General features: G+C 34.9%; 28 protein-coding genes, 1 long non-coding RNA gene and 3 other non-coding genes across 38 annotated transcripts; 22 read left to right on the forward strand and 10 right to left on the reverse strand.

Moving 5' to 3' along the window:
- Nucleotides 1–20,329: 20,329 nt before the first annotated feature.
- Nucleotides 20,330–23,779, forward strand: LOC117791645. The gene is made up of 2 exons (XM_034631455.1): nt 20,330–20,795; nt 20,906–23,779. Exons 1-2 carry the CDS (start codon nt 20,347–20,349, stop codon nt 23,613–23,615), a joined length of 3,159 nt encoding a protein of 1,052 aa, XP_034487346.1. The 5' UTR covers nt 20,330–20,346; the 3' UTR covers nt 23,616–23,779.
- A 389-nt stretch (nt 23,780–24,168) lies between these two features.
- LOC117791614 lies at nt 24,169–28,703 on the forward strand. The gene is made up of 3 exons (XM_034631416.1): nt 24,169–24,605; nt 25,930–26,176; nt 26,232–28,703. Exons 1-3 carry the CDS (start codon nt 24,184–24,186, stop codon nt 28,596–28,598), a joined length of 3,036 nt encoding a protein of 1,011 aa, XP_034487307.1. The 5' UTR covers nt 24,169–24,183; the 3' UTR covers nt 28,599–28,703.
- Nucleotides 28,704–29,225: 522 nt separating this feature from the next.
- LOC117791339 (uncharacterized protein DDB_G0284459-like) lies at nt 29,226–32,760 on the forward strand. The gene is made up of 3 exons (XM_034631062.1): nt 29,226–29,656; nt 29,726–29,978; nt 30,039–32,760. Exons 1-3 carry the CDS (start codon nt 29,241–29,243, stop codon nt 32,628–32,630), a joined length of 3,261 nt encoding a protein of 1,086 aa, XP_034486953.1. The 5' UTR covers nt 29,226–29,240; the 3' UTR covers nt 32,631–32,760.
- A 535-nt stretch (nt 32,761–33,295) lies between these two features.
- On the forward strand, nt 33,296–41,425 carry LOC117789556. Its single transcript, XM_034628587.1, has 7 exons — nt 33,296–33,812; nt 33,878–34,130; nt 34,184–36,189; nt 36,882–37,307; nt 37,361–37,610; nt 38,221–39,464; nt 40,048–41,425. Exons 1-7 carry the CDS (start codon nt 33,337–33,339, stop codon nt 41,051–41,053), a joined length of 5,661 nt encoding a protein of 1,886 aa, XP_034484478.1. The 5' UTR covers nt 33,296–33,336; the 3' UTR covers nt 41,054–41,425.
- Nucleotides 41,426–53,273: 11,848 nt separating this feature from the next.
- On the forward strand, nt 53,274–54,275 carry LOC117791037 (protein lifeguard 1-like). The gene has a single exon (XM_034630665.1). It carries the CDS (start codon nt 53,375–53,377, stop codon nt 54,071–54,073), a length of 699 nt encoding a protein of 232 aa, XP_034486556.1. The 5' UTR covers nt 53,274–53,374; the 3' UTR covers nt 54,074–54,275.
- Nucleotides 54,276–63,353: 9,078 nt separating this feature from the next.
- LOC117791092 lies at nt 63,354–68,499 on the forward strand. Its single transcript, XM_034630747.1, has 8 exons — nt 63,354–64,231; nt 64,537–64,984; nt 65,081–65,769; nt 65,830–66,018; nt 66,290–66,865; nt 67,380–67,910; nt 67,968–68,138; nt 68,204–68,499. The coding sequence occupies exons 1-8, from the start codon at nt 63,432–63,434 to the stop codon at nt 68,364–68,366; spliced, it is 3,567 nt and encodes a 1,188-aa protein (XP_034486638.1). The 5' UTR covers nt 63,354–63,431; the 3' UTR covers nt 68,367–68,499.
- A 501-nt stretch (nt 68,500–69,000) lies between these two features.
- Nucleotides 69,001–70,474, forward strand: LOC117790386 (protein suppressor of variegation 3-7). The gene is made up of 3 exons (XM_034629822.1): nt 69,001–69,167; nt 69,230–69,697; nt 69,873–70,474. The coding sequence occupies exons 1-3, from the start codon at nt 69,133–69,135 to the stop codon at nt 70,375–70,377; spliced, it is 1,008 nt and encodes a 335-aa protein (XP_034485713.1). The 5' UTR covers nt 69,001–69,132; the 3' UTR covers nt 70,378–70,474.
- Nucleotides 70,475–70,990: 516 nt separating this feature from the next.
- LOC117790878 (protein suppressor of variegation 3-7) lies at nt 70,991–71,674 on the forward strand. Its single transcript, XM_034630485.1, has one exon. The coding sequence runs from the start codon at nt 71,094–71,096 to the stop codon at nt 71,565–71,567; it is 474 nt and encodes a 157-aa protein (XP_034486376.1). The 5' UTR covers nt 70,991–71,093; the 3' UTR covers nt 71,568–71,674.
- A 536-nt stretch (nt 71,675–72,210) lies between these two features.
- On the forward strand, nt 72,211–78,634 carry LOC117789973. The gene is made up of 6 exons (XM_034629196.1): nt 72,211–72,269; nt 72,354–72,528; nt 73,228–73,807; nt 74,285–74,438; nt 74,496–74,588; nt 74,794–78,634. Exons 1-6 carry the CDS (start codon nt 72,226–72,228, stop codon nt 78,533–78,535), a joined length of 4,788 nt encoding a protein of 1,595 aa, XP_034485087.1. The 5' UTR covers nt 72,211–72,225; the 3' UTR covers nt 78,536–78,634.
- A 297-nt stretch (nt 78,635–78,931) lies between these two features.
- Nucleotides 78,932–81,253, reverse strand: LOC117789975 (carbonic anhydrase 15). The gene is made up of 4 exons (XM_034629197.1): nt 81,190–81,253; nt 79,786–79,989; nt 79,459–79,721; nt 78,932–79,395 (listed from the first exon to the last, which is right to left on the reverse strand). Exons 1-4 carry the CDS (start codon nt 81,251–81,253, stop codon nt 79,033–79,035), a joined length of 894 nt encoding a protein of 297 aa, XP_034485088.1. The 3' UTR covers nt 78,932–79,032.
- Nucleotides 81,254–82,286: 1,033 nt separating this feature from the next.
- Nucleotides 82,287–83,803, forward strand: LOC117790933 (2,3-bisphosphoglycerate-dependent phosphoglycerate mutase). Its single transcript, XM_034630549.1, has 4 exons — nt 82,287–82,421; nt 82,732–82,844; nt 83,034–83,528; nt 83,591–83,803. Exons 1-4 carry the CDS (start codon nt 82,396–82,398, stop codon nt 83,752–83,754), a joined length of 798 nt encoding a protein of 265 aa, XP_034486440.1. The 5' UTR covers nt 82,287–82,395; the 3' UTR covers nt 83,755–83,803.
- Nucleotides 83,804–84,326: 523 nt separating this feature from the next.
- LOC117789557 lies at nt 84,327–85,392 on the reverse strand. Its single transcript, XM_034628588.1, has one exon. The coding sequence runs from the start codon at nt 85,390–85,392 to the stop codon at nt 84,358–84,360; it is 1,035 nt and encodes a 344-aa protein (XP_034484479.1). The 3' UTR covers nt 84,327–84,357.
- A 5,178-nt stretch (nt 85,393–90,570) lies between these two features.
- Nucleotides 90,571–90,652, forward strand: Trnas-gcu. The gene has a single exon. It is a non-coding gene; the product is annotated as a tRNA-Ser (tRNA).
- A 160-nt stretch (nt 90,653–90,812) lies between these two features.
- Nucleotides 90,813–90,894, reverse strand: Trnas-gcu. Its single transcript has one exon. It is a non-coding gene; the product is annotated as a tRNA-Ser (tRNA).
- Nucleotides 90,895–91,233: 339 nt separating this feature from the next.
- Trnas-gcu lies at nt 91,234–91,315 on the forward strand. The gene has a single exon. It is a non-coding gene; the product is annotated as a tRNA-Ser (tRNA).
- A 7,101-nt stretch (nt 91,316–98,416) lies between these two features.
- Nucleotides 98,417–101,154, forward strand: LOC117791399. The gene is made up of 2 exons (XM_034631138.1): nt 98,417–98,546; nt 100,544–101,154. Exon 2 carries the CDS (start codon nt 100,545–100,547, stop codon nt 101,145–101,147), a length of 603 nt encoding a protein of 200 aa, XP_034487029.1. The 5' UTR covers nt 98,417–98,546; nt 100,544; the 3' UTR covers nt 101,148–101,154.
- A 1,714-nt stretch (nt 101,155–102,868) lies between these two features.
- Nucleotides 102,869–103,854, reverse strand: LOC117789559. The gene is made up of 4 exons (XM_034628589.1): nt 103,828–103,854; nt 103,609–103,773; nt 103,141–103,317; nt 102,869–103,080 (listed from the first exon to the last, which is right to left on the reverse strand). Exons 1-4 carry the CDS (start codon nt 103,852–103,854, stop codon nt 102,907–102,909), a joined length of 543 nt encoding a protein of 180 aa, XP_034484480.1. The 3' UTR covers nt 102,869–102,906.
- Nucleotides 103,855–105,057: 1,203 nt separating this feature from the next.
- On the forward strand, nt 105,058–109,174 carry LOC117791401 (IQ and ubiquitin-like domain-containing protein). The gene is made up of 9 exons (XM_034631140.1): nt 105,058–105,072; nt 105,123–105,560; nt 105,748–106,003; nt 106,299–106,516; nt 106,585–107,095; nt 107,160–107,292; nt 107,562–107,674; nt 107,731–107,915; nt 108,852–109,174. Exons 2-9 carry the CDS (start codon nt 105,133–105,135, stop codon nt 109,114–109,116), a joined length of 2,109 nt encoding a protein of 702 aa, XP_034487031.1. The 5' UTR covers nt 105,058–105,072; nt 105,123–105,132; the 3' UTR covers nt 109,117–109,174.
- Nucleotides 109,175–109,248: 74 nt separating this feature from the next.
- On the reverse strand, nt 109,249–112,496 carry LOC117791402 (FAST kinase domain-containing protein 4). The gene is made up of 7 exons (XM_034631141.1): nt 112,400–112,496; nt 112,041–112,309; nt 110,912–111,646; nt 110,232–110,481; nt 109,892–110,166; nt 109,767–109,836; nt 109,249–109,699 (listed from the first exon to the last, which is right to left on the reverse strand). The coding sequence occupies exons 2-7, from the start codon at nt 112,267–112,269 to the stop codon at nt 109,489–109,491; spliced, it is 1,770 nt and encodes a 589-aa protein (XP_034487032.1). The 5' UTR covers nt 112,270–112,309; nt 112,400–112,496; the 3' UTR covers nt 109,249–109,488.
- A 434-nt stretch (nt 112,497–112,930) lies between these two features.
- LOC117789923 (clathrin interactor 1) lies at nt 112,931–123,621 on the forward strand. Of its 2 annotated transcripts, none has more exons than XM_034629129.1 (7): nt 112,931–113,286; nt 115,692–115,893; nt 115,962–116,337; nt 116,453–116,546; nt 116,605–116,997; nt 117,250–117,671; nt 118,979–121,833. In XM_034629129.1, the coding sequence occupies exons 1-7, from the start codon at nt 113,234–113,236 to the stop codon at nt 121,768–121,770; spliced, it is 4,332 nt and encodes a 1,443-aa protein (XP_034485020.1). In that variant the 5' UTR covers nt 112,931–113,233; the 3' UTR covers nt 121,771–121,833. The 2 variants fall into 2 exon arrangements, with proteins under 2 accessions (XP_034485020.1, XP_034485021.1); XM_034629130.1 differs by lacking the exon at nt 118,979–121,833 and adding an exon at nt 123,002–123,621 and having other exon boundaries at nt 112,958–113,286.
- A 984-nt stretch (nt 123,622–124,605) lies between these two features.
- Nucleotides 124,606–126,595, reverse strand: LOC117790656 (nucleolar protein 56). The gene is made up of 3 exons (XM_034630158.1): nt 126,450–126,595; nt 125,876–126,278; nt 124,606–125,816 (listed from the first exon to the last, which is right to left on the reverse strand). The coding sequence occupies exons 1-3, from the start codon at nt 126,450–126,452 to the stop codon at nt 124,744–124,746; spliced, it is 1,479 nt and encodes a 492-aa protein (XP_034486049.1). The 5' UTR covers nt 126,453–126,595; the 3' UTR covers nt 124,606–124,743.
- A 188-nt stretch (nt 126,596–126,783) lies between these two features.
- On the forward strand, nt 126,784–128,897 carry LOC117791877 (MOB kinase activator-like 1). 2 transcript variants are annotated; one of them, XM_034631790.1, is made up of 3 exons: nt 126,784–126,962; nt 127,224–127,390; nt 127,740–128,897. In XM_034631790.1, the coding sequence occupies exons 1-3, from the start codon at nt 126,943–126,945 to the stop codon at nt 128,216–128,218; spliced, it is 666 nt and encodes a 221-aa protein (XP_034487681.1). In that variant the 5' UTR covers nt 126,784–126,942; the 3' UTR covers nt 128,219–128,897. The 2 variants fall into 2 exon arrangements, with proteins under 2 accessions (XP_034487681.1, XP_034487682.1); XM_034631791.1 differs by lacking the exon at nt 126,784–126,962 and adding an exon at nt 127,134–127,150.
- Nucleotides 128,898–129,901: 1,004 nt separating this feature from the next.
- Nucleotides 129,902–131,366, reverse strand: LOC117790249 (retinol-binding protein pinta). The gene is made up of 3 exons (XM_034629610.1): nt 130,829–131,366; nt 130,279–130,508; nt 129,902–130,210 (listed from the first exon to the last, which is right to left on the reverse strand). The coding sequence occupies exons 1-3, from the start codon at nt 131,267–131,269 to the stop codon at nt 130,006–130,008; spliced, it is 876 nt and encodes a 291-aa protein (XP_034485501.1). The 5' UTR covers nt 131,270–131,366; the 3' UTR covers nt 129,902–130,005.
- A 2,852-nt stretch (nt 131,367–134,218) lies between these two features.
- LOC117793024 (TATA box-binding protein-associated factor RNA polymerase I subunit B) lies at nt 134,219–140,089 on the forward strand. The gene is made up of 5 exons (XM_034633392.1): nt 134,219–134,711; nt 135,234–135,354; nt 135,955–136,410; nt 137,933–138,270; nt 138,533–140,089. Exons 1-5 carry the CDS (start codon nt 134,296–134,298, stop codon nt 139,863–139,865), a joined length of 2,664 nt encoding a protein of 887 aa, XP_034489283.1. The 5' UTR covers nt 134,219–134,295; the 3' UTR covers nt 139,866–140,089.
- LOC117793026 lies at nt 135,356–135,801 on the reverse strand. The gene is made up of 2 exons (XM_034633397.1): nt 135,688–135,801; nt 135,356–135,544 (listed from the first exon to the last, which is right to left on the reverse strand). The coding sequence occupies exons 1-2, from the start codon at nt 135,782–135,784 to the stop codon at nt 135,417–135,419; spliced, it is 225 nt and encodes a 74-aa protein (XP_034489288.1). The 5' UTR covers nt 135,785–135,801; the 3' UTR covers nt 135,356–135,416.
- A 1,886-nt stretch (nt 140,090–141,975) lies between the features above and the next one.
- On the forward strand, nt 141,976–155,214 carry LOC117793025 (protein phosphatase PP2A 55 kDa regulatory subunit). 3 transcript variants are annotated; one of them, XM_034633393.1, is made up of 6 exons: nt 141,979–142,123; nt 147,636–147,685; nt 147,727–147,896; nt 152,127–152,278; nt 152,718–153,521; nt 154,620–155,214. In XM_034633393.1, exons 1-6 carry the CDS (start codon nt 142,103–142,105, stop codon nt 154,986–154,988), a joined length of 1,566 nt encoding a protein of 521 aa, XP_034489284.1. In that variant the 5' UTR covers nt 141,979–142,102; the 3' UTR covers nt 154,989–155,214. The 3 variants fall into 3 exon arrangements, with proteins under 3 accessions (XP_034489285.1, XP_034489284.1, XP_034489286.1); XM_034633394.1 differs by having other exon boundaries at nt 141,976–142,206; nt 147,636–147,896; nt 154,620–154,988; XM_034633395.1 differs by having other exon boundaries at nt 141,984–142,117; nt 147,636–147,896; nt 154,620–154,988.
- Nucleotides 148,318–149,812, forward strand: LOC117793027. The gene is made up of 2 exons (XR_004618207.1): nt 148,318–148,467; nt 149,708–149,812. It is a non-coding gene; the product is annotated as an uncharacterized LOC117793027 (long non-coding RNA).
- Nucleotides 155,215–157,436: 2,222 nt separating the features above from the next.
- Nucleotides 157,437–163,717, forward strand: LOC117789933 (protein Skeletor, isoforms B/C). The gene is made up of 6 exons (XM_034629142.1): nt 157,437–157,817; nt 158,832–159,054; nt 159,562–159,909; nt 160,220–160,773; nt 161,005–161,227; nt 162,460–163,717. Exons 1-6 carry the CDS (start codon nt 157,640–157,642, stop codon nt 163,118–163,120), a joined length of 2,187 nt encoding a protein of 728 aa, XP_034485033.1. The 5' UTR covers nt 157,437–157,639; the 3' UTR covers nt 163,121–163,717.
- Nucleotides 163,718–164,185: 468 nt separating this feature from the next.
- LOC117789934 (protein fem-1 homolog C) lies at nt 164,186–168,993 on the reverse strand. 2 transcript variants are annotated; one of them, XM_034629144.1, is made up of 5 exons: nt 168,347–168,993; nt 166,773–167,095; nt 165,345–166,513; nt 165,142–165,267; nt 164,186–164,712 (listed from the first exon to the last, which is right to left on the reverse strand). In XM_034629144.1, the coding sequence occupies exons 1-5, from the start codon at nt 168,565–168,567 to the stop codon at nt 164,488–164,490; spliced, it is 2,064 nt and encodes a 687-aa protein (XP_034485035.1). In that variant the 5' UTR covers nt 168,568–168,993; the 3' UTR covers nt 164,186–164,487. The 2 variants fall into 2 exon arrangements, with proteins under 2 accessions (XP_034485035.1, XP_034485034.1); XM_034629143.1 differs by having other exon boundaries at nt 165,142–165,270; nt 168,347–168,992.
- Nucleotides 168,994–169,033: 40 nt separating this feature from the next.
- On the forward strand, nt 169,034–170,244 carry LOC117789935 (single-strand selective monofunctional uracil DNA glycosylase). Of its 2 annotated transcripts, none has more exons than XM_034629145.1 (2): nt 169,034–169,422; nt 169,689–170,244. In XM_034629145.1, the coding sequence occupies exons 1-2, from the start codon at nt 169,087–169,089 to the stop codon at nt 170,214–170,216; spliced, it is 864 nt and encodes a 287-aa protein (XP_034485036.1). In that variant the 5' UTR covers nt 169,034–169,086; the 3' UTR covers nt 170,217–170,244. The 2 variants fall into 2 exon arrangements, with proteins under 2 accessions (XP_034485036.1, XP_034485037.1); XM_034629146.1 differs by having other exon boundaries at nt 169,282–169,405.
- A 379-nt stretch (nt 170,245–170,623) lies between these two features.
- Nucleotides 170,624–171,479, forward strand: LOC117791751 (tRNA-specific adenosine deaminase 2). The gene has a single exon (XM_034631625.1). The coding sequence runs from the start codon at nt 170,730–170,732 to the stop codon at nt 171,210–171,212; it is 483 nt and encodes a 160-aa protein (XP_034487516.1). The 5' UTR covers nt 170,624–170,729; the 3' UTR covers nt 171,213–171,479.
- Nucleotides 171,480–171,686: 207 nt separating this feature from the next.
- LOC117789560 (serine-rich adhesin for platelets) lies at nt 171,687–218,462 on the reverse strand. The gene is given in 5 exon segments (XM_034628590.1): nt 171,687–172,521; nt 173,102–176,169; nt 176,504–178,813; nt 194,105–194,271; nt 218,407–218,462. Coding segments are annotated over 4 exon segments (5,808 nt in total). The 5' UTR covers nt 194,241–194,271; nt 218,407–218,462; the 3' UTR covers nt 171,687–172,227.
- Between the last annotated feature and the right edge of the window lie 47,916 nt (nt 218,463–266,378).

Here is a 266,378-nt window from a genome sequence, read left to right on the forward strand (position 1 = left end):
ATGGAAACCGAGCTAATCTAAAGTCGAGTGGGCTCGAAGCAAAAAAAAAACTTTTGGGTTCCTAAAACGCGAAAAACTGCAAAATGTGAAGCAATCCCAAATCAAACCAAAGAACACAAAGATTATTAAGATTAATCCAAAAAACCTGTAAGTATTATCAGCGCATTCTAGACAACTAAGCAATCTACTAACTAATTTGTGTATACTTAATCGTAGCTAACTAACTAGTTAATATACTAATGTCTGTACTAAACACAAAACCAATTCGTGATTAGGTCTAAGATCCCCTCACCGAAGAGCTTCTAAATAGTTAAACTGTTATTAAACTATTATATTATTTCCATATATTGCTAGTATTTATAGTTTTACTAGACTAAGCTACAATATTATAGTCTGGCTATGCGTTGTCATGACTTGGCTATAAATTACCGTTAACTAACGGTTGTTAGCCAATTGGCCAATACAGCTTACGAAATTCTTTGACTTTTTCAAACAAGGAGCAGCTGTTTTCATATTAATATTGTTATTGCAAAGCCACTGACATAATTCTCAATTTGACAACACACAAATAGTCACACACACGCACACACATTTACAAACTCCATTTTGTTTTGCAACACAAAAAAATATTGCGAAAAGGCTAGAGTCGAGTGTACACGACTTTTTTATACCCTGTGTCAGTGTTTATAAAATTGATTTTGATAGTTTTAAGCTAAGCACTCAAATTTAAATAATTATACATATACGTTCATGTATTAACTGTAATTAAATAAATTTAATTTGCATTATTTCTATCGCTGAATATAGAAAATAAGACGAAAACTAGGCACCTGATTTTCACATTAATTTAGTCAAGAAACAGCTAAAAAAAAAATTAAAAGTGCAGATATTTATTATTTTATTTTTAATGTTAGTTAGGAATAATTTATTTCAATTTTTAATTGGTTCTAAGAACCATTTTTTTTCTTCCGCCTGTTACAAACTTAAGCACAAAGTGAGTATATCCCTGACACAGGATAAAAACAGCAAATGGTGATTGGCAAACAAAGCATTAGATTTGAATTATTGATTGGAATTTATGGCTATTGAACGTTGTGTGCTGCACTCAAAAGTCGTTGCCAATTTCCAATTGCCAACTGCATTCATAAATCATTCAAATTAATAACCATTTGCCGGGTTTTAAAAGCGAGGGTCGAGTATCAGAAATGTCATACAATATACATATATCTATAGTAGGAGTATCCTTTGTTTTTGGGGGCCAGCTTGAAATGTTAATTGGGCCTCAAACTGTGATTGACAGACGTGAAATTTGAAAGAGGTCTGAAAGCCGGAAAGGTTAACCAAAGGCATTGGCCCTGATTCAGATTCTGATTCAGATTACCAAGTGATTTAATGAGCCGCACCTGAAGCGACACAAAAGCGGATTCAACACCTGCGGATTATAAAGCCAAAAGCAACTGTTCAACAGTCTGACAGTCAGACAGTTTCTCTCTGTCTCTTTGTGTGTCCCTGTCTCTCTGTCTTTTTCTCTCTATAAGGATAATGAACATGTTTCCCCCGCGGCTTTTCTTGCTTTTCTTCCTCACTTCCTCAGCACAGCTCAAGCAAAAACAAATGTAAACAGTTTGCTCTTCACGCCAGAAACAAGTACAACTCTCCCTCCCTCTTGCACTCTCCTCCATTCCCTTTCCTTCCATCGTACTCAACTTTATCTTCTAATGAAAAATTATGCTGTTAAGCTCAACATTTTGTTTTTGTTTCGGTTTTAGGTATTCATTTCCATTTAAAGGGTTTTCACATTTTCTCAACTCTTTCTTTGCTCTGTATCTCTAACAATCCGCTCAAATATTCGTAATCAAGCTTACGTTCTTTTTTATACAGGATTTTGTATTTAATTTCCTACCATTTTTTAATGTTCCTTTTTATTTTTTTGGTTTATTTGTTTGTTTTTGGAAGTTTATTAAAAGCAGCTGCTTTCGTCATTTTAATTACAATATACTCTTACTTATTCATACTTGAATTTGTACTCGAACTCGTTCTGTTGAAGATATTCAACATTTTGCTACGCCCCCGAACCGCCCCATCATGCGTATGCCTTGGTTTTGGTTTTTGCCTCATTTCCCTTTTCCTTTTTTCATCTGGCACGCAATCAATTCCACTTTTGTTTTCCCCAAGCATGTTGATCGCACGTGCCAACTTTTCCGGACTGGGGAAAAGTCGGATAAGTCATTGAAAGGCTTGAATCGCATTGCCTGCGGTGCTCCACACGCACCAGGAGTCCTGAAGGGGGTCTAAAGGAGGTCTTGAAAGGGGTCCTGAGGGTGGTAAGGAGTAAGAGTCCATGTCGATGTCAAAGTCGTTGGCATTGTCATTGACTTTGGTATTTGCAGTCCGCCCAAATGGCAAATGCCATGATAAATATGCCAAGAAAACGCCACGCGCCTACAAAATGTACTCTTTCTATATATAGAAATGCGCATTGCTGACTGTTTGACTGTCTGTCTGAATGTCTGTCTGGTTTCTGAGTTCAATACAAGGTTGCAGTGCGAATCTAACTGATTCAAGGTCTCTCTGCAGCCGTAACATAGGAGTAATGGAATTCCACTTACCCTGGAAAAGAGTAATATATTGATATATTGATAATATCCCCCAACTCTTATACTTTTCAATATTTAATTTTTGTTTTATCCTTTTAATTTAAAATTGTAATTATTTTATTTTATTTTTTTAATTTAAAGCCATTTTTAATTAATTATTTAATTAAAATAAAAAAATAAATAAAATATAGATTCAAATGGCTTTTTTTTAAAACAAACAAATTTTAAATTTTTCGGACCTTTTTTCTAAGTCACAAAAGTCTGCTGTAGCATTAGTTAAAATTCCAACCAAACTATCCATTTAAAGTATTTTCTACATTCATGTTAATTTTAAAATCTGTAAATTTTGATTAATAATTAATTAAATTATTATTATTAAATTGAATAAAAGCGGCAAAGTTAACTCCCTCAAATTTAAATTTTATTAATTTGACCGCTAATTAATTATCTCAATAAGTATCTCTACATTAGTTTCAGACAAAAGTTAAGCTGCTTTTGCTTTCTTTTCAAGTTGTTTAAGATTTTTAGAACATGCCAAAATATAACTTATTATTAAAAATGTTTTGTGGGTCTGCAAGCATATTAAATCTTCGGCATGCCGTAGAAAACTTTGCTTTCTTGTTGGCCTTTTGTAATTGGCAATTGTGTCTCAGCCAGGCCAAGAGGACGGCGGCACCTTTCGGGCAAGTCATGGGATTTTAGACGCTTTTTGCCGCGTTTCGCGTTGCCAACTTCCAATCTCTACAATTTGTCTGTTTTTTTTTTCTCAGCTTTTCTTGCAATTTTCTTTAACTTTTTTCTGGCATTGCATTTTCTGTTACGGGTTTGACCTTTTGTCATTTTTAATTGAAACATTTGTCGTTAGCTGTCTGAGGAAGTCGCGCAATTTCTTATCAGCCTGCTCTCTAATTATATTAGATACGGATCCATGCTATATATTTAGTAGACTACGTGCCGTGAATGATGATGATAACTTGATTTCTTGCCTGATTGTTTGCTGAACTGATTCCGGGTCCTAAATCAGTCCTAAAACAAAAAAAAGTCCTGTCATTAGCATAATCGTTGAACATGGAATTGTTCGTGCCTTAAGAGACTCACTCAGCTGTCGACTGAGAATTGAGGAATGAGGACTGTCGGCTATTTGAAGTTCAACTTGCCTGCATTACTCATACGCGCCATTGCACGTGCTGCTTAAATAAACAGATTTCATGTAATTGCTTTCGCAATTCAATTATTTGCCATAAAGACTCAAAGAAAACGCAATGAGAGAGAAAAAAGCAGACAGAACGGACAGAAAAACACACACAACAACAAGAGCAAACAATTAAAATTTCAATGCAAATACGCGTACAAAAAAAGAAGCAAATAAATACAAATAGCATATTTATTTTACAATTTAAAAATAACACAATTGAACATTGAATAAACATTTACCTGATATTAAAGCGTCATTTAAAAATACAACTTCAACGCAGGCCATTCAATTAGAGTTGTTATTGAGTTTAAAATATCAATTTAGTCTTATAATTGATGAAACCGTAAAAATGTAAATTCAAATACGAGTAGTTGGCCTTAATCCCCTCAAATGCTGAGCAGCAGGAGAATTGAGTATTTTCTCGAAATCAGCGGAAGCTAAAGCAAAATATATATATGCAAGAATGCAAATGTTAAGTCCTTTGAGCCCTTTTAAATGTTTGCATACAATTTATTTACATTCTCACTTGACTCTCATTCGTCTTTTTTGGACAAAAAAAAAGAAGAGAAATTGCAAAAGCAAATAAGTGATAAGAGTTCAAAAAGTCAGGCGATAAATGTCAACATTTCGCATAAATTGCATGTCGATTGGCGCTTAGGCGTGCAAAGCGCATTGATTGATTGATTGATTGATTGATTGATAGATGGCTGGGTGGACGGGTGGATGAGTGGGTGGGTGAGTGAATGGTCCTTTGAGTGTTTTGAGTGCTTGACTGCCTGTCTGGCAATTTCGTGACTTTTTAAGTAGTTGCCAGCCGACAAAGATTGCTAAAAAAAAAATAAAGTATAGACAAAAGAACACTGATAAAAAAATTGTTCTAACATCAAGATTTTGGTCATATAAAGTTCTTAAAGTTAGAAAACACATCTTGTTTTTAAGAAGATTTCAAATAAGATCAAGCTCTTGAATACTCAAAACACCAAATAAAAAAAATATTGCAAGTTTTTAATAGTATATCTAAAACTCTTTGTCCTGACTAACTTACTTATTTTAATACAACAAAGCTGACGTAAGACAGCGTGTTCTTATTCTTAATATATTTGTTGTTGTTTATTTTAAAAACAAAATATGTAAGATTAATATTTAATTTATATATATGTTGGTTTTTTTTTCAGTGTATATATTCATAAATAACTGCACAAAGCAACAGTTGTCAAATGTTGGCCAATAACTCAGAAGTGTCGCCTTGCGTTCTATTTTATTTCAGTGAAACTTTAATGTCACACAAAATGTCTCTCTACTCATAATCCCCAATCTTCCCACTCCCCTTCTATTCTATACTTTTGCTTTCTCAAGTTTTGGCCGTTGAATTTATTTGGGTGTTTTTATGACTTTTCGCCTTAAAGTGTTTATTTCGTTTTACGACTTTCTACAAATTCGCCTGGCGCGTGTCATTTGGTTGTCTAGAAGTGCGTTGCGTATACATAACGTTACGTATACGCAGCGTTGGCTCAAAACGTTTTATTACCAGCGCGTTGTCGGAGCGTGCTAATTTATACGTTAGCTCGGGAATCTTCGGGTCTCCAGTTCTCGACCCAGTCACGACCCAATGCATCATAAAAACACACTTTTAATCACAATTTTTGCTGACGCTCGTGGATTTTTTCTGGCCTAAGGATGTTGAGCAATTTTGCATATATGCAAAAATTAGATAAGGATTACACTTACACCTTGAGCTGAGCGGAGCTGAGCGGAGCTGACCGGTTGACCTAGCTGTGAATGCAGTGACTTTGACTTTTGACAAGGGCAACGTTGCGTATACGCAATTTCTGACATTCGGGCCACAACTTAAAGCACTTTAAGCTACCAAGTTTCCCCTTTTGCCACAAAAGAAAAAGTTTCGTTTAGTGCAGCGGCAGAATTGCGATGTCCTAAAAACTTTCTTCAGCTGCAACAATAACAATTCAACAAAGTTTTGACAACAGAAAATCCCCCGTCTTCCGACTTCCGACTTCTACTCCCACTGCCATGACTTGGCTTTAAGCAGCCACCTGGCTAAGAAAACTCCTTCTCTTTTTACTTATTGTCTGCAAACGCTTATAACATCAGCCTAAGGTTCCAACTTGCAACTTTTCAACACGGATGCATATTTCTATAATGCACATTTCTAGCTTTATTCCTGCCTCCATACACTGGAAAAAATGAGTCAATGTTCTTCTTAAAAAACACCATTTTTTATTTCTAGTGCTAAGAATATTAGTTTAAAAACTCGTAGTTTTAAGCCTATATAAAAAACTTTTTGACCTGTCTGACTGACTGCAGCCCAAGCCATGAGTCGTACAAGTCTGAAATTTTGACAGAACATAATTAAGACAAATTCATCGTGAGATTAGACGACCAAAAATCTTAGTTCTGAGACCAAAATCTTAATTATAGAACAATTTTTTTTTTTGTGAGTGTACTTTCAACTCTCCCGATTCGAATTCTTAGTTGGCTTTTTGCCATTTCAATTATGGCCATTTAATTGAAAAACAAATTCAATCTTATAGCCGACTTTTGATGCAAAGTTTTTCGTCCAATTGAATGATTGCCTGAATTGAAATTGAAATTGAATGAATGCATGCGGGCTTCCTTTTGTGAAAGGAATGAAAACTTTTTCGTTGAGCCGACAAAAGCCAGAAGAAGAAGAAGAAAAAACGTCTTTTGATTGTGCTAAGAGAGAGCACAAAGTGCAATTTAAGACAAGTGGACTCAACAGCTTTTTCCGCTGCCTTTCCACTTGGTTTTCATGCATTCGTACGCTGCACAAAATAACAATGATTAATTAATCCTTCATTTGTCCGGCACTCCTTGGTCCTTGGTCCTTGGTTGCTTACTTAACTCAACTTAAACTGAACTCTCTCAATCGATTTACATGCAATACACTCCCATGTCATGCATTTTAATTAAAAAGCCGTGACAAGCGTCAGAGTCGAGCACAATAAATACAAGTACGATATATATCCATGTATTCTCGTATACTCGTATCCTTGCCCATGTCCAGGCACACACTGCTTACAGCACACTTTCTCTCTGTCTCTCATTTTCTCTGCTCTACCAATATATGAATTTACATGCTATATATTTATACTAATATACAATATGCATATGTATTTTTTTGCTTCCACTTTTGACAGGACAACGCGACTCCTTAACACAGTTTGCAATTTTAAACCAATATTAAATTACCGCCTCGTTCCCTTGGAAAACTTGTATGCAACGAGCCTCTTCTTCTTTATCTTCTTCTCCCCTTTTGGTTGCTCCCTTCGCTGTTTGCCACTCTGTGCCACTCCGTGCCACCCTGTGCCACCCTGTGCCTCTGGTGGTTTTGCCGTGTCGCATAAATGTTCTCGCTCAGCATATTTTATGATGCCTTAGTCACTTGCAGTTTTAGTTGAGCTTTCAAACTGATTTAATAAATGCATAGCTTAAACGTTTTTTAGCATCATAAACTTTTTTTAATAATATGAAAATATGTTTACACAATCTATTTTGAATAACATAAATCATGAACTTAAACGCATTTCAATTCTCTATTATGAAATGTTGAATAGATTTATTCATATGAACTATTTTGTTTATATTTTATTCATTCGACAAGTTACAGACAATGCAAAATCATTCAAGTAAAACTGTCCGTCCGGTTGATTTTAAACAATAATCCGCATTTCATTAAAGCTAAAACTTTAATGTGTTAACAATGAATATCTTTTGATATTCATTAAATTGTAATTTATATTTTAACATATTTATTTTCCAGCATATTCAGCTAAACAGTTTAAATATTGTGCAATATTTCATTTAATTTTCTACAATTATGCGGCTATTAATTTATTAATTTATTTGTATTTGTTTTGGGCGCGTGCCAAATTGTGCATAAATTAGATTTGACAGCATTTGGAAATTTGTTTATTCGATTCCTTCGAGCCCTGCTGAAAAAGCATTATTGTTTTTATAAATTGACAAATATTTTCATTGGCAGTTGTAATTGGTCTATAAATGAAACAATAACAATTGGTCAGCTGCTTTAACCGCAACACGGAAAGCAAATTCCCAAAATGTTATTATATATTTATATGAGAGTATGTTACTCTGTAATTTTGCGCATAATACACATTATGTGAATTCTATATAAATGCCATGAAAAGCCTGAAAAACTAAAGCCACAGGCTAAAAACCACAGTCCAACACGAGAGCTTGAATGCTGCTGACAGCTGGGAAAGCCAAAGGGAGAAAAGGGAGAAATGGGGTTTGAAATAGGGGAAGGAATTGTCCCTCCCCCTTCCATCCCCCATTTGGGCAGGCGTGAACATAAATTTCAGGCTTGAGTGAAGCCCAAACTCAACTTCTGGCTTCTGGATGGAATTCCGGTTGCATGGCAGCTTTGTAATGGCTAAAAGTGCCAAAGTTTATTATTAAATTATGTTGACGAATAAAACTGTAGAAGAAAAATCAATTTCAGTCAGTCCATCTCACTCTCTGTCAACATGTCTCTTTTCGAATGGGTTTTACTCGTATGCACAGTAAGTCAAGCAAGTGCTTTGACAAAATTCAAAATTGGTAAATTTAATTTAACAAACATTCATGCACAATATATATACTTTTATTAAAAAAAAATAATTCTTCTAAAATTTAAAATTTTACTATCATAATATTTTATATCTTTATTAAATATAGTTAAAAAAAAATAATAAATAATTTTCTTTGTTTTTTAGAAGTTAGAAAAAAACATAAAAATAATTTTTTTTAATTTAAAAATTGAATTCTCAAAACAAATATGTAAATTTTATATTCATAAAAATACTTTCTAGACTGACTGTATGTGTGCAATGTGTTTGCTTGTCGTACGAATGAACCTAACTAATCAAATTAACTTTGTTTTTATTTTTAACAAATTTTCAGCAGTCGAAAAATATGCAAAACAAATTCCGAACCCTTCATACAAAATTCCGAGGTCCATAAACGGTTGTCAGGCCAACGCAAATTACCGAATATTCGATGCTGGTAATCGAATATATGTACATATGTATGTAAGTGTATATGCATATCGACTAGGGTGGGAGTAGCTCGCTGGTCGAGCTGTAAATAGCCCAAGCTAACCCTAAAAATCGATCGGTTTTATATGCAACCTAATCTATATTTCAAAATATTTGCAACTAAAATAGCAACAGAAACAATAACAACAGGTTAGAGAGAGCGAAGAGAGAGAGAGCGAGGAAGGAGAGAAAGAGAAAGAGTAAGAGGTGTAGATACAAAGTGTGAACGAGATAGAGATTGCTGTCTTTATAGAATTACTTCTGGCGCAATAAGTTTTCCAGGCGAATGAGCCGTTCATGGAGTCGCTTCCTCCACAGTGTCTGGCATTGTTAACCAGAAGTCCGCACAACAACAACAACAACAAAAATGTCTACAACAACAACAACAATAAATACCGTGCTGGCCATGCGTCACTGTGAATGGATTGGATATCCATTCATTGATTTACCTTTTGCCATGGCCAACTAGCGAACAGCTTCAGGCTCAAAACGGATGGAGCCAGATATAGAGCCAACAATTTGCTCAGCTATTAAAAGCGCTTGTAAGTCAGCTGCACTTGTTGTTGTTGCAGTAGTTGTAGATGTTGTTGTTATACCCTAACCAAAAGTATTATAAATTTGCCACGAAATATGTAGTGCCGTAAAGTAGAAGCAACCCCTAACCCTAGATATAGTTAGTCAAGAGAGAAATATAAGTTCAAATATCTCCTTTTTTTATTTTAAAAAATAAGCAGTTAAATTTAAAAAAAAATATTATAAATTTATTTTGAAACTTGCTCTAAGAAACATAGCTATATTGATAACACTTGGTACTGCAGGCAGTACATATGTCGCATCCGGCCGGGTCGGATCAATAGATCATATAGCTGACATAGGGATGAGTTTCCAAAATGAACTTTTATTATAAGCATTCTTTTTGTTCTTTAAATTATCTCAACTAAACTCACAGAGAGCTAGATTGCTATTGTCCTTTACTCTTTCACCAAAATTGGTTTAAATTGACCCACTGTATCATATAGTTGTCATAGGAACGAAAATTTATATTGTTCTTTGAGATTTCTTAACCAAATTTGTAGATATTAGCTTTTCCTGCCAAATCTGGACGTTTCTCGCCAAACCTAGCCTTTTTATGCTATAACTGTTATTTTTTCACGCCAAATCTGTATAATTTCCCGCCACTTGATTTTTCCGGCCAAATCTGCCTTTATTCCACAACACAACTTGACTTTTTCCTCCAAATCTGGACATGCTTTCGCAAAATCTAGCTTTTTCCGCCAAATCTGTCTTTAGTAAAAAGTCCAATTTCAAGAGTATCAAAACTTCGGCTAAAGATAAGCTTTCCATTTATTGCCATTGCTCAGCTAAGTTGCTAAGTGGCCGTGTGATTGACCACTCGATTGCCGTGCCACAGGGCACAGAGGGGCACAGAGGGGCACAGTGGGGCACAGAGTGGGGCACAGGACAAAGGTGCGGCTGGACCGCATGTTGCGTCTTGTGCAACGTTGATGCTGCTACCAATGTTGATGTTGATGTTGACGTCTTGGCCAACGGCATGACTAATAAATTACAACTGCCACAACACTCCCACTCACTTAAAGTCCAAGAGAATGGCAGAGAGAGTGTGTGTGAGAGGGAGAGAGAGAGAGAGGAAGAAATCTTACTATCGGATGATTAATTACACTTAATTGTAATTTATACGCTACGTCGGATTCATTCTCAATGGGAAACCCAGAAAAAAATCTGCTTGAAGTTTTATTGAAATATAAACCGCTCTTAATTTTTCTTTTATTTTTGCCTAATTGCCTATTAAGCCCAAAGATAGCTTCCTTTTAAATATTTTGCATTAGTCTGGTCACATTGTTAGCTGCTGGTCAGCAATGAGAGGCAAATGGCCAAGAGCACATAAATAAATAAATCATAAATGAAACTGTTGTCTATTTTCTTTTGACTGTTCTGTCATTGCCATTTATTTCCTGTTGCTTCTGTACGTAACCATTAATCAACTTGGCTAATAGCAGCAATGCCTCAAGTTGGCCACTTTGTCTCTTGACCTTTTGACCAAATAGAAAGCATTAGCTTTAAGCCAATTTGCTCAATTCATTCAACATTTGGCAAACTCGTAGAAGTTGTAATGTAAATGCAATGTAATTTGATTCAGCTGTTGCAGATGTTGTGTAAGTAATTGTCAAGTGTCGTAAAAACACATTATATTATTATAAATATTATGAATTTAGCTTAGCTATGTTGTATTACAATTACAAGGTCGCACGTCTAACGGCTTTGCCTGTGCAGTGCTCAGTCAGTCAGTCAGGTCAAAATATATATAAATTATTATCACTTGATATCCTCTCTTCAACATAAATCATTTCAATTGAATGACAGCAAAGCATGTTTGATTACCGTTAATAACAAATTAATTGAGTTTACAGTGCACTTTCTTACTTCTCTCTCTTTATTATTTGCCAATCCATTTTCCAATCTGAAGCGAAAAACTTTAGTGAACTTAGTTTTATTAGTATTGGTCTTGTACTTGGCTTTGGTTTATTTTGGGTCAGCAATAAACCAACCAATAAGCATCATTAAAAAGTTTATCCAACTAGAATTTTCCAATCGAAATTAAATAAATAAGTGCTGAACTGCTTTCTATTGGAAGACAAGAAAAAAATGCAGCAATAAAAGCAATATTGGGAAAATCATAATGTAACTTCATTAAATGGAGTCTCAACTAATCAAAGTTTAATAAATGATTAATTTAATGTATGATAAATATGATTTTGAATTTTAACCGAAGTTTTTCAGACAAAGCTTATCTTATATCCACCATTATTTGTGTCTTGAAAATAAAAAAACCTTATCTTGTCGAAATATAATTTACAGTTTTAAATTATACCCCAAGGATGCAAATAGAAATAGAAAGAGATAAAGAAAGAGAGACACGACTCAATTACATATAATTTTAATTATACCTCTTAACTTTATAGGCTATATCTATAATATATTCCGCGATTTTCTGCTCACTTGAAACTTGAAGCTTTAATAGCTAAACTAAAAGCAAAACTAAGAGTTTAAGTTGGTGTAGAAGTTGCAACTGGAATTGACTGGGAATAAAAATTATACGAGTTTTTCTGGCATTTTATACTCGTAATGTTGGCAACTGTTGGGTTTGGGTTTGGGCCAGTGTTTGGGACTTGGTTTGGGCCTGGCTTTATGACCTGGCCTCTGCAGTCAGCGAGCTGCTGACATAGATTTGGCTTAAATATTTCGCACTACTTTTCATTTAACGATGGCATGCAATGAAAAAAGGATTCCTGAAATGTTTGCTTACCATTCCGTGCCGTACTCTGTGCCGTTCTGTGTCGCACCGTTCTACAATATATTTTCCGATTTTTCTGGCATTTTCTTTTGTTTGTTTAATATGCGCAGCTCTCTTTTTCTTTTTTCTTTTTTTTTGTTCCTTTTTCTTAGCGCTGTTATTGCCGACAAAATTGTTGTTATTGTTGCAGCTTAAATGAAAGCGGGACAGTGTAAACAATGCTTTTCGAGATTTCTCTCTGTGCAGTTCTCACAACACTTTTCACGTACAAAAATTAACAAGTGTGAGTTGCTTTTTTGTTTTCATTGTTGCCACAACACGCAAATAGTTTTTAAATTGGTTTCCAGCCAACGTTTGACTATATGCTAATTTATACGATGCGTATACGTAATACCATGTTGCATTTTGAAAATGAATTGTTAGTATTCGTTTTATCAAGCAGAAGCTAAGAGGAAACTTCTCTTTCTCATATTAATTATATGATTAACATTGTATGAAATTTATGCGAGAAACTTGGTCAATACGAATAGTTAATATTTTCAAATAAAATTGTATGCAGTTTTCCAATTTGTTGAGTATCAACTGAAATGGTCAAGAGTCAAGTTTAAAGCTATTTTTATTGTGGCATTTTTACTAGCCAACGTCGAAATTGCCAATAGAGCTCAGTGCCCGAAAAAAATAAACATTGGCCAGCAGCGCTTGACACGTTTTGCATTCAGTTTGTTCTTTCATTTTCCATTTTCATTTTATATTTCTTTTTTTTTTGGGTAAAGGATGCAACTGCACTCGAAGATAACATGAAATTGTCAAATGTCAAAAATAGTCTGAAATGCTCGACATGTCGAATGTTAAATCAACACTTGGAGCGAAGAAGGTGGTAGAGGGGGGAGAGTAGATAGAGAATAAAGGAGGAAGGAGGGAGTGGAGGGAGTTGACTGATTGTCAGTGATGCCACATCTGAAGCGCAATAGTTTAATGGCCATACAATTGACACGAAAGTTGACACATTTCTGAGCAGAGTTTGCTTTTTCCTTTGCGGCAAAGTTTTAGAGGAAATCCCCCTGAGTCGGGCTTTGTATACACTGAAAAAAAAGACATTTATGATCAAGAATTTGCATTTAACACACCTTTTTTTAAAATACGACAGTTCTGAGACCAAATTACTAATACTAAAAAAAATTCACAGATCAAGTTACTAGTGCTTAAAAAAGTCGCAGTTCTAAATATATGAAGAAAAATCTTAAATTGTTGGGAAAATTTTAAAATGTTATATTTTCTTGTTAAACCAATATTCTCAATAAATACAAGAACATTCCAGAACACTTATTAAAAATGTTCTTAAAATGTTTCTTACTTTAAAAATTGTATGTTCTTGACGCATTTGTTAAGACCCAAATTCTAAGTACTGGGACCAAAATCTGGATTTTAGCAGTGTACGCAATGGAAACAGACAGAGAGACCGAGCTAGAGAGATATAAAAGAAAACGAACTGACAGTCAGACAGTCGGATGAATGCATAGCTGATGCAATGTTGCATTTTTCTATGAAACAAGAGCAGTCTCTGGGTGGAAAACAGCTCCAGATCTGTACCATTAGTGCAAATGTCAATAGGAATGCCGGATACGGGTACGGGATACGGGATACGGAATACGGGTATGGCAATGCGGAATAATGTCGGCTCACGTTTGTCAGTTGAACGAGTTTGTATGTGTGCAGTGCACACGAAACATATCAGAAAACTTTCAATTTTAATTCAAAAACGTACCACATATCCTTAAAGCACACAAACACACAACCACACAAACACACACACACACACACTGTTAAATTCTTTGTACCTTTCTTGACTATTTTGTACCTCAAACAAAATGTAAATAAAAAGTTTATATTTAATGTCTAGAAAAATTGGCTGGAAAACCAAAGAGTGTAGTCAAATTTAAAGCAAACACCAGAGAAATACTACTATTAAATATTAAAATATGATATTAATATACAGAATTATGTATGAATAACTAAATAAGATATATGTAAGTTATATGGCAACTAGATATAAACTGAACTACAACTACAACTAAAGCTCTTTTGTACCTCTTGCTCCCCAATTTCGAATTTATTAAAGAACCCTATGAAAGCGCTAAGTATAACTTAAATAAATTAAATGAAATCAATATTAAAAACTAAACGATGAGGACAGCAAAGAATTTAGTTCTTAAACAAGAACTTCAACAATGCACATGTTAATATTAAGCTACAATTATGCTAAAAGCATTTAATAAATTAATTATAAACTAAGCAAAAGTTAATTAAAATACTGACATATATTGATGCAAATACTCGTATTGAAATGTAGTTGAAAATTGTACTCGTAGTTCATTGTTAATGTCTACTCGTAACTACAATAATATTATGTACATCTATGTAAATGTGTGAGTTCTGTCATTGTATGTGTATTAACATAATTATTATCACAAATACTTAGACTTAGTAGCGTTTAGTTATAAATCGATGTGTATATGTCTAGATCCATAACACGATTATATCCTGTTTTCCATCCAACAATTGGATCACCTCTTTCCCATCCTCTACTTCCACCCTTAATGAATTACTTATAAACATCAATTGTAAATTTCAATCTAATCATTAAGTTGCAAAAAACCGAAGAACACATACTGAGAATTACTTAAATAAATACTGAATATATTAATAAGCAAATTTGAATGTATTTTTGTTATTTACCAAAATGGCAAGTAAGTATAAATTTTAAATCTAATTCTAATACATTTTCCTTCACTTAATCCTTTCTCTAAAATCCCCTAATATTCGCTGTACCCATTCATACACTCGTTTGTTAGACATATTCATGAACATGAGCCTATTCAAATTTATGATTTCCCATTGTGCAACCCGTTCAAATTTCGACTTCATTAAATAATATGTTATGTATTTGCGCACATTCAATTTTATATTCAGATACAAAAAAGAAAAAAAACTACGCAGTCTGTGGTTTCTATAGAGACATCAACAACAAAAATGTACACATAGCGAAAGCCCCAGTATATCTACAAGATTTAACTCTCATGTGTACATTGTATATATTCAAAATAAATGAAAAAATTTTAATATAAAATATTTAATAAATAAGTTTGTACAAAATATCTCTTAAGACTTTAAAAAGTCAAACTAAAAACTTTTCTATTTATATAAAACTTGTTATCACTATATGACTCATTGATCATTGCACAGTCTAAGCTATAAGTCACTCAACGTAGCTCAGACGAGTTAATGATTTTTTCCAGTGTACGCACTTTCATTATGAACCTTGAAGGACAGCAATTTTAATTTCCGCTCTGCGGTCGTCAACATAAAGACGAACGAAACCGAATTTCACTCGTTTTTTTTTCAAATATTTTTCCAACTCATTCAACTCCTCCTCCAATTTCTCATTTTATCCAAAAATTTCTTCTATGCAGATGCCATTTTGGCTAAGATTGCCTTTATGTAGGTAGTTGGCAATTTCAACAGGTAAAACTCCAACAAAAAAACCCCATCTGCTCGGTAATGAACCTGAAAAAAATTCAATAAATATTCAATTTATAGAATTTGGCCGCCTTAAATAAAGAGAGGTTGTCTATTGGTTGGTCTCGACTTTATTTTTTGCATAAATTCCAAAAATCGTCAGCACACAAAAGCTGAAAGCAAATTTTTATACCAACAATGGACTGAATGTACATATGAAAACGAGTACTCATACTCGTATTCGTATTCGTATTCATTCTCTGCAGGCATATGGCAAAAGGCAAATAAAAAGTAGATGAACTTATTTCGTTTTATGTGCCATATGTGGCTGCATTTCCATCCCACATAGCCCCCATTTTTCTTCCACCCGAGTCTGAGGTTTCTACCCGTATTATGCTCTTATTCAGTTTCACAGCCTGCAAAACCAACAACGGCATTGGCATCAAAATAATACGCACAAATAGCCTTCAGGCCATGCCACATTAAAATGAGCAAAAAAATAAAAAAAAAAGCAACGAAACGAAGAAAATTTTAATAAAAAATATTATCCACATGAGCCAAAAAGACGGTCGACAGCTTCAATCCCACGTGAAAACAATCTTCTTTAAGCACAGTTGCGTAAATAGTTAAAGTCAGGGACCATATTAAAAACAAAAATTATAAAATAAAAATTTTGCGTTGATTTTTATATAAAAATTGAAATGATATAAAACTTATTTTGAATTTCTTTTAATTTAGATTTTAAAAACTAATATTATTGAAAAAAAAATATAATAATTAAATATTTCAATATTTATATTTCAATTTTAACAGTTACTATACTTTAATACACCCGTTTTTGGAGTCTTATGATTACAGGGTATTATACGTGGTAAGTAATATCGAAAATTCACCGTTAGTTACCTGCACTGACAGCGTCAGACATGTCGAAACACGAATGAAAGTGCTTTAAAAAAAAGATAGTATTGATAATGTGAGAAATTGGCAGATTGAATGGCCTGGTTATGGGCCAAAGGAAGTTGAATTTGCGTGTGCTTCATTCGCTCGACCTTTAAAATAAATTGATATGTTACATGTTTCTGCGTTTTTGGAAAACTTATTCAACTGATTGGGAAGTGGGAAAGTCAAGGCTACATAGTTAAAAGTTTAATTTATGTGCATTCGCATTTGAATTAATTTTTCAAAGTAATCCGTGACAATTTACCAATCATTGTTTCAGAGTTCTAGAAAAGTTTGATTTTTAGCTATTTCAGATTTATATTAGGAGGTTTTACCAACGTTTTGAGACTCTAGTATTAAGTTATTCCTCACAATGATTTGGCTGTATTCAAATACTTTTAATTGCTATTTTAGATGTTTTCAACCCAAAAAAGATTTCGAATAATCTAGCATACGAGTATAATAAATAAACAATGTTTCAAATACCAACCTTAATATGAAAAAGTTAGGCAAAAGTCAACCTTAAATATTCATGGAAAATTGCACGTCGTTGTCTTTAGTTTATCATAGTCCAAAAAACCAAATTCGGTTTTAGGTACCAACGAATTTCATTTAGTGACAGCTTTAAGCCATGTCAGTTTCAGCATTTTCAGATTTATTGGAGAACCAAGTCAGGCAAGCTGGTAATCGGACTGTCGGATAGTCGGACAGTCGGACAGTCAGACTGTGGTTGCTGTAAATGATTTGCCAGCATATTTCAAACGTATTTAATGGCATTGCTCATTTGTCTACCAGCAGTAACCACAGTACGAGTACTTGTAGCAGATACTGTTTGTGGTTTGCCAAAAACTCACATAGCCACAATCTTGCACTTTGCCAGAGGACTCTATCGACCAACTTTAAAACATTCCTGCTATCTGGTAGTTGTAGTTGTGGTGTGAACTTACATAACACGTGCATTTTTCAAAAATATTTTGAGTAAAGTACACAACTTAATTTCCCCCTCGTCCTTTTTCCCCTGTCTTCTGTGATGATTGAAGTTGAATTGTAATGCTCACAGGGAATAAATCTTCAACTAGTTTGCTTGCTTCGTTCATGTATTTTGTTGTATTGTCTGTTCAAACAGTTTGCTAAGCTCTTTCTATACCACTTGATCTGAAAATAAACAAATGGGGTATCTTAATAAAATACATATAACATACCTAAAGTGAAGACTCAAACAGAAATTACACAAATAGCAGAAGAAATATATTTCTTTGTTTTTTTTTTTAAACACATATCTACAACTTTTCACACGGTATTTTCTATTCTATATTTCGCTACGTAAACCCGTCCAGTTGCTATTCATAAGCTGAACACATGTATTTGTTGTGTACATAGCTTTATTTTATTGCTTGCCTTTTGGCCATTTCAAAAACTCGCTTTTACGTTTTAAGGCCAGACATTAATTTGGCAAAGCAATAAAATTTCCAACTCTAGTAATTACATACATATGTATGGAAAGCCGTAATTAATTTCCCAAAATGTGCTTTAAATCCTAGTTTACATTGAAAAGTCACGTGGCAATAATGCAGTCGGATTATGTTCGGCTTAAGTGGTGGCAAATGTGTTGCCAAGAAGGGTTAAATTATCAAATCTCTGTCTGGTCAGTTTCACAATTAGTGCAACTATTTTCTTAAGCTGATAATAAAACACAAAAATGGGAACCAAACTGAATCTCTCCAAGTTGTGGACAGCATACAAATATTCGTTGTAATAAATTGTTAACTGCTTTTGAAATTTCACATGCGTATATTGCGTATACGTCGTGTGTGCCAAAAGACTGAATGCAGATATTTCTAGAAATAGTCTGTAAATTATTTAAATAATATTATTAATGTATCAGCTCATTATGTATTTAAAATTTATCTTAGTTTTAGTGGAAGAATCATACTGTCTAACATTTGAGAGATTTTTTAAAATAGGAATTCATCCACAAAATTGTAAAAGCTCTCCACTTAATGTTGAAATACTTAATTGCTACTTATAGCTAAGCATATTGCAAAGTTCCTTGGTCAGAAAAGTCTAAATTGTAGATTTAAATCAGTTAAAAAGTTGGCTTTGCTCGACTACCAAAATCTAATTAAAACACAATTTATGCGCATTGGCGGACAGTTGACCAACAAAGGAGTTGAAGAGCCAAGCCAAACGCAACAATGCAAAAATAGGATAAACAATATGTTCCAAATGTGCTAAGCGAAACACTTTGTAAAGTATACACTATGCTACCAACGTAAAGTGGATTTAAATAAAACCCTTAGAGTACTGAATTTAAAAATTCAATCATTTATATAATTTTTTTTTAATATTATAGGTGAAATAAATTATTTTAGGCTACCGAAGAAACATGGAATTTTTTGAGGGATTTTTTGTTGTTTAATTTTTCAAATAATAATGGGAAAAATACGCAAAATTATTAGTCGCTTTACATTATACATTCTTGTAGCAGAGTGATGTTAATTATTATTATAATTGTTGTCCATGTGAGTTTGCAACAGATTGTAGTTTAGACCAGGCCCGTAAGTTATCTATGGCCACAAATTTCAACAACGCGCAAATTTGAAGCCCATTAAATCGGCTTAGTTATTTCCATTATCCATTGTCCCCAGTGTTTGTTTTTTGTTGCATACTTTATGGTAAACTGATTGATGATAGGATATGAGGAGAATCCTTGTTGCACGGTGAGTTTCATTAGTTTAGTTGTTTCGACCGATGTGGCATGAGGCATGTGGCATGTGGCAATGTGGAGTGTTGCAGCTGGCACCTGGAGTCGATAAGCGTCAAATTAATGCGCGAAATTTAATTAAAATTGAACTTAATTTAGATAAGTGCATGAGGTGAAATAATATGCCATACTTAGAGGCTCTAAGCCTTGCCATGAAGCATGTGGCATGTGGCATGTGGGGACTAAGCTGCTTACAACAAGTAAATCTACAGCAGCTGAGATACAAAATTCAACGTGCTGAAATTGTTGCGGGGTTTGGTTTCACATGGTTGAGCTGAGGAGGGACCTCTGGGATTCGCCTAGCCGCCAAGTGCACTAACCCCATATTATTTAAGGACTTCAGACGGACTAACCTAATGAGTAGCCCAGTGAACATTGCAAGTTAACGTACCGCACAATTAAATGCAGACACTATCCTAATTCTCTTGGGTTATTTCGGCTCGCCTGCCACTGAACCTTTAATTGGTGGGGATAAATCATTGCCCTGAAATAAGAATTGAATGAGGCCAAGCTTTAAGCAAAACAAGGGAATGATTAGAAAGCTGAAACCAGTCATCGCAAATAATAATTATTTATAAAATTATTTTTAACACAAATACATTTTCGAATTGGGCAAAGAATTATGATTTTTAAGAATGGCAAGCGTCAACATTAAATATAAATAAAATATTATTATTCGGAAAATAAAAGGGAAAAGGGTTGTTAAAATAGTACCTTTTTGAAATACATTTTTACTGACATGTATATTTGATACACTTAAAAGTTGTCAATAAAATATTTTTTCACATATTTTTTTAGGAGATGGCAAAGCATCTCAAATCATTTATATAACATTTTTACTGACAGACAAAATTCAGTTTATTTACATTTTTATATTCATACTTTTATATTCTTTTATTACCAATTGATTTGGCGAATAGACAAATTATCATTGAATTGCCATCGAAATGTCAGAATTTTTACCCATACCACAGCCTGTTAACTTCCTTTTTGACATAATCGTGACGCGAATACAACTCTTCAAGGATAAAATCGAAGATCCCAAAGATCTGATCGTAAATGTCAAGTTCAACAAGGTGCCCGTTAACATCACCCAGAGTCGCATCAATGTCACGGAATTCAAGGCCGGACGACGCACCGAAATGCGTGAAGATTCCGCCACATTACGTAAGAATCTGGAGGCAAGTGGCATGCCCATTGTGGTGCGATACAAGGGTGCAACTTTGGGGCTGACACAGCTCCGATTTCCCCAGGACTTCATCGATCGCATCGAGGTCGGCATGTCGGACTTGATGCACGCGGAGACATGCAGCATTATACGACGAGAGCAGGAAGTTGGCATTATAGAGCTGCTCGTTGCTCTGGTCATCAAATGCGATGAGCCCGACAATTTTCAGTGAGTACACAGCAACAAATTCAGAGACTCTAGCATTGAGTCAGTCAAAATGTCCCTGATATTTAAATCTCTTACATTGGGTGCGATTTAATTACAATAATATTCCTCAGGGAGGAGAAAGCGAAGTGTCGTAACTTGGGTAAATTTATAAATGCACCGGACGTTATGTTCTTGGTCGGAGAACCACAACCATGTAGAAAACCAAGCCAACCGTGCTTGGACGAACTGGATCCAGATGAGGGCGATGAGCGGCTTCGATTGGATCTAGAGCGTTATAGGAGTCTCAATGAGCGTATTTATGCGCCGCCAGAGGAAATATGCGGCATGGAAGCGTGCTGTGAGCTGAAGAACATGACGGAACAATATGGACACATCATTGACTCGGTCGTTAGACAAATGAGTAAATTACCCTCACCGATGCCAGACGACGAGTGCGTCTTCACCGACTGGAGCGGCAAGGGGACAAGCTTCATGCCCAGGCATGTGGATCGCACGATCCCAGTTCCAGTTGGTGACCTGGAGGTGATGGGCGTCAAGCCCATAAGATTCTGTCCTGTTTGCCTTACTCCCATGTCATATCTGCCGAAATACGCCTCATGTCCGACGTGTTGCATCAAGCCCATGCCACAAATTGACGAGGAATCGGAGGAGAAACTGACAGCTGACCAAATCATTCAACAATATCTCAAGGTGCCAACGAAAGACGTGAATGAGGACTTTTGCCACGATCCCTGTAAGCAGAAAAAAGGAAGTGAAGAGGATAGTGAACAGGCAGATGGAAGAGGCGATGGAAGGAGAGTGAGTGGGGCTAAAGAAAAGCAGGGAAAAGGAGAGGAAAATGAAGAGGAAAACAGAGAGGGAACGGAGCCAATCAAGTGCAAGAAAAACTGCCGTTGCACCTGCACAAAAACCAAACTTTGTGTTCATTGTCGAATTAGGAAACTCTGTGCAGACATTTTCAAGCGAAAAGGCGTTGATAGGAACCCAGAGGAGTGTCCCGTGGTGAAAGCCGTCAATTCCAACGAAGACTTTGCCGTCATAGTCGATGAGGAGGAAGAGGATTGTCGTCCGTATTTGGAGCGTGTCTTTGCCGAGCTGCGAGATCTCTACGATCGCCGGGATGCCGCTCAACAGGAGTTGGATAAACGTTGCACGCAATCCTTGTTGAAGTTCGGCAGCCACAGAAGAATTGATCCCGCGGATCCTAAACAGAAATCTTCCTCATCGAGTCATACGTTGAAGCCAGTTGGAAGTCCTACGTTCCTGCATCGAACTCCGCTGCCGAAGATCGGACATAAAACGTGTCTCAAGCAACACGGCATTGTGTCCAGACGTCATGGCTGGTCCTGGACATCCAGTAAACAGGCTCGCAAGTACGGCTGGCGACCTGGAGCCATTTGTCGCTATGCGGGAGCAATCATGAAGTTCTTTCTACACTACTCTCCAGATCAAAATGCATGCAACACTTGCCGCAAGGTGGAAGAAGAAGAAAGGCAAAGGGAACGTCGCAAGCCAATCCTCAATATTTGCAAGAGGAACGGAGCCATTTTCATAACCCTGAGAGCGGCCAACAATCCCAGTCCCAATATCGAAATGAAGCCCATTGTCTTCAAGATTGTGAAAAGCGATCTGGCTGTGGCACTAAAGAAACTGAAGAGGAAGCTCAAGGATAGTGGTTTCCGGAAGTGCACCTGTCATCAGACCCTCATGATGTGCGTCTGTCGCAAGAACATGGAGAAGAAACAACTGGAGCGTGCTCTCCAGAAAGAGTGTCAACGCCTCGGCTTGCAGAATTGTGTGGATCAATTGATCCTGACAGACACGAGTGACAGCGAAGTGGAATACGACTTTGACATCTCTCCACCCGCAGCGATAGCAAAACCTCTGCTGGCCATAAAACCACGTACTGTAAACATCAGCACTCAGACACGCGGAGGAGGAGTGAAAGAAGAGGAGGAGCTGGAGGAGCAGCCGTGGCATGTGGAGCCAAGGTATCCGGCTAAGCTGAGTCCCTACTGGCGCACCTATGACTGTGCGGCGGGTGATCGCTATACGGGTACTGCTCTGGGGGAGGTTGGTGAGACGGTCTTTGAGGACGGCGTCTTTGGATTTCGAGGCGGTGGACCACATGGCGACTCGGCTACTCCTGGCAGCAGACCCAAGTCAAAGGGCATCTGGGGAGCCAAGCCAGGTGGTCCTATGCGCGGTGGCGGACGTGACGGCTCTGCAGGTGGAGGCGGCGGAAAACGGGCAGGTGGTGCTGGAGCTGGAACAGGAGCTCACTTTGGTCAAGGAGATGGTCCAGTTGGTGGCTTTGGTGGTGGCTTTGGTGGTGGCTTGGGCGACAGGTCATTCCCTGGCGCCAAAAAGGAACCCGGCAGCAAAGTCAAGAGTCGTCAAATTCCAGTGCGAATGCCACAAAGATATTATAAAGCCGTTGCAGCCGTTGAAAAAGCCAAAAAAGATGCAGTCAAACATGAGCTTGAGAAGAAGAAGAAGGGCACTCACCTCATTAAGTATTTGGAGGAAAAAGGTGCCGTACCCAAGCCCTGGGATCCCAATGACGCCAAGGATGACAACAAAACAAAGACCAGTTCAAAGACAAATTCAAAGAGAGATTCAAAGACAAGGACTGGTCCTGTTCTGGGCAAGGATGGACTCACAGACGCCCAGCGCAATCGTCGTGCTCTGCTTCAAATGGCCATACCACCACTGGAGACATTGGCCCGCCTTGGCAAGGGCTTCGATCCGAGCAGAAACCCAGCAGGCTTCGATCCCTGTTCCTATGAATGTTGCTTTTCCTGTTACAACTATTGCTAAGCAATAAGAGAAAAACAAAAAAAACTCCCTTTTAAATATGGACAAGCTCTACACTCTCGAATGTTCCGCCTTAAAAAAATGACGAAAATGGCGTCGAAATTCAGAATATGCTAAATATTTGTAGATGCACTTCGATTAATAAATTTTATCCTATGCTTATATAACTGATACCTGTTTCCTCTTTAAATCAAATATGAATATATTTTTATTTAAAAATGAATATTCAACTATTAATTTCGGGTCGTATTTTAAGTGTTGTTAAATGATTCCCTAATAACAGTTGTTAAAATAAATTTCCTTTATTAAAAATTAGTATCACAGTAGCATTTCCTTTTATGTTGTTTTAAAAACCCATTTTAAGTCAAAAAGCCTATAGAATTTTTAGTATTTTTAATGTAAAGCATTTGTATAGAATATAAAAAAAAAAAACTTTTGTAAAATTTTTAGTTATTGATTTTATATTTCGGTTTCAAAAACAAATTTTCTACTCCTTTATAAAACACTCTTAATGACAATAAAATTAGAAAACCCTTGAGGAAAGTATAGAAATCACTTGATAAGCCTCAAAATGGCGAGCTGTCAGTTTATCTTTGATGTTGTTGTACCGCATTTCGATGCACCCGGGATTAAGATTAAAGATCCAAAAAAACTTGAAGTGGTGGTCCAGTTTAATAATAAACCAATTTCCATAACTTCAAGTCGCATAAATGTGAATGAATTCAAACCCTCCGCTGGCATGGAACTCAATATTGTGCCAAAAAAGCTGCGAAGCACGCTTGAGGAATGTGGCATGCCCCTCACGGTCAAGAATAATGGTAAGGTGGAAGGTGTTGGCCAGATAATCTTTCCCCAAATGGTCATCGCTCGCATAGAGGAAGGCATGACGGACATAATGCATGTGGATTCCTGCACTTTTGAGAAGGATGGCGAAGTCGTGGGTAAACTTGAGATTCTCTGCCGTCTGGTCATTAAATGTCAAGAGCAGCCAAAGTGAGTATAGAAAGACATACGAACTTCAAACTCCCGAGAACTCGATTTTGATAATGATTTAATCAACTCCTTATATCATAATTAGTATAAAACAACACTTTAAATTTGATTCTGAGAGGTTTAATTTTTCTGTAAAAAATCATGTGAAATCGGACAAAAATTTTGGCTTGTAAAGTTGCTAGGTCAAAGGTTGGACCAACTTCAAACTTCTATAACTTTATCAAAACTGAACCGATTTTCAAGCGGAATGGCATTTTGATCATGATTTAGCCTCTACGTTCATTCTGCATTCAAATTTAATTAATTTCGGGTAAAAAATTATTTTTGGTCTTTTTCTGTTGGTTCTGATATCAATGCTAAGGGTCCCCCCTTTGAAATTTGGAAATTTTAAAATTTTAAATCTCAAGTTTTCACTTTTAATCAACTCCTTATATCATAATTAGTATAAAACAACACTTAAAATTTGATTCTGAGAGGTTTCATTTTTCTGTAAAAAATCATGTGAAATCGGACAAAAATTTTGGCTTGTAAAGTTGCTAGGTCAAAGGTTGGACCAACTTCAAACTTATATAACTTTATCAAAACTAAACCGATTTTCAAGCGGAATGGCATTTTGATCATGATTTAGCCTCTACGTTCATTCTGCATTCAAATTTAATTAATTTCGGTAAAAATTATTTTTGGTCTTTTCTGTTGGTTCTGATATCAATGCTAAGGGTCCCCCCTTTGAAATTTTAAAATTTTAAAATTTCAAATCTCAAGTTTTCACTTTTAATCAACTCCTTATATCATAATTAGTATAAAACAACACTTAAAATTTGATTCTGAGAGGTTTCATTTTTCTGTAAAAAATCATGTGAAATCGGACAAAAATTTTGGCTTGTAAAGTTGCTAGGTCAAAGGTTGGACCAACTTCAAACTTCTATAACTTTATCAAAACTAAACCGATTTTCAAGCGGAATGGCATTTTGATCATGATTTAGCCTCTACGTTCATTCTGCATTCAAATTTAATTAATTTCGGGTAAAAAATTATTTTTGGTCTTTTTCTGTTGGTTCTGATATCAATGCTAAGGGTCCCCCCTTTGAAATTTTGAAATTTTAAAATTTTAAATCTCAAGTTTTCACTTTTAATCGACTCCTTACATCGTAATTAGTATAAAACAACACTTGAAATTTGATTGTGAGACCTTTCATTTTTTTGCAAAATATCATGTGAAATCGGACAAAAATTTGTGGAAAATCGAGCCGATCTTCAACATTTCTGCTTTTGCGTTGACTTCTACTTGTAACCTCTGCGGTTTATAAACATTTTTTGTTTTCAGAGAGGAGAGCATATGTAAGCGGAATATGGATAAAAGCATTGCCCAACAGGACATCATGTTTGTCGTCTCCGAGTCCCAGCGATGTCCCAGTCCTTGTGATCCTTGCTTAGACGCTCTGGCACCGGAGGAGGGTGATGAACGCCTCAAGCTGGACATGCAGCGATATCGTAGCTTCACGGATGCACTCAAATCCGACAAAGTTTTCACACACAATCCAGCGGGAAATGCCGCCTGTTGCGAAATAAAAGTAAGTACACAGCAGGGAAATTTCTTACCATTTTCTGACATTTTTCACTGCACAGAAAATGGCACAGGAGTGCGGGGATATTGTTGACTCCATTACCAAGGCAGCTGGTCATCCGAAACCTCTGAAGTCGCCTTGTCGTAAACCTGAAGATCCGGACAGTCCTTGCCTCATCACCGACCAATTCCCCATAGAGGAAAATCCACTCACTTCGCCAAATTTCCCTTGCTTTTCCTACCTGCCAGCTCGCATTGACGACCCGCCTGATTTCTGTAGTCCCAACCTGATACCTGTGCCCATAAGTGACTTGGAGAAGCCAATGATCAAACCCTCACGATTCTGTCCCATTTGCCTGACCAACATGTCATGGATGCCTAAATTTGCCACTTGTCCCACGTGCGGAATTAAACCCATGCCAGTTGTTGAGGAGCGTCACAAGCTGAAGAAACTGACGGCAGATCAAATACTGACTGAGTATCTCGGTAAGCCCAAGGGTGCAGATGAGAATTACTGTGTGGATCCCTGTAACATGCAGCCCGATGATAAGGATGCGGAGGAGGAAACCGCTTGTCGTTGCACCTGCAAATTTGGAAAAGTCTGTGCTCATTGTCGCATTCGAAAGCTGGTCGCGGATATTTTCCAGGCCAGTAAAAACGACCCCATTTGTCCCAAGGCGAAACCGAATTCGTCCGAGGACTTTTGTGTGCTGGAAAACGACACGGTCGAGTGTAGACCTTATTTGGCACGCGTCTTCTCCGAGCTACGGGATTTGTATAACCTCAAGGACACCGTGCAAAAGGAAGACAATGAGAAGCCGGTCAGTCGCCTACCGCCTTCTACAGAGAAGGAAGCTGCTCAATCAAGCCACGCTGAGAAAACAAAGGCAGTGCCTGGGCAGGAGCAGAAGAGAATAATACCCAGAACTCACAAGCCCGTTGAGCGCATACGAAAGAAGTTCGAGATTGGACACAAGTTCTGTGTGAATCATCGGGGACCCGTCGCCCATTATCAGGGCTGGGCGTGGCATCTGAGAGAAGAGGCACACAAGCTCGGCTGGCGACCGGGCTCGGTTCGGAAATCCGTCAAGAAACTAATGAAGCACTTTCTGCACTATACGCCCGAGAACAGTCCATTAAATGTGTGCCGGAAAGAGAGAGAAGCTGAGCTGGAAAGAGAAAGACAGTTGCCCACACTGAATATGTGCAAGAAGAATGGCGAAATCTTTGTAACTCTCCGTGCTCTCAACGATCCCAATGTCCAAATGAAACCAATTGTCTTTAAAATTGTGAAGAGTGATCTCGCTGTGATCGTGAGCAACATTAAGAGAAAGCTGAAGGAGAAGGGCTTTCGGAAGTGTACCTGTCATCAGACCCTCATGATGTGCGTATGTCGCGACAACGAGGAGAAGAAACAACTCGAGAATGCTGTGGCAAAGGAATCTCGGCGTCATGGCATTGAAAATTGTGTGGAGCACTTGGTGCTCACCGATACGAGTGACAGCGAGATGGAGTTTGATTTTGATGTGACGCCTCCAGCGGGCACAGCGGTACCTTCTTCACTGTCGCATCGTAAGGGCCTCGTTAGGAGCCACAGCACACAGACACTGGGAAAGAAGGATCTGAAGGTAACGCCCCGATTTCCCATTCCCCATTATCCCTATTCACGCACCTATGACTGTGCGGCGGGTGATCGCTATACGGGTACTGCCCTGGGCGCACCCGGTGAGACGGTCTTTGAAGACGGCGTCTTCGGATTTAGAGGTGGCGGCCCACATGGTGCATCAGCTGCTCCTGGCGGCAGATCCAAAACCCCGGGCATATGGGGTTCGAGTCCTGGTGGACCAATGCGTGGAGTTGGACGTGTTGGCAACGGAGGCGGAGGCGGAGGTGGAGGAGGTGGTCGAGGCGGTGCCGGTGGCGGTGGCGGAAGAGGAGGAGCTGCAGGTGGAGGAAGTTTCGGAGGTGGCGGAGGTGGACCAGGTGGTGGCTTTGCCGGCTTTGGTGGCAAGTCATTCCCTGGCGCCAAAAGGGAACCCGGCAGCAAAGTCAAGAGTCCTCCGATTCCAGTGCGAATGCCAAAGCGTCATTACAAGGCCGTTGCAGCTGCTGAGAAAGCCAAAAAAGATGCCATTAAGCATGAGCTTGAGAAGAAGAAGAAGGGCACCCACCTTATCAAGTATTTGGAGGAAAAAGGGGCCGTACCCTCACCCTGGGATCCCAATGACCCCAATCCAGCGCCAAAGAAAGAACAGATCAAGCCGCCTGTCGGTCCCGACGGTCTGACCGATGTCCAGCGTAGACGCCGCAATCTGCAGTCGGGGCCAATACCACCACTGGACACCATGCCTCGACTCGGCAGATCTGATGGCGGATGCTACAGTCCGTGTGCAGAACAATGCTGCTATCCGTGTAGCTACTACTGTTGAATTTCTGGCAAAAGTTAAACCCAGGGATCTAATCAGGAATAGCCTTTTAATAATATTTACCCACCATGTATTTATTATCACTTTAATAAATTTAATACACTATTACTTTGTTATTCTATTAATTATTTTATTACTTTTAACTTTAATTATTGATTAAAGTTGATAGAGAGTTCGTTTTATTTCTCTTGGGAGTTATATTTGGGCTAAAGGCGACAGTAAGGCGCACAAGCACTCGAGCGAGATTTCAAAAATATAGATAAGCTGTGCTCTCGCCAGCCAGACACACAAGCAAAATTCTGCAAGAGCATTCTAGAGTCTACATCAAATGGAAACGAATCAACCCTTCCTAATGCCTTCATTATTTTTGCTCCAAGGTATCTTCTTCTCTGAAAATCGAATTTTATACTTCAAATACATTTTTTCATCATAGTAACTTCGTTTAAACAGATCTATTATTCCATATACATTCCACAACTCACAGGGTTCGTTGTACTTTACGAGCAAAATTTGTTTTCTTTTTATAATTTTATAGTTTCATGTGCATTTTTTATTTGCACATTTAAAGTACAACGGAATTACATTTAAAGATTGCAACATATATAAAAGTTTACTTATTTTCTAAGGAATAATTGGAGAACAAGAATGGCAGAGCTGAAATTAGTGTTTGACATATTTTTAAAAAGCTTTGCGTCACCCAAATTAAAAACTGAAGATACCAAAAAGTTGCAAATCGAAGCACAATTCAATAATAAGAATATATCAATAACAGCGAGTCGCATCAATGTCAATGATTTCAATCCCAACGCCAGTACAGACTTTAAGGAGAAAGATAGGAAACTCCGCGAGAATCTGGAAAACTGTGGCATGACCTTCACAGTGAAGTTTAATGGTCGCCTTTTTGGTAACGGACGCGTTAATTTCCCAGATAAATTCATTAATAGCATAAAAGACGGCATGTCAGATCTGATACACGAAGACAAATGCAGCATTGAGGACAAGGACAAGAAGGAAGTTGGTAAACTGGAGTTTAAGTGCCGTTTAATCGTTAAATGCGATGGGTAAGAAAATAAATTTTAATTAAAATAAACCAAATCATAATATTTATATTATTTACTGATCGTTTTAAGCCCCGAAGACAGCGTGTGCCGTCGGAATATGGATGCAAGCATTAATCCCGAGGACATAATGTTTGTCATGGGCGAGTTACAGAAATGTGCTGATCCCTGTGACGCTTGTCGCGATGTCCTGGAGCCAGAGGAAGGCGATGAACGACTTCATTTGGATCTACAACGATATCGCAGTGTTGGAATGACAGCTCCGACTCCCGCGGAGACCCTTCAACATAATCCAGCTTGTAATGCCATCACCTCTGAGCTACAGGTGAGTAAAATCCTTAGCTGTGCATAGATTGCTGAACTACTTTTCTTTACATCGCCACAGAAAATGGCAAAGGAATGCGAGGAGACTATAGACTCGATACTCAGAGGCACTGATCCAACGATGTCACCAATACAGCCAGAGATAGAACAGATCAATGGAGACTCTAAGCAGAAGCCAACCGATATTGATAAGGATGAGGATAACTCAGATGAAATTCCCGGCGTTAAGCCCATAAGATCCTGTCCCATCTGCTTGAATAACATGTCTTGGCTGCCCAAATTCGCCTGCTGTCCCAAATGTGGTGCAAAGCCCATGCCAATTGTCGAGGAACGACTTAAGGATAAGGTGCCAACGGCAGATGAAATTCTAGTGGAATACCTGGGTAAACCACAGCCGACCTTGGAGGAATATTGCCTAGATGCGGAGGAGGTAGAAAAAGAAAAAGAAATAAAAACGGAAAAAGCTCTTCAATGTCGTTGCACCTGTAGGAGGGGTAAATTGTGTGCCCATTGTCGTGTACGTATTGTGTGCAAGGATATCTTTAAAACTGAAAGTGAGTCAAGACGTGGCTCTAAGCGTGAGTCTAGGACTGAGCCCGGTCAAGAGTCTGCGCCTGAGAGTGAGTCTGTCCCACAGTCCCTTGCCACCGAAGACTATACAGAGGAGCTTCCAGATGAGCGTCATACACACTTGGCGCGTGTATTCTCCGAGCTTTGCTTTCTGTACCACATCAAAGTTTCCAATTCCTCCAGCGACATTCAAAAGATATGTGGTCCCAAAAGTAATCGAAAAAGAAATGGTCTCAACGAGAAAAGCGATCAGGTTCCAAAAAAAAAAGTAACGAATGATCAGGAAAAAAAATCCAACTCGGGAGAAACAAATGTTCAGAAGAAAGTATCAAATGCAGGAGATGCTAAGGATGAGAAAAGAAAATCTACAAATGATAAAAAAAGAAAGTCCAACTTAAGAAACTCTAAAGCATCCCCCCGAAATAAAAAGGACAACTCTGGTGAGGAAGAAAAGCCTCCAATTCCCGCTAGACTTGGCTGGGATTGGAGAACAGATCCGGCTAGCAAAAAGGGCTGGCGACCCGGCGCCGTACGCAAGCCCATTAAAAAGTTAATGGACTTCTTTTTACGGGATTTCCCAGAGGAGACTGCAACGAATATAATTAAGAAAACGGAAGCTGAACAAAAGGAAAAGGAACGTAGCAAGCACTCGATGCTAAATGTGTGTAAAAAGAATGGCGAGATTTGCATAACATTCCGATCTGCTGACCCCGCCAATGAGAAGAATCTCATTGTCTACAAGGTACTGAAAAGTGATCAGGCTGCGAGGCTCAGTGAAATGAAGAAAAAGCTGAAAGAGAACGGCTTCCGTAAATGCACCTGTCACAAGTCCGTAATGTTGTGCGTCTGTCGCACAACGACCGAAAAGAAGGAACTTGAGGCGGCTCTGGAAGAGGAGTGTACGGCACGTGGTATACCTGCCTGTCCAGATGAACTGATTCTCACCGACACCAGCGAAAGTGACTTGGAGTATGACTTTGATGTGTCTCCACTTCTGGGGGCACCAAAGCTGCTCCCACAAATGGGACCATGCTCCAAATGGATGAATAAAGACACACAGACAGCGAAGGAGGATCAAAAGCTTAAGCCCAAATATCCGATTGCGCAGAATCCGTATTACAAACCCTTCAATTGTGCGGTACGTTCAATGAAAGCAGCAGCAGTTTCCTACGTTGAGGATAATGATGAGGGAGATAATAATCAAGAAAATGATGGTAATCACAATGGTAATAGCGGTGGAGGTGGAGGTGGTAAGAGAGGTAATCCGGGCCGTGGTAATCCCAGTAATTCGGGCAATAGAAATGGCAATGGTAATAATAATGGAAACAACCATGCAAGAAGCAATAAAAATAGTAATGGAAATAACAATGCACGAGGCAATAATAATAATAATGGAAACAGCAATGTAAGAAATAATGTTAATAATCATGGAAACAACAATCCCAGAGTTAATAATAGTAATAATGGAAACAGCAATATAAGAAATAATGCTAATAATAATGGAAACAACAATCCAAGAAGTAATGTGAATAATAATGCAAACAGCAATGCAAGAAGTAATGTTAATAACAGTGGAAGAAACAACAATCCAAGGGGCAATGTTAACTCTGGAAACAATCCAAGAGGCCATGTTAATAGCTCTGGAAACAGCAATGTAAGAAGTAATGTTAAAAATAATGTAAACAATAATGCAAGAGGCAATGGAAACAGCAATAGAGTAGTTGCTGGCAATAATAATAATGCAAATAACGAGAATGTTTCAATTGCAGTTGCCTTGCCAAAACGTTTACAGAAAGATAAACAAGCAGCTGCCAAAGCTGTCGAAGAAATCAAAAAGAAGCAGCAGGAAGAAAAGAGCAAGGCTTTAAAGAGAAAATTCATGGAAATGGCAAAAGCTCCGCCCATCGATAGGAAAAAGGCGCTACGCGCTCTTCTCAATACGTTGCCTCCTCCAGTTGAGTCTATACCACGAAAAGCCCGAGCCAGTGCTGCATGTGATGATTGTTGTTATGATCCGGTTCCCGATCTATGCTACAATTCTTGCTATACTGAATGCTGTCCGCGTTATTTCTATTGCTGTTGATCGAAATACCCTGTGAAATGTGCATTGGACAACACTTATTAGTAGTGGTTTTTGAACCGACAAAATGTGCGACTCGCTTCAACTTTAGGCAACGATCTTGGCTGATCTGATGTTACTGTGTGTGTCCCCCTAAAAAAACACATTGACTCCTCCGCATGTGGAGAATCTTAACTTGTTAATTTCCAACCCAATTATACATTGCAAGACAATGTGTATGTTTATGTTTAAAAGAAAAGTCGAAATAAATGGAAAATATAAATAAAAGTCTCAAAAAAAATAAATATATTTTTCTAGGGAAAACAAATGCAGAATGAACTTATATACAAAATCTCTCTGCACAACTTGAATTGCTTGAAATCGAAATTTAATTAAACTTATAATCATTTTAATGAAGAAATTAATGACTATACTACCACCCAACAAGAAAGTATGAAAAAAGTATTTAACATTATATTTATACATATTTTTCTCATCATATTTGCTTTTCTTTTTATTAACACAGTATTTCAATTCTCTTTCTTCATTCGAGATCTCAGAATGTTTTAATGTTCCAGTGAAGTTGACTAGCAAAATTTTTCAAAATTGTATTTATCAATTTAAAATTTCTGTGTGCTTCATTTTGTTAACGCACCTTTTTTAAAAACCAATACCAAATTCACTAATAATAAATCACAAATAGTTCAAATCAAATAAAAGATCTATAAAGATGGACAAGAAAAAGCTTTCAATAAATAAAAAGAGTATATTGCGACCAGCGGAAGAAGTGAAATTTAATTACCTTTTTGAAATAATCGTAACCAATTTCGAAACACCCAATTACAATACTCAGGATAAAAATAAAATAAATATCAGTGTACAGTTTAATCGGAAGATCATCGAAATTTCAGGAAATCGCATTAATGTTAGCGAATTTACCCACGGTATGGGTACGGAATTTAAAGTGAATCCAGATAAACTTCGTCAGAATCTTGAGGAATGCGGAATGCCTATTTCAGTTAAATACAATGGTCGATTAATCGGCAATGGGCAACTGTTATTTCCCGAGAGCTTTACAGAGAATATAACGGAAGATATGCCAGAATTAATACACGAAGATAGTTGCAAGTTCGAGAAGAATGGTGAAGTTATAGGTACAATTGATTTTCTGTTTCGTTTAATTATAAAATGTGAAGATAAGCCAAAGTAAGTAGAGATTCTAGGCAGAGTTAATTACCAGGGAGAGTTACTTATCTAAATGTTCCTTGCAGGACGGGTCAGACCGATTGTCGGCTTAATATCGGCAGTTGCATTACTCCTCAGGATATATTGTTTCTCATAAGTGAGTCTCAGCGATGTCCACAGCCCTGTGATCCTTGCATAGATTCCTGGGAGCCAGAGGGAGGAGATGAGCGTCTTAATTTGGATCTGCAACGTTATCCCAGTTTCAATACCAAGACACTGAGTCCTGCGGCAAACCTAAAACATCATCCGGCCTGTGATGCCATCACCCACGAACTAAAGGTAAGTAAAGACCTCAAAGGAGTACTTGAAACTTCTTATATTCCTGTACACAGCAAATGGCCAAGGAATGTGAGGAGACTATGGATGTCATACTCAGGAGCACGGGTCGTCAAAAACCACCCTGTCGAGCTGCGGATGCGCTGAGAGGTCCTTGTGATAGACCCTGCCAATCTCAGGAGGATAAGCCTCAGCTCGGCGTAGCCAGGGCTCCAAGCTTGCCAGCAAACCTCGGACAGGACAAAAAGATGAAGGTGTCGGCTAGTGATAAAAGTAAACCGGATATAAAGCCGACCAGGTTCTGTCCCCTTTGTCTGGCCAACATGTCCTGGCTGCCCAAATTCGCAGCCTGTCCCAAATGCGGCTTAAAGCCATTGCCAGTCGCCGAGGAAATCAAACAACAAAACCGGGTAAAGGCGGAACAAATAATATTAGAATATCTGGGAAAACCTAAGCCGACAGTTGAGGATTATTGTGAATTCCCCTGTGATAAGGTAGTTGAGAAAAAAGAGAGCGAAGATAAAGGACAAGTTTCCGAATGCCGATGCAGCTGCAAGTATGGAAAGATTTGTGCATCCTGTCGAGTAAGAAAGCAATGTGCCGAGTACATTGATAAGGAGCAGATGAGGAGGCCTGAAGCCCACCATGAAGTATCCGAGTCCTCTGAGGATTATTGTATAGTTGATGAAAAGCCTCAGGAGTCGCGTCCATTTCTGTCACGCGTTTTCTCCGAGTTACGCGATATGTATGACATTAAGGACACTGTGCGACCCGGGGAATTTGAGAAGAATTGCGAGCCTCTCAAGAAGAAGCTGCCCAAAATTAAAGAGCAGAAGAAAGACGCGACGGTTGAAAAGGTTAATACAGCAGAGAAAAGAATTAGGATTGAAGACAAGTCTAAAAAGTCGAAAAGATTAATCAGTCCCTTGCATATAAAGTGTACAAGGAAGCAACGAGGAGTATCCCGGCGACATGGTTGGGCCTGGAGCTCTACAAGGGAAGCACGGGTATATGGCTGGAGACCCGGTGCCATTCTGAAGCCCATGAAAAAGGTGATGCAACACTTTCTAGAGTACTCGCCAGAGACAACTCCCTTGGGTATATGTAACAAATTGCTGGAGAAAGAGGAGGAGAAAGAAAGACAGCTGCCCATTCTCAATATGTGTAAAAAGAATGGCGAAATCTTTATAACATTGCGAGCTGTCAACACGGATAATGTGAGAATGAAGCCCATTGTCTTTAAAATTGTGAAAAGTGATCTCGCTGTGATCATGAGCCAGATCAAGAGCAAGTTGAAGGAGAAGGGCTTTCGGAAGTGTATCTGTCATCAGACCCTCATGATGTGCATCTGTCGAGATCCTGAAGAGAAGAAGCAACTTGAAAATGCCCTGCAGAAGGAGTGTAAACGTCATGGCATGGAGAGTTGTGTGGATCAATTGATCCTCACAGATACGAGTGAGAGCGACATGGAATATGACTTTGATGTCACCCCAGAGGCGGGTGTAGCAAAGCCTCAAGTACCACTTCAAAGACCCCAAATGAATCACTTTACACAGACACAGCTGGGAAGAAAGCATCTGAGTGTGGAGCCCAGGTATCCAGTGAAACAGGATTACTTTTATCGCAGCTATGATTGTGCTGCTGGAGATCGTTACACGGGTACGGCATTCGGAAGACCCGCTGAGGTAGTGCTCGAGGACGGTCTCTTTGGCTATAGGCATGGTGGACCACACGGTGAATTTACATATCCTGGCGGCAGACTCAAATCGAAGGTTATTTGGGGCACTCAACCCGGAGGACCAATGCACGGTGGAGGACGCTTCGGTCAGGAAAGCACGCCTGGTGGCAAATCCTTCCCAGGTGCCAACAAGAAACGTAAAAATGTTGAATCTAAGCCCATTCCCGTAAGAATGCCCAAGAGATTCTATATAGCTGCGGAGAAAGCTGCCCAGGCTGCCAAGGCAGCTGCAGAACATGCCAAAAAGAAGAAACCCACCGACATGATGCAGTATATGATGAAAAAGGGCGCCGTTTCAGTTCCATGGAACCCCAAAGCAAATGCGTACTAAGAGATACGTAGATACAGATACAGTGTATAGGTATACGTTACACACTTGCTGTAACTATGTGTATTCGTAGTAGTTTTTTATATTTTATACCAATCATCAGAGTACCATTTGCACTTTTATACTTTAGATAATTTTCAGTCAATTAATTTGTAATCTAAATGAATAAAAAGTGTATTCATATCATAAATGTTTTTAATCGTTGATTCTGAAATAATCTTAAAATAATAATAATTCAGTTTTGTCATCTGCATTCAGCTAAATTGTGTTGATAATAATAATGGTGAACAGATTTGCTTTGACCTGGAATCTTGCGCTGAAAAGTTATCATATCTTATGAAGCATAGATTATAGAATATATGTAGATTATAATATATTTGTTGTAAAACATTTTAAAATTGTGCATTTAAATTATAACGATACGGACTTGTTGTATCGGTTATAATAATAAATATTACTACCTACAACTTTGTCTTTTATGTATAATTTAATATTTAATTCATCAGAGTACCATTTGTATTTATATACTTTCGATCATTTTCAGTTTACAGATTTCAGTCAATTTTTCGTATTTCAGATGAATAAAATCGTTTTCATTTATTTAATAATAGTCTTTTTTAGCGGAAATTTCAAATTCTCGTAATTATTTCTTTCATTTTTGTTTTTGTCTGTTTTGAAATTAATCAAGTGAAATGAGTTGCAACTTTGTGTTTGACATTGTTGTCACTCGGTATGTAATACCCAACATAAAGTTAAGGGATCCGAAAAAACTAACGATTGAGGCGATTCTGAATGATAAATCAGTATTAATTACATCGAGTCGTCACAATGTCACGGAATTCAAACATGATTCTCGCCTGGAGTTCAGCGAAAAGCCAAAGAAACTTCGCGAAAAACTTGCGAAAGTTGGCATGACAGTTGTAGTGCAATATGGCCCAAAATCGGTTTTGGGACAAGGTATTTTGCAATTTCCCCAAACAATGATCGATCGCATTGAAGAGGGCATGACAGATCTGCTGCACTCGGATTCCTGCACAATCCAGAAAGATGACAAAAATATTGGCACTATTGAGTTTCTCTGTCGTCTGGTTGTCAAATGCGATGATCCCTCAGTGTAAGTAGATTACATATATTAAAGACTCAATTAAGAACATCATCTTAAATCAGTCAAGAGAATAAGATATGTCAGTTGAATGTGGACAAAAGCATTAATCCCCAAGACATCATGTTTATTATGGGCGAAACACAACCGTGTCCCAATCCCTGTGAACTTTGTCCCGATGTCTTGGATCCAGAAGATGGCGACGAGCGTCTACAATTGGATTTGCAGCGCTATCAGAGCATGAATACCAACTGGAGTCCAGAAGGAACTCTGATGCCCAATTCTACCGCCAATTCCGCTTGCTTGGAACTAAAGGTGCATACAACTAGACCCTGTACTTCTCAAATACCAAGGGTCTATTAGGTTTGTCAAGTGCAGAACCTGTAAAATATATGTGTTCTTGTTAAGCATTTATGGGCCAGAAATCTATAGATGACAATACTTTTAAAGTATTACCTATTATTTATTTAATTTCCTTCCGTCTGTCCGTCCGTCTGTATCTAGATTTATAAAACTCCAAAGAGCTAGAGCTACAACACTTTTCGAACATACTTTTTAATTGTTACTATCCAGTGCTTAAAAACTTGCAGTCGAAGCCGCAAAATTCGACTTATTTAGACATATTTATTATTTTATACTAATTTGCCGCCCCAGTAAGTATATATGTACATCTTAGAGCTAGAGCTACCAAATATGGTAAAAATGCTTTTATATCAGTATTATTTGCTAACATTTATTAAATTTTAACATACTCCCTTTAGCACCTAAAAATTAAAATAGCTAATATCAAGAATTTTATGAGGTGCCCTGAAAATTCCATTACATTTAGATCAACCATGTTAATACATACAGGGTCACTCACAGTCGGGTTCGCTCGACTGCATGCCTTCTACCAATCCAATCTTATCTTCTTTTTCCTGTCCAGAAAATGGCAAGAGACTGTAGCCAGATTGTGGATTCGATCACCCAAAGTGCTGGGCAGTCGCAACCCTTAAGGTCCTATGACGATCCACCCGAAAATCCTTATATCCGTGCCAGTGCAAGTCCTACAGGCCGTGCAGCTGAAGATACACTTAGTACACCAAATTATACCTGCTTTACGTTCGTGCCGCCACAACCGAAGGAGGACAATCTTGTCTGTCATCCACCTATGATTCCAGTTCCGATAAGTGACATAAACAAACCGGATATTAAGCCGTCTAGGTTCTGTCCCGTTTGCTTGACCAACATGTCCTGGCTGCCTAAATTTGCCGCCTGTCCCAAGTGCGGAATTAAACCGACGCCGATGCTCGAGGAACGTCACAAGGAAAAGAAACTGACAGCGGAGCAAATACTCGTAGACTATCTGGGTAAGCCGCCGGGTGATATTGAAGAATTCTGTCAGTCACCCTGTGACAAGAAAAAGGAAGAAGAGGAGAAGAAAGAAAGGCAAACCGAATGCCGTTGCACTTGCAATTTGGGGAAACTTTGTGCTCATTGTCGCATCCGAAAACTTTGTGCGGACATTTTCCAGGCCGACGAAAATACTTTTTGTCCCACTGTGAAGCAGAAATCTAACGAGGACTTTTGCACAATAGTAGAAAGCAATCAAGAGTGTCGTCCATATTTGTCACGCGTCTTCTCCGAGCTACGCGACATGTACAATATCAAAGAAAACAAACTTGTAGCCGCTCACGATAGAATATGCGGAAAATCAACATCACAAACATCAAAAACTAATCAAAAGGAAGATACAAAAAAGGGGGCACAATCCAAAGTTGAGCAGCAATCAAAGACAAAGCCACCAGCACCCATAGTGGAGAAGAAACCAAGACTTGGCCACAAACATTGTGTGAATGAGAGAAATGCCGTCTCTCGACATCACGGCTGGGACTGGAAATCCAGCGAAGAATTCAGAAAATATGGCTGGCGACCTGGCTACATATTAAAGCCCATCAAGAAACTGATGAGGTTCTTTCTCCAATATCTGCCCGAAGATAATGCTTTCAATGTGTGCCGCAGAGCGGCACAAGAAGAACAGCAAAAAAGAGACAATCTCCAACCGATTCTCAATGTATGCAAGAAGAATGGAGTAATCTTTGTGACTCTGCGATCGGTCAAGGCTCCCAATATGGAAATGCAACCAATTACATTCAAGATTGTGAAAAGCGCTCAAGCGGTGGCTCTCAGGTAGGAATGTTGATATTTTTATATTTTCTTAAATCTATAATATTTCAGAATAAGAAATTTTATGATATTTATTTTTACACATTTTAAGGTTGACTTTAAATTCTTCAGGTTTTCACCTCAAATTATTCGAGTTTCCACAAGATTTAACTGTTTTATTGCAATGTAGTAGTATGAAGTAAAAAATAAGTCGGGAAGGGAAGGAAGTCGAGAATCCGACCATAGAATGAATACCTCTTACTTATTTCAATGTATATAAAAGTACTTCATCGAAACTACAATCTAATAAAAAACTACTGCATACTTTTGGGAGCTTGTATTGAATTAACTATTAATAACTTTGATTAGCTATTACCGTCTTTCTACTTGTCCGATCTTGCTGCGATTAAGTGGGATAATAGATAATATTAATAGATAACGTAAATTGCCATTTAAGTCGACTTATCTTAAGAACTGTGTGTGTGGTGGATTTTTCGCGATTTTAAATTTTTTTTTAATTGTTTCTTTATTATTTCGATAAGCTTTTACAAATATTTTAACTATCTTATTTGGACTACCATAATATTCTGAACAACCCTACTCTCAGGGAGATCAAGAGAAGGCTCAAGGAGAAGGGCTTTTCCAAGTGCACCTGCCACAGGTCGCTGATGATGTGCATCTGCCGCAACTACATGGAGAAGAGGCAACTGGGACAGGCCCTGCAGAAGGAGTGTCATCGTCGGGGAATGGAGAACTGTGTGAATCAATTGGTGCTCACAGACACGAGTGACAGTGAGATGGAGTTTGACTTTGACGTGACGCCGCCAGCTGGTACAGTGAACCCTCCGAAGCTGATAAAGCGACGACAGATGAGTCACGGCACGCAGACTTCGAGGATGGATAAAAAAGTGCCGACAAGATTTCCAAGAGCACGAACTAGTCCCTATTGGCGTACTTACGATTGTGCCGCTGGAGATCGTTACAGGAGCACGGCATTCGGTGCTCCGGGAGAGGCTGTCTTCGAGGATGGCGTCTTCGGCTTTCGAGGCGGCGGTGCTCATGGAGAAGCCGCCTTAGTGGGCGGCAGACCGAAGAGTCAACATATCTGGAGTGCAGCTCCTGGAGTGCCTGTTATTAACGGCGGACGTGATGGAAGTGGAGGACCAGGAGGAAGTGGAGGACGTGCACCAGGTGGACCGGGTGGTCCTCTCGCCAAGTTCTTTTCGGGTGCTAAAGACAGCAATAGCAAAAAAACAGCAGCTCGTCCGATTCCCGTTAAAATGCCAGAACGCTTTCACAAAGCTTACAAAGAAGCTAAAAAAGCTAAGGCGGAAGCTTTGCATCAGGAGGAACTGAAGCGAAAGCAAGGCATTGATATGATGAAGTACCTAAAGCAACAAGCTAAGGAAAAGGGTGGATTGTGGACAACGGGGGGACCAGTCATTGGACCAGATGGACTCACCGATGATCAACGTCGGCGTCGAGCTCTTCGTGAAGTTTCAGCACCTTCAATTGACGACGTGCCACGAAGGGGCAAGGGCTACGATCCTTGTGCTGCACAATGCTACAATCCATGTGCAGAATGGTACAACCCTTTTGGTTACACCTGCTAATTTCTGGAGTCATTATTTATATGAGAAGTTGGAAAGTAAATGTGGGAAGCACTTCTAAATCCAGGATATGAATTCATTAGTGAAAAGGAAGCAGGGAATTCATCAGTGAAAAGCACCGACAGAAATCGAATTCGAAACTAAACAGAAAAACTCAAATCTTTTAACGGAAAACTAAGCAATTGACTTCTCCGCAATACTTATGGAATGTTTTGTCTATCTATTCAAAAATCTAGACTTCGACTATAGCATTAATTTAAAATTCATAATTGCAATCGCGGAAGTTGTCAATTATCAATAGTAAATTATCACTGTCAGTCGAGAACTCAAAAGTATCTTTTTAAAAATTGTTCGTACAATAAAATCTGAAATGAATTTATAAATGAATTATTCAATTTGAATCTATTTTTCAGATTTCGAATGTTTTCTCGATAGTGATAGTTTCTTGTCTCCACTTCTTTGGGGATTTATCTAAATAAATATATTGATCATAAATAATCATCCCACTTTCTTAAAATTCTCGAACATCTGAGTTATGCAAAGGCAAATTAAACTCAAGCATTTGACATTTAAAATTAGTTTTTAGTGCCACGCCCACACAAACATACGCCCTTAAGTTTCAAGTTAGCTACGTTGGTATGGTGACGGCATGGGATTAAATTTTAAGTATAGCAGCTTGTGTGCAAAATTATAACAGCTTTTCATCATATTGCGAGGGTGAATTGATAAATTTGTTTATAAGTAAATAATATTGAGCAAAGCTGTGATATTTAACAATAAATATTAAAATATTCAAATCGCTGCAATAATATTAAGATAAAAATGCTACAAATTATTAATTTTAATAATAATGATTATGAACTTTAAGATGTCTAATACAACAAATTAGTTATAAGGCTTAATTAAGCAAATTATAGTTTTTGTCAAGTAGTAGAAACTTGTTGGGCTCCCCTCGCACTTGTAGATAGGCATAGTTATTGAAATTGTTGTACAATGTGCAGTTAATTAAATTGTGGGCACGCACAGACTGAAACCGATACAGTTGAGGGTTGTCGAAGATGTTCGAGGGGTGGCGAGGGGAGATCCAAGCGCTTATGGCACTTCATAACAATAGATAGCTCCTATTAATAAATCAAAGATAGCTATGTGGCCTGCTTAAGCAGCTTATAAAGTACTTCAACCTTGATTCACAGTCAGTCTCTCAATACATTATCATATTGATAGAGGTACGAGCACATCCAATTTGTTGCTACTATAACTACGATAACTATTTGTGCTAATTATCTCTCCAGATCGAGAGGTCCGTGAAGTTTCTTCAAGCTAAACTCCAAGGTGATTCAAAATTGGACTCACCTGGACCCTTTTAATGAGCTGCAATTTAATATGAAAACAAAAAGAAAAAGGAAACAACGGTATAAAAGGTATCAAAGTTAAACAAACGCAAAATTTTAATTAAACAAATTACGCAAATTACGCAGAAAGCAAAAAGGCAAAATTACCACGAAAAAATGTGAACAATATTTATTTCTGTACGTAGCGCAGAACTGGCAGAGTTCTGCAAATTATTCATGTAAAATTCATGTTAAATTAAATATTAAAAGATTTTCATACAGAAAAATCCTTACAGAGATTGCTATACATAAAGATGGGAATAAAATTTAAATAGAAAATAAAAATAGTAAATTTCTCGATAATATCAAATGGTTTGCAGTGTTTTTCTATTAAGTGTGTCAAGTATTTATCAGGCAGTTGAACTAAAGTGCTTGCTAAGAACAATAACATTTGACATAAAAATAATAATACGGCGCTATATAACAAAAATGTGGAAATGAGTTCTGAACAGCACTGATTGCAGCCAGAAATGGCTATTTAGCATTAAATATAGCTTAAACAATGTTTTACATGTTTTGCTTTAAAAAATCAAATTAAGTATGAATTGAAAATAACTTAGCACACGACACAAGCCTTTAATATGATATTAGGGAACCGACTTGTAAATGTGCATACATGTTAATTCCTCCAAGTGTTATTAAAGTATGAGCCGTAACTCTTTTGCATTATAAATGTGACATAGGTACCTCAATCCCAATCTAAATTCCAATCAAGCAAGAGGTCTTCATTTTAAGGGTCAGAAGGTGCGAAAATTTCATTGAATATTTCATGTTAAAGGCTTTTAAATTTACGTTTTAAAACAAGTGTGCAAACGACGCGTCGCTGGTCAAAACACTTTTTGGTGGGCCATAAATCAACATCAGTGGCCAAAAATTTTGATATGCCTTAGACAAATAAAATATGCTCTATAGACATTATGATAGATTGAGTATCTTAACTAATAATATTATTATTAATTCATTTTAAACTCACATACTTACAAAGCCTTTAACAAAAAAGTGAAAAATTTTTCATCAGAATTAGTTTGAATTTGAAAAAATTTGGGACTTCACAGTTCTGTAAAAAATATAATAAATAGAAAATTGTGAAACATGTCATTAATTATTTAATTGTCATTTTAACATTTGTTATTTTGTATTCGAAGTTTTTTTAATAAAAAATTTTATTGTTTAAAAAAGTCATGAAAAATTCCAATTGCAGTAAACTTTTGTATTAAATAAGTACAAGTAATACAACTAAAATATCTTGTTATTGTCAACCTTAAAAATCACATAATCTCTGCAGTTGTATGTCGAATGGATCAAGAAAATATATACTTTGCATTATTCCCCTTTGAAGTGCAATCCGAGTCGAGTTGAGTCGAGTCGAGTACTGCAAAATAAAGTGAGGCAGCACGTAATGCCACTCTCGGTGGCATTTAATGCCAGTCATGTCAGTGTCCATTCGGTCTGGCAGTTAACATCCGTTTCCGTCGGCACAAACAAAGCTTTTATCAGATTTTCATGTAAAATGCGGTAGACAACAACGCGAAGTGGCAGCGACAACAACAACAACAACAATGATTACGACAGAGCGTCAAGGCGCGTTAAGAGAGTGAATGTTGTGTAAGTGAAGTGAAAGTAAAGTAAAGTAAAGTCGTTTTGGCCAAGACACTTTATCATCATTTGTCAATTAGTTGCCAAAAACTCCGAGGGGAAAAACAACAAGTGTGTGGGTGTATGTGTGTGTGTATGTTGTGTATGTATGTTTGGGGTGTAGCCTAGAGGCAGGTCCATTAGAGCCAGAGTTATTGTTTCATAATTCATAATAATTATGACCGTAGATTTGTAAATGCCTGAAACCTTAGCGTGGTCCAATCATTTTCAAGTTTCACCCAAGTTGCCACCAGAAATACCACCCTCCTCCCGCCCCGCCCCGCCCTCATTCTCCTTCTACACTTTTGCTCATCTTTTGCCCCTCCATTTTTGGATTGTCTAACTCATTTGCAAAAACTTTTGTTCAGCGCTTCTGGCAGTTTTTGCAATTTGAACGCAGCTGCGCGTGTCGTAGTTGCCATTTGGCAGTCTGTCAGTCTGCCAGTCCGACAGTCTTCCACTTGCCAGTTACCAGATTTCAGCATTCAGTTTTAGCTTTGTCAGCTCTCCTTTTCGTTGCCTTAATGCAATACGATAACTGCAACAAGGATAAAAAGGAACAAAAAAAAAATTGAGCAACAGCATCTCGCGAAACTGGCCAACACCTGCTAGTGCCAAATGCCCACCCTCAAAATGCGCATATTGCAGAATTTTTTTGTTATATCAGCTACCACACTGAAAAAAAGGTTCTTAGAATGAGACCAAGATCTTATTAATAAGATTAAAAATTCCCAAGCTTTCAAGACCACACATTATCAAGAATAAATAAAAATAAAACATGGCAAATAGTATATTTAAAACTCTTTGTCCTGACTGACTAACTGGTCATAGTGCTGCCCAAACTGTAACACGTAGGAGGCTAAATTTTCACACCAAATAGCTTAGAAAAGTTCATCGTGACATACACGTAAGACGGCGTTTTATGAAATTTCAAGTGTCAAAAATGGATGAGGGACTTGTCAAAATGTTATATTTTTCTTATTTATCAAATTTTTATTTTTGATATGAAAATAAGTCTTTCTCGCTTGGTATGTATTAAAATATTAATTTTTATAATGTATTTCATTGTCTTAAAAGTCTTATTTTGAGAAAAAAATGTGTAAAATGAATGTTCTTGATCTCAGAAGCTGGTCTAATTTTTCAGTGCAACAAATGCCAAATGGCAAATGGCATTTAAGCGAAAAATTCGTTTCGTTTTGCGGTTGGAAATTAGCCTGGTCTTAATTGAAAATTCGATTGGAGATTTTAACAGGCTGGTCATGCAGCAAATGAAATGCCAAAAAGCCGCGTCGCATGTGGCATGCAATGTTTTGGCCCAATTAATGCAAAAATTGCGCGTGGCGACAACGCTGCGTATGAGCAACAAACAGCCATCAGAATGTAACCAAAGAATTCCCTCTGCATTTGTAGTTGTGTGTGTATTGTATAGATGTATAGGTGAGTGTGTGTGTGTGTGTGTGTGCACAACTATTATGCGGCTACAAAAAGAAAATAACCAACATTTTGTTACCCAAAGCTTTACGATTGCGTTAAAAGCGAAGAGCGAAAACAGAAAATGAAAACAGTTGAAACAAGTTAACACTATAATGCTGAAGGGGTCAGCTTTGAGTTACCCATTAACAAATGCAAGCAAATAAAATATAACAAATTATTCTTTAAATTCTAGGAGGGAAACTGTCAACTGGTTTTAATATTTTACATTGACAGATCAGGTCAGCATTATCTATTTCCATATACATATGTTTGCAGGGTATAGCTACCAAATAAAAAAATTACTGGTATTGATTTGAATACTTTACAACGACCCATCAACTGTTTAGTCAGCATCAATTGTCATATATTTTGCAGGGTATAGGCAAAGTTGCAAGCTGCAAAAATGGGAAAAATAATGGATTTAGGCATTAAAGTGCACAGTTTTGGCCATTTGTACGTTAGTTTTTCAAAGGACTTTGTTAGCCAAGTTAGTTAGGTTTCGGTTTCTGGTCGCACCTTAATTGAATGACGCCAGGTAAGGAACTAGCTACATACTAGTTAGCTAATTTGATAGTTACTTCTGGTCTGCAAAACAGTTGCAGAGTATCAAATTAAATGAACATGGATGCAACACGACGAGGTCCTCGAAAAGATGCTCGACATTTTAAGGAGCAGAGGAATGAAAATGGGAATGAGAATGAAAATGGGAATGGGAATGCAAATGGTGATGGTGATGGTCGAAATGCTGCTGTCAGTGTTGCCATTTAAGGCACATTTATTGCTACAGTTGGCCATTTTTTAATTAAAAATTGTTTAAATTATATAAGCTAGAAATCTAACAATATAACAAATATATCTCTAGCAAATTGTTTAGCTACTGCCATCATTTTTAAATGCCAGATGTAGAAGTTTTTGAATATTTTAAACATTATTTTGAAATACGAAAATTATAAAGATTTGATCGAGAATTTCATCGATATCGCCGAAGTATCATTGTTTCTAAAATGAAATACGTGTATTTACTTACGTATTATATCTGAAGTCCAAAAATTTTAAAGATTTTCAATTTTCTTTTTCTAGCTATTTCTAGCAATGTTTTTTTATGCCCACAATATTGTGGCAACACTGTCTGCTCTCTATGAGCTACGCATGGACGTAAAAAGTGCTGCGAATAAAACTTTTTAATTATGCGTTGTGAATGCAAAGGCATTCCCACTGCGAGTGCGAGTGTTCTGAAGTCGTCCTCGCTCCACTCTCTTCTCTCGCTCACTGGCTCGAGGTCCTGCCGAGGTCCTTTTGACAATCCGCGCCCGGCAAGTATGCAATAAAATATGCATGCAAACGAACGCACGAATTGCTCTATAAGAACATTTCTTTCTCTTTTATTATATGTATTTACATAAAATAGAATCAACCCACCAAATTCCAATTCCTTTTTCACATTTGCCCAATTCGCAACAGTTTTTTATTTGCGCATATGATGAACAACGGATTATTGATGGAAATACGATTATGTATTCCAAGTTCCACAGACGAAATAAATTCATAGAAATAAATAAACTATACATTGAATATCATTTAATATGTATATAAAATTCTTATTTTAGAGACTTTAAAGAAATTTACTAATTTTATAATTTAAAAACTTGTAGAAAAATGTTAATGTTTTTTAAAGTTGAATGTGGAAGAGTCTTTATCCATATGTTAAATAATAAAGAAAGAGCACAAATAAAATTGTAAGCAAAATTTCATACTATCAGTAAAGGATGTATTAGTTTCTCAGTTCTTTTTTTATCTATCTAAATATAATATGTCTAATTCTATTTCTTCGTTTACAATAGTCAAAATCCGTATGCATTATTTTATCAGCAGTTCTTATTACACAACCTAAGAGGTATCTCATAGTCAGAACTCTCAATTACATCAAACCAACATTTTTGTTCTGTCAACGAACACTAAAAAACAATTGGAGATTACAATAGTTTTTCCTACCAAAAACAGAGAGCTTAAAGGCAAATAACAAATGTTATTGTAAACAACAAATCTTTATGAAATTCCAATTTAAATATTATTTTATATGATTTGCTAAACGATTATTAAAGCGATTTTAGTTTAAACGTAATTGCTTTAAGGTCAGACTCGATATTTTAAGGAAGGCTAAAGAGCCACAAGACGATTTCAATTAATTTCAAAACGTTTTTTCTGTTCTTTTGGGTTTGTTTTTTGTTGATTTTGCTGCCGTTTTTTTGCGTTGACCACAAATACAGCAAATGGGAAATATAAAAGTGTCCGCAAAAAAAGGACACAAGTGGGTCAGAGACGAATAGAGAGAGAGAAAGAGAGAGAGAAAGAGAGAGAGAGAGAGAGATATTTACATGGTTGAGCAGCAAATGAAATTCAATTAAACAAAGTTTATTTTTTGCATATCTGAAAGCGAGAAGAAAGACCACAAATTGTGGGGTGACCTTTTTGAAAACTTCCTTCGACTTCCTTTCGACTTATTGTATTGTTGGAAACACACTCAAGTTATTACTTAAATCTTAGACTAACTGGAAATATAATAAACTGCTGCTAAAACTTGCTTACACTTTTGTTAAGAGTCATTGACTGATTTTGAACGCATGTTGTGTCAATGGCCAATAACTTTAAGGACGCTTTGTGGCTAGCACGGTCGCATATCTCATTCTCTCATTCTCTGTCTGTCTTTCGATGTCTTTCGGTATCTCGGCATTCTGACAAATGTTTTTGCTTGCTTGAAAAATATTTGCACTACAGCAACAGCAGCAGAAACAACAGCAAATGTCTCGAAGGATATTTTGAAATGCATATGCCAAAATGCAGCACATTGTCAACTATCTATAAACGTTTGCATACTTTAAGGCAATGGACTGAATAAGAATTAAGTTTGCGATTTGCACACAAATTGGCCATGGTCCAATATATTTCTTGACTCAGCAATCCAATCAGAATATATACCGTTTACTTAAAGTTTATTTAATATTCTTTAAAAATTTTCAAATAAATAAATTTAATTAAAATTTATAATTTGAATAAAAAAGTAGGTCTGACATAGACAGACATACAGATGGATTAATTCATATAGTTTTTAGATATTAGAGCGCAAATTAAAACGACTGCTTAATTGATATTTTGAAATGCTCTAAGAAATGTTTTATAATTCCTACAAAATAAACAAAAAACATTTTTTGTTTTGAAATAATTTATTTTCTACTCATATATAATAAAATAAATTTACAATTATTTGATCATATAAATTTAATTATATTTTCAACTATACTTTGCTTTTTTCTGATATAATTTCTAATTCATCGAAATACTTTTTGGCTATTAAAACTAACTTTGGTCATAATGTGTAAGACAATAACAATTACAAATTCTGTAATTTTGGTTAGGTTATCTCTAAAGTTCATGCTGCTCCACAAGGAAGTCAAAAAAATCTAAAAAAAAAACATCGATACAGATACAAAATTTTATATCACCGTTTCGCCATAGATTTTTATAAGTGATATCTTAAACGACGCGTAATTAATGCAACTATGTTAATAAAATCGAACTGAAAATTTAACTAATTATTTTTTAGTTTTCCTTGAACTTTAAAGTAAAAAAAGATAAGCAAAAAATCATCATTTTCTTAATTCAAAAATTGATAGCTCTTAAACAAACGGCTTAAATTTAAGACTTTATATAAATGAAATAAAGATATATTCATTAGCTTTTTGAAAAAGTAAAGCTTTTGATCGCTTTTGTCATTCTTCGAGTTATGGTGACAAATGTGGGCCCACCTCCAAAAAAAGTAAGAAAAAAAGCCAGATTTTTAAAAAATTCTAAAAAAAAATCTGCCATAGGAAAAAAAATGTTTTCCGTCGATTCTGGCCCCAAGTCTATCCAAAAAAGTGGGTTTCGTTCATTTAATTTTTGGTCGATAATCTTTCATAAACTTAAGCTTAATTCTTTAGTAATTGCTCGTCAAGAAAGCTGATGCCCGCTCGTTAAACAAGTCTTAATTACCTTAAACTACTCATAACTTTGCTGAAAGTCTAAGTGGAAATAAAATACTCAAAAGGAAAACAATAAAAATTTAAATGTGTATATAACTAAAGCAAAAAAGTTTAATGACTGCGGCGAATAACAATAGTTAAAGCCTAATGAGAATGAAAAACTGGCAGTTATTGAACTTTCTGGCTCACGTCATTTTGTTAGTTTTAATGACTTCAGTCTTAAGAGGAACAGCAGCTGAAACCAAAACTGGAACAGGAACAGGAGTTGGAGCAAAAACAGGACTACAATAAATGGCAAAAATCAACAAAGCGGGAAGACAATGAGGCCGAGGCGCCAACAATAACAACTACAAGAATAACAGTAAAAATAAAGTATACCATGATAAGTTATTACACAATAAAAAAGACGAATATAATATACACTTTAAGCTCATATTTAAAATTTCTTTCTGAAAAGTAAATCTAGGAATGAATTAAGAAGATATAGAAACTTCTCTAGTTATATTGATCTATTTTTTGTTGTTAAGGTTATTAATCCGAACCGATCATTGTCAATAAATAAAAGTTATAAAAAAATATTTTGTGTAATACTTGCGACTCTCATTTAAAAGAGTGTTAAAGAACAGATCACATAAATGGTAATCTATTCAAATCGACTCAGTACACAAGTTAATTAAGAAAAATATTTATTTAAATTACAGATTTTTAGGATTATCTTAAGTAGGTTAATTCTTGTCTGTCCTTAAAATTTTTTTAGAATGATCGTAAGCTTTTTAGTTCTTCGCAGCCCTTAAAATTATGCTACACAAATTGGCAGATTGTTCTTAAGTTGTTTAGGTCTTTTCTGCCCTAAGCAGTATGCTGCATACATTTTTAGGATGATCTTAGGTTCTTTGTTGCACTAAAAAGTATGCTACAAAAAGTGTTCTGCAATTACAACTTTTGCAATTGAGCTCGTCAGCTTAATTATTTTGTGGAAGTCGAAGATCAGAACACTTGCGCCCTCTAATCTGTAAATTTGCACAGTCAACTGTCATCTTTTTGCTTGGGGAATTTGTTTCCTCCTCAACCCCATCTTCATTATCTTCATATCATCATCAGCATCTAAAAGGCTGCATCACAATTTTATTAAGTTGAAATCCGCAAAATGAGTTTTTCTACTGGATTTGCATAGATTTAAGTGCAATGAATTTTTGTTTTTGGTCAGCCATAATGATGTGGCTATTGTCGTTGTTTCAAGTTGTTGTTGCTGTTGTTGTTGTTCTTGTCGTTGTTCGTGTTGTCTTGGAACTTAGTTTTTAGTGCTTGTTAAGCCGCTTTGTAGTCTATTTCTGTAGCAGATATATACACTTGAGTTTTAAGTCTTGAAATACCCTGTACTTAGTGAACAAGAAGAAAACAACCAATAAAATTTTTGGAAAACAAGATAACAAAGACAAAAAAAGGAACCTTAGCTAGGAAATTAGAGTTAACAAAAATTATTCAAAATTAAGAAAAATAAAAAATATTTGCATGAAATTATGAAATTATGACTACAATAACAATATTGCACATTTTGTTTTTTCTAATATTTGTCTTCCCAATACTTCTTTTCTAATTTTTATTTCCAACTAATTTTTAACTCCAAATTAAATGTTTCCTAACTATTTTCATTTCTAAATATTTGTCTTCTAAGTAATATTTTTCGACATTTGTATAGGGAATCGAGTTCAGGGCATCGTCCTGTCGTCTACTCTCAAGTATAAACCTAAGCTTGTACTTAATATTTGTATTTGTTTTGGCTTTGGTCAAGATTTGCGACAATTTTGGGGCCAAGAGCATTTTCAATTTTGTTCCTCACCTTCAATTTGGTCGATAAAATGTCGACGATTTGTTGTGGCTGCCATTTCTCTAACCTTCTTCTTATTCTTGGTCCTATTCTTATTTTTTTCTATTCCATGTTTTCTTTCTCCATGCTCAAGTTAACTTTTCTGTCTTTGGTTTTAGTTGAATTTGGGCACAAAACTTTGTGCCACAGAAAAACTCATTTAAAGTTTTAAAGTGTAGTTTTTGTTGAACTGACTGACTGACTGACTGACTGACTGGATTTTTGGGTAGCTGTTGCTGCCTGTTTCATTGGCTTTTGTTGTGTCAGCCGTGGGGATTAGGCCAACACGTGACACACTTTTTATTTTGTTAGTCACCCCGCAGCCTGTAGCTGCCTTGGGCGTATACTCTCTGCAGGCACTGTAGCTGACTGCAGTGATTTCAGCATAAGTTAGAGAATGTAAAAATAAATACTTTCCTTTTTTTGAAATGAAAAAAAAATCATTTAGTAATGGTCACTTTAATATTTTGTTAAAAAAAAAACAATTCTTCATAATAAATTTTTAGAGTTGAAAAAATATTTGATAAAGTTCAAATTACAATTAGAGTTTTTCTGTTAATATAAAGCAATCATAATTTTTTAAGAAAAAATTTAACTCACGGAATATAAATAATTTTAGGAGTTTCTATTTCTGGATTTTCATAATCAATATTTATTTATCTACAGAGTATTCAACTGTCTAACAACTGTCAAATAATAAAATAATAAGTAAAACTTGTTGATGGCTGGCTGGCAGCGTCTATTTGGGCTATTTGGGCTCAAAGCCAAGTTAAAAACGCAACACGTGCCATGCCACGAAATTCGAAATACGGAACTAGTTTTGGGTCTGGGACTAACAATGATCCTAACAAAGTTTGTTTGGGTCTCGCGTTGCATGACAGTCCAAATGGCATTTTGATTGATGTGTGCCACAAAATTGTCGCTTTCAAACAAAAAATAGAAAACAAAAGGACAATTTAATTTTTTTTATTATTGCTAAATTTTTAAAATGGAATGTCTTTAATGCAAGCTTCAAAGATAAAACAGCTTCCTGAATACTTGGAAAAATCTACGAAAATAGCCGAAACCTTTTTATTGTAGCAACTTAAAGTCGAAGTTTTCATTATCTATTGAGTGTTTTTTATGAAAAATACGTCAATTTGCTGTTAACCAGGCAATCAGAAAGTGCCAAATGCAGTCTTTGCCTGCTCCAGCCAATTTTTAAGTCCTTTGGCCACTCAAATCGACAAAGGCGCTGAAAATACTGAACATTTTTTTCACTAAGCCAATCCAAAAAAAAAAAAGCTTTGAAAATGAACTTTTGCTGAATATACGCAATGCGCAGAATCGCAATAAGTGAGTATAAAACGAGAAACAATAGAAAGGGTTCAATAAGAACCGAGAGAAAATATTTAAAAAACTGCTTATAACATGAGAACATGCACACCTGTTGTTGTTATTCCTGCTTCTTATCAGTTGGCGCTTAGAAAACTCCCGCCAAAAAATAACAATAATATTGACATAGAAAATACATTTAAATATGTTGTGGTTACGTTTACATTGTAAATTCACCTTTTGTTATTTATTTATATTTAGATCTCTCTGTTATGAAATAATATAGCTTATAATAATTTAATTGTTAATTTTAAATTCTTATTTAATAGTTTTTTCTCTGTCGACGTCAAAAAATAGATAAATATTTTAAAGCCGATTCCAATATATTTAGTTAAAATTTTCAAAGTCAGAGACAACTAAGTAGTAGACGATAAAGTTATTAAACTTATCAATATAGTCGGACACAAAGTTTCGTTTCATTTCTGTGTATCACGTTAATTTGAATTCAACTCGAAAAATGGAAATTCTAGAAGCCAATCCGCAATATCTCTATGGAAATGGAGCAGTTCCTGTTTCAGTTCCAGCTGCAGCTGCAGCTCCATCGAATTATGGATCCTACGAGCACATGGATTTAGAGGGTCAGTCGAAAAGTTTGACGTTTGACAATCAGAGCATACGCCGTGGATTCATCCGAAAAGTGTATCTGATACTCATGGCCCAATTGCTGGTTACCTTTGCTGTTGTAGCCATGTTTGCTTTCTGCCCAGAGGCGAAGATCTTTGCCAGTCGGAATCCTTGGCTGTTTTGGCTGGCTGTGGCCATAATGCTGTTGACCATGTTGAGCATGTTGTGCTGTGAAAATGTGAGACGAGAGACGCCAACCAATTTCATATTCCTGGGTCTCTTTACAGTCGCGGAATCCTTTTTGCTGGGCATCTCTGCCAGTCGCTATCATGGCCAAGAGGTGCTTCTGGCCATTGGCATTACGGCTGCCATTTGTTTGGCCCTGACGCTGTTTGCTCTGCAGACCAAGTATGATTTTACCACAATGGGCGGCATTCTCATTGCCTGTTTGATGGCACTCTTCATCTTTGGTCTTATGGCCATCTTTGTTGGTGGCAATATGTTGGCTTTAATCTATGCCTCTCTGGGCGCAGTGCTTTTCTCTATCTACCTGATTTACGATACTCAATTGATGATGGGCGGCAATCACAAATATGCCATAAGTCCGGAGGAATATATTTTCGCCACTCTCAATCTCTATTTGGACATTATTAATATCTTTATGGATTTGCTGACTATTTTCGGACTCACTGGGGAGTAAACTTTACTTTTAAGCTTAATCACTTTACACTCGTAAATTTAATTTCTTTGGCAAATAGGCTTATTGTGTTATTGACGCGTTTAATTAGTCGCATTTAGTGATTTACTGATTTACACATAAATGCATAAATCACACAATTCACAATCAAATATGTCAATTATGTTATTAGTTTGCCGGCAATAAAAATGTCAAAGTAATTACAATATTAGCCTAAAGCAACAATATTAATGCTTCTTTGACCTAAAATTTGCCTGGATCCAACCAATCAAGTGGTCTTAGCGACAGCTGCTACTCGGGATTCGAGTCCGGATACGTCTCCAGCTCCAACTTCGTTTTATCCTCGTCACGATTCGAGTTCTCCACGAGGAATTCATTTAATTAACAATTGACAGTCGCTTGACAGTTGACACAACAAACAACACAGAGAACTGACCAAGTGACCGATAGAACGCCGTACCAGTCACCACTGTTGCTTAATTTCTTAATTGTCTCATAAAAGATAGCTAAAAACAGCAAAAACAAAGTTCTGAAAAAATTAAATTTTTTTATAGCTATAAATAAAAGAAAAAAAGAAATACAGGAAGACAAAACAGATTTAAAATATCGTTTTACCAAATCTTTTATAGAAAAAAATGAGTTCAGTCAATCAATCAGTCAATCGGAATTAGTAATCTATTAATTTTTTAAAAAAGGCAGGCAACTTCTTTAAATGTTGAGGCCTTTGCAAATACAAAAGTCCAAAATCTAGCTATTTTATTGCTAAAAACTAAACACTGCCACCCACACCACACCACACCTCACACTGCATTAAAAGTTGTCTTAGCCTGGTCATCAATAAAACTCAGCACGCTCATCTTATCTGCTCACGGTCCATGACGTACGACAACTTTTTGGGTGTCTGCGAACTTTTTATTTGGTGGTTCACTCAACACTGACCTCTGACCCAAACACATTATCTCTCAGAGCATCGCTTTTTTCGTTTTTCTGCGTGTCTTTATAAGTAAAATACGTGTAGTTTTTCTAGCGTTTAAATGCCGCCTGAACTTTCCGACTCCTGTCAACATCCGCACCCACCAATCTCCTCCTCCTCTTCCTCTCCACACACTCCCACACACTGTTGATTCTGCCATCGAATTGTATGCCAGCAATTTGTTATACTTAAATGTGGGTATTTAAAAATGTTGCTATGTCAGTGGTTTGACAAACATTAAATTTTCTAACTTTGTCAATAGTAACCCGATTTTCAATCGGAATAACATTTTGACCATTATTATAAAATTCATTCCAATAATGTTTTCCCTCTATATCTTGGTTTTGACATCAATGACATAGGTTCCCCTTTGGAATTTTAAAAATTGTAAATATCAAGCTTTCACTAATATCACAATTAAAACAACAATCTAAAGTTGATTCTGAGATATTTCATTTTCCTGTAAAAAAACATGGAAAATTTGACAAAAATTTTGGCTCGTAAAGTTGCTAGGTCCAACTTTTAACTTCCATAACTTTATCAAAACTAAACCGATTTTCAAACGGAATGGCATTTTGATCATGATTTAGCCTCTATGTTCATTCTGCATTCAAATTTAATTAATTTCGGGTAAAAAATTATTTTTGGTCTTTTCTGTTGGTTCTGATATCAATGCTAAGGGTCCCCCCTTTGAAATTTTGAAATTTTAAAATTTTAAATCTCAAGTTATCACTTTAAATCAACTTCTGATATCATAACTAGTATAAAACAAGACTTTAAATTTGATTCTGAGAGGTTTCATTTTTTTGTAAAAAATCATGTGAAGTCAGACAAAAATTTTGACTTGTAAAGTTGCTAGGTCAAGGGTTGAACCAACTTTAAACTTCCATAACTTTATCAAAACTGAACCGTTTTTCAAACGGTTCATTTTGATCATGGCTTAGCCTCTTCGTTCATTCTGCATTCAAATTTAACAAGAAAAATACAAAAAAAAAAAACTTCCTTAGGATAATTTTGGCAATAGCTTACCTGAGTTTTACTTAAGTAATTAACAGATATTTTGGCATAAAATGTATAGCAATTAAGGTAAAATTAAAAAGTTCTCATAGTTGATATTACTCAGTAAATGTAACTGATCTATGAAAAATCGGGGCTTATATTGTTATGTTATAAAGGCCAAGGATGCACTCAACTTTGTTGTGCCACTTGACTGCAGTAAAATCACATGCTATGTCATGACAACAACAACAGCCACAACAATGACAACAACAACAACCACAACAATACATAACTACAAATAGTTCTGGTTGAACATTCGGAATTTGCCCGCGTTGCGAAAGTTAAACACTAAAAAAAGAAGGACTCGAAAAAAGATTACGTTATGACATTGTTAGCATTGCTTTTGACCAGCGCAAAAAACAACAACAAAGCAAGAGAGTATAAAAAAATATAAGTACAAATATTTTTTTCATGTATGTATTTTTGCAAACACTGCATAAAAATGTGTTTCACAGTTTGTGGGCGGAAAAAAACAGAGTGGAAAAAACAAATGTTACATATGTCGCAACAGTTGTGTTTGAAACGCCGGCGGAAAAATGGGATTGTCCTTTTTTCTAGGATTATTGTTAATGACTTTTTGCGTCCATTTGCTATGCTGAAAGTGTAATTAGAAGATTATTAAAATACGGCTAGTCATATTAAGGCTGACAGGGAAGACTAGAATATACAGAAACTAAAATGGAGATTTCAAGTAAAAAAAATTATAAGCAGAATGGGGTTCTTGAAGCACAAAAAGAAAGAGATACAAAAGTAAATTTAAAGCATGAAACGTGAAAAGAGAATTCATTTTCTTTAAGTCAATATACTATTAAAATAAATATATTTTCCAACTCAAAAGGAACTCAATTTCAAAAGGATTGCCTCATATAGTTGTTATAGAAATCAAATTAACTTTTCTCAGTAAAACTTTTGCAAAATTGGAATTGAGAACAGAGTATTTATTAATCAATTAAGCGCAATCTGTCAAAATATTTTCATTAGTGCTCAGAAATATTTCACTTCAAATATGTCTGTTTCAATTTGGGACTCAACTATTTTGCAAAAAGAGAGATATTTGGACGTGTTTGTTGAATTGTTGATTTTTCCATCAAATTGCTTTATATCCGTAGCATCTGCTCTCTCTCATTCTCTGTCTCCCTCTCTCTTGGTCAACTAAACTGTAAACATTTGCAAGCAACACGTTTACCCGTTTCCGGGTTTGTTTATCAAGTAAAGATGCAGCTGCTAAAAAAAAGTGTTAAGCCAAAAAAAAAAAAAAAATATCAAGCGATATAAAAATTTGTGTGAGCCAAAAACACAGAAACAGCTGCAAAAAGTGTGCAACAAAATAACAGAAAAACTATAGAAAAACGTGTAGAAAGCCAGAGAACGATTGCAAAAAATTGCTTTGGTTGAGGCAAACAAATTTGCAATCAAAGTTGAGATATTTTGTTTTCTATTTTTTTTTTTTTGACAAAGCCTGCAAAACTTTCGACATTTTCCTTTACGCCAGCAAATGGAAATTCAAAATTGTTGCAAAAATCAATCACAAGCTAAGTTAGAAAACAGTTGAGAACTTGACTTTAACTGTTGGCTAATTGCAGCGCGAACTCTAGACGATAAATCCTTCTAAGGTACCTCAAACGAATTCCGAAAATCGGGATTCTTAAAAATAGGATTTCCAAATAGTAGTTAATAAAAATTACGAAGACACATTTGGAAAGATAAAAAATAAGAAAAAGACAAAATAATGAAAGAATCCCGCTATTTTCAATAAAATGTTTTTGATCTTGACTTTTTCTAATTTTCTTGGTACCAATTTTTTTCCTAATAAAGATAATCATTATTTGGGCTATCCTAATTTTTATCTTTCCAATATTTCGAATTTTTAATTTCTACTAATAGAATTGCTTATTTTGATTTATAAATTGTTTCCTTATTATGTTTTTTTGTTTTTAAATTCAAAATTTTCGTATTCTGCCTAATATTTTTCGACATTTGTATAGGGAATCCTAGACAGTAACCCCTTCTCCGATTTTTCCTATTTTGTAAAATCCTGTTAATGTATTTGTGGATTTGTCGCATTTCAAATTTCAATTGCTTTACGTATTTTATTTTTCGGACGTAAGCTGCTTAAATGTTGGCTTGATCCGCGGGGATAACAACAGCAAGAAACATTTGACAATTTTGAGTTGGCTAAGGACAGGAACATTAAGTGGACATGAACAGAAACAGGAACATGAACCGGGACTGGGAAACGTGATGCGCATGAGAAGCATATTTAAAATCAAAATCCAATGCCAGACTGACAACTGACAAACAGGCAGAAAGGGAACCAAGTCCTTGTTTGAATGTGCCTGTGAAGCGTGGACAATTTAACAGACTTATTTATTTATGAAAGCCAAATGCATTTGAGCTGCTCGACAATAGACCAAGTCCATAGTAGTCCGCATTTTGTGGCCAACATCAAATTGAAAATGCCAGCAAAGCCAATTTTATAGGCACGTGTAACTTGGCAATTGGTGAAGAAGGGAATTAGGAACATTACGTGAATGTTCGAGGCCGAATATTGCAGTTTGTTAACTAAATAAATAAATAATAAACAAATTACGAGCATGTCTTGATTTATCAATTCACTTGATTGACTTGCTTTCACCGCATTTTCTCACTTGAAATGTGTTGGAAGTTAATCATTATTTTAAATTATTGACAGAGAAATTTGTTTAAGTGAGCTCTGATAAAAAATTTAATAAAATTTGTTAATGTCATATATTTTTTAACTTTCAATTTCAAAAATTTATGTGTTTTGTTACAATAAAATTTGTATTAAAAAAAATATAATAATAATATATTCTCATTACTCTTAAGTAAAATTACTATAACCCTAAAAATTTGTAAAGTTAAACTTTCGAAATTTTTTTCCATATGAATATCAACTTGATAATGTGTCTTTGTTACAAGATACATTTTGTCCAAAAATAAAAAAAAAATAAAAATAATATATAATAATTTTCTTAGTCTTAAGTACTATACTTAAATTTTAAATAGGTACTTCTTGCATTTTTTTTTTTATCAGTTTTAGTTTATTTAAGATCAACTGTATGCTTGAAATTTGACTGAACTAAATTTCTCTTAACAACTTCGAGCTTATAACCTATTAATTTTTAATTAGATATGTAAAATAGGTGTGCATAAAAATAGCTTACAACTTTGATTTACTATGCCAGACACGCCCAACGGACACGCCCCCACGTCCATGTTCAGGATTTTAATGAGTTCAACACTAAGCCCCAAACCACCCATGGACTCGTATGCAGAGTATACACTGCACAGAAGGGTGCATCGATTTTTTTCCACAAATTATGGAAAACCAAATGTTTAATCTACGGTCGATTCTAAGATGTTTTTTATTAAGAAACCAAATTTGGGTTAAAATTTTTTGTGAAAAAAATCGATACACCCTACTGTACAGGTAGCCTGTACTCGCAATGGCAGGTTAATAACCGACATGGCACGAAAATTAATTGCAAAACATTTAGCCCAAGTTTGTGCTGAAGCAAGTGGCAAGAGAAAGTGGCTTATCTCAAGTGGCATGTGGCAAGTGGCAAGCTCTAGTAAAAGCTGCAGGAAGCATAAAGTCAGGCTGTCTGCCAGCCATTCAAGTTATGCGGCAACGATGTTGCTTCACTGCCCAATGGTCGAAATTAGTGATGTAAAAATACAGCGAAAAATCGACAAGTCGATATTAAAGATAGCGTTTTTCAACAAGTTTAACTCGATTTTTTTTTGTCGATCAATTCAGTTAAATTAATCGATTTTGATCAAAATCGGCAACTTGTAAGATCTATATTTAATTTTAAATATTACCAGCTTAGCTTTAAATATCGAAATATCGATTCAATTTGTTGACCTCAATATCGACAACTCCATTATTTTTATGTCGATTTTTACATTTCGATTTATAACTCGATTCACAGTCTGTATTCACATCCCAATTTGTGTCTGACTTCATCTAATGTGGAATAACTGAAAGTTTTAAATTGAAATTGAAATATCAACCGAGTCTAAGACTTAACATTTAATTAGGCTGATAACTGGTCTTAAATAGTTTTAAAAAGATTTCTTTGTCCCACAACAAATTGTGGTTATGTTTAAGTCCTTTGCCCAAGATGAACCACAATACAAAAGTCAGCTTTAATTTGCCTTGGCAACAGACAGCAAACAATGAGGAAGACAGCCAGATGAAATAGAGGTGGAGTGTAAGGGAGAGGGAGAGAAGGGGAGATAGAAGGGAACCCGCCAACTTAAGAGTGGTGCACGCAAAATAACTTAAAAGCCGCAAAGTGGCTGGTAAAAACTATTTAAGTTTATGCGATAAGGACAATAAAAGCACAGCAACAGGGAGGTACTTTCCCCTTACCCCCCTCACAATCTCTCTCCTTGCTCCTCTCTGAGTTATGCCACGTTTCCCCTTTCCACCGACAAACGTTCTTCTCTAACAGAAAGTGCTGCATACTTATAGGCAACCGCAATATTATCATTGTGTGTGCGTGTGCGACTATGCGAGTGTGTGTGAGAGTATGCCATGTACGTGTATGTGTTTGTGTGTGCAGTTATGTAATTATGGTAATTAAAAACACACCGCACTTGACATGTATTCTTCCATCTTGTATTTTATAGTTAAAAGCCCCTTTTCGGCATTAAATTCCTTACAACAGCTTGCTGAGCTTATTATTTAATTTTATTAAGTTAAATAAGCACGTACGACCTCATGGAGTATAAGATAATTAAATATATGCTTATTTACCTAATGTGAATTCTTAAAAAAACCCACAAAAATAAATATTTCATTTTTTTTGGCTATGAAAATTAATTCCATTTTGCATTAATTTCAAAATAAGTTTGGCATTTGTTCGTTAAATGATTTGATATTGTATACATATTTAGTTTAGTTTATAAATATTTAAATTCTAATAAATTTATTTTAAACTTCTAGTAAAAGAAATTTCATATGTTCAGGGATTTTTGTTAAGAGAAAGTTTTCTTTTAAAAAATTAAAACTAATTATAGAAAGAACTTTTTAATAGATTTTTCTTCAGTGTACACACTTTTATAAAACTTTTTTCTTACATTTTATCTCTTTTAATCAATCCCAATAAAGAGTATTTGAGCTTCGGCATGTCAAATATATCTTAAATTTTTTCTCACACACTTACAAAATATTATAGTCTCATACTTAAAATGCAAAGTCGCAAAAATGTTCAGACATAAATTGCATACATTTTGCGGCTTCTTTTTGCAATTAAAAATTCAAATGAGCTGGAAAAACTGTTGCTCCCAGGAAAGAACAAGTGTAACTAAATGGATTATATAAAAAAAGATTTTCATAAGAGATTTAAAGTACCCTTTATTAAAAGGTATTTATCAAAGCAAACGTTAATCAGAAATCAATAAAAAGCATTTATTTAATTAGAAAAGTAAACTAAACGGCATAAATACCTGCCTCAATAGAATTATTTGTAAAGCTCGAGCTACGCAATCGGCATACAAATTTGTTAACTCGAAGGCGAGACAAATAAACCGCAATGTGCCACAGATGCCAGTCACAGTCAGACCAATAAGTATTCACCTTTCACACGATTCCCCAAACGCATACGAATGAGCTCATTAAATGTGTCTGCTTCTTTATTGCAAAGAACCAAAAAATCGAACTTAAAATTAAAAACACAGTTCAAACATCGAGTCAAGGACATTAATCTCTGTAGCTGCCAAGTGCATTAATTAAATATTCGATGTGAGTTTCTTATTGTGAAAAATATTTGCACATTTGAAGCAATAAAATGGAACTTAAAATAAATATTTTTTCTATTTTTTTTTTTTGCTTCTAAATATTGTTTAAAAGCATGCATCAGGACATTGCTATTAGCTTATTATTAAATATTGCGTCAAATCCTTTGCAAGATTACAGCAACATTGTGTTGTACTGCAGTACGTATGATAAATGTAATTAATTAAGATGTACTTTAACATGTAAATATAACATATGTAGCATATATAGCATATATTGTAACACCTACCCACTTATATTATATAACACGACATCCACTTATGTATTTCTACACACATTCTCTGATCATGATATATGATATCAAAAAGAATTGCGGGCCAGTGCTCTCGCGAACCTAATGTAAACATAAACATCCGCTAGCTCACTAAGGGTAATTTTTGTCGAATCGGCACACGTCCAAGATGTTGCTTAGCATCCCAAGCGTTCGTCATATTAAGAGAGCGATCAGTAAGATCTCTGTATACTTAAGAGCAGACTCCGTCTTCAAGATACCACAACCGAGGTTTGCTAAGCGTCGCCAACACACTTTATGATTAGTCTAGATTTATTCTCTTACTCGAGTGTTCGCCTTTTCCGTGTTATAAATAAAGTATATTTTTATTTTTTAAGCCAAACGGGTTGGACATTGTTTCTATATATCTATAATATCATATAATAATAATATATAATAATCTAATTTTAAAAAAAAATTATTTATATTTCTGCCGCGTTCAATAAATGTTTTACAATCTAACTAAACGAATCAGATTCTTTCCAAACTGGCTCGATTTTTTTACCGAAAAAATGAGTGAATCTCTAAAAAGAAGGTGTTCTAAATTTATTAACTTTTTTCAAATATTTTTAAAATTTTATCAAGAATCAAAAAATATTTCATATTTTTTTACCGCCATCTGTTGTTACATTTACGCAAAGGTAGTGTTTCTTTCGTAAGCCGACGAAAGATGGCGTTCATATTTTGTTTTTTTTTTAATTAATTGCATAAAATAAAACTCATCTTACTGCTAACCGCTCACCTCTTTAGCCCTATCTAATTTAAAAAGAAAATTTAGAAGCTGATGCAATTTAAATATCAGCTTGAGTTTTAAATGATTAAAATTCGAATTGAACCGCCCCATATTTTTAAAATCGATATATCGATAAATATGCTTAGCAATTTTAACCGCTTATCGTTCACTGTGAATCTCAGATAAACCATGTGAAACATCTGAAACAAATTAAATTTAAAAAAAAAAAGACAAAATTCTTAAAAGTTCTAGTTTTAAATTTAAAATTATTTTTAGGAATGGTACATTTTTTCAATGTACTTTTTCGGAAACTTACATATTTTTTTACGAACAAAATCGAGCCAGATCGAAAATTTTTAATATGTGGCAGCCTTTGGTTACTTGTTGTAAAAAACAGCTGATTCGGGTTTAGTTGAATTGTGAAATATTTATTGAACGCAACAGATAAATAAATTATAGTTTTAAACTTAATCAGTTGAATTTAATAAAAATACTAAAATGGCACTGCCAGCAACAAAAGCAACAACGGCGACAACAACACACGCAGTTATTCAAGCAATCGAGAGTTATATACAAAATCAAAATTTATTGGGCGAAATTGCCGAACTGGATGAATTGTTGTACGACGTGATTGATTTGCACAAGGACAACGAATTGGCACTAAAACGTGTGCTGCAGTGCATTCACAATTTGCTGCAGACCAACAACAAATATAATGTGAAATTCGGTGCAAAAGTGTTTCACAAACTCATTGCGGTTGTTATTGCCGGTGACAACAATAGCAATGGGCAGCATGTTGATAGCAACAAGTGCAGTCGGCAACTTGTTGCCAGCGTGCTCATTTGTGTGCAACTCTATGGCCGCAAATTCCCGCGCATTGATGGCAAATTCCTAATCCGGCAACTCTGGTCGCTTTGCCTCAACAGTGAGCGACAACCGCATGCTGCCCAAATTCTGGTGCACCTGTTCGATGACTTTGTCAACAATCTGGGTGAGGAGTGCATTTGCTCCTCCGAACTGCACCTGGTCATCAAGAGTCTGCTGCAATCAGAGACCCGAGAATACCGAAAATCGGCATATTTTCTAATGCGCAAACTCGCCGACATCATGCAACATAAAGAGAGAGAAACAAAGCTATTGGATACTCTAAAATGCAGTGAACCGCAGTGGACTGCTTATGTGACCATCCTGGAGAATCTGGAGGAGCAACAATCGCATCTGGTTCTTCCCACACTTCAAACTTTACTGCCCCGCGTTGTAGCGGGAAATCGGATGCCGGATAAGGATCACCAGGATGGGTACCTTATACAAACTCTGACATTTTTTAAGGAATTACAAAAAAATAAGAGAAGAGTCTTCCAAATTTTTGTTATCTAATAATAACAGTATTCCTAATTTTCGTTCCTAGTACATTTTTTTTCCTAATTTTTATCTTCTCAATTTTTTTTCATAATTTTTATTCTTTCAAATTTATGTTTTTCTTAATTTATGTTTTTGCAATTTTCAGTTTCTAATAACAGTATTCTCAATTTTGGTTTCCTAATTCCGTTTTTCTGAATTTTCCTTCCGAACTCTATGAAATATTTTTTGACATTCGTAATAGGGAATCGAAAGATAACTGGATTTCATGGCTACGTATTTTATACGTCCGTCTGCTGCAGGACAACAATATATTGGTGCTCCGGTGGACACTCACATATTTTCTAAACAACTTTGATGTGACCAAATTGCGTAAGGCGAATCTTCTGACCGAGTTTCTGGCAGCCACAAACAGAACACAACTCTACAATGTCGAAGGATATTTTCTGCCATCACTGGAAAAGGAGAAGTTTATGGCATCCACCGAGGACACGGAGATGTTTTTAGAAGCACTGGTAACAGTTCATTGGCACTCAGCTCCATTGGTATTTTGGTTACGCAACGTAAGGCTTGTTGCCTTATACATACTTATCAGCAAAAATCTGCTCCTGAAACTGAGCTCACAGGTTCGCACCCTTAAAAATAGAAAGTTACGAAAAATCGCCATCGATCTTGTTTTTGAAATCTTTAAGGTAAGTTGTCTTTCAATTTTTAAGTGAACTTTTTATGTTTTATGAAAACAATTACTTGAATAATCTATCTTAAATGATTTTTATCTTCTGTTGCAGGCAACAATCGAGAGTTTGACACTGGGCGAATACTTAGTTTTCATTGAGACACTTTTTAATATCAGCGATGATTATCTCCATATGGATCTGGTGAAATCAAAACTTCAGAATTGCAAGATAGAAGGGAAAAATTTTGTTCCCTTAAACAAGCGTTGCTACGACATTTTTACAAATAATTATCGGATTGAAGATTGTATATGGGTCTATTTCTCATGGATTTTTCATGATATATTTTATATATTAAAACAATTTCCAACGAAACTTCATGGATGGTGGCGTTTTCATCCATTACTTTCTTTAATTCGCGCAGAGCCTAGTAATACTATAGAAAGAGATTTAAGTCTGGACTTCTATAGCACTTATTACAATGTGAATACAGAGATTTTTAAAAAAAGTAACCTTTGCGAAGTTCAAAAGCATATGATTCAACAACTGAAGTGTCAAACGAAAGAGGAGAAGATCTTTGTGAGGGATCATTGTACAGATTGGTTTTACAGGGCTAACCTGCAACGATGGAGTCAAATTCAGACGCATTTAAAACCCCTTAATCTTGTGGAACGTGGCACAATTTTTACGTTTCGACATTTGGCACAACTATTAGGCAAAAGTGACACTCGAATCGAAGATAATGATAATGTACTTAAAGCTTTTAAGGATCGGCTGCAGAAACATCAAACGTGTGAAGAAGCGTAAGTTCGAAATTTGTTTATTAATGACACTTAATTTAACTAGGAATCTTAAATTTACAGTGTTATGGGGATTGTAAATTACGCAAAGAAGCATCTGAGTGATATTGAAGCTGAGAAATTATGTGTGGATTTGCTTGAAAACCGTAAAAGTTCGATAACACAGATAATTTTATTCGCTGCGAAAACATTAAGTATATCCTATATTGTGGAGAGAATTCTCGATGGGGATACCAGCACTGGAGATGCACGGTTAGTACTTATCTTATATCTGATATTTTTGATATCCAATATCTAATTTAAAACTAGTCGGAATGGCTATAGTCGAGATACCGACCATAGGATACCCGTTACTTGTTCCAATATACATAAAAGTACTTTAAAAAAATTACTTGAAATGCTTTGAAAACAATAATTCGCCATTACTGCCGTTCTACTGGTCCCCGATCTTGCTTTATTTCTTTTTTTTTTTTTGGAATTTTTGATTTTGTAATTCTTACAAAAATATGCCTACTACTTGCAGCATTGAGGACGCCTACAAAGAGAGTTTAGACACCCTTGCACACAATGACTTAAATCTACGAGATAAATTTATCGAGTCAATCCAGAAACAGTCAAAGAAAAGAAGAAATGCCATAAGGGACTCGCTGCTTTTTATTAACAAACAATTGACAGAAAAGAAACCACGATATTTTGAAAACTGTAAGGAGCACAGACGGAAAATCCGGATTGCTAGGGCATTGTTGGGCATGCAAGATCATATCAATTGGTCGGATGAGATGTGGAATTCATTAATGGTCTGCAATGATCAGCTAAATGTCAGCTACATGTATGAGTGCCTTGTGGCAAGACTTTTGCCCAACTTTGATATGTTATTAGATCGAATGCAGTTAATGGAGTCTATGAAGCCAAGCCAACAAGTTTCGATAACTTCCGTAGCGCACTTATATTGCATTCGGAACTGGGACATCATTGAATCAAAGCATTTGCAGAAAGTCGTCACTTTGCTTTTGCCTCTTACAATGGGAGCAAATTTTCAAACCCGTCTACTCGCTCAATTGGTTATTCACACGTTTGCAGTGAAATGCGAGCAGACCAGGTAAGCACACAAAATACTCACATACAACTCCGGTAAAAATAGTAGAACCGTGTGTATTGTGATATGTTTTTCTCAACACCTAAAAATATAAGTAACCAATAACTTAATATAACAAAGTAATCAATTTTAAATAGCTATCATCATCATCTCTTTGGAAAAGATTTGACAAAAATCGTATTTATTGCAAACCGTTTAAAGGTAAAATTTACATTTATGGAAGACCTATCAAAATCAGGGTTTAAAACCGTAACCGTAACCGGTTGAGATTGATAACCGTAACTCCAAACCCTAACCGAATAATAACCAATCTTCTCGTTTTTCAATCTAATTTTAATTTAAATTTGTAATATTGATCTTATTAAATTATATGTATAATAGCTTTTTTACCGGTATTTTAAGACCGAAACATACAAAAAAAAAACCGGACCCCGACCGAAACGAAATATACAAAGATTTTTTATAATATTATTCATAGCAAATTTTAATACCAAGGAAATATTTTTAATTTTTCTAGCATTGACTTGCCTGTTCTCGAAACTTTAAAGACAGCTATAGAATCGACTTTGGGATCTAAATTACATACTTTTGAAAATGAAACTCGTCTCACCTTATCGAAAGTAATGGATTATACTTCAAAGATGGACAATCACCCCCAAGCAAATGTTATCTTGTATATGACAAATGCACCATTTGATGAATACAGCAAATTCGGTATGAACTACCAGCTTAAAAACCATCTAGATGAGCACCGAAATGTCCTAATAACGAAAAAGAAACTATCAACTGCTGCACTTGAACTGCCAATTGAGATAGACAATTTAAATGTGCAGAGAAAGGCAAATCCCATGAATAATATATTCAACACAGATGAGACTATTGCAATGGATTCTCAACACAATGAGCAAGACCTGATTGTGGTAGCGTCCTTAATAGATAAACTACCCAATCTTGGAGGTCTAGCTCGCACCTGTGAAGTATTGGGTGTCAAGACATTGATCTTAAGCGCCAAGTCCATCGTTGATAAATCGGATTTTACGAATTTAAGGTAAACAAAAACATTTTATAATATAATTTTAAAAAATATGACAATTATAAATTACAGTATGACCGCCGAAAAGAGTTTGAATATTATGGAAGTGAAACCTGGAGCACTTGCTGCATTTTTGATTGAGAAACAATCCATGGGTTATAAAATTGTTGGTGCCGAACAAACAGCGCATAGCGTGAGTTTTACTGACTTTAAGTTTCCCGAAAAATGTGTCTTGTTGTTGGGGTAAGCACATATAAAATTTAATTACCCCTTATAACTATTAACAACAATTTAATATTCTTCTATAGTCATGAAAAACATGGTATTTCTGTGGATTTAATTGCTCTCTTGGATTTTGCTGTTGAAATACCACAATTTGGAATGGTGCGATCGTTAAATGTTCATGTGACAGGATCTCTGTTCATTTGGGAGTACTGCAAGCAGCATTTAACTAAAAAGTCAAATCGATAAACAGAATGGCCAGTTAACAAAATATTAATTCGATTAGATCGATCAATAAAATAGCCTTCTCTTAAAACCGTAATCAAATACTAAATTCCTTTTGAGCTAAGAGAATAAATGCTTTATACTTTTATATCAAAAATTAAAAGATGTTTTTATTTTATTAAATAAAAAAAGTAGGAACTTTTAGTTTAATTATCATCATCATCAACATCATACACCAATATTTGCCCAATATACCTTAAAAAAATGCTTCTATTACCCCTAATTATTCTTAATATCATCTTTATGGGGCTTGCGAAAACTTTCACATTGCATTTCAGAAATAAAAATGCATTAAATTGATATATTGGTACAATGTATACTGATATTATAGTATTTGTGTAGTTGAAATAATATTCATAAAAATTAAATTTTAGCTGACCGAGACTGCAAAATAATCGATAGTTCATGAGCGACGGAATAAGTTGACTCGCTCATTTTTCAGTCATGATCTAAATCACTCATTTAGTTCATTATTTAGTTGGTCAGAGTTGGCGCCAGAAAATTCCAACAAAATTTCTAGCTTCAAAATTAGGAAGTTTTACAAAAATAAAGGTAGAAAAATTTTAAGTCACCAATGTTAACAACTGACCCAAAATGGTACATATTGCCAGATCGGTGAAATTAACAGGGTGGCAAGCTTTCGGTCGGCTGGCAACTCTAAACTATAGTGTTGGTTTGTGGTTCTGTTTGTTGCGTTTATAATAATAATAACAAAAACAGAAAGCAAAACATGAGTTTCTCCGAAAATTCGTCGGATTCCGATTGGTGAGTTTGCTTTGCATATTTAGGAGTGTGTGTATGTTTCTCATTTGCTTGCTTATATTTAGGAAGGAGGCAAAGATTAAAGTGAAACTAAACAGCAGTGGAAATGCAAGTGGAAAACAGAAATATTGTCAAAAGTTCTGTGAAAAGTGGCTAAATCTGTTTGAGCCTTGGCTAAGACGCTCAGCCGATGATCCCAACAAGCCGTTCTGTCGCGCCTGTCAGTGTCGCCTCGACTGCAATCGCTGCCATCTCGTGAGACACGAACGCACCACGAAGCACAAACGAAATCTCGAATCGCTGATCACGAAAGGCGAAGGCGCTGTGCGAAAGGAATTGAGTGTGCGACAGGAACGCAGCAAATATTATCATCAGCGAAAGAGAGCGCTAAAGGCATTAAAGCTAAAGCAGGAGATTGTCGAGCCTGTAGCTGAGGAGAACAACCAGCTGCAGGAGAGGCATGTGGAGCGGGAGGAGAGGTCTGAGACAGAGACAACAACAGTCGTGAATACTGAAAGTGCAATTGAAGAAAGGTAAACAAACATTTCCCATCAAGTTGCATTTATATAAAGTGACGTCCTCTCTCTCTAAAAGCCGAGAGAGCTCTTTTGAAAGTTGAACTACCTCAGCTATTAAAGAATACGTTTCCTTATATAGTAAATACACATTTTTTCCTACATTCATAACAAGTTTTACTTTATTTTTCAGCTCTCACAACTTTCAAGTAATTGAAGCAACAGTTCAATCTCAATCTTCGTTATCAAACAACGCCCGAATTCCAACAACAACAAAAGCAGCGACAATAAAAACAAGCCCGCCTTCCGTTACAAACTCAGCATCGAATCGAAAGGAAGGCCTAAAACTTCTAATGCAAATTCAACAGGATAAGAACGAGCTAATGGAGTCTTTCCGTGAACTGATTGGCGTACAATTACCGCAAGCATTGCCACCCAGAGAGAAAAATCATGTGGATCTATTTTTCGAAAGCGTCAGTTCGAGTGTTAAGGCGCTTTGCCCGAAACTTGTGGCCGAGGCAAAAATGCGCGTATCTCAACTAATTTGCGAGCTGGAACTGCGTGCACTTAAAGATAATAATAGTGCAAATGGGGACTCGATAAATGTAGAAATGCCAATTCCGTTAACGATACCACAATCAAGCACCGAACAACACAGCATTTCTTCTCATCATCCTCAATTTGGAGGTTTGACCTAAGATCAAGGCCGACCGTATCGTTATATCATAAATATAATTAGAATTAATTTGTATAGAGCTTTTAATTAAATTTATAATATAACGTTTTTAAATCAAGTAAAATAAATTAAGCAAATACATTGATATGTTTGGGAAAGTTAATATTCAGTCATCGGTTCGATCCGATTTGAAATCAATTTAAATAGATTTTTAAGAAAACTGTCATTCTGTAAACGTAACAGATTAGTAAGTAGCTCTAGCAGCGCCATCTTGTGTCGAATTCACTTAACAGCAGCACAATCTGCAAACGCGCGCAATTAAAGTATTTTTTAGCAATAATTTGGCAAAAACTTAACAAAAAACTGAAATCTTTTCTTCTTTTTATAAAGATTTGAAGTTCGTCACCCTCTGGGTAGAGAAGTTATAAAATTTATTCCAAAAAATATCGAAAAATCTACTAAATTTTAACAAAAATTATGCAAAAATAAAAAACTCTAGTTTTAAATAAAAAAAAAGATACTCTTTTTTATGTATTTTTTTCCGGAGAGTACCTTTATTATGTAAGAAATCGAGCCAGATCGGAAACTTTTACTGAGTGGCAACCTTTGCTTTATTGTTACAACCAACTATTTTGGAACAGCTGATTCGCGTTTATTTGGGTTGTAACATTTATTGAATGCAACAGATAAATTGAATTAAAGTTTGAAACTAAATATAGTTCTACAAATCAGAAAATCATGTCGTTAAAGCGCTTTAATTTGAAGACCAGACCACGACGGAATCGTGAGGAACTCTTGCAGAGCATAACACGCGATCGCGCCTTATTGAACGCCTATTTTCAAGATCTCACAGCTAGAGAAGAGTCGAAGTCCCAGTCGATAACCCAGAAGGAACCACAAACGAAGTCTCAGTCGGCAGCTCAGAAGGAAACATCTCTAAATAAAGCAAGCAAAATGCAGCAACGCGACAGTTATGATTTGTTTTTTGAAAGTGCCTGCATTAGTATCAAAAGTTTACCGCCAAAATTAGCAGCAGAGGCCAAAAGCCGCATCTCACAAATCATAACAGAATTTGAGCTGCGAGCTATATCAGAAGAGGAAGAGAAACAACATCAGCAGCAGCAGCAACAACAGCTCGTTAAAACAATGAGAGTGAGTGAGAGCGAGGACGCTTCATCTGGCATTGTTTACGAATTTCAACCTTACACTTGAAGAAATCTCTATCAGCGATCGCAAATAATAATTATTTTAATAATTAAAATTAATTGTAACTTTCTATTTTGACAAAATTATATAATAACAGAATTCAATAATTAAGTTTCTATTTGTAATAATAGCATATTATTACTCTTATTTTCAATTCTTAAAACAAAACTTATTTTTAAATCTTTACAATAAAAATTAAAAACAACTTGTAAGATAATAGTTAAATGCAAAAATCTTTTTAACCAATAATTTTAATATAATACATAAATAACCAGTCCTAATTGGACAAATATACCATAATAAAAAATATAAAATAAATCGTTTTATGAAGTTATGATTTCCATTTTTATACAAAAATAAAAGTATAATAATTATTTTTTATTTTTATTATTTAATTTGAATAAATTTCAAATAAAAAAATTGTATTTCATAATTTTCCCTGATCTCTCTGTCTATGAAATCTCTGTCTTTATTATTTATTTTGAACACATCAGATCAGTAGTATGTTTCGTCCCATTTCGTACAGCAAAATTTTCAATTAAATTCCAACAAAATTTTTCAATAATATACAAAATTTTAAAAACAACAAAAAAAAACATTTCGTTTTAACTTTTGGTTATTAGTTTTGGGTGACAACATACTGAAAAACATATGTAACGACGAGATGGCAAGGAAACCAAAGGTGTGCATTATAGGTGCAGAGAGCTGGTAAGTCGTCATTTCAATCACATTTTAATTTCAATATGGATTTCAATATATGTGAGTATATTGCGTATTCCTGACTATCTTAAGGGGCTCTGCAATTTCGACTGCCGTTTGTAAAAATGCACTCAATGGGGAATTCGATAAGCGAGTGCACATTTATGTTTACGATGAGCTCGTGAGGAGCAGTTACCTCTCCGAGGTGATGAACGAGCGTCACGAAAATATTAAATATCTGCCGGGAATCAAGCTAGACGAGAACTTGGTAAGTTTATTTATTTATTTTTAGGGAAATATTGTTTACGTAAACTGTATATATATCCCTTATTGCCGATATTCGCGTTAAAAATAGACCGGGATTTATTGAACTCAAACTCAAACATATAAATGCGTAGTAATGGATTAGTTTTTATCAATATCAATATCCAAAATTCTAAATAAACTGGGTTTACCTCTCAAAATCAATAAGACTCTCTCGTTTCCGCGCTCTCTCTCAGACCAACGAGAACGAGGTACGGCGGGCTGCGTCGAAATATACAATCGGATCACTACTACCTCTCTCGTTTTAGTGTTGAGTGATTTTTTGTGGCTTTCCTTTGTTAACTTAAAATCAGCTCTCTTCCTGTTGGGACTTTTATGGTATATGATCCTATGATTTTTTTCTCTCCATTCTATCCATTGCAAGCATTTCAATGCTCTGGTTAAAAAATTTAAAATCTTATATACATTTTGTATATTTTATTTTTTTTCCGATTGAAATCAAGGACGATTTTAAGGGTCGATTCTGTAAAGATGGTTTTCAAAAGCATCGTTAGAACCAATTTTTTTTTTTTTCCCACAGAACATTTGTCCTTGACAATTTATATTAATTCCCGGTATATCAAGAGTATTATTTTTCTGCAAATATGAGTGATGAATTATTTAAATTTTTATCAATGTTCTAATGAAAATGCTTTTATTGTAGATTGCTGTCAATGATCTAGTAGAAGCTGCCAAGGAAGCAGATATTTTGATATTTGCCACTTCGCATAGCTTTTTAAAACCATACTGTAATATATTAGCGGGCAAGATGAAAAGTAGTGCCTACGCAGTATCAATGATCAAGGGACTCGATCATATAAGGGATGGTGAAATCGATCTCTACTCGCATGCCATATCCAACCAATTGAAAATTCCATGCTATTCAATTATGAGTGCCAACAGTGCCATGGAAATGGCACAGGGAAAATTGTGTGAAATAACAATTGGTTGCAACAATGAGGCACATGCTCAGCAATTGACCAATCTGTTCCAGACCGAGAACTGCAAAGTGTTTAGCATCGATGATGTCGATGGAGTCGAACTCTGCAATACCCTAAAGGATTTGGTGGCCCTAAGTGCCGGATTTATTGACGGCTTGCGACTGGGAGACAATGCTCGGGTCGCTTGTCTTCATTTGGGCTTAAAGGAAATGATGCGATTCATTAAGGCTTTTAATCCGACTACTAAGCTGTCCACATTTTTCGAAAGCTGCGGTGTTGCAAATTCTGTGGCTTCCTCCTACGGTGGGTATTAGTTCCTTTTATACAGTAATCACTTAGTTTCTGTCTTACAATTATTTATTTTTTATTATAAAACTATAATTTGAGCAACTTAAAAATTTTCATTTTTTTCTTCTTCTTCACTTATCCCGAAACTTCAATCTGGCATAACTTTGTCAAAACTTAGCCGATTTACTTGTGGAATGTCCATTTAATCATTATTTGGGCTATTATTTAATTCTGCATCAAAATTTAATTTTGTTGAAAAAATTAATTTTTTTCGATCACTGTCCAATATTTCCTTACCTTGACTTTGACACTTTTTCCAAAACTTCAGTCTAGCATAACTTTGTCAAAACTTAACCGATTTCCTTGAGGAACATCAAATTTTTCATTATTCAGCCTCTTATTTGATTCTGCAGCAAAATTTGAGTAACTTAAAAAATTTCATTTTTTTCGATCACTGTCCAATATTTCCATATTGTCTCCTTGTTCCTGCAGCTGATAAAAACGTAACTTTTGCCAAAAGCTTTGTCACATCGCGGAAGACTGTACAAGAAATCGAAGCAAATCTTTTGAATGGGCGTAAATTGCTTGGTCCCGTAATTGCTGGCGAAATTTACGCCTACTTGGAAAAGGCCAAGCTGCATAACGAGTAAGTAAATTGCACTAGATATCAAGAAAGCAATTAACTACTTTAGTCAACTCAAAGGTACCCACTTTTCTCGATCTTGCATCGAATCTGCCAGAATGAAGTACCACCGGAAGCCATTGTAGATACCCTGCGTAATCACCCGGATTTCAGGTAGTTACCATTTTATTAGCTTTCAAATTTAATTCAATACAATAATACTCAGAATATCAAAATTTGCATACAAAAATTAGGAAAATCAAGCTGAAAAAGCTACTTACTGCACTTTAAGCTCTCGCTTGAATTTCCTAATGTTTTTTTTTAATTTTTCTTGTCCTTCAAAAATATTGGGTTCCTAATAATTGCTTTATTTCATTAGCAATTGCTCCATTACTCGATTGCAAAAAGAAGAGTATACGATACCCATTTCTGACACAGAAAGCGTACTTGAGAACTTGGCCGATACAGTTCCTGAACATAGCCCTATTTCGTTAGATAATGTGATTTCTAAGCACTCTGTTGCTAATCCATTTAATAGCTTCAATGAGGATGAGGAGTTACTTGAGCCATTTCAGCAATATTTTCGAATACCAAATACCAACATGGAGTTGACAGAGTTTTTTGAAAAGTGTCAAAAATCTAGCATGACAGCAATCGCATCTATAGATGATTCCAATCCTAATGATGGCAACGTGGAGTATTCTTTCGAAATTGAATCGGCGGGTGAAAAACCAGAAATCTATCTTAAGCTTAAGGACATTACGACAAATTCGATAACAGATGAGAGTAAAGCTCCGTGGATTGATCAAGAACAGGACGCAGATTCGAATTTGTGCAATGCTGTGGGTTCTTCCAATTTTACAACAGAATTTCAGTTCCCAAAAGGCAGTGAATTCTTATCGGTGAAAGGTCAACCTGAAGAGCGAATGGCCACAAATAAATCAAAAGATGGAAATTCATCGCCTTTAGTCGGTCTGACCAATATTATTGAACGGCATATGAGACCCTATAATGAGAAATTCAAGGCATTAAAGGTTCGGGTTAAGGTTGAGAATGACAAGAACAAAAAAACATCATCAAAGAAGGCTGATTTAGAGTCCAAATCGGAACCAATTGAACCACATGAAGAAATCCCCGGGAAAAAGCAGAACGTACCAAATATATATGCAAAGGAGGAAGTACTTTATGATAGGGATTCTACAACTAACACCCGTGATCCCAATGTAATGAAGCTTATAGACATGATAAAAATTAAGGAAAATAAAACAGTAGAGGAAGAACTGATTGGGCAGTCACAAGTTGGAAACGATCATTCAAAGCACAATAAGAATGAGTCAGCCAAAATGATTGATCAAACAAATGAAAATGTTTTTCCCATTAATCAAGGTGGCTACACGGTCGATTATCTGAAAGTAGTTCGTAGTAGTTCCAAAAAAGAGGAGCCTATCTCAGAGTTGCAGGACGGCGAAAGCTCAGATACTCCAAGAATTAATAAAGCAGATGCAGTTCCCTTGCAATACTCAATGACGGACAATTCCTATGGTCCGGCAGAGACCGATCTGGAGACGGAGAATCTCAGCCAGGATGAGTTAAAATCTAATCTGGATCAGTCGCAAAAAGAGGAAATGAAGAATATGTTTTTGGCACTTACATTGAAGCCAACAGCCTCTGAAAGCATTGACAATAAGGCTCCAGAAGTGCTTCATTCTGATCGGGAGAATAAAGAGACTCAAGGAGAATTGCCTACAAATGATCAAGCTAGTTTTGAAGATCAGCAAAAGCTTAAATTGGCACAGGAGTATCTGGATGAGCAAGTGACATTTATCAATAATCTTATGATGGAAGCCGCTTCTTCAGAAGCCTTCAACAAAGAATCTTCGAATCAACTCGTTGACAACGAGTCTAAGAAAGAATCGATATTGCCTTGTTCAAAATTAGAAGATCCAAACTTTTGGCTTGAATATCCAAAAAATGTGGAAAAGAATGATATATTATTAGAGCACGAAGAATCCAGTAGCAATGATAGGAAGCGACAAATTGATAATAAATCCAGCATTAACAATAAGCAAAGTTTATTGGGCTTTAAAGAAAAGCAAGACTATCTACAAAAAGAAGAGGCGATTCTGGACGGCGACAAGTACGAAAGCAACAGCTGGAAAAGGCTTCAGGATAAGCAAGAAGACGACGATCATCACCATAAATTATTAACATTAGAATATTTGGAAAAGCAGAAGACTCCACTAGATACGGATAAAAGCAAAGCTTTTTCCAGTCCTAGCGACGATTTCGAAAAATTACTTGGTCATGCAAATCGAAGCGGTGATGAGGGAATTGAAGGAAAGTCAAAGCTGATTGAAGATCAACATTCGTTGGCTTTGGTTAAAAAGAATCCATTTCATAGTCCTGAAGATCCAAACCTGCGATATTATCATGGCAAAAATGATGGTGAACAGGGACCAGAATGGGATTGGTTGCTCGACAGCGAAAAATTTGATGATATTTCCGAGAAGCCATCGAAACAGAAGACATTTTCGAGAGCGAAGAGCATAAATGAAAACCAAGATCAAGATCTTGCGAGTCACAGCTATCAACCTTCAGCAGTTTTCAGTCAGGACCAGGACCAGAACCAGGCTGGTATTCAGAAGACCTCTAAAAAGAAGTCGAAATCGTTGAAACGAAGAGAAGCAGTCGAGGAGGAAGCCTTGAGACAGGATCAAACTCAACCCGTGTCGGCTACTCTGTCTTCTTCTGTGCCCTCTTTGTCAATAGACTCGGAGAAGTCTTTACAGCCTAAAGGCGAGGAGCAAGGCGATGTTCCTCAGCAGGAGTTAAATCCAGGCATTAACTCTTCATACCATTTACAGTTTTCTGAAGAACCAATCGAAAAACCTTTGGATAAACAAGTTTCTTCCGAATCACATGCTGAAGAAACTGAAGAAATGCCACAAAAGTATTTCAAAAACAATATGAAAGAAACACCAACGTCAGATCTAACATTTTTTGAGTTGAATTCTGAAACAAGCGACGAAATTTTACGAAAAGATTTCAAGAACAATTTTATTGAAGCACCAACATCAGAACCAGCTGTTTCTGAAGATACCAAAGAAATTTCACAAAAAGGTTTTAAAAACAAAATGATTAAAACATCAAAGTCAGAACCAACAGCTTCTGAAATAAGTACTGAAGAAACTGAAGAGATTTTACGAAAAGATTTCAAGAGCAATATAATAGATCCAACAGTTTCTGAATTATATGCTGAAGAAATCCAAGAAGGAGGTTACAAAAAGAAAATGATGAAAGCTCCCAATTCAGACCCAACAGATCACGAGTTGAATGTAGAAGAAATTGATGAAATTCCACAAGAGGATCACAAGAAAAAATTGATTATAAAACCAACCTCAGGCCAAATAGCTTCCGATTTAAATGCGGAAGAGACCGATGAAATTGCACTAGAGGACTTTCTGAAAAAGACCATAGAAAACTCAAAAGATTCAGAGTTAACTGTTGAGGAAATGCTGCTCGAAGAGGAACCGTATAAAGCGATACTCGATGAAGATGCGAAAATCAGTTCCTCGAATGAAAGAGAATTCATGGAACAAGATGAAGAGAAGTACGAGCTGAGACCTGAAACTGAGGATGATTTGAATAAACAGCTAAATACTTTGATGACCAAGGGACAGACTAAGGAACGTCCGGTGAACTATAAAGGCATTAATCCTTATATTAATGACTTGAGCATACTTCCCGAGACGTCAGATATTACAAAGAGCAATGAGAGCGAGCGTCGAACGCGTAAGAAAACCGCGTTTAGACCGTCATTCCATCCTCCGATCAATCCTCGTGTCCGTATACCACGTCCCCCCTTCGATGTGCGAGATCATGAGTATCATACTGTCAACTATCGTCCTCCTCCAGATCTAATGCGCCATGCAACGCTCCCGCTGCGTCGAAAGCCAGTTGCCTATCATCAATCCAAGCACGTGTCCGCTGCCAGCAATGTGGTCAAGCTGCCGCGTCCAGTAATGACATTGCCTGCATCCGTAATGCGCTCCTCCGTTCTGGCCGTTGAGGTGGGACTTTTTGCCGCTTTCTTCACGCGCTACAGAGGCGGCTGCAAGTAACTTTAAATCAGGCAGCAATTAACTTAAATTCATTTGAGCTTCTTATACCCATCTACTACATCTGTCATTTTTCCGGTAATAAAGTCGTTACAAATTGAACTTATTTATCATTTCAATGCTAAGGGTGTCCCCCCTTTGATATTTTTCAAATTAAAAATATTATCTTCTGTTTCAAATTTTATAAAGACTCAACCGATTTTTAAGTCTTTTAATCAACTCCTTATATCGTAATTTGTATAAAACAACAATTTAAACTTGATTCTGAGAGAATGTCATTTCGGAATGTCGGAATGTCATTTTGATCATGATTTGGCTTTTAAATTCAATCTAATTAATTTCGTGAAAAAAAATAATTTCGATCTTTTCCTGTCAATTCCGACATGGTGATGTGGCTTGGCCTCTAAACCAATATTATTTTTAAACTTTTTTAATTTATAACTAAATCGATTAGGTCGACCGCTCATAGTTGACAATAAATAAATAAGCTATATGCTTTGCTACGTCCAAAAGTATTCCTCCGGAGATCGTCGCTGAAATACTTGTCGCCTCTTTATAGATTGTAGCGGTCGAAAATTATTGATCAGTGGTCGGCCCCGACGATCCCGCAATTGCCAAAACTTGGGCAATTCCAGATGCGAAATGGGCAATACCTCAGCGAACACATGCCAGAGAACTACTGGCGAACAGGGTGGCGTTGTCAGTGATCCCTGGTAGGCATAAAAGTTGCCCCTATCCAAGTTACCAAGTAGTGAACCAAGTGTGAGGAAAGCAGCTGGCGTGTAACTGCTGTTAAAATCGCTTAAATGGAGCAGAGAGCCCAAGATCTCATTGAGCCCAGGCTGATAATGTAGATAATTTGACTGTAAATAATTTGACAGTTTGCATCTCCTCTCAGAGTTGTATGGTTAAGTTAAGAGACTTACACGAACCACCTTGAAGAGTACAGCTAGTACAGCAAGGCCGTCAGTTTGATTCCTCGCCTCCTCATCACTCTGGTATTTTGTATTTCGGTGCACTATATGCATTTCTAGATCGTAGCGTCGACCATTGAGCAAATGCTCCGATCCCTTTTGCTGTGAGGAGCCCCAATGGAAGTGTACAGCCATGGCTTCATAAAAGTCTCCTAATAATCCACCGGTTATATAGGGACGCTCCCCATACACTGTTGTGGGCACACTAAACTCAACTACAGAATAATAGAAAAAATCAATTAAATATGTTTGTTGAAATAATCATAATAATTAACATGCCTGTATGTCCATTATTTCTCAGTATTAATAAGTCATCGAAGGGCTCATCGTAGAGACCGAAATGCAATGGCGGCAGACCAATGGGTATAACCTTGTGGGCATTAAGTGAAATAGGCGACTGATCGGAGCCTCCACAATGTGGATAAATATATTGCCATTGCATTGGCGCATCGTAACTAAAGCGACGATCATCCGATGGAAATTCTTAGGGTTGGGAGAAAAACACACAAAAAAAAAAACTTTAAAAGTCGTACACTGATAAAACAAAAAGAGGTTCTAAAATCAAGATCTTGGTCTAAAAATGCGTCAAAAAAACATCTTGGTTTTAAAAACAAAAACTTTTATGTCTTTAAAATATCTAAGCCAAACTGCTTAAATATCAGTCGGTTTGATCTAATCGATTCTCTAAATCATATTGCTGTTATTGAAACAAGTATTTCAAAATGTAATACAACCCTCTGCAAGGGCATCAAATCTTCTGTGTACCAAGGGTATCGTGTATACTGAATATTTACTTTATTTTTACTATTCTTAGCTTATCCATAGTAAGTAAAGGGTCTCCGATAGTCGAGTATGCTCGACTGTTATACCGTGAGTGAGGCGAGCAGGGGCAGAACCCCCTATTTCAGTGCATGAATACGATAATGGGATTAATACTTTAAAACTGGGATTGTGCGCAAATAAGGAACAGTTCTTCATTTACATATATATTTAACAAAACTTAAAAATTTTTCATCATAAACTTGTTGATGAGCTTGCTAATAAAATAATAAAAATTTAAGTTTAACTTAATACTCTTAGTTGGCTAATGTCAATTTAAAATTTGCAATACCAGCAACTAAATATTTTGACTCAGTTCCCAACACGCGGTCCAAATTGGGAGGTACCAAACGCACCTAAGTGAGCTATAATTGTCCAATGTGTACAATTCGCCAACTTATATAAGCATGCTCGTAGTAAACAATAACAATAAACAATTGCTCTGACATCTTTTTATTTTTTTTCGTGAAGCATTTGTGCATGCAATTTTAATTATTGTTATTATTATTTACATGCGTCTGTGATGCTTTTGTTTACTATCCATTATCCATTTCTATTAGATGATGCGTGTGCTCTACTCTTCCATCAATTTGTCGGTAGTATGGGCGCTGAGTGTGACATTTGAGAGTTTAGATTAGAGATGCCTCATAAAACCCCCAGACCCAAAAAAAATAAAAATAAAAAAACGATGGGCATATACCGTTTCAGATAGTAAATCTCATTAAACATACGTATGATTTACGTCAGAGGTACGAGTATGTTGCACATGCTTTTAAATACAGCTCGATATTGACAATCGTAGATATTCTTTGGACACACTTGGTTGATTTGTAGATACAGAAATCAATAATAAGTAATACCCACCGGTTGCAAACGGCAGTAGAAATAGCAAACGTTTGTAAAAGTCTTCAATTGCCGGAAAATGCATTCTTCACAAGCCACGCACAATAGTTCAAAATTCAAAATTCGCAATTCACAATAATTCGAATCCACGCACTAGTGACAAAGACGCTCACGCAAGTTGGTCTGAAGACTGAGCCATGCTCAAAGCTGGCTAAGACATTTATAGGGAAACGCAGACTCAGATTTCAAATCAGATTCAGACGGTGACTGTGACGGCCCTCAGACTTCGTAATCGTCATCGTCTCTGCATCGTTGTGACAGCTACCTAATCTTTAGGGCTTTAAATAAAAAACTGAAAGACACTCAAACTGATAAATAAACTTCCAATTGATACCTTAAATGGTCACTCGAAAATTAAGTTAAGAATAACATAAATAACAATTATAATATTCTTGCGACAGCTACAAAAACTTGGGGATATAGGAAAAAATTTAAAAACCCTAATAGTAAAATTGAAACTTCGAACTGGTACCTTTAAAGAATTTAAAGAATTTATTAATTAAATGACTATTGCGTTTAAGCACTCCAGACATTGGCAATTAAAAATTAGACTCACTATATTGTTATAAAATTACTTTATTTTTGGTCCTATACAGATCATTATTAAAAAAAGGATTAAATAATTATGAGTTCAGTACTAGAAAAAAAAATAAAAATAAAAATTAAAACCAAAATGTTATAAAAATGTAGTTTAAAAGACGTAGAGAATATTCGCTACTCAGTGTTAAATACGATAAAGGGTACAATAAGATTTTAAGCATTGCAATCGAATGATGTTTGCTTTGAACTCTTGCAGAGACAAGACAATTCCATTTTTATTCGTCAGTTATATATTTGTCAGTTGCAACTACTGTTCTTAAAAATAAATCAGTTTAAAATTTGAAATAGTTTTTTAGTAGTTTAGGTAAATAATTCCAATTCTACCGCTCTATAATATCTTCAAATCATATTGTCATTTGAACATTTTGTTACTCCCAGTTGGCTACAAAAAATATATTAAAATAATAAAAATTGAAATAAATAAATAAGTTTATTTGAGTTTTGGTTGCTTGTTTTCGTTGTCAGCTTGCATCATTAATAACAAAAATAAGAATTTAAGTGCAACAGTTGCATGCAACACCGATATGCCGATAGTCCTTATCGCATCGCAATAAAAGAAAGGACAGCATGATCAAGTATCTAAGAGGAAAACTGTAACGTATTATTCGATATCAAGACCATTATCACTAACAAATATTATATTATTAATACTAAGAAATGTAATAAACCTACAAAAAATCTCTACGAGGTGAAAATCTCGTGATGAAAGTCTTTGTTTGATTTTCAATTTTGTGACGAACGCTATTCAGTTTAATTTATAGATTATTTGAGAAAAAAATAATTGTAATGAAGTTAAATAATAACTTTACTTTAACAATTATTACAAATCGAAATTAAATTGAAATATCACTCTACTGACATAAATCAAGATTAAATTAAAATGAAACCCGTTTTCCATTACAGCTCGAATGTCTTTGTAAAAACAAATCGTCTTGTTCTCGTGCGACATGGCGAGAGTGAATTTAATTTGAAAAATCTATTTTGTGGCTGGCATGACACGCCACTCAGTGTGGGTGGTAAGCTTCCGATAACAATAATGATAGCAATATAAACAATAATAAGTTATTACACTCAAAAAAAAATGTTATAAAGATAAAGTGTAGTACCTTTATCAATAATGCAGGATTTCAATCAAAATATATTCTGCAACAGCTAGCAAAATATTTTTTAGAGTGTACTGATAGGGATCTCATTCTATACAACAGGTCTACAGCAATCGCGTAGTATTGCTGCCGCCAAGTTGATTGAAGCCAAGTTTGAGTTCGACAAAGTGTACTGCTCGGCATTGGTTCGCTCTCGACAAAGTGCGGATGTGATCTTGTCCGAAATGAAATGCGCTTTTCTGCCAGTGATTTTGGACTGGCGACTCAATGAACGGCATTACGGCAATTTGACCGGTGCCAACAAACGACAAGTGGCCAATGAGTATGGCGAGGCACAGGTTCAGGCCTGGCGACGCAGCTACGATGAGGTACCACCTCCGATAGACCCTTCGAACAACTACTACTATGAGATCTTGAATAATCTGGCCTTTAAAGATGTTCCCGTTGGTCACTTTCCATTCGCGGAATCCGTGCACATGTGTGTGAATCGTGTGAAACCGATCTGGGAAGAGATCAACCAAGAAGTCCTTAACGGCAAACGCATATTGATCGTCGCCCATGGAACGGTCGCCCGAGCTCTTGTTAAGCACATAGAAGGTATTCATCATTCCCCTTTCTTTAACTAAATTTATAAATCATAATTTTTATAATTATTATAGGACTGTGTAACGATGAGATCTTGAAAGTCAATGTCCCCAACTGTGTTCCTATTGTGTATGAGTTCAATTTGAAAACCGGTGAGCTCATAGGAAACGGCAAATTTCTTGGTGATGCGAAATATATTGAGGACATGAAGGAAAAAGTTGCATTAATTGGCGATTGATTTTGAAATGAAAATCTGCAAATAAAATTTAACTTGTCTTAACACAGAATATTTATAATATTTTACATTCTAAATTGACAACACAGATGGAAAAAATGGACAGTGTTGGAAAAAAACCATATTTTCCAATTTTGATGCAGAATCAAACACAAGGTCAAAAGAATATAAAATTGATATTCCGCATAAGCATCGATATACATATATTTGACAGATTTATGACGGTTTGTAGTTCTGAAAAGTGTCAACGGGAAAAATTAAAATTTTTTTTGTTGTCGGTGTAAATGCAAAATTAAAAAAAAAATTAGAAACAGGCGGTTGGATTTTTGAATAGAAATATAAAAATAAAATGCAGTTTGTATTAATACTCAATACCTGATTTAATCTGAAGAGGGCTGAAGGTATTTAGTTTTCTAGTATTGAAATCCCGTAACGAATAATAATCCTGAAATTCGAAGACTAAAGGTCTCTAGTTCTTTAGTATTAAACTTACTTAATGAACTAAATAATTTTATGTTTGTTTTTTTTTTTTCATTACTAATTTTTTTATTATAATTTATTTAAATTCATGGAATAATACTTGTAGTGAGTGTTTTACAGGTGTCATCAGTAGTAACCCGGCTCATTATAATTGTAGAGATTATTGGGCATTATATAGATATCCTCGGGACGACCGTTGAACACAAAGGGACGCTTGAGTGAGGTCAACTTGGAGTCCTGTTGCGGAGCGGGCAACGTAGAAAGTCCAAAATGATGTCCATAGCCACCGGAAGGAGTCGAAGGCGGAAGTGAAGGTTGAGATGAAGGCGACATGGGTCTGTAGGGATTGCTGGGAGTGGGCGGACGCAGATTAAAGCTATTGCTGCCTAGACCCGATGGAAACGAGTTCATCTCATTCATTTGATAAATGCCCGAAGGTTTGCCATTAGCCAAAAAGTTGACGGGTAAGTTGAATACAGAGCCAAAAGTGGAGAATGTAGGCATCGGTTGATAAGTGAGCAGTGGCGAGAAACTGCTGCCAAATGGAGCAGGAGCCAGGTTAGTGGGCACAAACATATAAGGAGTAGGAGGCAGGCGAACATAGTATATAGGTGAGTTGCGGGACGAGTGTGGGGAAAGGGGACGACGATCTCCTGCTGCACGTGACATGACCACATCCTCCAGATCATTGTTTGTACCCGGATACGAAGGATAAAACATATCGGGTGCTATGTACAGGGGAAAGGGAATAAGTACTGGCTGTGCGTAGCCAATGAATGGCAGCATTTTGGGCATTGGCATTGACATTCCAGCTCCACTTCCAGGTAGATTGTCATAGGGATTAATTGGCGGAATGGCGGCTGTATATGGATTCCAGGCATAGTTGGCTGGCAACCGTGAGTCCTGCTTCAATTCGTGCAACATTTGATAGGAATCATCGTCCTCTTCGCTCTTTAACTCCTGCTGCTCTGCCGGCAACTCCAACTCCTGAGCATACTGCTGATTATTCACCTGCTGCTGCTGTGATGATTGCGATGTCAGTGGTTGCTTCGCTTGCGTCTGCTTCTTCACCAGTTGCGACAGATTGGCGGCATTTGAATGGGAGATCAACAAGATTGGCAACAGAATTCGCAGACACCTTATCCACATGTGACCTGCCATCTTTAAGGTCAACTGCAAAGAGATAAAATTCATTTAAGTCGGCTATTACATTTATCAAATAAAAAAAATACAAGTGTAACGTTAATTCATTTTTTATTTATATAAATATTCATTAAAATTTTAATTATAAACAATAAAAAGTGACTTTTAATTTAAGTTTCTTTAAAAATGCGTTTTAAAAAAATAAAAATTATTTATATTAATCAAATTATTAACAATTATAAAAACAAGCAAAATTAAACTGTAAAAAATATTAAATTTTTATATTAATTTAATTTATTGTTTTGAAAAAATAATTCAAATTGGACCTTTTGAATTTGTATAACAAAAATCATAACTAATAGTTAAATTTAAATTTAAAATAAAGTCAAGTGTAACTTCTCTTTTCTTCTTTAAATCAAAAAGTAAATTATAAATTATATATATTTATATAAACATTTAAAGAAAAAACATTTTAAATATAAATTATTTTTTCTTGCTTTACATTATTATAAATTAAATAGTTCGACTTAAAATTTTTTACTTCAAAGAAAAATGACATAAAAATTTAGAGTATTTAAGGAAACGCTTTAAAAAAATAGGAAATATTTATTCACTTAGATAACTTCTAACTCATAAGAGTTATCTGATACTTTATTTAAATCAAAAAAAATATTACGTAAATATTAAAAAAAAAATTTTTATTGTAATAAGAATTTGGAATAGCCAGCCGATAAAAAAATGACATAAGAGTAATTCCACTTCTTTTGAATATATTGTCGCTAATAAAATGAATTTGCCGATTTTTTAAATGTCGCTAACCGAACTATAAAAGCACTGTCATTCATTTAAATTCACGAAGAAATTGTTTAAAAATTAAATTTGTTTATATTATTTTGGTACAATATTAAATGTTTATTTCTTGCAACAATTTAAAACACTTTTCACAGTTTTAACATACAAAATAATGATATTTTGATGCCCAAGTCGAAGAGTTGTATAAAGAAGTTCAGAGTCCCGTCAAGATAATCGCAACTGGACTGCACAGCAATCGCGTTGAACTGGCAATGAGTGTGAGCACGTTAAGAAGCTGCGCTTTATATTGGCCAAGACGACACCAAGAACTGAACGGGCAGCCAGTTGTGTGAAAGAGACAGAGACAGCGAGACAAGCGACAGAAGTGGGCAAAAAACGCTTGTTGCTGCCTCTTATTTGTTCTTGGTTGTTGATGTTGGTTGATTGTTGTTTGCATTGTCAAAGCACCTCATATTATGTTGATCTGATTTTGAGATTTGAGTTTGCGTCGAGAGATTCGCTGCTAAGTGATAAATCGGTTAATAGTTGTGAGCTAGCAGGCAACATGTTAGCATACGTTAAGTACATAAATATATTTATAATTACCCACAAGTGTCAATGGCCCCCGCTGTTGCAAAGTGGCATCTTCGCATTTTTAACTTACACATGCAACTGCAAATTAAAAAAAACTAGAAAGAAAGCTTCTATACTCCAAGTCGAAGTGGCAGACACCCTGTATTTCATCCTCGACCGATCGTTCCTATGATATAGTAGATAATACCAAATAAATAGTCTATGAGATTAAATGAGATATCTCGAAAAAAGAAAAGTTTCTTATACTAAAGGCTGATTTTCGTCAGATCGTTTCTATGATGGCTATGTGATTCAGTGAAAAGTTCTTAATACCCTCTGCAAGTGTATAAGAAATAAAAAAAAGGTTTATTGCACGAATAAATCCGTCAGAGTCTGTCTAAAGTGTAGGGCCTGGCAAATACGCCCGCAATTCTGTATTTCAATGTTTATGACACCGACGAAGTGGGAAAGGTGAATAAGGAAGTAATGGGTAATAGAACGCTCATTAGTCAATGATATCCACAAAGCATTCTGCTTAGCACCGAGCCTAAGCACCTGTATCTGTATCTTTATCTGTATCAGTATCTTAATCTGTACTCTGTATCTTCAGCGCCAGTCACGAGAAGCTTTTACATAATTGGGCATAATTATGTGATTACATCAATGTGCATGCATGTGCATGCCAGTGTTGCCAACTCTAAAACAAGCAAAATAAAAGCCGTTTAAGCTGGCTTTAGGTTCGAAAGAACGCAACAAATCTGGCTTTTTTATGTTATTTAATATTTTTCTTTTATTTAAGTAATGTCTAATATTTTCTCGACGTTAATCATAAATAAAAAATTAATACAATACAATATTTTTTTAGCTTAAGCCAAATTATGATCATCAGGATTTAATAAAATTGGGAGTAATTTAAATCAGTACTCGATAAAATAAAATTAGCAAAATCCTTATCCGAGTAAAACCAGTATAGTCGACTATAAAAAATTCACCAACATCTTTTTAATTATTCGTAAATTTCAAAAACAAGTATGATAAATTTTTGTAAATACTGAACCTAAAATGTAATGTTTCATATACGAGTAAATCCATTATAGTCAAAATACATTGAAAATAAAGACGAATTTCCGCTGAACGCTGCTTTTAAACATATCCAAGAATTACATTTTATAAAAAGCCAAATTTGTCGGAAAAAAATATATTCTGTCAACACAGATACATGCATTCATAGTAAGTGAGGAAGCACACCTTTATTGCCTGCATAACTCTAAGTAATGCCAGTCATAGCAACTAGAAGACAAGGGCGTTTGTCTTTGAGTGTGAAAGAGATAAACATAGAGAGAGAGAGAGAAAGAGAGAGAGGGTCGCTTAATTGTGTTGATTTTATAGACAAGCAGATGCAACGTTGACTGAAGTTGAAGCTTCCTGGCTTTCACAACTTGGAGATGCTCATATTAATATTCTAATATAAAAAATATGTTTATTTGTCAATGCCAGAGGCAATGGCGCCAGCGTCAGAGATTAGGGCAATAATAAATTACATGGCTAATTAAGCGGAGACTTGCGGCTGTAACTACAACTGGGGACAACCACGCAGATGCAAAGATACAGATACAGATACATTTGCAGATGCAGATACTCGCACGTTGCATGCCACAGACAGCTGGTACAGGAACTGCGACAAGAGAGGCTGGTGTTATAATAAAGCCGATCCAAGTCCAAGTTCAACTCCAAGTCCAAGTGAAGCGGGATGCCGATGCCGATGTTGCAGAGTCAATAAACAGGCAACGCGCCAACGTAATTAGCCTTGGAATGTCCTTGTGCACGTGACTATCACCGGACATCGGGACACCTTTTTGTGTGGATGTGTGTGCATGTGGATACACTGAGAAAAATAATTGAATTCTCACAATTTATCATATAAAAATATACCTCTTTACGAGGTAAAAGTCTAGTGACAATAGCCTTTTCATGGCACAAAATTTCTGACACTAAATTTTGTGAAAAACAAAAATTAAAAATACAAAATTCTGAAAAATTATAGCGTCCTTATATAAGTTTCCCATAAAAAAAAATATTATATTTTAATACTAATTGTACTTTATTTATTAACATTGTTCATATTTAAATAGAAGACTTTTTGTGAGTTTACATATCTACATACATACATAATCTTAATAATGTTAATTAAATATGAAAATTATTTGACCCAAATATTTGAACCGAACTTTAAAACAAATTATAAAGACTAATGATTTTAAGTAAAAAAGAATAAATGAAAATATTAATTTTCACCATATTTCATTTAAAAATTTTTTTAATATACATACTAAACACAATATGGGTTTTTTCAAGTATTTTTTTGTTTGTTTTGATTATATTTATATTAATGCATTTAAATATGTTGAATTTGATTTTATTATAATTTATGGCAAATATTTAATTGTATGACGCATTTGTTTTTGTCAGTGTAATTGCTAGCTGTACTACGAGTACGAGTTCGAGTACGTATCAATGCTAAATATAAACGTGCGTGCCTGCACATCGTCAGACTTGGGCACACTTTCCTAACGAAGACAATGTGTTGTGATAGGTGTTGTTACCGGGAATCGGGAATCGGCAATCTGAAACGAAAACGTAAACAACTTACAGCTATTAGTCACAAGGGTTCATTAACACCAGTGGCAATAATGATGACGGTTGACAACTAGACAACTTTGTGGTACTTATGAAGTTGGACTTGGAATCATTGCCAGCAAATACTGAATTCATTATTCAAATACATACTACTTTTATTTTCTATTCTCTATCTATCATCGAACTCTTAACAAGAAGCGTCAGATGATAAGCAGCATTTTTAAGTAATAAAAGCAAATTAATTTTATAAGCTTTTATATTAATAGCCAAAAAAATTATGTACATGAATTTTTTTAATTCCGTTAAATTTTAATATAATTTATTAACATGTTATGGAAACTTTAAATCTTTTTGGTAATAAATGCCAAAATTATTTTAAAATTTGTTATAACACTATAATAAAGAGTATTTACTATTCAAGCAGTCTCCGACTAGAGCACTATTTTTTTCAACATTAAAGAATAATAAGAAGGCGATTTTCAAAACAAGCACAGAAGAACTATAAAAACTGGGTCAGCTAGCGGCACAAGCGGCACCTAAGTATGTATGTATGTATGTATGTATGTCTGAATTATTAAAAAAACCCTTTCAAGATCAGCGATCTTGAATGCTCAAGCAAATAAGACATTCTATAAATACAAAATAAAGGAATGTCTTCTCGACTAGAGTCGTAAGTGAAAATACCCTCTTTAATAAAATATATCCAAGTTTATCGTTATATTCATATTCGTAGACTACATATGTAGCTTTGTAAAATAAAGCTTTTTAATTAACTTAGCATATTAGTTCGACTTATAATTCGATGTTTTCAAATTTTTAAACCCTAATTTTTAATATGAATAAGAAAGCTAGATCTTCGAACACCACGATAATGCTTGAAGTAATGAAACTATCATACCTTTAATTTTTAGGGTATTAAGGCAAATAATTAAAACGCTTAGACTGCACTCCAGAAGCCGCAAAACACGCGTCAACACTCGGCTACATTTTTCAACAGCATATGAGTGATTTATTCACGATGAGTGGAAGCGAAAGCAATCACTTAACCGAACGTGTTGCATTAACAATTTACATATATTATGTGTACGTCATTTTAATTGACATAATTTAGAATTCATATTTCATTAGCTGGAGAGTATTGTTAAAACTATAAAAAGGGTTCAGAACCCTCATTTCGCCGCCGGCTGCCAACAGGACGAGGTGGCCGAGTGGTTAAGGCGTTGGACTGCTAATCCAATGTGCTCTGCACGCGTGGGTTCGAATCCCATCCTCGTCGCAACAAGCTAATTTTTTTTTATTTGTTTAATCATAAAGAATTACTTTAAATAATATTTATGGACAATTTGTTCTGATTTTTATTAAAAGTTAGTTTTTTTGTTGTAATACTTGTGTTGACATGCTTGATATAAATTAAAATTCTTAAAAAAATTTTTGTTCGACGAGGATGGGATTCGAACCCACGCGTGCAGAGCACATTGGATTAGCAGTCCAACGCCTTAACCTCTCGGCCACCTCGTCGTATGCGAGGTCGTCAGCCAGTTGCTTTCTTGATACACCCCTTCGTTTAAGTGCAAGCAGTGCAAAATGCAGAGAGGTAAATTTATAAGTGAACAAATAATTGCAGAAATGTATGATTAATAAGCATTCAAGCTAAGCAAACGTAATATTAAATTCTTTAACCGTTCTATTAACCTGTTCTGAATAAATGTAAATGTGTGTATGTAAAATGTTTACAAGGCAAATGGTCATGCACTGCTTCCTTCAATAGCTAAGCACTGCTTGCCTCACACGTGAACTGCTTGCTGCACAGCTGAGTTCCATATGACTAATACACACTTAGAACCTACCCCAGCACATGACGAGGTGGCCGAGTGGTTAAGGCGTTGGACTGCTAATCCAATGTGCTCTGCACGCGTGGGTTCGAATCCCATCCTCGTCGAATTTACTTTTTTCATTTTTTTTTCTCATTAGAAAAATTTACTTATTTTATAATTCGTTGTTGTAGCTTAAAATATTTGGAATTTTAATTTAATTTTTTTTTTTTAATTGCAAATTAAAATGTTAAATCATAAGCCAGTTACTAAAAAAAAGTTTTATTTCGCTTTTAAAGGCAGGTTCGTATCTTATTTCAATTGAATCTAAAGCTTTTATGACCATGAGCGCTTACGATTGCAGCTTCGTATAATGACCAGCCCAGGCACTAAATATAAACGAAATGGAAATAGATACATTGATAACATTTTAACGACTACAACAACAACATACAGATGTGGGGGATAGATTTACTAGCATTTAAGTTTATTGACACGGCTCGTGAAAGGGCTCTCAAGATGATGCCTTAACGTCAAGGTCGCCGTGAAGTCGAACCAGCTAGAGCTCGAAATAATTAAAAAGAATTTTGGAGCCGCATTCGTAACATATAACAAGAAAATGAACAGGTAATTGATAATGATGGCTGTTAGTGCGGGTCAAAACAGTTAAAAGCCAGTAGATCAATTTACTTCATTTTAAATGATTACCTTTTTATCAATTTGCGGCGACTAATTGATCCATTTAATACTATTGGCGCTAATTCAAAGCATATATGTATTTTAGTAACTAGCGTCTATTTCTTTGAAACGGCAATTTGAAATGGCAGATAAAATACTTTACAGGCTAAGGTATCGAGAAATCGTTTGTACTATTGTAGACATATTTTAATATAAATGAGTAGTCCCCGACATTTATATTTTATTTATCTTTTTTTAGATTTAAACTTAAAATTCCATAACATTTAACTGTTTATAACAAAAACAAACAATTTTTCATTAAACTCAAAGTATTTTTTTTATAAATTACTACAGCTCTATCTAATATTTTTTCTATATTTTGATTTAAGATTTTCCTTGCATTACTTACTTTTAGTTTGTTTACTCTACTTATTCTGCTCAATAAACTGGTTGCTGAGCAATAAAATACAATAGGCCAAAAAATTTCTGCTTCTTCATATTCATTCGACTAAGTGTTGGAATTTCCTTGAATTGTAAATCAACCAAGATAAGTCATAAAACTTAACTATCAATCGTTTGCTCTAATTGTCAGAAAATTGGAAAGTTTGTTTTTTTAGTATGGGTATAAAGTAATTGGGATATAGTGCGCAAAAATCTCTCGTTAATCGAACCTGATGTGGGAGGTGTGAAAGTGACTACTGTGAATATATGTATGTATGAGAGAAATTATATCAGCGATAGCAGCTAAAACTCAAAATTAAATTATATTCGCTTTTAATATACTTCGCTTTCAATTCAATATTTGTTTGACTTGAACCACAACTTTCCGGTACCAATTTTCAATTTCAGTTTCAGTTGCAGCTTAACTTAATATAAGATCAGAGCCCAGAGTCAATTCAAATCAGTGCAGGGCACGTTTAACCTTTTCCCTGTGGTCACTTGCCACTTTCACAAATAAATAGGTAAATAAACTAAGTATAAACACAAGCCGATCTTTTGCACTTGGCTGCTTAACTAAGAAATACTCTATTTTTCGTACCAATTTTTTATTTATTATATTTTTACTATAACTTTATCTGTCCAACTTATTTATAATAACATGAATTTATAAAAACTGCTGAAACTTTAATAAAAAAATTATTTTAACATACAAGCAAAATTAAAGATATTAAAATAAATAAGCTATATATAACAAAGTTATTTTTAAAAGCAAAAATAAGTAAATATATGTTGTTCTACAGATTTTCTTTAATCTCAAAAAAAATTTTACGTTTTAAAATATGCTAAAAAGAATAATGCAAAATTTAAATTCTTAAAAAAAAAAAACAAATATAATATATACAGTTTTATTTATAAGCTTGACTCAAATTTTAAAATATCGAGATATCAGTTGAGCAAATATTAAATTCGAAGCTGCCTCTGTTATAGATTAAACGCCATTTATTTTCCTTTCGTTGCATTTCCTTTCGTATGCTCTACAAATATTTTACTTTCAATGAAAGTCAGAGTCGTCGTATAATTATATTGCATCCGTTGCTGACCCCAATCGAGTGTAGCTCATTACTCAGAAAAAAAGCCAAGCAAGCAAAAAAAATAAATAAATAAACAAGACGGAACGAGATTGTTAGCATTGCATAAGCCAAGTCCAAGACAATATGCCAACGATGACAACCATGACAACTTCATTCCCGAGTGTAAATCGCGAAAGCGGGGTGACAATTAAAAGGCGATGCCCACATGCCAAACGCCTCAAACTCAAACTCCAAATGAAACCCAAATCCAAAGAAAATTCCGATGTTAAGACAAAGACTCGTACTATGGAAAAAAATCTGATTTTTTAATTAAAAAATGTTAAAAGTCAAGAAATGTAAAATTCAAAAATTTTAAAATATCATAAGTTCTACTTGCTTCAACTATGCCAAAATTCAAGTGTCTAGCCTTACATTTAGATATTAAAATAAAATTTAATTTTTCTCTGATCGAAGGCAAGGGATAAAAATAATTTTAAAAAAAATTCTTAAAAGCTTAATTAAAGTGCTGCTTAGTTTCAAGTCTTTAGCTTTAAATTTAGGTTTGTTTTGTAAATTATATTTTACTTTTGGGTTAAGGTGGGGTGAAGGCAAAGCTCTATCAAAAAAGAAAAAAAATGTATTCTACATTAGTCTAACCAATGATCATATCAAATTTCAAGTCTTGATATATTTTGCTTTTTTCCCCATAGTGCAGAGGCTAGTTAGGCTGATTCATCTTAATTATTTGCAACGAATGAGTTTAATGAACTTGCTAGATAATTTATCGACAATAAAATGTGAAACCACGTAATTAGATACACATATTTATGAACATTTATGCCAACCGGCTTTAAAGTGACGTCGGAACGTGACGGCCTTAACCTTACCCAATGGGTGGGTGTTCCAGCCATCAACATTAATTCTGGCTAATGAAAACATTAGCCATCTAACTGGCCCACCAACTGTCAGACTAAAAGAGATAGAGACTCTGAATAGTTTGTATAATTTTTATAATTCAGTAGACAAACACGCAAGCGTCAACGTATAGAGTACAGATACACTTATAGACTTAAAGTCAATGTATAGAGTACTCATCCTTCTAAAGACTTTGTCTGTCATTTATTGCAAGAGAAATTCTTGATTAGTTTGGTATTATACACAGCTGCCTGCCATTGTCATCGTCTCGTGCTTCAGCCTGTCCAGTGCTACCAGTGTTGTCGCTTTTAAAGCCAAGAACATCGGAAAAAGCTAATTTTTCCAATAAAAAATTCGTCCTAAAAATATCGTATGATTTAATATGGTTATCATCAGGAAATAACCGATTCCGGAACTGTTAACCGTTTAATTTTTAGTACCAGATCTGAGACCGTAACCGAAATAAATTCTCTGTCCAGAACCGAATACCGAAACGTTTGTACTGGTACGGTTAAAGACTTGACCAATTTCAAACTGTCATAACTTGATCAATACTAAACCGATTTTCAAGCGGAATGCCATTTTAATCATGATTTGGCATTTTAATTCATTCTGCATTTAAATTTTATTAAATTCTTAAAAAAAAAATTTTGATCTAGATTCTACTAGATATTGATGCTAAGGGTCCCCCCTTTGAAATTTCGAAAATTTAAAATTTTAAATCTCAAGTTTTTACTTTTAATCAACTCCTTATATTATAATTAGTATAAAACAACACTTTAAACTTGATTCTGAGAACTTTCATTTTTTTGGAAAAAATCATGCCAAATTGATCATAAATTTGGACTTGTAAAGTGGCTATATCCGCAGTGTGACCAACTTCAAACTGTCATAACTTGATCAAAACTATATAGATTTTCAAGCGGAATGTCATTTTAATCACGATTTGGCCTCTAAATTCATTCTGCATTTAAATTTAGTTCATATAGAAAATTTAATTATTTTTGACCAAGACTCGGTATCGTAATTAATATAAAACAACACTTTAAACTTGATTCTGAGACCATTCATTTGTTTTGTAAAAAATCATCCCAAATCAAACAAAAATAAAGTGGCTAAGTCTGCAGTCTGACCAACTTCAAACTGTCATAACTTGGTCAAATCTGAGCCGATTTTCAAGCGGAATGTAATTTAATAGATTTTTAATTAAATTAATATTTTATAAAATTATTTTTTAATTTATTTTTAGGAATAAAATCACTTTTATATATGTGTAATAATTGAGTATTCAAATATTTGATATTTTTAATTTTTAATATAAAAAAGAAAAGCTGTTTTGCCAACACAGCTATCTACATTACTTCCGTCAGCAATCAGCACAAATATTAGTCTTAATAACTCCCAGCTTAAATCACAGTGATGCAGATACGAAATACAAGATACAAGATACAGACTGTCTGGCGTTTACAGCTCGTTCGTGATTTGTGTTGTCTAATCGTTAACAATTATGCCAATGCCAGATTTGTTAGTAGCTAGATTAGAGTATCTACTAGATACATGAATATCTCGTGCTGCTGTTTTCTTTATGTTCCTGGCTTGGTGTACGCACCTCAACACACACTTTTGTTGTGTACATTAGCTTAACTCGAACTGTGTGTAATTGACGTTGAAGGGGATTCTGAAGCTGCCGACTTTGTACGGCTAATTAATATTTAAAGGTGTTTTGATTGCCATTCCTTTAGTGGTATTGGTAGCCGAATGGCAAATGATATTAATGATTTGCGGTTATGTCATTTACTTGCACAGAGCGTAGTTAACAAAAAAGGGCGCACTAAAATTTTAATGCCACACTCAGATACTTAGATACTAAAATACTCGTATGTAATTGCTACAACTACTTGGAAATGCTTAACAATTTGGGTTACTTCAGCAAGTGAAAGATGAGAAAGTGTACAAGAGATGGGTTACATGTCAAATGTGTTTATATGATCACATACCAAAGCACTCATAAATGTAAAATTAGTTGTGTTTAACTAATTTAAGCTACTAGCTAGAAAACAGACAGTGGAAGTCAACTCTCATTTTATTTTTATGTAATAATATACTCATACTCTCAACACGACAGTTTTTTTTAATTAAAGCACACTAGGTCACAGCTTCCACTTCCACTTTGGCAAAGGTCAACCATAGAGTTCATTCGCCAGTCACAATCAAGATTGTGGCGTTGAGTGTGCTGCACTGTAAAATAGTCTGTAGCCTAAAATCTTATTGATATGTTGACTAATTGAAGTTCCGATGTATCTTTAATTTTGAATGTGTATATAACATTTAAAATTTATTGATTAATAAAATTTTAATTTAAAAAAATTGACTATTAAAATAGAACCGTTTACCGAAATAGTTATTTTGGAACGTACCGGAATCGTTATTTATTTCATATTGATTCCATGGAAATGAAATGCCTTTAAATTAACTTTAAATTATAAATAAAACAGAAGAGTAATGAAAACTTAATTGAATTGCCATGGAAAATATTTTTTTTAAGAAATGTTAATCTACTGAAATGCTGGACAGCTTTCTAATACCCTTGTTATTATTTTGATGGGTGTAGGGTAGAGCAACAGCCTTAAAACACGTCAACACATCACGCAATGCCATTTAAAAATAAAAGCTAACATATCATCTTTTCCAATGGCGCCAATTTAAATGTGACTGAAACAAAAACAAATACGTCTTAAGGGACGCACGCAGTGTGAGTGAGAGTGTGTGTGCTTGTGTGTGTATACATAATGAATGTGTGTGTGTTGCTTGTGTGTGTGGCCTGTCAATAGCAATCTTTTTTTCCACTGCAGCTTCGTGTTACCCATCGTCAGCCTTTGTTGTGGTAGGTTCATTTGTAACTAATTTGTGCACAAATCGGAAAAACAATAGCGGTTAGAATGGGTGTAGAATGACAGGGGGAAGGTGCCACAACCAACCTCCCAACCAGAAGCATATCGAGAACAAGAGGTGCAACAATTGCAGCTCTAGTTTGTAATTTAATCAAAAATCAAGTAAGTAGATGAGGGATATTAAGTTTCCAGTGCGTTTGTAACTTTCCAAAATCAAATCGAAAGCAATATCTGGATGAATGAAGTAAATTTAAATATAATATTTTGTGATCGAAAAATTATATTTTTTGTATCAATAGTTTCAACTTTAAATTTGTTAAGCTGAATAAAATTATGAAAGTCATAAGAAAAACTCTTATAATAAATTCTATTTAAAAATAATAAAATTTTTAGTTTTATTTAACAAGCATGGAAAAACTAGAATTTTTAATTATACATATACACACGGATTTTGAATACAAACTTAAATTAAACTATTATTTCATAATTATTCTGTCAAGATAAGACATACATTTTCTTATTTCAACAACAATATATTGATAATTGATAATTAATGTTTTAAAAATGTGTTGCTTTCCAGCAAGTCGTAGACTTTCTGAGCAATTGCAATGAATCAATTCGTCGGCCTGTTGAATTTGTCAAACCAATGGCAAAAGCAAAGTCCGCAAAGTGCAACGGCAAAGTGTAACAGTAAGCAGGTAAACAATAAAGTGGCAAATTGATGCACTTGGCTCGAGAGTTGGCTCATCATCGAGATCATTGTCGGGTGTCTCGGGCCACAGTTAGCAGCTATCTCGCTTGGCTCGGACCTCACACACATTAATACTAGCCGGGTTGGCAAGTCGGCTCACTCTTTCAGCAAAATATCCAAGTCAAGTCCAAGTTGATGACGTCGCAACACGATGACGATGACGACGACGACGACAGCAGCGAAGCCGACTGAGGCAGCGACAGCAAAGTGATTTTTGTTTCAAGAAATAAACCGAATTACACACGGTCCGCAGATCTCATTTATCTGCCGCTTTTTGAGGCGTACACAACGTTGAATAACGCTGTTCGCGTTTAATATTTTAAAAAATCTGTGTAACTCCCGACTTACGCTTAAGAATATCAACACATTAAAAAACTAAATTTTGTGATAAATCAACAATATTAAAATTTTTCAGATTCAGAATATTTTTAAATATTTCAATAATTCTCTTGTGTTTTAAGAGACGTGATTGCTTAAGCACATATTTGATTTCACAAACTAAACAAAGGACTCTTGTGCATCATTAATTGTGCATAAAAAAAGCAAATAAATTAAATACAATAAAAAAAAGCAGCTGCATTAAAAGCCACTAACAGTGACAGCCGCTTTTAAAGTGAGTGCAATTTGAATAAGTAACCATAAAACGGCATACGACTATGCACATCGATTTGCATGAACAAACACTCAGTTATGCACTTGACAGCTGCTAGATATTATTATTATTAATCATACACATCTATCGCATATGCATATTTATTAATGCTATATACTAACCAAGTTTGTTGCCTAAGTCTTTTTTCTTTAATCAAGTTTGCTGCCTAAGTCGTTCGTTTTGCGAAAGGCAATGTGACTTAATTAGTCGGATTCAACAAATGATGGGCATAAAACAAAGCGGCATTGATTGTCTAAAGTCTGTTAGTAAAATAGGAATGCAAAAAAAAAATATTTTTCAAAGAAGCTTTGGACATTAATTATGATGTAGAATCCAGCTTATTATATGTTAATCGATTGCATGTGAAGAATTGTCTTTGATGAGTAATTTAATGCTATGATTTCTTTTACTTTTTGTTGTCAGAGTTGTTCCTATAAGCATAAGCATTACTATTACTGAGCATTACAAAATAATATAAGCATTAGCATTAAAAGCATATTTTTCTTAACAAATAATAATGAAAGCTCATTATGATTAAATTTTAAAATAGTTATATTTGAAATTGTAGTACTTTACCAAAATGATAAAAATGTTAAACCAATATTAATAATTAAAAAAAGACATTTTATATGTAATATGTGCGCATAAAGCTACTTCACAATACTTCATATTAATTAAAATAGATACAATGTGAACACACCTACAACCTGCCAACTCAAAGAAAGTAAATAATGCGTTTGCTATTTCTCCACCCATCTCGTATTTCATACGGGCTGCAACAGTCCAAATAATCAGCAACTTAACCACGAACTTTCTGCAATTTATCATTATCCAATTTGATGTTTTGCAGCAAGGTCAACAGAGGACGCCACAAGTTGGATAAATGCCAGAGGCGTTCTTATTGTTAGACAGAAAGCATTGGGCAAACCTTAGTCTAAGATACACAAATATCTAAAAGATACGTATCATAATCTTCTTTAATTTGCATAATCAAGCTGATGGGGGCGCGGCTAAACGCCTTAACTTTCCTGCCCCTAACTTGTTAACATTATCGTTCTCGTCTCGAAATTAAATTGAAACCGTTTAGGCCGGTGTTCTTTTTTTCTTTTTTTTTCTTTTTTTTATTTTTTCCTTTATTTTGTTGATCAACTTAGTTTTTTACCAGCTCATTAATCACTCAGGCGTTGAAATACGCCGCCAGATGGCGCTCGCCACGCTCATTAGCGTAATTGCTCAGTTGGCATCACAGCTTGCGTCTACAGCGACAGCGACGGCGACGCCGACAGCGACGTCAGCTTCCATATTTTGATTAGCGTGCATTAAATGCTTTCATTTAACTGAATCAAATCGAAGCTCTCGAAATCTTTGTTATTTTTTTTAGGCTTTTTGTCTGAAACGTGAGAAACTCTACAATAAAGTAGCAACAATTTTCTGTAAAATATTTCGCGCTTTGATGAGCACAGTCGATTTATTTATTATTCAATTATTTGGCATTTGTGACTTGCAGAAAAAGGCTTGCCATTGTTTTATTTGTATTCGTATTGCTCGACTTGGATTATTATTTATTATTTGGTAGCCATTTGGTCCATCAATCAAATTTCAAAACAATTGCGATTTCAATGTAGGGTGTGGGTGTCTGATCACAAATTTGTGGACACTTTTTGTTCAAATTACCCTGACAGTTACGAGAATACACTGAGAGAAAAACAAAGATTCGTATTAAAAATAATATTTTTTTAAATTAGAAAAAATTAAGCGAAACAATTTGTCAAAAAATTCAAAAAAAATTATATATTTTTAAGAGTTTTGTTTCTCGGAGCATTTTAATGATGAAAAGTATATAATTAAGGCTGTAATTTTAGGAAATTATGTGAAAAATATGCTTGGAAAACGAATATTTTTTTTAATCAGTGTACTAACGAGTACTTATCCATTTCTTTCTGTCTCTTTTTCTGCAGCATGTCTACTCTGTTGAATTTTTCCCTGACAATGCTGCTGTTTACCCTGCTTACACTCAGAGAAAATGCGGCTTATCCCTACTCTTACAACATTCCCATGTCCAATAGGGCGGATGTTGCCAATACTGCCACGACCCCACAACTGATTAGCAAGCTGTTGGTGCAATCCCCCGCACTGGATAATGTGTATATGGATTATTTGGTAACCTCGAAGCCACTCAACCTGCGTAAATACAACAACAAAACAAAGAAAACCAAAAAGGACTCGAAAATTTACTTTATACCTATACCTCCACTGCCATATCGCTATATTCCTGGCATCGGTTACGATTATCAGCCCATGAAAATTAAGCCCATTGTACAAGAGTCGACAACGGAGAAGCCTCACCATGGGAATGGAAACCGCATAACCGTTCCCACGACAGGCATTCCCTCGACTCCAATGCCGGCACAGAGTAAACTGTTCCATGTCCAACATCACAAGGAGTACTACTTCAATGGACGTCCCTTCCGACTACAGGCGGCGCATGCCGGTCGAAAATCCTCACTGACGCCACTTAATCTCAAATCAAGATTTTACTACAATAAAAATATTATTTATTGATTATTTGTAATTTATTAATTATTGTAATTGTGTTTTATTTGATTGGCAACCTAGTTTAATTACTTAATCTAGATAATTCAATTATGAAATGTATAAATTAATCTTAGCTTTATTGTGCCAAAATTTCGTCCACCTCGGCCTTACCATTTGGGCTGCACGAATATTAGTCAGTTAGTCAGTCAGTCATTACAAACAGTTTAATATATTTAGATTAATTTCTGACTTTTGGTTTTTAAGACCGAAAGTACAGAAAGTGCGCGGCAGGAGGAATTTGTCGGATGAGCTGAATGCATGAACACATTCCTCCCTGGACGTAGGTGTCACATTGAATATTCTGGGATATTGCTCGCCTTCAGCTATGACAACGTTGCCCCAACTGCCGACGGCAGTCGGTTCACTCTTATCGAGGTCTAACGAGGTAACGCTGGTCCACAGACAGATGGGCATGAGGTAGCGCTTATAATCTGAATGCGTCTTCACACTCTTCACGGCCATCAATTGGTCACCCTTCTCCGAATTACTGGTTGCAACGTGCTGGCCCACATAGACTCGCAACTCAGCTGGATCCTTCTCATAAGTAGATGCAATTGGCCGCCGATATCACTGTACTTCCCGAGATCAATGTAGAGGCGCATCTGTATTTCAGCTGAATCCTTCCGGGACTCAAACTTATGTATTGGTTAACCGCCCTTATCCAAGGAAACTGACCTCTCGTTACGTGCTTTCCATCAATCTGTAAATCAGAAAGTCCCTCCACTCCTCACTCCGCTGCTCCTGGTTCTTTAGGCGTAGGAGCCACGATTACCACCGTCTTTTTCGTGGTACTTTCGTATGCCGTCACCACTTGAGACCAGCTAAGAGTCATATACATGAAACGAGTAGTTTTAAAATAGGGGACATCATCTACAAAAAATAAAGACCAAATTACTAATATTAAGAGCATTAATTATATTCGACCAAGATTTGATTTCGATGCTAAGGGTCCCCCTTTGAAATTTCGAAAATTCAAAATTTTAAATCTCAAGTTTTCACTTTTAATCAACTCCCTCTTTCGTAATTAGTATAAAACAACACTTTAAACTTGATTCTGAGACCTTTAATTTTTTTGTAAAAAATCATGCCAAATTGAACACAAATTTTGACTTGTAAAGTGGCTAACTTGATCAAAACTAAACCGATTTTCAAGCGGAATGTCATTTTGATCATAATTTGGCCTCTAAATTCTGCATTCAAATATTTGTAAACTCGTTGAAAACAATTTTTATTGCCCTAGGTCTGTTTATTTCGATGTCGAATTAATTATAAAACGACATCTTAAAATTTTTAAATGTTTCAGAATTGATTTGTTGTACCGTTACGTACCGGTACTGAATTAAATTAATTAAAACCTGAAAATTATTTTTTAGAAGTATTTACATGTGCTGGCTGTACAGAGGACTTCACCATTGATTCGGATTAATATGATGCTTGGAAGTTCATCTTTAAAGTTTTCGAAGTGCACAAAAGCCTCGCCACTTCCCCGATTCTCACTTCGCTGAAGAGCCGTCGCCGGATACGGCTCGGATACGGTCGAGCCCGCTCGACAGTAAAATACCCAACTAAAAACTTGATTTTTGTCTTATAAGACCATAAATAAATCAAAACAAAACAAATGGTGGTTTTAATTCATATATATATTCATTTTTGCTGTTGCCAAATGTAATCAGCAATGCATTTAATTAGATTTTATGAAAATTTGCAGAGTTATGACAAAGCAGTTTTACAATCTAAGGAATTCCACTTTGATTTCCACACAAATTGACGTTGGGCGCATTGTTCTCAACAAGGGATTAAGTGCTTTAAAAGTAGCTCTCACTTTGTAAATGCCATCCATGTCGCTGAGGTGCGATTCGAATATGAAATCCATTTGAAATCGCTTGTGAACGAATTTGGTCTGCAAAAATTAAGAACATTTTAAAATGTATAGTCTATAAGTGATATATTAAGTTCTTACTCCTCGTTCTCTTAAGCATTTCAATTTTATTGCATTTGCATTTTCAACATTATGAAGCCAGGTTTTGTACCAGTGTTGATTTTTATCCCACATGATAGAACAAAAATCTGGTATATTCAATGTATAAATAGTTGGATTCCAAGACCCGCGTTCAAAGTGAAGTAGCTCAAACTGTGCCTAAAAATGTTTTAAAAAAATTTTTAAATTGACAAAATAAATGTTAAATATATTAAAATAATGTTAAAGTATTAAAAATGTTCAAAATGTTAAAAGTGTTTAGATGTTAATCGTGTCAAAAATGTTTAAAAAAAAATGTTAAAATTTTTAAAATGTTAAATAAAGGAAGTGATTTTTAAAAATTCTAAAATATGTTAAAGAAATTGCAAAATGTTATTAAAATTTGATAAAATATTAAAAGAAAAGAACATATTTTTTTGTACATTAAAAAAATTGTTAATTGAAAATCACCTGGATAATATCCGTAGGCTGGACATCCCACACTGTAGTTGCTTTTCCCTCGATAAAAACATTTTCGACTTCCAAGTCAAATTTAAGTTCAGAAAAATCAAATAATCCCTGAATATTTAGTACTCCATTTGGTTGGTCCGGACAATCGTCGAATACTTCGTCATTCTGAAAAATACTTTTATATTTGTAAGCACTTGAAAAGCCAACTAAGATGGATACACCCAACAACACACTGTAAGACCACATTTTGAAACTATTCAATAAGTGAATATCCGTGTTTATATACTGGAAAACGAAACTATTTTTCGACTATAAGTTCGTTTTTTACGTAATTTAATCACGTGTTAATTGATCATAATGAGATTTGTTGTGATTTATCAAAAATTAATGATTTATCATAATACACGTTGCTTGCTTTTCCTAAATATGCAAACATCAATTTGCTGTAATTATATTTTTCAACACGTGATCTTTAAATACGATTAATACGAATTAAAACACAAAATACATGACACTTTATTGTATAAATTTTATTGTGATACCAGGTGAACAAATTTGTTTTAATATATACACACACATACACTCCCAACACACATGTGCATTCAGTACAAAAATTATTAAGCAAAAAATATATTTTTGTATATTTTATATATTTAAATATTTATATTTTTATGACTACAAGTATGAGTACAATAAAAAATTTTTTTCCTTGGTCAACTGTTGGTTTCATATGAAAATATAGCATGTTCATATTTTCCTAACAATTTAATATGTATTTCATATTAAGAACTGCGATTTTTGAGATTAATATTAATAGCATTAGTAATTTGGTCTTAAAGTGGCCTTACTTTAAGAGAAAATATATAAGATGTATGTTGAATGTCTGTTTTTTTTTCAGCGAATGTCTATAGAGATTCAAGCATAGCACATATAAAATACCATTTAGTAAATATAATTACTGTCACCGTTTCCAATGTTGTGCTGTTAATAATAAAATGTAGACAACTCTAAGATTCATTTAAACCATCAAATTCTAAACGTGAACATGTTTAATGAGATGATAATGAGTTGGTTTGATAAATGCTTGCATACACTCGCATGTGAAGCCGGAAGAAAACAAAATTGGGGAAATTAGAAAAATTTGGCCAGCAAATTTATAGCGCCCCAAAAGTTAGCGGACTTAAAATTATGAAGCAAATGTTGCTTTCACTCCAAGTAACTGGAAAAAGTACAGAAATACATGAAAATATCATTCGTTTAAGTGGCTAAATATGAATGCGTGAGAAAATTTAAGTACCAAATAGAATACTTGGTAATAAAATGTGGCCTATTGTTGGTTGCCACGGCAGGGCGCCAAGCAACGAAGTTATTGAACAAATTCAATTCCTATACTCTTTTACCTCCCTCTCTAAACATCGTCAATAAACAAACGGATTTTCACTAAAATATTTCACACAGTAGGCAGTAAAGTATTTGAAATAAATAATATAATAAATCGTATATATATTTCATAGAATCAACAAGATGAGCGACAAGGACTCTCCCCCATCCTACGTATGCAATATGCAATTAAATGTGGATTCCTCGGAGCAACCAAAGGTGCGCTCAATTTGTGGACCTGCCTATGATCAACGTAGCACTGAATCCGATCCACAAGATGAATTTTTGGTGGATGTGGAAAATGTTACCGTCAAGTTTTACATATCAAAGACGAAAATTGTTGCCCAAGTTTATCCCAACTGCATGACCATGGCCGAGGTGAAACAGGATATATCGCGTAAATTTGAGGTGGATCCGAGCATAATTCTGCTCAAACAGGACAATCGTTTGCTATGTGATAATGTACCCATACATTCGACCAACTTTGATGAGTTTGGCATACATGAGTTTCAGCTGGAGCTCAATGTGCCCAAAGGCGATAACACCAAGCTAAGTCTGAATGTCTACTACGAGTGAGTATTGTTCGCTATATATACTAGATGTATCTAGTATCTCGTTGTTAATTCGATTGATCCTATGAATGCACGATGAATTTCGGCCTTCTAGGTCTTACCGTTTGGTCTGCACAATGCTCAGTCAGTCAGGATAAACAGTTTTATATATTTTCAAGATATTTACCTTTACTTTTCTTTTCGTTAGTAAACATCGTCTGCCAGATTATTTGACTGTCCATATTTCCGGAGAGGACACGGAGGATGGACAGCCAAAAAATGTGGTGGTGGAAATTGAAAATGCAGCGATTGTCAAGCCTTTTCTATGTGGTTACAAAGACAAGCATAGTAACAAGGAGTATTTGGATGCCTTTACGCAAACTGGGCCATATTTAGATAAATGGAAGAGCAAGCATTATCGATCCCGGGATACACAGACCTGGCAGCAAAAGGAGAAAACTTTGGTAAGCCTGCTATTAATCACTAGATTTTTATCAAAGAAATATTTTTTATTTGTAAGATTTAATAGCTAATTTTTAATCATATTCTTAGTATAACTTATAAAAAAAATAACAACGAATTTTAGTATATTACAAAAACTATAATTTCAATTTTCAAAATTTAAAAATAATTTTTAGTTCACAATAGGAGTTATTCAAAATTGGTATTTTAAAAATTGAGAATGTTACTAAGTTTTGATTGATTTTTTTTTAACTCATGTCTCTGAAGGCCTATTACTTATATATATTCCAATTACAGAATACGGCACATGAGCAGTCTGTACAGTGTTTCCTTGATGGCATTAACGTCAGATACATGTCCACTGCCAACGATTATGTCATTGTCCCCGGCAAATACCAAACATTTGCTCAAAAGGAACGAGCTGAGCGGAAGCTTGAGAAGATTCTGTTGATACAGCGCAATTGGCGACGCTGGATTCTTTGGAAGTATATACATATACGGGCCAATGAATATCGGTAGGGTTATGCCGTACCCAACTACTTTTTATAATTTAAATAATTATTTTTTTGTGAAATGTTCTTAGGTGTCTAGTGACAAATCGGTTGGATGAGGAACAGCAGTATGAGGAATGTGTGGAAAAGCGCGTGGAGCGCACGGAGCAAATAAAACAGTTTCCACGGACCAACGATGACTTCGATATGCTGTTTGCGGAGATCTCACGTTGGAAGCGGTCGGAACTTAAGCGGATTGCAGCCAACTTTGAGGGACCTGCTCGGATATCCGAGGTGAATATTCTGCTGGATAAGGAAATTCGACTGTTGAACGGTGTGGAGAGACAGCGACGTTTGGTGTCCATGGCCATGGAGGACTTTCGCAAAGATCAGCTGTTGAAGGAAATGGGAAAACCCATAGAATGGATTGGTTACAAGGATTGTAAAATCCACTTGGATTTACTGCGCACACAACGCGTTCGATTTTTATCCGAAGTCTACAAAGATTTGCGCCAGACGCTGGACAAGGAGAAACGTCTGGAGCTTCTAGGACGCGTCATGGAGCTGCTCTTGGATGAGGCATGCTTTCCGAATTTTCCAGAGGTAAATTTTAATTAAAAAGAATTTTAATGAAAACTATAACTATGTTAGCAATTTGCAATTGTAGCTTTTCGATCTCTTCGATAGAGAAAAGAATCTGTTAATCTATGCCAAGTCCTGTGATGTGGAAATTCTGCGGAAACGTCAAAACATATTGTTTTTCGAGCTAATCAAATTTCAAAAGCGGGAGCAACAGAAAAGTAAGAAACAGGGACCATAATCAATATAAGTTAGATTTTATAAATTATGGAAAATCATTATAAAGGTATTCATTTAAAATAATGAGCAGATTTATTATATTATATTTAAGCAATTACAATGATTTTAATTTTACAAAATCTAAGCGATACGTTCCCTGCTAAAAATAATTATTTAATTAAATATTTAATGCGGTTCCTGGTAAGAAGTGATCAACTGGAACTGAATCGATATCCAACAGATTAATTTGTTAATATTTATGTTTTCGCAGATGTTCCTTCTCGCATGTGCATTGTGTGTAAAAAGGTAAAACCATATTCCCAGTTTGCGATACGAACTCGCCAGAGTCACGTGGACACTTGTAAGCATTGTTACTACCTAAAGGTGAGATAATGATATACTCAGAAGATGCAGCTAATAATGATGATGATCATACACAGTTGGTGGCCACGGAAAACACAGTTTACCAATCGATCCTACGCTGCATTCAACGGGATGAACGTAAAAGGAAATGCACCACATCCTTTGCTTTTGTTATGCAGCAGGACGATGTGCGTCACATGCTCGACAAAATTTGGCACGGACACTCGGCACTTAGCAAGACGGAGAATCTCAGCGAACTGCGGTAAGTTCTAGCTCAAATTCATATCAGAAATTCGACAAGTAATACTTTTCTAATATTATTGAAATCAATTTTCCGAAAGATCATAACTTTTATCAAGAAATAAGCAAAAAAAAAAAACATCACCGGAACCGATTCCGGAACCGTTAACCAAAATTAATTCTCTGTCCAGAACCGAAAGAGTTGACCAACTTCAAACTGTCATAACTTGATCAAAACTGAACTGATTTTCAAGCGGAATGTCATTTTGGGTTTGAATTGGCCTCTTAATTCATTCTGCATTTAAATTTTGTTCATTTGGAAAATTTTATTATTTTTGACCAAAATTCGATATCGAGGGTAAGGGTCCCCCCTTTGAAGTTTTGAAAATTCAAAATTTTAAATCTCAAGTTATGACTTTTAATCAACTCCTTATATCATAATTAGTATAAAACAACACTTTAAACTTGATTCTGATACCTTTAATTTTTTGTAAAAAATCATGTGAAATTTAACAAAAATTTGTAAATTGGCCAAATCCGCAGTCTGACCAATTTCAAACTGTCATTACTCGATAAAAACTGAAACAATTTTCAAGCGGAATATCGTTTTGACAAATCATGAGATTTGGCGACTAAATTCATTCTTCATTTAAATCATGTTCATATATATATCTATATATATATATATATCCATAGATATCAAACACCTTATCTTGACGTTGAAACCGGACCTGAATGTTTTTCTTACTTAAAATTTTTCAATTCTTTTGTACTCTGTATATTTTTTTTAGTTGAATTTCATTATTTATACTAACCAAATTTTTTTTCCACTTATTTTGATATCTTTATTCTTCATTTATGATGGTTTTTTGATTTTGCAATATTTAGAAAAATTCGTGTAAGTCACCTGTCGAACAATAATTAAAACTTTATGCATATTTATTGTTTATTTTGTTAGATTGCCTCGCTGGAATAAAAGTGATGACTGGTCACCATGGAACTGCGTCTGTTTAACAGAACGCGAGACTCGTGATCATTACAAGATCGACAACATTGAGAAGGTCTACGATGCCAAGTTTATACTGTATGTTGGCAATTGTCATATGTTGGCACGTAACTTGTTCCACACTCTGGCCGCTGTGGCCACAGAGTTCCAGGAGACAGGACAATGGTGGAAAGTGGGCATGAATAAGCAGCGCAGCAGCAACTTGAATGCAGTCTAATATTTAGTAATTCATACTTAAAATACTGACTAAACCAAAAATATATTCATTATCTTAACAAATTAAAAGTTTTATCCCAGCATAAAAAACACTTTAAATTTCATTGCAAATCACAAATATATACAAGCTTCGTTTAATGTTTTAAAATTTACATCATTCCTTTCTTGTTTATTAATTCAGAATTGTTTTCTGTCAGTATAAATAAATTAATAAGCCTGATATCCAATTTGTCATTTATATGGGATTTCAAGCAATTCTTTATATTACTTTATGAATTTATACTTGAGTAGTTTTCTTTAATTCAGCGCCTAATTAAATTACAGTAATGAAACAATTCAAATTTTCACAAAACAATCAACTGGTTACTTGAAGTTATTTCCTACTAACAACGTCTTTAAACTTCGCCTCCAAATACTGAACTCGCTTCAGTAATTTGTCACTGGTGCTGAATTCGTTGTAGGGCACAGGTATTATCTGGTAGCCACTCTTTTCCAGTAAATCAAACGTTAGATTCGTTATGCCACTCGCACTGCGGTGAGTTCCATGGCAAATGTCATGGAAATCCACCACCATTAAGGCAACTCTAAAAGTAAAATGAATCGTTTAGCATAAGATCAGTATTAGTCAGTATTACCATATAAACAATTTACCTAATTACATCTTGACTCGTCTTATCCAGGGGAAGGGCATTTCTTTGGGAATCAAATTGACAGGTAGCATCTGTAATTAGTTTTTATAAAACACTTTTTTTGGTAGACTGTTTTATTAATCGTACCAATTAAGAAGCCCATTTTGCTGTCCACCGAGCCGAGGACATGATTACTGGCCGGTAGCAGGCTTTTAAGCGCATCCAACACTCCATTGACAAGAATCTGCTTGGATTTGGTGTGTGCCATGGGCACCTGGTAGACAGGACTATCCGTTGGCAGGATTACGCCCTTGTAGTCCGTGGCACAAAGTTGCGCATAGCTGTTTAGATTTAATAGCCTCATTTTAAATGTCGGCGTTAGACCCGCTTTATCATTCTGCAATTTAGACAGGAAGTCCGCGCTGTAAGGAGAACGAACTAAATTCAATTGAACTGCTTAGACAGAACACAATAAAATTGCTACAACCTTAGAACCGACTCCAGCTGACTATTCTCCACAAGTCCCAGCATCGTTAGCGACCAAACATAATTCAGCCAGTCCGATTGCCTCTTGAAATCCTCTCGTATTATTGACTTGGCCAGCTTCTTGCGTACTTCATCCAATTGTGCACTTTTGAAGTTCAACAGCGCTGCTGTCAAGAAGTAAGCGCTGAGATCTTGAGGTCGACAGATTTCACTGTTTTTCAACAGCCACTGCGTCAGGGATTCCAATATATCTGCAATAAATTGAGTTTAATTTCAGTACTGACTAGAGACAAGTGAAGGTACCGAATTCCGAACATTTTTTAAGGCATTACAAAAACAAACGAAAAACAGCTAAGAGTAAAATTTTACAAAAGGCCATAGTTAGGAATTATGTTATTATCACTAATGTCGAAATTAGGCAGAGTATTACTTAAGTCATTAGAACACAAAATTTAAGACTTTATCGAATTTTTAGGCAAAGCGGTATACAATATTTATATGTATTGATTTTGAGATAAATTAGAAAAATAAAAATGTAAAGACAAGAAGTAAGAAAAGTCTAAATCAAAAATATTTTAATAAAATACGAGCGATTTTTTTTAATAAAATATTTTGGCTTCCTTAAGTTAGGTTTGAATTTATAGAATACGTGGAATCAAAGATTAGGCGTGTTATATTTACCCAAATCGCGATATCGCATAATGCCCAGACTGGTCAATATAGATCCCACCACTGCAGATTTTTCAGAATTCTTTGGCAGCGCCGCTTGGACATCCGCACAAACTTTGGCGCCGAGCACGGAGTCCTGAAAGTTGAGCATGGACATGGCATAGAGGACATCCGCCGACTGCTTCAGATCCAGCTGATCCGAGGCACTGCTGATGTTAAAGGCGAGGGAGCGCAGAAGCGGAGTGCTGCGACGCTTACGTTGGGCCAAGGTGCTCATCACCTTGACCATCTGGGGCAGACTTATGCTGGCTATTAACTTGGCCGCTTCGTCATCCCCTGCAACGCCCAGAACGGTATTCAAGTCATCGGTGCGAAAGCCAGAAATGCGTTTGGAAGAGTTGTTGCCATTTGCAGATGCTCCTGCAGTGTTACCATTCTTGGCAACACCATTCTTGGCAAGAGCTGTCCGTCCCAGCATGCGACAGACTCTCAAAAATCTCGAATCGTTTTCAAATTCCGAGATTTTTACACGATTAATGGTGCTCCATTCGGCGAGTATTGAGACGATCTTGAGTGCATGTTTGCGGTTAAAGCCATTGTTGTTCTCTGTGATGGCCAATAGGCCGTTCACGGTTTTGGCATTTACAATCCGCTCATCTATGTTGTTAACGGCCGAGTTTGTTGTGGATTTGCCACCCGATTCGCTTTCATTGCGCAGCGATTCAAAGGCAGCTGCAACCATTTGCCCTAAAAGTGAATAAAGTCAATAAATGAATTTAATAATGATAATAAATTAATGCTGGGTTTACGTTGGGACACACTGCGGCATCATTTTCTTTGGCAGTTTCTGTTAGCTAGGAACACTATTCTAATCAGGGATTAAGACCGTAACTTTTAACCGGTATTTATCGATTGCAAGACTTTTATATTATACCAACACCGAAGCAGCGACATTGCTAAAACCGAAACAACCTTTTATTAACCAATTCATGTGTAACATTAAGTATTTTTGTGCCACTTGATTTTGTCACAGCACTTGTGTTCACATTACTCTGTGAGCCACTGTAATGTAAAATATGATGCACTGTAATGAAAGCCCAATGTAAGCCCACCATAATACTTTAATGTAATGTGAACGCACCAGAATTCTTTTGCTTCCTTGCTGCCTCCGCTGCCGACGGAGAAGCCGCTGTCGCTGCCGACGCACGCTGCTCGGCATCATCAGCAGCAGATCCCTGACCATTACTATTACTCGCTGCCGTTGCAAGCGCGGCGCTTGCCGCACGTGCGTTGGCGCTATTGCTGCTGTAAGTGGCGCGGCGACAGAGCTGTGTCACAATACTCCCGGTAAAGCGCTGTAATCCCAACATTTTCACTTATGTATGTTAACAGTTTACCAGGTGTTTCCTCCTGTAAGAAACCAATGAAGTTTACATAACCTTTTTGTTTACACTTTTTTCGTTCAAAATAAAACTGTATAGTTGCACTGAGTCAACTCACAGGCGCTGACTTTAACAGACGATCCTTATTATATGGACTGTTTAATTGAAAATTAATATATTTATTTACAAGTTACTTAAATCTTTACTTTAAAGTAATTACTTAAGTTCCTAGTTATCTATTGAACCGCAGGGCTGCCACCTGACAGAAATAAGGTCGCCACCTGGCAGAAAAAGTTGCCATTTATTTTGGCGCTGCCAGACCTAGCAATCTGATGTAGATAATTTTTTATATATTTTCCTTTTTTTCAGAATGATCTTTTTTTTCATTTTGAATCTAAAATTTTTTTATTTTTGCAGCATTTTTGTTGAAACTTTGTTGCAAAGTTTCAAATAAGCAACTTTCATTATTTAAAGTTCAAATTCAGCAACAGTTCAGCTGTTACAACACTGTTGAGCAACATTTGGTTAACAGCAAAATTGGATTGGGCCGGTAACGTCAGTGCTGTCGAATGCTTATTATTGATTAAATACCAATAGTTAATCGTTTAAATACCGATAGTCAATTGTCATACGAAGTGTACTATTTTAAGCACTGACAACACTAGTCTTTAGCATTTTTCAGCACTGTCGAGGGACAGCTCACCAAAATTCTGCCCGAGCAGTGTTTTTTTGCATTTTCGTTTAAATTTTATACTTTTTATTTGGCTAAAAGCAATAAAACGCATATTACTACATGAAACTCGCCAAAACGAGCTTCTCGCTTTCATAAATAAATATATTAATAATATATAAATACGTGAAAATATATACAAAAGGAAATAAAAACTAGTTTTCTCTGCCAGTGATTTGGCAAGTTAGTGTGAAAAATTCCAAAGCAGAAAATTGCGTTAAAATGGTTGATAAATTTATCAGCATGTGGAAAGTGCGCGAATTGGCAGACAAAGTGTAAGTTGTGCAGTTGTATTATTAACATGTTCATATAATGCACTCTAAATTATGGCAATAAGAAAGAGATAAGAAGGAAAAGTCAAAGTATATTAAAATAGTGCTGGCACTCCCACACGACCATCGCCAAAAACAGCAACAACTCGTACTTAGTAATAAATACTCAGTACTCGGTACTCGTTACTCACCCCTCCCCCATAAACTATTCCCTTCTCTTTCAACACACAGGTGCTACAAATTGTGATGCAGTTGTGCTAAAAGTATTGTTACACTATTTTATGCTTTGTTTGGCTTATTTTCCTTGTTTATGGAAGAGCGAATAACGCTTTGTTTTATTTGTCTGCTTTTGTTGCTTTCAAGGTTGTTTATTTTGTCGGGATTTGAATGTGATCACACACAAACACATGCATGCATACACTTACAGTGGCTCACAGCTTATTTGACCAACTTCAATTCTTAATGTGGCTTTGTTTATATTTCCTAATTAATATACAACTTTTAAAAACAACGTATTAAATGCAAATTAAAAAACAAATCTGCACTTAAAATATATTTTATATCTTTCCCACTAAATGATTAAATTTCTAATAAAAAAGTGTAGTGGGTCAAATTAGCTGACAGACACTGTGCAATCGCAGTATTTCCGATTTACTTTAACACATATACAATATACATACATATGTTTGAATAAGTAAATACTACAGTAGTTTATCAAGAAAACATTTTTCTAAACTTGCGTTTTGCCCGAAAATAAGCTACAGTATGCTTAGTAGTTATTTAGACAACGAAAAAATTCACAAATTTGTCTTGTACGATCGTATTTGTGAAATGGATCACACTTTTTAAATTTTTAACTTCCTTTTCATTCAAAAATAAAATATTTTTAAACGTGACCAGTAGATCAAATAAGCTGGTAGCCACTGTACATTTTCCAACTGTGCTCACGATTGTACTTCCAATTGGGACATCCAGTCAAATTGTAACTCTTCACACTTTCTTTATCACGTTTAAAACGCCGATAAGAACAAAATATACTCACGTGCAAATAAATCAAGATAGTTGATAGATAGATAGTTAAAGAACTAAACATGTGGAATTTCATACAGATATACAGCAGTTTATGTCTTGTAAAATCGGACAAAATTTTTGGCTTGTAAAGTTGCTAGGTCAGAGGCTGGACCAACTTCACACATCCGTAACTTTATCAAAATATAACCGATTTTTATACGGAATGGCATTTTGATCATGTTTTGGCATCCAAATTCAATCTGCACTCAAATATAATAAATTTCGTGTAAAAAAATATTTTCGGTCTGTTTCGGTCGGATCCGATATCAATGCTAAGGGTCCCCCCTTTGAAATTTTGAAAATTGAAAATTTTAATTCCCAGGCTTTCACTTTTAATCAATTCCTTATATCGTAATTAGTATAAAACAACACTTTAAATTCGATTCTGAGAGGTTTCATTTTTTTGTAAAAAATCATGTAAAATCGATCAAAAAATTTGGCTTGTAAAGTTGCCAGGTCAAAGGATGAACCAACTTTACACATCCGTAACTTTATCAAAACTTAACCGATTTTCATACGGAATGTCATTTTGAGCATGGTTTGGCTTATTTATTCATTCTGCATTCAAATATAATAAATTTTGTGTAAAAAAAATTTTCGGTCTGTTTCGGTCGGCTCCGATATCAATGCTAAGGGTCCCCCCTTTGATATTTTGAAAATTGAAAATTTTAATTCCCAAGCTTTCACTTTTAATCAACTCCTTATATCGTAATTAGTATAAAACAACACTTTAAATTCGATTCTGAGAGGTTTCATTTTTTTGTAAAAAATCATGTAAAATCAGACAGAAATTTTGACTTGTAAAGTTGCTAGGTCAAGGGTTGAACCAACTTCAAACTTCCATAACTTTATCAAATGTGAACCGAATTTCAAATGGAGTGTCATTTTGATCATGATTTGGCTTCCAAATTCAATCTGCATTCAAATTTTATTAATTTCGTGAAAAAAGATATTTTCAGTCTGTTTCGGTCGGCTCCGATATCAATGCTAAGGGTCCCCCCTTTGATATTTTGAAAATTGAAAATTTTAATTCCCAAGCTTTCACTTTTAATCAACTCCTTATATCGTAATTAGTATAAAACAACACTTTAAATTCGATTCTGAGAGAATTCATCAAAAATTGTTGGCTTGTAAACTAACTAACTAACTGTATTTATAAAATCTTGTTTTGTTTGAAGCAGGGATTAATAGTGTAACCGGTATTAACCGATTCAAATTGCTTAATATTAATAAATATTGATCTTAATATCAGATCTTCTTGTATTTCACCTAATTTATTTTTAATTCCTAATAAAAATGAATTTACTGATAAGATTGTAATTTATTTGTTTATGCAGCACCAATGTCGTGATGAACTACACAGAAATTGAAGGCAAGGTTCGGGAAGCGACCAATGATGATCCCTGGGGTCCAACAGGACCTCTGATGCAGGAACTGGCCCATTCGACATTCTCCTACGAAACGTTTCCGGAGGTCATGTCCATGCTGTGGAAACGCATGCTGCAGGACAATAAAACCAATTGGCGTCGCACTTACAAAGTAATTAAGACTCAGAGAAAACTCTATTATTATGTATTCTTTAATTGAAATTTATATTTGAATTATAGAGTCTGTTGTTATTGAACTATTTGGTGCGCAATGGATCGGAACGAGTGGTAACTTCCTCCCGGGAGCACATTTACGATTTGCGCTCATTGGAGAACTACACGTTCACCGACGAGGGTGGCAAGGATCAGGGTATTAATGTTAGGCATAAGGTACGAGAGCTTATAGACTTTATTCAGGACGACGATCGCTTGCGCGAGGAGCGCAAAAAAGCCAAAAAGAATAAGGATAAATACATTGGCATGAGCAGCGATGCGATGGGATCCCGATCCAGTGGTTATGGTGGTTACAGTGGTGGCGGAGGAGGAGGTAGCGGTGGTGGCAGCGGTTACAACGACGGCGACTGGCGAAGTAGCAACCACCGTGGAGAAAATTGGTGTAAGTACTAGGTGTCATTTAGAAAATTTAAATTTCATAAACTAATGTTTATAATGCTTATAAAAAAATATATTGCTGCTTATTCAAATTCTAAATTGTGATTTCTATTCTTCAGACTCTGATAAGAGCTCTGCCGAGCGCTACGAAGACGAGGATACTCACTACGATGGGGAGCGTGAAGGATCTGACAGTGACTCCCCCAGTCCCAGGTAAGTTTGGATAACAATCTAATCAATTGATAAATAGTTAATCAATTTCCTTTTTTAGACGCAACTATCGATACAATGATCGGGCAAGTCCCGCCGAGGTGGCAACTGAGCGAGAGAGTAAACCACAGAATCTGAGTATGAATATGAACATACGGACTAAGGCTGTCGGATCGCCGGTCTCCAAGCAGCCAACATCATCGTTGACAGCATCATCATCAGTAAGCGGATCGAAGACAGCGTCAACGCAAAAGAAAATCAATTTGGGTGCTGCTGCCAATTTTGGGAAGACTCCAAATGCCGCTGGCATTCATTCTCCCACGCATCGTGATACGCCCACCAATAACCAAGTTGATCTGATGGGCGACAACAGCATCAACAACAACAAGAGCAATAATAATGATTTGCTGGATGATCTATTCAAAACTTGTTCACCGTCGCCACCACCACAACGGTACCTCAAACGAATTCAATTCAATCTATATATACAATTCTTTGTCCTGACTAACTCACTTACTGATCATAACACAGCCTACCCCTAGGAGTTTTTTTTTAGTTTTCTACTTTTTAACTTCACAATATTATTTTCCTAATTTGTATTTCCTAACAACATTATTCCTAATTTTGGTCATATTCAATTTTTATCTTTCCCATATTTTTACCCCAATTTTTGTATTCTGAGTAATATTTTTGAACATTCTCATAGGGAACAACGACAAGCTCATGGCGAGAAGACACTCAATAGTGCCGCAATTATTGCTGATGACGATGATGACTTCAATCCGCGTGCTGGTGACGCTCCACCTCCTCCTGCTCCTGCCGTTGTTCAAGAATTTGGAGATTTTGCGGCCGCTTTTGGAGGCGAACCCTCGACCGGCATTATTCCAGCGCCGAACAGCAATGATGAATTCGCAGACTTTGCTGCATTCCAAGGCTCCTCCAGTACAACGGCGGCAACTGGACAACTGGATAATCAGTTGCTGACGACGGCGACACCAGCAAATGATGCTTTTGACCTATTTAACTCCACAACAACAACAACAACAACGGGAGCATCAGGTGCATCGACAGCCACGGATCTTCTGGCCGGATTGGGTGACTTGTCTATCCACCAAAGCATGCCAATGGGTGAGTACTAGTCCAGTAGTCTAGCTAATTCTAATCACTTAGTACAAGTAAGAATTTCTACAATTAATAATAAGAATAACAATATTTGGAATCATAACTAGAAAGCATATTATTCGGAAATAAAGACTAGAAATAATGTTATAAGATAGGAAAAAGATATTGGGGCAATCAAAAACTATGGAAAGTGGATTTGCAAACAAACACAAAGAAAAGTAAATTAGAAAGCATGTTACTTGAAAAGGCATCAAACAATCTCACGATTTTCCATTTTTTTTTAAGAAAATATTAAAAAAAAATGTTGATTTGTCAAGTTGCTATGTCAAAGGTTTGACTAACAAACTTCCATAACTTAGTCAAAATTAAACCGATTTTTTGACGGAATGTCAATTTGGTCAAGGTTAAGCCTCTAAATTTATTCGACGTTCAAATTTGATGCATATCGTAAAAAAAAATGAGTGCCCTCTGGATCTCGATTTCAATGCTAAGGGTCCCCCCTTTGGATTTTCGAAAATTTTAAATTTTAACTCTCAAGTTTTCACTTTTAATCAACTCCTTGTATCTTAATTAGTGTAAAACAACACTTTAAATTTGATTCTGAGAGGTTTAATTTTCTTGTAAAAAATCATGTAAAATCGGACAAAAATTTTTGCTTGTAAAGTTGCTAAGTCAAAGGCTGAAGCAACTTCAAACTTCCATAACTTTATCAAAACTAAACCGTTTTTCGAACGGAATGTCATTTTGATCATGGTTTGGAATCGGAACTCTTTCTGTATTCAAATTAAAAACAAAAAATTAATTTTTTTTTATCGGTGACGTTTATATATTTTTCTTATATTTACTCAAAGATAATGGGGAGGGATCATGTTTTCTGGTGAATGCGCCCAATGATTCCAGTCGGGTTTTTATAAAATTACTTAAAAATAACTACCATCATTGATGAAAATTAAAAAGAAACCTCAAATAAACATTGCTATGTTTTTTTTTATACCAACACTTATAATGATTACGTTGCCTGCGCTGAGTGTTATTCTTCGTTAAATTTCCGAATTTATGCTTTCTTTATTTTGCATCAGTTTCCATTAATTGTATTCTTAGCTATGCAATTCTTAATAAAAAAATATTCGTATGAGTTAGTCTAGTATTTAAATTAGGATTTGCTAAATCATAGAACACTTTGCGCATTTAGTGGGCGACAAGTAGAAAACGATATCGATAACGATTGCATGATCGATCGCGCTGCCACAACATATTCCAATCGGATCCACTCGCTTTCTTCTTTTTTTTGTTTCTTTCAAAACCGATGGCAGCTTTTGAAACACCGGAAACGGAAATAACGAAGCAGGAAATATCGGAAGCCATACGTCTAGCTCTTGCGAAGGCTATTTCCAGTTTGGGTCAACTCTCCAGTGTGCAGAGTGCAAGCGATGTCAACTTTGTAGCTGCAACATTGCGACAGTTGCAACTGGATGATGCCTTGCCGGGATACAGGACACCGGAACAGCTCCTGGGACTAGATGCTCCGACTGTGGATTGGTCCTTGCTGGTAAACAAGGAGTACCCCGAACTCTTGAGCCAACTAACTCGTTTATTCACACGGAATTGGCCACAGCCAGCAGAGGATTTGGTTGTTTTGAATATGTTCAAGCTGGATTACAACATGGCCTATACCAGGATTGCATTTGAGTTGATGCAGGAGCAGCTGGAACGTCTACCGGACCGTGTTGAATCCCTGCTGGAATCCCTGCTTAATGATGACACACTGATTGCTATGAGTCTGTTAAATATGTCACGGGAACGTGGAGCATTAATGAACCGCTTTAGACGCACCATTCAAGTGCTGCCGGAACCGCAACTGGAAGAGCTAGATGCTCACATTTCCCAATACATGCAACTCTTAATTGGACTGCCAAGTTTGGTGGCCAATAAATTGGGTCAACGATTGCCAGCCATGTTTGCACCCATTAATTATGGACAATTGTTGTTAAGACACTGGCTGAAAGCGCTACACTTTGTGTTGCAGTGTATGCCAACCAATTTTGATTTAAACCCCTTCAGTTGTTTGTTGTCACGTGTGTTGAAACACTTTTATGACTCCGAAACACTGGAAATGTTGTTACGTGTGTTGCAGGATTATGCAACTGGCAACAAAGTTGCCAGAATGATGGTGCAACAAGTGTTGCGAGAGCTAGAGCCTGCAGTTTGCTTTAAAGTGGCAGAGGTCGCTTTAAAGGCGCAACTGGAACTTTATGTGTTGCTGGGAGCAGCTGCTTTGAAGACGCCCCACTGGCAACACTGTCTACTCCAAAAATTAGCACTACAACGCACTCCCAATTCAAATATGGCACTTTTTAAATTTGTAGAGTATCTGCAGTTGGTGGCAGCTCCAAAATTGCCGCTACTCTTTAACCAATTGCTGGGTATTTGGTGCAAGCGGCTAACGCTGCAAAAGCTGAGTCGAGAGGAGCATTTATCAATGAGTAAGCTGCTCATATTGTGTGGCAAGTGTCAAGGCAACTTGCAGCTGGAACACAATCGACAGTTGCACGACGGTTTTAGCCATCATCTGCAGTCGCCGGATGAAATGCAGCGTCAGGTGGGCATGAAGACTGTGGATATTCTGTTTAATATGCGGCAGAAAGAGGAGCAATTGAATTTTGAATACAAAACGGATGCACAATATGGAGAAATACTTGAAGAACTCGATGAGCTGGCGACTTTTCAATGTGTACCTAAAGAAAGAAGAAAGGAATTTGAGAGGCTAAAGAGTGAAGATCGTATAAGTCACTTGGCTGAGTTTATGGGAGATCCTAAGGAACACTTAAAAGATACTCCAGAAATGCACCTAATCGTGGACTCTGATGATCAAGTTGATAATATAAAAGCGAAGGAACACTTGAAAGATACAGTGACAATAAAAGTGTCCAAAGATACAAAGGAACACTTAACAGATACATCAAAAATGCAGCTGGATTTGGACTCTGATGATGAGATTGATAATACAATTACTGATGATGATGATTTGCAGCCCTTTGACATGTCCAATGATATTTCCAGCAGTTTGGAGCAGCGTCCCCGATTTGTGATAGATCTGCTCCATTTATTGCGCTCCAAGGTGGACAACTATCAAATCTTTGAGGCGGCTCTTGCCACCGCAGAGCAATTGATACGTCAACAACTCTCGGAGCAGGATCAAAAGCTGGCTTTAGAGTTGCTGCAGTTGTTTATTACCCTAGAAATGCAGTATTATTTTGAAAACTTTGACATGGTTCAGTTTAAATGTTGTGTGGCGATTTGTGTTTCACATCCGGCTGAATGTGCGGCGTATCTTTGTCGTGAATTTCACACGGATAACTCAAAATATGCGCTAAAAGTGCGCATATTAATACTACAAATTTTAGGCAAAGCAGCGCAGGAATTATCAGGTGCATTCCCAGAAGAAATTACTGCTGAAGCTCTTCAGCCAAGTGCAGCCAAAAAAATGCGCAAATTTCTAATAAAAACGGAGAATGAAAATCAGCAACGTTTGATATCTGCTCAGCGCATTATCCGGGAGCGTTTGCGTTTAAAAACGCGACGTTTTCTGACCAAAACCCGGACGGAACCAGGAAACGAAGCTAAAAAGAATCTGTTTCATTCGGTTGTTGGCACCTTCTTTTTTGGACTAGTGCGCGGCTCACGCACACGTGGCATGATCTATTTGTTATACAACAATATTTCACATGACATTGACACGCAGTTGTTGGTCAACATGTTGCAAACATTGGCCATGTTTGTACACTGCGCACAAAACTCTACACTTTTGCCCACCATGGCTAAGGAGATCTTTGATTTGAGCAGCTTTGTGCGATTTCATCCGGAGGCACGAGTGCGGGTGGTAACCCTACAACTGCTGGGCATTTTAGTGGTCACCATGGATGCCGAACTGCTGTTGCACAATTTCGGGGAATCCCTCAACGAGCTGCAGCGTTGGCTGGAGGAATTTATCCGCTCCCCGCTCGTGGGAGGCGAAACATCGGATGAATGTCGCGAACTAGCTGAACAAATTTTATCCACATGCTATAAGCTTTTTCAAACTGTAGTTCAGAGTCAGGAGCAGTAATCTTAAGAGACATTGAATTTGCAACATTATTAAACTTTCAATTTCATTCAAATGAACTAAAAATGTATATTATTGACAATTAAATATGTACATTAAACTTTTAATTGTTTTGGTTAAACATTCAGTGAAGAATAAATAGTATACAGAATAATATGGCTAATTGTTTGGACTTGGGAAAAATACACATAGTCAAGAAAGTGTTTATATTTTGAGTAATAGTTAAATTTAATAACACTCATTATTAATTTTAAATTGTTCTAAGGACCATAGAGAGGAATAATCAAAAAAAAAAATAATGCAAAAGTCTATTAACAAAATATGTATTTATTGCAAAGAAATTGTCTAAAATTACAGTCGCTTATGGTTCTTGGAATAACTTAAAACCCTATTTTGCAAATATATTATTCATTTGAAAGAGTTCTCTACTGTATAACAACCACACGAACCATGGTCAAAATCGGAATTTTATTGGAATAATCTATAAAAACATTAGTGCTCGTGTATTGTTGTTATTGTAATTGTATTGCTAGCTGATTGACATTTACAGATTGATTTGAAATAAGCTTTTACTTTATTTTCGTTCTTTTTCCCTCTGCCAAATTGATAATGATAACTCAAATTTGATGTACCGTATAAACACTTTAAAGCATTTCTCAATATACCGGGCATTGTGCCTCAGCCACGGACGCACTAGGTAAACAATTTAAACAATATAGTATCAGCAAAAAAACAAACAACAAAAAATTTTTTTGCAATTGCACTTAGTATATTATGTTTCCCTTGTTAGAAAAACACACTTCAAATACCACTAGGCAAGAAAATTTCATTTCTTTTTGTAACATTTACCAAACCTAGATTAAAAAATACATTTTATAAGTTTTATGGTAATATTTTTGCAGTCTCTCTAGCGATTTACATAATTAAAATCTTAAATATTAAGTAAAAAAAAAATAATAATAAATAAATTTTGTGTTTTTCAAATATGTTGCAACTATTTGAGTTTTTAAATACAAATCATGTATTAATAAGTTATACTTAAATCTTATTAAAAATTATTTTCGAATTTTCACAAATGTTAACCAAACCTTGTGCTTGGTGAAAGTTACAATCTGGCCGTTGCCAACAATTAGATGCACACACAACTGCTTACCAAAACAAAATAATTTTTTTTTTTTTAAATGAATAATAAAATTGTTAAAATACGCATTATCAATGTTTAATATCTTTTCAGATAATATGCTGCCGCCAATTTCAGCTATAACGGGCAACAATCTGCTTCAGCCAACTTCAATCAATAGCAAAAGCAATAACAATAATAATACAACAACAAATGGCAGCACAACAACAGCCACGACCATGCCCACAAATGTGGGCGCCACTTGGTCAGGCAATCTGAAGGCGGGCAATTTGAACATTGATTTAGATAATTTGCTGCTGAGCAAAGCGGGAAAATCAAGTGCGCCAGCTCCCTCAATGAATGCCCTGAAAACGCAGAGTCCAGCTAAAATTCAGAGCCCATTGAATGTGCAGACCGGAGGAGGATTTTCCGGACTTTCGCCGCTCAACAGTCCCAATTTATTTGGACAGACAGCAAACATTCCACAGACTCAGACACAGCCAGCAGCATTTGCCAACTTTAATGCGTTCCAGCAACAACAGCAACATCACAGCAGTATCAACAACAATTCCGCCGATTTTGATTTATTTCAATGATATTTGTTAACCAAATGATGTTCCACACATAAACACACACACACACACACACACAGTTTTCCGTTTCTTATGTTGCTAAATTGATTGTTAAACAAAGTCAATATCCCCAATATCCACATGTATTATTTGTATCTTGTATCTTTTGTTCGTTTTTTATTTTTTGGATTTTCTTCTGCAACTCTTCTTCTCTGTTTCTCAAAGCCATGAGTAAATTCCACATCCGTCCTGTTTATCCACACGGCATTTAAATACTGTATTTAAATGTACGTTGTAATTTGCAATAAATACATTTAATGGTTGTACCAAATCGATATCATATAGCACAACAAAATAAAAGGACGGCTGATGATCTATCACTGAAATTGTTACAAAAAATATTATTAAAGAAAATGCAAAAAAAAAATATAAAAATAAATGAAATTAGCAGTAGTTAACAAGTTATATGTATGTATATAAAACAAATGTGTGAAAAAAATGAATGAAATAAAACAATAAAATGTCTTATAAACTTTTGTTTATTTAATTTCCTTATACAAATGTGGAATATGAAAATTAGGGAAGACCAAAATTGAATATATATAATTATAAAAATTAGGAAATTTAAAGCGCGATTTTGTGCTTTTACTAATTTTTATTTCCTAATAACACTATTCCTACATTAAGCCTTTCCTAAATTTTGCTTTCTGCATTTCTTTCGTAATATTTATAATATGAATTTTTAATTGAATTTCCAAATTAACGATTCCCTTTTTTTCCTATCTTGGTTTCCAAATATTTTATTCTTGCTATCTTTTCATCCCGAAGTTTTAAAAATCTATCTTATCTTTTGACAGTTTCAGAATCAGACTAAATTAGAACTACAGATTGTAAGATATAAAAAAGGATAATTTTTTTATTAGACGTATGATTTAATTATAAAAATATCTCTAATTTTGACTTTTCCTTATTTTTGTCTTTCCTGTTGTGATTTCCTAATAATATAATTTCTAATTTTGACTTTACAATTTTTTTTTTATCAATTTTTTTTTTATTGAAATCAGAATATTTTTTTTAGCTGAAATTTGTAATTCATGATTCCTTTTTTGTTGTCTATATAATTCCTTCAAAAATAAGTATGCGGAATTCGAATGAGGTTTATTAAGTTTATTTAGTTGGGAGTACCATACAATACAGTAAAAATCAAATTTGAACTTAGAACTATGCAGTAAATGTGGAAAAGAGGCACAGATATACAGTATATCTATCTATCTGTATATGCAACTACGCCTCCACAGCAATTTTATTCTTGTTCTTCTTCTTTTTCTTCTTTTTTGGCTCCTCCTCAGCCTCAGGATTCTCATTATCCTCGGCTACAACTGCTCCATTTCCATTGCTAGTGCCATTTGTTGATTGGCGTTTTTTCTTTTTCTTTTCCGATTGGGGCACATTGTTGTTGGTTGCGGCTTCTTGGCCAGCTGCTTCAATGGCCTCCTTCATGACCTCAATATTCTTGCGCGGCACATCGCCAGATTCGTAGAACTTGAGGCGATCCTCGACCTGTTGCTTCAGTGTCTCACCAAACACACTTGTCGGCTGTTCTAGGAAGCAATCAATGCGCGAGGCAATCGAACATTTGTTGGCCAGAAAACGTGAAATGCGTCCCTTATTCTTCAGACCCGCTCTGCCAATGAACGAGGAGTGATAAATCAAACCATACTTGGGTGTATTGGAGCGTGTTTTCAGTGCACGGAATAGCGCCTTCTCGGCACCCAAAATTTGTACTGTCGATGCTGGATACTTGGCCAAATTGGTCAGACTGCCGGCATGCGAGATTAGCCGGGCGCCAACCTGATCGCCAATCAGTGACTGAAGATTCGGTGCGACCATCTCCATTTTATTGTGCAAATAGGTGGAGAGCTTCTTGCGGTATTCGGACAACTTGACAACACGCTCCGCAAACAGTTCAATATTCATCAGATCCACAATGGAGATGTCCATGCCCATGGACATTTTGCCCGCATCTATAATAGCCTGCGCCTTGGCCGAGTCCATGACAATTTGCTCCAACTCCTCGAGCTTGTCCTGGGTTAAATCCTTGCGATCCTTAATAAACTTGGCCGCCTTGGCAAACATATAGTTGTCGGGTACAATTTTGACCAATTCCGGGAAGTGATACGAGTACCATTCACGTATGCGCATCGAGAACGTATTGACATCCTTGTCCAGCTGATCGAGTAAAGCTATCGATTGTATGATCATGTTGTCCGAACGATGCACGTTGAACTTGACCTTGGCACGCGAGTAACTGTGACCCAGACCCAACTGTGCCACTCCGGCGGACTTGTCCGTGAAACCTGCGAAGCAATCTTTTAGAGAAATCCGCTGTTGACTCGGTAAGTCTGCCCGAACTTACCCTTGACCAACTTGGCAAAGTGGAAGCGAACACCACGTAGAATCTCCGGTACAACTCCGAAATGACTGCACTGAACTCCGACGGATTCGGTGATGGCAGCTCCCAATTTGGCATCAGCAATGCCCAACGTGCACTTCTTCTTCTTCAGCTTGGCAAAGAAATCATCTAGGAAATGCAGCAAATCTTGGGGCACAATTCCCTCCGAAATGGCATTGATATTCTCCAGAGCCGCAATTGCGGTTTTAAACGGCGCAAATCCGGCAAGCTTCACAATTGAATTGAATTTCCCAATGTCCGTAACTGAAGATTCCACTTGGGGCAGAAACATGGAAACCTCCTCGAACTCCTTCACGGAGAACAGTGCAAAGCCCGCCGCATGTTCATACAACACGTACAGATTCGACTGAAATTCAAATTAAATTAAAATCAATTGCTGTCTCAAAAATGCACAGCACGTTTTTTGGGGCTCCTATGGACATTTATCTTTAAATTAGTTGCCCGTCTCCAGGAAACTCTTTTCTTATCATCTACATCAAGTTAAATAAGCAATCAAGTCATTTAGAAATAAGTTTACCATATTTAGGGCGTAAATATGCCTTGATTTAATTGAAAACTTTTAATTTTCACAGAAACTCTCAAGCGCGTTGTTTTTCCCACGTGTTTCCAAACAGACGTAACAGTGTTCACACATTTACATTATTTGCAGTGTACACACATAATCCTAGTACACGCTGTTGCCGTAATGTGGCAATGCTAAGCCAGCTGTCAAAATGGTAAGTTCAAATGAGCACTCACTTTGGTGACCAGCTTAAATGAACGTTCACTTTAGTCTATAGTTCATTTGAGCATAATCTGAGCGATTTGTAATTTGTTTTTCCAGGTGGCAACGTCTATAGCCAGCCCTACTGCTTTGACCCGTCAACAAATTTTGATTAAACAATAAAATAAAAAAAGTTTGTGTAAACAATTAATAGAAATACGAAATTTGAGCAACATAAGCAATCATATTGGTCAAAAATTTATTTTAAAGCTTTTAAACGTAGCACGTGAACGGCAACAATAGCTGCATGGCAATGGAATTTTTGTTGTAAGTAAATATCCATGTACATTTTACATACAAACATACAGACATATGTGCTTATGTATGTGCACTGAGAAAAAACTAATGCACTTGCAACAAAAACAAAACTGTCATTAGAGGGGAGCAAGTGAAAAGTGCAACTCTTTTTCAGTTCTCTTTTTGTTCTTTGTTCGCCTTTTGGCGACTGAGTGGGAGTGAGTGAAATGGGAGCATTTTTCGTAACTCCTAATCGAAATCAAAATCTTTGTCTCTCTTTGTCGACTGCAGCGGTTCACGTTCCAGCAAAACCTTTAAGCCGAAGAAGAATATTCCGGAGGGAACGCATCAATATGATCTCATGAAACATGCAGCTGCAACACTTGGCTCGGGAAATTTACGCAATGCTGTTGCATTACCCGATGGAGAGGATCTCAACGAATGGGTTGCCGTCAACAGTGAGTACAATAACAACAAAGTAGCGACAGCACTGTCAAGTATGACAGCAACAAAGAGGAATTGCCAATAACTAGGATGTGTGTGTGTGCGTGAGAGCGAGCGAGCACTAAGAAGTCTGCAACAAATAACAAGTTTATACAACAGCTTAAATCGTTTAAGTTCATACACATTTTTAATTTGCTTCAGATCTGTCGTTTTTTTTAATCGTTAAATCAGAATTCAACAATTTAAACAATTCTACGAAAGAGCACTCTCTGAGTTGTCGCTACCTTTTTAAGTGTACCATATTTCTAATTATCTGTTTTCATTTGTGTATATAATTTCAATTTCTCTGCTTTCTTTCAATAGCCGTTGATTTTTTTAATCAAATAAACATGCTGTATGGAACTATTACGGAGTTTTGCACGGAGGAAAGCTGTGGCATTATGTCGGCGGGTCCGAAATACGAATACCATTGGGCGGATGGCTTAACGGTTAAGAAGCCAATTAAATGCAGTGCACCCAAGTATATTGATTATCTAATGACTTGGGTGCAGGATCAGTTGGATGATGAAACATTATTCCCATCCAAAATCGGTGTGCCATTTCCAAAGAATTTTCTAGCCTCCGCAAAGACAATATTGAAACGTCTGTTTCGTGTTTATGCGCACATTTATCATCAGCATTTCTCAGAGGTGGTAACCCTGGGCGAGGAGGCACATTTAAATACGTCCTTTAAACATTTTATATTCTTTGTGCAAGAGTTCAACTTAATTGAACGACGCGAATTGGCGCCACTCCAAGAACTTATCGATAAGTTGACGGCAAAGGATGAACGTCAGATATAGGAATTAAAGGAAAGAATGCAGATGCGGATGCGAATGTGGATGTGGAAGCAGATACGAGTGGAAACGGCTTGCAATTGTTGTTGGACGTCTTCATGTGATGTCCTGATTTCAATTGCATTTTGGCGCTGTGTATTACGCTTTAGTTAGTTACCGCCTTTACTTTCTATCGTTTATAGCTTTTATCGTTTGATCCATGTTGTATTTATCAACAAGGTGATATTGTTCCGAAAACTGTTCTCAGCCTGCTCCAAGTTGTGTTTATGTAAGCTGACGTTTTTCAACACTGAGAGTGCAGACTGAGAACAGTTTGTGGAAATATATAAAAAAAAAACTCAGGCTGAGAACAATTTGTAGGAATACATCAAACTAACGTGTTCTCAGTCTGGTCTCTTAGTGAAAGCTGACGTAGTCCAATTTACAGAGTTTTATAAATATCTTAAGTTCTGCTCTCAGTTCTCTTCTCAGATTCGTTCTCACAGTTTCTGGGAATACGTCACCTTATATAAATACATTTTATCTTAGTGACTATCTCTCATAGCGTCAAAATAAGAACACAGACTGAGAACACTTTGTAGGAACACATCAGCTTGTTGATAATACGCCTTGGTGTGTTCAATGTCCCTCTTAAAATTATACGATAGCGTGTTGTTTTTTCTAATGAATACTACGAAACCGAAAATGAAAACTGAACAACATCTACTATATTTTTATATGTGCAACTACTTTTAAGAGATATAAAACATATTTATATTTATATATGTATTTATGTAAAAAATAAACAAATGTAAAACAGACAACAAACAGCACGCATTAATATATTAACAAAAATCCGCTTAAAAACAACATTCTGTTAACAAAACTATGTGAGTTTATTTGTTTTTTTTTCTTTTATACTACGTATATCTATATATGTGCACGTATTTATTATTAAATGCTGATCAACGGATTCAGGCTCTTATAATTGGAGACAGATAGAAACTCGATAGCCCCAATAACTGATAATAATTATAGATAAACATTTTTGATACACTATTTTGTACTAATAAAGAAAATGAGAATATTATAAACATTATTTCATACTCGTATTTAATTTGTGATCACAAGAACAAAATGGAATAAGGTGAATTGTTACTGTTAATGTAAATATTGAGTTCTTATCATTTTCAGGGATTCCAAAAATTAATTTCTTTTAATTATTACAAATAATTTAAACTCTTTCGGTAATTTTTTTAAATAATTTAAGACAATAGTTAAATTTTAATTTTTATTTAATTTAAACACTATTCTACATATTTAAAATTTTTGAATTGTAATTATTGAATACGTTTATTTTCTTAAATCGAAAAAATCAACGATAAGGAATATACCTATTATTTTTATAATGATAACGTTTTCTGTCTATTTTGTGCCTTAAATTCAAATTTATTATTTAAAATGAGCTTTTTCTTGTAAATATTAAATATTTTTAATTTCTTAAATCAAAATTTCATCGACAAGAAATAAACATACAACAATTCTTAACAACTATCAAATTCATTCTTATTTAATTTTAATAATATTTGTTTTATGTATAACATTTAAATTTATTATTATAAAAATAAGCTTTTTTAAAATGAGAGCAGATATTTGATTATAACACAAAGACATTGTTACACATAGTCTATTATCTACACACTGAACCTATATACATACATATGCATGTTTGTATGTATGTTTATTATACTTAGCTCTAATCACATTCGGTTAATCACACTCTAATCACACACTAATACATAGTAATTCTCAAATCACTTGAGTATGCTTTTGTATTTGCCTTGCTCCACATAAAAGTCAACATTTTGCTCCAGCAAGTTTTTCCATTTCATAGCCAATTCTTTATAGGTGGGACCTTGTCCGTTCCTATCCAAATCCCTAGGGAGCTGGTTGCATATTACCATTGTGCCGCCGTGACGCACAATAACCCGGGATCGTATTTTGGGTGTCATAAATACACTGAAATAAATGCAGTGCAATATTTAATAATAAAAACCAAAGAAAGCTTATCGGTCAAATACAAATACCGAAAGGTATTCAGCAAGATATTGACATGTCGGGGCGTATTGGTAAACTCCAGCAATTTGGGCTGACACGGATACGCCGTCCAACTTTCCACGGAACGTTTGATGAGCTTGGGATTTAGTTGGAGAGCATGTCCCAATTGTACTCCCTGCATATCCATAATGGCAACCATTCCACGTGCACAGTTGTCTGGCTCAAGCTTCAACAGTAAATCCAATATCATTTTGCTTGTCTAAAATTTAAATAAATATTAGTTAAGAACTTATTGAACGATAAAATTGTTGTATGAAAATTTCAGCCTCATAGGTCTTATGGCTTGCGCTGTGCAATGATTAGTCAGTCAGTTAGTAAGGACAAAGAGTTTTTTATATATAGAGCAGTTGACCTAGTGATATTTAAAATATTAAATATTATAAGAAAAAGGATTTTAATTAAAAATTTCAAAAATAATAGTTTAATACTTTAAATCTACACATAAGGGATTAAACAAATTAAATATTGAAAATTGTAAGAGTCTGGTGCTTGTAAATATTGGATTTTTATGTCATTAACCTTAAACACATTATTCTGTGTGTGTTTTTTGGGATCATGGACCGCCGTGCGTATGATGACGACCTTTCTCTGGTGCTCATCGACTCCATCGACGGGTAGGAACACGCCGAGTTTAAGAAGCTCCTGAATTTCGGGCAACATTGGATCGCAATTGTCAAACCATTCGGTTCTCTCCGCACGCATTTGATAAAAAACCTTTAATTTCCTTTTCGTGCGTTCAATGTCAAATTTGCAGGTGCGTAAAAAGAAATGCAAGTTTTCATAGGTCTGACAACCATTTATTTTTGGATTTGCGTCCAGCCAATCGCACAATTCCCGCACTTGTTCCTCTTCCTTTTGATCATTTGTCCATGTTGATTCCGTATCCAAACTTGGACTTTTCGTATTACGAGTGTTGTTGTTATTGTGTAAAGCCATTTTTACAGCTGGTTGCACTTGCATTTGCACTGATCAGACGTCTGTGAGCAACTAATCGGAATTTGAATTCGAATTTGAATCCGAATCGTTGTTGTCGTCGTCGCCGTCAAGATACATTTATAATAAGGTGACGTTTTCACCACAGCTGCTCTCTTACAAGTGGGCAAGAGTTTTACAGTATCTCTTGCTTTACGAATAAATTCATAAAATTTTTGGAACTTTTAATTATTTTTTAAATTTATTTTAATTGACGGATAAAATTGTCTCAGCTATGTTGTGTGAAAATTTCAGCCCCCTAGGTCTTATGGTTTGGACTTTGCAGGAAATAGAATTTTATATATATGAATAATATTGTAATCTGTTTAAAATTATTTTATTTTATAAATATTAACAAACGAAGAGAGAAATACATAAAACGTTTTCTCTCTCTTTTTAGCACTGCTATCAGATATCGACCGTTAAAAAAAGCTGAGTTTAAAAAAAGTAATTTAAAAAAAAGAGGTAAAAATAAAATAATGCTGAAATAGGCTATGCATCAATACAACTCAAATCACAAAGAAATATGTAGGATTTAAGTATTTTGCTATAAATTAAAAACTGATAAAAAAAAAAAAGGTGTTCTGGCAACCGTGCTTTTGACGCGACGTCACCTTATTATAATTTCAACTTGGTCGTCATTGCACTCGCAAAGCTTTCGGCTTTACGAATTTAAAGCTTTTTGGTTTGGTGTCCCCAACAATAACAAACGGAAGGGTAAAGTGCATTTATACTGGTCAATACTGGTTGGTAGGGTGATTTCTAAATATAGTTGTCCATTAAGCAGCTTAATTTCAATTGCACTGCACCTTTTACCTTATATAAACTGAGCAATTGAATTAAGACCTATTTATTTATGAAAATGACTGATCAGCACATTTGAAAATTGGCATCGATTCCGAGCCGATGCTTTAGTGTTGTGTAATGCCCGTGTAACTAATACTGTGTATCCACAATAGTTGAATCCACGTTTGCGTAACGCAATTCTAATGCATCCAATCTAATGCAATTTTCGCATTACATTAATATAAAAAATGTTTATTTGTTTTTAAACTGTCAGTTGACCCCTTTACTGAAATACCCTTCTTGATGCATATCAAAATATGAATACTCGTTCACTTACTCTTTCGCCATTAAACTCAACAAATAAAAATCGAATTCTTAAAAGTATATTTAAATTGAATATGATATACGGATTTAAACAAAAAACATTTTTTCGTAGTGTGAACTTAACGAATTCCTTAAAAATTAATTTACATTTAAGGAAATTATTATTACGAAATATTGTTTTCTGATAACTTGATCATATATATGCTTAACTTAATATTTGTGAATATTTTATACATTTTTTTTAATTCTCTAAATATATTTTCGTTAATTTTTATACTTTTGATTAGTTGTAAACTTTGGTTTGAGATCTATAGTCTCTTCTAATTTACCGCTTGCGGTATTTTAGTTTTTTTAATTGGTCGATAAATTAACTTTTAGTTTAGAAACTTCTATTCTTTTTCGAAGTTATCAAAAATTAAAAAATATTTACTCATCAAAGCTCTATACAAAGTATTTTAATTCATTATATCTGATTAACAATGTGGGCTTGCTTGGTTTTTTGTGAATCTAAATATATGTATCATTTCAATTAATATTAAAAAATATTTTAAATTTTTGATTTTTCGTGACTTTTCTGAATTCGTTGACATTGTTTTTATTAATTGTAGGTTATTGTTTCAAAACTTTAGTCGACTAAATAATTGTGTGTGTTATCATTTTCTTCCTCTGCGAATCGTTTAAACTCCAAGTAATTTTGAGTAATTTCTTGACGGTCCTTTGCAGAGTAATTGGATATAAATTTTTTAAAAGTATCTTCTTTTAGCAAAAAAAGATTATTATTAAATTCTATACGATTAAAGTATGATATGTTATATGTAAGGATTCTAGTAATCCCGTTGATTAATAACTCGTTATTGTATTTGTGTCCAAATTCAAAAAACACTGTCAAATCTGGAGCAGCCATCTTCTCAGCTCTCTTAACTAATATTTGCGCACAGTCGCCGACTATAGATGGCGCCACCCAATTGTGACCACATCTAAACACCTTCATTATAGTTTGAATGTCATATTTTTGAAGAATGTTACTATCGTATGTGTAAATATACTCGCGAAATATTTTAAACAGTATCGGCGAGATGTCCTGCAATTCAATCACTGGAAATGCAGTTTCCTTGTAATCACCCAAAAACAGGCCGCGAAAATACTCCGAACCAGTTGACAGGATCATTTTATGGCACTTGAACTTTACGGAATGTACGATTATTGTGCAATCCGTAAAGTTTGTATCAATATAAAATTGTTTTAGTACCTCCATCTGCCTTTAAATTATAATAGACTTAATATATGATTAATATTATAATATAACTAGCTCACTTACTTGATGCTCATTCTTTCTGCGTTTTTTATTTGAGTAAATTGTTAAATTTAATAGACGCTGCCACTGCCAGATAAAATGTACAGTTAATTTGTAAGTTGCCAGACCTTGAAAACTGATCTAGATAAATATTTTATTTCAGTTCCTTTTTTCGATATGAGCTAAAATTTATTATTTCTAAATTACATTTTGCATTGACTTTTGGTAGAGCTTTGTCGAATTTCTGATATTTCTTTTAGCTTAAGCTCCCACCGAATGGTGAAGAACTTCCAACTTTCCAAAAAAAGATCACCTTTATTTTCATCTAATTTCAAATATATACAGCAAATATATTTACTGCATAATTATTTCAAACTACAACTACAAATAAATTCACATTTGAAAAGTGCGCTCGAAAGCGGCGTTGATCGAATCGCTTAGAACAAGTTTAGTTGAACTACTCATCCGAGGGAACTAGCTACGTTCATATAGTTCACTTGATCAGGTGGCAACCTTGGCTTCTGTTGTTTATTATCGTTTCGCACGTGTGGCTACATTGACTGCATTGCTTTTAAATAATTACAAGAGTATTTAAATTTAAATAACAAAAATGAATGAATCCGAGGTAATGGAAGTGGATCAAATGGAGTGCGATGTTTGCGGCGAGCGCTGTTTCCAAGAACGAGAAGGTTTTTACTACTGCATCGAATGTGGCACCAAAAAAGAGCAATTGCGTGCAGTGGAAATAAGCGCCGAGGACACATTTAATGACACCGCCAAGCACACAACTCAACGCACCATCAAAAAGACGAAAATCAAAGCGGAGGAAAACGATATAACATCCTGGGAGTTTTACAACTACGTGCTACGTGGCTTTTTGCAGGAGCTGATTCAAATGGGTGCCAAACCAGAACTCAAACTGATGACACTCCAAGTCTGGGCTGCCTACATGGGACGCATGGAGGTCGCATTCTGCAAAAACAACGAATTGGGACTCCCAAAACTAAATGTGCGAGCATTACAAAGGTAAATTAACACAAAACAAGCTGATCGACAGCAGGATACCCTGTGTCTAGGCACTTAGATGCCGACGTGTCCTTGCGGAACTCTGTATTTCGGCGAACTTTTCCGATGACAGTTGACGGATTTAAGTAAAATTTGGTCAGAATATATAGGACCAACCATATTTGGTAAGATTTTTCGCGATATCTCAAAAAATAAAATGGACATTCATATTAAATCCTGATTTATAAACTGATTGTTCCTATGACAGCTATGTAATATAGTTGACCGATTTTTATAAAATTTGTTCAGAGAAAACACAGAAGCTTTCATATTAAAAATTGATTTTCGACCAATCGGTCCTATGGCAGCTGTATGAGATAGTAGTCCAATCCAAAGATAAAAATAAACCTGATCTGCGTACTGTATCCAGGAACCTACATACCAATTTCAAAGTATCTAGCTCTTGTATTCTTGTAGATTTAGAGATTGATAATGAGTATAAAAATAAAATCTTAATTGCTATATTTTTTTTCTAATTTTTAGAGACGCACGCATCATTTACAATCACAAGCAGAATAAACGAAAGCGCGATCGACAAATTAAAAAGTTACCTCAAGATCTTGGGGATGAGCGTTCTAACTGGCGTGAATGGAGAAGGACAAAGGTTTGGCATGCTCAAATATTAAGTTTTTATTTTAGTCTGTTGAATTTTGTGTTGTTTGTTTGTTAAGCAAAGTAGAATTGATCGGGAAACAGGAGCGGCAGCAGCAGGAAGAATGTGCGTTGTTGTGGCTTAGCTTCTCCATCTGAACCGGTCGGAGCCGGAGTTGGTGCCACATCTTTGTCCAAGGCAGCTGAAATTTGTTTTAGCAATTTAGCATCATCTACATTGTTAACCAGGGTTTATAAAATCATTTAACATTTTAGCTTGTTTCGGTTAGGCTTGCAGTTACGATTACCAATTTCATTCGGTTAATACTGGTTAAAGGTTACTCACACTCATTCAGCTCATGGGGAGCCGCTGATGCTGGTAGAGGGGCGTAGACCACCACCAAAAGTGCCAGGCAAATCAGGAGAAACAAACGTAGAGACATTTTGAAGTAAGGTGATTAAGTTGAACTGATATTTGTGCGGTTTCAGTTGGGTATTTATAGGTAGCTGAAACTTATGCAAATATATCCACTAATTACCTAAGCTAATCAATCACCTGTATATCTGTTACACTTCTGACATTGTACGCTCTTGATCTCATTTCATAACGCAGCGTAAATTAGATGAGTCTGACTTTACTACCCAGAAGAAGAAGGGTGCATTATCTGAATCCACGTTGCCAAGTAATCCAAGTCTAAGACTGCAATGGTCGACCAATGCCCGTAAATCCCTGAAACAACAGATGCCGCTGAAACATCTGGATAAACATAGTGTGGATAGCGAGGGGAGTATGCACTGTCATCGATTACATCCCAAAGCCAGCACCTTGAACAATTTCGATCGCAACATTTACTGTCTAAACATAACCAAACTATATGTGGTATTGGCTATAGCCTTAAATTTAGTAGAAGATGATATCAATCTGTTGGATTTATTGCGATTCATTGATGAGGAGCATCTCACCAGTCGCTATATGCTTCAATATCTGCCCGACAATGTTGCCATGCAGGGCAAGACTCTCATCAAGCAGATGGAATTCGGTCACCAGACGGACAAGTGCCGTTACAAGGTAAGGGATTCCAAGTTCACACTGTCATAACTTGACTTAAACTTATCATAACTTATCTTCTTTTCAAGCAGAATATCATTTTGATCATGATTAGGCCTTTTAACTCTCTGCATTTAAATTTAATTAATATTGTTTAAAAAGTATTGGACCGAGTCTCTGTTCCGATTCTCTTTATAACTTTATAAAAACTCAACCGATTTTCAAGCGGAATGTCATATTGATCATGATTTGACCTATAAATTCAATCTGCATTTAAATTTTGTTTACTTTTAAGAACTTTTTATTTTTCGATTATAGCCATGGTTTAATGGTAAGGGTCCCCCCTTTAATAATTTGAAAATTCAAAATTTTAAATCTCAAGTTTTCACTTTTAATCAACTCCTTATATCGTAATTAGTAAAAAACAACAATTTAAACTTGATTCTCAGAGCTTTCATTTTCTTGTAAAAAATCATGTGAAATTGGACTAAAATTTGGACTTGTAAAGTTGCTTGGTCCATGGTTGAACCAACTTGAAACTTTCGTAACTTTATAAAAACTGAACCGATTTTCAAACGGAATGTAATTTTGATCATGATTTGGCCTCTTAATACATTCTGCATTTAAATTTTTTTAAATTCAAAAAAAAAAATATTTTCCTCTAGATTTTACTAGATATTGATTTCGATGCTAAGGGTCCCCCCTTTGAAATTTCGAATATTCAAAATTTTAAATCTCAAGTTTTCACTTATAATCAACTCCTTATATCGTAATTAGTATAAAACAACACTTTAAATTTGATTCTGAGACCTTTCATTTTTTTGTAAAAAATCATGTGAAATTGAACAAAAATTTGGACTTGTAAAGTGGCTAAATCCGCAGTCTGACCAATTTCAAACTGTCATAACTTGATCAAAACTGAACCGATTTTTAAGCGGAATCCCATTTTTATCATTATTTTGCATTTTAATTCATTCTGCATTTAAATTTTATTAAATTAAAAAAAAAAAATATTTTTCTTTAGATTCTACTAGACATTGATTTCGATGCTAAGGGTCCCCCCTTTGATATTTTGAAAATTCAAAATTTTAAATCTCAAGTTTTCACTTTTAATCAACTCCTTATATCGTAATTAGTAAAAAACAACAATTTAAACTTGATTCTCAGAGCTTTCATTTTCTTGTAAAAAATCATGTGAAATTGGACTAAAATTTGGACTTGTAAAGTTGCTTGGTCCATGGTTGAACCAACTTGAAACTTTCGTAACTTTATAAAAACTGAACCGATTTTCAAACGGAATGTAATTTTGATCATGGTTTGGCTTTTAGCTTCAATCTGCATTCAAATTTAATAAATTTCGTGTAGAAAAACATTTTTGGTCTGTTCGGTTGGTTCCGATATAAATGCTAAGGATCTACCCCCTTTGGAATATTGAAGATTCCAAATCTTAACACTCAATTTTCAACTTGTGTTATTATAAGTATGAGCGATAATATATGTGATCTTATACTAATATCTTCCTTTAATTTATGTTTTTTCTTAGTTTATTCGAAAGCAAATTGCACAAATGTCTCGATTCATAGACCTGAATGGATTCCAGAAGCCCAATCTCACGGCCCTTGCCGAGCGTTATGTCCTAGAACTGAATTTGCCGCCAGAATTGGCTAGCTATGTGAGCAGTTTAATGGATGTGTTGCCGCCATCGTTTGAACCGGTTCATGGACAGCACGTATACCCTCGATATGAAGCACGCGTCATGGCCTATATCATATACGTGTTGAAGCTGCTCTTCGGTCTTGATGATGTCAAGGAGCGGGCCATATCCGATTCGGCAGTAGCTATAAATGCACGGCTCCAGCAACTGGCTGATAGGCAGAAACGGTAATGAATACTTGGAAAAATATAAGGAAACCAAAAACATAAAAATAAAATCAAATTCGAAATTTAAAAAAATCTATACACATACTATATACACGATGTTCATCATAATATCAGACTAGTTTGGACAGAGATAGCTCGAGTTTGGATTATATATCCATAATTATTGTCCTTTCCAATATTTACAGAATTCCAAATTTTGGTTTCCATATTTTTATTTTCAAATGTTCGTATTTAGAGTAATATTTTTTCGAAATTCTTATAGGAAATCGCCGGAACAGGCAATGGCGCCTCTTTTTGTCTACACCGAATGGATGGAATTTGTGGAAATGCGCAAGATATTGGTCGCTCATTATAGCGAAAGCTTTGCTCGCCGCTTCCAGGTACCCACTCAGAATGGACGCAAGGTGCATGATTTTATCAATAAGGAGCGCAAGCAGCGGGAACAGGAATACAACTACAAGGACATGCTGGTGACGCCCGCCATGCAGCGAATGCAGGAAAATCTTTGCCTGATTTTTGAGAAGTTACTCCATAAGGAATTTGGACAACCCGACAGCAAAGAGACGCCGGATCATATTGAATTTCAACCTAGCTTAACACCCGCTCATAGTTACTTTAAAAGGATACTGCTGCATGAATCTAAAGATGAGCTGAGTGTGAGAATTCCCGACTTTTTGCACGTGGATCACACAGAGCGTCAATTGGCACCATATAAAAATCAAACCTTGGAACTATCACAATATTTATTAAACCTAGGCAGGCAACAACTGAGAATAGAGGAATTAAGCTGTCATTCGGATTATGAACAGGTTGGACTCTTTCACACCTTGCAAAATATACAAGAATTAAATAAGGAAATACGCGCCAACTTTAATATAAAGACACCCGATTGGATTGAGGAACTTAGACAGCGTGAGAAACGTCCCAGTTTTGTATTTCGTCCAGCTGTTGCTCATTATGGCAAACAGTATCAAAATAAGTTAATAGAACGCGCACAGCGGCGACAATTATTAGAGGTGGACAATCCATTCTGGCAGTTAACAAAAACGCCCAATTATTTATTAAAATTAAAACAAGAAGAGATACCACTAGATAATTTGATGGCACTGCAAACATTTGATGAGCGGAATATGGAACCGTTGAGAGTACCGCTTAAATTGCCACGTCGCCAGTTAACAGCAGTTACCAAGGATTTAAACCAGCCCAAATTGGAGAGACTACAGGAGCAGAAGGAGGACCAGGTGCAGGAACAGGAGCAGGAAGAGGAAGATGAACAAGAGTTATCGGAGCTGTTGCTGAAAATATCAAATCACGATTGTTGGCTTTTACATGGTTATATGGCCAAAGTCAGAGAGTCGGATAAACAAAAATTGCGCACTCTTTTCCCCTGCTCATTCCGTTGGCTCCTAGACACTTGTGCCTCAACCATTGGCATCGAATGGGAAATCCTCTATGAGCAGCTGTTGGTCATCGAGGTGATGTTCCATCATGGCATCGAGGACTGGAATAATCATACCAATCATTTGAGTCTGAAGTACAATATATTGAATAAGGACATTAGTTCGTTAACCAAAATTTTTAGAGATATGTGGTAAAAAGTACGATCTGTACCGCAAATATTAAAAACAGATCTCAGAGACCGCAAATAGTAACTAATAGTTTAAAAAAACAGTGGCGAAAAAGGACATTGGTTCGTTAACCAAAGTTTTTAGAGATATGTGGTAAGAAATACGTAATGTTTCTTGCAGATAAAAGTATAATATAAAATTTATTATTCATTTATTATCCCAAATAAAAAATTCAAATAAATCCAATACAACTAATCACTTGCATTTCATATAAAATATAAATAATAAAATATATATATATATATATATATATATATATATATATATATATATATATATTAAATTAAAAGTTTAGGCTATGTTCACATTTTAGTCTTAAGTAACTTAAAATCTTTGTTTATATATGTGGTAGAAATGTTTTAAAATATAAACAAAAATTCTTTCATTTCAAAAAAGATCTGTTTAATAATCCAAATTTGTTTTAAATCTTATCTACTAATCGGTTATTTTTGTTTGCATATTTTCGGTTTTTCATTTTCGGTAGAAAATATATAATTATGAATTATGATCATAATTTCCAAAATAAATAAAGAAAAAAATTAAAAGAACTCTCCTCAGATTGCTAATTTAGTTGATTTTTTTTTAATTTCTTGTCGCTCTTTGGGCTCTATTTGTAAGTTTATACATTTTTGAAGCACGTATTTAAAAACTGTAATCTAGCAGTTCGATGGCTCTCAACAAGAGTAGTCAGGACAAAGACAAGTACTCGACAATATCAATAGGTGAATTAACGTTTATCACAATGATAACAATTATCACTAGAACTATTCTGATGTTTTGTTTACATATTACAAGAATCTCTCTCTCGTACGTACGTACACACACATAAAGATGTCACTTCTCCACCCACAAAACACAAAATACACTCACACAGTGAGCAACATCAGGTGTTAAATGCTGATAAAGAGCGTAACAGCAAGAGAGCAGATGAGAGCGAATTACCTACAGTGGGCACCCCTTGGTTTGAAACTGCTAAAGCATAAAAATATATGAAACTGCATAGAAAAAATAAAAACAAAAACAATAATAACTTCACATGAAAAATCAAAAATAAATGAGTTTTTTAATATTTGTAATAAAAGTTATATTTTCATTTAAAAATATAAAATAATAAACAGCAGGAAATAACACCGTTACCGGTATCGGAACCGTTAACCGAAACCAACATCCGATTTTCAACCGGAATGTCATTTTTATCATGGCTTGGCCTCTAAATTCATTTTGTATTCAAATTTTATTTATTTAGAAAATTTAAATTTCGAAAATTCAAAATTTTAAATATCAAGTTTTCACTTTTAATCAACGCCTTTTATCGTAATTAGTATAAAAGAACACTTTAAATTTGATCCTGAGACCTTTCATTTTCTTGTAAAACATAAGAAAAATTTGGACTTGTAAATTTTTGGTCAGAGGCTTGAGCAACTTTGAACTGTCATAGCTTTGTTAAAACCCAACCGATTTTCAAGCGGAATGACATTTTAATCATGGTTTGGCCTCCAAATTCATTTTGTATTCAAATTTTATTTATTTAGAAAATTTAATTGTTTTCGACCAAGACGCGATTTTGATGGTAAGGGTTCCCCCTTTGAAATTTCTAAAATACAAAATTTTAAATATCAAGTTTTCACTTTTAATCAACTCCTTTTATCGTAATTAGTAAAAAAGAACACTTTAAATTTGATTCTAAGACCTTTCATTTTCTTGTAAAAAATCATGTCAAAATAAGAAAAATTTTGACTTTTAAAATTGCTAGATCAGAGGCTTAAGCAATTTCAAACTGTCATAGTTAAAAAAAAAAACTGACCCGATTATCAAGCGGAATGTCATTTTGATCATGGTTTGGCCTCTAAATTTATTCTGCATTCAAATTTAAATTTTTTTATAAATTTATTATTATTATTATCCTGATTTAAATTTGAATTAACTGCTCTCAAATTTTTATTTTAATTTGCTTCAATGTTTAACCGAGTAAACTAATATGATTGCGAGTCGTTTTAGCGATGACTCACTGTGCACACATGTTTTCATTCGCTTGCCATTCGTATGTCGAAATCTTTGGCCGCACATTCGAAAAGCGACGCATGTGAGTTCAGTGCTAATTTTAACGACGTCGCGGCGTAAACGTTTTTTTAGTTTTTCTTTTGCGGTTTTTTGATTTGCGTCAAAGTTGAATTAAATAGAAAACAGTTTTCAGTGCCGTTTTTATGACATTTGTAAATGTAAATGTATAAATGTACGAATCATTTTCAAGTTCAATTTCAAAGTGCAAGGCGCTCAAATCTAAAATAAGCACACAGTGTTGGTAAATGTAAGATATATACCGTTTACCGTTACATGTCAAAGAGTAGCAAAACAAACTGCAAAAAATAACTAAGCTAAACGAGAGAGACAAAGCAAATGTGGGATAAGAACTGAAAATACATAAAAGTTATTAAAACACGTCACATAATCTTTGAAGTGATGATTCAGATGGACTGACATTAAAAAGAAATCTGTGTTATTAATATAATTTAAAACATCGATAAACAAGATATGCGAAGATATTAATAACTGTTTCAGTGTTGTAAAAAAGTGAAACTTTAAGTTACGCGAATTGGCGGTAGATCAATGTGGATCTGTGATATATGTTATATATATATATATATATATATATTTAAATATGTGCTATTACGTATATATCACAGTGCTAATTCATACGTATATATCACATACCGTTTAAGAACACAAGCCCCCAACTACTCATCCCCACCCCTCTCTCTCTCTCGCGTCTTTCCCCATCACTATCCCCTTCCCTGTTTAATGAAATATTGGCACTATGGGCTCATTTCAGAAAATTAGCTAGCAAAAATCTTTAAGTTTTGAACTAAGTAAGACAACGGTCTAAAAGTAAAATAAAAAAAACCCACACAACAAAATACAATACAAAAATTTTCAATCGGTCAAAATAATAACAAAGATTTTATTTTTTAAATATTTTATTGAATATTTACAATATAGTATACAAAAGTCAAATCGATTGAAATAAAAACTGAATTAATATATGTCTTTTAAACCGAATTATCCAGTTGTAAAATTTTTATTATAAAAATTGACAAGTAATCCATATTTTTGATTTCTATACCAAAATTGAAATATAATTATTATTTTTGATTTTTATTATTTAAATTCATTTTAATAATAAAAAATGATCTCCACTGTTTTTGGAGGGCTTTTGGGCTATAATTTATTTAAACTCATAATTATTATTTGTGGTCCCTGCTAATAATATAAAAGCTTATTCATAATTTACTCAAAGCTATTCTTGATCGAACCCCTTAAAGAAAACATTTATTTTTTCCACGTAATTTGGGCAAACGAGCCATAGTGCGTTGCTTAGTACGTGCGATCCAAGTTTCAGTTGTTGACGTTCTTGGCGGCTTTTGAGGTGAACAACATTGTTTCTCTAAAACAACCACAACAACTGAAAACGACAGCATAGTTGTATTTGCCATATAAATTGAAATGTACACACACACACATGTGCACACTTTCATTGTATAACAACATTTAATGACTGCTATTTTGTCACTAGCTCAGCTTTATGCCAAAATATTTACTTAATCTGTTTGCATCAACTACAACAACATCAACAACAACAAAAAACAAATCATACAAATTTCTTAAAAAAACAACGAAAAACGAGCGCGATTTTCTTTTTTTCTGACTTTGATAATAACTAGTATATAATTTGTACAGCTTAAGATCTGTCAATAATACATAGTATGTACACTGAGAGAAAAATGATCTGATAATCTAATATTTTCGCTTGCGATAAATATGGATTTAGCAGACTTAAATATATTTAAAGTTTAAATTTAAAGTTTTATTAAAATATAATTTAAGTACATATATAAAACTCATTGTCCTGACTCACTCAACCACTGACTCACTGATTATTGCACAGCCGATATTATTTTTTTATAATACAAATATGATTAAAAATTTGATAATTATAATTTGAAGCACTACGCAAAACATAATTTTTATGTCAGAGAAGCTCACCCTTTTTGCGCACAGTGCACAATGCCAATTTTCGTTTTTTATTTTTTGAATTTTGTTTGTCACAAAATTTGTTATCAGAAATTTTGGGGCTAGAAATTGCTTTCGTCACTAGGCTTTTACCTTGTGTAGAGGTTTTTTTGTGGGATATTTTATTCAAATAGGTTTCCTTTTAAAATCTAACATAAAAATTCAAATAATTTTGTATTCATATTTTCTATACGTCATTGCTATCAGTGTATTTACATATATGTATTATATGTATCTAATGTTTAATGAGTTTTACCATTGACTTGAATTAACCGTATTAAACAAATTGCCTAATTGGACATCAAACAGATAAGGACAATATTGGCATATCGATTTATATGTGTCGTTATTATTAATATCTTTGACTGGGTTTATCACCAGAGCAGTGGGAAATCAATTTAATCAATAGATTTTTACCTAATTTTGTTTATCTTCATCGGGAATGAGAAACTGAGCTATTGAACTGAGAGGAGGACGAACTGACGTTTCGAGTCAACCGAAACAAATAAACGTCTTTACATAGATACATTAAAGTACATAGATATATAGACAATTTGGTAACGTTTTAATGAATCAAGTAAGAACAAAGTGCTCGACTGTTAGATTCTCAGGACTCATAACTTTTAAGCGATTCTATCGCTATAAATACATAGAAATATTATCACCAAATTTGTTGCATGGACCCAGAAAAACGCAGTCAGATCAATAATTAATAATATTGGTATTAGTAATAGTAATTATATTAGACTAAGTATAAGTATTAGTATAAGTATTTTCTAGGTAATTAGTAATTATAAGTAGTAGGATTAGTATTAGTAAGGTCAGTAATTTATCGAAAAGTTTTGGGAAATTAGGGATGAAAAGAAATTGTCACAAACCCAATAGTCTCTGTACCCTTTGAATGCTGGGCTAAATCTCTAAATATAAAATACATTTGTACATACATAATTACATAGTTATTTTTCCGTTTCCAAAGGGAAAGAAGTTGAAATATATTTCAGGTAAAGTCCAAAAATAATCATTCGAGCAAAGGATGCTACAGTGAGTAACAACAGTCTCGTGCCGCACGTGCTACTGGACTCTCAATTTTCGTCGTCTAACCTATTTATAGAGCCGCCCTGCCTGAGCATATATATATATATATGTTAGTATATACATACACACATAGAATCTTTGTGCGTACTTTTGTTTGTTAACAAATTTTCCGTATTTCCTTCGCATTCTTTTAAAAATAAACAAACCTGAATCTGTGGGGCTATCTTCAATGTTATTGTTATTGTTATTGCTGAGCAAAATATAAATAAGTACAGTGTACAATTTACAAATGTATAATTCAAAATATGTACATTTTAATTTTGGGTTTTATTATTGATGTGACTTTCGGTGGGTTTTTCTTCTTATTACTTTTCATTTTCATTTTATGCCAAGTTCACGTTTGAAAAACAATACTTTGGCATCGAATTTCGAATATTTTGTAAGGAATCACAAAAACGAAGAAAATAAAAAGCTTGAAATAAATATAAAAAAAAAACAAGATAAGAAAGAAAAAAAGGAGGATAAATTGAGACATTCATGTAAAATCAATATTCAGAATACAAAAATAACAGGGAATAACACCGGAACCGGTACCGTTAACCAAAACTAACCGTATCATTTTTAGTACCGGAACTAAAGAGTTGACTGACTTTCAGCTGTCATAACTTGATCAAAACTAAACCGATTTTCAAGTGGAGTGTCATTTTGATCATGATTTGGACTCTTAATTCTTTCTGCATTCAAATTTTGTTCATTTAGAAAATTTAATAATTTTCGACCAAGATTCGGTTTCTATGGTAAGGGTCCCCCCTTTGATATTTTGAAAATACAAAATTTTAAATTCTAAGTTTTCACTTTTAATCAACTTCTTATATCGTAATTAGTTTAAAACAACACTTTAAACTTAATTCTGACACCTTTCATTTTTTTGTAAAAAATCATGCCAAATTGGATAAAAATTTTGACTTTTAAAGTGGTTAAATCCGTAGTCTGACCAACTTTAAACTGTCATAACTTGATCAAAAATGATCCGATTTTCAAGGGGAATGGCATTTTGATTGTGATTTGGCCTCTAAATTCATTCTGTATTCAAATGTTGTTCATTTAGAAAAATTAATTATTTTCGACCGAGATTCGATTTCGATGGTAAAGGTAAAGTGACTAACTCCGAAGTCTGACCAACTTCAAACTGTCAAAAGATTTTTAAATTCATTATATACAAATTTTTTTTGCTCTAGGTCTAGCTATTTATTTTGACGTCATACTTATTATAAAACGACATCTTAACATTTTAAAATGTTTCAAAATTGATTTGTTGTAACGCTGCGTACCAATACTAGTACCGGAACCGAAAGAAAAAACCGAAATAGTTATTTCTGAACGTACCGGAACCGAAACCGTAACCTATATTTGTTTTGGTGTGATTTCCTGAAAAATAAGAAACAAAAATTAGGAAGATTTGGAGATAAATGTTTCGATAAAATGTCTTTTTGCTGGTGAAAAAAGTTCAAAAGAGAAAAAATATTTGATTAAAAATCCTTATCTTCACAACTTTTATTGGTGCTAATATTTATTTCCTTATAACAGAATTTCTAATTTTGGTGTTCTAATTTTTATTTTCAAATTAAATGCTTTCCAGTTTTGTATCCCAAGTTTTATTCTCGAATTTTTGTATTCTGTGTAATATTTTCCGACTTTCTCATTTAGGGAGTCGTATACTTATAAGAATCGTACTCTTGTAAGAAAAACAATTTTCCATTTTTTATTTAATGCGTGGGCTACACACATAATCACGTTTATTTCACAGACATTGAGACTTGGACGCAATAATTGGATTACAATCGCATGTTATTGTTGTTGTTCTTCTTCTTTATAAGGCGCATGTCTCTTATCAACTTGTTGCGTTTTCCCTTTGTCCCAATATTGAACTATGTAACATATGAACATTGTATGTACTTGGGCTACATTACGCATCTCCAAAGAAACGCAGAATATTTTAGATATATTTATAGCCTATCATTAATAATTTTGCTATATTTATTTGTTTTATTATAAGTTTCGGTATAAATCGGTTTAAAAAAAATGAGTTGGATAAATGAAAAAAATCTTAAAATATAAACACAAAAAATCTATGGTTACCAATTCCAATCGGTTACTACCGGTTAAAGCTGTGTATATGTATTTTTAGATACAGACATGAAGATACAAATGTATTTATGCAATTCATTTATGAAACAAGACAAGCTGATGTTGAAGTTGTTTTGACTTTTTCGAGAGCAACGTAGTGTTTATTGTAAACAATTAAACATTTGCACAATTAATTTGTGAGCAAAATCTGAAAAAAAAATAAAGAAAAATAAAAAAAATCTAGTCGGAGACATTTGTATGATACCTGCAAGTGGGCATAGAAAGAGAAATCCAGGAGGAGGGAGGGAGAACGCGTAATATGATACAGGGAGACATATGTGTTAATTGCCAGACAAATTGAAAAACACGAAGCGCACTCATGTGCTAAGATCTAAAAGTGACCAAAAAAATAAAAAACAACTTAAACAAATATCCATTATACAATACGTGTGTGTGATTGTGCTCAAAATACATGTTAATAGATACGATCATTTAATTTACTTACAGCCAGCTACACACATAACAGCCCTGTGTAATTGCAACTGCAAGAGAGACAGAAACGATAAAATAACAGTCCAAGAGCCTGAAACAGAGACAAGAGCGTTAAAATGGGTCGTTGGGGTCGCCAAAGTCCAGTCCTGGATCCACCTGATCCACAGCCGCCACCTCCCATACCACCTCGTACATTCATGCGACAATCGAGCATTACAAAAATTGGCAATATGCTCAACACGGCTATCAACATAAACGGTGCTAAGAAACCGCAAAGTGAGTGTTGCCATTTACATTGTATTTTAATTATACTTTAACAGTTTTTACGCGCCACATATCTGAAATCCAATGCTGCCAACTTTTAAAAAAAAAAAAATTAGTTGTTTCTGTCCGGAAAACATCTAATTTGGTTTTTGCGTATATATTAAGAGAAAATATATTTAAAGTAACCAGATTTCCGTGCATTAGCAATTTTCTAATTTTTCTAGCAATTGAAAATTGATAAAAAAAAAAAAAAAATAGCCAAAACTAGATTTAAATGGCTAAGCTGGCAACAGTGACGATATCTCAGTCAGCTGCTGGCGTTTGGTAATTTGCAACACTTAAAATAAACGTTGTTTAACACTGATAAAAAAAATACTGAACGCCGTTCATTTAAGGTAATTTAGTGGCCTGAAACTTCTTTTATAAAGTGCGAAATTTGCAATAAGTTTTTGTACTTCCATTTTATGTTGAAATTATCAAAACAAATTAGTCATAAATTAAGTTAAAATTGTTAACGGCGCGTTTAAGTGTTATAGCCGATATATAAAAGTGTATTTTCTGCAATAATGTACATAGTTTAAAAGTGCGTAAATTTTGGTTGCCGCATTTGCAAAAGCGACGACGCAACACAACGACGGTGACGGCGACTGCGACGAAGCAGTGCAGCAAAAGAGGCGGCAAGAACTAGAAGAAGAAGCAGCTTAACAGCAGCAGCATTAGAATTTCATTTCTTTTCTTTCTTTTTTAATTGACATATTTGTCATGCGAGTTTCTATATAAATATATATATATATGTATTGTATTTTATCTGTTAATCTTTGTTTGTCAAAACAGTTGTAGACATCATAAAAATATTAAGTAAAATCGAATATTGATTGTGCGTCGTCTGCGATGTCAGCGCGCTTTTCTTATGCCACTGAAACGGAATCGATTATAATGAAACGGTTAACAAACTAACAATATAAATATGAATATGCACAGTTGTAATTGTCATTGTTAAAATCAGGAACAATACAATTTTGAAGGTTAGATTGCCACCCGTTGCTGCGAAAAATACGTGCAAATAAAATGCTATAAAACAGAGCGCAAGGCAAACGCCAAGCGAACGGTTGTGTGTAGAGAGAGTAAGAGAGAGAGAGAGGGAAAAGGACTGAGAGTGAGCGAGCTGCGGTTGTTGCTGTGTTTGTTTTGCCACAAAATAAATAATATTAATCGCATTGTTTAGCAAATATGCGGGCGTCGCTAATAACGTTTTACAGCACCTCGTTTATTATTCTTCTTACTTTTTGCTCCACTCTAATTAGTTGATAACTTTCGGCACAACCACCGGCTGCATGTTTACACGGTGCTAATTTTGTGATATCGTTTCACGTTCACGGCTTACACGCTGTTCATTTCGTGAAATCATTTCATGATCACTTTACCTAATTAGGTGGCAACGCTATTATTACAAATGCAATCAAAATGGACAAAAAAAAAGTAAACAAATAATTTTTCTCGTTTCAATTACATTTGCTTATAAACGACCTCATGGCAATTAATTAAATAAATATGAATAATTTATAAATTAAATAATATAATAATAAATATAAATACATTAAATTGTGTGTTGTATAAACGGTTATATTTTGCTGTCGCTAATTTAAGAATACACGAAATGTGCTGCGTATAAACGAAGTGATTAAAAGAAAAGAAACGCTGCTGCCGTTATTACTTCTGCTTCATCTTCGTCGGCATCGTCATCGCTGTGTTTTTGTCGTATGTACATACATACGTACGCTATGTATGTGTATGTAATCGAATTACTCCCTTTTGCTTTGCAGTTTATTCTCCACATGTCGTCGACATATATACGTGCTTAAGTTGAGTGTTAAGCAGTGACGTAAAAAAACAAAAAAAAACATACATCTAAACCAAAGTACATCACATAACAAAACATAACAAAAGAAAAGGGCCGAAACAAAAGCAACGAAAGTTAAGCACTTTGGTTTTGTCTTTTGCTTTCGGTTTGTTCCTCGTTTCTTTTGCAAGCTTAACTCCTTCGCCAAAAAATACTAAAAAACACAAAAAAAAATACGAATCCGCGCTCAACAATCTTTCGCAACAACAACAATAAAACCAAGTTCCCCAGTAAACACACACACACACAGGAACACTAGAGCTTTGAGCGTTTTTGTGTGTGAGGAGAGAGAGCGAGAGTGAGAGAGCGCAACTCCTTGGCCTTATTTGATTGTTGTTGTGCGGCTGCTTGTGTTGTTGTTGCTGCTGTTGTTGTGTGTGTTTTGTTGCCGTTTTTGCTTTTTGAGTGCTGCTTCCTCGTCCTCCTTCTACTCCTTCTGTTAACTTGCGCGGGCTGTTCAACGAAAACGGTTCAACTGTCATGGCCGGTAAGTTATTATTACAGGGTATCTGCTAGAATGTGTTTGAGCATGTGATTTATTCTAAATGAAATATAAACAAATTGTTTGCGAATAAACAAACAAATTCGCAAAATAGCCTATGATCTACTTTATTTGTTCGTAAACAAATGCGATTATTATTTAACATTGATAGCAAATCATGTCATATCGTACTTTATGATTTCCTATACGATTGTCAAAAAATATTACTCAGAATACGAAAATTTGAAAATGAAAATGCGAAAATAAAAACTTGGAATTCTGTTATTTAAAAATAGAAATTGGAAATAAATATGGAATAGATACAATTTTGGAAAGATAAAAATTATTAAAATTATTATTAGGATAATAAAAATTGGAAAGGCAAAATTGAGCAAACATCAAACTCAAAAATATTTAAATAAAAATCGCGTGATTAATTATAATATTAATCCTAATATTGCATTTTCCTTATTTTTCTTTTATCTTTTGTAAGCCTATAATTGTTAATAAATTTGATAAAATTGATCAACATGTTTATAGTTTTTCTACAATTGCAATTGCATCCCATATGATCATCCCCTTTGTCATTGAAAAAGATGATATGCAATTTGTGCACCTTATAAATTCCTATCAACGAGATCGCAATTCAATTGATTTGCGCTATTTTCAATCGACGGTATATAAATAAATCATAATCAATTGTGGGAATGTTTTATGGTGTCTCATATAATTTATGTATTTGTACTATCTTATGTGTCTAAGCCTGAGATCGCAAATAGCAGTTAGTAGTTTAAAGAAATCAAACTCGAAAATCTCTTAGATATACTTTTATTAATGGAATATCCTGGAAACTGGACAAACTTTAATTTTAAATTAAAAATTAAAATTTCATTAATACAAAAAAATGTCATACTAAAGGTCATGTAAGTCAAGAAAAACATGCATAGATAGCCGTTTCTTCAAAAATTTTAATGAATCATATATTAAACGACGCTAAATTAATGCAGCTTTGCAAAAAAATATTATTTTAAAAAACTAAATGTTTTTCAATACTAAATATTTTGTATTTAATTTCAATTCTAATTATTATTCCATAACTAAAGTTTTAGTTGAGAAATTCCACTACGAGATATCCTGGCTTGGTGGCTTTGGCTCTTGAATATCTTTCAAAATTATTTTACGATTAATTTAAAATCTTATGATCCCATAGATCCCACGATTTTTATAAATAATTTTTTTTATAAATAAATAATTCAAGTTTGTTAAATTTCTTAAAAATATTTCAATTCTACAGTGCGTATGATTGATGATAAAGATGTAATTTAGGACTGTAATGACGATTTTTTTTAATTTTAATTTGTAATAAATCTTGGTTTTAATTTCTATAAGAAAAGTCCCCCCTTTGATATTTTTATAATTTAAAATTTCAAGTTTTCACTTTTAATTAAGTCCTTATATTATTTTTATGGGCCGTTTTTCAATGTCTAGTTAAAGGGTTTGATAATTATATCAGAGATATTTGAAGTAAAATATAAGAGTAGTGGGTAAAATAAACGAAGAACCACTGTATTAAAGTTGAAAGCCATAAACAGACAACTTACGTTGGTTTAGAAATGGCGTCATTACTAAATAATTAAGTGGGGCATCAATAAAGAGCGCAAAGACGTCATCGTTGTCCTCTTCAGCTATTACTACTGTTACTACAGTTACTACCAACTATTGATTGTCTTTTGACTAGAGCAAATCAAATGTAACAAGCACTTGGCCTGTTGTGATTGTGATTGCGAATTGAGATTGACGTCAATAAGAGTTGATGGAAATGTGAAATTTAATATTTTCTCGGTTTCTCATTTCTCTGCAGGTAATGGAGAGGCCTCTTGGTGCTTCTCACAGATCAAGGGCGCTTTAGACGATGATGTCACCGATGCGGATATCATATCCTGCGTGGAGTTCAATCATGATGGAGAACTCCTGGCCACCGGCGATAAAGGCGGCCGTGTCGTTATCTTTCAGGTGAGACAATTGATAATTTAGTTATTACAATAATCATTAAATAAAATAATTGATAATGAACTCACAATTGAAAAACCCTGCTGCTAATGAAATTAGACAAATTTGTTATTACAATTATCATTAAATTCTCATTATCACTAGCAATAATAATTGATTATGAACTCACATTTCACTAACATTGAAAAATTCCTACTGTTAATGAAATTTGACAAATTTGTTATAAATATTTATTTATTTCTCAATGCCAATTAAGTGACCAATACCTTAAGAAGACAAATCATTAGCACTAATATTTTCGATTCCATTGAAGTTTGATTTTCAAAAGGCATTATTTGATTATTTTTCTATGCCAATGAAGGTAGCAATAGCAAAACTAGTCAATTAGTGACAATTCGTTTAAATTTGATTATTAAAATATTTAATTGTTTTTTTTTTTTAGCGTGATCCCGCCTCTAAGACCGCAAATCCGAGACGCGGTGAATACAATGTCTATTCGACATTCCAATCGCATGAGCCCGAATTCGATTATCTCAAATCGCTGGAAATCGAGGAGAAAATCAATAAGATCCGATGGCTGCATCAAAAGAACCCTGTACACTTTCTCCTCTCCACCAACGACAAAACCGTGAAATTGTGGAAGGTCAGTGAGCGTGACAAGTCATTTGAGGGCTACAATACAAAGGAGGAGAACGGCTTAATACGGGATCCACAAAATGTGACCGCCTTACGAGTTCCTTCAGTGAAACAAGTGCCGCTTATGGTGGAGGCCTCACCACGTCGCACCTTCGCCAATGCACACACCTATCACATCAATTCAATTAGCGTTAATTCGGATCAAGAGACTTTTTTATCGGCCGACGATTTGCGCATCAATCTCTGGCATCTGGAGGTGGTCAATCAAAGTTACAATATTGTTGACATTAAGCCAACCAATATGGAGGAATTAACGGAAGTGATTACCGCCGCCGAATTCCATCCAACCGAATGCAATGTATTTGTTTACTCCAGCTCCAAGGGAACAATACGATTATGTGATATGCGCTCAGCGGCACTTTGTGATCGTCATAGCAAGCAATTTGAAGAGCCCGAGAATCCAACGAATCGCAGCTTCTTCAGTGAGATAATCAGCTCGATCAGTGATGTCAAACTGAGCAATTCGGGCCGCTACATGATCTCCAGGGACTATTTAAGCATCAAAGTCTGGGACTTACACATGGAGACAAAGCCAATTGAGACCTATCCGGTAAGTCAACAACCAGCAAGAACATCTGCATCTCTATTAGACTACTAGAAAGTTTCGCAAAAACCCCTTTGCATGACGAATTTGTCTCAGCTAGTTGTGCCAAAATTTCAACCTCTTAGATCTCACGGCTTGGCCTGCACAAAGATCAGTCAGAATGCATAAGATACAACAAACGTTTGCCCTACAACAACAAAATTTGATAATTTTTTAGGTTTACCGAACCCTCTTTTCTTAATCAATTTTACAAGATTTCAAACTGGCATAACTTTATCAAAACTTAACCGATTTTCAAGCGGAATGTCAGTTTGATCATGATTTGGCCTATAAATTCAATCTACAGTTAAATTTTGTTTATTTTTAAAAATTTTTTATTTTTCGATCATAGCCATGGTTTGATGGTAAGGGTCCCCCCTTTGATATTTTGAAAATTCAAAATTTTAAATCACAAGTATTCACTTTTAATCAACTCCTTATATCGTAATTAGCATAAAACAACACTTTAGATTGGATTCTGAGAGGTTTCAGTTTTTTGTAAAAAATCATGTGAAATCGATCAAAAATTTTGGCTTGTAAAGTTGCCAGGCAAAGGTTGAACCAACTTCAAACTTCCATAACTTTATTAAAAGTGAACCGATTTTCAAACGGAATGTCATTTTGATCATGGGTTGGCCTCTAAATTCAATCTGCATTCAAATTTAATTAATTTCGTGTAAAAAGATATTTTCGGTCTGTTCCGGTCCGTTCCGATATCAATGCAAAGGGTCCCCCCTTGGAAATTTTGAAAATTTTAAATTTTAATTCTCTAGTTTTCACTTTTAATCAACTCCTTGTATCATAACTAGTATAAAACAATACTTTATATTTGATTCTGAGAGGTTTCATTTTTTTGTAAAAAATCATGTTAAATTGGACAAAAATTTGGACTTGTAAAGTTGGTTGGTCCAAGGTTGAACCAACTTCAAACCATAACTTAATCAAAACTAAACCGATTTTCAAGATAAGATTTAAGTTGGCTTACATTTCGGGAACACTCCTAATTAATATGCAATTAAATTGGAATTTGTAATAAAGTGTTGGTGCTTTTGATGACTTTTGCAGGTTCACGAATACCTACGTGCCAAGTTGTGCTCGCTGTATGAGAACGACTGCATCTTTGACAAGTTCGAGTGCTGTTGGAATGGCAAGGATAGCTCCATAATGACCGGCAGCTATAATAACTTTTTCCGAGTTTTTGATCGCAATTCGAAAAAGGATGTGACACTGGAAGCATCCAGGGATATTATCAAACCGAAGACGGTGCTAAAACCTCGAAAAGTTTGCACTGGCGGCAAACGAAAGAAGGACGAGATCAGTGTGGATTGTCTGGATTTCAATAAGAAAATCCTGCACACTGCTTGGCATCCCGAGGAGAATATTATTGCTGTGGCCGCGACAAATAACCTGTTTATATTTCAGGATAAATTTTAGCTAAAACTTCAAGTGCTAGAATTGTACACAATCACGCCCATTAAAAAACAACAACAAAAGTCGGCTCATTTCAATGATAATTCGATTGATTTGTTTCCTAAAATTTCACATCAATTGTTTGCTTAACATTTAATTATCCAAGATCCTTCCTAAAACACACACACACACACACAAAAATGCCATAGCAGAAAGCTTTGTAACATTTTTCCTTAGTGATAAACATAAATATAAAAACAAAAAAACAAACATTTTATACATAGTTAACGTTTAAATGTAGTAAAAGCCGATTTATAATTTTTCTTGTAGCGTAATTAAAGAAAACAATCGAATTATCAACATTTTTTATATATATAAAATATGCGCCCAAGTATTTCTAATAAAAACAAAAAATTATCTATAATTAAAAACAAAACAAGAAACAAAACTCAAAAATGCATATGGAAATTTTTGTTCGCTGTTAAGTTTAAAAAACATGCATAAAAAGTGGAAAAACAAGAGTTGTGCGCCAATTTTGATTTTGTTGTATGTCATTCCAATAACGAAAATTAATAAAAAAAAAAATAAATAGCTAGCTTACCAATAATGTATAATACTAAATCTCAGATAAAAAGATACAAGATACAAAAACAGCGATTGCCTCTCAGCCTTCTCTTCTGTTATCAGTCATACGAATCAATCGCATAATATAAAAAAAATGCTCATTTTAAACATTTAAATTTATTAAGCATCTGTTAAGTAAAAGAAGGAAAACAAAGAAAAACATTTAAAAATAAAATGCATAAATCTGCAAAAAAAAATCACAACCTAAGTTATAACTAATTATTATTTCTATTAGGGCTCTCAAGTTCTTCAAATTTATAATTCTTGCTAAAAAATCACCTATTTTTATACGCTATGTTCTAAGCTAAGTATTGCTATTATTATAATTATTAGTTACACTTTTGCGTGAATGCGTCCAAGACCAATAAAAACACATATACATATATAGAAACTAGATTTTTCAGTAATTCATCAATTTACCCCTCAGCAGCCATATTATTGAATTTGGTGTTTGTCATATTTTTAAATTTATTTAGAGTGCCCCTATTCTTTTAGGCTAACTAGCGTCTAGGGTTAACAAGCATAAAATGAACGAATTATAAATAAAGATATGTATAAAATATTTTTATTTTATTTTATTTACTTAATTTTATAATTAAATAAATGAAATAAAATAAAAACAATATTAAATGTACATCTATCGAACTGGCAGGCATGAAAATTGAAAGAAAGAGAGTTCAAAAAGTGGAATGTAAACGCATAAACGATAAACAAAAAATATAATGTGCTTCTTATGAAATTAATTATGTATTAAATGATATGTATTTCCAATGAACTAGTTATAGAAAGCAGGATGAATTAATGAGCCCAAAATAATAATAATACAAGTATAAATACAAAAAAAAAATTAAAAAATAATAATAAATATATTTAAAATGTTTGTAACAAGAGCGTGTGTGAAATTCGTTTAAAACTTAAGTAAAATTATATTTTTAATACATATAATGTACATTTTGTTTCAGACAAATACAACACACAATTAATCAGCATAAATGATTTTATTTAAAACAGTTTAATGCCATTTTTTTGTGTTACACAGTAAACTATTTTTTGAACCATAAATCTTTAGTATGCCTTTTTGTAAATAAAATCGTAATGAAAGCGTACACAAAAGAAAACAAAAAAAGAAAATACAATTAAATTCATTCATTTAATGAAATAAAGCCCTAGTCGGTAGTACGACTGTTGCAGTTAAAAGCAAAATCAAGAAATTTAATTTTAAATGAATTTATTGAACTGCTAAAAAAATATGGTAATTCAAATAAAACGTACGAAGTTTACTTTTGCAAGCAAATCTATCGAATTGATAATGGTTGTTTTTATAAAAAAAATTATAATTGGGGTTAAAACCGGAACCGTAACCGTATCTGAAATTCTAGTTTAAAGAATTTTTACAATAGCTGACATACTCAGTGCCCAAACATACATTTCTCCCCTCGCATAATAAAAGTTTTCTTCTTTAATTTGTTGGTATGCAGCGCACGCACAATTTTCAAACTTGGAGCGCGGGAAAGAGAGTAAGCAGCGCACTCCAGAGAGAGAGAGAGAGAGCTGCGCGCAGACGCTGTCAAACGAAGCTCAACTTCCAAACTTTGAGCGAGTGTAAGAAAAGAGAGAGCAACTCACTCCAATTGAAGCTCATACTTAACCGCTTCCAAACTTTGAACGAGGATGAAAAAGAGAGCATTCCACTGCGCGCAGACGCAATCAGACAAAGCTGAACTTCCAAATTCTGTGCGAGTGTAAGAAAAGAGAGAACAACTTACTCCAGACGAAGCCCAAACTGCAGCGCTCGTTTAGTTGAATTTTAGCAGTGCAGACGAGAGGTTGGTTTTGTTGCTATCGCCATTGGTGTTCAGTGTTGGACAATTCGAAAATAATAACACCTCAAGCATAGCTCATGCGAATATCGAAACGACCTTAAAAATACCCAATATACCAATATATTGAAGTGCTGCACAACTTATAAAAGTTAAATAAAATGTCTGTAAAATACGTGAACTAAAATCATATAAATCTAAACATATAAAATAGTTATAAGCTGTATTAAAATGACACTGACAAGTCAAGAAATTTTTTGTGATTGTTGCGTCTGCGCTGTTACTAGCGCTTTCAGTGGGAGTGAGACAGCTGTGCAGCGTCAGCGACGTCAACGTCGACGTCGACTGAATATGCAACTATTATTTGCGTTTGTGGCATTATTCTTTCTTTGTTTCCCCATTTCTGCATGTAAGTATACAAAACACGAACACATACATATTTATGTGTGTGCAGATACATAGATACAAATGTATTTACAAAAGCAACTAAAGTAAATCACACGCGAAAAGAAAGTGAAACTTTTATATGTACCAAGAGTTAGAAAGAGTTTTGACAAATATAAAAATTCATTTATTTGTTATTTTTTTTTTCAAAATATTTAAATTCAATGAACAAAATAATTTAACAAAGTAAATAAAAATACGTGCACACAATTAGTCAGGAAAGTGTTTTGACAATACACAAATTCACATATTTGTTTTTTTATGTTAAAACACTTTCGTCACTAACTGTATGAACAATGTACATACATAATTACTTGTTACGTTAAAAAATCAGCAACAACAACAACAACGGCGAAAACAAATTCACTTTCATACGAAACTAGCGAAACTTGTCTATATTTTCACAGTTCTCTTTCTCTTGTCGGTTGTCTACTTAAGCTTGCGTCTCGTCAGGTTCAAAGATCTAACCGGTTGCGAACTCTCCCGGTGCGAGATTGAGAAATTGTTGAGGTATTAGTCAGCTTCAGTAGCTTTAAATTGATTTTTGTCGTTAATGTCTTTGATTAAAGACACAATACTTTCATGAATCACTTTAAGTTGTAGTGTCCTTGGCTTTTCTATGACTGCTTACTAATTGAACTAATTGACTAATTGAAAATTTGGGAAAAAAAAGTAAGAAATCCAAAGTTAGGAATTCTGTTCTTAGGAAGTAAAAAACGAGAAATAAAATTATAAGGAGGATACAAATAAAGAAACACCAAAGTTAGAAAAATTATTTTTATAAAATAAAAAAAAATAGGTAATAAATGAAGAAAGCACAAATTAAAAACAAGGAAAATAAAAAAATATTTATATTATTTTTATAATTATGTTATTTATTTTGTCTGTTTTTGAAATCTGCTGTAAATTGATCACAGTTAATAATAATTGAATAACATGCAAAATATTAATTTTTTGTTGTTCCCTTTTCCATTTATAGCCGCGGAAGGGGAAGATGAAGATGGGCCCTATAGCGGCAAATATCTGGGCAAGCTCAATTCGTATCATCATCAGGTGTCTGGGGATGTGTATGCTGTTAATGAATACACCTTTCTCATAACTGGCTTCAATTATGATGGCAATGGAGCGGACACATTCTTTTGGGCGGGTGCTAGCAATAGACCCGGTCCTCAAGGCTTCATTGTGCCCGATGAGTACGGCAAGTAAGTAAAAAAAAAACAAACAAACAAAAGAAGTCGGAAAGGCTATAGTCGAGATAGCGACCAAAGAAAACCCGTGTCTTATTTTTATATATATTAAAGTACTTTAAAGAAATCATTACCTAATAAAAACGACTGCATACTTTTGGGTGCTTGTATTTTGGTTAGCCATTACTGCCGTTCTACTTGTCCGATCTTGCTGCGATTAAGTGGGATAGTAGATAATATTTATAGACTTATTATCTTGAAAACTGTGGGTGTTGTGGTTTTGAATATAGTAAATATTTAAAAATAAAATTTGAAATAAGGGTCTATATATTAATACTTAAAAGTTTTATATTTTAAAGTTTAACCAAAAAGGTATAATACTTTTCTTGTATCCTTTTTTGCAACACTCAGAATGTAATTTATTTTAATAATACGAAATTTTACAAACACCAACTGTACTAAAGTTAATCATAATTGAAGCTAAACTAGATATTAACTTAATAAATTTGAATTACATTTCAGGACCAATATTCTAGATCGTTATCATAACAAGGACTTTACGCTAACGCTGCCTGATCGCAAGAAAATGACTGAAATCAAATGGCTGGCAGTTTATGATTTGAATAATCAAAATAACTTTGGTGACGTCTACATACCGGAAGATTTCGAACCGCCGCGAACCCAAACCGGAGGAACATTCTCCAAACGCAGCCACAACGTGAGCAGCAGCAGCATCGAGATTTTGGATTCAAAGACTATACGCATTTCGGACTTTACCTATGATGGACGTGGGCATAAGACGTTTTTCTGGACAGGCGTAGGAGCACAACCCTCGAGTCGGGGCAGCAAGATACCCGACGAGCGGGGCTAGTAAGTAATCCATTTAATAATACCCTACATATATTTCGATAAATAGCAATAAGAATACAAAAATTGGAAAAACAAATTAGAGATATAAATCCAGAAATCATGCAATTTGGAAATAATATTATTTGAATAAAAAATTAGGATACCAAAGTACTTTACTTATTTTTAAATGTTTTTTCCTTTTTTAAATTTTCTAGTTTATGCTTCCTTTTTTATTTCTTACACTATTTTGATCTCTTTATATATGTTTTTTTCAACCTTTTTTTAATTCCAAAAAAGTTTAACAAATTTAAAATAAAATTTTGTATTACAGTCTGGATCCTATACGCAAATATAATAAGGAACAAATTGAATTGGAGCTGCCGGGTGATAAGACAATATTCGACATAGATTGGATCAGTGTCTATGATGTGGCGGAAAATGAGAACTACGGACATGTGCTTATACCGGATGGTTTGAATGTGCCGCCATCTCTGGTAAAGATTACGCCCTACGAGTTCTCGTTGCCCAATTGCCGACAGCTGCATAAGGACTTGCAGGTATCCTGGGAAGTCTTCGGTCCCCAGATCACATTCCAACTGTCTGGTCAGGTGGCTCAAAATGATTACATGTCCTTTGGCATGTCTGGATCGGATGTATCCAGTCAAATGATTGGAGCCGACGTTGTGGTTGCCTACATTGATGAAATACGCGGCTACACTGTGGATTACAACATCACATCCCTGGCACCCTGTGTCCAGGTTCTGGGTCAGAATAAGGGCGTCTGTCGGGACGATGTTGTCGGTGGACTGGACAGTTTTCAGTTGAACACGTATAGTCGCAAGAACGGCATCAATACCATTAGCTTTAGACGTACACTCAAGTCTTGTAAGTTTAAATTTCTCGTTATTCTAATTAGGGATCTAATTATAACCGAAACCATAACTTTTAACCGGTAAACCGATTGAAACTGGTTTCCATAACTGAAACCCTAACCGAAACAAGACTTTTATCTTACGGAAAACGAAAAACCGAAACGATTCAAATCGATATAACCGGTTAACAACCGTTTCATGTATAACGGTTATTAAATTCAATTAATCCCATAATTACTTTTAGCTGACGATGGCGACAAGGAAATCTTTCTGGATCACAGCAACTATATTGTTTGGGCCCTTGGTCAACTCGATTCCAATAAGGAGCCCGCTTTTCACACATTCTATCCCAAAAGCGATATTACCATTGACTTCAACACTACGGAACCGGTCAACGATTGCTTTAGTTTTACAAAGCGGATGGAAACTCCAGTTCAGCTGTGGGATCGCGCAAAGATTACGGATGCGTAAGATTAAATTTTTTCAAAATTCTTTATTGATAAATCATTCTGTATTCAAATGTTGTTCATTATAAAACCAACAACAATTATTTTCGAGCAAGATTCGATATCAATGCTAATGGTCCCCCCTTTGAAATTTTGAAAATTCAAAATTTTAAATCTCAAGTTTTTACTTTTAATCAACTCCTTATATCATAATTAGTGTAAAACAACACTTTAAACTTGATTCTGAGACCTTTCATTTTTTGTAAAAAATCATGTGAAATTGAACAAAAATTTGGACTTGTAAAGTGGCTAAATCCGCAGTCTGACCAGCTTCAAACTGTCATAACTTGATCAAAACTGAACCGATTCTTAAGCGGAATTCCATTTTGATCATTATTTGGCATTTTAATTCATTCTGCATTTAAATTTTATTAAATTTAAAAAAAAAAATATTTTTCTCTAGATTCTACTAGACATTGATTTCGATGCTAAGGGTCCCCCCTTTGAAATTTCGAAAATTCAAAATTTTAAATCTCAAGTTTTTACTTTTAATCAACTCCTTATATCATAATTAGTATAAAACAACACTTTAAACTTGATTACGAGACCTTTCATTTTTTTGTAAGAAATCATGTGAAATTTAACAAAAATTTGGACTTGTAAAGTGATTAAATCCGAAGTCTGCCCAATTTCAAACTGTCATAACTTGATCATAACAGAACCGATTTTTAAGCGGAATGCCATTTTGATCATTCTATTTGTCATTCTAATTCATTCTGCATTTAAATTTTATTAAAATCTTAAAAGAAAATATTTTCATCTAGATTCTACTAGACATTGATTTCGATGCTAGGGTCCCCCCTTTGAATTTTGGAATATTCAAATTTTGAAATCTCAAGTTTTCACTTTTAATCAACTCCCTATATCGTAATTAGTATAAAAAAACAACACTTTAAATTTGATTCTGAGAGGTTTCATTTTTTTGTAAGAAATCATGTGAAATCGATCAAAAATTTTGGCTTGTAATGTTGCTAGGTCAAAGGTTGGCCCAACTTTAAACTTTCATAGCTTGATCAAAACTGAACCGATATTCGTTTTGATCATGGTTTAACCTCTTAATTCGTTCTGCATTCAAATTTAATTAATTTTTTTTTTGGTTTGGGTGTGGTAATTGGTTGGTCCTTTTCTGTATATATTGTAATCGATGATCACTGATGATATTTAAGACTTACTTGAGAGCTTTTTTTTAACAGCTCTATTCGCACGTTTAATGCTTATTTGGGTCCCTCGGGTGGAATGCGTGGATATCAGGGACTTACGGGCCATGTTTCGAGTGGTTTGGCCTGGTACATCAATGGCTTCATGATACCGGAGCTGTATCTGAAACGTGGCTTGACCTACACCTTCCAGGTGCGAGGCGGCAACAATCCACACTCGCCGGAGCACTATCATCCGTTGGTCATCACAGATGATCCGCAGGGAGGTTTCGATCGTCTGTCGGACGCGAAACAGAGTGAAATCCGGGTTCTGGCAGGAGTCGAGTTCACCCGCCGTGGACGCCCAAAACCGACAGCTGCCGGTCCGCTCTGTTTATCCCGCTATCCAGCGGATTACGATCGTCGTTTGGATGATAACTTTCAAACATTTAAGAAATTTAATCGTTCCTTAATAAACACATGCAGCAATGAGGCGCCTGCTCTACTGGAGATCACACCCAATATCACCTGGCCGGACACTGTTTACTACAACTCCTTCACTCACGGCAACATGGGCTGGAAGATACACATAGTCGATAGTTATAGTAATCTGCGGAATGCCGAACATAATATGGCCAGAACTATTACTTGGATACCGGCTTTAGTAGCAGTAGCTCTGCTTTTGACCACCCAACTGCATCCCAACGGATATTTGTAATGGTACCTCATACCAACATAAGAAAGAAAAATAAAGGAACCATAATTTGGAAAATTGAACAAAGAAATTTCCAGATTACAATAATACAAACAAATTTTGGAAAACAAAAATTAAAAAAAGCAAAAAGTTAAAGTTTTATATGAATATATAAAATTCTTTGTCCTGACTCACTTATTCACTGACTGATCATTGCACAATCCAAACCATAAGACGTAGGAGGCTGAAGTTTTCACACATCATAGCTGAGACAATTTCAATGTGCAATTGGAAAATAAAAATTAGGAAGCGAATTTTGGTAATTATGTTAATAGGAGTTCCTTATTTTGGTTTCCTTATTTTTATTTTTATATTAAATGCTTCATAGTTTTGTTTTCACAATTTTCATTTCCAAATTTTCAAATTCTGAGTAATATTCGTACGGGGAATCATTTGTAAAACAATTTATAATTTTAATTCAAGTCACACAGTCACTAATTTACATGCTTCTTACAATAATTGTTTTTTAAGATATACGCACGTATGTATACCTAGCCTTTAAGTGTATAATTATTGTAACTTAAATTTGCTAATAAAGGCAAAGCTGTACATAAGTCAAAAGCCATTTAGTATTTTCAACATGATGTTTCTTAGCATTAGCGTTTTTGGAAGATAGAAGGTAAGTATATATCTAAAAACTAATTCTAAGAATTCATATAATCCATTATATTGTAGTTAAATTGGCTTCCCAATAAAGCTAACGAGTTTTCAACTTTAAACTAATAATTTATTGATTCGAATCGGGTTTTCATTTTGTAATTCATTTAACAGATCGAGTCGGGTTTTCATTTTGTATTTTATTTAACAGAACTATAATTTGAGGTCTCTTTCTATTCATTTAGACAATCTTACATTTTGCAGTTTAATTCAATTTTATTCTTTTAACAAGTGGTAATTTAGTTATATATACTTAAATATATGTATTTATGTGGTATTGGATGATGAGTAATGTTTTATTTTTTGTTGTCTTAGTGCTTCAGAATTTGTTCTTGCCTTTGTGTGTGCTAATTTAATCGAAAATAATTATGATTCACTTTTATTTCCTATACAGATTTAATATCACGTTTATCGCTTACACTTTTTGCTTTTGTTATACATTTGTTTATCTTCATTTTTTTTTTTTTTGCTATTTTGTTATTGGTTTGTTTTTTTTTTTAAATAGCTGTAGCCGAATAAGTTAACAATAGTAGGACTGTTAGATAGATAAATATGTATATAGTTAAGAAAAAGAAACAGAAAATACACTGGTAAAATTTCGATATGGCCCAATGAAATACACATGAGAGTACTAACAATTTCAAATAGTGACAGTGACATGCAAAAGTCTCATCTCATGGTTCATGGTTATGCACAAATTGCTGAAGCTGTTTGTGTAGCTGATCCTTATAACAAATCTTATGCTTACTAAGAACCGTCGCACACAGGCACTGCAGGGATATATAGTTGAGCAGCGGGATTGTATTTGTCGGATTCGAGGCTATCGAATCGTAGGGTCGCTTTTCGGCTCGATTCGGCTGATCAATGTCTGCGCCACACTTTAGCAACAGATGGATAATCTAAAAAAAACAAGGAGTGTAAACAAGATAAATTAATTTAAAAAAATAATAATAAATTAAATAATAATTTTTTTTAAGTTCAAAAAACAATCCCTTACAATAAGCCTAGAAAAAAAAATGATAAACGACAAAATTTTTATTTTAGAGAAATCTCTGCATTTTTGTCATGAATTTTAAATTTATGATTTTAAAGTTTTAGATTTTGGAGGGGTATCCTGAAAACAGTATCTTTTTTAATTTTTAAATTTTTATCAAGAGCATCGAATTGATCTTTCATTATTGATGTGAAATAAAAGAAATTCCTAAATATGAAACAAAATTTTTATATCAAAATCAAATCAACGGAAGATAGAATTTTGTATATTTATTCTTTCGATGGCTTAATAAATGTAGTAAAGTGAACAGATTGAATGTTAATGATTTACTCACCTCATTGTCGTAGTTGTAGGGCTGACAAGCAACATGCAACGGTGTTGATTTGGCTTCATTTTTCGTGTTCACATCAATGCCGCACTCAATGAGCAATTTGATGACATCGGCGTTGGGGAATACAGTCTTCTGAAGGAATATATAAATATATATTTAATAAGATATTAAAATGTGTAAGAGGTTCTATAAAGAGATGAACTCACATCGGCAAAATTATCTTCAGTAATGTAACCGCTCTTGATCACATTCAGTCGCGATGCAGCCAGATGGAGAAGAGTATCTGAAGTGCTGGCACTACGCAGATTCCCCATAACGACCGTCTTGTGAACGGCCTGAAAGATGAGCTTGTGCTGAGCCTCTGTGTGGACGGTATTAATCAGGAGATAGATGAGATGAGCGAGACAGCGAAGAACACGATCATAATTCTCCTGCTGACGCCGGAAGACAGGTCGCACCTGCAGCAATTCTTTAACCTCAACGGCACTTTCGGCCAGCGTACGAAATACACCCAAGACATCCTCAAATCGGGGCAACTGTTGATCCTGTTGCAAGTAGCGAGCACGTGCTGAATTTTGACTGGTATTACGCACATGCAAATCCAACATCAGACGTACTAAAGCCTGGGCCGCAAAACACGTCTCAAAATGCAAGATGGACCAATTGGAGACGCGAACTTCTAGCAGGAATCGCCACAAATCAATGCAACGTTGCAGCTGCAATGCATCGGCATAAGAAGCACCACGAAATGTCAAACGAAACAACATATCCTTGTGGGTTAAGCCCAGGACACGTTCACAAATCAAAAGACTCTGCGTACGCATGGCATCCATATCGGTGGCAATATTATCCAGCTCTTCTAGAGTAACAAACTCCACGGCATTTTCGTAGGCATTGCGCAGCGGTACCTTTGGCTGCTTCTCAATGTACGGCGTATAGGCGGCACGGATGTGATGTGCCATACGCCAATGCAGAATGCAAACCCGCGACTCATTGTGCTCATCCAGAAAGGTGGAGCCCATCAGCTCATGTGCCTCGGCAATGCGTTCAACCGAATAATTCAATTCTTTTTTCAAATAATCAAAGATCTGATGAGCACCTTTCAAACAGGCCGTTCTTAAAGCATCGTCGCCATAACGACTCTTGGCAAATGGATCAGCGCCCTGTTCTATCAGCATTTTGGTCGTATCCAATCGATGCTCCTGTATCGCATAATGCAGTGCCGTCTTATCCTGTATATCGCGAGCATTAATGTCCGCTCCCTTGCGCACCAGGTATAGGCAAAGTTGCACCGACTGCACCGAGTTGATCAGACAGGTACCACCGTTAATGTTGGGCTTCTTTATGTCTGCACCGTTCTCAACCAAGAACTTAACTGCAATATCAATACAATGTTAATATAAATACATGTTGAAAAAATCAGGGACTGAACCGTAATCGAAACCGTAACCTTTAACCGGTACTAACCGATTGAAATTAGTACCCGTAACTGCCAGTCTAACCATTACAAAACCGATAAACCATGATTTTCAGCAAACGAAATTCGAAAACCAATAACCGACACTCTAATTTAAAGCGATATTCGATTCGGTTTGTTACCCTGCTTAAATTGAAATTGAAATCGGAAATCTTACCAATATCTGTGTGGGTCATATAACAAGCACTGCGTACGGGTGTTGAACCCGAATCGGAAGTGGCATTTATGTCACAGCCGATGCGAACCAGATACTTGACCATGGCCAATTTGCCGGAGACAACAGCTGCCCACAGTGGCGACACATAGTGGAAGCTATTGTCCTCGGGCACTTCAAAGTGTCCTCTTTGCTCAATGTCCGCCTCGCAAATGGTTATCAGATACTCGGCAATTGCAACTGCGCCACGTTTGCACGCTATGAAAAGTGGCGCACAGCCATTGCGTTGCTTTCTAACCACTTCGCGACGCGACTCTCGACCATGTCTGCAAATATACCAGAATATATACATATAAGGATTATCATTTTGTATTACAACAAATTAAGAATCAAATTATCTTATAAATATAAAGCTCTTTGACCAGACTCACTGACTGATTATTGCACAGGACAAACCACAAGACCTAGGAGGCTGAAATTTGTACACAACGTAGCTGAGACGATTATATTTCATATAATTATTATTCTAAGTATTATTCAGATAGTAAGAGAAAGAATGAAAATCAATTGTGGCACTCATTTCTAAAAAATTAAAACAATCTATTGTGCTAGGCTCTCAGATGTTGTTCGGGAGCGCTGAGCGCTGTATTAAATTTTCGACTGATTTTTCCTATGGCAGCTATATGGTATAGATGATCGATTTTAAACAAATTTAGTCAGGACCTTTAAGACCAGCCCATATGCAAATTCTGCTAGATTGCGTGAGTGACACAAAGCCCGAACGAGCACGTGCCCATCTCTAGTATATAGAGAGCAAAGCATTGATTATGGGTTAATTGACCAGCACGCTTATCGGACGACAAGCACGCTGGACTTTTTTTTGTTTTTATCTGTTTTTATACCCTCTGACCATTAAAAATGGGCAAAAAAGGGTATAATGTGTTTGGCAGAATATATGTAACAGGCAGAGGCGACGTGGTAGACCCTACAAAGTATATATATTCATGCGCAGGATAAACAGCCGAATCGATCAAGACATGTGTGTCAGTCTCAGAGACTATATGAGCTAAAGACTTCAAACCTAGTATTTAGTTTCCTGGATACCGTACCGTAGATTAAGTTTGTTTTTATTTTTTGATCGGATCTTTATATCATATAGCTGACATAGGAACAATAGCTCAAAAATGGAGTTTTAGTATGAAAAAGCTCTTTAACGAATCTGACACAATATACATCTGGGCTGGTATTATAAATAATGACCAAACTTGGTTCAAATTGGACCACCATCAAATCGGACAAAATCAAGTTTTACTATGAAAAAGTTTTTGGTTTTTTGATAGATCTTATACAAACTGATAGAATATGCATTTAGGTGGTGTTTTATGGTTATCTGGACCATATTTGGTTTAAGTCGAGTTACTATATTATATAGCTGCCCAAGGAGCATTCGGTCAAAAATCAACTTTTAGTACAGAGTACCTGGGTGCAGGGTAATCCACTGTCGAGTGAAGCTAGCAGCAGGCAGAGACCCCTTGTTATTATTTGGCAGTGTATTTGTGTATTAATGTTGTACGTACTTTTCCAGCTCGTGGCGTAAATGGCGCGACAAAATGGAATCCTCCTGACTGCGTTTGCATTCCTCGACCAATTCGTGATTGAGCTTTGTGATTTCCATCTTCGGACTGCTCTGCTTGCGTTCGTGGGCCATGGGCGGGAATTGTGGGGCGAGAGGTTGGTGGTGGGGGCTGGAGCGCCGCTGTAGCTGTTGTTGTGCGCCTTCAAGTCCGCTGGAGTTCATTGCAATCCAAAGCAGAAGAATTTCATTGCCAAACGCAAATAGAGAGCTCACTTTCAGAAGGTGCAATTTTTTAAGTATTTAGCGTCCAAGGCCAAGCGCTTTCTTTTTTGTTGTTGTTGTTCTTGTCGTTTTTGCAATTTTCCTAATCAATTTTGTGTGTGTTGTATTAGTGTGTGTGTGTGCGGAGGGGAATGTAAAACAGAAAATGCGTTTTTGGACCACTGCAGTGCATAATATGCGTCGAATCGAAGAGTAACTCAATAACAGAACAATAAACAGTTAACGTTTTCTTTGACTATTTTTAATATTTTCTTTTATTTTATGTTTATGTGTAGCAAAAAAAATACAACAACAAATGACAAAACAGGGTGAACAGCTGTCGTCGCTAGGTGCCAGTGTTGAGCAACACAATGTTATTGTCAGTGCTGCAAAATGCGCGACAGCATTAAAATACAACAATAAAATTCAACAAAATTGGCGTTTTTATATGGCGCTTAAATTTTCTGCAGCTTAAACAAAATGTTAAAACAAAAGCTGGAAAAACGAAAGATGCAGCAACAAGCAGTTGCAATTGACGACAACAAGCCAAAGACAACAACAACAACGCCGCTGCCTGGAACGAGCAGTTCCGCATTTTTCTCTCAACCGTTTTGGCTGCGCTTCTACGAAATTGAGTGCGACTTAAACGAACAATTGGCGACCCTTGAACTCCCTATAACTATTAAATGTGCTTACAATCCAGTGCAATATGCAGCATCGTTGCATTGCGCCTACTTGCGGCGGTATTTAAATGGACGAAAGAAGCTCATTTTTATTGGAATGAATCCGGGTCCAAATGGCATGGGACAGACAGGCGTAAGTGCAGTTGTACCCGTACTCGTACCCGTACCGTTAGAGCTGCAGAAACATCGGTGTTTTCGATTATATTTAAAAAAACATCTATGTTTCAAAGTCGATTTAACTAATGCTAAATTAATTTTATCAAACACTTTAATTTTAGCAGCATTTATTAAATTAATGGTAAATTAACATTAATAGTTTTAATCGATATTTCTGCAGTTCTAGTACTTGTTTACTTTTATTGCTATTACGAGTATATATATATTGTATATTTTTTTCAGGTTCCCTTTGGCAACGTACGCACAGTGCGCGACAAAATGCAGCTGACAGGTGAAGTGCTGCAGCCAACTGTATTGCATCACAAACGACCCGTTGAGGGACTCAACTGCAAAACTGAGGAACCAAGCGGTGTTCGTTTGTGGGAGCTATTTGAGCGTTTGTCAGGCAATAGTATCGATACCTTTGCACAGCAATGCTTTGTTTACAACTTTTGTCCGCTGGCATTCTTCGATGAAGCGGGTCATAATATTACACCGAGCGAATTGAAGGGTGAATTCAAACGGCAGATACGGGATATATGCTTGGCTGCATTGGATAAGTTGCTTAATCTGGTACAGCCAGAGATTGTGGTAGCTGTGGGTAGTTATGTGTATACCACTTTAGGTAAGTCGTCGTTTTGTAAGTCAGTGCTACTTATCGGTTTACCACATCCAAGCCCGCGCGCACTTAACAACACAAATTGGGCTGAGAAATCCACCGCTTTTTTGCAACAACACAATTTAATTAAAATTATGCGCAATGAGGTATAAGCAATAAAATAAAAGTACAATTTATGTATTTACAAGTCTCACAGTTAAAATGTGAAAGGCAGTTGTTTAGTATTTAATTTAAAAATTATTTTGTGATTTTTTAGGACTGGTTAAAATGTAGATAAATCGTATAACCTCTGTTCCTGTGGCACAACAAACTTCGAGCATTTATAATAAAATGCAGCTCTATTTTATTTAATTTCGCAATAAAAAAATTCAATATTTGTTTTTTTTTTAAATTTAAATTTAAAAAGCGCGCGTATGTCCAGTGCTATAAAACAAAAAATAAAAAGTGTGCCAGTGCTGCCAAATGAAATAAAAGTATGAAGCTGCTAAAATAATTTTAATGTGCTAGTGTTGCCCTATGCGCTCGCGCGTTGCCAACCAATGCAATGAACAGCTGTTTTCGCTTGTTATTCTTTTTGCTTGCTGGTTGTGATTGATTGTGTCGTGGCGTCGTCGTCGTTAGCTGCTCTTCTGTTTTGATCAACTGAAATAGATTTTCCATGCGAAATGGCGGCTTTTATGGAGGAAGCTTTAGTGGAAGCGCGCCGTGCACGTGACGCCGGCGAGGTTCCCGTTGGCTGTGTTTTTGTGCACGGCGACGAGATTATCGCACGTGGTGGCAACCAAGTCAATGTGCATCGCAATGCAACACGTCATGCGGAGTTCATCTGCATCGATGCAACGCTAGCCTACTGCCGTGAGAAGCATTTGCCGGCGCGAGAGACATTCAACGAAATCAGCGTCATCGTGACTGTGGAGCCCTGCATTATGTGCTCGGCAGCCCTGCACACGCTGGCCGTCAAGGAGATTATCTATGGCTGTGAGAACGATCGATTTGGAGGCAAGACAGTGGTCGATGTGGCTGCCGTTGTGGGTCAACGCATTAACATCACTGGCGGTGTTCGTGCCGACGAAGCCCTGGCACTCTTAAAGGAATTCTACAAGGGTGACAACCCTGCAGCGCCGCCAGTGGCCAAAAAGAGGAAATGACTGTCTTATAGTTAGAGAGAGAGCGAGAAGAAACAAGGAAATGGAATAGAAATCAAGTCTATATAAACTTAAGTTTCAGCCCATTTAAAACTCTTTGTATATGTTGTAATTTATTATTATTAACTTTAAGCATAGACTAAGCTATAATATGGCGTTCAGAACGTTTGTTTAAAACATACATACAATACATAATACAAAAACTGTGAAAAGTGAAAATCGTTGTGTATGCAACTGTTACAGATAATCGATAGATGATAATGGAAAATTCAAAATCGATTAAGTTGTTTTTCTTTTAATTAATGCTTAAGTTAGGGCTGTTGATAGTTTTCAGACATTTCGATATATAAAAATATCTTTTCATTGATATGTTTGGTGACAAATATCGTTGACACAAATATTCAAATTAGTTGTGTTTCCACTAATTTGTATTATTTTATTGCTATTTTTAAAAAATATTGAAAATAACGATGCTAGTGATAATTTAAATTGTTCGTGTTATTTTTTTTATAAATATTATTTTTACTTGATAGTTTAGCAAACAAAATATCGATGATATAACTATTAAAATTAGTTATTAATTCCACAGATTTTTACTATTGAATGATATTTCAATAAGCCTAGTACCGACACCGGAAATGCTAAGAAACCCTTGTTATACTTATTGTAATTGCACTACAAACTTATAACTAGTTTATATTTTTTGGCTCTGTCATTTGCTGGGCAAGCGATATTGTTGATTGTTAAAACTATGCGCTTGCGCAGCAAACAATTCCATCGCCTTTTACTTTTAGTTACAAAACTAATTTTATGTGTGTGTGTTTGTGTTTAAGTGATGTAAAACAATTCGATACAGCGATATACAGACTTTGGAAAGTCTTTATATAGATATATATATATGCTTATTTCGTGTACAAAACCCGATTAAATCATTTCCAGGTCATTTTAAAATTTGCATATATATAAAGATATTAATATCAAATTTGAAATCGATTGCTCTCACATCACTAGAGTGTGCTTAGATACGCAGACTGCGACGTCTGTGACCGATGTTGACCCACTCCAGTGGCACGCTGTCTGTCACGCCTACACTGTAAGTAGCCGGGGTGCAGTTGGTCAGTTTTCGAGTTGGTTCACAACGTCGGCTGACATTCCAATAGGCAAAGCCTTGCGGACAACGATAGATTTGACCCTCGATGCGATTTGTCTGCTGGAAGTAGTTGCACTTGACGAATACCTGGCTGCATTCATTCTGGTTCAGTGCAAAGTGTCCCTCCTCCGGACAAAGTGGCGATGTCGAATGGATTTCCACCTAATCGAAAAGATTGTTTCAATTAGTCAAATTCAGCAAGTTGTTATAATTTTAAAAATATATATCGATAATATTCGATGTCGATAATATTTGGATAAAAATATGTATGTCATTATCAATAATATTCTGATATCCGAAAATATTTATTGATATTTATGACAAATCGAAAAGAATTTTATTATTTGTTCAATTGAACATATTCTTAAAATTTCAAAATCTAGGTGTGATTACCATTTTGTTATGTTTATAAATTTTTTTCAAATTGGTTTTTCATTATGGGTCTATAATTATTTATTAAGATACTAAGAAATAGCTTTTTTTATTATTATAAATTATATCAGTGAAATTATTATTTAGGTATGATTTCAAATAAGTTATCATTTGAAAACATACAATTTTAATTGATATTTTTGATCAATCAAGTATTGATATTATCACTATGATCGAGTTCAAATGCGTTGTGATATTATAGAGACGGCAAAAGTAAAAATTTAATTTCGATATTCACATCGTCAAAATAAAATCCCTCAAATATATATATCCCCAGTTATCGGACTATATGTATTTATAAAATACTTGCCAAATTCGTTTGATGATTTTCCTCAAATGTATGCGTCCTTGAGGAGCCTTTATTGCTGCAGCTATCATTGGGTTCAGGGTTGCCACATCGACACGATTTCTCGTGGTAAACAGTGCCGTTGGGACATTGGAACATTACAATATTCAGATTCGATTTCTCATTTTCATTGCACTGATAGAACATGCTGCATTGTTTGGGATGTCGACGGAATCCCGAAGGACAGACGAACAAACTTTGCTCCTCGCTAACTTCTGGGCATGGGACAATCGAGCTATTCGAATTTTGGGGTTGGGCTTCCGTTGTGGTTTCAATTATTTCAGCATTAGTTGTCGTTTCCAGAGGTCTAATTGTGCTGCTGGTCAGGATTGTAGTTGTAGTTTCAGGTAGAGCTGTTGTTGTAGTGTCAGGTCGAACTGTAGTTGTAGTTTCAGGTCGAACTGTAGTTGTAGTTTCAGGTCGTACAGTTGTCACAGTTTCCATAGTGCTTGTTGGGGCTTCGGTCCATTGTGTAGTTATTCCGCTTGGTGTTGTTGATGCACTACCTCCAAAAGAGCAGTTACCAGAAGTTACTTGATCTGCATAGTTGCAAGTCTCAACCGATGAATCCCACACAGTGCCTTTAGGACAACGGAATTTATAGACTTGATAGCTGTTGTTGTACTTGGTGCATCGGTAATAAATGCTGCAATCCTGAGGATCAGCGTGGAAACCTTCAGATGTGCAGTTGAAATTGACTTCCGGTTGTAGTGTAGTGCCGGAACTGACTTCTGTTGTTGTCGGTGATTCGGTAGTTGTTGGGTTATATCCGGGTATCGATGTTGTTGGGTTATATCCTGGTTTCGATGTTGTTGGCTCTTGATAATTTTCTGTGGTCGTTGGATACTCGGTTGTTGTGGGTTTCATCGGAGAGTCTGTTGGCTTTGTGTTGGGTTTCATAGTGGAATCTGTTGGTTTCGTAGGATATCCAGTGTTGGGTTTTATTGTGGAATCTGTAGGTTTTGTTGGGTACTCAGTGGTGGGTTGCGTTGTGAAATCTGTTGGTTTTGTGGGATACTCAGTAGTGGTGGGTTTCATTGAAGAATCCGTTGGCTTAGTTGGATATTCAGTGGTGGTGGGGTGTGTTGGATCTTCACTCGATACTGTTGTAGACTGTTGAGGATATTCTGTAGTGGGCTGGATCGTAGTTGGAGCTTCAGTTTGACCCGAGCAACGGGGAACATTTCCGACATGATCGCAAGTTTGTAGATCTTCGTTCCAAGCAGTATTTTTAGCACACATAAATTCATGTTTTGAGTATGAATCGCCGTTGTTTACGCAGCGATAGAACTTGCGACAATTGTTTGGATCAGCCATGAATCCATTTCCGGTACATTCGGTGCCTGGTGGTAAGTTTGGCACTGGTGTAGTAGTCGTTGGAGGAATCATGGTTGTAGTAGGAGGATATGTCTCACTTGTTGACATTTGAGTGGTTGTCATGGTTGTAGGTTGAGATTCCGTTGTGGTTGGTCTGAAAGTCGTAGGCCCCATTGTAGTTGTAGGTTGAGAATCGGTTGTGGTTGGTCTGAAAGTCGTTGTAGGTTCCGCTTCAGTTGTCGTTGGTCTATAAGACGTTGTCTCTATTGTGGTTGTAGGTTGAGAATCCGTTGTGGTTGGTGTAAAAGTCGTTGTAGGTTGTTGGGCTATAGTCGTGGAATCCGTGCCGATTTCAGTTGGAGAAGTTGTTGTATTGGGAGCTACCGTTGTATTGTCACAAGGACCCTTGTCAGATTCGGTCGTTGCATTACCATCACTGTTAGGATTGTTAGGATTACACTTATTCAAATCGTGGTTGCAGGTTTGTAAACTCTGATCCCAAACAGTTCCGGCAGCGCAATGGAAGGGAATCTGGTCGAAGCCGCCTTTACCATTGCTAATACAACGATAAAATTTGGCACAGTTGTTTGGATCGCCGATGAAACCCTCGGATTTACAATCTCCATTTCCAGCTGGTTGATTTGGCTGTTGTGTGCCAGGACTTACTGTAGTTGAGGGCTTTCTTGTAGTTGTGGCTTGAGAAGAAGGTGTCTGTGTAGTCGGTACAGCAGATGGAGATGTGGTTGGTCTTGGGGATTGCGTATTGCCTTGCATTGATCCCTGACTTGGCGTTGTATTTGAACTTATTGGGCGTTGCGTTGTCGCGGCATTGTTGCAGTTTTTATCTTTCACGGCCCAGATATGATTACAGGCCAAGATCTGAGCATCCCAAACAGTTCCCGGGCCACAAGAGAAAGCTACTAGACCAAAGCCTCCTCTGTCATTATCGACGCAGCGATAGAACTTGGCGCAATCACTCTCATCACCCACAAACTGTCCATTCATTTGACAGCTGTCAGATGGTTTTGGTGTCGAGGTGGTTCCAGAATTACTTGGCTTAGATGTTGAGGTCGATGTTGTTTCTTCACTGTTCGATGACGAGGTCGTAGTTGTTGATTGTTGATTATTGTTCGATGTGCTATTGTTGCTCGTTGAGGGACTGCTCACCCGCTTACATTTTAAGTTTTCCATTTCAACTTGTGCAAGATGATCACAGCTATTGGCATTGGGATGCCAAATTGTGTTCGGTGGGCAAGTAAATGAAACCTTCATGTAACCACCCTTGCCATCATCAACACAGCGATAGAACTTTGAGCAGTTATCGTTGTCAGCCAAAAATGTCTCTTCACTTTCACATTTCTCCGCTGGCTTAAATGGTTTCTGAGTAGTGGACGATGTCTGATTCTGGTTTGAGGATGACCCTTGATTAGAGGAAGAACTTTGATTCGAAGAGGATCCTTGGTTAGATGATGATCCCTGGGTGGACGACGATCCTTGATTCGATGACGATCCTTGGTTAGATGATGAACCTTGAGTCGATTGATTAGATGATGAACCTTGAGTCGATTGGTTAGATGAGGAGCCTTGATTAGAAGAGGATCCTTGATTGGATGAAGATCCCTGATTAGATGAGGAGCCTTGGTTAGATGACGATTCTTGGTTGGATGATGATCCTTGATTAGATGACGATTCTTGATTGGATGATGATCCTTGGTGGAAACGATCCCTGATAAAGACCCTTGGTTAAAGAGCAATCCTTGGAAATGACAATCCTTGGTGGAATGATGATCCTTATTGGAATGATAATCCTTGGTGGATGATCGCAATTGATTAATAACGTCCTTGAATTGGAATGATGATCCTTTGGAAATGACAATCCTTGCTTTGATGAGAGACCCTTGAAATGACATCCTTGATTGATGATCCTTTGGTGATGATCCTTTGGATGATTCCGATTGAATGAGACCCTTGGTTTGAGAAATCCTTGGTTGTTTGACGATCCTTTGGATGATCCTTGCCTGACAATCCTTGATCCTTGGAGCAGATCCTTGTTGGATGATCCTTGGTGATGAGATCCTTGGTTGAGATCCTTGAGATGAGATCCTCTTTAGATAGATCCTTGGTTAGATGAGGATCCTTGGTTGGAGGAAGATCCTTGATTGGAAGAGGAACCTTGGTTTGAAGAAGATCCTTGATTAGATGAGGATCCTTGGTTGGACGACGATCCTTGATTAGACGACGATCCCTGACTAGAGGAAGTTTGATTGGAAGATGAACCTTGGTTGTAAGATCCCTGACCGGCCATAGCTTTGCATTGCTCCTTCTGCACATCTGTTGGATGGTTACAGCCCTTTGAGTCAGGATCCCAAACAGTACCTGGTGAACAGTCAAATGAAATTTTATCAAATCCACCACTGCCGTTATCTACACATCGATAGAAAATTGTGCAATCCTTCTTGTCAGACAAATATGTTTCCGTATCTTTACATTCTCCATCAGGATTCAAGGGCTTGGAAGTTGTGGTAGAATTCTGACTACCAGTTGAGCTTGAAGTAGACGAATTTTCACTACTGGATTGATTAGAAGACTGGTTTGCTGAGTTTGAAGATGAATTATTTGATGAGGAAGTGTTTTGTTGACTGCTGGAAGATTGGTTGCTACTTGAGGTGGATGTTTCTTGCTGACTGCTAGATTGATTGCTACTATTGTTGTTGGAAGACTGATTGCCACTTGTTGAAGAACCTTCAGTGCTGCCACTAGATTGTTGACTGGAGTTGTTAGCATTTTGATTAGCATTATTTGTGGAAGAGCTCGATTGTATATTGCATTGTTTTTTTTGATCGTCATCAGGAAGAATGCAAACTTTCTCCTCTTGATTCCATATAGTTCCAGGTCCACATGTAAAAGGTACCTGCTCCAAGACTCCATCGTCATTTAGCCTACATCTGTAAAATTTGGCACAATCAGTTCTATCGGGAATATATGTTTTCTCGTCCACACATTCTGTAGGATCTGGTTTATTGCCATTCTGGTTTTCTTGGTTATTGGAAGCAGTGGAAGATTCATTGCTGCCAGAATTTTGGTTATTATTGGAAGACTGGCTGCTTTGATTACTGCTAGACGATTGATTGGTTCCCGAATTTTGGTTATTATTAGAAGACTGGTTGTTTTGAGTACTGTTGGAAGATTGATTGCTTCCGGAATTTTGGTTATTACTGCTGGAAGATTGATTGCTTCCAGAATTTTGGTTGCTATTGGAAGACTGATTGTTTTGAGAACTGCTGGAAGAATTCTCGCTCTGGCCTTGATTATTAGAGGTTTGATTCTGATTGTTATTGGCATTTTGATTACTGCTAGAGGACTGATTGCTGCCGGAGTTTTGATTGGAGCTTGAGGACTCGTTGCCTCCTGAATTTTGACTTGAGGAACTTTCCGAGTTGTTCGACTGTTGATTACTACTTGATGTGGATGACTCATGATTTGAGCTCGATTGGTTTGACGAGCTTGTAGATGAGTGGGTGGAATTAGAAGACGATGACATTGAGGAGCTTGTTGAGGAGCTCTGCTGACTGCTAGATGAGGACGAAGATGAGGTTGTATTCTGATAGCTTGATTGTGATGATTGCGTAGATGATTGATCTGCATAGTTATCGCTCAGAGGATCGGACTGCTTGCGACATCCGCCATTCGAGCGAACATTAGATATATGATTGCACGACTGAAGGGATTCGTCCCAAGCAGTGCCATCAGAGCAACGAAATCCGATTTGATTATATCCGCGTCCATTCGAGATACAGCGATAGAAGACGGTGCAATCATTAGGATCACTCATAAATCCATCATTGGTGCAAGCGACTGTCTCATCGCCAGCTGAACGCAAAGATGATGATGATGAGCTCGTAAAGGATATGACTGAAACACCCGTCAATCCTGTCAATCCATAGTTAGCAGGCAACTGATTTTCAGTGGCATAGGTGTATAGTTCAATGGCGGCGGGTGTGACGGCTTCCACATTGGTCCCGTGTCCATTTGGGCTATTGACAAGCCCCTCATACGCCAGCTGGCTGACCTCATCTCCATCTATTTCATTCTCCTGCTCGTACTCGTTCATGTAGTTTACACACTCGCCACGTCCGGCCAACATCGGGGGCAGACACAATTGAAGGGTGCGCGAAAAGACAGTACCCTCCTTGCAGGCAAACATGTAAGGTTGAATGAAGTACTCCGTCCGCTTTTCACAGCGATAGTAGATGCGACAGTCATAGTCATCGGGGAACAGACCCTCCTCTGGGCAATAGAACGCAACGTCCTCATCATCATCATGGACGGAACGTGCATAGACTGACGAAGATGGAATATCTGCAATAAAAGTTAAGTGATGTGCGTTTTAGGACATTTCGATTAAAAATACGAATTCGAATACGAATACGAATATATATTAATATTGTCACGCCAAGCGGCACTACACTGCGAGAAATGTAAGCGTTAATATTTACACTTTAAGTATTGTATATCCACTTAATAAGGCAATTTTTTTTCTTAATTTAAGCTATGGAAGTACGTCCGTTAACTATAAGGAAGATATTTTAAAGTGCAAAGAAATTAATGTCGAGTTTTATTTACTAACTACTACTACTAGCTACTAACTACTAACTACTAAATGGTAAAATCAAATTAAAAGCTATTCGTAATTAAGTATGCTTTTAATTAATTTAAATGATTTGATTTAAATATGTACTATGAATTTTCGAAAGTTAATACACAAATATTTCATTGAACAATCCATTTTTATGTAAAAGTGTAGAACAGAGTGCATTTTTGTCTGATCCTTGCCAATGTACAAGTGCATAGTATATCCAGGCAATTGAGAACCGGCCGCTGGAACAAACCATTGAACTGAAACTTCCTGTCACAAATGCCCCTCTTGAATATATTTTGCTCAATTTTGTCTGACAGTTTTGTATTTGTAATTTTTTTTTGGTTCAAAGCGGGATTTTTCGCGCTGTCAAAATAAATTTGATAATTTATTGTCATTCAATGGATGAGCTTGTTTTTTCATGCTTCTTCTTATATATGCTAGTATATATATCTATATATCTGTACATATGTATACTCGTACTCATATTACTGCCGATGCTGCGATGCTGTCGCGCATTCCAATAAATTTAAATGCATTTATGGCCTTTACAGCGGAACAAATTCATTTTGAAAATGAATTGTGTATATATATTTTTTTTTTTTTGCCTTTTTTCCCTCAGGCAGCAGCCACTTCATTTGCCACATTTTTCGGGTGTGTCCTTATAAAGGAAAACCAAATTGTTGTTGTGGCATGCAAATCTGGCAAAAACATTGTAAACGCGCGTCTAAAAATTAGACCTCGCCTGGGTCCTAGACATAAATTTGCATCAGTCAGTGCGAGATTTTTATTGGAAAAATGTAAGCTAAAGCCAATGCTTTATGGCCTTGCATGCTTTGAACCATATAGGTCCATTTATTTCGGCCAAATTGCCAAATCTAATGACCATAAAGTTTAATTATAGCTAATGTCTGCATACTAGCCGACCTGAAATTTGAATTATGCTCATAATAATAAAATAATTCAATATATTTAGTCGGTTGCTGGAGTATTTGCGGTTTCCTCTGATTCGAATTATTGCAAATATTAATAATAAGTAAGTTCTTGCTTGTAAACAAAAAGGTATTAATTTAAGTACACTGGTAAAAATTTTTTCAAAAACAAGCTTTTAATATTTTTATAAATATCCCTTTAATTTGTTTTTCCTAGACAAAAGTGGGATTTGAACCTGCGCTTGTTTTTAACTTAAGGCCGCGACTCTAACCAGAGAGCCACGGGACAACTTTTGTTTTCAAATGAAAGTATAACATATGTTATTATTAATTTCCTAACAATTTAAAATTTTTATTCCAATATTATAAAATGCGATTATTTAGATTAATATGCTGAGTATTAGAAATGTTGTATTAAAATGTTCTTTTTTAAGAACTAAATATGTACGATGTATGTTCTTGAGCTTAGAACTTGGTCTTTTTTCAGTGTTCCTATTTCACCCGTTTAACACACTTCAAGTTACTGTGATTTGCAGATATTTCAAAGCCAAGAATCGGAATTCAAGCAACTTAACATACAGCCAATAAATTAAGTTATTACATTGGTTTAGAGCGCGTATCTTTCTCATGGTGGGCAAACAATCATGAATTCTTAATGCAAATATTTACACATGCATGAAACCCAATTGTCGAGCCCATTACTTAGGCATTGGGCATCCAGGGGATGGGTATTCAGGGGCAGGGTTGACGCTGAGGCGAAATTGACCGTTTTGCGATTTTAATAATATATGATGTGTACTTTAGAGCTTATGCAAAATGAAATAAAAGGAGCGACCGCAAGCTTATGCGGCAATCAACGGACAACGGGTAGCGGGTAACGGGCAACAGGCAACCGGGTAACGGGTAACAGGCAACAGGCAACAGGCTGACCGCAGAGCATGGCCGCAAATAGTTTCGAATAGGCCATGTCTCTATGCCCATGTCCATGTTCTGGCATAGACACTGCCAAAATATGTAATATTGTTGTGTTAAAATTTCAATTTGCTGTATTAAGGCACATTATGCTCTACTAAATGTAGTTATAAAAGCTAGAATTATTCGATGTTAGCTTTCACTAGTTTCAACTCATCTGATACTCCTCAGAAGCAACGTTTATAAATTTTAAATTATTATTTACAACATACAGTTAGGTTTTATAAAATTAGTTATCCATATTGATTGTATTATTTTTAATTAACACTCATGTAATCGCACTTAACTTAATTAAAATAAACGTTTCGGTATGAGCTATTTTTGATTTTATAATAAATGTAATAAAATATCTCATATTTTTTATTTTAAAAAGTTTCAAAAATAGATTTATTTTATTTAAATTAATTATTTATTTAGATTTATTTTTTTACCTAAGTCAAGTATTTTCTAGTAAAACTTTCTTGATTGTTTTAGTTAAATTTCAAGTTTCTTAACCGTTTCTGGTTTTTAGGAGCTTTGAGTTTCCGAATAGCTCTCAGAAATTTGGCGTCACTTATTAAGCAAATGACAAATAGTAATTAACAAATTTTTTGTCTTTTCGTTCTCTAATTAAATATTTATTGAGCAGCGCTGCTCTCTGGTTTTATGTGAACGTAATAAAGAGAGCACACGCCATTAAGCTTACTTCGTTGACCAAAAATTTTCGAACAAATTGCATGCTTTGCGAGTAGCAGGGTGCTGAACGGTGGTGCAGAGTGCTGTAGGGTGGGTATGTTGTATGGTATTGGACGGTAATGAAAGTTGTTAGTGGTTGGGTAGTTGATGAGGGGCATATACACACCGCACACTGTTGGCAATTTTAATTTTAATTTGATAAATTGAAACAATGTTTGATTTGTTACCCAACACAGCACACAGCGAAAGAAATAGAAATAGCGATAGAGAAAGAGAGAAAGAGAGATAGAGAGAGAGAGAGTAACCGACAGAGATGGAGAAATTGCAAATATACTTAAGTCTTATTGCTGGCTTGGCATTTTCCGTTTCCATTTACGCCCGAGGCTCTTGGTTCGCTAACCTGGCACATTTTAACATTTAACGTATAATTTGCGCTTTGCTGCATTTTGTCAGACAAAACGGAATTGCGTAGTGGCGCGCTTAATTAGTTATTCGAATCTGGCTCAGATATACGAGTGTTTCAAAATAGTTAAATGCTCCAGGCGCTTAAAGTTGTCACGTACCTGGCAAATAACGGGTTGGGCATATATACATGTATAACTATATCTGTATATATAAATCTCTTTGTCCTAAATCACTTATGCACTCACTCACTGACTGATTATTGCACACCCCATACCATAAGAGCTAGGAGGCTGAAATTTTCACACAACAAAGCTGAGACAACTTTATCTCTAAATAGCTTACTATTAAATTTTTGTTTTAAGAAATCAAGGTAAAATAAATTGAAGTCACAACTAAACTGTCTAATATACTTTGACATTGGTCACAGCAAGGAAAAATTGCCGAATTTATTGTTAGCTTGAGTTGTGATTAAATTATCTTGCTATAGAATCAGCATAAAACTAGTTTTTGGAATAAATACCATTAAAGAAAAAATGAAAAAATTGGAATGTCAGTTTTAATTTAGCTATTTCGTATTCTAGCAAGATGTGAGCTTTCTGCGCTTTGTTCTCTGTTAGCTGCATGATGTAAATATGATATTTGGGATTATTGAGCTGCCGTACAAAATTTGTCGCTCCCAGTTGAGAAGCTGTAAGAGCTGAGCAGCTGACTGTGTTCATGTCTACACTGCTTAAAAAAGTTCTAAAAACTAAATTTTGATCTCAGAAATAAAATTTTGGTGTACAAAATTCAACTTGGTTTTAAAAACATTCCAAATAAGACCAAGTTGCTATTAATAAATTTCAAAATTTTGGTTTTTTTAAGACTACTGATAAGAAAAAATGTTCTCAAATGCTTAAGACACATTAAGTAAATAAAAATAACAATATTTTTCGGCTTGGTAGCTTGGCTTTTTCCTGGCATGAGTGGGATTCGAACCTGAAGCAAATTCATCTTTTTCTAAAATTTTAAAATATTTATCTTATCTTATCAAGAGCTGCAAATATTTAGATTTATATTCTTAGTAGTAGTAATTTGGTCTTAACATGGTGCTATTTTAGACCAAAATATGTAAGAATGTTTCTGATTATATAAGTTGGTCTTTTTTATTTCGACTGTATGTCCATGGAGGTAATTTCATTTGTGTCTGGTGGCATTTCGTCGCTGACTGCGCCGACTGCATTGGTGGACAGTAGCGTACGTGTGCTGCCAGGATAGTGTCAAGGATTATACGATGGAAAGAAATAAAAATGGTGCTGTATTTAGTTTCAAGTGTATGTGTAAGCCACGGCCTTAGATGCGCCAAATGACCAGTCAGAAGAAATTCAATTTATTATACAGCTTGGCTATTTTTTTTTGACATTTTTGCGAGATGATAGTATGCCTGGTTCTCTGACAGTTGCTGCGTCTGCTGTTTCTTAAAAAAAAGAACGAGCTAAAAGTATAAAAAAGAAGAAGAAGAAGCAAACTGTAAGCTAATTCCAGCAGCTGTCGCTTGTTGAAAATTCTCTTTGCCTGTAACTGTTACTACTCTTGGTAGTAGTCAGTCGTAGTTTTGTTGGCTTTATTATTCCCTATTTCGGAATGCAATGCAGCAGCTGCGTTTGAATTTCGCGCTCGAACAGCTTTTAATATTGAAAATGTCCTTGAAATCATTGCAATGCCCAGTAGCAACATTACTCATACGCAACGAGTGACACAGTTGCTCTCACAAACTTCGTAATTTTCATGCATAATTCATTTGTAGATCAAGAAAGAAATTTTTGCGGACATCTGTGCTATAAATATATTAAATATTTAAATGCTTTTGTCGCCCATTTACTCTGGAAATTGCCTTTGACTTTGGCAGCAATTAATTTGAATTTCAACAATTTAAGAGCATTCAGCACTTATCATGTCAACTAAGTAGTTGAGTGGCAAGAATTGCCGTCCGTCTATTGAACTCTTTTGCCCGAGTTGCCTAACTAACAGCCTGGTTGCTAACTGCTGCTTGTTCTGGCTTGTTCTGTTGGCTTGTTCTGTTGCCTGCTTCTGCTTCTGGCCTGCTATCGTTGCTGCTAAATTAAACATAAAGCGCTTTTAGTTTGAATCACGTTCGTCTCAATTAAACTACATTAAATTCAATTAGCAAGCAGAAGACACAACGACGCAAAGTGTAAGCAACATTGCCATTACGGTTACAGCGCGTCCAGGGGGTAAAGTAAAAATTCTCGAATGTAGACGCAACCTGACCCACAAACTATACATATACACTCAGAAAAAAAAATCAAGATTTTTGTACTAAAACAGCGAATATTGAAGCTTAAACGATCTTAAGAGCTGACCAAGGTTAGAATTTCCAATAAGATTTATCTCGGATGCTTTAAGTACCTTTTCTGTAAAGTTCAAAACATACTAGGCTTGTTTAAATTGGAATATTATACATCATAAATAGTATTGCGTATTGAGAATTTTAATAATTCGGACAAAGTAATCTTAAACTTCACGTACCTAATTTAAGACTGGCTTATATTTTATTTTGAGTGTATAGCACGTGACTATGTCGTTCTTAGCATGGCTTTTCTTCGTAACAATTGACTTTCATTACATCCTACAATCATGTTGCATTATTAAGCGTTGTCATATTTGACAGGCCCAAGGAGATGACGACTCGACTCGCCACGCCTCGACTTCAGGATGACGATGACTCGACTCTATCCCAAGACCTGTTGTACGACGCGTTAGTTCGTTCATGTAATTAAGTTAAATATTTAATTTAATTGCATATAGTAGACACACAACTAAGCACAAGATACGAGTACAACTAAAATGACTCATAAAAGGACACGAACAGGCACTAAGACAATGTACTCCATTGAGTCACTCAAAATTATAATGAAAGCCAGAAGCAAAAAGCTTTTCCGCACAATATTGTGGAAAGTGGCTTGTCTTAGCCTCACTTACTACTACACTAACAAAAAACGGTTATAAACACAAGATTTTGATTTCGAAACAAATTGAACATATATTTTTTTATGATTCTGTCTTTTTTGAAATAATCCTATTTAATAAGTTTTCCCTTGACCATATTGGAACTCGAACCCGCGCTCTTTTTCAACTAAAGTGGTGACTTTAACTAGATTAATTAAATATTTTTTCATCAATTGAAGATTTTTATTCTTACATTAAAAACTGCGATTTCTTAGGAAAATTTTCATAGTGTTAGTAACTTGATCTTAAAATGGTCTTATTTTAAGAAAGAATTATGTAAGATGAATTCTCTTGATTTTAGAAGATGTTCCTTTTTTCAGTGTACTCTATTCAGAACACCAAAGGCGACGGACCATGAAACAGTTCTATTCGAAACGTGTCACCTTCTAACCAGACTTCCAAGACCTTCTTTTTTTGCAGATTTCCTGGCCGTTGTCATTTCCAGAACTTGGCTCACATGCTTAGTTACTTCATTAGGCGTTGACCCCTTTTGGCCATATTGTTATCATTGGAGTTGACCTGCTTTCGACTGGTCTCTATATGGTTTCTTCCCCTTTTTTTTTTTGGCATAGTCATATGGCATGTTAGTAGTCTGTTTGTGCCCGAAAATAGGGAGTTCCCACAGTATTAATCAAGTTGCTTTGTAATGAATTGCGTGGTAACTCACTGCGTTTACTCCCTCATTTAATGCGTATGTTTATGACATAGCACCAATATTAAGCAGACGGTTGATTTCCTTTTATCAAGAATATGCTTAGAGTAGGCGAAACCTTCCTAAATAGATATACATTTACTACATCTATATCAATATTTAATCTTGTACTATATATTAAAAAGTGTCCCTAATCACCCAAAAAATCAAAAACTCGTCTTGGATTACAAATCGAGGATTCCAATTCTAGCTCTAACTTTGCTAGAAAATTCAGTTTCTTAAATTTTATCGAATCATAATTTCCAAATTTATTTTTTATTTTTTGTTTAACATTTTTTTCAAAAATATTGAAGGAGAAGATGTTTTTGTTTAAGTAGTTCTTTTTTCTAATTTTTAAAAATATTTGATCGCTAAATCAACCAATATCTTAATAACACCACTTTTTCCATTTTTGAGAAATGAAATATTCTAAAACTAAAAAAGAAATTTCTGTTAATTATACATTTTTCTTATTATGTGGGCTATTTAAAAACAATGGCGAATTTCTAAAACTATGTTAATAATATTTTCTGAGTATATGTAATCTTTTATTGATTCCAATACAACGTTCGATAACTTGGCCAACTCGCAAGTAAAGGCCAATAGCCGGCAGTTATAAGGCGCTAAAACTTATATGCTTGTATATGTAACTTTATCCAACATTAAGTATGTAGTATGTGAGTGTGTATATGTGTGAGTGTGTAGAGTGTGTGTTTAGCCCGCGGATCTTCAATTAATTTCATTTGTAGTGCGGCGCAACAAAGTGCTGCCAGCTATTACTAAACACATACAAAAGTATCGTTGTACTTACAATATTTTCAATTAAGCTTGCAGCAATACACCACAAGAATAATAACAATTACAACCGCTGCAGTAACTCTATAGAAATATAGAAATGTTTGCCTTTAAAGTCTAAAACTAGAGTATGTGTGTGTGCACTGAAAAAAAGACCATCTTCTAAAATCAAGAGCATTCAACTTACATATTTTGTTCTTCAAATAAGATCCTTTTATACGAAATTACTAATACTAAGAATACTAAGAAATTTCTAACTTTCTAACCAAAATTCTTAGGTCTAAAATCTAGATTTTAACATTATTTTTTTTTATCAGTGTGAATGCTTAAAATTCTTCCTTTTTGCATTGAAGACACACAGAGAGGTTTATACTTCGAAGCCCACCCGCGGTTGAAATGTTTCTAATAGAATCCTAGGCAGGAGGAACGAGTGACAAGGACATTAAAAGGGGTTCTGCCTTTAAGAGACTATTGTCTTCGGCTCACCGCATGAAACGCCAATGATAACAATAAGAACAGCTGTACGCTTTATGCTGTATACACTGTACACCCAGTAACCAGTAGAGCTGTGGGGCGAGGGACGCTAACAAAGTTGCGGTTGTACAATGTGCATGGTAAATGAATAGCTCACAATGAATTAAATTTGTTCGAACTGGCAGCAAGAAGGCAGCAGAAACAAGGAATAAAAGTGGAATCAAAGCAGCAGGCGGTAGTTGAATTGTTGTTGCTTCCTTCACATTCTTAGATTTCTTGTTGATTGAGCGAAAAGCAGAAACTTTTGCTTTTGATTAGTTTTGCCCAAGCATGATAACTATATTCGAAATCTGAGAAAATATTTTATTAAAGCCATTTGTTAGATTTTATTAAGTATCTGCAAAAATGTTTTAGCAGTCAGATGATTTGGCAGCTCTTAACAGCTCTTAAATTTAAAGTCATTGAAATAATAAAGAAATTTGTGTTTTTAGGATTAATAAAGGTATTCAAAGCACTGACCAAGGTCCAACTCTCATAACCTTACCAAAACTGAAAGATCTCGATGTCGAGTTTTATGCTAAGGGTCCCTTTGATATTTTGAAAGTTAAAAATTTTAAATCTTTAGCTTTCACTTATAATCAACTCCTTCGATTCTGAGAGGTTTCATTTTTTTTGTAAAAAATCATGTGAAATCAGACAAAAATTTTAACTTGTAAAGTTGCTAGGTCAAGGGTTGAACCAACTTCAAACTTCCATAACTTTATCAGAAGTTAACCGAATTTCAAACGGAATGTCATTTTGATCATGATTTGGCTTCCAAATTCAATCTGCATTAAAATTTTATTAATTTCGTGATAAAAGATATTTTCGGTCTTGTCCGGTCGATTTCGATATCAATGCTAATGGTCCCCCCTTTGAAATTTTGAAAATTGAAAATTTTAATTCTCTAGTTTTCACTTTTAATCAACTCCTTATATCGTAATTAGTATAAAACAACACTTTAAATTCGATTCTGAGAGGTTTCATTTTTTTGTAAAAAATCTTGTGAAATCAGACAAAAATTTTGACTTGTAAAGTTGCTAGGTCAAGGGTTGAACCAACTTCAAACTTCCATATCTTTATCAAATGTGAACCGAATTTCAAATGGAGTGTCATTTTGATCATGATTTGGCTTCCAAATTCAATCTGCATTCAAATTTTATTAATTTCGTGAAAAAAGATATTTTCGGTCTGTTCCGGTCGGTTTCGATATCAATGCTAATGGTCCCCCCTTTGAAATTTTGAAAATTGAAAATTGTAATTCTCAAGTTTTCACTTTTAATCAACTCCTTATATCGTAATTAGCATAAAACAACACTTTAAATTGGATTCTGAGAGGTTTCATTTTTTTGTAAAAAATCATGTGAAATCAGACAAAAATTTTGACTTGTAAAGTTGCTAGGTCAAGGGTTGAAGCAACTTCAAACTTCCATAACTTTATCAAAAGTTAACCGAATTTCAAACGGAATGTCATTTTGATCATCATTTGGCTTCCATATTCAATCTGCATTCAAATTTTATTATTTTCGTGTAAAAAGATATTTTCGGTCTTGTCCGGTCGGTTTCGATATCAATGCTAATGGTCCCCCCTTTGAAATTTTGAAAATTGAAAATTTTAATTCTCTAGTTTTCACTTTTAATCAACTCCTTATATCGTAATTAGTATAAAACAACACTTTAAATTCGATTCTGAGAGGTTTCATTTTTTTGTAAAAAATCTTGTGAAATCAGACAAAAATTTTGACTTGTAAAGTTGCTAGGTCAAGGGTTGAACCAACTTCAAACTTCCATAACTTTATCAAAAGTGAACCGAATTTCAAACGGAGTGTCATTTTGATCATGGTTCGGCTTTTCAATTCATTCTGGATTCAAACTTAATAAATGTTGTGTAAAAAGATATTTTCGGTCTTGTCCGGTCGGTTTCGATATCAATGCTAATGGTCCCCCCTTTGATATTTTAAAAATTTAAAATTTTATGTTTTCACTTAAAATCAACTCCTTATATCATAATTAACATATTGAGCTGATCAAGTTTAATGTTAACAGAGCTTGGCGCATTGAAGTTTAAGTCATTACCAAGATGCTACAGACAATACTATACTATAAATTAAAAATTCGACTGAAGCGCCCAAGTCTGGCCGACAGCTTTGTAAAGTGTGAATTGAAGTGAAGTGTCTGAGTCAGTTTAAGACAATGGGTGTGCCAAAGACCTGAGGCCACGGAAGTTATCATCATACGATAGCTGCTGAGTGTTGTGTACTTAGCGTAAAAGTACCTCAAAGAAGACAAAGGAAAAGTTTGGACTAACGACCTGGAGTGTTAGCCGAGACCTCTTTAATTGCCTACAATCAAAAAGTCAACAAAGTACCATAAACATGAAACTTCAGGGTAAAAGTGGCAACTACGATATGCACGTGTTAATTATTTACTAGTATTCAAGTATCATTCGAAGTGAGTCTTGCAACCAAAGATATTCTGGCTGATATTCATCGCAGAGTTCAGCTGGACTGAGTAGAAGATACGTTCTGTAAATTTCTCAACTGCCTGGAATTGGCTAGAGTTCCATGAATAAATTATACAAATTATTATTTAGTTGGCTCTGTAGTTGATGTGGTTGTAGTAGTCACACTTCTAGAGTCCGCGATTCACTGTAGTTAAAAGTTATGCGCAGACTAATCGCTTATTTAGATTAGAGCTGACATTTCCAGAAGGAGAAGAAGAACGAGATGTACGCAGACGCAGAGAGTTTAAAGATTCCAGCTGGCTACAATCTTGATTAAGTCAGTTTACACAACAAATTGTTGTGTTGAAGTTGGCCAACAGGATAGTCCTACACTTAAAAAAAGGAAAAATTTCTGGAATAAAGAACACTTAAAGACCTTATTATAAAATATAATATAAAAATAGGAGTTTAAAATAAGACAGCTATAAAAATATTATAAATAAAAAACATTTAAAAATTTGACTTAATTTTTATTACAGGATTATTTAAACACATTTATTCTTATATTTACTTAAAAATGTGTGTTTGTTAAGAATTTTATGCTCTCGACCAACATTCTTAGTTCTGAGAACACAATCTTGATATTACAACCTATTTTTTATGAGTGTGGCTGGGCTTTCTGTTGACGTTATTGTGTTACCAACTTAAATGAAAGCCAACTCACTGCCTGCTTATTTTCTACGTTGGCAATCATTTTCAATTAGTGTTAGAGACTCTCTTACAAATTATGAGCTGTCTGCGCTTTATGGCTATTACCAATTAGTGTAGTTGTTTCATGTGTAAGACGGTGGCTGAGAATTTAATCTGTGATCTGAGTGTAAGCCTAACGAATCAATGACAATTCATGACAGCAGCCATCAGATAAGTTTGCTAGCATTTAAAGACCCTTCGATTTACTTGACTTCCAGCTGCCAAGTCTCCTCTCTGTTTCTCTGATTCTCAGTGATGGCAAAACTTGGCTGCTTAAGCAACTGTGCAAAAATTCAACACTTTAGCCTCGACTTTGCGCATTTGTCATAATAAAATTATCATTTGCCTGGGTCAGTGCATTGCACAACGAGCAGCAGACAGACAGACAGACGGACAGATGGACGGACAGGCAGACAGAAAGAAAGACAAACAGAACTTGCCCTGCAACATGCCTAGAGCAGAGCTGGCAACCTAGCGGCTCTAACACTTATCGGCGTGTTGACAGTCATCAGTGCGAGTGCGAGGGCAGCCAACCAACAACCAGGGACAGCGACAGCAACCTGCGACAGCAACAAACAGCCGCACAGTGGAATAGAGCTTTAAATTTGCTTATCAGCCCTCTTATTGTTTGAGCATTCGGGCCTGTTTAATTTCATTTTGGGAAAATTTTTAAGAGCGAATTAAATTTTAGTTACTAAAATTCGATTTCGATATATGAAATGATGTTTTCTACATCTTTACTTCGGCAAAAACAAAAAAAAAAGGTTTAAAGAAACTACTTTTATTTTAAAAATGAATTCATTTCGTAGGAACATGAAATATATAGGCCTTTTCTGGTTTTTACTTTCAGCTAGAATCAGCAGAAGAAATCCTTAAACTGTTCTAGTTTCATTTTAGAAAAATTTGTAAATTGAATTCACTTTGAATTGATGAATTGAAATCTTGAAACTGAAAAAATCACTTTTTAAATACTTAGTCTAATTGGTAACGTGGAAAAAAAAATTTGTGAAATCCTATAAAATCCTATTAAAAAATTGAAAATCGGAACAAACCGATGGATTTTGTTTTGCTCGTAGAGCTGAAAAATCTGGTGCTTTTGAAAACTTTCTTGTATATGAGATAAGAAAACTAAAACCATATTTGAAAATTTAAGTTATACTCAAGTTAATTTATCGTTTCTTCCCACTGTGAGACAGACCAGAAGCAGAAGCAAATGCACAAGTAGAAGTAGATGTAGAACCAGGAATAGGAACAGGAGCAGCAGTAGCCAAAGGCAAATGCCTCAGCAATTTTTGCAATTTCTAATTTGCTTTCACTCGCTTGTTTCATGTGCCACTGCTGATTTCATTTCATTGATTCCGGGATGCAGTGGAAGTGGAAAAAGAAGTGGAAATGGCAGTTGTGTTGCTGTTTTGCTGCTGTTTGTTATTTCCACATGGTCCTAAGTCCCACAGGAGTTGGCCGTATCAGAATCTTTGTCCATTTAGATTTAGAAACATGGCAACGTTAGCTGGAAGCAATGTTATCGAAATACTCGTATCTTATTTATTTTTAATTATACATACAAAGTTGACCATTCAAGTTGTCATTCAGTTGTTCTTTAAATAAAAAATAAAGAAACAAAATGCTTGCTAAACGCAGCGTGATTGTGGATAAACTAAACGCTAGAAGTGGCGGCAACAAATTCAAATCACGTACGTTGGCTATTGATATTTCTTCTGACCAATTGAACGCAGCTGCAACAAATCAAAAAGCAGACACGACTCTGCAGTCGAGTAGTGAGTGAGAGTGCGAGAGAAATGCTAAATAAATTGAAAATTGAAAATTCTAAATTTTAATAAAAATTGTCGCAATATGGCAATGAAATTCTCATGAGTTCTGGGAGCTCCGTCAGCATCCCAATGGTATATATCTATATATATATCTATGGCAATCACGTGATCAGCTTTCATTGCAATGAAATTGCATTTTTTTCTTCTCAATATGATAACGATATATGTACGACTATACACATATCCACATGCAGAATGTGTCAGTGAAAAATAAATTTTTTTTTTGATAAATTTATCATCGCCTTTTGCTGTTGTTTTTGTTGTTGTTGTTGTGGTGTGTGCAAGGATTTGGTGTATCGCTATTGAAGCGTTGATGTAATCGCTGGTATTCAGATATACTTATTTGATTTTGTCATTCACATTTCATTCATTGATAAGTCCTTTTCAGGGTTGTCACGCTGATTCAATTTGAGCACTCTTTTTATGTCGTGACAAGGAATTTGTTTAAGCGTTGAGTTTATTTATTGCATATTTTATATTTATATTCTCCATATTTCATGTTCTGCCATATTTATTGTCTTAAAAAATATATAAAATTAAAGTAATATGTTTGCAATATTAAGCATTTAATATTTATTTTGGTATTTGTGGAATTAATTAACATTTTCAAGAATGCAAGTTTGAAATACTATCTGTATATATATAACTCTTTGTCCTGACTGACTGATCATTGCACAGCCCAAACCGTAAGGAGGTTGACATTTCCCACACGATAGCTGAGACAATTTTATTGTGCAATAAATTGGCGTTTTACAAAATTCAAATTCCAAGGGGTCAAATTCGGGATAAAAGTTCACACTTGAGTTGAGTAAGTTCACACTTACTTAGTATGAAAAACGTTGTTAGTACAAAAATAGCCATATATGCCATATTTACTGTCTCAAACAATAAATAAATATTATGCTATAAATATTTAGCAATTAATAATAATTTTATAATTGAGAAATTAATTAGTAAAAAAATCGACAAAATCAAAGCGATTAAACACCGTGAAAATTAAATTGAGGTGCTTAAATCGATAGCATCAAAGCTACCTATTCGGAATTTGTAATATTCAATACACACAAGCCAACATGCATTTTTTTTTCGATGCACATACATATAAATATGCATACATTGATATTGATATGTAAGCATAATAAATATTTTTACTCGTATTCGAAATTAAAAACAATTTATCGGATTCTAGCCGAGAGGGCTCGACTATGAGATACCTCACTGTTTTTTTTGTAAGGAGATGGGCTCAATACTTTTAAGGTTCAACATTTTTTAGTGTCTAGAATTTAATACCTTTGAGATCGGATGAAGGTACAAAAAGTGGTCTCAAAAGTACGTTCATGTTCACTTTGGGTTGATGCTACCTTTTGTCGCTTTCATTCTTTTTTACCCTTATCTTGTGCATTTTCAACGGGTATAAAAAAGGGTATGTGTCGCAGTGTGATTTTGACAGGTAATTAGTTTTACGCAGTGCGCCGCTGGTCACACTTTGAAGTCTGGGACAAATGAATTCCTTATGCATTGTTAACTGTCCAGCAAAAAATGCTACAGAATGAAAATACATTCTAGGGAAACTACATGGCAAATCAAATGAATGGAAAATTAAACATCAAAATTTGTGCTCCCCCGTTAATGAATTCAAATCACTTGTAAATAAATTAAAGACATATTTTGAATAAATGATTTAGAAATAATAATTTAAATGAGGAATATTCAAAAATATACTTTTATTGGTTACTAAATGACTTTTAAACTAAAAATTAAATATTTTTGAATATTTTCGCTAATATTAAAAATGGAAATATCTGTTCAAAAATCCTACTAAGGTGATTTTAAACTAGTTTCTCACAAAATATGTAATTTTGATCAATCACAATTACTTTCAGTACTTAAGTTAGGGACATTTTGAACACTTGTATATCTTGAGAAACGCAGTTGAGTTTGTCGGTTGTTTTGTAAATTATGTATATGTTGGAAACTTAATCTTAATCTATGTTTACCTCGAGATGCGGCGGCGCCAATGCAAACGCAGAGCAGCAGCGTTCGGCAGAGCCAGCGTATTTCCGGTTTAGATGGGACCGTCATTGTCGTCGCCATTTTGTCGAGCAGCGAAAATGGCGTCATCTGTGGCGCCATTGCGTTTTATGTTGCCAAAATGTCACAACAACTGCAAATAAATGGAAAGCAAGTGGTAGGAAGTGTTAAAAAATTTGCAATATACAACAATGAGAATGATGCTTTTCTTTTTTTTTTTGCTAATATTTTGAAAACATCTGCTAGCGAATTAAATAACTATGCAAAACATTAAGTTTCAATTAGAGTTGACACTCAGCCAAAAGCCAGGCAATTTTGCGCATCATAAATTTCAAATCAATTTTGCTAATTAGCAAAAGTAGCTGGCAATCAAGAGAAGAACCAGAATTTTGAATGGTGCAAACCAATTTAAAGTTACTCAACCCAGGCGCAGTTAACTGAATTACGCGACAAAGTGAAGAAATGGAAAAAAAGAAGGAAAAGTAATTTGTGGCCAAGGAGTCCCAGGACGTATGTGAAGAAAGTGCACTGATAAAACAGGTTCTAAGATCAAGAATTTAGTTTTAGAACTGAATATTTTGGTCTAAAAACTGTGTCGTTAATTAAAAATTAAATATACCTACGCTCTGTTAAATTTTCAAGGTCGCACGTGTAACAATTTAACCTGTACAAATCTCAGTCAGTCAGTCAGTCAGGTGTAAAATTTTTCTATATATAAACTAAGAACTGCGATTTTTTAGATTAATATTCTTAATATTAGTAATTTCGTCTTAAAATTGTGTTACTTTAAGGACAAAGTATGTAAGATGAAAGTTCTTGATTTTTAAAGTTTGTCTTTTTCTTTCAGTGTGCTTATTCCATTTCTCTTTTTTGTTTTTATTCGCTGTTCGCTGTTCGCTACTCAGTTCTAGTTGGCCAACTTGACGCCTTGTTCGCTTTCATTTACACAATTAGGGCGCGGAAGTCCTTCCTCTGAAGCTGTTGCTTCCTCTGCCTATTTGACTTTTGTTTTGGCCTCCAAATCCTTTTAATAAGTTAATTGTTACTGCATTGCACTTTTGCTGCCTTTTGAATTTATGATTAGCCGCAGCCAAGGATGACCATGATGTGGACTTTAGCTTTGGTATTTAGCCGGCCCAAAAGTATTTAGCTGGATTTCTTTTGGGTCTGTTTCACTTTTGGCTTCGCGTACTTGTAAATTGGCTAGAACCCGTGGTTCACATAAATGTCCTGCTGCTCCTTTCTAAAGTCGACTTTTATGCATTCCTAGTGCTTCCTCTTAAATAATATTCGTAGCTGAATATGCCACGCAAGGACTCCGAACTCGGACTCGGATTCATCCTCATCGTCATTGTCATTATTATTGTCTGCGTTTTTCCTGGCAGTCCTCAACTACTGACTCAGTGTCAACTTCATAATAAAGGTTCTTTTATTTTTTATTTCTTTTCAGCACAAAAGTTTCAATGCGAAATGTACTTACAGTGGTCTAAGCTACTAACTGGCGGTCTAATTACGACTATATTGCCATATTTTATGTGAATTAAATAAATGAATTTTATTTCATTTAATGCAATTAAAATTGTACAATTTTAAACTACAAGTTTGGTGACTTTACCAACAAATTTGCCCACTGTTTTTTCTTTTATAGTTGCTTGACACGGCAGCTGGAAAGATTCTATTAACCTAAGAAATTACGAGAAATGAAAACTTATTACGAGAAGTCATTAAGATTCAAAGAATTAAAAACTTCAAAAGTAAAACTGGAAGTGAGGCAAACCAAGGCGTATTCCTTCTTTTTATTCTTGTTTTAAGATGGGAATGAGTACGGGGACTTTATCGCTGTATGCTCCATGGTACGAGTATGGTAACAGAGCAGCCCTACAAACTGTCGGTTGGCGGCTTGAAACAAAGCCCTGAGCCGATGTCAATGGTAGTGAGCTTTACTTTTAAGTTGTAGCAAAAGGAAACTCATAATTGTTAATGGGTTTTTTCTTAAAGGAATAAATGCTGCAAGTATTGTGCAATATGTACACTACAAAATTTCCAAACTATTTACTTATTTATTATTATTTTCTACACTGAAGAAAAAAATTAAAGTATTCAATTGTTTAAAAAGTATGATTATGTTATATTTTAATTTGAAACCAAAAGTTGTCAGCTTCAGTTGAAAAGAAACGCGGGTTCGAATCTCTCTGTTGGCAAGGACTAACATATTAAAGACGAATATATATAAGAATACCAAGTCAAGAAAAACGTATACAACAAAGTAAAACAACTTTAAAAATATTATAATTTTAAAACCTGTCCTTATTTTTATTTAACTCAAGAACTTTTTGTTATTTGAAATGTTCTTTTATGTTCTCGACGCATTTTATAGTCAAAAATGCATAGTTCTGAAACCAAAATCTTGATTTTAGAACACTTTTTTTTATCAGTGTACTATTTTTTCTTTTGTTTTCTGTTCTTTTGAAGTTGTAATTCATTTTAAAATTGCATTTAAAGTTTGATTAAAAAACTTTTCATTGTTTGTTATTAAATGTTGTGTATTAAATCATTTAAAGAGCCCTCGGCGTGATTCATTTAATGGTTGGTCATTAAGCCAGACCAGACATTCAAATCGAATCATCATTGCCCAATGTCAGTTGCTACTTTTATCAATGTTTCCTGCCCATTTTGGATACTTTGCAAACCACGTACCGATATTGATGTCAGCGACTGTTTCAGTTTCAGCTCTCTCAGTGATTTTCATATTGCCTTTGCATTTTTATCAGCCATTTGCCGACTCATTAAGTGACGTCTCTTCTTCTTGTCTGATGTCTGAACTGCATTTTAAATACGTATACGTATACGTCAATGGCGATTGAGTTTTACATGCTTTTAATTGACGTCGTCATGCAATGAAATTCAATTTATTCTGCACGCCATTGATAGTAGTTCATACTGATGTATCTACAATCGCCAGTACCTATTGTACTCGTATTTACTGAAGAGATGGCATATATACTCAAGCCAGGCGATGGCATGAATATGCCGCACCTGAGCCCCAAAGTCCCATAGTACTTATACAGATCCACGAGCTGAATAAGTGCAGGTTGCAGGGAATTCACACATGAATGCACATGGACATAAAGTGCATGAAATGATAAAAGGCAATGATAACTATTGGCAACATGGCAGACAAGCCAATCATTCGGATTAAATTTAAACATGGGACTATATTTATTACGTATGAGTAATACGAGTTCTTATCCAAAAGTCCGAAATCTTAGATTGAACTAATACGTTGCATTATATATTTTCGAATTTCAGCAAACGACAAAATCGTCTCAGCTATGTTGTGTGAAAATTTCAGCCTCCTAGGTCTTATGGTTTGACTGTGCAATGATCAGTCAGTGGGTGAGTGAGTGAATCAGGACACACAGATTTATATATAGACATAACTTAAACGAAAAAATTGACAGTGAGGAACAAAAAATTCGATTTTGATGCTGAATCAAATAAGAGGTCAGAAGAAGCAGGAAAATCGCTTTAAATTTGACAAAGCTATTACAGTCTGAAGTTTTTTGAAAAAATATTAATGGTAAGGTAAGGAAAAAATTGAAAGTAACGGAAAAATGTAATATTCAAATTTTGATACAGAATCAAATTAAAGTTGAGTTTTAGATTTTTTATAAAAATCAATTTAATTAACTTTCGTCAAAAATAAAATCAATTTAAAGTACTAGTTTTAACTGGTTTAACACACATTTAAATTATGTTCAAATTAATTTTGTGGGCCATAAACCTAAGTGGTATTACAATGTCAATGAAAATGGAAAATCCCAGCTTAATTAAAAATGTGACCAAAGAGTATAATTAAGAAACACGCTGTCTGTCACAGTCTCCTAGACTCAGACTCAGACTTAGTCTGGGCCTCAGTCTATGCGATGTCAAATCTAAATTTGCTAATTTTCCAAAATATTAATTGACTTTTCGTGGCATCATTAAAACAAAATATAATTACGTGACAATTTGATGTTCGTCCACTGCGATGCACAATTCGAAAAGGAAAATTAATTACGAGTACGCTGCCTCCACCCAAGGGATCAATCAGCAAACAGTCGAAAAGGTAAACAATAAAATGGAGTGGTATTTCCCGCTGATGCTTAAACAAACCTAGCCAGATCAAGCCCGACCCGACCGAGACCACGCCCATTTCAGCTCAGCCCTGACTTTACCCAGGTGCATAAAAAAGGGTCCGTTTGTGCTGCTGGTTAACTTTGAAAAATTAAAATCCACTTGGGTCACAGCGCCGCAGTCAACACCGCATTTTTCAATGGCAAAATAATAGAGTCCACAATGCACAGTGGGCAAAATGGCAGATCTAGCGGCACTTACTTTCGAAAGTACAGTCATTCTTTCTGACCCTTTTATTGCAATTTCTTATGTAACGATATGATAACCTCATACATATTCCTATTAAGCCAATTTTGAAAGCCACAAATTAGAAAAACGGAAAATTAGGAATAAATTGAGAAGACAAAAGTTAGGACAATTCATAATTAGTAATAATGTAGTGACAATATTTCTAGTTTGGCTTTTTCTGAATTTTTATCTTCCCAATATTTTTTTTCTACCTTTTATTTTTAAATCAACGATTTGTACCATTCAGACTTAAGTACCGACATGAAATATTATATACTGTCTTTAAATGACTTTATTATTATTTAAGTTGTTAATTATACAGCTCTAGACAAAACCGTTTGGCCCACTGTGCAACGTCAGCTGGGAGTTATAATCTGTTTGCTGCTTTTTCATTGCCGCCATTCGGCCATTTGGCCGTTTGGCCATTTGGTCAATTGCTTGGCCGTGCTTGTGTCCCTTTTTTTTTCGATTTTGTTTTTGGTTTTCAGTCTCTGTCGTCTCTGCCGACGACAGCTAAATGAAACGTAAATTTTGTAGCAATTACGCGGGTAAACATGCATATAAATAAATTTGCATGTAATTATTTTTCGCATCAAAATCTAATCAAATTCATCAAATTATTCGTCTGTCAACGTTTATTGTTTTGTTGGTTTTTGGGCAAATAATATTTTGTTAATATTAAGCTAAAATAATTGTAATTGTAGCAGTCAGTTTTGTTGTTGTCCCTCTTACAATACCCCTTCAGTTTAGTAATATCTGGCCATTCAACTGCCTGTTGTCATATACTATTGTGTGTGAGTGTGTGTATATGGCAAAAAGCCAAAATGTTTTATGCAACATCTCATTTATCAAGCCTCAGTTATATGTATGTATCTGCCTTATCCCAATCAGTGGTATTGTGTTGCTCGGTACTTTATGATAAATGACCTACTAAAAGCGCTGTTTAATTTTAATAAGCAATTTTTTGATATATGTATTTATTTGTATAAACACAAAGATAATTGTTAAATAAATATTTATTAAATATACATATAAATTTACACTGATAGAAAAGTTCTCTGAAATTTTAATTTTTACACTTTGAATAAACTATATTTCTCAATGATGTAGCGTTAAAAATAAATTTGCTAGATTTTTAAATTTTCTTAGGTATGTTGTGGGAAGATTTAAGCCTCCTAGCTTTTTGGGTTTGGGTTGTAAAATGATCAGTCTGTGAGTGAGTGAGTCAGGACATAGAGTATTATACATATAGATAGACTTAAATTTTTTTAAAACTTAATTTAGGTACTACATATAATATTTAAATTTAATACATACATGATTTAAAATAAAGTATTAAAAAGAAATGCGTAACATATTTAACATAACATGCTAATCGCTTTTTCTATCAGTGTACATTTATAGACACTCGATTAAAAGAAGCATTTTAAACTATCGATTGATGCAATTAACAATAACTTGCATTTTCAACGGGTTTTAACGTTACTGGCTTTAAATAAAGTCAGCTATTTATATTCTCACAGCTGCAGCTAAAAAACTGTATGACATGAATTTACGTCTGTCTTACAAATCTCACTAAATTCCTAGACAAAAAGTAAATAAAATTGCACTAAATCTACGAGTCGACAGAATTTTCTTCCTTCTCAAAAATGTTCAACCTTTTGTCCCGACAGTTTTGCCTGAAATTGGCTTAACTTTCGGGCCTGGCCTGTAAAAAGGTATGAACAGGCCTAGGCCAAAGTGATAAACCGTTTGCACTGACATCGCATATAAATCTGCGACAAAGTTGCGTTTCCCCGGCGGACAGACAGACACACAGACAGAAAGACGGACACGGACAGCTCCAAATCGTGCGGGATTTGTCATGCCAAATCGTTAAAATGGCGTGCGTTCTTTATGTGCTCTCTTCTCACTCCTCTCTCTCTCCCTTTCTCTCTCTCTCTCCCTCTCTATCTATCTCTTTATTTCACTCTCAGTTTAGTCACTGAATTTTGCACAGCAACAACAATAGCAATAACAACAACAGCTCGTCTCCGGCTGTGTCGTAAATCTTCAAGTGGCTTATCTAAAACAAAACTCTGTGCTTTTTAATTCGTTGAAAAACAGAAAAAATAAAACAAAAGAAACTCGCACAAGGATAAACAGCAAAACCAAAACAAAAAAAAAAATAGAAATAGAAGAGAAAGCCCCGAAAATCTTAATGTTTATTTAAAAATAGCTATCTGTAAATTTGTAAGCGTACTCTGAATACAAATATTATTTATAGAGGCAACTAATGCTAAATAGACTAAAAAAATGATTGTTGAAATTAGGCAAACTTTTTCCGAAAAAACTTAACTTGAATACCCTGACAAATCGCTGTCCGAATTAAAAAAATAGATCAACTTGGTTTTGAATCCTTATCAATTTACGTACACTGATAAAAGAAATGTTCAGAAACTTAAGATCTTAATAACACATTTCGAAAAATAACGAAAGATCCAACAAATTTGTTGGATTGCTCTCTTAAAGTTGTGTTATCAATAAAAATTAAATATTTTAAACTTTTTTATTTTAATTTTAATTTTTTTTGTTATATTCCCAACAGGTGAAGGACATTCTGAACTTGACTAGGCTTACAGAGTATGTATTTGTATGTGTTTAAAATATACCCTTGAAATAAAACCTTAAAAAGCCACAATGTGCGTCGTCATGTAATTTTAAGTTAAGGATACTCGCAAACTCAAACTCAAACTCAAACTTAAATTAAAATTCAAATAGCAGCAGAGATTGAAGAAAGTAAAGAGAAAGTTAAACAAAATGCAAAAATCAGCGTAAAATTGTGTTAATGATGCGCATTTTTAATTATATCCATAATACAAGAATATATATTTAATTATCTGTTGCTGTTGCTGTTTTCTGCTTCAGTTGGTGATCCCAAAAAATGGGAGAAAGCAAACCTTTTTGATGTCAATCATTCAAGCGCTTAAGAAGCTGTCAAGCCAGGCTAATAAGACGGCAACGGTGGCGTCAAAGGAATTTAAATTAGCCAAGCCAACTGTCGACTGTCGGTCGGTCGGTCGGTCGGACGGTCGGACGGTCGGTCGGTCGGTCGGTGCAATAGACTTGCTCAAAAGTTGCCCACTTGCCCATCGTACTTTTTGCTTTTGCACTGTGCTAATGAATCCTGACGCCATTTTTTACAGCTCAAGATTTTTCTTTCATTCTTTAGCATTGGTGTAATAAGCGTAAAACTTTTTGGCAGCGCCAATTTTTGGTTTTCTTTTAACTTTTTTTTTTTGTTTTTTTGCCACAACGCCGCCTTTTCTGCCAGTTCTGCCAGTTCTGCATTTCAACCAATTAGTTGGCTGTTTGTTGGCTTGTTTCGTTCCCGCTGATTGACAGTTTCAAATGTTTTTCTTACCTTTTTTTGCTGACGAGGGATGACCAAAAAACCCCCTACTCATTTATCCCAGACATCCCAGCTATTCCACCTACCAAACAGGCCAACATTCCGTCAACTGTGTGCTGTTTTGGGCGTTACTTTTACCTGTTTTCTTTTCTATGAGTTTATTCACTTTTAAATTGGCCAATTTTATGTCGAGCACCTTGTGTCTTACGCCCATAGGTGCACACACCCACTCACACTCCCCGACAATTGACATTTGAAGTTTAGCTGTCTAACTTTTACTGTTTTTATACCCCTTACTAAAAGAATTGTTAAAGGTGTAGATGAGCCGAGTTGATATGCCATGTCTATCTGTCCTTCTTAAGTCTAAGACTGTATTGTTGTACTTAATCGCAACAAGATGGATAAATTAGAACGTCATTAATGGCAGTTTAAAGTTGTTATAATATGTAAGTAGCGCATAAATGTATGTAATGAGTATCCTTTAGTTGGGATCTTTACTTTAGCATTTCCCGCTTGTTACAATTTGATTGTGTGTTATATGGCGTACGTGCGTAAGGGATGGAATTTGTTCTTGTCTCAAACTAAAGAAGTTACCCGAGTAACTAGGGCATAATTTTCCGACAAATTCTGTTGTTTTTTTTATGTATTGCATTGCTTTCCTTTGCGTAATTGATACACTTGAAAAGGATTGAGGTAATGATATAGACCTTTTAACGAGGTAAGAGTCTAGGGACGAAGGATTCCATGCCCCAAAATTCCTGATACCAATATTAGTTTGTTTTGTTTCGTTTTCAGCTGTGATATCATGAAAATTTTATTATTATTCCGTTTTATATATATTTTTAAGTTTGAAGTGAATGTTTCATATGAATCTAGAAATCGGTAAGTATTCGGAATTGTTAAACATAGTTATAGTTAAATTTCTCAATACGCTGCAAGTTAAATAACATATGTATGAACTGACAAAAACTGGATTTCCTGGAAATCTATTTGCCATCTCATGAACGTTAAATTACAATTATTTGATCTTTACTATCTCGCTGTGCTTTTTCAGAAAGACTATAATCTTCTCAATCTCAATGTCTCGAGAGATGTCGTGTGTCACCTTCAATTAGGACCAATCACTCACGTCTCAGACTACAAGTGAAAATGACAATGTCCTTTGATTTGTTTGGTTTGCCAATCTTACATAAAAGCGCCACACGGCAGCAAAGTGGATTAAGGGTGCTAATGACAGTTCCGGCCAAATAAACTGGTGTCGGTGTTTTTATGATCCCAGCAAAAGCAAAAGCACCGACAACAAGCAGACGACAGCTTTTTGTCAAAATTGACGTTGCGTACACAGAAGAAAAAGCCGTATTAAAATATGATTTGAAGGAAATTAAGTATTTTTAATACTTATAAATACAAATTACTCAAAATGAACATACAAATTCTTTAACAAAGTTCTACGAGGAATTTTGAATCGAGAAAAACTCTTAAATTACTAGAGTACGAGAGTTGTTTATATAGAACAAGTTTTCAAAATCCTAAAGAAAGAAATTTCAATAGGCTTTCATCAAGTTTAGAAAGCACGCTTTAAAGTTCTTTTTTTTAAGTTTGCAAATTTTATAATACTTACATTTTTTAATTAAGATATCGTACTTGAAAGAAGATCAAATTACTCTATTTGAGTGATTAGTGAGAAAACAAGTTCGAAATTTGGGTTTTTATGCACGTTGTACTTGATTTTTTCGCTCTGTGTATATTCGTATATCTATATATATGTAAGTAAGTGTAGAAGTGCGGGTTGCGTCTCCTGACGCCCCATAAGAATATATTGACATTGCCGTGTGCTGCTGGTACAACAGTGCGTATGATTTTTATAAATGCCGTGTCGATGCTGAAACAGGAAACACACAAAATCGAACGACATATGCGCTTTTTGTACTATATAATGTAGATGTTCCCACACATAGGACACACACACACACACACACACACACACACACACACACACACACACACACACACACACACATAATATAGAAATGCTATGAAAACAGTCAGTCAGGTGAGGCATTTTGTGTGTATTGCTTGGCATCGTGACTCGCAGCCAAATCAATTGCTATGAAATTGTACGGTTTCTATTTTTTAAGTCGTCTTTTTTCTCAATGTCATTTTTCACTGAAATTTCACTTAACCCCCCACGAATCAATGTCTGTACATACTTATATATATGTTAGTTGAGGATTTGATTTTTTTCTTTTGTTTGGGTCACAGTTTGCTATAATTTCGATGCTTATTACACAAATGGGGAAAATTTGATTTGTCAGGGTCATACAATATATTTTTCTTTTTGATTTACACAATAATAAAAGAAGTTTGTATATTGTTTTTAGGGTCACTAGCCACTCTGTCCCTATTGCTTTTGTAGACCCCGTACTTAAAATAGTACAAAGGTCTATTTATTATATAATATGGCTTAGCAATCTTATTAATATGAAACAATTTTCCATTTCCATTGAATGTGATAAATTATGTAAATTGATTTTATTCACTTATAAGTTTTGTATGAAAAGGAAACCTTTTGAATTAAGTTTTCTTAAAAGGAATGCATTAAGGTTTATTTAATTCATTTTTTAATTATAATTAGTTAAGTTTCATTGCGTTTTCAAAAGAGAATAAGATGAGCAGTAATCTCTCTTTACACTGAAAGAAAAATGGTCTCAGTTTGAAAACAAACGCGGGTTCGAATCCCACTCTTGCCAAGCAAAAACATATTAAAGATATAAAAAAAAAAAAAAATATAAAATACAAAAAAAATAAACTAATTAAAAATTATAAATTTAAAACTTCGCAATGCTTTTTTTTAATCCAAAATCTTGATTTTTTAACCTTTTTTTTCAGTGTATAGCTTGTGTTTTTTCTAAATAATGTCGATCTTATTTTTGAGTATGTACCTTGGATGACAACGGATGATGAGCCGGGCCCTCGGCCATGATAAGAAAAACAGTCACATAAACAACAATGTGAAACCAAGTGAATTTGCAATGTGTGCATAGATGCAGAAAGTAGGAAAAAAAGGAAAAGTGTGGAAAACAAACAAACATCTCAGATCTCAGACCTTGCAGTTATGTTTAGAAAACTTTTCAAGCACGAACGGCCCGCAGCAACACGTTCAGTTCAAGTTGCCATGTAGAAATTTGCACGCTGCTTGTCAGTCCGTCAGTCATTCAGTCAGTCAGTCAGTGGGTGGGAGGAGGTGGATGTGGTTGTGGTTGTGAATGTGGATGTAAGTTGGATGCATGCTGCCTGAGATGATTTTATGTTGCCATATTTCAGCACCCTTGAGGTGTGAAATAGACACACGCACACCACCTTCTCAAAGAGTGTTGTTCTCATAGTGTGTTGCCTTAAGTTGAGTCTCGCTTGAAACATTTGTGCTCAATATAAGCAATTTTTGCTTGATTTCAGTAAGCCGAGCACGCTCACCATAATACAACAGCTTAATTTTCTACTCCGCACTGCAAAAAAAAAAGAAATGATTGTTCTCCTCTATTTTTAAAATGAAAATCCTTTTGATAAAAAATATGAATTTAAACACAACAGCTTAATTTTCTACTCTACACTGATAAATACATTTGAATCTCGTTGCATTTTTAAAAGAAAATTCCTAGTTTTGTGCAAAAAAAAAAAAAAAATTTAAGCACCAATACTCTTGTTTTTTTTTTTGTTTTTCGAACAATGTAAAATGTAATGAATTTTATCCTTGAGGTTTTTCTTGATTTCTTTGTTAAATTCATATTAGCTTGGTAAATTGTATTGGCTCTTATGACTAACGAATGATTTTTCTTACTGTGTCTAGACAAATTAAGTGGTTTGCACAATAGTAAAAACTACTAAAAACATTTGCAATGTCGAAATTGTATTGACAGAAAAGGCAACCAACATTCTCTTGTATGTTTAATTAAAAAACTTGTACATATTCACTTTGATACACATTTCAACCAGTGTTGCCAGAACACTTCAAATAGTGTTGATTTTTGACAAAATATTTAAAATGGAAAAAACAAAAAAATAACAAAAAATATCTTTAAAAATGCTAAGCTTAAATGCATCTAAAAAGCAACGAAAAATTAGCTAGTTATTTTTCTTTTAATCAAAAACATTTGAAACAATAAAAAAATGCAAGTTTTTAGCAATAAAAAAACTAAACTGCCAACACTAATTTTAACTATGTATATGCTGGGCGCTGATTGTCAAATTGCATTCTATGTACATTTTATTTATTCTTCGCAAATATTGTACACACAATGTTTTGAATAAATATCCGATTTCAATTGGTAAAATCTTATTAGAAATTAGTTCATTTTAGCAAATGTTTGTTTATTTCAGAGTGCATTTTGTTGTCGTTGTTGCTCTTGTTATTGTATTCCATAAAACGTTTCTGTCCTTTAATTTCTATCTATTTATCGTCTTTCTCTCTGACCAAATGTTAACCCTTAAATATACGAACTGGTTGGTGTTGAGTGTGTGTCTCGATTTAAGTATAAGATTGGTATACATGTCGGATGCGTGTTGTTGATTTAGTTGATTGGCTTAACGGTGTGACCAATGTTGTTAACAATAATTGTCTATTTTCTTGTTATTTACTTTGGCCCATTCAATTAGCCAAGAAGCTACTTACCACCTCAGTGTTCTGTTAATTGTAGCCTATTGCATTGAAATATCTATAAGATGAGTCAGTGAGTGAGTGAGTCAGGACAAACAGTTTTATATATATAGATATAGATAACAAAAGTGTCTTAAACTTTCAGTTGATTAAGCTATTTTAAGCCTTCCCAATTCAATTGTCTTACAATTTGACAGCTCCTGTTCTAGATTTGAAATTTAATCAAATTAATGCGATAACTTCAACTGAATTGAATGTATAAAGCCACAAATTCTTAGTCAGCTCAATGGTATCCAAGAGGATTAAATTCTCTGACAGCTTTAGTAAATTTGAAATACGGTTACTCGTATTTGCAGATATGTTTCCCTCTCCTATTCGGTCATATGGTATCATTTTAGTGCAAACTGTCGTCATATATCGCTTAAACGGTTTTCCCAAAAACTGACGTTGAATATGAATGCACTCCGCTTTTTTTCGTGAATTTTTTTTGGCTTGGTTTTTTTTTTTGCCTTGTTGTTCATGAAGTGTCTAAAAATTCGCGGTCCTTGGACGTTGTTTGTTTGTCTTTCATGGTAATGGACTTTACGGGCACATGAACAGGATGTGCACAGAGCTGAAAGCTGTAGGAACAAGTTTTTCCTCGATATATAGCACACACGATATTCAGGATATCAGTTGCACTACGAGTGTGAGTATGTACACTCATAGAAAAAACTAATTGGAAAATTAAATACAACTGTAATTGCATATTTAATGTTAGATTTAAGTAGAAAACGTATTAAAATTAAATATAAAACACTTTTATTCAATCAAAAACCTACTTAAATGTCAAAGTTAATATGAATATGTGTAGAGAAGATGGTGTAAGTTATATCGTATATATTTAAAAAATGGGCAAAGATTAGTTTTAATATCGTATTAAAATTGAATATATTTCGTATTTTTTTATTATTTTATTCAGGCTAAAAAATAAGTTTCAGTGCATTTTTCTATCAGTGTATGAATGAAACTCGATATATTCATAGAGTATTCTCTGCCATTTTCATTTGATGAAAGTCAGTAGCTTAATTTTTATTCCATCAACATAACAATAAATTGCGCATTACTCTTACTAAGAATAGTTTAGCATATTTAAGGGTGCACGAGTTGCAATTATTTTGGTCGAACACAATACGCGTGTGTGTGTGACTAATATTTATATGTGTGTGTCAGCTGCTAACAATTTGCATACAACTCAAAATAAGGTGGAAATATTTGAAATATATGTGATATGAGCGTCATGGTCATAAAGACAGAACGCACATAATCATAAATAAAATTCAACACATCATCACGCACGCATACACACACACACTAACACACACACACACACACGCCACATGCTGCTCGACAATTATTTGTGTTGCTGCAACACGGCAAATAAACATTTTTGCTGTTGCCGCTGTTGCCACTTTTGGCTTTGGGTGTGAGTCGCAAGTCATCATAAAAATGAAAATGAAAATGAAATACAAGGCAATATGGATTGTTAAACATGTGTGTTCGCTTGTCAGCGGTATTTTAATATACGAACATATACATATACATATTCTCCAGTGCAGCAGAAAGTTGAATATTAAATGTACGCACATAAGTAGGCAACGATTTCAATATTTACCCTCCATAAGAGATACTTTGCATCGGTATCGAGTACAAGTATCGGCAATAGCAATGAGCTTCTCTCAGGAAGTTTGCTAGTTACCTGCACATTAATATGCCCTTGTTTTCGTTAATATGTGCATTCAATTTGTGGTTTGCTGTGGGTTAACCTGCAAACACCCCGTAAAAATTAAGTGAAGGGTTCACTGATAAAAAGAATTGAATTGTAAAATTAAATATTTGTATATAATATTAACTATTTCTAATTCATATTGAACTGAAAAATATTCGGGAATTTTTGCAATAACTATGTGCATATTTAAAATTAAAGAATATTAAATCAAATATAATATGAATAAATATTTATTACAAAAATTGTTATTCTTTTTGTTACTTAAAATATTAATTCTTTATATTTTATTAAAATAAATGTTGTTCATTTTTAAATTCAATAATATTCATAATCATATAATTTGTATTTTTTTCTTTAAGTAATGTAGAGAAAATATTTTGAATAAACTACCTCAATTAATCTTTACATGTGAGTCTGTCTGCATTGATACGAGATTCTAAAGGTGATGGAGAATCAAACCTTATATTTTGATTTAGATTATTAATATTAACGATTACCATTATTTTACAAATTATAAGACATAAAAGTAGATGCCTGTAACAAACTCTGCTCCAAAAATATACATACCCATAGTTTCTTTTCAAAGTAGCTCAATCAAAGGCACATTCACAGTTTCAGCTCATTATGCATTATTAATTTCGTGCCATTCACAGATACTTTTATATACGGATACATATATATATATTTATTAATATATATTCACGGAAATAATAAAAAAAGAAACTTGCTAGCAGATGTTCAGCAGTTCGTAGCGTTTTAAGTAAACAACTTTCTACCAAACATGGTCTCATAAATCACACATGTGTGTGTATTGTTGTGTGTGTTATGTGTGTGTGTAAATGGCCCTCTTAAACAACTACAACAACAACAACAATACGAGTAGTAACGAAAAACTTTTGCTATATCCTTTGGTCCACATTCTCACGTTGATCACGCCCATATGGCGAACTAATAAAATTCCTTCGGACCAATGGCTTGCAAAGTTTTAATATCAAGCGTAAAAAGGGCAGGAGCAAAACGTAAACAAACAGCCCACAGTTTTTAATTAAAAGAACGCAAATCGAGCTCATTAAAAACTTGCCTGGTCAGCTGTATTTTCAAGGCAAACTGAAAGCTGGCAACTCTGGCAAACTGGCAAATGGCAACAGGGAACTAAGTAAGCTCACAATTTAATTGCATCGCAATATTCGCATGTCAGCGCCGTCAGATGATGCCCTGTCATAATGTCAAATGGATTATACTCGTATGCAAATGCACACAAAGCGACCAGGTTTTCGAACAACATGTGTGTACACTGTACAGTACACTGATCAAAAATGTGCTAGAATCAAGACTTTGCTGTCAGAGATAAAATTTTTGGTCTAAAAAGTGCGTTGAGAATATAAAATTCTTTAAGTTACAAAACACTACTAGGTTTTAAGAACATTTCAGATAAGATTAAGTTTTTATTGATAGTTAAAAAAATTCATTTATATACCGTTGGAAAGTTATCGTGAGAGCTTTTATTTTCTAAAGTAGTCTGTTTAAATTTTTCAGGTGAAAAAAGTTTTTAAATTCACTTTTTTGCGGTTTAAGAGAAATGAACATTTTACATCTTTGTCAAACTTCAATATGTTACCGTCAATAAGACTCCGCGGTTTTTTTTGTATCACACACGGTTTTTTTTTTCTTTTTTTATAAAGAACAGCGATTTTATGTCGTTACCTTAAAATAGGTATTGTCTTTTAAAGCTTTTATTTTAAAAACAAAATATATGGAATAAATTTTTTTTATTTTAGAAGTTGGTCTTTTTTGTCAGTGTACGCAAACGCAGGCCCCGTTGTCGCGGAATTGATCGTTATTATAATGGTTATCCGGAAAACTGTGGCATTTGTTTGCCCATCTCTTTCAGCAACTTTGCAATCGCTCCTCCCAATGTTGACAATGACCCAAAGAACCATGAATTGTTTCGAAAACGAGCCGCGAACTGTAAACAAACGGATACCGAATACCGAATAGTGAATTGGCGAATTGTCACGCCCACTGACTGCATTCTGAATGAGACTGCATATTAATGCATATGTGTGTGTGTGTGAGTGTGTGTGTATGCGGTGTAGGTGACTGTAAATGTTGTTGTTGTTGCTTTTGTGTTATACCCAAACTGTTGGTTTAATTGATAAAATCCAAATAATTACATATTTGTTTAGCAATGCTTTGTTTGCTGTTTAATTTCATGCCGATTGGACTTCTTCTTTATTCAAAAAGACCTCGACAAATTGTTCAATGTGACACTCCAGCTACACTGAGGAAAAATTAATTTAAATCACATTTTATTCAAATAACAAACAAGGGGTAGAAAATATCATTATTATTAGATATCAGAGTTATGATACCTCATTGTTTTCAGAGTAAGTTTGGATTAAATGAAAAATTTTTTAAACAATTTCAAAATCCTTAATTCACAAAATTAAGATTCAGAATTAATTTAGAGGGCAAGCAATGATCAATAAGTCATTTTTCAAAAAAAGTTTTAGTGCTTTGTCAGTTTTAAGAGAAGGGTAAATTTGAAAAACGTACTAAGGATGTTATTATTAGCATATCTTTAGTGTTTTGAGTCCGATCCTGACTAGATTGTTATCAAATCTGTAGTTACTTTTAAAAATTCCATAAAATCAACAGACCAATTGTCCCTAATACATAATTTTCGTCAATGCAAGAACTAAAAACACAAAACATCTTGGGGGCTAAAATGTTTTTGTCAAAAAATCGATGAACCCTAGTACACTTACTTATGTAAGATATGCACGTATGCACATTGCACAAAAATATTTGCAGAACTGAAGGTATCAGGTAACAATGTTCGTCTTGTTGGCCAAACAACAATCGACACTGTGAGAGACGCATCCAAATATTTATTTAGTTATTCTCATTCATGCAAGTAACGTTTGAATAAATAATAATATGACACCAATTATTCTCTTTCTCTTTTTATCACTCCCATTCTCAATTCTCTGTTTTCCATTCTCTGATGAGATTCAGATATTCTAGTGGGACGTTTTGGTGACTGCAAATTTCATAAATTGCAATTGTATAAGATACATTTCATTTATTTATGTGTATTTATGCATACATATGTGGTATATTGTCTAGTTAGTTATGCAGTTGTGTTTCCATATGTATTTACGTATAAAAATATTTATATACGTATACCTATGTATATAAAATACACAATACGAGTGCAAAAGGTGGTCACAATAAACTGTTTGAATTTTATTTTGCATTCGTATAATTACTCCTGTAGATTTTTGGACATGTGGGAAATGCAATTTTTGATTTCCGCTCCTGGGTTTGTTTGACTAACTGTGCGTTTCATTGACTGCTTGCAAATTGATCAATTCAATTTATTTGATAAATTCCAATTAAAAAACAGAAAATACCCCGTAGATTGATATAGATGGAACAGTAAGCTAAAAAATAAAATTCATATTGTCAAAATATCTTGTTTAAAATTGATTCTGAGATCTTTCATTTTCGAAAGCTTGAGCAACTCCAAACTTTCATAACTTTGGCTAAACTAACGTGATTTTCAAGCGGAATGGCATTTTCATCATAATTTGACGTCCATATAAATTCTGCATTTAAATTGTATTAAATTCTTGAAAAATAATATTTTCGGTCTGTTCCGGTCGGTTTCGATATCAATGCTAATGGTCCCCCCTTTGAAATTTTGAAAATTAAAAATTTTAAATCTCAAGTTTTCACTTTTAATCAACTCCTTATATCGTAATTAGTATAAAACAACACATTAAATTTGATTCTGAAAGGTTTCATTTTTTTGTAAAAAATCGTGTGAAATCAATCAAAAAATTTGACTTGTAAAGTTGTTAGGTCAAGGGTTGAACCAACTTCAAACTTCCATAACTTTATCAAAAATGAACCGATTTTCAAACGGAATGGCATTTTGATCATGATTTGGCCTCCAAATTTAATCTGCATTCAAATTTTATTAATTTCGTGTAAAAAGATATTTTCGGTCTGTTCCGGTCGGTTTCGATATCAATGCTAATGGTCCCCCCTTTGAAATTTTGAAAATTGAAAATTTTAATTCTCAAGTTTTCACTTTTAATCAACTCCTTATATCGTAATTAGAATAAAACAACACTTTAAAATCGATTCTGAGAGGTTTCATTTTTTTGTAAAAAATCATGTGAAATCAATCAAAAAATTTGACTTGTAAAGTTGTTAGGTCAAGGGTTGAACCAACTTCAAACTTCCATAACTTTATCAAAAATGAACCGATTTTCAAACGGAATTGCATTTTGATCATGATTTGGCCTCCAAATTCAATCTGCATTCAAATTTTATTAATTTCGTGAAAAAAGAGATTTTCGGTCTGTTCCGGTCGGTTTCGATATCAATGCTAATGGTCCCCCCTTTGAAATTTTGAAAATTGAAAATTTTAATTCTCAAGTTTTCACTTTTAATCAACTCCTTATATCGTAATTAGTATAAAACAACACTTTAAAATCGATTCTGAGAGGTTTCATTTTTTTGTAAAAAATCATGTGAAATCAATCAAAAAATTTGACTTGTAAAGTTGTCAGGTCAAGGGTTGAACCAACTTCAAACTTCCATAACTATATCAAAAGTGAACCGATTTTCAAACGGAATGGCATTTTGATCATGATTTGGCCTCCAAATTCAATCTGCATTCAAATTTTATTAATTTCGTGTAAAAAGATATTTTCGGTCTGCTCCGGTCGGTTTCGATATCAATGCTAATGGTCCCCCCTTTGAAATTTTGAATATTGAAAATTTTAATTCTACATTTTTTATTTTGAATCAACTCCTTTTATCGTAATTGGTATAAAAAAACACTTTAAACTTCATTGTTGCCTTGTTGTTATATTTTGTTACTACAAGAAATCAACTTGTTTACAATTTCATTGTTTGTTTTGTTTTTATAACTCTTTAAGATTAATTATATGAAGTGAACAATTTCATACAACAGTATTTACAATGCCAATGAATACACACACTTACACTAAAACAGCAGCTGTACAGTTAAATTGACTAACATCGCTTGCAGCAACAGCAACAACAACAGCAACAACAACAGTAACCACAGACAAAACCGAAAAACAAAAGGTTTGGCTAAAAGAGTAAATAGACACAAATATTGCATACTATGTATGTACTGTGTCTGTTTTAGAGCTTCTGTGTGTGTATTCAGGTTTGGTTAAAAAGAGTAAATACATGTATTGCATTCTATATATATCTATATGTATGTACTGTGCAAGTGTGTGAAATTGTGTGAGTGTGTCCAGCGGAAGCGTCAAAATGAACGGAAATTGGCTTAAATCTGACAAAAGCAACAATAAGAACAACGCCAACAACAACAACGAGCATAAGAGCAACAACATTCAAATGAAACGTAACTATTGTACTGTACTTTTGTGTACGAGGGCAGTTCCATAAGTAACTGTAAACAATATCTATATATATAAAACTCTTTGTCCTGACTTACTCACTGATTGTGATGGCCATAATTTCTGTAATTTTAATTATTGCAGATTAATCAAACATTTTTCCATTGCCGATAATTATTCCATGGCTGGAAGTTTCGTTGATAGTATTACGACATTTTGTCGCTAGTCATTTGTGTGTTGTTATTGTACGTTTTGAAAGGACTGTGGCATTAACTGTCGCACGATATGAGCTTAAAATTGATTCAGCGGATATGCAATGCATCGTACGTTCCGTTGTTGTTTATTGGGGGTGGTACCGGTGGTGGTACCTTCACCGGTAGCGGTACCGAACCGATGCAAACGGAGCTCTGAGCCATGTGTCTGGGTTCCGTTCTTCCGGTGGGCATCATTTGCACAAAAATTGCAAAATTCTCGCTGGTCATCCGGACAATGCTGGCACAAAGTTAAATGGTATTTTAGTTACGGTAAAAGTGGTCAGCAGTGAAGGCTTTAAGTTGTCAACAAGTTTGCTTTAAAGGGGCGATTTTCGTTTAGTCCTTGTCAGCATTGTCAGTTCAGTTCCATAGACATTTGCGTATACGTGATATTTGCAGTGCTACATTTTGAATACATACAATGTTGAGCTTAGATTGTTTGTTTTAAACTCTACTGCCATTGGCTATTAAATTCAATTTTAACTAAGGACTTTTCGATGTTGCTGTCATGAAAATTGAATAAATTTTAAAATGAATAACCTATTTGACTTACGTCTAATGGAATCAGTGTTTAAATGCATTGTAACAAAATCAAGCTTACTCCTATTTTTGGCATTTATTAAATGGATTTTCAGCTTTGTGACAGAATTAATAAATTCATTAAAATTTCTATTAAACTAATTTCCGGCAAGCAAAAGTTAGTCAAGAAATCGTTTTTACAAAATCAATAACATTCGCAATTTTTCACTCAAAATATGTATAAATATAATTGATTTTTTATTGCATATTTATTATTGTCTACGGTACATAGAAAAGGTTAAAAAAGAAAATTTATTTTATACGAATTTTAGTCTTTTTTAAAATAAAAGAACAAATAAGTGCATGCTTATTTTGTCGAAACCACTTTTTTGCGTGGACAAACACTGACTAACTTTCGTTTTTTATGCTATTTAACATTACATGTTTATTTGTTGCACTCGCCAAAACTCATACACATCCCCGAACACTTACACATACATATATAGAAGCACTTCTCCGATGGCTCTGTCTGTCTGTCTGTCCCTGTCGTTGTCTCACTCTGTTTCTATTTCTGACTGTTCTATTTTACCTCGCTGGTAACTGTTTCATGTACTTGAGTAACAGCGACTACCTGTCGACCCAGTCCACTAGCCTCCTTATGCTTGTGTATCATGTATATGTCAATAATAATACCCTGTATTTGTAGTATGACATTTGCTTAACAACTCTTGAAATTACGTTATTTTGCAGTAGAATTTAGAAAACCAAAATTAGGAATTATGTAATTAGGCAAAAATTAGGTAGAAAATTTAAACTTCCCATTTTTTGTACTGCGAATATTTTTCTTAGCTGTGTATTGCAGTTCGAACTTTGCAAACTCCGTCTTATCGTACGATGAATTCGTTTTAGCTATGTTGTGTCAAAATTTCAGACTTGTACGACTTATGGCTTTGGCTGCGCAATGATCAGTCAGTCAGTCAGATATTACAAAGATGTTTATGTGCATAGCTTCTTGATTTATAAAGTTTAACATCTTTATAAAATTACATATTGGACATATTGATACAGAGTATCTCATAGTAAATCATTCAGAGTATTGCACTTTTTATCTGTTTTATATGCAAATAAGCACAGTATTTTGCTAGCTTGTTTGTAACATTGTCGCTTGGCCCGCTGTTTGTCAATGACTTGTTGATTTTACAACTTTTCCAATTGAATAAGCTCAGGCGCACAAGCCAGCAAATGTTTGCCCAGAATATGGAGTGTGGATAATTTAATTCAACATTTTCAATTATGCTTGAAAATTGCATGGCTTGAATATCAGAGTTGTTGTGTATGTTGCTTGTTGTTTGTTGCACGCATCGTATAAGCTGCAAATAGCACTTAAGTTGCACGGCAGACAAATGCCAACGACATATGCCACTTTTGACAAATATGCGTCAAAATATCATTGCTTTTTACCCCATTCCGATTCCGAATCCAACTGGCAACTGGCGTGCAACTTCAAAGGATTGCAAATCAAGCGAGGCACGTACTTGAGCCGGAATTGAAAAGTCCATGGGATATCATCTTCATGGAGGATGTAATCATTTTGTAGGGTGCGTAACCTACAGTCACAGTCAGCTTGGGTAGTGAAAATGGTTAGGCAAATAAATATTGAGCATGGCGACGACGTTGTCGTCTTTGTCGCTATGGAGTCTTGGAGCCATCCTAGATGGTGAGACTGTTATTGTGTTTGTCCTAAAAATATCCCAGAAATTGCTTGGCTCTAGATTTGTTTACACAAAGGCAGCAAGCAGGCAGCACGTTTGAAAATTGGGAAAAGTGGAAGATGAGCTAAACAAAATAAGTATATATGTATGTCTGTATGTAGTACAAATACTTATATGTATATTTACTGCAAATATATGCATTAGGGTAAACCGATTTGTAAGAGCCGAAAAATTTTAAAAATGGTTACCCAAATTTGTATTCTACGTTCAATTCTAAGATGCTTCCACCAAGAAACCGTAGTTCTAAAATCAAATCCTGACCATCACTTTTTAAGTTGAAAAATTATTTTGTTTCATATATTTTTTAATTCATAAGCATATCTTTAGTGTTATTAGTGCGATCCTGACAAGATTGGAAACTTAACTCTTGTTAGGACCAGTACAAAGAATCAAAGAAATTATTGTCCTTAAATCATCATCATTTTCGCCCATGCATGGACTAAAAATACAAAGTTTTTAAAAAATCGAAAAGTGGCGACTAGAAATTGATTTTAGAGCTATGGTGTCTTGATGAAATCATCTTAGAATTGAGCGTAGATTACAAATTAAGGTTACCATTTTTTGTGAAAAAAATCGAAGCACCCTAATATGTATGTTTATGTACAGCAATGAATTTCTCGTTCCCCATGACAGTATGACAGGCGGCGTCAGTTGTCAGTTATTCTCTCGCGGTTGCTACAAATGTTGTTGCTAGTTGTTGTTGTTGCCTGTTGTTGCCTGTTGTTGTTGTCAACCAGCTTTTGGCAGCGTCTGACACTTGACACTTAATGTGCATCATTGCGCAGCTGACAATTTCAAGCTATTTCCGTTGTGTCAGCCAAGCAGCTACTCGAAAGCTGCAACTTTCAACTTGCAACTCGCTTCCTCTGTTGAAACTTGCCAAACTTAAAGTTCAGCATGACTGTAAAAGAAATCAAATAACAAGTTGCAACTGCAACTGCAGTTGGCAGAATAGAAGGTTATCAAGAATGCGGTGGCAATGTATCTGACATTTTTATGAGCAGCTGCAAAAAATACACTGAGTGAAAAAAGTGCACGGAAATTTTAATATTTTACTTTGATTGAACTATTTTTCTCTACGATTTAGCGTTTCATGTAGACTTAGTTGATATAAAGTTTCTGTTTGGTTTCTGTTTGACTTAAAGATCTGTTCGTGTCAATTTTAAAATGCGAAAGTCTTAAAGTAAATACAAATAATGTTAACTTGAATATTTTTACGAAATATTTATATAAACTTCATTAACGTTTTATTTTAACTTGAATGAAATATTAAAAAAATATATATGGGACATGTTCAACTTGAATGCAATTTAATTAATTTTCCGTATTTTTAAAATAAAAATTTTTTAATACGGTATTATTGATTTGAAGTGTTTTTTCCTTGGTTTTCCTATTTCATATGATTGTTATATTTAATCTTAATAAGTTTTCTTTTTAAATCTAATATAAAAAAATACAGTTGTAATAGTTTATACTATTCCTTATTTTCTGTCAGTGTACTATTTTTTTTTTTCATTTGTTGTCTTGTTTTGCACAAAATTTGTTGTGCGTGAAAGGTTGCGTGTATAGATCTACTTCAAGTTGATGTAACTAGTTGTTGTTGTTGATGACAAAGACCAAAGAAAACAATGCAAAAATGGTTCGCTTCGGGACATTTGATATTTCTCTCGCCAGTGAAATAAGTTGATCAATGCCAATTGAATTGTGCGACAAACCCGAAAACTTTCTCAAGTCTGCTTTTTTGTTCGTTGCAAGTAACTTTGTTTTTTTTTGGTTTTTTTTTGGCATAAACAGGTGCAGATGCACTTGAATGCAGTGGACTAACGTTCACTCAAAAGGCACTCAAAAGGCAAAACAGCTGTTGGTAATTTACTGCTGGCGGTCCCAGAATGGCGCGTCTTTCAAAAACTTTGAACTGCAGTCCCTATGGCAATGGTTCAACTCGGCAACTTTCAATTAAGCTTAAAAGGACACAAGTTTATAGTGGCACACAATTGTGCTACGTCCTGCCATTGCAATGCCTAGCATATTTCAATAAGTTTTCAAAAACTCTGGTCCGTACACTAAAACAACATAATTCATACTTATAGTAACTCACCCAAACAGTTTCCTGGCACCCACGGCGCGGTAGGCCAAAAAGGACACTTTCTACACTGCAAAATAGCAAAAAGAGAAAAATATAATCACATTAGCTTTCGTATAGAATTTACAGCTAGCGAGTTTGTGTTCGTGTGTGCACTGAAAAAAAATCACGGACATTCATCTAACATATCTTCTTCTTTTTTGCAAATTTCCATTTTAAGACCAATTTACTAATAGCAAAAATGATTAATATAATATTAATAAAATTCTATTATTCTTGTTCTCATATTTGTAGTCTTGAAAAAATATTATTGTTTGATTTTATTTATAAAAACTTGACCTTGCTTGCAAATTACTTTTAGAATTTTATATTCTCGACGCATTTTTTAGACCAACATTCTTAGTTCTGAGATCCAAATCTTGATTTAAGAACATTTTTTTTTTATCAGTGTGTGTGTGTGGGAGTGAGAGTGTGTCTGTATTAGAGTTGCCTAAGATGTTGTTGGGCCTGCTCATAAAATGAAATTAAATTTATGTACACTTGCAAAGTTGCGATGCTGCGAAAGTGCGCTACATAAAACTTTCAAAAGCAGTCAGGATGCGGCTAAACACGCACCCCCAGGGACAGTGTCCTGTGTCCTGTCCTGTGTCCCGACTGTTGACTGCTCACTGCAACTCGTAATTCAAAATTCGAGTGGCAGCGCCAAAACCAAAGACCAAAGACAGGATGCGCTCTGTGGTAACAAACGCGACTTCCGCGTTGCTACCAACAAAGTGGAAGTGGTTGTGGAAGTGGAAGTCGACCAGCGATGTAGGCAATCTGTTTATGCCTGTTTTGACTTTGCGCTTTTGTCAGTTTCAATTTAATTTGTCCCAAACCGAAAAATGCTCTGCACAATTTCCAAAATGCAAGTGCTCGAGAGAAGTACGGATGCGTCAAAAAGTACGAGTAGCGTAAAAAAATCCTTAATTTTGCCACTTACCACAGGGCAGTGCGTACAGCTTGGGCACCAGCTGCATTGACAGTTATCATACCCGTTACTTAAAAAGTAGAAGGGTATATGGTGTTTGTTTCTATAAAGTAGCGTCTGTACGGATCTCAAAAAATAAAAGAGCTTGAGCTAGAGTTTAAAAATGTAGCATATCCACAGTATTGAGGAAATAACTCTCATTTTGGTGTTTAAAGATATCTTTCAATATTATCCACTATTAAACTTAAACGCATTGTGATTGTATAAATGAAACAGGTTTAATGGCTGTTTTAAGTTATTAATGACGGCTCAAAGTATGCTGTAATTTGTTTCCCAAGGAGCTTTAAATACACGAATAAAATGAATATATTAGACTTGAGTAACGGGTATCTCATAGTCGTAGTTTTGAATTTAAAGCTCTTGCTCTTTGTTTTCTCTTTGTTTAAGTACCTTCAACAAATCCAAGTTTTAAGGTTCAGTCAGCTCTCTAAGTGCACCCGGAGGCAATACGAGTATCTGCTCCCCACAGACTCTTGAAAGCGGCTTTGATGCGTTTTTCCAATTAAGTTATTGGGTTGTGGTCCAAGCATTTTTCAGCTGTGGTTTTGGGGTTGTTGGGTGATTGGATGTTGTGCGAAACTCCTTAGATACATATCACACCATTGATTTCAGTTTTAATTTTTGTTGGGGCGGCAACAACAGCAGCAACAACAACTGCCACAACAACTGCCACAACACAACACAGCACAGAACAAAACAACAAACGATTTTAATTGAATTTCCGCAAAATCATTGCAGCAAAAGCGACTGGCAATTACTTACTTCTACAAACTTAGTAATTTACTGCTAGAAAGTAAATTCATTGTGGTTATACTCGTAGTAGGTACTGTGCATTTCAATCTCCCACTCGATTGATTCACAATTGATACAATATAATCAATGGAATTTCAAATAAGACATAAAAAACATATTTACTTTGTATATAAAGTCTGAATTTCTGGAACTGAGCACAGGAATATTTCATTTATGTATTTTTCACGTTTAAAAAGAATACGTATTTGTATAGCTATTACTTATACTGAATCTACTCAACGGCTTAATTGTTCAAGTTAACTCTAAAACCATAAATCAGTTTCAAAACACCCTATATAAATTTATACACTTGAACTAAAAGTGGATTTGCAGTCTCTAATTACATTAAATGCTCTTTTGAGGCCACCTCAAATTGAGTACTCGAGTAAGTTAATAATTTAGTATATTCCCAGCAAGAGTATTGAAGTATTGAAGTAGTTGACAGCTTGAAGAGATAAACTGCCTGTGAAAATGGAAATGAAGAGAGCTGAAATTCTTCCCACAGGCTGACAAAAAGTTGTCCAAATAAAAGGTTGGGGGGATGTGATATCCGCTGAGTAATTGTAAGAGGAAAACTCAATAAATATCAAAATATGGCAATAAGAGTAATCATTTGTTTATCTGTAACCAATACATTTTTGCATCCACATCTGGATGATAATACACACTACCCACTCACGAATCGAAAAGTCGAAATTGCAATAAAGTTTATTGCATTTCTTGACAGAAGCAAAATTGTTGTCATTCTTTTGTTTGGCTTGCTTGTTTGGTCTGTCTGACTGTAAAAAAGTAAATTAAAAATACGAAAATCCGAAAATTGTGCAACGTTTTAAACTTAATCACAGTTATGTATACACTCAAATTATCCTTTGATAGCGGTTATAAAGAGAGCAGAAAATGAAGACGAAGTGGACAGGAGAAAATAATTGCTTACTGAGATGTACATTATTCAAAAAATTTAAATTAAAGGACAAATTAAACACCTTGTCTAGATGGAAATATATAAACTGTCTATGAAATTTAATCGGATGAGATTGGCGAGCATTGCAGTTAAAGGAAGAGAATAATTCTGACAAAGACTCTGACAAATTGTAAACTACTCTCACTTGTACTGACCAACGATATGTCGAAGCAATTTGTAGAATGTGGCCTGCTCCTTATATGTTAAGCAAGTCACAATCGCTACACAGAGAAAAAAAAGTCGCACTAAAAATAAGCTCAAATCAACTCAAACTTAGCATTTTCGATACCTAAAAATTCATACTTGATATTACTACTATAAATTCCGTTTGAAATGCGACTTTAAAAGCACGATATGCTGGTTTTTTTCGCTCTGTGTAGGCAAACCTGTGCACACCTGCTTTTTATTTTGATGCAGGTCTGGGCAACTTACAAATGTTGTCAGCTATGCAACTGCTCGATGTTGATATGGGCATATGTATAGTAGTAAATGTAAGTATGTGTACAAATACGGATGAATGTGCTCCTCATAAGATAAACAAGGGCTGGGATGGAAGTGGGATGCCCTAGACAGATTTTGGCCTGGTCAGAGACTTGGGTCAGACATAGTTTCTTTTATCGTTTTTTATTTATTTCCTTTTTTTTTTTTGTTGTAACCATAAATATTTCATACGCAATTTCATCAGATTGGCTGGTGGCCTATGCTACACATATCAAATCAAAGTATCTTTTAAAATTTCATGTTCGGGGAACATATTTGCAATTTGTGGAATTGCACAATAAATTGTTTAGTTTTTCATGAGACTTGCGCAACTGCAGATACATTCTTTGTGGATACATTCACAATTATTATCGTGGCAATAACTTTGTTTAAATTCTTGGTTATATGAATACACTGACAGAAATATGCTCTGATAATATTATTTACTTTTGGTGTAGCAATTTTCCTCTATAACTTAGCGTTTAATGTGGATTTGTAGATTTCATGTTTACGCAGTTTAAATATTGCATTTTATTTTAATCAGGACTGTTGCTCCTTAAGGATTGCAGTGTTGGACTCGAACCCAGGTTTGCAAACTCAAAAGTTATTTTTGCCGCAGGTTGCCGGGGCTTAAAATAAATATTTTCCTATAATCGGTTCAAATTTAAAAATGTGAAAATCCCACATTAAACTAGAGTGTTACATATTTTATTTTAATACGTTTTCTATTTAAATCTAACAAATATTGAATTTTACTATTCGTTTTTAAGTGTACATATATTGCCTTTATGTCTACTTGTATCTTCCTAAGTTTCGCTGTAATTTGTGTGTGTAGATGTCAACAAGCTAGTTAACTGCATTTGATAAGCGTTTAACTTCAACACACACACACACATACACACTTTTTGAAAATGTGTGTGATTGTGCAGTCAATTTCATTATGGTTGAAGCACATTTCTCCTGCTGTTAGAACGCTTCGCTTTCACATTTTTCAACGCTTTTTCAATGCAATCACATGCTTCTAGTACTCGTAGTTGGTGTTGGGGTTTTCCGCTTTCCGCTTTTCACTTTCCTTTTTTTTTTGCCTCACTCTTGTAAGACAAAGCAAGAACTTTGGTTTGAGCTTGCATGTGTGTTGTCAAAATGACAGAACATTTTGCTAACTTAAAAGTAGCTTGAAGCACACAGCACACAGTACACACTCCGTTACAATCCTCCACACTCCGAGTACCCAACAACATCTAAACGCTTGAAATGCCGTGTCACTTGCACAACACCAAAACCGAGAAGCAATACAAGTTGCTGGAAATGATTTGGATGAGTTATGGGAAGGCAACTATAGAATTGGAACTAGTCAGGCTTTGTTGCTCCATCACCAAAGTGAAGAGTTCTGTAAAGAGTTGAACTAATAAGATGTACAAGAAAAGCAGCATTGTCTACTACTCTACACTGAACTTCTAAAAAGAAGAACATTCATCCTACATATTTTGTTCATAAAATAAGACCATTATGCGACCAAACAACTAATTCTAAGAATATTTGTTTAAATAAATTTCAGTTCTTTATATCAGAATAAATCTTTAATTTTTAGAAAAATATGAGTATGCTCTATTTTTATTTGAAAACAATAGTTATATTTTTGGACTTGATAATATACAAATTTCTGAGTTAGTTATTTTTGAAATTTAAAATATTGGTTCTAAATTTTTTTTGTCAGTGTAAAAAATTGAGTTTTGAAGTCTTAAATATTGACAGTATTGACTGCTCTTCAAGTATTTTTCCAATTTATTTTCATACAATTGGCAAATAATGTGCAAAAAACAACAATTTTAAATGGTATTTAATTTTGTTATTATGTAAAGTGCTTTTTTTTTGGAATTTTTTCTCATCATATCTTATAACTGCGAAAGAGCAATAATAAAAATAAAATAAATAGCTTAGAAAATTCATATGCAAGTGTATGAAGTTTAGACTAAAAGCAAAGCCTTATATTATTATTTAATGTGTTGTGTTGAATAAACAAATAAATTTTGCAAGCAACTATTTAATAAGCATCAAACAGAGCAGCCATAAATAAAGCTCAGAAACATTAAAACAACAACATTTGCACTGAAACTGAGAGGGTTATAATCCAAAACATTTAATTGCTTTGTTTTTGCGACATGGCGTCAAAGAAGTAGAGCTTACAAGTGGAGAGAATTCTGAATGGTTACATATGTAACATATATAGTACATTCGTATTCATATGAGAATTCATTTGAATATGTACGAGTATGAGTGCAAGTATAAGTACATGTATGAGTACGAGTATGAGTATGTATGAATATTCTTATGCGTATACGTAAAGTCCAAAAAAAGCTTAAATAATGCCTTAACGGAAGTGTCACTGCCTGGTCCACTGTCTGCTCAAGTGAGCTAGCAATAAACAACAACAACAACAAAAACAACTACAACAAGATGTTTGTTATGCTCTCGTGCCTCAGCTATGCGATGACTCCACCATATCCCATATTTCGATGATGTACAGTACAATGAAACAACAACAACAACAGCAGCAGCAATAACAACAACAACAGCAGCAACAACATCAACAATAACAACAACAACAACAACAACAACAACAACGCGCAGCCTCAAGCCTATGCAGACAAACTGCAGTGGACAAGTGGCAGTTGCTATACCCGTTACTCGAATAGTACAAGGGTACATTCAATTTGTTGCAATGTCAAGGAGGTGTTTATTTTTATTTTATTATTCTATGGTTTTAATATATTTTTTTTTTTTTTATTTCATTAAGCTATGGTTCTTAAAAAAAGTTAAGAAAAATTAATTTTCTTCGGATTTAACTTTTTGAAAATTCTATTTAATTTTTTAATTAAATTTTTTTTAAATTTATTTTTATATAATTTCTGATATTATATTCTATGATTCTTCAAACAAATTAGTATATTTTTCCTTATTTATTTTTTTTTTAATTCTGATTTTTTTATTGTTAATTATCCCACTTAATTTCATCACGATCATATAAATATTGTGGTAGTTATGGTTTTTAGGGTTTATTAAGCAACGCAAGCGCCTAAAAGAATGCAGTATTTTTATACGTTTGGTATTTGAAATGCACGTAAAAAAGCTTTAAAAATTAATCCTCTATTCAATCCGTGTTGTCTACAACAATACATTAAAAAAGCAAAAAATAAAGTGACGGGTATTTTATAGTCGGGGTATCGACTAGAACTTTACTACTACTACTTTACTTATTGTTGTTATGAATACGATGGTCATGTTGGTGGTGAGAAGCATGGCAAAGTGACAAGGGGCAAGGGGCAAGGGGTAGAGGAGTAGAGGGAGTATAAGCTGCAAGGAGGCTTTTGCAAGAGCCGGCTGCGCCAGAGTCGTACAACTTATTTATGTTTGTAGCGTTGCGGCAAGTCCGGCTGTCTCACTGATTTGCATCTTTTGTGCATTGGCTACACACACACACACACACACACACACATACACACACACACACACACGTACATGTATATGGAGCAATTATTGTACTTATTAAATTCAGCTGCCGTCTCGCAGATACACACATCTGAGCGTACGAGTGTGGGAGTATCTTTTTGTATTTGTTATTGTTTTTGTTTTTTTGCGGTGCTTTTTCGGCATGCTCGAAACCACCCACAGCACAGGCAATTATCGTTGAATGAAAAGCCCCACAGCTACACCCCTTCTCTGCCTCTCTCCCTGCCCTGCCCCCTTTTGCGGCTGATGCTGCGGCGACCCTTTTGGTAGGGTCATAATTTCTGAAATGTTTTGACTTGCACTCGCCTTTTATGCTGATTTACTGGCTGTTGCGGTTTTGTGACAAATCTGTTTTGCTCACTTGATGTGATTCCCTCTTCTGCACTGTGTCTCATCCTATACCCTGCCCTGTCTTCCCATTCGCTTCTCTTGTCTCGCTTATATCCAATGCGGCTTAAAGTTGCACAAAAGTTTTATTTCAAGCAATTTAGTTTTATATTTATTTGACTTTCGCTTTTGCACATGCTTTTAATTTTTTACCTACATAAAATTCAGGCCTAGCCATTAGCTGTAAGTCTCCACACATACTATATATAGTATATATCCATGTACATATTCATTAAAGAATTTGGCTTACTAAAAAACTTATTAAATCACAGGGACAATGGTCGTGGCAAAGATTATAGAGCAGTTACAAATCAATTTGAACGAGTCGCTGCACATTGGGACTTTTTAATGGTTAGCAATTAAATGAATTTTACAATGAATGGATTTTTCTCATAGGACTTTATTGCAACTCATAGATTGGTGTCCTCTGGCATTTAATTCAATTTGCAACTTGCACATCTGCGACTCAGTTCATCGCTTGTTATTTTTTACTTCTGTATACTAACATCAACAGCATGCAGCAGAAATTATATTAAAAAAAGGTCCTAATTGCCTAGCTTCACAGTCATTTGATAATTTATTGTCTTGCAGCTGGATGGCGTTGACGCCCTGTGCATCTTATGGCCAAGTCAAGGCTGGAGTAAAAGTACACAGAAAAAAATGCGTGACTCTTAGATAAAATTAATCCAATGCGGTGTCAAAAGTACGACAATTCCTGATTTTCCCAACTTAACTACAAAATACTTGATTGATAAATAATTAAAAATAAATCCAGAATTTTAAACTTGAATTTTTTATAAATTATTTTTAGAAATAAATTAAAAATACATCAAGAATATTAAACTTGAATTTTATGAAGAGATTTTTTTTCTTTAACTAAAAAAATAAAAAAAATATATGAAGAATTTTCAACTTTAATATTAGAAAGATTTTTTTTTATCAATAAATAAAAAAATAAACTACATAAGTAAAGAAAGAATTCTTATTTTAAGTTTAAAAATGAATTTTTTTTTCTGTGTACGAGTACATATAAGAATAAGAGGTCGAAGCCAAGTGCAGTCCAAGGTCGTACTTGTGGTCGTTCCAATAATAAATGCAGGAATTCTTGTTATTGTCCAGGATGTAGAGTGCAAAAGAAGTTATAAAGTTGGACGAACACTGACGGTGTGCACTGTGTGCTAGTCAGGGTGTTAATTCAAGTAAATTGGTGCCGGGTAATTGTCGTGGTCGGTTTTTCTGTGTGGTTGTGGTCGGCTCGGTCGGTCCACTAGTCAGATTCAGTCAGTTCAGGTCCAGGTCCAGCTCTGATGGTCGCCCTTTTGGCTATAATGTGTCTCATTTGTGCATGCAATTTTCCGGTACAAATCATAGCTTTCGGCATCATTTGGCCTATGGGCTGTAGACTGTAGATAACTATCTAAACGTATTCTGTGCTGGATAGGGTACGAGTATCAGTGGTTTTAGCCTGTTGTCATAATTGCGGTTTAAGGTTCAAATAGACGTGGCTGTATCCATGTTGTTGTTGTTGATACGATTGCGGCTTTGGTTTTGCACTTTAAGCTCCTAAGTATTTACACATCGTTAACTTTGAATTACTGGTACATAAAATGCTTGTCTTTTAAAAGTACGAGTGAAGCATCTGACCAGTCATTCAAAGGACTAAGCTGTCCTCTTCTCTCTCACCCTCACTCTCTATCTTATACTCTGTCTCTCTCTTTCTCGAAGTGCTTCTTTTTTTTTTTTAAATTCTTGGAATGAGAGTTTTGATATCAAACCACAACTTTATGAGCCATGCCCTTGCATATTCTTAGCCAATTTAAAGCGCCTTTAAATCCCATAGTTTCGCATTGATGTCTTTTATATGATTTCATTTTTTTACTCGACTTTTTATGATGTCTCCCATCTTGTCATACATACAGATTAGGGTGCATCGATTTGTATGGTCCCAAAAAAACTAAAAAATGGTTAACCAAATTCGTTATTATTCTTGTTAGGATCAGGAATAACAATATTAAGGAATTAATTTTAAAACTTTGGTTCCTTGGTGAAAACATCTTGGAATTTGCCGTAGATTACGAATTTGGCTTACCATTTATTGTGAATAAAATTGATGCACCCTAATACAGATACTCGCATACATATTTGTGTACATATATGTATATATATAGTTGTTTTTTTTTATAACATTTTTCATTGGTCCTTTCAGTTCTGTGTATGCACTGAAATTTGCGGCATCTGCGGCCTCTTGTTCCGGTTGTTTTTGTTGTTGTTGTTCGTGTTTTTATTGTTGTCGGGTGTTTGGGGTGTTCCGGTTGTTGATTCACTAGTTACATACTCGAATATGCGTTTTATAATGTCAACATTGGGTCATTGTTCAGTGTTGTTCTGGTCGTATCAAAAACGTTTTTCTGCTCTTTTCACATGTTTTTTCGGCACTTTCTGAGGCTTTTGGCTTAGATATATTTGTTAGTCTGACCATAAGCTTTGAGCGATAAAATTGTCCAAGTTTAAGCCGAAAATTGGCAAGATTATGCTTAATCGAATTCTCAATTCCATAAGTAAATATTAAATAATAGTTGACAAGCTAAGAGAATATAATTTTTTCTTGAATATTTGCAATTTCCTTAATTTATTCGTATAACTAATATTTATGTTCATGATACAGGAAGCTACAAAAATCCAAACGAACTTATCTTTGAGCAGAGACAATACCTCTCTTAATATTCTCTCAATATCCATGAGTATCAATTGACAGTGACAATACAGTTCAACCTTATCTTATCTGTCTCATCCATTGCCTATTCTCTTGCCTATGCCACAATCCACAAATAAATAACGCCCCTTTGCTTTGGTCGCCTTTACGCCCAACTTGTCAATTGGCAAGTCTTTCAGTGTCACTTGAAGACTAGCAAAAAGAAAATAACTTAAATGTCATGCTTACATTTCAGAAAACAAATCTGCCACTCTATGTTTGTAATAGATTAAAGTCTCTTTAGATATATATGTATATATACTAGTACAATTCAGGAATTGGCTCAAACGGAGGTTTAGGCCCTGTTTTCTGCCAGCTGGCAGAAGCTGACACTGTCAGCTTCATCTACGTTGGCTACATGCAATGTCCGCCCAAATGAAATTGAAGAAAATTGCATTTGCACGAGAGACAATTTCTAAACAATTGCAAAACTGTTTGACATGCTACCTGTGATGCTGCCGAACAGTTTAGCAGGTAATGCCTTATATCGATACCGGTCTATGTCCATGACGATGTCGGAATGTCGAAGAGGTTATGGCGCATCTATGAGCCAAACAGGGGAGTGATGAAGAGAGAGAGAGGAAGATACACTGTTAAAAAAGGTTCAATCTAGATTTAAGTGCCAGGACTAAGAAAATTCTTAAAGTCCGAAAACTCCAAAATGTTTTAAGAACATTTCAAATAAGACCAAGCTTTTATAATTCATTTCAACAATTCTTATATTTTCAATACCACATATATAAGTATAAGAATAAATATTCTTAACTATTTAGAAAATAAATCTTTAATATTTTTATTGTTGTTTAATTTTGACAAATAAAGAATATTTTTTCACTTGTTTTTTTTTATAAATATTCCTCTCAATAACCAGAGCGCCAAGAAACAACTTTTGGTTTCACATACAAATATTACATTTTCATAATTTCCTAACAATTTAAGATTGTTTTCTTATATTGACGCACTTGCAGGTCGAATTTTGGAAACGCCCATGAATTTGTCATATCTGTGTTGTGTTAAAATTTCAAGCTTGTATCTTGAGCCGTTTGGCCTGTACAATGCTAAATCAGTCAGTTGAACAAAGAGATTTATATCTATGCATTAAGAACTGCACATTTTTTGTTTAATATTTGTTATACTAATAGTTTGGTGTTAAAATTGTCTTATTTTAGGAACACAATACGTAAGATGAATGCTCTATATTTTAGAACTTGTTTTATTTTTCAGTGTAGAGTTAAACTGAGTAAAGAGTCACCGGTCGTGCTTGGCAGGCAGTTGATGCTGTTAGTTGACTATTGACTGCCAGACAAACTCCCAGTTCCCAATTCGAGATACGAGATATTCGTATCGCGTCAGTTGCAGCCATCCAAATGCTGGAGAATCGAGAGTTTTTGGCACATTTCAGCCATTTACCTCTCGCTTCTGTTTTAGAAGCAGATGCAGATGCAGAACCCGAGCCCGAACCAGGTCTACGACTACGACTGAAGTTTAGAAATTGCCATGTACAAGCGTATAGCTATAATTTTGTTAAAGACAAACGTTGCAGTGTCTGCAAAATGGAACACACTGCCAATGGCCAATATTCGCACAGTGAATGGCACTGTACTCCACTCCCATGTAGTTTTTTGGGCAATGCCCGAAATTGGTATATGTACTCGTACCTATACATGTGCCCAGTCCGATTTTGATGCCAAAGCGGCTTAAATAGATGACAATGCTTACAGGCCAAGGGGAATAGGCCAAGGGGGTGCCTTGGGCAATTGCAAAAACGGCAAGTCAACTGCATAATTACTTAATTTGCTGCCAGACTTGAAGTTGGTATCGTATTGGACATGCTCATAAGTTTTCAGCCATGGCAGTTGGCCATTGCAATGACCCATTAGGATGCTTTTAGTGGTAGGCTATAGGCTGCTTTTCATTTAACTAAATTGCTACACTGTTAGAAAAATGCTCGAAAATTTCAATACTTGCAACTTGATTTAACTAGCGTTTAATATGGATTAAGTAAAGTTAAAGTTTAAGCGCTCTAAAAATGTTATTTTATTTTATTAACTACAGGTTTTTATTTTATTTTTTATTTTGTCTATTAATAATGTATCGGCTACAATTTTATAATGCGAATTATATTATTTTTATTTTAAAAACGTTTTGCATTTCAATCCAACATGAAAAATCAAAGACAGTTGTAAATATTTATACCATTCGTTTTTTCTATCAGTGTAGTTGAGAGCGAACCTTTTCATTCAACTAATTTGCTAGTGATTCCCCGGGGAAATTGCTTAATACAAAATTGGTTGTCTTTTCTGTGCCGCATTTGAAGTCACAATTTCGTAGATTTCCCCAACCGACTCGGACTTGGAAAAAGTGTAAATTTGCACAGTGACAAGACGGGGTCCTGACACGTAAGAAATACAAACTAAGTCCAGATTGGGTCGACTAACAAAAAGTCGAGCGATCGAATTGAAGTGTCTGTGAGGTTAGCCAAATTGTCATCTGTGTCTGTCTCTGTCTCTGTCTCTGTGTCTGTCTCTGTCTTCAAACAACTTAAGACCTATTCGGATAAATGGGCACATGTTTAGCGTGTTCAGTAAGGACTGTTTTACACTTTCTGTGCCTTTTTTTATGTGCTGTCAAGTTGCCGTTGTTATTAGATAAGGGACGGGCCAGTGGTCAACCTTTTGGTTTCTTGGCTTGTTTCTTGGGCCTTCACCTGTTGCCAATTGCCACTGCCTCACTGCTACTGATTCTGTCCTTGAATGGAAGTTCATGTTTTTTTAGCTGACGTTTTCTTTTGGCAATCGTCGGGACTGAACCAGAGATGTAGTGTCCTAGATGTCGCATAGTAATATTTTGATTTCTTCTAAATAAATTTACATGCACGCTTTTATGTAAATCCTTTGGTAATTGGCTTAAAACGACAGCTGCCTAAAAGTTGTAGAGCTACAACTGTTGACTGTTGGACTGTGGCCAACAATACACTTACAAATCTGGCTAATATATCGTAACTAAACTAGATATGATAATGAAGTTTAAATTTATACTCTCGATACTTCAAAGAGATAGGTATAGGAAAATGGCGAATAATATTGTTTACCTTAATTCATCTTTAAAATAAATTTATAGTTTACTAAAAATAAAAAGAATTTTTTATTGTGAACATTTTTTTCTACATTTTGTATCAAAATTGCTTTTGACCGTTTTTTTATTTAGTTGTCGAAGATTTGTTTAAAGTTTTAAGAATCATTTTAAATTTTGGAAAAATATCTCCCTTATTAAAAAATTTACTGATTTTTAGCACATACTTTTCGCAAATGAGCCATAATGTAGTGTAGCAGCTGCAAAAACGGTAACAAAAGTACAAAAATGCTGATTCATGAGAATGAGACGTGAATATTAAGAAACCGCAAAAAATCACCACATCATAAGTTTTTTTAGGCTCCGTTTTCGGCTCAAAAGGTGTGGCCAAAATCAACATCTTGACTTTCTCCATGAGTGAGCGCATTAGCAAGTGCTAAAGAGTCAAAAGAGCTATCTAACTAGACAGATACGGCTGCAGATACAGACACAGATACAGATACATTTATAGATATACTGCGTGTTTGTTTGCTCTCTCCTAATCGATTATATCATTTGGAAATCGCGTGCCAGCTGTGAGCATTAACAATTTACCGAGTATCGAGTTCAAGTTGAACTTTAATTGCATAATGTGCGATTGCTTTGTTAATTTTGTTTATATTGTCAAGACCAAGACCAAGACACAGAAAGAGACAGAAAACAATGTCAGGCAATTGTTAAACTTACAAGTAGTTACATACGAATTTTGTTTGTTTGTCTGATTGTTTGGTCTCTGTATGCCTCGTTACATTTTTCCAAGTGTAATTGAAATTGCATCAAGTTTTACATTGTTAAGACACGAGTACTCGAAACTGAACAAAAGTCTTTATAAATACTCGTATTTGTTGTCAAATGTTTTTGAATTGTTGCGTGCAAGTGCCTGGAATGTGAAATATGAAGAGAAAGCCTTTCACTTCTCACTTCTTACTGAGCATGATGGGGATTGCCAAATTTATAGAATGTAGAATGTACAATGTGCGTAGCTTGGCACCATTATTTTTGTTGTTTATTATTGATTGATGGGCTGCTTGAGTTGAGTTTAACCATAACAATAATATTCTCGTAATTGTGTTATTTTAAACCATAAAATATATTTAAAAATAGACTTGGAATGCTTTTAATTGGTTTTCAGTAAGTCAATATAGTCTTGCAAAATAAATTTATATTATAGGGATTAATTTTATTCCCTATTTTGTTCACTGCCACTTAGAATCACTGATATATTTTAATATTATAATTTTATTTAAAAGAAAAACAAATAATATTCATTAAATTTTAATATTTAAAAAATAAAAAACTTTATAAATCTTAATTTAGTTACAACACTTTCTTGACCAACTGTATACATATTTTAATTGGCTCACATCCTCACAGTGTTTTATTATGTTTAGTGCGACGACAATTAATTTGCATAAAGCACAAAATATGTAAATTTTAGCCAATAGACCCCAAAAAGCAAAAACTGTTGACTTGAGTGGCACAAATCTTGTTTACACATCAGCAGTAGCTGTACTCCGAATCCGGATTCGGCTCCGGCTCCAGCTTGGGGTTGGATCCGTGTCTGCGAAGGACCCACAAAAATATAGCAATTGTTCAATAGTCACCCACCCTACAACTGGTGCGGGTGCTTGTGCTTATTGGCAGATAATTGACACATAAAATTAGCATAATTTTTGGACCCGACAAGTGACAAGTGAGTAGTTATGGCCGAAATACAATGAGCCAAAATACATGATAGCCATCAGAATTCGTAATGACCAAAGCTAAGAAATCATTTCACTTTTTCTTCTTCAAAATTTTTCTCTCTCTTTTTCTGTCTTCGTTCTTTTTTTTTTTTTTTGGCATGCGCAAGTTGTATAAAAATATTAAATGTGCTCACTGTGTTGTTGCTATTATTATTTTCTCTGCTGTATGTGTGGAATATAAATTAGTAAATTAGGTTTTTTTTTTTTGTTGGTTGCTGTTCTCACATAATTTGGATTTGGATTTCTGGGTTATCTTCTTGATGCCTATCTATGCAAATGGGCGACTCGAAAGAAAGTAAAGAAAGTGTGGTAATCAATGCGTGCGAATTTCAAGTTAATATTTATCGCTAAAGATTATCATCTGACCTACCAAGCCTATGTTCTTGTAAATGTCTACGGTGGGGACCATGTCCTTGTATCGTAATTCCCTAAATACCGACGCTTATTAAATTAATATTCCTATGGGAAAAGAACCGAAAACTCAAGCCGACAAAGCTTATAAACATAAACAAGCAGCCAGAAAGGGAGCATTCACCTGCTGCTTCAGATTAAATAGACGGTGAGAAAAGGCCGTTTAAAATCCGTCAACACCGCGTTTCGTTTTCAATAAGCACCCAAGGCCGCCTCCTGCCACGCCTATGACTGATTTATGGATGTCTACCTGAGACCTGAGACACAAGACATTAAGCACTAGACACTAGAGTGCTGTGGAGTATATACATTAATCGGAGCAAATGTCAAACAGTATTGCAAAGTGAAACATCCATGGCTCCTGTCACTGCTGTCCTGTGACAAACAATTTAATTTATGAAAATCGCTGAAAACTAAAGCAGAATGCCAAACAAAATTGCCAATGTGAAACGACAGTTACCAGTAAACAGAGAGAGAGAGAGAGAGAAGAAAAAAATCTGAATCTCAATCTGAATTACAAGAACTACAAGCAAAGACAGAGGAAGGAGGCTTTAAAAGTTTGTAATGTTGGCGGCACTTGAATACTTCGATTGGCGGGCATATATATATATATATATATATATATATATCCTCGCAGAAGATACTACAATTTTATCATGAATTGTGTAACGCATTGAATATGGAAATATTTCCGACAAGTTCACTACAAATACTTGAGATCGCTTGCTTTTTTTTAAATGGTTACATGAGTAACAATTTAATCTTTTAAGACATATCGATAACCACACACAATCCACACTGATAAAAAAAATTCTGGTTCTCCAAACGGGTTATAGTAAAAATTCTTAATTTTGTAAGAAAAATATTTCTTTTAATTTATAAAAGGTTTTAAGAACCAACAATTTTTATATATTTAAAAACATCTTGTTTGTAAAATTATATTTTTTTTTTCTTTGGCTTTGGAAAAAAATTATACATGTAGATGCATTTTAAGCAATAAAAAAAATGTTTTTCCCAATATTTTTGATTTTAGAAGCCATGAGTTGGATATATTCAAGTGTATTAGATATTCGAAGTGCAATATCGAACGCTACAGTTTCTTGATTTTTTTACATTTGACACTTCAGTGCGCATTGTTGCTACTGTAGCTGTAGCTGAGTTCAGTTTAGTTCCTTGGGCAGTTTGCGCAACGAATCAAATTTAAATTTCTTGATTGTCTAGTCGAGTGGCAGCTCCAAACTTGGAGCTATAACATTGAGTTCTGAGTTCTGCAGATCCCTTTGCGATTTGCGCATAATAATAATTTGAACGACGTGCTCGGAATTGGTGACTGAACTGGTCACTGACTGTTTCACTGGCTACTCCTGTTTACAAAAAAAAAAAAAAATTAAAAAAGGAAATAAAATCGAGGCAAAGTGTCGCCCTGGCTAAGTGACTGATGGACTGGCCGAATGTCTGAGTGTCCGACTGGCTGACATGGGCAGACATGTCCTCCCTCTGGTCGTTATCTTCTTGCGCTGACTGTCAACGCTGTTAAATGGAGCAAAAAGTGTTGCCCCGAACAATGGTGTCAATTAAACATTACATTGTTGTTTCCACTATGATAGACTAAGAGATGCAGATACTAAAATTGGTAGATGGCGAAAGGGACCTTCAATTTCAAATGCGTGCAAGTTTTATTTTTTTTTTGCGCTGTTTTCAAATTGACTTCAAGTTTTGTGCGTGTCTTGGCCTGCTTAACAATACAAGTCTATTAAAGCGCAGTAGTTTAATGCTTTTTTGCTTACTACACAGTTTGACTTTGAGGTTTTCTCTTTTTTAAGCCGCACTGCATTGACTTCCAGCCCTTTTTCTTGATCCCTTTTTAATGGCCGTACCGCGTTGATGAGGGCTTTAGGGTGACATAAAATGATATAAATGTCTGGACCTGGACCTTTAAGTGTCCCCCACATTTTGACTGCTTTGTTTTTATTTCACTGGAGGCACATTAAATATAAAATGAAGACACAACACGGATTTAACAACTTCTAGAAGATGTTTCTTGAAACTAACTCAATTAAGAACGAACCAACAATTTTAGGATATCAGCTTTATTGATTTTAAATATTCTTTCAGGAATTTTTAGTTTTATTAGAATCAGAAATTCTGAGGCATGGAAAGACATTCTTCACTAGACTTTTACCTCGTAGATGTTTTAAAGATTGATATTACACTCACCGTTTCAATTAAAATGAATTATATGTTATTCAATTATTATTTGGATTTTAGTAATATGGATATTTATTGTCACTTATGTTTTGCACAGGAAGTTTTTAATTCGTTATTCACTTGAGTGTTTTGTACTATATATTTTGTTGAAAAATCGAATAAATAATTTCGCAAGTCACTGCTCTTAAAATGCGTTACACTTGGATTTCATTCTAAAGGATATCAAGCTATATATATGTGTATATATCCAGAGCTCCACTTGAACGGCGCACGCGTGACCGAAACGAGACGAGAGTTGGCCGAATGGTTAGCCAGGTTAACAGGGCCAGGTTCTTATATACCCTCGTGTCCCGCCCGCAGCGCCAAATCAGTCGGCGTAAATTTCTTTTGGTTAATAATGTTCTTGCAGCGACTGCGACGCTGACTGCGCTGCTGCCGAGGGCTGAGAACGCTAGCGAAATTCGCGACTTTTAATTCACTTAACACACAAAAGCCCTGCGCCTCTGTCAGCGTAAGCAGCAGCGACGACAGCGACAGCGAAGTCAACGTCAACGTCGCAGCATAAATTGTAAGTCAGGTTCAGCTGTTTAGGGAGATTCTTCAGACAGACGCTGACTGCGCTGCCGGAATTTGTCTTTGCACTTTGCGTTTGCGTTTGCTTTTGCTTGTGCCTTTGCCAAGGTTGCTCTCTCCATTTCTGGTTTCTGCCGACTGCCCATTTTGGCCAAAAGAACTTCTTGGTCAGCGGAGTCTTTTTTATTTATTTTTTTTTTATTATTTTTGGCGTTGTCTTTGCGCTTGTTGATTGGTTGGCCAGCTGAATCTCCTCCACCACCGCCACCCCTAACATCACCACCAAAACCACCATTTGAATGCCGATTCTTCTGGGGTTGCCCACAGCTGTTTATTTTTGCCTGACTTTGGCTTATTTTGCAGTTACTCACTTCGCTTTGGCTTTTGTTTTGATCTTGCTTTGCGTGATTTATTAAGGAAAATTATTATTGTTTCTCTTATTGTTTGCGTAACTCACAGTTTGTACACTGATAGAATAAATGTGCTTAAATCAATATGTGTGGAAAGAATAAAGTTCTTATAGTTAAAAATACATTTTGATTTTAAGAAAGTTATATATAAGTTCAAGCTCTTTTCAAAAGATCAACTTTTCAAGACCAAAATATAGGTATAGGAATAATGTTCTTAAATAATATATATTTTCAATTTTTTTTTAATATTTTTGGCTTGGTATTTTTAAAAAATGGTCCTTTAATATGATTTTGTTCTTGGCAAGAGTGAGATTTGAACCCGCGCATGTTTTGACAGGAGCAGCGATTGTGACTAGAGTGCCACGTGACAGCTATTGTTTTTAAATGAAAATATAAAGTTGTTCATATTTTACAAATTATTTTATTTTTTATATTAAATCTTGCTCTAAAATATTTTTTTTAAGAATAAAATATACAAGATGAATGTTCTTTATTACAGTAGTCAGTCTTTTTTTTTCAGTGTATAGCCCAGCATCGTCTCCGCCGGGAGTTCAACAAGTGATTCATGTGTCTTTAATTAAATATACATTAATTCCTTTATTTCAAGTTGCTTAATTTGGTATAGTTCGTTGAACCGGCCCTTTGTACTGCTAGGATTGTTTTGGGGATTTTTCGTTTATTTATTTATTTTTTTTTTTAAATCATCTAAGCACTCCTATAAGCCATTTTGCCATATCAACGATGAACGTGCAGCGATTTGAGTTTCGCCAATGCGCCAAATTGAAATCCTCCCGACGATTTTCTCATAAACATAAAGATAAAAATAATCTGTGCCAAATTAATTCCAACTGTGGCGGGGTGAAAGCTTTGACAGCCACATCTATTTTGGCTGCCATCTCATCGAAGATGCCGAACCTAGAGCGTATATAAAATTTAAATTCTCTTTTATCTGCAACGATTTTTTCTTGATTTTATTTTCAAGGTTTTCAAGTCATAAACGCCCCTGCCATAGACAAGCAATTTCAATATTGCTGTAGGTGGTGACATGGAGTCATACATACATGTCTAACTGTGCATCGAAGTATCTGTGTATCAGTGTATCTGTATCTCAAGCCTAAAGACCTGGCACAGGTGCCGTCAATGGCCAATGTTACCTCTGTTATTGTTGCTGTTGTTGTTGAGTTGGCCCTTAACGCGAGCACGTGATTTGCATTTCCATATGGCTAGGACAGAGTGTAGATATGTGTGTGTTTGTGTGTGCGCTACACAATGTTAAAATAATAAATTGTTTCGAATTATTGTCATTTTGGCACTGATCAAATTGATTGCTAATAACAATAATAATGCGACAACAACATAGCAAACACTTCAACTTCAACACCGATTCTGTCTAGGTCCTTAAGTCCACATCAATTCCCCGAAAAATGTACGGCCCATAAAAATATTTCTATGATTTTCAATAATCACACGCATTAAATTAACATAATGGGCACATTTTCAATACTGCCAAGACTCGGTTAACGGCATAAATTTTTCAGTTTCACAGATTTTCCAATTTGGTTTTGTTGGTTTTATTTCGAGTTGGCAAATGGGCTTTTATTTTTATTCAAATTTTTTTGCTTCGTTAATTGGTGTGCCCAAAACTAAGCTCTTAAGACTTTAAAATATTGTCGTTTGTTTTATTTAGTATATTTTTAGCATTTAATTTACAGCTTACAAAGTGTCATTTGTAATGAAGACTTAATGGTGATGATAATACTTAAGTTGGCATTAATGTGAGATACTGATCAGCATGCTTGACCTGTCGACCTGTAAGTAATATTCATTAAGGAACAATAATCCTTATAATATATGTGTCATATCATTAAAATTTCATCTCTGCTAAAAAGGCAATATTATATTAACAAGTTTAATGATCGTGAACGTGAATAAGCATTTTTACTTTATTTGACAAAAGTTGACTTATTAAAGTCACTGCCTTCTGTCAGGCAATTAGGGACATCTTATATGAATAGAGACAAAAATAACCCAAAACCCCAAGCGTGGATTATTCAATCGCAACCGACAGAAAATTAAATTGCAAATATGAGATAAATTTCTAAGAAGACAACACTTCTTACTTTCCAAGTGCCACAGCTTCCAATGAGTCATGACTTTCGGCTTTCTCAAATGATTCTTTGCCAGCCCAAAATTGACGGATCCAAAATACAGATACATATACACAGTGCAGTTCTCACAGATAATAAAGTTACGAAATTTATTCTAGATACAGTTAAGTAAATTTTTATGTTTGACTTGGATGAGTTCACTTGAAGGCTGAAAAGATAAATATGAGATAAAAAATAAAAAAAATTCCCCAAAACACTTAACGGTCGGAAAGACAAAAATAAAAAGAACACTTGAACGCAAAATTCTGCATGAGGTAAACGATGGTCCGGGGCCTTGACCAGAATCTTAGGAGACTACCCATACAAAGTAAAAAATAAAATGTCAGTGGCAGTTAAATCTCAGATCAGAACTTTCTCCGTTGGGCTCTATAAACACATGCTGATGAGGACGATGACAACGATGACAACGACGGCAGCTAATATAGAAAGTTCTCCCAAAATTAATTATTTTTAAGAAATTACCAAAACAACAGCAAAGCAAACAAACAACAAAATATAACGAAACACATCAACAAAACAAAACAAAATTTAGCAATCAAAGCGAAACGGCATAGAAGCTTGTACACTGACAGAAATATTAGGGAAATCTGATATTTTTATTATTTACACTTTAATTTAACAATTTTACTCTTTGATTTAGTGAATAATATGTATATAGTATTCAATTCACATTAAATTTAATGTTGTTTAATTCTATTTTATTCATGACTGTTTGGCTTTATTCGCATGGAAGAGTGGGACTCGAACCCAGGTTTTTAAACTAAAAAAAATATTTTTCTATTAAATAAATTCACGAAATAATTAAAGAAGCTCCGCAAACTTTTTATTTTATCTTGAATAAATTGTTAAAATATGAAACATATTCAATTGAAAAATGTTTCTATCAGTGTACACATATGGCTTTACATACATATGGATAATATGCTAAAGACAGACTATTAAAACTAAATCCAGTGCAAAAACTCGATCCAGTCGAGACGATCGTTGAATTTTTATAAACTTGTCGCAAACGTGTCACACATTTCTTTGGTGTTGTAATTTCTACTTGTTTTTTTTTTATATTTTATTTGTTTTTATGTTTACGAACACCCTGCCCAAAATTTGTGCCACTGACCGACAATTTGACGGCACAACCACCACCAACAACAACACCACCTACGACATGTATGAGATACAGATACTCGTTCAATTGAATATTCGGTATTCGGTAGCAGTTTTGCTTATTGTCAGCCTCTGTCTCAGTCTCTGCTCAATTCAAGAATGTACATTTTGAGTTGTTTGTTTGAGTCTTGAACTTGGGCAGCATCAACTGTAAAAACCGGTTTTGTCAAAACAATCGGCGATGTAATTAAAACTAAACGGATTTGATTGCTTTGTGCTTGGGCATTAGCCAAAAATGGCATTACGATTGGCATGACATAGATAAAGACAGTGATTTTGTGGGGGAATATCTGTTCTTCTACTCGTATAATATGTGATTTTTTTGTTTAGTGTAATTTTTAGTGCTAATTAATTACATATTTCGCTGAATATTTTTATTACAAATTTACATCATTTCTGCAAACTTTCATCTTTAACTGAATAGATACATTTATAGTAAATAATTTATTTATTTAGGATTGGTTTTACTAACTTCAAATTAAAATTAATTTTTTATTTATATGCCTATAATTTTCACTGAAACATTGAATTTCTTTTCTATTACTAGCTGTCTAGCTATTATTCAAATAACCAAGTTAAACTTTGATAGTGTGCTAATTTGAGCTCTTATAAATTAGAGTTGGTGAGTCAAAAAACACGACCTAGCTAAATCGTGGCTGTCTGATTTGTATCTCTTTAAGCTCTTTGGTCGGTGACGGCTTCCTAGAAGCGAGCGTTAGAATCTAGATGTGCAGATACTTGGGTTAAGATACTTTAGATAAGAATGAGCAACATTCTTTTCTTGTGTGTGAGTTTGTATGTGAGTGTGCTTTTATACAAGTGCAAGTTTGTGGGTTGAGTTACAATTTGCCTTCGTTTATCTTCACCAAGAAATAATTGGTAAACATAAATCGGAAAATTGTTTCAGTTGAATATTGCTAGTAAGATTTTCATTGGCAGCTCCTTTTTATGCTCCCATTTTATGACTTAATTAATATGCATAAGAACTTATTAGGCATTTATGTAAATTTCAAAACCAGGTGCTTTCTTCATTCTGCTGGGAACTACTTGTTTTCACCATTAATTTATCTACAATAAAATTTGCATTTTAAGCACTGCAGATGTTGCTTTGCTTACTTTTACTTTTCGATGAATTATTAAATATTTTTATGGGCTGCCTATGCCTGTAAATTATGAGGGAACTGCCTGTTAAGTTATGTTTTACAAATAGATAGGACTTATTGGTTAACCTGAGCATTAATTAGCCGAAGCACACACAGTGTCTACTTAAAGCAAATTACTGTAATTTGAGTAACATAATCAAGGCGTTTGCTCATGTCCAGATCTAAATATAGAGACACAAAGGACGCTAAAATACCAATTATAATTGTTGTTGTGCCTGTTTGTTGTATGTTTTGCTTCCAAGCCAAGTTACAGATCTCCCAAGCGCATTAGCTGCATCGGCATCGGCCTGTGACGACCCGACGAATGCTGATGATGATAATGACAGTGACGATGATGACGAGAAGGAATGCCAAAGGACAATTAGCGCTGACTAGGTTGTTGATGGCCAGTTGGATGGATACACACAACCATGCAGGCAGACAGACCAAGAGCCAAGTAGCCAGTCGAGTTTGGGTTAAGATCAAAGACTATAAAAGGCGCAGTAGGACCAACACTTGTATCTAAATTTAGACATTGGTAAAAGAACTTCGGTAGTAGTCATAGATTGTCATACTTAGGCATTGAATTGTTGACTTTTTGGTTGTGTCTGCAGGACTGTCCACAAATGTCAATGGATGAACACTGAAAATAAAATTAAGCACAATTTTTCATAGCAATATTTTGGGTTTTGGGGTCTGTTTTATTTCTGTAAGCTAGGTCTTATCAGGTTATCAAACCGAATCGGATATCGGTTTCAGCTTTTATTTTTTTTTTCTGTTTGCTTTATTGAACTAAAAGTACACGTTATACATAAATCGGTTATTTCGGTAACAACGATTTCGGTTTTACGTATTCGGTGTAAAAAAGTATGTTTCGGTTAGAGTTTCTGTTACCCGTAAAAGGTTACAATTTCGATTACGGCTTTAATCCCTGGTTCTAATATTTTATTCTTCTACGACAATTTTAATGTTGAGCCGATTAATGTCTTAATTTAACAACGATAACCTTAATACGGATTAATAAAATAAGTGCTTAAATTAACGTTTTTTTTTTCTGTGTAGAAAAGTTTTTGTGGCATTTCCACACTGCAGTCTAACTTAATCAGCCAAGTTGCATCTCTTCTATAATTAGATGAAATCATTATGTTTTCAATTGCTGTCATTTTTCATTATACTCGTATTGTATTTTACGATCCTCTGCTAATAGCACTCTAGACAGTATAAGACTACTGTATTTATAGCAGATATGCTAATTAAATTTCATGGGAGTTTTAGCACGAAGTTGCAGCTCAGATGTTGTTCTTCAGGCTTCCTTTATTAATGTCATAAAATTGGAAGCACGACAAAATAAATTTTCTTGTTATGCAAGTTGATATCTTGATATGTCTGAACTCTGGGAATGATCATTTGTATTTATGTTTAACCAATTTTTATCTTTTTAAACAGATTTAAATAGGATTTTATGGAGCTTTAATTTGTTGCGTGAAACTTATCTAACAGAATATTAAAATATAATAATTAATTGATTTTTCTTGAGTAATTTTTTTGTTAATAATAAAGCAGTGTGGCTTAACTTTGCCAATCAAATAAGTCAACTGCCTTGATCCCATTGCTTGGCTGTGCTATAAGATGAGTAATTGTCTTAGGCCATTACCATTACTCCATATGAAATATGAAATTTGCTCAATGAAACGACCTAGCCTATACCCTTAAATTTGATTATTTGTATGGCAATGTGTGGCACGCAACTCTTTTTTTTATTTTTAAGTAAAATTCGCGTGAACTGGGTAATTTTTGCATTAGGCAAATAATTACTTAATAAGCTTTCCATTTTTAAAATGTTTCGACTTTGCGTGCTAAACAAGTCCTGGCAATTTTTTCAAATGCTCAGTGAGGAGCTGTTGTAATTTATTAAATTAAATCATATTAAATGCGACGTGCCCACAATGCCTGACCATAAATAGAAATTATGACACATTTCGTGTGGACACGGAAACCATCCAAATTTGAGTTTAGTTTAGGGGCTGGCTTATTAATTAAAGCAAATGCGTGCGGTTGTAGATTGTGGTCACATGCGAGTTCAGGAACATCCCTAACCTCATACTCATACACATTCACACACACGGACACGCACACACACACATACTCATAATCATACACCCATTCATGCACACTTATATACACTCACTCGTCACGTGCTCGCTAATTATAATGAGAGGCAGTTCGTTTCAAATATTTGTGATATTTATTTTTATTTCGTTGTATCTCGTTTGCATCGTCATCGTCATCGTTATCGTCATCGTCACGCATTCGCAGTGTTGTCTTTCCGTTATGCTACTTCAATTTAAAATTATTCATTGTGCTGACCAAATTCCACATCGATATAATTTATTCAGATTTTGATTTCATCGTTTTCATTTTTTTTTTCACTCATTAGCTGCTCTCAGCTCAATTATCTACAGTAACAGAAGGCCAGGAAAAAATTGACATTAAGGTAATAAAATTATGTTTTTCAATTTTAATGAAGAATTACATAAGAGGTCAGAGAAGATAAAATCGGAAATCGGTTTAGTTTTGACAAGGTTATGACAGTTTGAAGTACTGAAAAAGTGTCAAAAGGAAAGAATGTAGAAAATGGACAGTTACCGGAAGTATGGAAAAATTTACAGTGAAGGAAAAAAATTTGTTTTTCAATATTGATGCAGAATCAAATTAGAGGTCAAGCGAAGATAAAACTGACATTCCGCGAGGAAATTGGTTTAGTTTTGACAAAGTTATAAGGTTTCAAAGATCTGAGGAAGTGTCAACCGGAGAAGGTATGGAGAACATGGATTAAACCGAAGGTTTGGAAAAAATTGACAGTGAAGGCAAAAATATTATGTTTTCCAATTTTGATGCAGTATTAAATTATAGATTAAAAGAAGATAAAATTGACATTCCGCGAGGAAATCGGTTAAGTTTTGACAAAGTTATGACGGTTCGAAGATCTATGGATGTGTCAACGGGAAGGTATGGAGAACATGGATTAAACCGAAGGTTTGGAAAAAATTGACAGTGAAGGCAAAAAAATTATGTTTTCCAATTTTGATGCAGTATTAAATAAAAGGTGAAAAGAAGATAAAAGTGACAATCCGCGAGGAAATCGGTTAAGTTTTGACAAAGTTATGACGGTTCGAAGATCTAAGGAAGTGTCAACGGGAAGGTATGGATAACTTGGATTAAACCGAAAGCATGGACAAAATTTGATAGTGAAGGCAAAAAAATTATGTTTCCAATTTTGATGCAGTATTAAATTATAGATTAAAAGAAGATAAAATTCACATTCCGCGAGGAAATCGGTTAAGTTTTAACAAAGTTATGACGGTTCGAAGATCTAAGGAAGTGTCAACGGGAAGGTATGGATAACTTGGATTAAACCGAAAGCATGGACAAAATTTGATAGTGAAGGCAAAAAAATTATGTTTCCAATTTTGATGCAGTATTAAATTATAGATTAAAAGAAGATAAAATTCACATTCCGCGAGGATATCGGTTAAGTTTTGACAAAGTTATGACGGTTCGAAGATCTAAGGAAGTGTCAACCGGAGAAGGTATGGAGAACATGGATTAAACCGAAAGCATGGACAAAATTTGATAGTGAAGGCAAAAAAATTCTGTTTTCCAATTTTAATGCAGTGTTAAATTATAGATTAAAAGAAGATAAAATTGACATTCCGCGAGGAAATCGGTTAAGTTTTAACAAAGTTATGACGGTTCGATTATCTAAGGAAGTGTCAACGGGAAGGTATGGATAACTTGGATTAAACCGAAAGCATGGACAAAATTTGATAGTGAAGGCAAAAAAATTATGTTTTCCAATTTTGATGCAGTATTAAATTATAGATTAAAAGAAGATAAAATTGACATTCCGCGAGGAAATCGGTTAAGTTTTAACAAAGTTATGACGGTTCGAAGATCTAAGGAAGTGTCAACGGGAAGGTATGGATAACTTGGATTAAACCGAAAGCATGGACAAAATTTGATAGTGAAGGCAAAAAAATTATGTTTTCCAATTTTGATGCAGTGTTAAATTATAGATTAAAAGAAGATAAAATTGACATTCCGCGAGGAAATCGGTTCAGTTTTGACAAAGTTATGACGTCTCAAAGATCTGGGGAAGTGTCAACCGGAGAAGGTATGGAGAACATGGATTAAACCGAAAGCATGGACAAAATTTGATAGTGAAGGCAAAAAAATTCTGTTTTCCAATTTTAATGCAGTGTTAAATTATAGATTAAAAGAAGATAAAATTGACATTCCGCGAGGAAATCGGTTAAGTTTTAACAAAGTTATGACGGTTCGATTATCTAAGGAAGTGTCAACGGGAAGGTATGGATAACTTGGATTACACCGAAAGCATGGACAAAATTTGATAGTGAAGGCAAAAAAATTATGTTTTCCAATTTTGATGCACTATTAAATTATAGATTAAAAGAAGATAAAATTGACATTCCGCGAGGAAATCGGTTAAGTTTTGACAAAGTTATGACGGTTCGAAGATCTAAGGAAGTGTCAACGGGAAGGTATGGAGAACATGGATTAAACCGAAGGCTTGGAAAAAATTGACAGTGAAGGCAAAAAAATTATGTTTTCCAATTTTGATGCAGTATTAAATTATAGATTTAAAGAAGATAAAATTGACATTCCGCGAGGAAATCGGTTAAGTTTTGACAAAGTTATGACGGTTCGAAGATCTAAGAAAGTGTCAACGGGAAGGTATGGAGAACATGGATTAAACCGAAGGTTTGGAAAAAATTGACAGTGAAGGCAAAAAAATTATGTTTTCCAATTTTGATGCAGTATTAAATTATAGATTAAAAGAAGATAAAATTGACATTCCGCGAGGAAATCGGTTAAGTTTTGACAAAGTTATGACGGTTCGAAGATCTGAGGAAGTGTCAACAGGAGAAGGTATGGAGAACATGGATTAAACCGAAGGCATGGATAAAATTGACAGTGAAGGCACAAAAATTTTGTTTTCCAATTTTGATGCAGTATTAAATTATAGATTAAAAGAAGATAAAATTGACATTCCGCGAGGAAATCGGTTCAGTTTTGACAAAGTTATGACGTTTCAAAGATCTGGGGAAGTGTCAACCGGAGAAGGTATGGAGAACATGGATTAAACCGAAAGCATGGACAAAATTTGATAGTGAAGGCAAAAAAATTATGTTTTCCAATTTTGATGCAGTATTAAATTATAGATTAAAAGAAGATAAAATTGACATTCCGCGAGGAAATCGGTTCAGTTTTGACAAAGTTATGACGGTTCGAAGATCTAAGGAAGTGTCAACGGGAAGGTATGGAGAATATGGATTAAACCGAAGGTTTGGAAAAAATTGACAGTGAAGGCAAAAAAATTATGTTTTCCAATTTTGATACAGTATTAAATTAGAGGTGAACAGAATAAAAAATTGACTATCCGCGCGGAGATCAGTTCAGTTTTGACAAAGTTATGACGTTTCAAAGATCTGGGGAAGTGTCAACCGGAGAAGGTATGGAGAACATGGATTAAGCCGAAAGCATGGACAAAATTTGATAGTGAAGGCAAAAAAAATAATGTTTTCCAATTTTGATGCAGTATTAAATTATAGATTAAAAGAAGATCAAATTGACATTCCGCGAGGAAATCGGTTAAGTTTTGACAAAGTTATGACGTTTCAAAGATCTGAGGAAGTGTCAGCGGGAAGGTATGGAGAACATGAATTAAACCGAAGGCTTGGAGAAATTGACAGTGAAAGCAAAAAAAATTATGTTTTCCAATTTTGATGCAGTATTAAATAAGAGGTCAAAAGAAGATAAAGTTGACATTCCGCAAGGCAATCGGTTTATTTTTGACAAAGTTATGATGTTTCAAAGATCTGAGAAACTGTAAACGGGAAATTACGAAACCATGGAAAAAATTAGCAGTAAGGGCAAATAAAATGAATTTTTCAATTTTGATGGAAAGTTAAATAAAAGGGTCAAAAGAAGATAAAATTGACATTCCGGCTGGAAATCTGTTCAGTTTTGGCAAAGTTATGACGGTTTGAAGTCAAAAATCGTGTTGTCGATTTGTCGACACTTATGTCACTAAGCTTTTATCACGTTGTAAATACGCGGCATTTATTTCTGTTGCACTTTAACTTGTGCTGTAAATTTAATTTACACGTCGATGTTGTTAACTGTCAAAAAAGGACAGTGATCAAATAAAATGATCCTCTAAATGACAAACTCAATAGAAATGAGCTGTATTTGTGAGAAATTTATTTTTATTATCAATGTTGGTATTACAAAGAATTATCATATGTTTTAAGCTACGTTAATTGTTCTCGATATTATTTTACCTTAATTATGATGACATTTTGGTCCTAAATATGTCGCGATGATCCTGAAATCGCTAATGACCCACACAAAGGACCATAAACAAATGTGCATTATATGAACTGTTGTGTCTGTTCCAGAGATAAGAGTTCTTTCTACTGTACTCGTATGCATGTTTGTATGTGTGTATTCGCACTAATTTATCAAGCGGCAAAGTTGTTCAGCAGCATTTCAATTTTTTTTTTTTAAACAGTTTTGCTGGGGTATATGAGTATAAGTAAAATATTTGTCAGGCTGTTGGCCAAAAAATAAAAAATAAAATGAGGAAAAGAAAACAAAAGGACTGGCATGTGCTGAGTAAATACGGGAACAAATGTACACTGCTACAAAAAAAATGTTTTAATATGTTTCAGAACTAAGGATTTTGGTTTCAAAAATGCGTGAAGAGAAAATACATCTTGGTTTTAAGAACATTTCAGATAAGACCAAGTTCTTATTAGATCATAAATTCTTATTTTCTTTAAAATACAAAAACTGTGGCAGGTTTTTCATTTATAATATTCTTGTTGCTGTTTTACTTTGATATTATATACATTTTGTTTTGGTTTGGCGTTTTCATAAATATTCCTTTATTATGTCGTCTTATTTCACGTTAAAAGTTGGCTATACTGTGTGAGAAAATTAAAGCAACCTAGGTATTAAGATTTGCGCTGTGTAGTGATCAGGCAGTGAATCAGGACTAAGAGTTATATTTATATATATATATATATATATAGAGATTAATATTTTTCTAGCAATTAACGATTTTTATTCTTATTTTAACAACTTTGATTCTAACATTAATATTATTAGCATTAGTAATTTGCTCTAAAAAGTCTTATTTTAAGATCAAAATATGTAAAACGAATGTTATTGAATTTTAGAAGTTGGTCTTTTTTTAAGTGTGTTTGTGTCTTTTTGTCTGGGTTCGTTGCACGTTATTTAAGTGCAAAAATGAGTCCCAGTTACGGTTGCTCTTTTTGCTTCTCTACTCTTCTCCGCTTAAAAGTTGTTTTGTTTTCTTTAGATGTTTTTGTTGTTGTTGTGATGAATGACGCTGCATTTGGTCGAGTTTTTTGTCTGAATGGAATAATTTACACGACACAAACATTAGCAGCAAAAGCAACAATAAAAACATGCAGCAACTGTAACATAAAGTGACTTTAATGGATTGTGGAATTAGTTGGCTATGCTTGTATTTTGCATTGAGCATTGCAGTCGTTATAGCGGATAACCTTTGAACTGAGGCTCATTAATTCAAATCAAATCAAAAGTAGGAGAATGCACATAACTCACTGACAACAAATGTTGTCCATTTAAATGAGGTATTGTCAGTTTAAAGTCACATATATCGCACATACACATCTGTTCTGAATTTATGTGGAGCACTTTACCCAAGACATTTAACACCTGCAGCCCAGGTGCCTGGTCCCTGGTTCACGCCCCCATTTTGGGGCTATCTACAGCGTCCAATCGGATTTTTCAACAGCAGCATCAACTAAAACGATCATCAAAATAATTTATGATGCACATCAGCAGGCATCTAGATTCGAGAGTCTAGAGACAGGGATGAGCTCTGTTTTACCAGTAGCAACACCTAAGCAGACACACAACATGCACACACATACTCACCTGCATGCTGGTGTCCGTTACCGTTGTCCATTTTGTGGCCATAATGCTCAACCATAAGTTTTTCTCTGCAAAATATAAACAAGCTAAATCAAGTCAAATGCGCTAATAAATCCTGAATGCGTCGACGTTGACGTCGTCAACTTGGTAGTAGTGTTTGTAGTTGGTGTTGTGGCTGTTGCTGTGGTTGTTGATGTTGCCGTTGTCGTTGGCATGCAAATGACAGGAGTTCTCTTGGCAAGCAATTGAGCCGTGGCGGTGACTGTCTTTTTGTCATTTGCCTCCTTATACGCTGCGTATGCTTAATATTAACAACCATAACAATTTAAATTGATTTATGGCCCTCCACTAAGCACGAATTATTACAATAAAATAAATTGGTAATTTAATTAAGTTTAAATGAGTTTTATGTGGCTATAGAAAATTAACAATAACAAAATTTTTGAGTTCTTAATATATCGAAAAGATCGAGCTGCAAATATCGAGATATAAAAAAAAATTTTTTTTTTAATTCAACAACGCAATTGTAATCGCAAAATACACGCTTACTTTTATAAAATGTTGAAGGTCAGTTAGGTCATTTATTACGGTCATTCATCAAAAATGTATCGACCAAAGTATATTTTAAGATGAACAAGCCCCAATTAGTTGTCAATTTTTCATGTAAATCGGTTTAATCAACTCGATAAATAGTCAAAAAATTAACGAGTTGAAGTACTTGACAAACGCCTCCGATATTTAGATTTTTTGAAATATTTTTGAAACACTAATAAAAAGCCATAACAATTGAAATTGATTTATAGCACTCGACTAAGCCAAAAAAATTAATTGATAATTGACTTTTCTTCTTATTGCGAGTCAATTAAAGGGCAGCAATCTAATTAAAATGTGCACGCATAATTAATTCTCGACCAGCACCAACAAAATCTAATTGCTGTCAGCCAGATTCAGATTCAGAGTCGCAATTGGAATTAAATTGCCGCGCGTACACTTGCAGCCAACGGGGGCATTGTTACTTGCCACTTTCCACTAGCAACAGTTGCCGCTGAAATAACAGTCGCTGCCGTCAGTGCTCGTCCTTTGTTATTCTTGGCGCAGTGGCTTCGAAAGCAGCTCGTTAGCGACAGCAGCTTAAGTCATATTGACAATCCCAAAGTTGTGTAATCCTTGCCATAGCCAACCAGAGACAGATGCAGATACAGATACATTTACAGATGCTGAGAAAGAAACTGGGACTGAGGCAATCCGATTTGCATGGAAACTTAAAACTGCCAAAGAACTTTAGTTCAGATCAGGACAGCGATATATTTAGCCAGTATTTGCATTTAGCCGTCTTATGTCTTTAAGTATTTGACCCAATAAGTGCAGGTTAGGGTGAATCGATTTTTCTTACAAGCTATAATAACCCAAAAGTAATCTACGCTCAATTTTATGATTTTTTCACCAAGAAACCATAGTTCTAAAATAGAGTTTAAATTTTTTCAAAAACTAAACTTTTGTGTGCATACAGTTTACAAAATAAGGAATTATAATCAGGAATAAAATATAATCAGAAAATTTGATAATACAGACATGTTCTATAAGTTTTTCAATTCAAAAGCACATAAAAGCAATAGTCGATACCCCAGATTCCAACAATAGCTGATTTAACAATTACAAAATTATTGAATTAAATTAATTTTTTTTATTTAAATAAGTTAAGCTATGTTGTCTGAAAATTGCATACTTCTAGGTTATATTGCTTGGGCTGTGCAATGCTTAGTCATTAGGTCGTTAAGTTATTAAGTTAGGACAAAGAATTTTATATATATAAATAAATAATTTTGTAAATATTTGGTATGAATTTATGGCAACTGATTTTGTGTATGTGAAAAATTAAGGCTCTGAAACTGGTGCTTTAATATATATAAAACTATTTGTCCTGACTCACTCACTCACTCATTGAGTCTACATAATGAGGCCAAGCCAATGATGCTCAAGAAATTTGCGAATATTAGCTCGATGAATGTCAATAATTTGTTTGTTTGTTTGCATTGCACAGCGTTTCCGCCACCCGATTTTTGTTTGCTAAAAGAAATGCTTGTACGACATGAGAACTGTGCTATATTTACATAATTTTGCAGTTAACACTTGAGCGGAGAATGGCGAGAATCAAGAGAAATATCTAAATGATGCAAGCATTGTTTTTGACAAAGAGCCACGCCAATTTATACTCTTGTCTCAAACCAGTTAAGTTGCTTTAGAAATTCTCGCACGTTTGACGCGCGTCGAGCGGTCATATAAATTCATCATTTTATTTGAAATTTCACATACGTTGACAATTTTATTGCCTACGAATTGTGCGAGCGTTTCTTTTGTTCCGTTTAAGCTGGACTACACAGAAAAAATAGAATTGAAGTAAAAATATTAAAACTATTGCTTGGATACATTTTGAGATAATTGTATTTATAGAAATTATGCATCAACGATTATAGTTGTGGTAAAAGAACTTGGATCAGGCATAAATTGAACTATTGTCTAAAAAAATCCTTTTAAGAAGATAAAGGTCTAGTAACGAATGTCTTTCCATGCCCCTAAATTTCTGATATTCAATTTTGTGACGAACGATATTAAATATAAACAATATTTTTTAGATTTTAGTACAGTTTTATTTAGCAATACTTGACTTTTTCGCTCTGTGTACCGGCTGTCTGTCTGTCCGACTGCCTTGAATGGGCATACAGCCTGTCCATTGTTTTATGTGCACATACTAATATTTACACAGTTGCTTTTGCTCTGTTGGTGGACAGTGTTTGATGTGCCATGCTCTCCATGTCTCCATGTCACTGACGGGCGAGAGTTTCCGAACAATCCAACAATCCAACAGTCCAACCATCTTTGAAGTCACCCACTGCATTCGGAATTCTGATGCCGCATCACGCCCAAAACTGAAACTGGGCCAGTAGCACGCGATATGAAACCCAAACCCAAACCCAAGCCTGAACCGGAATCAGAATCAGTATCATGAACAGAGAGGAGACGGAGACAGAGACAGAGAGAGTGGCACAGACAGAGACAGCAACAGAAACCGAAACTGAAACCAAAAGAAGTGTCACACCTGTCTGATGATGGTGATTCTGTTTGTCTGTATGAATGCTTGTCGCACACTTAAAACTTTATATAAATGTTATAAATACATACAATATAATTGTTATTTACACTTTTTTTGAAAAGAGAAAGTCCTGAGTGTAAACGTGATTTTATTTATAATAAAGTAGTTCTACATTTGGTTTACTCCTTCTTCTTTTCGTTTCTTCTGTGAGCGGTTTTCAAGGTGCTGACTTTCATGCAATTTATTTGTGAGAATTTTGAATGAATGCTTTTTTGTTATACTCGTATTTGCCATTTTATTAACCGTGTATAACACCAGTTTTATATGCCATTTTCGTTTCGGTTATGTTAATTTGTCAAATGTGTGTTACATTTTTATTTGCTTATGATTGTCTAGAATCTTGGCACGGTTCCTAAGTACATAGGAGTGAAGTGTGGGATAAAGGCAAGATAAACATAGCATGACAGCATAACTGTAGATTCTTAAGATATTTAAATACGTTTTTTGTACAATCTCTTTCCTATTCTTTCGTTAAATATCTGTAGTTAAACTGTGAAATAATAAAAATGTTTCAAATACCATAAACCCAAATGACAAACAATAACACGATAGATTTATTTAAGATTTTAAGAACCTGCTAAGAATTTGTTGAAGTTCACTAACCTCGGAATAGAGCTTTAACTACATGTGAAAAATACATATGCAATTATTTTTAAAGACTATTTAATTCTTCAATTATAGCTTTGTCAAAACTAAACCGAGTTTTAAACGGATTGTCATTTTGATCATGGTTAGGAGTTTTGATTCATTCTGCATTTAAATTTAATAAATTTCGTGTTGAAAAATATTTTCGGTCTGTTTCGGTCGGTTCCGATATCAATGCCAAGGGTCCCCCCTTTGGAGTTTGGAAAATTGAAAATTTTAAATCTGAAGTTTTTACTTTTAATCAACTCCTTATGTCATAATTAGTATAAAACAACACTCTAAATTTGATTCTGAGAGGTTTAATTTTTTTGTAAAAAATCGTGGAAAATAGGTAAAAAATTTTGGCTTGTAAAACTGGTAGGTCAAAGGTTGGGACAACTTCAAACATTCATAACTTTTTCAAAACTTAACCGATTTTCAAACGAAATTTCAATTTAATCATAGTTTGGCTTTCATATTCATATTGCATTCAAATTTATTTAATTTTGTTTAAAAAATTATTTTCGGTCTGTTCCGGTTGGCTCCGATATCAATGCCAAGGGTCCCCCCTTTGGAATTTTGAAAATTGAAAATTTTAAATCTTAAGTTTTCACTTTTAATCAACACCTTATATCATAATTAGTATAAAACAACACTTTAAATTTGATTCTGAGAGGTTTCATTTTTTGGTAAAAAATCATGGGAAATCGGTCAAATATTTTGACTTGTAAAGTTGCTAGGACAAAGGTTGGGCCAACTTCAAACATCCCTAACTTTGTCAAAAGTCAACCGATTTTCTAACGAAATGTTATTTTGATCATGGTTTGGCTTTCATATTTATTCTGCATTCAAAATTTTGTTTAAAAAATATTTTCAGTCTGTTTTGGTCGGTTTCGATATCAATCTTAAGGGTCCTCCCTTTGGAATTTTGAAAATTGAAAATGTTAAATCTCAATCTTAATAAATGTATACGCTTTGAATTTTTCTTTCGGTTTTAATGCTCTAAATAAAATATTCAAATTTAATGGATAAACGTGGATGGGCCAACAAATTATTTCCAACGTATTCCATAATTTGAATGTAAAGTAAATCCTATTTACAAGATAAGGTACGATATTTGTATTTCGAAGCTGTATTTACTTTGAGTACGATGATAAATTATTGCAATATAATAATTTATCTCACCACAATCATCTTCAAGGTTAAGGTCGACTTAAATACATACACGAATGTCTATCCTGTTACCAGAACTGTTGTACATTTATTGTTGGCAGTTTTTGGATCTTTTTTTTTTGAGATAACTTATGCGTGGCCAACGCAGATAAGCTGATAAGATGAGACCAGTAAAGCCGATTGACATTTAAAATGCAGCACTGTCCAGTAGCTGTTTACAGCACTTGGCATTAAAATATGACAGAAGAAACCGAAAAAAAATAAGTAAAACTAGCGCCGATTTAAAAACAGAAACAAGCAAAACAAAATAGAGCCTGCTACGTGTGCTGTGTTTTAATTGGGTTATCAAAATGCGCTGCAGTGCAAGTATTATATCCAGACCGGGCCAAGACACACACACACAAGCATTTAGCATAGCAAGTAAAGTTATGGCACGCGTTTCAGGTGTGAGGAGAGAGAAGTGAGGATTGAGGAGTGAGGAGGCGGACAATGTGACGTTTCTAACGGGTAAATGACGTTCGTTTAATAGTTGCATTGTCGGTTTCTGTCTCAGACTCTGTCTTCGTCTCTGTCTCTGAAAGTGGCAAACGTTTTAATTTGCCGCCTGGCGTCAAACGGTTAACGGTTAGCTGCCAAGTTAGTTGTCAGCTGTCTAGTAACCAAAAAAAAAATAATATTGAAGAACAGGGTATTAATCCAAGACGAGTAAATTTTGGTAAATTTGAAAAAAAAAATATCTGTTTAATGGGATTAATATTTAAATATATATGTATAATAAACGATAATTTCACCCAAACAACATAATTGAATTTGCTTTACATTACATTACAGAGTATTAAGAGTTCGATATGCTTGTTTCTTTCTTTCGGTTTTTCTCTTGCCATTTATTTAAATGAGGAATTTTTAACAATCTTATCCAGAGCAACACTTGCAAGCAGAAGGGAAGGAGACTCGTACATGAGATATATTAATATAAAACTGTTAAGGTTTCTCTTGCTCTGCCTCTGGCGACCTAATTGAAATGCAGGGCAGCATTCTTACCAAGTTATTATTGGCTATATATCGTGTGTACAAACACTCGTGGAATGGGGATGGAACTTTACTATATAGCTGATCAGCGAGTAATCAATTACGTACATGACTTCTTATTTACTGCTATTAAATGTGCATACACTTTAACTACTTAATTAAGTAGACATTTAACGTTTAAAGTAAATATATATAGCACTGTAGTTGTAATTATTGCTGTGACTGCTGTTGACAGCTTCATTGCAACCTTAGCTGCTCCAAAGCCCCACTGTCTACTAACTAGTGCCGTCTGTCCACTGTCCACTGTCAACTGTCAGTGTCGCATGTGTTGTCCATAGTCTCGACCTACTAGATATATGTGTGTATGTCACTAATTACGAGCTGCTGTTTAGACGCCGAGGCGCCAATGACAAAGTCGATTGCCAGCTGCGGTTCCATCGCTAATCCATTACCAGCGTCATTAATCTAATGAGCTGCTGCTGATGTTATAGTTGCTACTTCTCCTCTTGTTGTTGCTTGTTTGTTGTTGTTTTTAGCCTAGTAGCCAAATAGTAAACAGGTTATTTGGATTGTGGCTAAATCTGCACGTCCAAAAACATTTATTATAACGACCCTAAAGCTAAAGACTTAAAAGTGTCGGAATACTGCTGAAAATTATACTAAATCTATTATTTTTTTATTAATTTTATTATTTTAAAGCGCTTTAATATTTTTCATTATTTGATTGCAATTGCAAAAAATTAACTAAAAATTTTAAAACAGAGTTCTTTTTTTTTAACTTATTGTTCTATTTAACGTTTTTTTAATTTGTATTTCATTTATGTTGTTTGAATTGAAAGACTGTGAGAGCTCGGTTACTTAGCATCTAATAGCCGGGCAGCTTGACTGTGGGTTTCTTACTTGTTGTTGTTGCGGTAACTGTTGTTGCCTCTGATGTTCTTTTCGATGCCACTGGCGAAATGTGTCAAGTTGCCAATGCAATGGCGTTGCCACCATTCGCAATCCCAATCCCATTCCCCCTACCATTCCCATCCAATTGTTCATCACTTTACTTACACATGTCAGCGGCATGGCCAGTGTTCATCACCTGATCCCAATGTGCCAATACATCGATACATCGATACACACGTGTACTTGTACACGTACTCATCTGTCCAATCAGTTTGTGTGTTATATGTATTTGTGAGTGTTTTTGCCACCCATTTACTTGCCAGAGGCAATTAAGTGCGCTAAGCTGTAACGTTCGCTTCTCATTGATTGTTTTGTGGATTGCGTATACGACACGTGAGCCATTATTCGAGAAGCTCTGTAACACGAGTATAATTCTACTAAGGCAACTTGTAGCTGCCGTTAAGCATTTACGGTGCAAGTTACGAATGCGTTCTCTACACTGAACAAAAAACTGTTTCAAAATCAATATTTGGGTATCGTAACTAAGAATTTTGGTTTAGAAAGAACAAAAAAAACCTCTTGGTCTTAAGAACATTTCCAGTATGACTAATTTTTTTACTAATAAGATCAACAATTTGTATGTTTTTAAGATCACAAATATAAGTATAAGAATAAACGTTCTTGAAAACTGAAGACATTAAATAAAAAGGAGGCAGATTTTAAATTTAAAATATTTTTTTTGCTGTTTTCAAGTTGATCTTTTTTTTTCAGTGTACTCGTATGCCCGCGGCTTCTTGACTACGAGAATACGAGAGCATTTACTTTAAATTAATAAAGTTTCCCCTGACGAATTGAACTTGTGGCGAACTCTGGTCCAACTGTCTGTGTGGTAACAAATTGCATTTCTTGCTTCGACAAACATGCTAATGTTGATTACGAATATTTCCTTAGCACACACACACACATACACACACACACACATGCACAATAATTTTGATCAGCTAACAAAACACTTGAGCTGCTAAGCCTTAGCTATTTTCATACCACACCCCTTCCCTTCCCTTTCTATCCCTTCCCTTCTCTTCCTCCTTCCATCACTTTGCCCCTGAGGTCATTCAAGTTTTTGGTTAAGTTCCTCGACCAAATGTTTTGTCGCCAAGAGCATTCCTTTAATTTAGTTTTGATTCAACATTTTCTTGTTGAAATTTATATGTACATATATAGACATAAATAAGAATATAGTTGTATCTGTTCTTGTTTTTTTTTTCAATGTTCCTACTTGTTGTTGTTATTGTTCACTGGTTGTTGGTTTTTTTTGTTGTTGTTGTTAAGTTTTGGGCAAAAGTTTTACGTTGAAAACTTGTGGCCAGGCAGCAAAACAAAGGCGCAAATTACAGTTGCAGATTTGCAGTGTTTTCGGTATATATATATATATATATTTATATATATATCTATATATATATATGTATATATATGTATGAAATATATACAGATGTAAATATATGTTGTTTTGTTCTCATTGCTGGCGGCAGACATTTCCGCAGTGGGCAACACAAAATGAAGCATTTCCGGTGTGTTTACAAGAAAACACTATGAAATTTCTGCTTCGTTTCTTTTACAACTTTGTTGTCGGTTGTTGTCGTTAATATAATGTGGTTGTTATTGTTGTTGTTGTTGCTGCTATTGTTGCATTTCGCGAAAAGTTTTAGCGCCTGGTTCAAGACTCAAGGCTGAAGTCTCGATTTCTTTGATGATGAACAAAAAGCCGTTGTGGCTAAAGGCGCCTTGGCCACTGGCAGGACATTTCCTGGACTCAACCCCTCTATGGCTCCCTCAAAAACAACGACAACAACAAGAAAACAATTACAGTAACTAATAAAGGAACATTTAAAAAGCAAAAGTTTGCTCCATAACTGTGGGACTTGTAGAGAGTATATGGGTCGTCGTCGTTGCCAAGAAACCCCATGTTAGGGGCCGCTCTTAGGGGTTGCTAGTGGTACCTCCTGCCCTTCTGCCCTCCGATCCCCGCTGCCTGTGGGTTTTCGATCTCGTTCACTCGCTGGATGTACATGAATAAGCAATTACAAAGTTGTTATTAAAACGATTATGCAAAATGGTTTTTTTGGACTCGAAATTGAATAAAAGTGCACTGTTGTGTAGTCCAAGTGCTCTACTCTGTATTATTGTAGTATAATTGTTGCTGCGCTTCAATCATTCCCTGCGGAGTACTAAAAGACAACTTGAAGTCACTTTTTGGTGCAGTTATAGAAGTCGTGTCGTCAACATGACCATATTGTCCCTATTGTCCTATGTCAAAGCTAATGCAAGCTAGACATAGATATGAATGTCTATTACATTACCCCTTTAATTGGAAAATGCAGTTTTTTCATAAAATACAACATTTTCTTCTAATCCTTTAGCCAAAACCCTATTTTTCAGATTCTGAATTAATTTTACCACGTTTCGTTTTGTACCTTTAAAGCTGCAAGATTTTTTTTTTTTGTAAAATATATCTCTTATATATATATACATATAAAACTCTTTGTCCTGACTGACGCACTGAGCATTGAGGCTTAAATTTTGTCACAACATAGCTAAGACAAATTTATCGGGCGATAGCACGGCGTATTTCGAAAATCGTAAAAGAATTGTGTCAAATTCCCTGCCCAATTTAATTTTAATTTATTATAGCATTAAACCTTTTTAAATGCACACTGCTCTTCAAATTAGTTTAACGACTTTTTATTTTCTCTGTCAACTGAGGTTAACAGTTTCGGAATATAATTGCAAAATTGCTAAATCTGTCTATTTTATAGCTAGAATGGCAGCCCCGTCAACAGCACGCAAATTGCCGACGGTCAAGTAAAGGGCGCAGGCTTCTGTTAGGTATGGCTGAACTCAGCCTTCCGTCTGTCCAGCTGTCCGTCTGTCCATCCATCCATCCGTCCGTCCGTGCAACACTCAAGCCGCCGTAACCGCTGCTCAATTTTAATTTGGTTGCCAAAGGCGGTACGAGTATGCAGTACGCAACCTTGTGCCATTTTCACATACAGCTTACGGCTGACTTTCCTGTCTAGCTAGTGATAATGATGATGCCTACGCAATGAGCGTTGCCACTTGGTTTATTTTAATTAGTGGAAAAAATATAGAGTCGGCATACGCAGTGAAGTGCTCCAGTTTGCTCGTTGGGGCCACATAGCCGCAGGACGGTTGCTTGACTAACTGACAAGGCTGCTTTGTCAACCAGGCGATGGTTGAGGGCTGAGGGATGAGGGATGGGAAGTTGTTGCAACAAAGATGTGCAGGCGAGCATGAAAGAAGGCAAATGCATGACGCTATAGTTTCCAGTTGCTTCTAATGGGACGACTGGGCAACTGATTCGGCCCTTCCCGGTACGGCCCTGCCCGGTAAGGCCCGGCCCGGCCCGGTCCGGTCCGGTCCCATTGTCGTAATGAGCACACCGCAATTTGTGTTGTGTGCTGTTGTCGCTGCGGGCCGTTTGCCATTCATTTGGCAAAAACAACAATTAAATGTTTTTGTAATGGCCATCGTCATCGTCATCATCATTATCATCATCATTATCATGACTGCCATCGTTGTCTTCCTGCCCAACAATTTACTCTTGTTTTTGGCCGCGTTGTTGTTGTTGTTGTGGTACGGTATGGTGCTGCTGCAAGTGATGTTTCCACTGCTACCGCTATGAAAATAATTGCTGAGCAAATATGTAGCTAAGTTACAACATTTTGTATTTATTTTAGTTAGACTGTTTTGCCAAGGGAAACTAAAGTTGTGTACCATTGACAATTTTATGGCTTTATTTAAATTTGCATTAATTTAATTAAATTAAATTTATTATTATCTCACATCCTAGCGCTACCAGAAAATCATTATAAAATATTGCACTAGTTACAATATTTATTATGATTTTTACATTTACATCACTGATGTCTTTCCACATGTAATTTGGATTCTTATACATTTTTACATATTGTTCAACTATTTTAAAAACTTTTTTATTTTATTTAATCCGAATTTTGGATCAAGCCGTCTTAAAGCCTAATGCATTTGTTGTGTCAAAAATTTAGCTTTCTTTGTCTTACCGTTTGGGCTAAACAAATATCAGTTAGTCAGTCAGGACAAACAGTTTTATATATATAGATAAAATTATTATTATAATTTTTTATTTAATATTTTCGCTTATAAAAAATTAATTTTAAAATCTGTTGCGCCCTTATATCAATAAACACTGACAGGCACTTATTTCCCTCCTACCTTCCCCTCATACCTCTCACCGCATTCACATGCAACACATGGCATCCCTGTGCGGCACTCTCAGCTCCGCTCAGCTCAGTTCAGCTCTAGACTAGCGCAATTTGGTTTATTTCCGGGGCAAAATAAACTTTCAAGGATAAACAAACTTTTGGCTGCTGCATCCTTAAGCAAATTTCATGAAATAATATTTTAGTGGTGCCCTGGGCAATATGTGAAGTCATGCTGCACACATCCGCCAACAACCACGCCCCCCAACCCCAGCTCACAACATTCAACCCCATTTCTGATACGCAACGCCCAGAAAAGTAACGCAGTCCTATAATATTTATAAGAGACTTTAGTATTTGCATGCACCTTCCGTGCAAATCTCACAATTTAGATAATCGCAGTTTTTTTATGTTTTGCTCTCGTTTTTATATTGGTACAATGGAAATATTTTTGAAGCGTTCATAAAATATTTGTGAAACCACTGAGCAACTAAATTAATTTAACAACTCCAACGCCATGAAATGCGTTGGAAAAACTAAATATTTTAAAATAAAGTATTTATTTTTCTCACTTATTCCACATGCAGTTTTTGTCAGTCCCCCCCGTATTTGATTTATTAATGTGTATATAATATGGCGTAGACTTGTTACTTGTCCGATTATTATTACTTATTCGATACTACTATTTTTATAAAAAATTAAATTATATTATTTACTTGATTGTTGAGCTATTGTAATGTAGTAAATTTTGTTTATCAAAATATTGTTTTCTTAACTTCCAATCTTAAATCCGTTTTTATATAGGAGCGATTGAGCATTCGACTCTTAAAAAAAAACCGTTGTTAAACTGAACACATTTCGCATTTCACATTCTTGGAAAATTCAATTTGACTTTGCTCTATTACACAATTTGGTCCTGTACCACAATTGCCTTTGGCCAGATAGACTATAATTGAATAAAATGCGTAAATAAAATTGTGGAAACAAAGTTAAGTAAAGGCGAAAGCAAACCAAAGAACAATGCCCGAAAAATGCTCAAAGTACTTAAAAATTTTGTACATTGTTACATTGACAACAATGAGGCGAGGGAAAGTTAATCCCATATATTTTTATATATTTTATATATATTTATTTAAGGTAATTAGAGAACAAACAATTTCAAGACAAGGCTTTTGAGTATGCTCATGTGTATGTAGCCAGTGTATCAGCAGGAATAGAAAGGAAACGGAAATTAATTCCTTTTTTTTTTGCTTCTGTCATTGTTTCTTTTTGGTCTTTAGACCGAGATTTAGTGCTGTTAACCAATAAAAGGAGACTGCTGTGTGCCTGTGCATTTACTGCCGAGTTGCAGTGTACGTTTTATTTATTGGAAACGGAAAAGCGCGCAAATGAAATAACATTGACAATTGGAAATTTCATTTAAAAGTCATTACAATACAATTGACTTGGGCGCTCCTTGAACATTTCGCTGACTCTGCCCATAATAAATCGAAGTTACTTTTTAAAGAATTCTCCAACGTTCAACTAGTAACCATTGCCATTGACTTTGCTAACAAACATGGCTAGAAAATGTGAAAATGTGTCCGAGCTGAATACGATTGTGTTGTGAAAATCCTTGGAATGTGTCGCGATGAACTGCAGCTCTTGTTACTTTTGTGGAATGCTTAATTCAGGCGTTCAAATGCGGTTTCAGCGTTAATAATGTAGCTGTGCCATTGCCAACATCAACATTCTCATTGCTATTGTCGCTGTCGTTGTCGTTGTCGTTGGCAGTATTTGCTTCGCCCTCACATGGCGTATACGTAATGAGCTTTTGTTCTGCCGTGTATGTTTTTGGGAGGCGCTTGTCCTACAATTAGGTATTCCATCTATAGCATTTACGTTGACTGACGAGCCAAGCCTACGTGATTGCAAGTCCTGATGCTCCTACCATATACTAATATACCGTATGGGAGCTTTAGGGGTCCGTACATCTTAATTCTGTGATATTTAACCTAAATTGATAACAAAAAAAATTTTAAACTGTCTTAACACAGAGCTGGAAACACTGATTTAAATTGATTTTGAATAAGTTATTTTACTTATTGAATTTTCCAGCGAAAAATAATTATTTGATAAAGTTAGTTGAGTATTTTAGTCCACAGTTACTTGTATCGGTTTTGTTTCAATTACTTTTTGTGTTAATTGTAATTTTAGATGAAAATATCCTCTACAGTTTAAAAATGGTTGAAAAAGTGGTTTCCAGCTCCACTAAATATTTATTAATTTTTCTTACCATTACTTTTTGGGGCTTTTCTAACCAGCTCAGTTTTATTTGGGACTTTTATTTATTTTGATTTAAAGCAATTATTTATTTGGGACTTAATGCATCAGTAAATATTTTATTCAGTCTGTTCTACCTGAAATTTATTTACCTATTTTATAGTGTGCCCTATCTGATTACTGATTGATCCATCATTTTTGGTTGCTTTCAAATATGACTATACATTTTCAACAAATGAGATAATTTATTTATTTATACCTTAGACGAAAAAATATGAATACAGTTGGACTTGAACTATCAAATCAAATAAGTTTACGTTTTATATGTGCTGTTTTAAAAAAATTGTAATCACTAAAATGGGTCTATCAGGTTGCATATGAGAACGGATACTTGTTTTAGTACTTTTTTCATATAGGTATTTCGACATTGAGCACGCCTGACTGTAGCACTCTTAATTGTTTTTTGCAACATTTGTTTATTAAATTCCCCTTTTTATTACTTTTTAATGAAATGACCAATTTTGCATTTGTATATTTATTACAATATTTGTATTTATTGAAATTTGCATAAAATGAAATTAAATGCAAATTACAAGTGCAAATATATGTATGAACAAAATACGAAAAATCAAATGCACAACTAATTTGTTTCTTTTTTTTTCATAGTCCTTTATTTTTAGAAAAAGCAGCGCGTTAGAAAGTATATTATGAATTCATACATTTGTGCGATAACAAAGTGTCTATATAGATTTATGGCCATTGTTGAGCATCGTTATAAAAGGAAAATTTAATTATGTTAGATAATTAGAATGTTGGTATTTGTTGTGGCCAAAATTTATTTGTCAATGTTGTCAGTTATTTGTGTTTTAGTTTTCGTTAAATTAGATATTTATTTTAGGTTTTTGTGGAATTCAATTTCTGTCATTGTTATATATTGCTTGAATTTATGAAAGAAATCAACCACATTTATTTTTAGAAGTAACCAAATTGAATATGATGATTTTGATTGCTATTTGTTGGTTGATGTGGTGTATTAACGAAGTACTATTGTTGCCAATCTCACATAAAGAACGGACTCACGAGCCCGGATGCAAACAGTTCTATCCGCGATACTAATGAATGATTTGTCATCAGGTGGTATGAATCTTTTGCTCCACAATCCACAATCTGCTGTATACGAGCATAGTACCAATGTAAATTTTCTGCAAAAATTTTATTTTCAAAGTTCAGCAAATGTTATTACAAAAAAAAAGTAACTCTGTTATAAAAGTGAATGTTAAAGGTTTGGTGGCATCAAATATTCAGAGCATGCAATATCAATTGTTCGAGCATAAATATATATATATATTTTCCTGCCAGGGTTAAGTGTGTTTTAAACGCTAACGAAGCAATTGTCCGCTGGCAAATAGATATGAAGTCTTCACATCCAGAGCAGGAATAACATTTGCATTAATGAGATCACAAGTTTGTGTTACACAGTATGGATTTTTCAAAATCAGAGGAACCATTTTTCGTTCAATTTAAGGAATAAATTTTTTATGTTGAATGCATCAAAACAGATTTTTACAAGCACTCAGAGAATGCTTATATTGTAGTTTGTTGCTTTACATTTAATGAAGCATACTTTTAGGCGGGGTTCTTAATTCAATACAATGTTACTAAGCAAAGCTGAACATTAGAGCAATCAAGTTTATTGATTTGAATTGGACTCTTTGGTTAATTTTATACTTGAAATTCTTAAATAGTATTCAGAGTTAACATGTTTTATACATTGCGGACTGAGTTTACAATCAGTAAGTTGTCTCATATGTGTATTTTTAATACACGTATGTATGTACTTACATAACACAGCAGCGTTAAGATCTGCACTCTGCGAAATAGTCATTAAAAGATAAAATCACAAAATCAATTAGCCAGAAACTTAAGCTGCCTGCATTACTCCTATGTTAGATGCCTCCTAGATGCTTTGCTCCTAGACAGTGCCTAGGCGCCGACAAGCCGGCTCATAAATTGCAACACTTTTATCGTTGTTCCTCCCGACTTGCATGCAGTTGTCCTTTCGTCCTTTGGTCCTTTCATCCTTTCGGGTCCGCCTATTTCTGTTGCTGTTGCTTTTGCTGCTGTGCTACTTTGGACGATTGCGCGCACAGTTGCAGCTTCCGATTTCCGTTTCTGTTTCCGTTTCCGTTTTGTGGTGCCGCCTTGGAGCTGCCTGTTTCGGTTTTTATTTGCCGCGTTCTTGCTTGCATAAGTGGGCACAAGTCGGTTCAGTTTTTTTTTCGCCATGGTCACATAGTTGTCTGTAGTGGATATATGCCACGATATTTGGCAACGCATTTTTTCATTACTTTCAACTGGCCCACGGCCAAGTTGTGGCCCTGGCAAGTGCATTTTGCCGGAGTGTTTACGGCTGCTTTCTTCCAAACCAAATTTTGTTCATTTTCTTTTTCCTTTTTTTTTTTCCTAGTCGTTGGCCACGCCCCCAAGCAAATGTACTAGCACTTGTACACGCAGCAATTTGAAATATGTTCATGCAATTGAAACGAAAAAATGATTTATACTTGCCATTATATCGCAAATTTGTACTCCCTAAAAGGAAGTACTTGATATATAGTCACACGATGTATCTAAGATCAAATAAAATGTATTCGCTGCAGTTGCATATACATATTTAATGATAAATTAAATTTATCAAACACTTTGTTGCAAGAAGTATTATTTAACAATTTACCGGTACGGTTTCGGTACATATTTTCAAAAATAAATTATTATTTTCTGTATGTATGCTAAAATAGTAATAAAACCTTGAAATCCATATTTGCTAGTATATGCCAACATAATGCGAACGCTTCGACCAACTTCAATCTTGCATAACTGTGTCAAAAGTGAACCGATTTTTAAACGGAATGTCACTTTGAACATGATTTGGCTTCCAAATTCAATCTGCATTCAAATTTTATTAATTTTGTGTAAAAAGATATTTTCGGTCTGTTCCGGTCGATTCCGATATCAAATCTAAGGGTCCCCCCTTTGAAATTACGAAAATTCAAAATTTTAAATTTCAAGCTTTCACTTTTAATCAACTCCTTATATCATAATAAGTATAGAACAACACTTTAAATTTGATTCTGAGAAGTTTAATTTTTTTGTAAAAAATCATGGGAAATGGGTTAAAAATTTTGGCTTGTAAAGTTGCTAGGTCAAATGATGGACCAACTTCAAACTTTCATAACTTTATTAAAACTGAACGAATTTTAAAACGGAATGTCATTTTGATCATGGTTTGGCATTTAAATTTATTGTGCATTCAAATTTAATTAATTATTTAAAAAAAAATATTTCGGTATTTTCCGGCCGGTTTTGATATGAATGCTAAGGGTCCGCCCTGGGAATTTTTAACTTTTTCACTTTTAATCAACTCCTTATATCATAATTGGTATTAAACAACAATTTGTAAAGTTGCTAGGTCAAAGGTTGGGCCAACTTCAAACTTGCATAACTTTGTCAAAACTGAACCGATTTTTAAACGGAATGTCATTTTGATCATGAATTGTATTTTTTCAGCATTAAAAAAATGTTTGCCTTCTAGATCTAGGTGTTGATTTACACTTTGTTTTCTGTTGCACTTTACTGAAAAAGGTCAATTATGAAACAGTTATGGATCAGTTACTTTTTGGTACCATGAGAGCCAAGCTGCAAAAAAAAAAATGTATTGCATTTTCTGAAAATTAGGTAAAATAAATATGT

Source organism: Drosophila innubila (assembly GCF_004354385.1).
Source record: "Drosophila innubila isolate TH190305 chromosome 3R unlocalized genomic scaffold, UK_Dinn_1.0 2_E_3R, whole genome shotgun sequence".
Lineage (NCBI taxonomy): Eukaryota > Metazoa > Arthropoda > Insecta > Diptera > Drosophilidae > Drosophila > Drosophila innubila.

Excerpts from the sequence above, each read along its gene's own strand:
- LOC117790386 (XM_034629822.1), top strand. The coding sequence starts at position 69,133 with ATGAGTTTCTCCGAAAATTCGTCGGATTCCGATTG. Across the intron at positions 69,168-69,229 it reads AATTCGTCGGATTCCGATTG|GAAGGAGGCAAAGATTAAAG; the intron begins GTGAGTTTGCTT and ends GCTTATATTTAG. Across the intron at positions 69,698-69,872 it reads GAAAGTGCAATTGAAGAAAG|CTCTCACAACTTTCAAGTAA; the intron begins GTAAACAAACAT and ends TTTATTTTTCAG.
- LOC117790933 (XM_034630549.1), top strand. The coding sequence starts at position 82,396 with ATGATCAAGTATCTAAGAGGAAAACT. Across the intron at positions 82,845-83,033 it reads CACGCCACTCAGTGTGGGTG|GTCTACAGCAATCGCGTAGT; the intron begins GTAAGCTTCCGA and ends TCTATACAACAG. Across the intron at positions 83,529-83,590 it reads TCTTGTTAAGCACATAGAAG|GACTGTGTAACGATGAGATC; the intron begins GTATTCATCATT and ends TAATTATTATAG.
- LOC117791751 (XM_034631625.1), top strand. The coding sequence starts at position 170,730 with ATGGCGGCTTTTATGGAGGAAGCTTTAGTGGAAGCGCGCCGTGCACGT.
- LOC117791037 (XM_034630665.1), top strand. The coding sequence starts at position 53,375 with ATGGATTTAGAGGGTCAGTCGAAAAGTTTGACGTTTGACAATCAGAGC.
- LOC117793024 (XM_034633392.1), top strand. The coding sequence starts at position 134,296 with ATGAATGAATCCGAGGTAATGGAAGTGGATCAAATGGAGTGCGATGTT. Across the intron at positions 134,712-135,233 it reads AATGTGCGAGCATTACAAAG|AGACGCACGCATCATTTACA; the intron begins GTAAATTAACAC and ends TCTAATTTTTAG. Across the intron at positions 138,271-138,532 it reads CTGGCTGATAGGCAGAAACG|GAAATCGCCGGAACAGGCAA; the intron begins GTAATGAATACT and ends AAATTCTTATAG.
- LOC117790878 (XM_034630485.1), top strand. The coding sequence starts at position 71,094 with ATGTCGTTAAAGCGCTTTAATTTGAAGACCAGACCACGACGGAATCGT.
- LOC117789934 (XM_034629143.1), bottom strand. The coding sequence starts at position 168,567 with ATGAACTCCAGCGGACTTGAAGGCGCACAACAACAGCTACAGCGGCGC. Across the intron at positions 167,096-168,346 it reads TTACGCCACGAGCTGGAAAA|ACATGGTCGAGAGTCGCGTC; the intron begins GTACGTACAACA and ends GTATATTTGCAG. Across the intron at positions 166,514-166,772 it reads TATGACCCACACAGATATTG|TTAAGTTCTTGGTTGAGAAC; the intron begins GTAAGATTTCCG and ends TTGATATTGCAG.
- LOC117789556 (XM_034628587.1), top strand. The coding sequence starts at position 33,337 with ATGGACAAGAAAAAGCTTTCAATAAATAAAAAGAGTATATTGCGACCA. Across the intron at positions 34,131-34,183 it reads CCATCACCCACGAACTAAAG|CAAATGGCCAAGGAATGTGA; the intron begins GTAAGTAAAGAC and ends TCCTGTACACAG. Across the intron at positions 39,465-40,047 it reads GCTCAAGCGGTGGCTCTCAG|GGAGATCAAGAGAAGGCTCA; the intron begins GTAGGAATGTTG and ends CCCTACTCTCAG.
- LOC117789935 (XM_034629145.1), top strand. The coding sequence starts at position 169,087 with ATGTTAAAACAAAAGCTGGAAAAACGAAAGATGCAGCAACAAGCAGTT. Across the intron at positions 169,423-169,688 it reads ATGGCATGGGACAGACAGGC|GTTCCCTTTGGCAACGTACG; the intron begins GTAAGTGCAGTT and ends TATTTTTTTCAG.
- LOC117791092 (XM_034630747.1), top strand. The coding sequence starts at position 63,432 with ATGGCACTGCCAGCAACAAAAGCAACAACGGCGACAACAACACACGCA. Across the intron at positions 64,232-64,536 it reads GATAAGGATCACCAGGATGG|GGAATCGAAAGATAACTGGA; the intron begins GTACCTTATACA and ends CATTCGTAATAG. Across the intron at positions 68,139-68,203 it reads AAATGTGTCTTGTTGTTGGG|TCATGAAAAACATGGTATTT; the intron begins GTAAGCACATAT and ends ATTCTTCTATAG.
- LOC117789557 (XM_034628588.1), bottom strand. The coding sequence starts at position 85,392 with ATGGCAGGTCACATGTGGATAAGGTGTCTGCGAATTCTGTTGCCAATC.
- LOC117791339 (XM_034631062.1), top strand. The coding sequence starts at position 29,241 with ATGGCAGAGCTGAAATTAGTGTTTGACATATTTTTAAAAAGCTTTGCG. Across the intron at positions 29,657-29,725 it reads TTAATCGTTAAATGCGATGG|CCCCGAAGACAGCGTGTGCC; the intron begins GTAAGAAAATAA and ends GATCGTTTTAAG. Across the intron at positions 29,979-30,038 it reads CCATCACCTCTGAGCTACAG|AAAATGGCAAAGGAATGCGA; the intron begins GTGAGTAAAATC and ends ACATCGCCACAG.
- LOC117790249 (XM_034629610.1), bottom strand. The coding sequence starts at position 131,269 with ATGCAAGTGCAACCAGCTGTAAAAATGGCTTTACACAATAACAACAAC. Across the intron at positions 130,509-130,828 it reads CACAGAATAATGTGTTTAAG|ACAAGCAAAATGATATTGGA; the intron begins GTTAATGACATA and ends TTTAAATTTTAG. Across the intron at positions 130,211-130,278 it reads ATCTTGCTGAATACCTTTCG|TGTATTTATGACACCCAAAA; the intron begins GTATTTGTATTT and ends CATTTATTTCAG.
- LOC117789973 (XM_034629196.1), top strand. The coding sequence starts at position 72,226 with ATGGCAAGGAAACCAAAGGTGTGCATTATAGGTGCAGAGAGCTG. Across the intron at positions 72,529-73,227 it reads TCAAGCTAGACGAGAACTTG|ATTGCTGTCAATGATCTAGT; the intron begins GTAAGTTTATTT and ends CTTTTATTGTAG. Across the intron at positions 74,589-74,793 it reads CGTAATCACCCGGATTTCAG|CAATTGCTCCATTACTCGAT; the intron begins GTAGTTACCATT and ends TTATTTCATTAG.
- LOC117791645 (XM_034631455.1), top strand. The coding sequence starts at position 20,347 with ATGTCAGAATTTTTACCCATACCACAGCCTGTTAACTTCCTTTTTGAC. Across the intron at positions 20,796-20,905 it reads GATGAGCCCGACAATTTTCA|GGAGGAGAAAGCGAAGTGTC; the intron begins GTGAGTACACAG and ends AATATTCCTCAG.
- LOC117791614 (XM_034631416.1), top strand. The coding sequence starts at position 24,184 with ATGGCGAGCTGTCAGTTTATCTTTGATGTTGTTGTACCGCATTTCGAT. Across the intron at positions 24,606-25,929 it reads AAATGTCAAGAGCAGCCAAA|AGAGGAGAGCATATGTAAGC; the intron begins GTGAGTATAGAA and ends TTTTGTTTTCAG. Across the intron at positions 26,177-26,231 it reads CCGCCTGTTGCGAAATAAAA|AAAATGGCACAGGAGTGCGG; the intron begins GTAAGTACACAG and ends TTCACTGCACAG.
- LOC117789559 (XM_034628589.1), bottom strand. The coding sequence starts at position 103,854 with ATGTGGTCTTACAGTGTGTTGTTGGGT. Across the intron at positions 103,774-103,827 it reads CTTACAGTGTGTTGTTGGGT|AATGACGAAGTATTCGACGA; the intron begins GTATCCATCTTA and ends AGTATTTTTCAG. Across the intron at positions 103,081-103,140 it reads AATGCTTAAGAGAACGAGGA|ACCAAATTCGTTCACAAGCG; the intron begins GTAAGAACTTAA and ends TAATTTTTGCAG.
- LOC117791399 (XM_034631138.1), top strand. The coding sequence starts at position 100,545 with ATGTCTACTCTGTTGAATTTTTCCCTGACAATGCTGCTGTTTACCCTG.
- LOC117793025 (XM_034633393.1), top strand. The coding sequence starts at position 142,103 with ATGACATTTGTAAATGTAAAT. Across the intron at positions 147,686-147,726 it reads TGCAACTGCAAGAGAGACAG|GAGCGTTAAAATGGGTCGTT; the intron begins AAACGATAAAAT and ends AAACAGAGACAA. Across the intron at positions 153,522-154,619 it reads AGCCAATTGAGACCTATCCG|GTTCACGAATACCTACGTGC; the intron begins GTAAGTCAACAA and ends TGACTTTTGCAG.
- LOC117790656 (XM_034630158.1), bottom strand. Across the intron at positions 125,817-125,875 it reads CTTTGCCAAGTTGGTCAAGG|GTTTCACGGACAAGTCCGCC; the intron begins GTAAGTTCGGGC and ends ATTGCTTCGCAG.
- LOC117791402 (XM_034631141.1), bottom strand. The coding sequence starts at position 112,269 with ATGTTGGGATTACAGCGCTTTACCGGGAGTATTGTGACACAGCTCTGT. Across the intron at positions 110,167-110,231 it reads CAGCTGGAGTCGGTTCTAAG|CGCGGACTTCCTGTCTAAAT; the intron begins GTTGTAGCAATT and ends TTCTCCTTACAG. Across the intron at positions 109,837-109,891 it reads CAAAATGGGCTTCTTAATTG|ATGCTACCTGTCAATTTGAT; the intron begins GTACGATTAATA and ends AACTAATTACAG.
- LOC117789975 (XM_034629197.1), bottom strand. The coding sequence starts at position 81,253 with ATGCATTTTCCGGCAATTGAAGACTTTTACAAACGTTTGCTATTTCTA. Across the intron at positions 79,990-81,189 it reads TCTACTGCCGTTTGCAACCG|AATTTCCATCGGATGATCGT; the intron begins GTGGGTATTACT and ends CCCAACCCTAAG. Across the intron at positions 79,722-79,785 it reads GAGAAATAATGGACATACAG|TTGAGTTTAGTGTGCCCACA; the intron begins GCATGTTAATTA and ends ATTATTCTGTAG.
- LOC117791401 (XM_034631140.1), top strand. The coding sequence starts at position 105,133 with ATGAGCGACAAGGACTCTCCCCCATCCTACGTATGCAATATGCAATTA. Across the intron at positions 105,561-105,747 it reads AGTCTGAATGTCTACTACGA|TAAACATCGTCTGCCAGATT; the intron begins GTGAGTATTGTT and ends TCTTTTCGTTAG. Across the intron at positions 107,675-107,730 it reads AGCATTGTTACTACCTAAAG|TTGGTGGCCACGGAAAACAC; the intron begins GTGAGATAATGA and ends GATCATACACAG.
- LOC117789933 (XM_034629142.1), top strand. The coding sequence starts at position 157,640 with ATGACACTGACAAGTCAAGAAATTTTTTGTGATTGTTGCGTCTGCGCT. Across the intron at positions 159,910-160,219 it reads ATACCCGACGAGCGGGGCTA|TCTGGATCCTATACGCAAAT; the intron begins GTAAGTAATCCA and ends TTTGTATTACAG. Across the intron at positions 160,774-161,004 it reads TAGACGTACACTCAAGTCTT|CTGACGATGGCGACAAGGAA; the intron begins GTAAGTTTAAAT and ends AATTACTTTTAG.
- LOC117793026 (XM_034633397.1), bottom strand. The coding sequence starts at position 135,784 with ATGTCTCTACGTTTGTTTCTCCTGATTTGCCTGGCACTTTTGGTGGTG. Across the intron at positions 135,545-135,687 it reads TCCCCATGAGCTGAATGAGT|CTGCCTTGGACAAAGATGTG; the intron begins GTGAGTAACCTT and ends AACAAATTTCAG.
- LOC117791877 (XM_034631790.1), top strand. The coding sequence starts at position 126,943 with ATGGCAATGGAATTTTTGTT. Across the intron at positions 126,963-127,223 it reads ATGGCAATGGAATTTTTGTT|CGGTTCACGTTCCAGCAAAA; the intron begins GTAAGTAAATAT and ends TGTCGACTGCAG. Across the intron at positions 127,391-127,739 it reads CGAATGGGTTGCCGTCAACA|CCGTTGATTTTTTTAATCAA; the intron begins GTGAGTACAATA and ends TTCTTTCAATAG.
- LOC117789923 (XM_034629129.1), top strand. The coding sequence starts at position 113,234 with ATGGTTGATAAATTTATCAGCATGTGGAAAGTGCGCGAATTGGCAGAC. Across the intron at positions 115,894-115,961 it reads ATTGGCGTCGCACTTACAAA|AGTCTGTTGTTATTGAACTA; the intron begins GTAATTAAGACT and ends TTTGAATTATAG. Across the intron at positions 116,547-116,604 it reads AGTGACTCCCCCAGTCCCAG|ACGCAACTATCGATACAATG; the intron begins GTAAGTTTGGAT and ends TTCCTTTTTTAG.